The 267,467-nt window shown below is 44.7% G+C and overlaps 2 protein-coding genes across 5 annotated transcripts; both read right to left on the bottom strand.

Moving 5' to 3' along the window:
- Positions 1–28,807: 28,807 nt before the first annotated feature.
- C3H2orf73 (chromosome 3 C2orf73 homolog) lies at positions 28,808–75,434 on the bottom strand. 2 transcript variants are annotated; one of them, XM_054024236.1, is made up of 6 exons: positions 60,175–60,483; positions 59,692–59,755; positions 51,123–51,354; positions 49,267–49,420; positions 33,218–33,333; positions 28,808–32,151 (listed from the first exon to the last, which is right to left on the bottom strand). In XM_054024236.1, the coding sequence occupies exons 2-6, from the start codon at positions 59,748–59,750 to the stop codon at positions 31,723–31,725; spliced, it is 990 nt and encodes a 329-aa protein (XP_053880211.1). In that variant the 5' UTR covers positions 59,751–59,755; positions 60,175–60,483; the 3' UTR covers positions 28,808–31,722. The 2 variants fall into 2 exon arrangements, with proteins under 2 accessions (XP_053880211.1, XP_053880212.1); XM_054024237.1 differs by lacking the exons at positions 59,692–59,755; positions 60,175–60,483 and adding an exon at positions 75,254–75,434.
- A 20,629-nt stretch (positions 75,435–96,063) lies between these two features.
- On the bottom strand, positions 96,064–245,885 carry ACYP2 (acylphosphatase 2). Of its 3 annotated transcripts, none has more exons than XM_054023465.1 (5): positions 244,939–245,447; positions 233,689–233,705; positions 225,650–225,759; positions 190,568–190,644; positions 96,648–96,737 (listed from the first exon to the last, which is right to left on the bottom strand). In XM_054023465.1, coding segments are annotated over exons 1-5 (276 nt in total). In that variant the 5' UTR covers positions 245,009–245,447; the 3' UTR covers positions 96,648–96,735. The 3 variants fall into 3 exon arrangements, with proteins under 3 accessions (XP_053879438.1, XP_053879440.1, XP_053879439.1); XM_054023464.1 differs by lacking the exon at positions 96,648–96,737 and adding an exon at positions 183,929–184,693 and having other exon boundaries at positions 244,939–245,885; XM_054023463.1 differs by lacking the exon at positions 190,568–190,644 and having other exon boundaries at positions 96,064–96,737; positions 244,939–245,406.
- Between the last annotated feature and the right edge of the window lie 21,582 nt (positions 245,886–267,467).

Genomic DNA, 267,467 nt, shown 5'->3' with positions numbered 1-267,467 from the left:
TGCAAAGGCAATGTTGAATATCCTTTAAGAGTGATCCTCTCCCTATGGATGTAGAGTTGTATGTGGTTCTTCAGGGCCCCGTATGCTGCTGTTGTGGAATCCATAGGTCTGGTCCTGGCTCTTTATATTCTACCTAGCCTTAGGCAGACCAGATGGTGCAGGAGCACACAACCCATAGCCATGACCATGTAGAAAGTGCTAAGGAATCTGAGTGGAGGTACTGAGGGGGGTTATAGTGGCTCCAAGCAGCCAGGAAGGAGACAGAAGTGATAGTGCGGCCAGTAAAGTGGTAGAGCTCTCCAAAATAATTCCAATGAAATGTCCTGCTATTGCATTGTGGTACTGCATCAATATGTGAAGACTGTGAGTTGTGCTTATGCAATGTCACATCACTGACCTACTAAATAGTTTCAGGACATTGCAGAATGATTATTTTGGGGCTCTCTGCAACTCTGTTCAATAGTGAAGTGAAGTGCCTGTCTAGCTTTTAAAGGCTGAATAACACTATCCGATATAATTGGAGGGCTCTGAATGTTAGTATGATTGGTCAGACAGGAGGGCCTCCTAAACTATTAGGAATTGAAGGTCATGCCAAATGTAATTTCAAAGTTAATTTCCTTAGATTTGCAATGTTTTGCAATTGACCCATGATACTAATTTCATAATATTTTCCCATTCTTAACATTCCCATTACTTACATGGGTGTCTCTGCTAGTTACTAATATAGTTTGATATGCAGCATGCTCCTGAATTTTAAGCACACAGAGGAATTGTACTCAGATCAAGAGAGACAGAAAAGCTTTGTGTGGAGACAGAAGCCATACTGCTGAGAGAACTTTGTACCATTGTTGATCATATTTATGTTTTTACTTTTCTTGCTTTAAAGAAGAAAAGGGGCACATTGTATGTAGAGGCTGGGAAGAAAGTGATGAAGCAAGGTCTTCAGAGAGTTCACTGCATCTGAAGCTTCTACAGCTGTGGCGATGTGGCTTCCGAGTGCTATGGGTAATCCAAAGGGCTATGATTTTTTTTAATTGGCTCAAAAAAAAGCTCAGTGCATAGACATACATGTTTAGATCTTTCCCTTTGTTCTCAGATATGATCAGCACAGCCTATGAAAAAACTGTGAACTGAAGGGCATCCAGGATATTGATATGTAAATGAGTAAATAATCATCTCACTTTGCTATGGGATCCATTACTGCCACCACTGACTTTTGAACTGGCACAGAGCTTAACAAGGCTAGGCATAAACATGCAATTACTATGGACATATATCTACCCTGTGAACTCATCTGGATGATTTAGCAACTTGTAGAGTAAGGATGCAGGAAAATTTACAGCAACCTAGTTTAGTATGCATTTTCCTCTGAACTCTGTTTATTTGTCTCATGTCCTTATCTCCTACATTGGTGTGTTATGGCTGCTGCTGAAATGCCTCTAACTGAATTAGCATTTTGGGGAAATCCCAAACATTGGAATATGAGGCTTCTAGATGTGGCATGTAAGCTCTGGGGGAGACCAGCTCTTACCATGCCTTGCAAAGTATCTCACTCTAAATATGAGGCCAATTTTGGCCACCTAAGTCCTAACAGTGCTGAGCATCTTCGTACATAGCTCAACACCTAAGCCTCAGTGGATTCACAAACTATGCATTCCATCACCTATCTCACCTGTAAGGCGTGGGCTGGTAGGCATGCTCAGAGACTGCCTAACAGCATGCCTACCAGATTGGGCCCTGCCCAAACACTGGTGGTAGTGGTACCACCATCCTCTTTATATCCAATGGCTCAGCAATTGGAACATTCACCCTGGATATGGGAGACTGTTCCTCCTTCTTGGTTTTTCTGGAGTAAAGGGCTGATGGGTCTTAGGCACCTAACTCCAGGAGAGGGTTCTGGGATTCACAGCAGAGGTGGAGATAGGTGACTCCCTCTGGGCTGGATTTAGACATCTAACTCCTTGGTGTGGGGAGCTTAGGTCACACCCCTCTCCTCAGCATTTTGTACTGGCTAGTTTAGGTGGCTCCCTGCTCAGCATGATGGCTTTTGTGAATCTAATTTTTGGGCACCTAAATTTCCCCATACATTGTAAGCCTGGGTGCCACACTTAGCATTGCGAATTCTGCTAGGCAGCAGGGGGCCTAGAAGTTAGGGGCTGAAGTGCTGCGTGAGTGGCAGCACCTACGGCCTACTTATGAATTTACTTCAGTGGGCATTGGATCAGGCCCTAGGAAAGAAATGGGATTGAAGCCACCAACTCATGTCACCAACCAGAGGTCAGATTGCAACTACTTTCAGTCTTTACTGACATTGGCTGAATTCAAACCAGAGGTGAGAGGCCCTGTGCCCCCCTGCACAGAGCCACTCAAAACCATATTCATCTTTAATCTGACTGCCATTCTAATCCACAGAAAGTGGCTCAAGAGATGAATCCATTCCATGTGTGTGGGTTTTTTTTTTTTTTTTTTTTTTTTAATTTACCCAACTCCCCTTTGATCTCCTGTATCTCTGGGTTTAATTATGTGGTCTGAATGAACTCCCTGCTACTATATCTCCTGCTGTACTTTGCTCTGTTTTTTGTGGCCTAATGAAGGGCTGTGATTCTTGGAAGCTTTCACTTCATTTTTAACATGGTTAGAACAACAGTAGGGACTCACCTTCAATTGCTCCTTGTCTTTTGACCTTTGAAAAAAGAAATAGATGGGGAAGGATAGAGTTACCATCTTTCCTGATCAAAAGTGCTTTTAGATTCATAGATTTTAAGGCCAAAAGGGATTCTTATGGCCATCTAGAACATGAAACTCTTGGCAATAATCCATGTTAAGCACAACTGCAGCACTTTTAACTTTTCCTTTGTTATTGAAAAAAAATCAACACATGAGAAGTTAAAACCAGTGCAGTAATGACTGAGTTCAAAATGGCTTGGCCGGAGATGAAAAGCAAAGGAAAGCTGCAGCAACACTCACACCAGACAAGCAGTCAAAAGCAGTAAGGGAGATCAAAAGGAGCTTCTGTGTGATTGTGGGCTGAACAGGCGGAGCAAAGAAGAGTAAATTAAACAGGTAGACATGCCTAAAAATGTACCTTGCATTACCTCCCATCTCCCCCTCCTCTTCTGGTTATATGTTGTCTATTTAGATTGTAAGTTCTATATGGCAGCGGCCTCTTCCATATATTTGCAGCTAGTACACTCTGGGATACAGTGATGATAATAATGTTGATTGTGGCAGTGTTGAATTGCCATGCAGGGATCATTGTTAGGTTCCTAGACATAGATCTTTTCTCTCAGCTGAAGGGGAAATTCTCTGTTGGATACTTACGCCACTATTAAGTCTGCTTGTGACACTGGAGCACCACAAAGCAGATTTAGCTGGGTTGAGGATCTGGCCTATAGGATTGGAGTTTGACTTAAGGAAACACCACAGACTAGTTTTCAATACAGCATCTGTCTTCATGTGTTACATTGTGGCTGAGATTTTTCAAAAATACCTAGGACTTAAGAGTACAAGTCCCATTGCCTTTCAATAGAATTGGTGCTTCTAAGTCATTTAGATGCTTTCAAAAATCCCGTGTGTCCTCATGACACAGAGATTGACAAATGAGGGGTCCCCTAATTCATGAAGGCAAACTTGATATCTAAAATTAAGTTATTACATAAACTATGTATGGAGAGACTTATTGAAAGTGAGCTGTAAGTCTAAATAATGACATACGAATCATGAAAAATTGCTAATGCTGTACAAAGTACTGACATGTTTAACTCTATGTTTCAGTAGTATACTCTAGAATGATATGGCAATGAAAACTGTGGGCTTTAATGGGGCTGTTATGAACCATCCCTTCTGGAGGATTATAGCTAGAGAGCCATTAGGGATGTCCAAACTGTAAGGTTGCTGGAGTGACAGCATACAGGAAACCTCATACTGTGGAATGAGTTGTTAATTCGATACTACAATCTAACTTTGCCTATTCTCATACAAGCAGAGTGTGGGATCACTGGGGTCCAGTGAACTCCAGGATTCACACAGCAAAGGCATGAAACAGTTGTAGGTACTAAAGAATTTTATTGAAGACTGTGTGTGAGGTCACTAACTGCTTGGTGCCCCCTCATGGCCAGGTGTGGCATTGCAGCTCTTTTGATGGGCTAACGCCCCATGCTGACTGCTGCTCTGGCGCTGTGGCGGTTATCTGCTTGATAACTAGCCCACTGGCTGGATCACCATCTTTAATCCCAGTGTCCGAAACTAGAAGTCCAAAAATTTCTTTGACAGAAACAAAAATCCTTCTGCCCTCTTGGAGGCTCTTCCTCAGCCAGCCTTTGGGTCAGTCTGCTGCCCCCTTTCTGGGCTAGACAACCTTTACAATGGGCTTGTAATCCCCCTTCCCTGGGGCTGGTAGGGGAACCCAGTCCCACCCTCTACTCTGGGTTCCAGCCCAGAGCCCTGTACTGAACAGCTAGGTCTGCTCTTCTCCTTCTGTGCTGTGGTTTTCCCTGGGCCAGGCCACTTCCTACCTCTCTTCTCAACTTCCTCTCCCAACCCTCCCCTGCATAGCCAGGGTCTCTCCCAGGCCTCCCTACCTGGAAAGCTTTTCTTGCTTACTGTGTTCTCTGAAGCTTCCTTTCCTGTTCTAAGCTTCTTCCCTGTGGACTCGGGGCCCTACAGGAGCTACCTTCTTCTTTTTGAGTTTTATGGAGAAACAGACTCACTTGCTGAATCTATGCCCACCAAGCACTGCCACCACAGCTAATTCAAGAATTAAGTCTTTTCCCTCTCCCAATATTCTGAAAGAATTGCAGTATTTCCCCTCCCTCCCCCAGAACCCCATTGTCCTGATGCTCTTACTAGGTGTTGCAGTGGACAATTTTTTTTTTCATAAATATTCCCTTTCAATGGTACACTCTTTACACTCCTACAGGAGATGATTAACTGTTTCCTGGACCTTGCATGTCTCACATAACCCATCTTTATGTTTATTAGAAACAAATTACTATTTAAGCCACAATGGACAGTTACAATTCTAAATAGAGCCACTTCACTCTCTCGCTGAGGGCGTGGAGTATATCAGCAGTTTCATGGAATCTTCTCCCCTTCATTTCTTTTGCCCATAGTTCCTGCTATTCCTCTTAACTCATTTTTAATTAGATTTTTAAGCTAGTTTACTTAAAGGGATTTCTAAATCAACTTGCTTTCACAGCATTTTTTGCCACTTTATCTCCCAACTCATTGCCTATTACTCCTACGTATACTGGGATCCATGTTATTACTAGGATTATGACCAGCTGCATCAATTCTGTTAACGGCAATATTTCATTAAGTATATCATGTCTTTTATCTGAAGTGCCATTTCTGATTGCAAGTAGCCCTGATAAGGAATCAGACAGGATGACCCCGGCGGCTGGGTGCACATCTGTGACTCAATTTAATGCCAACATTATCCTTGCCAGTTCAGCCATCAAAATGGCTACAAAATTTGATAGTCTTACAACTTTCTTGATTCCAAGCGAAATAACACAGAATGATGTTCCCACTCTTCCTGTTCTTACATCTTTGGAGCGGTCAGTATACATTTGGCAGTAGCATTCCCACTTATCACAAACATATTGATTTGCTATATCTTACACTTTTAAATACTCCTTTTCCTCTTTTAATTTCATTATATAACTCCATGTTTGTCAAGGCTGTAGCCCCACTTTGAACTTTAGGGTACAAAATGTGGGAGCCTGCATGAAGACTTCTAAGCTTAACTACCAGCTTAGGTCTGGTCTGCTGCCACCATCCCAAGGCTAATTCCCTTCCCTGGGTAGCCTTGAGAGACCTTCACCAATTCCCTGGTGAATACAGATCCAAACCCCTTGGATCTAAAACAAGGAAAAATCAATCAGGTTCTTTAAAAGAAGGCTTTTAATTAAAGAAAAAGGTAAAAATCATCTCTGTAAAATCAGTATGGAAAAAAACTTTACAGGGTAATCAAACTTAAAGAGCTCAGAGGACTCCCCTCTAGTCTTAGGTTCAAAGTACAGCAAACAAAGATAAACACTCTAGTAAAAGGTACATTTACAAGTTGAGAAAACAAAGTAAAACTAAGACACCTTGCCTCGCTATTTACTTACAAGTTTGAAATAGGAGAGACTTGTTTAGAAAGATGTGGAGAACCTGGATTGATGTCTGGTCCCTCTCAGTCCCAAGAGCGAACGAACTCCCAAACAGAGCACAAACAAAAGCCTTCCCCTCCCCACCCCACCCCAAGATTTGAAAGTATCTTGTCCCCTTATTGGTCCTTTGGGTCAGATGCCAGCCAGGTTACCTGAGCTTCTTAACCCTTTACAGGGAAAAGGATTTTGGAGTCTCTGGCCAGGAGGGATTTTATAGTACTGTACACAGGACAGCTGTTACCCCCTTCCCTTTATAGTTATGACAATGTCTATCTCAGAAGGTATATTTTTCCAGTTATGATGCATTTTCCCAACGGTATGGAAACAATAGTTTTCCCCCTCCTCCCCCTTCCCCCCCCCCCCCCAGATCCTTTGTCCATGTTTAACCCTCCTTACATGAGGCATTTTGAGTTTTTGCGCTACATGTTGACTACTTAATTCCAGCATTCATCATATATTAGCTTAGTATATTTCTATCTTCATTGTTTCCAATGTCTTTAGCCCAAAAGTTTAAGTCTAAAAGTAATAGGCGTTTTACCTGCAGCTATCTGCAGTACACACAGCAGTATTATGATGAAGGCACCACATCCAATTTACAACAACTGAGTGTGGATTGAGTCAAACTTTCTCAAATTTGTTTTTGATTGCAGACTGAAAGCCTGGCAGCCATCCTCAATAATTGGTCTTATTAATGTTCTGTATAGCATTATCACTGCTTTCTTAGCCATACCCCAAGGAGTACTAGAAATACTTTTAAAGTAAGTTCATTTTGCCTTTTCTTTTCTCTAATATTTTCAGTATGATCCTTCCAAATATCAAACACCTAAACATTTGAAGCTTTTAACTATACTTATTTGCTGTCCATTTGGATACAATTTATAATTTTTTAAAATTTTCTTTTTTGTGAACATCATTTCCTTAGTTTTGTCAATTGAGACTTTAAAGCCCCTAATTTTCCTCATTCCACACCCTCCTTAGAGCTTCACAGTATTCTTGCCAGCACGTTAAAGAAGTATGGGCTGGATGAATGGACTATAAGTTGAATAGAAAGCTGGCTAGACTGTTGGGCTCAATGGGTAGTGATCAATGGCTCCATGTCTAGTTGGCAGCCGGTAGCAAGCAAAGTGCACCGGGGTCAGTCCTGGGGCTGGTTTTGTTCAACATCTTTATTAATGATCTGATCATAGGTGCCGACTCTGTGGGTGCTCCGGGGCTGGAGCACCCACGGAGAAAAATTAGTGGGTGCTGAGCACCCACTGGCAGCTCCCCGTGGCCCCACCATACCCCCTGCTCCAGCTCACCTCCGCCTCCTCCATGAGCCCACCGCCGCGTCCAGCTTCTCCCCCCTCCCTCCCAGTGCTTGTGCCGCAAAACAGCTGTTTCACAGGGCAGGGAAGGAGGGGGGGAAAAAAGGGGGAATGCGGCGTGCTGGGGGAAGAGGCGGGACTGGGGCAGGGATTTGGGGAAGGGATCCAATAGGGGCAGGGAGGGGACTTTGGGGAAGGAGTTGGAATGGGGGCGGGATCAGGGGGGGCGCGAGCACCCACCAATCGCCAGAGAAAGTTGGTGCCTATGATCTGGATGATGGGATGGATTGCACCCTCAGCAAGTTCGCAGATGACACTAAGCTGGGGGGAGAGGTAGATACTCTGGAGGGTAGGGATAGGGTCCAAAGTGACCTAAACAAAATGGAGGATTGGGCCAAAAGAAATCTGATGAAGTTCAACAAGGACAAGTGCAGAGTCCTGCACTTAGGAAGGAAGAATCCCTTCCTACAGACTGGGGACCGAATGGCTAAGCAGCAGTTCTGCAGAAAAGGACCTGGAGATTACAATGAACAAGAAGCTGGATACGAGTCAGCAGCGTGCCCTTGTTGCCAAGAAGGCCAATGGCATATTGGGCTGTATTAGTAGGAGCATTGCTAGAAGAATGAGGGACGTGATCATTCCCCTCTATTCGGCACTGGTGAGGCCACACCTGGAGTCCAGTTTTGGTCCCCTCACTACAGAAGGGATGTGGACAAATTGGAGAGAGTCCAGTGGAGGGCAACGAAAATGATTAGGGGGCTTGGGCACATGACTTACGAAGAGAGACTGAGGAACTGGGGTTATTTAGTCTGCAGAAAAGAAGAGTGAGGGGGGGGAATCTGATAGCAGCCTTCAACTACCTGAAGCGCGGTTCCAAAGAGGATGGAGCGTGGCTGTTCTCAGTGGTGGCAGATGACAGAACAAGGAGCAATGGTCTCAAGTTACAGTGGGAGAGATCTAGGTTGGATATTAGGAAACACTATTTCACTAGGAGGGCGGGGAAGCACTGGAATGGGTTACCTAGAGAGGTGGTGGAATCTCCATCCTAGGAGGTTTTTAAGGCCTGGTTTGACAAAGCCCTGGCTGGGATGATTTAGTTGGTGTTGGTCCTGCTTTGAGCAGATCATTGGACTAGATGACCTTCTGAGGTCTCTTCCAACCCTAATATTCTATGATTCTATAATACTCTTTTAGCAGCTATTTCAATGTTTCTGTTTTGGCCCATATGACACAAATAAAGTGATGCCTATTCCTGCACTCATCATCCTTTGTAAAATCATTTATCATGACCTTGAATAAGGTAGTACTGAAGACACTCCCCTAGGGAGTGCCATTTATAAGTGTATATATACACTGTTGTAGGCTTTCCCTATTCTGACCTGCATAATTCTTTACTTAAGGAATTCCTTATCCACCTATACATTCTTCCTTTTATCCCCAAGCTCTCTTCAGATCATACATAAGCTTTTGAATATCCAGAAAAGTTACTTTCATATTTTTTTTGTGCTTCCATTTCTATTTTTACAATATGACCACGCTCTTCCTCCTCCTAAACCTACTCTCGGGTGTAGAATCTAAGTATGAAACCCATCTCTCAGTTACCATTTTCCCATGACTTTATCCACACATGCTGTCAAGGCTGATTCCCCACTCTGGCACTTCGAGTACAGATGGTGGGGGCCCGCAAGGATTCTAAAAATTAATACTGGCCACTCCAGGCTTGTATTAAACTTCCAAGGATTTTTTCCTCAGAGCTTTTCTCTGACCTTGGATGCATAGATGCTGCCACTACCCAAGTGCAAAAAACCCCCCTTTGAGTACCCAGGAAGGAATACTTAGGAATTCCTTCCTGTGGGGTACCCTCAAGCCCCTTCACCAAGTTGAGAAAGAAAAACCAAGAAAACCAGCTGTTACCACTAGCTAATTAAACATCATGTGCACAAACCTCTTAGGACACAAAAATCCAATCCGGTTCTTAAAAAAGATAAAATTTATTAAAAACAAAAAGAAAGAAAATACATCTAAAAACTCAGACTATTGCTAGATTTAAAAAAGAACCACTTATAAGGATTAAGCATCAAAATAATTTTCTTGAGGTCCAGCTTAAAGGTTACAAGCAAAACAAAAGCACCTGGGGTTAGCACAGAGGAGTCCACAAGCCTTACAGAAATATAAGAGATAAACATAATCACGTCTTCCTAGACATTTCTTGATCTACTTACATATCTGGGGTTTCAATGGAGTAGTTTCTAGGTATGATTTAATACCTGGGGCAAGCTTCTTGCAGCATTGCTGCTCCGTCTCCTCTCCAGAAAGAGCAACCAGACAGACAGACAAAAGGGGAGTCGTGTTTCAATTTTAAAGAGTTCTAGCCTTTCCATTGGCTCTTTTGGCCAGATGCCCACTCACTTCCTTTTACCTATGCATGCAGTCAGACTTTTTAACTCTTTACAGGTAAAGCAAGTAAAGAACAGCTACCAAGAGGAATTTTATAGCTAACTACCCACCCCCACCCTCCTTCATTTAACACACATGCTATAAGGGCAATTGGCCTATATGCATCAATTCTTGATCACAGCTTGCCTGGTTTCCTTACTAGAACAATAACCACATGCTTCCAGTCCATTGTCATCTCACCTTTTTCTCCTATATGCTATTGTACAATATTAGTACCACCCTTAGTCTCCTTTCAGCTAGGAATGATAGCATTTCAAAGCTTACACCACACTTGCCTGGAGCCAAATTTTTGCTCTTTATTATAGCTTTGTGAAGTTCCCTCATACCAAAGTTTTCATTTAAAATAGTTTCCCCATCGTCCTCCCACCTCTCCCATATCTCACTTTTCTTCACTGAATTTTCTTTTCCTCTCACGGATCTCTATACTCCGATTCTCATCGTTATTAACTCTCAGACATTTCTGCCAGGGTTTCCACTTCTCTTACATTGGTGCATCTTTCTCCATGGCCTTCCACGATGAAACTCTTACACCATATGTCATTCATTTTCCTAGTCACCTATACACCTCCAATATTCATTAATTCTTCCACAGTATTTTCTCCAGCTTTTTATTTTTGCCCTTTTTATAGTCCATTGGCCAACTGCCTTACTACTTTTATATTTCACTAAGTCCTCATTATTCATCATATTTTTTGCTTGCTTATATTCCTTATTCCTTTCCTTAGTTGCCATTTTACACACACATTCCACCATGGTGCACATCTCCTATCTTTAGGATAAGTCAGTATTCTAGGTATAGCTAGGCTTGCTGCCTTTATAATTCCCTTTGTGGTATTACTACTGAACTCCTCAATGTCCTCACTTATACATCGCTCATTTACATATTCCAAACTTTTTGTTTGTAAAGAGTTCCCAAACAGCTTTTTTTAGATCCCAGGTAGGGAGACAATCAACGTCTTCACTATTACCCTTTCCTTGACATATAATGAGCATTGGGAAGCGATCACTTCCCATTCCCTCCTCTTTAGCAAGCAAATGTAGCTGGAAAATCTCTATTCCCAGGTCTAGACAGGAGAAACTTCCATCAGCTGCATTAAACCTGGTAGGCGTTCCATCATTCAGAATTACTAAGTTATTTTTATCAATTATTTGTTCTGGACATTTTCCCTTATTAATAATTTTCCTACCACCTCACAATGTATTATGGCTGTTTAGATCCCCACATATTATATGCCAGCTTGTGGTACCTGCAATTATCTCTTTCAGTTCCTTGGACACTAGTTTTCTGCATGGATTGTACATGTTATATATTCTTAGTTACATAGAATTATTTTGCATTGGCATCTCAAGAGTATTATACTCAATATTAAACCTTTTCACCTCTACGTCAAAATAATTTAGATTCTCCTTAATGAAGATACACCCCTTCCTACTTCTCTATCCAGCCTATATCCACCATATCCACCAGAGATTCTATAGTCTAGATTCCCTATTAGCCATGTCTCTTGAATGCATATGTCAGGATTAGTTTTCAAAAACAATATTTTTCCTTGACTCCTGCCCATGAGCTATCAGGCTGTGCACATTCCAACCTAAAATTGTCACCATTATTCAATTATCCATCAACATGTCCTTTGTTTAAGAAAGCATGGAATCATTTTACTGATAGGCTGCTAACATGTAAATATTTTTCAGCTGCTGTAATTGAAACTTGCTCTTTTCTGTTTGAGATGCGCATTTTATTGCTTCAATCATAAATGCTATTAACCTCTTTCTCTATAAACACTATGTTATCTCTGCTATCACTCTGTTATCACCTATATCACTGATAACAAAGCAACAAAATAATGGAAAGGATGTTATTTCTTTTGGGGCTTCCTTTCTTCCTCCTTTTTAATTTGATGTCCCCTAACAGCATCTGCATATGTCATTAGTGATTTAACGGGTTCTTTTGTATTTCCCTAGGCTGCTTTCCTAAGGTACATTCCCCCATATGCTGAACTATGTTTTCCTTTCCAGTTGCTACACTTTAATGTTGCCTCTTCCACACAGTTGTCATAGGAATGCTGTCTGCACACTTCCTTGGTTTTCCGTGTTGTTTTACCCATTATTTTAAGCCACCCGATGGCTGGGCTGTCAGTGGCGCGTTTACCTCCTCAACTTAGCTAGCTTACAGCCTCAGAAAGAGGGATTATACACCCTTCCACAGAGGAAGCAACCCTCTCATTGGGCTGACAGTCCGACACCTTGATAGCATGGTTAGACTTGCCGGAGAATACACTCCGCTACCATTGCTGTCAAACAGCCAGGGTCACCGCTGCGCCACATTGAGGTGTCCTCATTTTCCCTTTACAAATGCTTGACTCACGTCCAAACCTTTGGAATCTGTAAAAAGAAGAACAGGAGTACTTGTGGCACCTTAGAGACTAACAAATTTATTAGAGCATAAGCTTTCGTGGACTACAGCCCACTTCTTCGGATGCATGGACTACAGCCCACTTCTTCGTTATGCATCCGAAGAAGTGGGCTGTAGTCCACGAAAGCTTATGCTCTAATAAATTTGTTAGTCTCTAAGGTGCCACAAGTACTCCTGTTCTTCTTTTTGCGGATACAGACTAACACGGCTGTTACTCTGAAACTTTGGAATCTGTAACATCTCAAAGTGGGATGAAGATAAGGTTTATCCAGCAAGTGTGGTACCTTATTGTCACGCTGATTGGCACACACTCTCCTTTATATGTGACTGGGACCATTGTTGAGGGCTTTCTTTCACCTCCTCTCCTCTGGTTAGCTACTTAGCATAAGTCACCTTATCACCTATGCCTTGTTTTATTTCACCTTAGTTGTTTCAAGCAGGACACCATAATCTACTCCTCTTGTTTCTGTCAGAAATTTGGGCAGCTGAGAACTTACCTTCAGTTTTCCTAGAACCTTAGGCCATAAGTGATTTCCCCATTTGTTCTTGGTTTGTACATTCCACTAATAAATCTCCACCTTGTAATTTCCTAGCTCTTACTATATGACCAGCACATTTTCTGATCCACTCTGCTACTCCCAGGGGATTAATATCCCCTGTTTCATATCTTTTGCCAGTGATTTCACAATTATAAAGTTTTCCCCACTGCTCATTCCTGTGCTCCTACTTGTTACTCCTTCTTCTGAGTCAGGCAGATCCACCCTTTTCTTTTTCCTAACCTGTAACCAGTCTTCCTATCATCATTTTCTAAACTAGCTTCAGTATCATCCATTAAATCTGCCATCTCTATTTATCTTCCCTCCTAGTCCTGTGGACCAGCAGCCTCCTCCTGCCTCTTCAGCCAGGCACCTTCTTGTTCCCTGAAGGCTCCTTTTATACAGGGACCACCTGATTCCTCTCAGGTAGGGCTCATCTTGTAATCAGGGTTGGCTTAGCCCACCGGCTCTGCAGCCCACAGGGCAAGTTACCCTGTTACAAACTCCTTGTTTCTCCAGGGTCCCTAGAACAACAGTCCGGGGGGCCAAAGCAGACCCCCTGTGCCTATTGGCAGAGGTCCTCTAGGTTCAGGCAAGATAGGATCTTCTCCCATTATTTGGGCACTTTGTTCAAAAAACCTGTTTCCCTAATGGTTGCTACTGCCAGCCCCGCTCTCCAGAACTGACAGCTCATGCATTCTCTGTGGTGAGGCGAGTGTTTTTCCTCCTGCAAAAGGAAGTGCAATGACCCTTCCCACTCCTTGTGGAGGGGGAGAGGGTATATAAACCCCATCACAGGCATCTTTCCCATATCACTGTGCTTTCAAACACAGGTATGGATATGGAGAACAGCCATTCCCTGATTGTTTGGGTGATATAATCCCATATATACAAATGTTTTCAAAGGCTGAATAAAAAGGGGCATAAATGTACTCAGATTCAAACACCTGTTTGAACAAACACACATATCAAAGGCGCTTTATATGGAGTATTTGACCAAGTGCGAGCATTTGGTTTTTTGCTAGTAAATGAAATGGAAACCTCTCTTATAGAAGCTGCAAAAAGCAAACAAACACTGCACTGGTTTGTCTATTGTGATCAACAGTTCTCCATAATTCTTTAAATTTATTATGCAGGGTGCTTACAAACATGTACCTTTTTCTTTACTTTGGTGAACAGTGCATGAGCCAGGGATGTTGAAAGGAAAATAAAAAGTGAAGCTGCTTTATGTGCTGCAATAGGATTTACACTGTCATTCAGGCTTAATTGACTCATTACTTTTATTCATTACCAAGAAAGCATAATAGTGATCCAAGGGCACTGAGGAGTTTGAGCAGATGCAAAGGAGGAATACAGCAGTATGTGTGTATGAAGCAAAACTGGCTTTTTCATGGGGATTTTTCTTCACTATTAATCATAGCAAAGGCCTGATCAAAACACTGATTTACATTATACAGTTTCCAAAGCAATTCCACAACTGGTCCAAGTCTCCCCTTTCTACCAATATCTTGATTAGACACAGTGATCCTTGATAGACAGGAGCAGCATGAACACCCCTTCATTCTTGCTGCCGTCTTTGCAAATCTCATAATCTATAATTGCATGTGCTCCAGACTCATTCACGTCACTTGTAGCGCTGCACACTGATTGACCAATTAATGACATAAGCTCATTCTGTAACCTAGGAGATCAGAAGGCAGCTTTTTTAGGAGATTCAGAGACATTTATTAACCCATTGGCTCTATTTAACACACTAAAATATCAGCAGATTTGCAGCATAACCAATGAAAGCTAGATATGTATCTTGCACAATCTTTCTATGTATTACTAATGTTGCCCCTGTTACCACAGTATCTGAGTGCCTTACAACCATAGATAAATTTATCCTCATGACAACCTGTGAGCAAGGGAAGTGTTATCCCTGTTTTACAGATGGGTTGCTGAGGCACAGATAAATTAAATGACTGGCCCAAGGTCAAACAGGAAGGCTGCTGCTCAGGGCCAGGTGTTAAACCACATTTTTTGAGTCCCAGTCGAGTGCCTTACCCGGAAGGCCATCCTTCCTCTCTGCAAAGAGGATTGGTTCAACCGGGCTTCAGGTTAAACCAAAATTTCCAGAAAACTATTCTTCTCCAAAGGTCAGAGAGGACAATGAACCTGGGGTAACTTATTGTGATGATGATGTTTGGGATCCTGACTTCACTACATTAATATGTAATACTAATAAATCATGTAAGAAAAGACTATTGACAATGTCAGTTGTATAAATTTGTACGCATATAGTGTATAACTGTGTGAAGCACTCAGAGGTTTCCAAACAGCATTATATAAATCCATTATAACAGTGAATGATTTAATCAATTAATTTTATTTAGTTAATTAAAATTCCTGTTTATTTCTGTAATTCTGAATGGCTGAAGCTATGCTGACAATGGGTTAAAAAAAGCAAACACTACCTTTGTAGTAAAAATGGTGATACACTTGCTTCCCAATTAAAAACTTCAGCTGAGCAAAATGTTATACCACACAGTGCCATTACTTTATATTACTGTCCATACTCTTCTGTTTTCCTAGTTCAACACCAGCCTTTCTTAGATAAACATAGTGCTAGATTCCATACCCTGCCCTAGCAGGGTCTGCTATGTGCAGGGAGGGGAAGGAGAGGTTCAGCCAAGGGAATGCAAAGGGTGGTTGGGTTTACACTGAAGGAAGCAGTTTTTGTCCATGCTGAGATGTTTACAGATAACTTGCCGGTGGTGGCAACATGCTGAATCAGCACATCCCCTGGCTATGCTACCTACTGGTCATTTGCCAGGCTTTGTTGGGCCCCCTGAAAGCTCCTGCCTTGCACCAACAGAACCTTCCTGCAGGGGCTTCTGCTGGTGGAAAGCCTAAAGCAAAGTTGAATGCAGACAAGGATCTGTGAACCAGAGGCCAGTGTGCTAAGGTCTCCTGAGAAGACACCACCTAGGGTTACCATATCTCATAAATAAAAAAAGAGGACCCTCCACGGGTCCTGGCCCCGCCCATTTCCCCACCCCCTAGCCCCGCCCCCAACTCCACCCCTTCCCCACCCTAACTCCGCCCCCTCCTCCCTCCCACTCCCAGCCAGGGGGAAAGGGCTGCCCCAGTGCTACCAGCTTCACGGTTTCCCGGGCAGCCCCCAGACCCTGCGCCCCCAGCCGGCGCTTCCCCAGCGCAGCTGGAGCCTGGGAGGGGAAGCGCCCAGCCGGAGGCGCAGGGTCTGGAGGCTGCCCAGCAAACCGTGAAGCCGGTAGCGCTCTGGCTTTGGGCAGTCCCTATGCCTCCGGACCCTGCGCCCCCAGCCGGGCACTTCCCCTCCCGGGCTCCGGCGGCGCAGGGTCTGGAGGCACGGGGGCTGCCCGAAGCCGGTAGTGCTCGGGCAGCCCGGCTCTTAAACAGAGCCGAAGAGTCGGGGAGGAGCAGAGCCGCCATTTTCCCGGACATATTCGGCTTTTTGGCAATTCCCCCCGGACGGGGGTTTGACTGCCAAAAAGCCGGACATGTCCGGGAAAAACAGGACGTATGGTAACCCTAACACCACCACTATGGTGCTACAAGGTAGAGTTGTTCTGTGCTAGAGAAAAGAGAAGCCCTAATTTCTAGGATTTTTTTCTTCATTGTATTTGAAAATAGCAATTACAATATGTTGCTATTTTGATTACAGAGTTCCTAAAAAACAAGCAAACCACCCTATCCCACAGATTGCTTAACTGCAATTAATGCATAGTGACTTCAATGGATGGGAACTGATGTATTCATTATTATTATTCCCCACTTGTGGCCACAATGTGCTTCCAACAGTCAGTGAATGCAGAGTCCCTGCCTGTAAAAGCTTCCTGAACTGGGGACTGCAATCTCCAAGGCCATCAGTCTGACATTTCGAGAGAGTACACCACACACAGCATATTTAAAACAGCAATGACTTGGACACTTCAGAAGCGCACTGACTTTTGCTTAGAGCCCAAGACTTGCTTTCCACGCACAGTGACCTATAGCATATGCAGTGGGTCACTTTGATCCCACCTGCATATTTCACTGGGCAAGGTCAGGAAGCCTAGTGATCTTCCCTCCAGGGAGGAAGTCTCTCTATGGCAGAGTGGCAGCAGATTATACCTGAAGAGAGCCTTGAAGGATAAGATATGAATTTATAAATCTTTGAAGATAAAACTAGGTGTTTGAGCCTAGTTTCTCGGTGAAGTAAGACTGCCCTAGATTTCTGTAGCAGCAGAGTGATTGAGTCCTTATTGTTAATCACTGAGTGGGGAAGCAACTCCAGTGGTAAGAAAACCTCATTGCTAGGAAGATGGTGTTTGTTTGGTTGTTTTTTTTTTTAATGTCCTCTCCCTGAAGAATGGGGCTGATGTTTTGGAAAATTTCTTGCTAGGATCCAGGCAGAAGTGGAAACAATCTAAAATGTGTATGTTTCATATCTGAAATTAAATCATCCCATAAAGTGCTGGCCAATGAACTGGCTAGTGTATGTGTGTCCCACTGCCCTCTATTGGATAGAATTAGAAGGGCTCAACTATGTGCCCTAGGCCCTATGGAGGTTCTCCTTCAGCCAAGAGGTTCTCCTTTTGGAGCCAGAGGACCGGCATATTATGATCACCCCTGCTGCAGTGAAGACCAACATGACCACGATATACAGAATAAAAAAATAGCATGAAGTCCTATGGGGCCACAGATTTGTTCCTGTAGCCAAATTCGTAATGGTATTTCAAAGACCAGGGAGTTTGCATCTTTAGTGATAGTGAAGTCAAAATCATAGGCAACGATTGATGTTAACCTCAACTGGGTGTCCTGTCAAGTATTTATTCTCATAGCACAGTGGGGAACAGCATCCAAGGGCCTGGAATCGATCATAAATCATTTCCATTTGATTGCCATGAAAAACCCTTGGCTAAATACCAAAGTAGGCAGATTCCAGTCTTTGGTGGTCCCATGCTCCTTTATTCTGCCATTTTGGATACCCTAGAGACATCTCACTTCCTCCTCCATGGACACAGAGGGCACCTGAGCTGCAGAACCAGTGTGGTCCCATTGCTCAAGGAAGGGACTGGATGTAGAGAAGAGGACGGGGGGAGGATAGGGGAATGTGCTGGATAAGGATGAACCAGGGGAGGGAGATCCACTGCCAGGTGTATCTTCATGTTCACTGGAGAAGCCTCCCAGAAACAGGAGATTGGGGAGATTCATCTCATCCAGCACATGGCCCAGCTACTCAGGCTGGATACTGGGCTTTTGCTTTCAGCCTCAGTGTTTATTTAACAAAATAGGAGTGCCCTGCTGTTTATAAAATTCAAGGTGATGAACCAATTCCTCATGAGCATTTATATATACTCCTCCTTATATTTTACTCTGACATATATAGGAGCCCTAGGCAAATGCTCCTATAGTATACCCCTAAGGGGAAGTGTACAAATTATGTGTGTTTTCAGCTCAAGCACACAGGAATAGAAATGTCTAGGAAGTGTTGGATTTTCTTTAAGTAACATCATGGGAAAGATTGCAGATTTGGACCTTTATTTTTAGAGATTAGATTTTGTTCTAGAAGGTAGAATTTACTTCAATAATGCTAACAAACCCAGACAACACATGAATAAACTTTTGAAGGTAACTTATCTGTCTGCACAATAAAACTCCTGAATAGGATACAAAACAGGATCAAACAGAGCGACTTCACTAATAACAGACATGGTTATGTCAGCCAATTGGTTAGACAGGACTAATCCATGTGTCTCAGGCCAAATTTATTCACCTCAGCTTAATATTCAGTGTTGATCACGGTGAGAAGCTATGATCCTGAGAGACACTTTCTGGGCATTTATGTGCATTACTAGTACTCTGCAGAGGGACAAATTAAATTCTGAAGAGTTTTTGGCAGATAAGGAAATGAAAAGAATGAGACACTTTTCTTATCCAGCAGTTATTCAGAGGTTCGCTTGCCCGTGGGATACATATTGTTTGAATTGCCTGTGTTGTATCTTGCTATTTAACTAATATTTTTATTGACTCTTATAGTTCTTTTGCATTGAGCAATCCTTCTACTGATTTCTAATATTACTTATGCTTTGTATGAGGCTAGTGCCTATCGGCCCCAGCTAAGATCAGGGCCTCATTGTATTAGACAAACCCATAAGAAGATACAGTCTCTCCCTGCCACAGAGCTCTTACAGATGGCCCGGACAAAGGGTGGGAAGGAAAAAGGAAGCACAGAGAGGTGAAGGTGAAAGTCAAACAACAGGTCAGTGTCAGAGCTAGAAAGAGAGCCTAGGGCACTTGAGTCACGGTCCAGTTCCCTAAGCTCTAGACTGCACTGCCTCAGAGATTCTGAGATTAATAGTATATTTGCTTTATTTTTTAGTAAATCAATAAAGATTAAAAATAATATTGCTTCTGTTTGTACTAGCCACAGTCTTCAACAATGATGCAACAGGTTTCTGATTTAGGGAAAAATACCCTGGTACATTCTGCTTTAGGGTAAAGAATGTGGCTTAACAGAAGCCAAATGTATTAAGCAGGATTTTGAGAGGATTTGAACTAAATGAAACTATTTTCTTGAGTAAGGGTAGCAGACTTGGGCTCTAATATATTTTAACAGATGAATTAATGTATTTCCAGCACTCTACATTAGAACGTCCCAAATGTTTTCCACAATCAAGACCAGAGCTTAATAGAGAGGATGTCTCATGGATTTTTCCCCTCCTACACAAACCTCTTCCCCTCCAGTTCACAACAGCAGCAATTACAGACATTGGAAAGCTATATTAGGAATCTCCATGGATCATTGTTTCAGGACCATCACTTTGTACCAAACAAACATTCCTACAAAGATATATTCTTAATTCAAAGATTGGAGTTTTAGCCTGACTGCTCACATTACTACAAATGGAAGCTACATCTCTGCATTGAGCTGAGACTACATTCCTCAGGGCTTTCCCTATACCGTAACCACTCACTTCCCAATGAACCTAACATGAGATCAGATGAAAACCACAATCCTGAGGGGTGATCAGAACATGTGATACTATTATAGGGCCTGGGCCAAGCCCCGCTAAAGTAAATGGGAGCCTCTCCATAGATTTTAATGGGAATTGGAGCTAGCTCATAATTAAAGACCTACTGAAAAAGATTCATTACAGAATATTTTGACTTCTACTCCAGTGTCTTCTGTTCATACTAAGAACTGTGGTTTTATTAAAAATTTCTACCATCCATCACCCAATGTACACCGATAACACCACTCCATATGTTACAGAAATACAAGGATATTGCAGCTTAAGTGAGCATGTAAAATGACTACCAGATGTAACTCTGGGATACTGACGTCACAGGCTGCTTCATAGCTCTTTGCAAGTGACCATGCCTAGGGAGAGAGGTAAAGCATTACCTGCTCCATATGTGTAGTGGCCAGTCTTGCTTGGCCCAATGCAGTGGTTTTGCAAAACAAAGACTGGGGCAGGGTACCATTCACATTGCTGCTGATTAGCTGGATCAACTCATCATTCTTGGTAATAAGCCATGAGTTTATGGGTTTCAGCTGTTTTGGCATTTGTTTTAGGGAAGGAGATCACCATGCCATCACCATGAATGACTTCTCAGTTGAGTTCAGCAGAATAGACTCTAAGCTGTTCAGTGATATTCTGGTCTATTGAGATTCATGGTTTTGATTAAAATGGGAAATCTCTGAGATATAGTAGTTCAAGAAAATATATTTAATCTCACACACACTGTTAAACATTAACAAGGCACTGAGATGGTTTGATATTTTCCTTACCTTGTGTAGGGATGACCTCACACCCTGAGGTGGTATTTCAGTTTCCACAGTTCATCCATTCCTCCACCTCCCTGCTGAAAATGCCAACAAGCACAATGCTCTTAATACGTGGATGCTTGTCCATCAGGAACTAAAACTAAGCCATTTACATTTCACAGAGATGCAAACACAGCCTTCAGATGGCAATGACTCCACTAGCTATCATCCTAAACCACATTTGAACCAGAAACTTACAAGTGAAAGGCTCCATATCCCTGTGTCATCCTGTCTCCCTCAACACTCTTCTAAAAATTGAAGATTAAAAAAGGTGTGCAACCCCTCCCCTCCCAAAAAATTAAAAACCTGCCTCATTTTGCCTTCTGGGAGTGGAGGAGGAGGAGGAAAGCAAGTGAGCCTACAGAATCATCACTGCGTTTTCCAGTGAATGTTCATGGCAGCCAGACACTTCAAAAAACCATAGCCAAGTCCCCATCCCTCCCATTTTGTGGCTGGACCATACTTACTGTGGGCTAAGTTCTCTGCAGGTTTATGCAGTCTTCCACCAACTAAACCAAGACACAGGGCTCCTGCTGCTAGAACTCTACCCTGGAAGAGGTTGGTGTCAGTGCATTGTCCTTCTAGCTGGGTCCTGCAGGCTGTAAATGCAACCCTAACAGTGAGTGATGATATCAGGGATGGAAGTCTGACCAGTGACTAGGGCCTGTACTCATTCAGTGCAGCAACACTGTGGCTCCACTGACAGGGCCACTGGACACATCACCTGCCTTCCCCCTAAGGGTTAATCTCTCCAGAGAAGAGCAGGCCCACCTGGCACTGGGAAGTGGAATTTGCACCTTTCTGCACCAGGTAGAGTGAATCCACCTGCATCCCCAGTGGTCTATTGAAGAAGTTTCTGCTGGGACACAGGCAGGGAGAAGTGTGGAGGCAGTAACTGAACCTCAAAACAGTCATTGATTCTCTTATATCCAGTATTTTAAAAGTCTCTAGCAAGTCCTAGCAGGTTACAAAGTTGCACTTTACCTGACACAAGGAGATTTATTTAATTGCATAAACAAGCAGCCCCTCATGAGGTAATCTCTTTTATTGGACCAACTTCTGTTGGTGAGAGAGACAAGCTTGTCTCTCAAATATCCTGGGACCAACACAGCTACAAGAACTCTGCAAACAGACCCTTAAGGCAACAGTAGAGACCTGGAAAACACAAAATTGGAGCCTAGTACAGTTAAAGTTGGAGTCATGAGCTGACACTTGCTCATTTTTTTTTTTTTTTTTTTTTGTTCTTTCTTGCCAAAGCAGCATGAGTCAAGGCCAGACTCAGTCTAATACTGCCTTCTCTGTTTGAGCCATGAAGAGGTGGGGATGTAAACACGGCCTGATTCCTCCCATGAGTCAATCCTGCCCCCACCCCAGATGCAGCCTTTCCTGCTAATGTAAGGGGTAATTTGCACCCTCCACTACACCAGCATGGGTGATTCCATTAATTCAAGCTTGTGCTGGTGACCTGTGAGAACATTGTGGCTCCTTTTGTCTTCTCTCTGCTGCATGGAAGAATTTTTAGTTCACAGATCAGTGACCCAGATAGATTGTAACAAGAGCTTCTATGGTAATTCCTCATGCTAGAGCTCCTTACAATGCCTCCAAAAGTCACTGCACATATTGGAGGCTCAAGTGCAGATTCTGGGCAGCAGCACTAGGAACTTCTGTGGTTTAGTATTCATTGTGCATATTCCCAACATGTCAGCACGTACTATAAAGAATTTTCTTCATGTTTTGGAGTCTCTGGCTCCTCATGAAGCATCTGATTTAAAAAAGAATCAGACACCATCTGATAGTGTCAAAAGCAGAGAGATTAATGAGGAGGACTATGAAACAGAGAGCCTTAGCGTTACGAAGGAAGGCGTCATTAGTGAGTTTGTGAGCACAGTTGCAGTGGCAGAGAGATGGTGGAATCCAGAGTGGAGTGGATCTAGGAAGGAGTTGAAGAAGAGGAAATCTGAGCCCTGTGCATAGTCAGCCCATTCAAAGAACCTGGAGATAAAGGGGAAAAATGTGATGGGACAATAAAGGGAGGCATGGGGTCAAGTGAGGATTTCATCAGGATACAGAAAACAGCCTACTTGGATTCAGAAGAGTGGAAACTAGAGGAAGTCTTCAGCTATACCCGCCCCTAGCATCTCCACCGGGAGGGATAGTGCAGTGGTTTGAGCATTGGCCTGCTAAACCCAGCGTTGTGAGCTCAATCCTTGAGGAGGCCATTTAGGGATCTGGGGCAAAAATCTGTCTGGGGATTGGTCCTGCTCTGAGCAGGGGGTTGGACTAGATGACCTCTTGCTCACAGATGTACAAAAGAGACTACATTTGAGAAGCAAGGGGACAGGTAGGAAGAGGAGGAAGATTTGTCCCAGGTGCTTATTATCATTTTGTTTTTTCTGTTCCGTGACAGGGCTAGTATCCAGTTTCATATGTTCACTAGCTTGTAATACAGTTACTTTCAAACTTATATAATTTCAACAAACTGATTTTTCATATAAATTAATTTCCCAGTTGCAGATCTGGTCTCACCAGAGCTGGGTCACCACTGTCAGGGTTTTTGGTCAAACAGTAGTTTAGCTTCTCAGCCTTTTGGCTAAGATCAAGTGTAGTCTTGATGTTTTTGGTCTTTTGGCCTCGAGATGAAAGCCTTGTCTTTGCTTCTGGGACCTTGAAGTGAAAAAATTCTCTAAGTTATATCATGAGACATTTTATATAGGAGCAAATCCTACTTCCTTTAGTTCATTTGCATTAAGGGAGACAGGATTTAATGGAAGCTCTACAGGTGGTGTATGATCTCTGCATGGTGCGCAGCTCTGCTCTTTGGAAGCTTCCTGAATACCAGCACACAGGGAAGGTACAGGGTAGGAGAAGCCTACTTGCGATAGGGTGCATTAGAGCCATGCCACAGGAGCCACTGTTGTAGTGGCAGCCATGGAGTGGCTTTGAAGCCACTCTGTTTGGGGAGGATTCCTTCCCTTTCACCTGCTATTGATCCCCAGCATTTGAGCTCTGTGCTGGATGGGAGGATTTGGGCCTCACAGTAAGCATAAGTAAAGCTGTGTGTCTGTCATGGATTCCGTGACTTTCCATGACCTCAGTGACTTGTGCAGCAGCCAGTGCTGGCTCAGGGGCTGACCTTGGGTAGCCCCTGGAACAGCAGCAGCAGTTTGGGTGTGGGAGGGGGCTCAGGGCTAGGGGCAGGGGGTTGGGGTGCAGGGTGGTACTTACCTCATGGTGGGGGGGCTCCCTGGCTCCCACCGGCATGTCCCTGCAGCTCCTAGGCGGAGAGGCCAGGTGGCTCCACGTGCTGCCTGTACCCACAAGTGCCGGCCCTGCAGCTCCCACTGGCTGAGGTTCCGGGCCAATGGGAGCTGTGGAGCTGGTGCTTGGGGCGGGAACAGTGCATGGAGCTCCCCCGTCCAGCCCTCCCCTAGGAGCTGCAGGGACAATTGGAGCCAGGTAGGGCACCTGCCAGCCCCGCCAACCCTCTCTCCCAGTGCCAGTGGGGGTTCCGGGCCACCCATCCCAGCACCGTGGCAGCCCCATATTGCCACCCCAGAACACCCATGGCCCCCCGCCCAAGTTTTAGTCAGAGGCATATAGTAAAAGTCATAGACAGGTCACAGGCTGTGAATTTTTGTTTACTGCCCATGACTTTTACTAAAAATACCGGTGACTAAAACGTAGCCTTAAGCATAAGGAATAGGCATGAAGTGGGATCACAGATGCTAACTGCAATATACATGTGCGTGGAAGAGAGTATGTAGTAGAGAGATTACTTAGCACTCATGCAAAGCCACACTGGGTATTACAGTAGTTGGAACAGACCAGAAATACTTTTCAGCACTAAACAGAGTGTTGTGCCTTTTAAGAGACTATCCCTGTCAAGGGGTGCTACACTCATCACTGGTCTGGCACCTCCTCCTGGTCCCTCCTGAGATAGACACCCTCATCTGTGGTTGGCATGCCATCACTCTGACTCTGGTCTGCAGCTCCTCTCCTTCCAGGACTCGCAGCATTTCCTTCATGACTTAGCCCCAGCTAGGTCACTCAGTGTTCCCCCTTCCATGGTATAGTCCATCAGTAGCCCTAGGCAGTCTCCCATTCACTGCCTCTGGTCTGTACCATGCCCTCAGTGACTGGTAGGGGAACCTGGACCCACACTTTTCTCCAGGTTCCAGTCCAAGGACCCTCAGTTTAGCAGTTCAGTGCTTCCTCTCTGCCCTCACTGCTTCTTCTCTGATTGATTCCTACCTTCTGGTTCCCCTTCTCTCTCTCTGGGTGTACCAGCTCCAAAACCTTTCTCCCTCTTCCCAGACAGAGACTGCTGTCTGTCTTCCTGTTACCTTTCCCAGCCACCTAGTCTGTAGGTCCACTACCTGGCTTTCTAGGTCCCACCTGTTTCTGCGCAGGTGAGCCTCTCTCCAACCAGCTGCCTCCAGCCTAAAGCTTCCCTGTTTGCAGCCTAATTAGCTGAATGGACCTGCCTGCCCAACCCAGCTCTTGTAGGGCCAGTGTGGAGAGCTCACCTCCTCCGCAAGACTGCAGCCCAGGGGTGAGCAGGTATTCTCCCACTCTGAATCACCTACCCTACACCTGCCGCAGATGGGCTCTCAGGTCATCCCTCGCTTGTCTCAAGTTCCTGATCATGAGCTGCAGACTGTCCTGTTCCTCCATAGCACTTCTATACCTGGACTTTAGCAAAGCTTTTGATATGATCTCCCACAGTATTCTTGCCAGCTAGTTAAAGAAGTATGGATTGGATGAATGGACTATAAGGTGGATCAAAATCTGGCTAGATTGTCGGGCTCAACAGGTAGTGATCAACAGCTCGATGTCTAGTTGGCAGCCAGTATCAAGCGGAGTACCCCAGGGGTCAGTCCTGGGGCCGGTTTTGTTCAACATCTTTATTAATGATCTGGATGATGGGATGGACTGCACCCTCAGCAAGTTCGCAGATGACACTAAGCTGGGGGGAGAGGTAGATACGCTGGAGGGTAAGGATAAGGTCCAGAGCAGTGGTGGGCAACCTGTGGCCCATGGGCCACATGCAGCCCGTCAGGGTAATACGCTGGTGGGCTGCGAGACAGTTTGTTTACATTGACCGTCCACAGGCATGGCCGCCCGCAGCTCCCAGTGGCTGCGGTTCGCCGTTCCCAGCCAACGGGAGCTGCGGGAAGCAGCGCGAGCTGGTCAGTTTTCACAATGGAAAGAGGTAAATAGCAGGGACTTGCAAGGATCTGTAATGGGACCAGTCCTATTCAACATATTCATAAATGATCTGGAAAAGGGGGTATTAACAATGAGGTGGTAAAGTTTGCAGATGATACTAAATTACTCAAGATTGTTACATCCTAAGATGACTGTGAAGAGTTACAAACAGATTTCACAGAACAGGGTGACTGGGGAACAAAATGGCAGATGAAATTCAATGTTGATAAATGCAAAGTAGTGCACATTGGAAAACATAATCCCAACTATGCACATAAAATAATGGGGTCTAAATTAGTTGTTACCACTCAAGAAAGAGATCTTGGAGTCATCATGTATAGTTCTCTGAAAACATCTGCTCAATGTGCAGTGGCAGTCAAAAAAGTTAGCGACCATTAGGAGAGGGATAGATAATAAGCCAGAAAGTATCATAATGCCACAATATAAATCTAAACACCTTGGAAATTCTGTGCAGTTCTGGTTGCATCATCTTAAAAAGGATGCATTAGAATTGGAAAAAGTACAGAGTGGGACAACAAAAATGATTAGGGTTATGGAACAGCTTCCATATAAGGAGAGATTAAAAAGACTGGGACTATTCGCTTGGAAAAGAGATGACTAAGGAGAGATACGATAAAGACCTATAAAATCCTCCTCCCAGTTTCACCTCACATCTTTATCTCCCACTTGGGCTTCTCCACCATTCTTCTGGGCTCCTTAGGGGCCCCTGGCTCTTCTTTTCTCTTGGCGTGGACCCTTGTGCGTTTCCTGGCTCTCTTTCTTTTCCCCGTGGAGGCAATGCCTCTTTATATGGCCCTTTTCCCCACACTAAAAGCAGTTCCTCCTCTGACCCAATTGCGTATTGAATGGGACTCTCTGGGCCCTTGTCTCAGTGCTTGCTTTCTGATAAGCTTCTTTTCTTCCCTGTAAATAAGGGCACTCCCTCTTCAGGTCCCCCGCCTCCCACTCCTTAAGCCATAGCACCTTCGGGGTTGGACCTCTGGCCTCCTAGTCCTGAGTGCCTTTCCCATTCCTGGTCCCCTCCTGCTTCTTTCCTGCAGGATTCTGTACAGCGACTGCTATTGACCAGCTACCCACACCAGACAGTCTTGCAAATACACTTGGGCTTCCCATAGTCTCTGCTGGTTCTCTGATATCTGTCCCCACATAGCATGGACCCATCCCTCTGCTTTACTCTGTGGGAGCAGCAACTCCGGCATCCAGCCTAGTAGGGGACATTTTCCCTCAATAAAGAAAATCTGTACTGTGGGCAACTCTGTCTTCAATCCCCTTGTATCAGGGCTGATCACATTATGCAGTCCTTCACAGGCTCTCACACAGTACCTTCCTTCAGGGACAACTGAATGCCCACATTCTCCACCAAGTTGTCACAGGGTGCTCCACTCACCGCTGGCCGGTGCCTCCTTCTAGTCACTCTAGGGGTTAGCTTCAAAGGTAGACACCCCCATCTGTGGTTAGGACGCCATTACTTTGACTTTGGTCTGCACCTCCTTTCACTCCAGGACCTGCAATCTCTCCTTTGTGACTTAGCCCTCCGGCTAGGTCACTCAGCGTGCCCCCTTCCATGGTACAGTCCATCAGTAGTCCTAGGCAGTCTTCCCATTCGCTGCTTCAGTTCTATGCCACACGTTTGGTAGCTGGTAGGGGAACCTGGACCAATCCTCTTCTATGGGTTCCAGTTCAGGGACCTTCAGCTCAGCAGTACTGGGCTGCCTCTCTGCCCCCTCTCCCCCCACACCTCCAGCTCCTTCCCTGCACTGCTTCCTATCACATTGGTTTCCCTTTTCTCTCTGGGTGTACCAGCTCCAAAACTTTTCTCCCTCCTCCCAGACTGACTGTTGTCTGCCTTCCTGTTACCTTTCTCAGCCACCTAATCTGTAGGTCCACTACCTGGCTTTCTAGGTCCCACCTGTTCCTGCGCAAGTAAGCCTTGTTCCAACCAGCTGCCTCTGGCCTAAAACTCTCCTGTTTGCAGCCTAATTAGCTGAATGGGCCCACCCTGCCAACCCAGCTCTTACAGGGCTAGTGTGAGGAACGCACCCCAGCCCCTTTCTACATTTTATACTAGTGTTGATAGTTAAGATTTAGCTTCCTATAGCCCAATGTGGTACCTTTTGAAGTCAAGGGAAGTTTTGCCATTGGCTAAAATTGGAACAAGTTAGGTGCATTAAGTAAAACTGTCCCATATCACAGCTCTGGTCTGTTGCAGTGGGTAATTTAGCAAATAGATGGGTCCCATCTTTTTCAGACCAACCTATTGTCCTGATGCCATGGACGCAGTTATTGCTCTTTTAAATTGGTGTTTGAGGGCACCGCCAATTGCTATACATTGAGATACCATCTCTCCACCAAGGAACAAACCAGGCTTGGTCAGACTTTTGACATTTCTTGTACTCAGTTAAAAGAAACAGGTTTTTAATGAGATTTACATCTCTATATGGACATAATTTACTCTCTCCCCTTACAGAAGACCTGGGAGCTTACTTTAATCATGAGCTGGTTTGTTAAGATGGCTTAGCAGGATAATTACATTTTCCTTTTGGCATGTTTATCTATTAATCTATCACATGAATGGCAATGGGTAACTTTGCTGGAAAGAAGAGATGTTTTCAAAGTATTTATAAAATAAATTTAAAGACAATTTCCAGTTAAACAAAACAATATGCTTTTCCATATGTATAATAGCTAGTAAAATGCTTTCACTAATGCTTGAGGCAAATAAAAAGTATCATTAATGTGAAAAAAATTTGTTGAAGCAACAAGTGTTCAATACACAGGTGATGAAGTGTGTGCAGATGGTAGAAGTCCCAAATTGCACAGCAGAATGTACATGGTCAAAGGAGCAAAATGGCTACAACAAATCCACAAGAGAGGCTTAGAACAAGTTTAATATATTCAGAAGATAGCTCTCAGATAGAATTCATCAGAAAGAATATAAAATACAGGTACTCAGGTGTTAGTGAACTATATAGATACAAACTTATGTATTTCTAGCTCCACTGTAGTGTGTGAATTGAGAAGAACTTAACTACTTCAGTTAATGATGGTCTTTCCTTTGACTATGTCCTTTACCATTTTAGTATTATACATTTGGATAATTTAATATATCTCTATACCCAAACACACTATTTGTTCTGTGTATCAAATTTGATGGTTTGTTTAGACACGAACAGTTCTGTTTTAATATAATGGGAACTGTTTTATCATATGATGTAAGAATATCTTTGCCTCTAATGATTATTTATCTATTTAAGGGCACATGGAATTAATTTATTCAGACTGCAAATGATGGAGGTTACAGAAACTTTGATTGATAGAAATAGATGCAGCTGGACTTTGGTTGTAAAATATCATTGATGTTTTGGATACAATTTTTTATGAATAAGGTATTCAAGCTTTTAAATACAGGAGCTTGTGAAGTGGCAAAAATAAGCTGGTTTGGGTAACTGGTTACTAAGAGTTTTCTGTTTAATGGTGTATCTGCATACTCACATATGCATGTGTGATTTGGAGGTTAGGCTAGTGCCAGAATTTATTTAATCGTTGTATGTTTTTCCATTGTTTTTAATGTTTGTGTTTTGTTTCTTAACAGCACCTCTCAAATGGCCCTTAGAAAATTTAGCTGTAAAGTAATAAAGTTTTTGTTTTGAAAATTCCTTGGTTTTACAAAAATATCTAATTTAATGATGCCAGACTTCTGTTGCTTCATGTGAAAAACTGTCTGATGTCCAGAAGAAGCTTGAGCATTGGTTAGAGCTTTCTGTGTCAGGTATGCAAAGTCTTTTTTCCCCAGAATAATAAATAAATACCTAACTTACATAATGCTTTTTGTCAGTAGATCTCAAAGCACTTCAGAAAGTAGCTCTGATTGTTTAACCAGCTACTTGCTGGTTCTAATCCGCTTTGCCTACTAGTGGCCTGAAGAGGTTGAAATAGCAGCCAAAGGTAATGCAGGGTAGGGGTATTCTGGCCATGCTTTTTTTCCTCTAGCCCCATTCTCTAGGTCAGTAACAAGAAGGGAAATGATTTAAGGAGTTTCTATGATGGCTGCACTTACTCGAACATATGTCTTATACTGGGGTGATCCTGCTGGTGCTGGGCATGCTTCCTTTACAGCTAAAAACCACTGGCAGTGAAGCCCAAAGTGGTTGTACTGCAGTCCAGCAGCTGACCCTTCTGTATTAGCATTTTTAGAAAATGTTTCAGTTTTACCCCATTTGTTCATTTCTAACTAATTTCCTATACCCACACTTTGTTTGTCACTTCACTACAAATAGACAGTTCATCATATAAGCAATCAAAAGATGTAACGAATAGAAGTAGGACAAACAAAATTATAATATAATTATATTATGATACAGTTGTGACCAATAGATAAATATCTATGTCCACAAATGTCAATATGTTATTAATATAGTAATGATGGTAGGTTCTGAATTACATGTCACTACTACAACTAGCATGTACATTAAAGAGCCAGACTCTGCCTCTGATATGGTAAACAGCTGCCACTAACACCAGTGGAAGTTGTGTATGCATATCTGAAGGCCAAATTTGGTCCCTAAAGTGTCAGCTCAAGCAAAAACAAGTAATCAGCACTATATAGTTCATTTTAACTTTTAGCTATAATATATGGGACCTGCCCAATCCTTGGTAAATATTGTTTCAAAATAAGTTCCAAAGAATATTTCCCCAGGTTTTTGCTATTATTCTTTGTGAAAAGAACATATAGGACATATAACATTGTTATAATATCTTCTCAGAGCAGAAAGCTGGACATTAAACTTTTACTGCTCTCACTGAAGTAAAATGCATACATTAACCTCTCCGGTATACAAGAGGAGCTGTTTAAGAACTACAGGTAATAACTTGCTTCACTGTTTGATGAATAACTGTAGGTTATAACTCAAGCCTAAACTTTCTGTGTTTCCCTAAGAGTGTAACTGGGAGAATTTTTGTTGGGAATCATAAGAAGTCGCAGCATGAAAAAAAATAGGGAAATAGTCCAATCAGTAAAAGTTTACCCATCAGTCTCTGGATTAATGGATTTTCTCTAGTATTGGGGAAAAGCGTACAGTAATTCAGATCTCTTCTGCATTTTTGATGTGTAACACACTCAAACAAGAACAGAAGCACAAGTCTGTAAGAAAATGCCTGTCCTCCTTGCTCCCAAAAAGAAAGAAAGGGTTTACTCCAAAATTGTCCTTGTTAACTGTTTAGAGTGGCAATACACATTATTTTTGCATTCCTGTGGGCTACAGCAAATTCTCTCTCTTGACTGCCATTGTTTCTTATGGAAGCACAATGGTTTCCATTTATCACAAGCTGACACCATATGGTGTGTGAAATCATACCCAACACTGCAGCATCCAAGGAGATAATGCATGTCACAACTATATATGTTAAAATAACAGCAATCAGCAATAAAACCAAACATTGTAACTAGTGTTTCTATTATTGAAAGTACATTTTCAAGAATCATAATCACTTCCAGACCCAAAAGTGTTAATTAACTCAAAGTCAGACTTAATACAGAATATATATGATCAAGATGATTGTGTTCCTCCTAACAAGGAAATCAATTCCACCTTAAAAAAACAACCACCCATAATTCTTATAGGCATATAGTTTTCTACAAACATCAAAGTACAGTGCAGCTGTTGTTTTGTCAAAGGAGTACTGTGTTCCCGCTGACACCAGTGAATTGTTAGCTTGTGTTTAGTATTATTGATATTAGACCAAGCAAATGCATTAGCTTGCACAGTGATTGTAGGCTCTCTTCATTTTAGTGACTGATGGTGATATCAGGGATTTGTATGTTTTTATGTGCGGGAGGTAACCTATCCAGAGATTTATCTAGAGGACCTTTCATTGCTGGACATAAAGACTCTTCCCCAGCAGGACGGATAACATCCACTTCAGTTGCCTGAGAAATGTCTGAACTCTTCTGTGCTCTCACAGGGATTCTGGGGTATGCCTTGGCTGCTTCTCTGACGTCTGGTTTTGATAAGTGAGTTTCACAGCCTAATGTCTCCTGGGAATTCTGCAGGCAGAGACTGGGTGAGGTCATTTGGCTTTCCACTGAGTTTCCTTTCTCTGTTTTTGGCTGTTCCATTGAGCCTGACCCTCTAGCACTCAGGAATACTTCTGTTCCCTGAGGAACTATTGGCCCACTCACTGGTTTTATCTCTGTCCACACAAAAGCTCCATGTCGCTGGAAAGGGAAACAAGGTTGACGTTAACCAGGGGAGCATAAGCAGTTAGTAAAAACAGCTGTGATCTGAGTTCATTTATTAGCTCAAGTGCTGGCAAAACATCCACTTATTTCTTAGTCTCTCTGCTGGCCATCAGCCTAGGTCCCCTCCCAATAGCTGCAGGCAATGGAATAGTGACTGGCCTGATAGGCTTTTTTATTCATGAAATGGGGCATAGCAGGAAAACTTGGAGAGAAACAACAAATAAAAGAAAAAATGCATCTTATTTTCTCTGGTTCACAACCATTCTGTCACTCTGAGTGTGTGACTTGCATATAGCTCTCCTGTGCAAGTCTAATCAGCTCAGATTTCATTTCTTGCTACATGGGTTGCTATGGATACAATTCTAAACTGCTGCTTTTGTAGGCCAGGAGATTTATGATTGGAACCCAAATGACTTTGTCCATTAAGGTCGCACAGAAAGGTTCTCTTTTTTATAAACAGAAGAGGGAACAAACAATAGGCTGTACTCTTCAAAATGTTTCCAACAATGGACTTCTGCATTTTGGGCCTGATTCAAAGCCTACCGGACAATGGAAGTCTTTCCACTAATTTCAATTGCTTTTGGATCAGGCCCTTACACGGTTAATTATTGATTTGTAAGAAACACACACACACAAAAACTTGTAGGCAACAAAGACTGACAAAACTTTTGGACATTTACTTATGGAATGGCTTCAAAATACACATTGGGCCTGGTTCCGGTCGCACATCATTTTTACTCCACTGACCTCAGATGTAAGTGAGAGCGGACACAGACCTATTGGAAATCCAAACTGAGTCATATATCATTGGGGCATTTATCTATTATTATAGGTGCCAGAAACCACAGTGTTATGATGCACATAAATACAGAATGACATGTTTAAGTTATAATATTAATGACACTTTTTAATAAATCCTGGCAATTCTAAAGCGTGAGACAATATTTCTTACTTTTAAAACAGTTAGTCGGAAGTTTGTGAATAAACTTACTCCTCCAGCTTCCTGCACGCTATTAATCATACAGGATGCACATTGTCTTACCTTTCCTCGGATGGGTTCATTAGGAGATTTTCTGGCATTGTACTGATGAATAAAGGAGATCCGCTCCTGTAAAATTTTGGGAAGGCTTGTTGATGTTCTAGGAATTGCAAGTGGAACTGACGGAAAAAAAAACAATATTGTTGTAAAATCAGGGCAATGATGTATGGTGTGGCCTCATGTTGTACAGCACAGAATCACTGTTGAACAGCACTCACAAATGTACTAGATGTTGCACAGAAACACAAAAGGGGGGGGGGGGGAAGACAGATGCCTGTCCTGAATTGCTTAAAAAATAAATGATGGGCTTGACAGACAAGTGAAGATGTAACATATATCAGGAAAGGGAGGGGCAAAGAGGGACATGAATTAGTTTCATGACAGTATGGACTCAGTTTTAGATGCATACATACATCATGTTGATTCAAGGCTTTTCTGAGTGGAAACGAACTCATTTTTCATAGGAAATGCTGCATAAGTGTTTTGTTTTGTTTTGTTTTGAAATGAGTGATTTGGATGAGGTGGCAATGGAAGCCAGACAAATAGAAATGGGAATGGCATTCTGAGTATAAGAATTATCAAAGTCAGATATAGAAAACACTTGTTAGATCACCTAGTACGTACAGGACGGTTCCTGACAATACAGTTTCTAGTGCTTAATATTAAAAAGTCCCAAGTGAAGTTATAATTCTGTATCACAAGAACAATCTTGGGCACAGATTGCAACTGGCCTGCCTGTGGGTGGGTGTCAGGAGGGAATGCAAAGAAGCCTTCCTCCCCTTGTGAGTCCCCACAAGGGGGAAAAAATGGACCTGCCCCTTTTCACACTGAAACACAGAGTGGGCCTGGCACATCCAGGAAGCAGTCAGCACCTTCTTAAAAAAAAAGTGCATGCTGTAAACTCCTCCTGTGCACCAGAGTACTAAGACAAGATCTCAGGGTAGCTGTTTAGACACTTGCCCACAATTTGATATATTGCTATTTAATTTTACTCTTTATTTAAAATCTTTTAGCCAGTTTTCAATCCAGATGACAGTATTCTGTCCAAGCTAAGTGGAATACATTTGCAGTTACTACTTCATGACACAGACTAAAATGCTATACTAAAATATGCTGCATGTGTACAGTATAAATACATAATTTTAAAGCATAATTCAATTAAGCACACCCTAAATTTTCAAATAGGGCTACTGATTTTGAGTGCCCAACTTGATACACTTTAAAGGGGCCTGATTTTCTGGGAACAAATGCTTCATGCTTTCTGCAAATGAGGCTCCTTAAAGGTATCCCAAATTGGGCACCCAAAATCACTAGTCACCTTTGAAAAATATAGACCATACGTGCACAGTGTTAACAGATCTAAATTGCTGCAGCAGTTAGGACACACATTTTGAAAATAAACACTGAATATGGCATCAGAGCTGAAATCTTATGTTTACAGCAAAGATCCTTATCATATGACTTGTACCATATGGGCAGATATGGACTTCATGCTATACGCTACAGGATCAAGGATCACCTAAATTTGGTGGAAATTCAATTATTCTTAAAGGGTATAAGTTAAAAATGATTTTATTCTTTGTGTTAAGAAAAATTTAAAGACAATTGGTTAATTAGCCCTACCTATTAATAACATTTAGCTCTTATATAGCACTTTTTGTTTAATTACCTCAAAAATCAAAATTTTACAGATGAGGAAACTGAGGCAGAGTGGTGAGCTGGCTAGGATCTTTGTTGCACATCAAGTCAGTGGACAGCTGGGAACAGAACCCAATATTTTCCCATTGTGCCAAGATGTTTGAAGTTGCTAATGTTCCATCTTCTATTTCATCCAGTTTTTACTTGGATATACTCATAAGAGAACACAACGCATATGGAGGATATTTTAAATTATAACTGTATGATAAACAATAAAGGGCCTGATCAACTCCTTCTAACATCAATGGAAAGACTCCCGTGGTCTTTGGCGGGAGCTGGATTGGGTCTTTAATCATTAAAAGGAAAACAGTAAAGAGGGCAGGCAAGGAATAAGGGGGGAAATGGGGGCTGAACTATCCTCTCCACCCTAGAGATGGTCCCTTCTCGTCATTGTCCAAGCACACTAGCAGGGAAGTGTGAACAAGTTTATGCTAATGTTGCCAATGCTGTATCTGTTCTAGGGATAAACAGAGAAATTGAGTCTCCGGTGCTGTTAGCAGGGCACTGCTCATGAACACTAAAATTCACATAAATACGCTGAGGAAATTGTACCCAAAAATGTCAGTACACCAATGAATACATCAATACATTCACCCTGAGGCCTTGCCTACATTACCTGCTGGATCGATGGGCAGCGATCGATCCAGCAGGGGTCCATTTATCACATCTAGTCTAGATGCAATAAATTGACTGCTGAGCGCTCTCTCGTCGACTCCACCTCGCCCTGGTGGAGTACCGGAGTCGACGGGAGAGCGTCAGCTGACTGTGAAGACACCGCGGTGAGTAGATCTAAGTACGTCGACTTCAGCTACGTTATTCACAGCGCTGAAGTTGCGTAACTTAGAGCGATCCCCCCCTCTAGTGTACACCAGGCCTAACTCAGAATACATGAACACAGTGTGCAAACCGTGTTCACGGGCACCAAACAGAGGCAAAGGGCAAATCAGGCACAAAGATGATAACCTACTGAGTTTTGGTAGAATCATATTTGAGGAAACAAGATACATCACTGAGTAGACATGGAAACAGAGGTCAATAATGTGTTCTGGAAGATCAGCATAAGGTGGATTTTGAGTCTATGGTTAAGTGCCTTTCAGATATATCAAGTTTAGATCAATAGGCAGACCACTTTGTAAAATTAATCTTCCAGTTTTTTTGCAAGTTGCAAACTCTTTCAACTAGTTTTTAGTTACTGGAGGGTTAGGATCCAGCTAGCATTTAGCAGTACATTGTTCTGGCATAAGCTAACAGTATTACATTTTGCTGATGTGTTAAAAGTGGCAAGTTAGCACTCAAAGGATTCTGAAGAGGAATCAATTGCACTATTTGAGGGAGCAGTTTCCGTGATTAAAACTTGGGGCTGGGAGTCTTGCTTGGTTGCTGCTTTGCTGTGTGACTTTGTGTAGGATATGTAACCTCCTTAGGGTGACCAGACTTCCCAATTTTATCGGGACTGTCCCAATATTTGCTTGTTTGTCCCAAGTCCCGACCGATGTTAGGTTGGGACACTGGACAAACAAGCAAATGCTCCGGAGCCCGGAAGTGCTCACACCCCCCTCACCTACCCCGACTCTGTCCCCTCCATCCCCCATTGGCTCCCTCCCCAAATCCCCGCCTCTTCCCCAGGCTCACCATTCCTCCTCCCTCCACAAGTGCTGGAGGGAGGCCCCGGAGATGCAGTGGGAGAGCGGTGCTGTGGGTGAGAGTCCGGCCTGGCCCCGAGCAGGCAGGACTCAGTCGGGTGACAGGGAGAGTAGGGGGGCGGCCCGCGGGGCCAGGCGGTGGCTGTTCTCCTCCCCTGGGAAGTGGGACTCAGGAGCAGCCGCTGCTGCAGCTCCCACTGCTGCAGCTCCCACTGCCGCGGAGGGAGGAAGCGGCCGATGGCCAAGCTCAGCGGCTGCGGCTCTGGCGCCCAGGGCCCGAACTCCCCGAGCCCGGGCCTGTTGCGGGGATCCAGCAGCGTGCACACTGCGCCCAGCCCCTGGCCAGTCATGTCTGGGCTGGCTGCCCAGCTGGTGCAATCCCGCGGCAGCCCGGGGCGGAGGCATTGGCAGCCCAGCCCCGTTTGTTCCCCTGTGGGACCCGAACAGGATGGAGGGGCTGGGGCCTGCTGCCCCCACTCCGGGGACGCCGCGGGATTGCACCAGCTGGGCAGCAGCCCAGATGCGACTAGCCAGGGGCTGGGCACGCGCAGCGTGTGCGCTGGGTCGCCACAGCAGGCCCAGGCTCGGGGGGTTCGGGCCCGGGCGCCAGAGCCACAGCTGCAGCCACCGAGCTTGGCCATCAGCCGCTTCCTCCCCCTGCAGCAGTGGAAGCTGCAGCAGTGGCTGCTCCCGAGTCCCGCTGCCCGGGAGGGGGAGAACAGCCATCACCTGGCCCTGCGGGCCACCCCCCTACTGTCCCTACTGCCCGACTGAGTCCTGCCTGCTCACGGCACCGCGTTCCCCCTATGTCTCCAGGGCCTCCCTCCAGCACTTGTGGAGCAGGGTTTGTTTTTTTTTCCGACCCGCTCCCCCCCCCACGCCCCCGATATTTGACCTGGGTGATCTGGCCACCCTAAACCTCCTGTGCTTCAGTTTCCCTAGCCACAAAGGGGGAGTAATGATACCCACCTTCCCCACAGAAATGTTGTGAAGCTTTGTGAATTGTCATTGTGGTTGTAAGGTGCATTGAGGGTTTGGTTGAAAAGAGCTATAGAAATATTACCATTATTTTTCTGATACATTTCACTTAAGAAGCCTGGAAACATGTTACTTTAGGACAATTGCAAAAATATGCATTAAAGTGTCTGTAATATATTTGTGGGGCATGTAGTGGTGTTGCAGTCATCTCTCCCCTTCTGGGTCAGAGGGAGGCCACACCACCTCACTACATTGTCATGATCGCTGCCAAATTTCGGAGGAAATTAGCAGACCAGGCCTTAGCATCCTGACCGGTCTAGTGGGGCTGAACCCCAAATAGTCTATAGGCTCCGGGCCCTTAGGCAGAGGCAGAGCAAACACCACTCTATGGGCTCCAGCTCTCAAGCAGGGTAGAGCTAGCAAGTAGCCGGTCATTCTAGTTCTGGCAGATGGTAGGCGAACACCAGCCACCTGGCCTACAGTAGGGAGGCTGCCACCCTAAGGGTGGGGTGGCAGGGGCTAGGGGGACCCAGGCCCACCAGACTCCACCGGGTCCCAGCCCAGGGCCCTAACAGTGGCAGAGTGGTCCACCACTGGGTCAGTGGGGAATCTAGCTGCAATACACTGACTGTTTCAGGCAGCACTACAGCCAGACTGGAGTCGGCTGCCCCTGGGCCACTTCCTCCCCTTCCTTGGGGCTGTATCTGGATCAAAGGGGTGTCCTCCATCTCCCCAGGGTAGGTGGCCAGCAGCAGTCCCATCAGCTGCCCTGCAGACACAGGCTCCTCTGCAAGGATGGCATCTCTGGGCTCTGCAGCAAAGTCAGCAGCCTGGAGCAAGCAGGATGCATCTGTCTCCCTCACTGTTCCAGACCCAACTGAGTTAGAGGCTCCGTCTTTTATACTACTTGTCCCGCCTATCCACTTCCAGTGGGAGGGATGAGGCGGGTCTGACTCCGCCCACCTGGGCACAGAGGGGGATTCTTCCTCTTCTGGGTCAGAGGGAAGCCACGATGCCTCACTACAGGCACCCCCACAAATACATCTGTAGCTATCCTCAGATCCCATGATTTTAAGATTGACTGGGGCACATTACAAGCTGCTATACTATTTTCTGTGTAATGCACCAGCAGTCTGTTCAGGTAAAGAATATAGGTATGAACTGCATATCTAGCTTCCACTTTAAGTACTTCAAAACTGGATCTGGGAATTCTATGAATGAAGATTTTATGGTAAGTCTGAAAAATAAACTTATATAAAGAATTACATTAGTTCATGAGTTTATTACTGGAATACAAAATAGCAGAAGCACATTCATATAAAATGTGACAGAAGCTGTGAATAACATTTTTAATTCTGTAGATTGTGTTCTTGTTACAACTGAGCAAAGGTTATATTAGTTCCCTGTAGAATTTCTTGCAAAGAAAAAAAAAAAAGAAGATTATCTCAATGTTTAATTTCTGGTCAATTAAATATGGATGGAATATTTTTATTGGAACCCTGAACAGTGGCATTTTCTAGTGATAAGGTAGAATTTGAATTGGCCAAATAATTCAAATGAATATCTCCACTGATTTTTTTTCTTGTCAATCCTCAAATAAATTAGTGAATATTTTTCTCAGTATTTGACCACCTCTATAGGTGATCAATAATGTTTGTCAAATATTCACAAATTATTTCTGTAAATTGATGAATTATTCACAAATAATTTGGTTCAGCATAGTAAGTCTATCAATAAATTCAAGAAAGTGATATTAGTTCATGAGTTTTCTACTTGAATATTAGATAACAAAAGCAGATTCATAATAGATTCTATAATATTCCAGTAGAAAACTCAATAATAATAATCATCCCAATTTTTTTCTTCATGTGAAAGAAGAGAAGAGAACCAAATTTAAGACTCGCTTGTAATTTAGCAACATGTGATCTGATCCCACAAACACAGATATGCTTAACTTTAAGCAGGTAAGTAGTTCTGTTGCATGCGTGTAAGCATTCTGCGGGATAAGGGCCATGATGAGGATGACCATAGTATTTCTGTAAGGTGCTCAGATACTGCCATAGTAAAATGCCTAGACAAAGTTTTAGAATACTAAACCATCTACTGCTCTGGGTTTGTGAGCTATCCTAATATAACATGCCTGACAGTCATTTGATGGAGTCTTTGAGTTAGATCCTCAGCGAGTGTAAATAGGTGTACACAAATAAAATTCACAAACAGGACAAATTAGCTCCAAAGTTATAAATTATAGCCAAAAATCGCTGTTTTCAACTACCTTAGCTGCTGAAATAGCTGTAGGGGGCGGTGTAAGGAGGAGAATCCTTACAAAGCTCAATAGGCAACAATTAGTGCAGTTATGTAACACGTAGGAATACGCTAGCTTTATTATTATTCTTTTAGGTGGCAAAACTGAGATACGCATAAAAATCCCCCCCTATTTTTTAATCTCTGTAAAGTCAAACAGAAAGGAACCGTACATTACTTCCCAGAGAATCTCTCAGCATTTATAACCTTTTAAAGGAATTGAGCCATTTAACACACCAATTCCAAGGCATAATCTTCCATCACTTATAGACGCCTGAATGCCAAAAGACAACTGGCTCAATCTCAAAATGGCAAACATGCCAACACATGGAAACCATCACTTTCCTTATTAATGGAATGGCATGATGTGAAATTAGATGATCTGGGTTTGTGAGCAATATCCCCACAATCAATCATCCAAAATAAACTGCTTCATTATTTGTATTTAAATATACAGGAGGAGTATTCTGAAGGCAGAACTCTAGGTCCACCTATGGGGAGAAGCAGAGGTACTGGCACTCCCCAGGAAGGAGAGAGGTTTCTGCCAACACTGGCTCTTCAGGCCACATTAAATGCCCTACCTCGCCTGACCCTCTCTCTAGCAGAAGATTGCATTCCATGCACCAGCTCCGATGCTGCTCTGCTGTTTAACACAACCACCTCAGCAGTGAAAGTGGCTGAAGTGTTGGTTTCCCACTCTGCTCTTTGAGGCTTACACAGTGAGGTTCTGCCAGCTGCTTCTCAAAGTTGGGACTGAAGGGAGCCCCTACACATCAAGCATCTTAGCAAATGAAGGGGGTAGGAGAGAAGGTTCAATAATAAATAATGGGGCCAAGCCTCCACTCTGTGACACTGGTGTGATGGCAGCGTTACTCCATTGGCTTTAATGAATTTACACTGATATAAAACCTGTGTAACCTTTTATTGTTAAAGCACTGCTAATACAGACATCCTTGTGATTTGTCTGTATACAAAAGGGAGCAGAAGCTGCTAATGCAAGGACAAAGCCTTGTGATAAAAAGACAGGGAAATTAATTTTTTAAAACTGTTTAACTCAAACATGATGCTCAGCACTACAGTACAAGAAACAAAGGCAGCCTTTGCCCCAAAAAGTTTACAAAAAGTGTAAAAGGGAAGACTTGCAGTGCCTGGTTCCGAACCCATTCACACCAGTAGTAACTCTGTTGCATTCAGTGGAGTTATTCTTGATCAACAGTGGTGTGAGCTCAGAACTCGGCCCACGCAGGATAAGGGATGAAAGCCTGACTCGACTGAGGTCATGGAGTGTTTTTCCATTGATTTCAAAAGGGCTAGGATTTCACTCAGGAAGTACTGTGAAATCTAATGGTGGAGATGGCTTTGTATTTTGTTGTGTTTCAAATTCTAAATTCATTTCTTGTGGGCCTCACAGAAGTGAGTTTTTCATTTGAATGAAGACAAAGTAGAAGCATAGTCTGGCAGTAATGTATGGCAGACAGAGCAACAAACAGTCATGCGATAAAGGATGGATGACTTTCAGTGGGACTTAGGCTACCGAATGCCTAAGTCACTTTTGAAAGTGGGACTTAGGCTCTTCAGTCACTTTTAGGCACTTCTGTAAAAGTTAATGTTACCCAAAGTCTACTACCTCAAGAGTTTGTGCTATATTCACTCACTAAGGCCTTGTCTACGCTACAAAGTTTTGTCGACAACAGCTGTCTTTTGTCAACAAAACAATGAATGTGTACACACTGTGATGCGACTTTTGTCAGCAAAAATACCCTGTTTCGGCGACAAAATATAAACACCCCGACAAGAGACAAATCTTTTTCCTCTAAATTTGTCTACAAGTGCCAGTGTAGACACCACGCTTGATTTCATCACTTTAATTAGCTTCCAGGAGGTGTCCTATAATATCCATCGTGACCACTCTGGTCAGCAATTTGAACTCCACTGCCCTGCAGCCAAGTAAACGACCATCTGCCCCTTCCCCTTAGATGCCCCAGGGATTTTTGAAATTCCATTTCCTGCTGGCTCAGCATGGAGAGGTCTCATCGCATCTTCCCAGGTGACCATGGCAGGTTATAGCAGCAAACACTCTCCTGCTCAGAATATGGGGAGGAGGCTGTGCAGTCATAGCTGCGCTTGAGCCATAGGATTTGGGATACTACAGGTACATTTCCTGAGGCTTGTGCGAGAAGGCTATGATCTGGACACACTGCAGTGCACAGCGAAGATAAAGGAGCTGAGGCAGGCATATCATAAGGTAAGGGAGGCAAACCGTCACTCCTGCTAAGACCTGCCAGTTCTATAAGGAGCTGGACGCTATCCTCGGTGGTGACCCCACCTCCACCGCCAAGAGCCCGATAGATACTTCAGTGGGCCTGAAGACGGTGGAAAGAGGACCAAACCCGGAGGACGAAGTAACTAATGAAAAGGTGGAGTTAGATGCCAGTGGGACAGGCAGCCAAGAACTGTTCTCCACTCCAGAGTTGTCTAGCCAGTCTCAGCAGTTGCTCTCCGGCGAGCAAGAAACAGGAGATGAGACTCCTGGTAAGTGGATGTGGCTTGTGTTAGTGCGGAGGTGGGTTCAGGGCATAGAAATGTGGGATGCTGGATGTGTTTCTGTGAGCTGGACACTTCTCTGTGTAGCTAATCAGTACGTCAGAACAGGGTGTTGATGCATTCCGAGATCTCACAGGAATCCTCCAGAGAGATCTCCAGGAAAGTTTCCTGGAGGTACTTGGTAATCCTCTACGGCAGGTTCCATGGCAGAGCAGCTCTTTTCCTTCCCCCATTGTAGGAAACTTTCACGTGCCATTCGGCAATCACTTCTGCAGGGACCAAAGAGGCACGCAGGCAAGCAGCATAGAGAGCAGGCTGGAAGCCACAAGCATGGAGTAGATGTACCCTGGTTTCCCTGCTTACCCTTAGCAGTGAGATATCTGCTAGAATGACCCCCACCTGTGGAAGAGTGTGGGAGAATTTTAAATTTTTGTCCTTAGTCAGCTGTACCACAATCCTTGCAGAGTGCATGTTCTTTTCCCCATGTGGAGCACCCCACCCCCCACCATGCTTTGGGTGTTTGCAGAGTTTTGTGCTTGCAAAGGGTCAGTGAGAACATGGTTGTTATGTTGCAAAAGGTGTATTTAACTGAAATGTTTCAAAGCTGTGTGTGAATTTAACAATCCTGCTTCTGTGCACTGTCCCTTGTGCTTCAGCAGATGTGGCCTTCAGGAACACCACCCCCACACCAGCCGAGCATCTCCGCCAGATAAGAAAGTGCCCAAGACGCAGCAAAGACAACATGTTTCGGGAGGTACTGCACTGCTCCAATGCAGAGAAAGGGAATGCAAGAAGTGCTGGGAAACCGAACGGCAGGACAGAAAAGAGAATCAGGAGTTTGCTTTAATCATCCTCTCGGTAGCGTCCTTAACAAACGCAGATGCTGAGGTCCTTAATAATGCTGCAGACTGAGTAGATCCGTGCCCACCCTCCTCTGCAGCACATTCAGAACTCTTTTCCATGCCGTTTCTCCCCCACCCCTCCTCCAACTCTGCCCGCACATTCCTTTCCACTTTCCGGGACTTCTTGGTTTCCCCTTCACTCCACCCACTCAGACAACTTTCACAATTATAGCTGGATCTAACACACAGCTCTGAAAGTCTGCCCTTCCCTGGTTTCTTCCTTCCCATCAAGCATCTTTTTGTGTACTGTTTTTTGTGCAATAAAAGCAAAGTTTTTTAATGGTAACTCATCTTTATTTGTTTTCTACAAATTGAGATAGCAGGCACTACCAATACATACTCAGGCAGTTTATTCATGTGCTTGCTAGAATGTAAGGCCCAAATGTCACCATTACTTCCTAGGAAAACTATATATAATGTAACATTGCAGCACCAAACACAGAGATATACATTACTGCTTCTCATTTTCAAAGTGCTGCCTCAAAGCCTCCCTGATTTGAAGGGTCCCTCTTTGGGCTCCTCTGATAGCCCTTTCACCCTTAGCTTCACAGAGATTATACAACGTACAACACACAACTATGACCATTGGAATATTATCCTTATTAAGGGCTAACCTGCCATAAAGGCATCGCCAGTGTGCCTTTAATCTGCCAAAGAAACATTCAACTGTCATCAGGCACCTACTCAGCTTGTTGCTGAACTGCTCCTTACTGCTGTCCAGGTGTCCCGTGTAAGGTTTCATGAGCCACGGCTGTAAAGGGTACGCCAGGTCTCCCAGGATCACTACGGGCATTTCAATATCCCACACTGTAATCTTCTGGTTTGGAAAAAAAGTCCCCACTTGTAGCTTTCTACACGGGCCAGTGTTTCCGAAGATGCATGCATCATGCACCACCCCATGTTGATGTCAGTGAAACGCCCATAGTGATCCACAAGTGCTTGCAACTCCATGGACAAGTACCCCTTCCTATTGACATACTCCGTTGCAAGGTGGTCTGGTGCCAAAATTGGAATGTGTGTGCCATCTATTGTCCTTCCACAGTTAGGGAAATCTATTTCTGCAAACCCATTCACTATTTCACGCACATTTCCCAGAGTCACAGTTCTTCGTAGCAGGATGTGATTTATTGCCCTGCACACTTGCGTTAACACAGCCCCAACAGTCAACTTCCTGACTCCAAATTGATTCTCAACTGACCGGTAGCAGTCTGGAGTTGCTAGCTTCCACACAGCGATTGCCATACACTTCTCTACCGATAGGGCGGAGCTCTCATTATGGTGTCCTTGCGCCGCAGTGCTGGGGCGAGCTCCGCACACAGTTCCAGGAAGGTATCTTTCTGCATCCGAAAGTTCTGTAGCCACTGCTCGTCATGCCACACCTGCATGACGATATGATCCCACCGTTCGGTGCTTGTTTCTTGAGTCCAAAAGCGATGATCTACCCTATGCAGCTGTTCTGTGAATACCAAAAGCAATCTAAAGTTGCTCCTATCCATATCACGCAGCATGTCAGGAGACTGGGAGTCTTTTTCAGTTAGGAACTTTACGATTAACTGCACTGCCATCCACAATGTCTTTATGAAGTTAACAAAGCACAGGAGAGCAGTGCAGGATCCATCCCTTCTCACAAAGATACCAGGGTGCACAGCAAAGAAGAGCCGTTGAAAAATGCCGGAAAATGCTGGAAGCCCATGGAGTGCTGGGACAGAAAGCAATGCATCATGGCACATTGAGCCCGGTCCCAAGATGCGCTGCGGGAAGGCGGAGTGGATTGCAACACCTAGGGACAGAAGGTGTCAAGCCGGACTGTGGGATAGGTACTCACAGTGCATTGCTCACACTATCAAATATAGTGCCCCAACTGTGGACGCCCTCTGCTGACAGAGGGAGTAAGTGTGAACATGATATTCTGATTTTCATTAGGCCAATTTTTGAGTGTCGACATAACCTTTGTCGATAAAACTTGTTAGTGTAGACAAGGTCTAACACACAACTATTGAATTCATTTTTGCTCTCTAAGGACCAGACCCACCAAGCTTAGGGCCACTTTGGAGGGACAAAAAGCAAATGAAGCAGGGCCCACGATCAAACGTTTAATCTAAGCTCTGTTGCCTTTAGTTGTTTATTGTCTTTTACGCTTAAGAGTGGAGTATCTTAATAATAAAATAACACCTTCATTTTTCATTTAATATTTGTGTTTGGACACTACCACTTGGAACTGAAGAAAGTGTACGTTATTTTACTAATGCAGTGGGGCAGATTCTCTGTCCTGATCTGGTCCCTTTACACCACCTGGGAGCAGAAAATTCCCACAAGTTCCAGGCCTTGGGCTGGAAAGCTCCAGCAGTCCCCAGCTAGTTATGGGGAATCATAGTTGGCTGGTGTAAATTTGAGCAGCTCCCCAGGCTGCTTCTAACTTGTGCTGGGGAGAGCTCTAAATGGCTCCCTGAAGGTCCTCTCAGCAGAAGCTGTATGCAGCAGAGACTCTGTTCTCAGATATTCCATCACACAAGCTAAACTATACACAGTAACCTTTAAAAGATTTTTAAAATAAATTTATGATTTACTTTGGGGTTTGGATTCAGTGCAGAGCTGTCTACACAATCAAAAAACTGAAGCTGTCATAATGATAGGAGCTATCTGTCAACTTAACATCATGGTATTAAAATTAAGTCTATAATTTAAAAGTACCAAGAGCACTTGGTCAATTGTATTACTTCAGTCATACCATCTTGGGCTGTGATCTTAGCTCTTATAAGCTAAGTATGGTCAAGTGGTCACTATTTGGATAGAACAACTCCAGGAACATCCACAGTGCTGGGGATACCACAGTTCCAACACAAGGCTAGGAGGAGATTCTTTCTTTCTTTTGGGTGGACACTAAAACTGAGGTCCTGAGCATCTATAGTCAACAAAACACCCATGGTGCTTTTTTGCAATAACAGGGGCATTAGTGGTCAAATTCTAATGTGGTGATAACAATATGCCTATCTAAATTAGAGTGCCTTTGCCATTTCCGTTGGATATATTATCTATTCTCATTTCCATTCCTGAAAGGTTGTATTACATTGCTGTGCTTTGTAATATAGCTACTGTTCCACACCAAAGTTGAATGCACTACAATGGTAGGGAACAGGGGTTAAAGTAGTTCAAACTAGTCAGAGAAACTCACCACTTCTGGTGGATGCCATCATGGGTTTTGATAACACTTGGGGATGCAATGCAGCAAAGAGAAGAGAATGGGGACAAGAAATGTATCCTAAAGGAATTCACATCTCAAGCAGGTACATAGCCAGCCAAAAAGAACGTGTGTGCGTGTGTTTGCATGCACGACACACAGCAGCACCTCCATTTTCCTCCTACCCCTATTCCAACAGATGCAAGAGTTTAGACTTGACAAGGATAGAGAATGAGTACCAGAAACTAAAACAGAAGTTGGAGGTTTGGCAGCTTCTTGCCTCCAACAGTTTGCAATACCTGATGCCATTTCCTATAGGTTGAAAGTTGCAGGGATTTAAAAGATTTTGAATATATGTATTATGTGCTACTTCTCTATGCTTCCCCATAGGCGGAAGAAAGCCAGCAGTTGCAGGTGTCTTTCTCCCTCACCTTTGAAGGAGGAGAGTCAGCAGGGGCATAAATCTTGCTTCAGAGGAGAGGAAATATATAGGGAACTGGAACAGCTTCTTCCCTCAGGTGCTGTTGCTACTGCATGGGCTGCCAAAAAGATTGTGAGCACCAGATTCTGCCCAGCCAACTACCAGCTTCTACTGCTCTGACTTCAGATTCTCTTGCTGAGTGAGCCGCCCTCACCAACCAAAGAGGAGAGAGCCCCAAGTGTGCAGCACTGTCTCAAGCTAGATCAAAGAAAGGGAATTTTTCCTCTGCTTTTAACAGAGAAGGCGAGCTGTGCTTGCCCCTGTTCCCATTTTTAATGCCAGGTAGAGAAGTGACACCTATGCATACAATAGCTACAATGCTTTGGAGTTTTTCAGCACTACATAAACCTAAGATTTTCTGGCCTGTTCTACTCTCTTTGTGCTACTCAGGCTGCACAGAGAACAGGAACCAGTTAAACTCTCCAACTGGGTAGTCCCCTTGCCACATTTTAAAAATTGTCCATGTCCGGGCTCGCTGTTGGCTTGTGGGAACTCAGTACAGCAGAGCATCTGGGCCAATATATTTTTATTTCAATGATATCATTTCACTAACTGTACCAATAATAGTAGAAGAAAAATGCTGGGTTGTTAAACAGAAAATACTTTGTTGCATTCGGTCATGTTTTCTGACATTTAAATAGTCACTATAGTGATAAATCATTTTTTGGTGGCGAACCATGTAACTCATAAGTAGTACACTGACACTACTATTCTTCATGACTGTTGCTAAGTTCTTGTCATTGCAGTATTCTTGGATATCAGAAAGTGGTAAGCAACAATCCTGGCATATCCAACAAGGGTGTTGGTCTGAGGACAAGTTGCCCCCTTAGAAGAAATATGTATGGAATCAGAAAATGCAGCACGGCAGCTGCTATTGAATGAATTATCACAGTAGCATGAGGGCAGCCCTGCTTGCTGGTACCACAGTTCAACAGAGCATGTAGAGACATCGAGGCACGAGACTATTACTAATGCAGATATCATGGCTAGTTAGCTCACTCCAGGCCCCTCCCACATATATGCACACTGCTGGATGCCTCATGCCTCTCCAGGGCCGGCTCCAGGCACCAACCGACCAAGCACGTGCTTGGGGCCACACCTTGGGGCAGGGTGGCGCTCAATTTTTTATTTTATTTTTTTTTATTTGGCGGCGCGGCGCTCTGAGTGGGGGTGGGGGCTTCGGGCGGCGTGGTGCTCGGAGGGGGGCGGGGGCTTCAGGCGGCGGGGGCTGGCGCGGTGCGGCGCTCGGAGGGGGGCTGGGGGCTTCGGGCGGCGTGGCACTTGGAGGGGGCGGGGCTTCGGGGGGCGTGGTGCTGGGGGCGGGGATTTCGTCAGCGCTCGCGGGTGGGGGGGGTACGGCAGGGCGGCTCTCTTCTTTTTTGCCTGGGGTGGCAAAAAATTAGAGCCGGCCCTGTGCCTCTCTATTTGATTTTATGGAGGGTAAGAATCCTAAGAAACCCTGTTGCCAGAGTTGAAGTTCCAGTCACTATTATAACATTGCATGATGGAGGTTCAGCTCCCACTTGGGCAGTTTTAACAAATTTGGTGAAGGTTCACTTTTATTACTTTGTTCTACAACACAGCTGGGGGAAAGGTAAGGGAGTTACTTTACACCTGTTTGGGGCACAGCTCAGACAATTTTCAATCTTATTCATTCTTTACCTGGCAATCTTTTTAACAAAAGAACATTCAATGAGTAGAAACACCGCCACTTAGGTGACCAACCACAAAACAAAGGGAGAACAGTCAGAGCAAACAGCTTCTTTCTGATCAAAAGTATTCACCCAAAATATCTGGAGAACAATTATGAATACCAAATACATTTACAACTGATGGGAATAGTTCAAGGATTGTTTGCAATTCACTCTCCAGCTATATTTAAAAATTAGACATTTCAATAATTTGTATAATCTGCATTTGTTTGCAAACTACAGAAGAGGGGGAGCCAATAGGATGTATTATATACAGTGGTTGTTATTAAATGGACAACATTTACCAAGTGTTCAGACATCATAAATGATAAGTGCAAGAAAGATGGATGGGTAGTTAGATAGAGACTCAGCTCTTAGTCTGGATTTACAACAATGCAACTAACTCAACTGACTTTAATGGAGTTACTCCAAAGTACGTTGGTGCAATTGAGATCAAAACTTGATCCAAAGTCAGACAGCAAAAGATCCTGTACAAAAGTACCTGAATTACCTGTTATTGTTTATTCTAAATAGAGAGAAGAAAAAAAAACTACACCTAACTTGGTGTATGGGGGAGGGGGCGGGAGGGAAGAAGGGGAAGGGGAAAAAAAGAGCTTCCCTACAGGTTCTTACCTATTCCACAGGAAGGCTGTAGTTTACTGCTGTATTTAGTTGGAGAAGACAATGTACAGGTTGGCTTCTGGAAATCATTTCTTTGTGTGCTCTGTCTGTCGTAAGGTGGACTATAATGATATACACATGCTTCCCCACTTGGCCACCAATGATGCTTTAAAGTCAAAGGGAAGAAAAATGTCTGTCTATCCAAACACTTAGGTATAAAGCAAGTATTGATAGAATGCTTCTCCAATTCTCCCTCAGTCCTCCACAAGTTTTCAACTCCCCCCCCTCCCTTCTACTCCCACTATTGCTTAGCACATTCTGACTCCTAAATAGGAGAAAAATCAGCCTAGTCTGAAGTTTGATTGATATGACTCCATTGACATCCAGCATCTTTCTTCCCCCTTCTTCTGTCCTGCACTGAAATTCTTCTCTTCCCCCCTCATTGTGTCAAGGAAAGGCTCCGGCAAGGGGGAGGCAACAGAGAAAGGCTCTGTCAGCAGGGAGTCTCCCCCCCGCTGCAGCCTTTACCTGCTGCTGGAGCCTTTTATTACTGTGGAGAAAGGCTCTGGCAGTGGGACATTACACTGCTAAAAATAGCCGTGTGGACATGGGAGGCACTACTTGGGTGTGTAGAGAGCTATTTTAGATCTATATCCTGGGGGTTCAGGCCTGTAGAGCACTGTACTCTAAGCCAGCATTTCTCAAATGCAGCCACTGTGGTCATGTGTGGCCACCAGGGGCTTTTCTTGCGGCCACAGCCTCCTGGGCTGTGATGGGTGGGGGAAGTAGCGGCCCCTTCCCCTCTCCGTTGCTCCTGGATGCACTGCCTTGGTATTGATTGCTGGGGCCACCATCAGGGGTTGTGCCCTGTCCCCCCTGGAGACACCTGGGGGACAACGCTGTAGGAGCAAGCAAGCAGTGAGTTCCTCACCTTCCCAGAGGCAGTTAGGCTCAGGCTTTGGGCTTCAGCCCTGGGCTGGTGGGGCAACAGGCTCCGTCTGCACAACTTCAAGCTCCATCCCGAGGCCCTGTCCCCTGGCTGACAGGCTTCGGGCTCTGGCTGTGGGGCTTCAGTCTCCAGCCCCCCGCTGCCTCCCCCAGCCCAGGCTTCATTTGTCCCCAGGCTTGCCAGGGCTGTGAAAAGTGATACTTCTATGTTTGTTAATATCACTTTTCACAAACAGACTTACTAGCTAGCAATAAATAAATTACAATGGATTTGGACATATATTATGTGCATATTTATTTGTTTTTTCCTAAAGCTAATTAAGTATTTTAGGAAAAATCGTGAGAGCGGCCACCAGCAAAAATTGGTGGCCGCACTCTGAGGCCACCAAAATATGTCTTGAGAACCCTTGCTCTAAGCTATGTCTCACTGTCTACACTGCTATTTATACCTGCGCTAGCTGGGCATGCAGCGTCTGCACTCTGCATGCCGCCACAAGTGTAGATGTAGCCATAGAAATGTGATATACAAACACCCTTTTTAAGGATCACTGTTCTCTTTTAATACTAGTATACAAAAAGAATCAAATTAAATTACAAACTACAGTGTGCTAAAGTAAATCCAAGAATCTGACAAACTTACAAAAGCAAGGACAATCAGAGTTTAGCAACTTGCCACTTTGTGCCTGGCTAATACAAGTATCCTCACACAGTGAATGATTTTACATGGCATATATACTGCAATACCTGGGCACAACAGAGTAAGTTAAGCAGAGATTTTAAGGTGTAATACTCGATTTCCTTACTAGTGAGGGGTTCATTCAGATCCTAGGATTAGTTAATTGAGTTATTTTATACAATATACATGTACATATTATTTAGAATATGACCTTAATTTGAAAGATAATGCAAAATGGTCCTACCTTTTTAGCCACTGTGCCTTCTGTTTCCATATAGTATATTGGTTCATTTAAGAACCTTACGTTGGTGTTAATTAATTTTGCATAATGTGGTTGGGGATTATTGCGCCACTCTGGTAAATATGAGTGCTGGAAAGACTGTTTATTCTTTTTAGGTATACATTCACCGTTGATCTTTTCTATTCTCATGTTTACTTCTGGTATATCAGTATTAAATATTCTATAAGTATTTGGGCTGAAAGACATAACATAACAAAGAGTTGATTATTTCCATACATATACTATCAACAAATATTGGTATATAATAGTTATATCACATAGAAAAGGATAATAAAATACCTGCTAAGAATTTAGTAGGCCTGATTCCACTCACTACTTCCCAAATCCAGAATAAAACTGATTTCAATGGAGTTACTATAAATTCACATGGTCATAAAGGACAGCAGAGTTTAACCCTAAGTCCTGATTAGCATCTCTCTCACTACTTTTGCACTAATGTATCTACTACCTTCAATGGGGTTACTCATGATAAATACCCATGTAGGTGAAATCAGGATGAGGCTGTACAAAGAAAAAGAGCGAGGAGTACTTGTGGCACCTTAGAGACTAACAAATTTATTTGGGCATAAGCTTTCATGGGCTAAAACCCACTTCATCGGATGCATGCAGTGGAAAACACACACACACACACACACACACACACAAATGGGTGTTGCCATACTAACTGTGGTGAGAGTAATCAGTTAAGGTGGGCTATTATCGGCAGGAGAAAAAAACCCTTTGTAGTGAAATCAGGATGGCCCATTTCCAACAGTTGACAAAAAGGTGTGAGTAACAGGGGAAAATAGGTTTTACTTTGTGTAATGACTCATCCACTCCCAGTCTTTATTCAAGCTTAATTTGGAGTGGATAGGTCATTACACAAAGTAAAACCTATTTCCCCGTGCTAATTTATGCCCCCACACACTGTTACTCACACCTTCTTGTCAACTGTTGGAAATGGGCCATCCTGATTATCACCACAAAATTTTTTTTTCTCCTGCCAATAATAGCCCACCTTAACTGATTACTCTTGTTATAGTTAGTACGGCAACACTCATTTTTTCATGTCCTCTGTGTATATATATCTTCCTATTGTATTTTCCACTGCATGCATCTGATCAAGTGGGTTTTAGCCCACAAAAGCTTATGCTCAAATAAATTTGTTAGTCTCTATGGTGCCACAAGTACTCCTGTTCTTTTTACTGATACAGCCTAACACGGCTACCACTCCAAAAGCTGTACAAATAGCTTCTGCTGACTTGGCTGTTACAATGTGAGTTGGCATCCCAGGACTCTGATCCCCTGTAAATAAACTTGTATCAGACTTATGGATATATCTTACTTGACAATTGAGAGCTCAAGACCATTTCACATTCTGAATTCTTGGGTTGGGCTGCCTATTTTCAAATTCTTCCTCACAATGCCCAGCATTCTAGTCCTGATCCTTCGTAATCCAGTTTTTGCCCTGGACATTCTACCAACACAATCCTCCCTAGAATTATTAATGACTTACTTGTATCGAATTTCCAATATCTCACTTCTTTTCTGATCTTCCTTGACTTAGCTCCTTTTGGCACTGTGGATCCCTCACATCTCTATAACTTTGGCACATATGTTTTTTCTGACTGGATCTCCAATGCGTTTCTTCCAACTTATCTAAGAAATCTTTCACATCATACTGGGATAATAACCGTTTTTTCTTACATCTTCTCTAAGCTGGTGTCCCCAAGGGATCTGTTCTTAGTCTCCTCCTCTTGCCTTTATACTCTGCCTACATTATCTCTGATCACAATTGACAATATCATTTGCACATTAATGACACTCAGCATTTCTCCTTTCTTTCCTTTTCTCTTGCAATCTCTCATTCAGGCTTTTCTCCAGTTCCATAAAATGGAATAATAAGTTGAATATTCAAGTTACAAAGAAAACAGCACCCCAATTCAAAATACCCAGACTACCTCAGAAGTATTTCTAAGTGAATAAATACTTTATTAGAAAAATAAATAATAAATAGAACTGATAATTAACATAAAAGATATAGCTAGTGTTTCAACAAAAAGTGTCTTCCTCAGAACCAAACATGCCCATAGCCTATAGGAAGAAATTTCTTATTTATGCAATAGCTTCAAGTCATGAACAGGAAATAAACCACCACATAATACTACCAATGGATATCAATCACTTAACTCATACTAATAATTGCTGGATTCAGAGCAATTAACAAATAAGGAGTCATTGAGGAGCCTTGGCTCTGACAAGACACTTTTGTATGCAAACATTAATAATAACTTTATTAGCATGATAGTAATGCCTAGAGGCCTGATCAGGATAAGGACCCTATTGTGGGGAAACTGTACAAACACACAGTAGAAAGACACAAATGACAATCTTTCCATTGACTTCAGTTGAAGCGGCTCAGTTCTCTGAGAAGTTTACAATCTCATTTTATGCTAAACATCATTTCTGTTCATTAATACAATAGTCTTTATTTCAAGATATTTTGTTGGACTGGAAAAGCTACTAAAGAAAAGGTAACTGTTACCTGTAGCAGCACTTGGCAGGATATCCCAGGATATTAGAGAGACTCTAGACTCGGACTCTAAGGTCAGAAGGGACCATTATGATCATCTAGTCTGACCTCCTGCATGATGCGGGCCACAAAAGCTGACCCACCCATTCCTAGAATAATTCTCTCCCTTGACTCAGCTGTTGAAGTCCCCAAATCATGATTTAAATACTTCAAATCGCTGAGAATCCTCCAGCAAGCGACCCCTGCCCCATGCTGCAGAGGAAGGCGAAAAACCTCCAGGGCCTCTGCCAATCTACCCTGGAGGAAAATTCCTTCCCAACCCCAAATATGGCGATCAGCTGAACCCAGAGCATGCGGGTAAGATTCTCTAGCCAGACCCTCTGGAAAAAGTTCTCTGTAGTAACTTTTAATATCCCATCATTGACTATTGTTACTAATTACCAGCGATGGCACATTATTGACCTATTGACTAAAATCACTTTATCCCATCAAACCATCCCCTCCATAAATTTATCAAGCTTTATCTTAAAGCCAGAGAGGTCTTTCGCCCCCCACTGTTTCCCTCGGAAGGCTGTTCCAAAACTTCACCCCTCTCATGGTTAGAAACCTTCGTCTAATTTCAAGCCTAAACTTCCCGACGGCCAGTGTATATCCATTTGTTCTCGTGTCCACATTAGTACTGAGCTGAAATAATTCCTCTCCCTCCCTGGTATTTATCCCTCTGATATATTTAAAGAGAGCAATCATATCCCCCCATAGTCTTCTTTTGGTTAAGGTAAACAAACCGAGCTCCTCGAGTTTCCTTTCATACGACAGATTTTCCATTCCTCGGATCATCCTAGTGGCCCTTCTTTGTACCCGTTCCAGTTTGATTTCATCCTTTTTAAACATGGGAGACCAGAACTGCACACAGTACTCCAAATGAGGTCTCACCAGTGCCTTGTATAACGGAACCAGCACCTCCTTATCCCTACTAGAAATACCTCGCCTAATGCATCCCAAGACCGCATTAGCTTTTTTCACGGCCACGTCACATTGCCGACTCATAGTCATCCTGCGATCAACCAGGACTCCGAGGTCCTTCTCCTCTTCCGTTACTTCCAACCGATGCGTCCCCAGCTTATAACTAAAATTCTTGTTAGTCATCCCTAAATGCATAACCTTACACTTCTCACTATTAAATTTCATCCTATTACTATTACTCCAGTTTACAAGGTCATCCAAATCTCCCTGCAGGATATCCCGATCCTTCTCCGAATTGGCAATACCTCCCAACTTTGTGTCATCCGCAAACTTTATCAGCCCACTCCTACATTCGGTTCCGAGGACAGTAATGAATAGATTAAATAAAATCGGACCCAAAACCGAACCTTGAGGAACTCCACTGGTAACCTCCCTCCAACCTGACAGTTCACCTTTCAGTACGACCCGCTGCAGTCTCCCCTTTAACCAGTTCTTTATCCACCTCTGGATTTTCATATCGATCCCTATCCTTTCCAATTTAACCAATAATTCCTCATGCAGTACCGTATCAAACGCTTTACTGAAATCGAGGTATATTAGATCCACCGCATTTCCTTTATCTAAAAAATCTGTTACTTTCTCAAAGAAGGAGATCAGGTTGCTTTGGCACGATCTACCTTTCGTAAAACCGTGTTGTAATTTGTCCCAACTGGCATTGTCCTCAAGGTCCTTAACTACTTTCTCCTTCAAAATTTTTTTCCAAGTCCTTGCATATTACAGATGTTAAACTTACAGGCCTGTAGTTACCCGGGTCACTTTTTTTCCCCTTCTTGAAAATAGGAACCACATTAGCTATTCTCCAGTCAAATGGTACCACCTCCGAGTTTACAGATTCATTAAAAATTATCGCTAACGGGCTTGCAATTTCTCGCGCCAGTTCCTTTAATATTCTTGGATGAAGATCATCTGGTCTGCCTGATTTAGTCCCGTTAAGCTGTTTGAGTTTGGCTTCTACCTCAGATACGGTAATGTCAACCCCCACTCCTTTATTCCCATCTGTCTCGCTTCCAGGGTAGGTGAGGTAATATATTTTATTGGACCAACTTCTGTTGGTGACAGAGAGAAGATTTTGAGCTATACAGAGCTCTTTTTCTGGTCTGGGAAAGGTGAGCATCACAGCTAAATACAAGATGGAACAGATTGATTAGCATAGGTAGATAGCACGTATTCTAAGGAACCATTCAAAGTGGAGTGGCCTATTAACTCCACCTTGAATGGTCCCTTGGAATATGTACTAACTACCTATGCTAATCAATCTGTTCCACCTTGTATTTAGCTGTGATGCTCAGGGCATATCTAGACTACAAAATTAAGCCAACCTAATTTATGCCAGCATACAGTTGCTGCAGTAATTACATTTCTTGTGCATGTCTACACTTTGCTCCTTGTGTTGGCAGTGTGTGTCCTCACAAGGAGCACTTCCACCAACTGAACTGTCAGTGTCGGGCACTGTGGGACAGCTTCTGAAAGCCAGCAACAGTTGATGTCAGTCTAACTCAGAGGTGGGCAAACTTTTTGGCCTGAGGGCCACATCTGGGTATGGAAATTGTATGGCGGGCCATGAATGCTCACAGAATTGGGGGTTAGGGTGCAGACTCTGGGGTGGGTCCAGAAATGAGGAGTTCAGGGGCTGGGGTGCGGGGGGGAGAGGGGAGGGCTCCAGCTGGGGGTGCGGGCTCTGGGGTGGGGCTGGGGATGAGACATTGGGGGTGCAGGAGGTTGCTCCAGGCTGGGACAGAGGGGGTTAGGGATGCAGGCTCCAGGCAGCGCTTACCTCAAGCAGCTCCCAGAAGCAGCAGCATGTCCCCCCTCTGGCTCCTACGTGGAGGCACAGCCAGGTGGCTCTGCATGCTGCCCTGTCCGCAGGAGCAGTGCCAGGGTTTTTGCCGCCCTAGGCGGCAGTGCTCCTCCTCTGAGCATTCGGCGGCGGGGGGTCCTTCCGCTTCGCGTCTTCAGGGCACTTCGGCAGCGGGTCCCGGAGCGAGTGACGGACCCGCTGCTGAATTTCCGCTGAAGACCCGGAGCGGAAGGACCCCCCGCTGCCGAATTTCTGCCAAGGGCAACAAAATGCCACCCCCCCAAATCCTGCCGCCCTAGGCAACCGCCTAGGGTCGCCTAGTGGAAGTGCCGGCCCTGCCTGTCCACAGGCACCACCCCTGCAGCTACCACTGGCCGCGACCACACAAGCCACGTTAAAGTGCTGCCATGGCTGTGCTTTAGCGTTGCCAGTGTAGAGTAGCCCTAACTCTGTAGTGTACACCAGGGCCCAGAATATGTTTTGCAGACCTGAAGATCTCAGTGTAGCTTCAAAGCTTGTCTTGTTCACCAACAGAATTTGGTCCAATAAAAGATATTACCTCACCTATCTTGTCTCTCTAATATCCTGGGACCAACACAGATTCAACACTGCATACAACAATGGAAATTAAAAGGAACATCAAAGGGTGAAATGCTGCAACTTGCATGGAAATTATTTAAAAATACCATAATAGTGGCTCAAATGAAATGTATACCCCCACAAATTAAAAAAAGCCACCATGGCTAAGCAGCAGAATAAAAGAGGTGTTTAGAGGCAAAAGGACATCCTTTTAAAATTGTAGTAAAATCCTATGAGGAAAATAAAAAGGAACATAATTCTTCAGACCATAAGACCTAAGGAAGAGTAAAAGCATAATTAGGTAATCCAAAAAAGGACGTAAAGAGCAACTAGCAAAAGATTAAAATGTTTTTGCTGTTAAGTTTTTGTAAGGACATCAGCGACAGGAAGCCTGCCAGCAATCAGTGGGGCTATGAGACAATCAAAGAGGTAAAGGAGCACTCAAGGAGGACAAGCTGTTGCAGAGAAGCTAAAGGAATTTTTTGCATTCGTCTTCACTGCAGAGGATGTGAGGGAGACTCCCACACCTGAGCCATTGTTTTTAGGTGACAAATCTGAGGAACTGAACCAGACCGAGGCATCAATAGGGGAGGTTTCGGAACAAACTGATAAATTAAACAGCAATAAGACTCGAGTACCACATAGCACTGACCCAAGAGTTCTGAAGAAATTGCAGAATTGTGGTATGTAACCTACTGCTTAAGTCAGTCTCTGTATCAGATGACTAGAGGATAGCTAATGTAACACTGATTTTAAATAAGGCTCCAGAGGCAATCTTGGCAATTACAGGCTGGTAAGGCTAACTTCAGTACCAGGCAAATTAGTTGAAATTAGAATTATCAGACATAGATAAACGCAGTATGTTTAGGAAGAGTCCACATAATTTTGTAAAGAAACATGCCTCAGCAATCTATTAGAATTCTCTGAGGGTGTCAACAAATGTGAATAAGGCGATCCAGTGGATATAGCGTACCTGGACTTTCAGAAAGCCTTTGACAAGATCCCACACTAAAAGCTCTTAAGCAAAGTAAGCAGTCATGAGGTAAGACTTAAGGGCCTTTCATGGATCAGTAACTGGTTAAATGATAGGAAACTAAGGGCAAGAATAAATGGTCAGTTTTCACAACAGAAAGAGGTAAATAGCAGGGACCTGAAAGGATCTGTAATGGGACCAGTCCTATTCAACATATTCATAAATGATCTGGAAAAGGGGGTATAAACAATGAGGTGGTAAAGTTTGCAGATGAAATTAAATTACTCAAGATTGTAACTCTTCAGTCAGCTTAGGATGTAACTAATAGATTTCACAGAACTGGGAGAATGGGCAACAAAATAGCAGATGAAATTCAATGTTGATAAATGCAAAGTAGTGCACATTGGAAAACATAATCCCAACTATGCATATAAAATAATGGGGTCTAAATTAGCTGTTACCACTCAAGAAAGATCTTGGAGTCATAGTGGATAGTTCCCTGAAAACATCCGCTCAATGTGCAGCGGCAGTCAAAAAAGTGACCAGAATGTTAGGGACCATTAGGAGAGGGATAGATAATAAGCCAGAAAGTATCATAATGCCACAATATAAATCTAAACACCTTGAACATTCTGTGCAGTTCTGGTTGCACCATCTTAAAAAGGATGTATTAGAATTGGAAAACGTACAGAGAGGGGCAACAAAAATGATTAGGGTTATGGAACAGCTTCCATGTAAGGAGAGATTAAAAAGACTGGGACTGTTTGCTTGGAAAAGAAATGACTAAGGAGAGATATGATAAAGAGCTATAAAATCATGAATGGTGTGGAGAAAGTGAATAGGGAAGTGTTGTTTACCCTTTCACATAACACAAGAACCAGGGGTCACCTAATGAAGTTAATAGGCAACAGGTTTAAAACAAACTAGTTCTTCAAAAACACACACATAATTAACCAGTGAAATTCATCGCCAGGGGTTGTTGTGAAGGCCAAAAGTATAACTAGGTTCAAAAAAGAACTGGGTAAGTTCATGAAGGACAGGTCTATCAACGGCTGTTAACCAAGATGGTCAGGGACACAGCCCTTTGCTATGCGTGTCTCTAAACCCGACTGCCAGAACCTGGGACTGGATGACATAGGATGGATCATGATCTCTTCATTTCCTCTGAAGGATACTGGGCTAGATGGACCATTGGTCTGATCCAGTGTGGCATTATGTGTCTACAGCCTCCCAAGGCACACACATGATCGTAGGCACATAGCACAGGGTGCAGTGAGATAGAAAGATCAAGCAGTTCAGCTTGGATCCCATTCCTACAAGTATTTACTTATTTGAGGAATACTTGGCTCCCAATCAGAAGACTGCAGGAATGGTGGCTACTCAGGTGAGCAAAGGCTGGCAGCATCAGGCCCTGGGGACAGAAGGTCATCAAGGGCTCAGTCCCCAGGGCCCTGAGCCCATGGCAGGACAACACCCAATAGCACAGGACCAGGTGCTACCCCCTCCAGCACCCACTCAGGGCCAAGTTTCTGCAGGGACTGTCCCTCAGGGCTGGTCCCCTGAGGTTGCAAGGATTAGAACTTGGGCCTTGCACATCCAGAGAGCCCACAGCAAAGGCAGCACTTACAGCTGGTGCGGGGGCGCCTTCTTCCTGCAGTGCCTGCTGTCCTCTGGAGTCTGCCGCATGGTGCCTAGGTAGGGTGACCAGACAGCAAGTGTGAAAAATGGGGATAGAGGGTGGGGGGGGGTAGTAGTAGGAGCCTATATAAGAAAAAGACCCAAAATCGGGACTGTCCCTATAAATTTGGGACATCTGGTCACCCTATGCCTAGGGGAAGAGGGGGCAGAGGGTGCATGTGGGGTAAAGGGGATGCACGTGGGGGCAGGAGTACGGGGCGGGGCACAACCAGAGGGTGCACCTGGGGGCAGAGGGTGCATGTGGGGGAGGGTGGAAGCACTTGAGAGCGTGTGTGGGGCAGAGGGGAAGGAAGAGGTGCTGGAGGGGCAGAAGGACTGTGCGGGGGGCAACGAGCGGGGGCAGCAGGCAGGGGCGCAGCGGGAGCGGGTGGCGGTGAAGCAGGCCGGGGCAGCGGAGGGGGTGGGGACGCACCACGCAGAGGCAGCGAGGGACGCTCCGAAGGCGGCAGCTGCACTGCCCCAGCCCGGCTATTCTGTTGCCAAGTGGTTGCTAGGAGACGCGGGCGGGCGGGGGCACCAGAGCAGGGGCGGCTCTTGAGCCTTCTTCCGCCCCGCGGCTCCGCCTTGGGCCCCGGCTGGGCCCCTCTCTCCCGGGGGAATCGCCTCCCTCGGCTCCCCGCTGGCTCCTCTCGCAGGCGCCGCAGAGTCCGGCCAAGCCCATCTCGCCCAGGCTCCTGCCCCCCGCCCCGTTGTTGGCGGCGCTCTAATCGGGCCTGCAAAAACCTCTCCGCCGCCAGGTGCTGCAGCCTGGTCTGCAAGGGGAACCCCACCCAGGCTCCCCAGGGCAGCCGGAGGGAATTGTTTTGTAGATGTCTGCAGTGTAGGCAAAGCCCCAGTCAGATCAGACCTGTCAAAAACAGAAAGCGCTGGGCTGGCCAGAGCATAAGTAGGTCCTGGCTACGTTCAGAAACTTTTTTTTTTTTTTTTTTTTAAACAGTATAAACAAAATGTTTTTCGTTCCATTCCCGATAATAATCCTCACTCCGTTTTATAAAGCCCAGCAAGAGCTGCGGTTGAAAAGGGCTCTAAACTAACTTATTTCAACACCAGTTCAAGGAAGCCCAGAGCTGAAAACCATTTTCCAAATGGTTTCCCTTCATTTCCCTTCAATTGCCTGTCACTGGTGGGTGACAACAACACAACACCTACATGCGTCTGACGAAGTGGGTGTTATTCACCCACGAAAGTTTATGCTTCAATACTTCTGTTAGTCTATAAGGTGCCACAGGACTCTTTGCTGCTTTTAAAATGAGGGCATTCAAGTTTGTCTGCCTTCCTCTCCGAAAATTAAAAAAGTAAATTTTGGAAATTGTAAATCTGCACATATGAATTCAGTAACTTGACTTGATGGAGAAGAGACATTTTCAACTGTGGTTTTTAACCATGAGTTAAAATTAAATTAAGAACTTTTTAGGATTGTCTTATGAAAGGTTTTGGATATTCTGGCTAGACTGATACAGAGATTATTTTCTAAAGTCAAAGGATGATAGTAATGAGGTGGGACACTTGGTTTTCCAATTGTTTACTATAAATCCTTTCAAGAATAATTGGATTTTAGGAGTTATCTAGAGAAGGATTTTTCATTATTTTAAGTTTAGATATCTCCCTGAAACTAAATTAGGTAACAGGTAACACTGCATTTAGTTACCACAAAGTGGGTTAAGAAAGGGATAAAGTTGATTTAAATTTAATCCAAGAAAAGTAGACCACAGATCTCCTAAATCAACCTGCCTATGTCCTTAAACCAGTTTAATCTGATTGGTCAATTCAAAAGCTTCATTTTTCCCTTCCATGCGTGTAAAACATTTTTTTTAAAATCCTAATTTTAAATGTTTATAGTGAGAGGAATTATCTGATCTCTTAAAAATCATTATCTGCCTCCAGAAAAAAAAAATCAAACTTTTACACAAAAACTTCCATACAGAACTGAACTAGCTCTAGTTAACTTCACTAATTTCAAATAGCTGGAAAGGCTGACTCTTCCTCGTGTGCCATTGCAAACAGTGCTCACTCAACTCATCACTTGCAGACTTATTACCCAGCACTTCTTCTTATTTTTACATAATTATAATTGTGGCGCATGTGCTGCTATAGCGATGGCCATGTCATCACTTTCCCTATAAACTTGGTGTTTAAAGGATTTATAAATTTGCCCCTGGATAGAACTTGCTCCACAAGATCTCAGCCTGGGAGAAGGAGAATGTGCTCCATGCCACTGAATGTGGGAAGGAGAAGCACTGGTACAACTAGGGCTGTTATATCCCAGCATTTTCCTGTAGCTACAAGACCAGTGTGGAAATAAATAATGTTTTAAATATTCCTATGCAGGAAAGGACTTTAATGTGAAGGGAAAACAGCACTTTAGGATCAGTGAAGTTAACCCTATCTCCACCTACAACTTGTATTTTACAACGCTTTCTCTTTTCTGCATGCCTGGTTAAGAGAATCCTCTAGGGCCTTACACTGTCAGCGAACATAGTTCACCTCCAAATACCCTCTGGATCAGTGGCAGTGCTAGCCCATTGGGGGCCCTAAGCAAGAATGTTCCCCCTGCCCCAACACAATAAAAAGTGAATAGGGGCCCCCTTGGAGCTGCTAGGGGCCCTAAGCAATTGCTTAGTCTGCTTAAGCCCAGCACTGGCTTTGCACTAGAGTGTAGCAGTAAAAGCAGGAACTCTATAGAGAAGCCCTGACTACATTTTAGTGAGATGCCAAAGCCACCCACTGTTGCTACAGCAGCTAGAAGAGAGGAAGGAGGGGGGGAAAAGCCAAAACAAACAACCAAAAAAAACCCCAGAAGCTGTGCCTGGAGCAGCATTATAGAAGAAGCTGCATCCTGATCAGCTGTGAAGCTTGAAATAAAATTCAGAGGCAAATCCCAGAAGGAAAGGAGAGAGCTGCAAGGGCTTCTGGGAGTTTGCAGACTAAAACTCTGGCTGACCTCAGACTCAAGGGACTTTAGAGAAAGTTGGTGGGAAGAGAAGTGCCTTGGCACAGGCAGTTGGGATGCTAAACCTTAAGTGGGGAGGGGGAAGAAGTGCCAAAGAGCTGAAAGAAGCCTGAGGGTGCTGAACATTCTGTCTTTTGGAATGATATGTTGTAGTTATCCATGTTTCCATTATGTGTAATAAGCTACCAGGGTCTGAGAACTCCCATCTGATTTCAGGGCTCTCTAATCCCCCACACCCAAGCTATACCTGTCACACTCTCTGGCATGGCTCACAGCCATGAGTGCCAACCTTGGGGTAGAAAGTCAAAAAGCAGGGCAGAAACTCCAAACTGGTTGTATGGTCTACAATTAGATTTCACCAACCCAGTAACAGGTGTAAACTCCTAAAGCACTATAACAGTCTTACCATGGAGTCACAGACAGTCCCCTTGAGCACACCAGTCTATCTTACCAACTAGGCAAGCTGGGCTATATGATAGATCGTCACTTTAAACCAAAAATCATAACAATATTCAGGTTACTCCCAATCCCAAAGGACCAGTCATTTTTTGGAATATGTTGAGTCACACATATGTAAATTATACCAGTAGAAATAAAAGTAGGTGCTGCAGAAGTACAGCCTACTCCTTTATATAAGATATTGTGTGGCCAGGTAAAATCCTGTCTCTGAGTCTGAATCCAAATCAAGTTTCTGAGTGGCAAGCTATCACTTGCCTCTGTATGGTTAGGCTTAGGCATTACTGATCTTGGGCTCAACTGACGTTTAAGTCCAGCCATATGTTGTGGGGCACAGGGGGTGCAGCTGCACCACATAGTGGAAGCTCCAGTGGGGATTGTGCCTCCCTGGATCTTCAAAGAAACTGGAGGATTATCTTCTGCACCAGCCCTGAGGGTGCTGCAGCCTATTTCCCACCATGCACTGGGCTAACTCTTCTGGCAGGTGTTAGGTGGAGATATGTCCATGGGCCCAGCTCCTCCCTGCCTCCACCCCTTTCAGGGGTGGCTAGTGTAGATGATCAGGAATGGACTGTCATAGATCTGGAAGGGGAAGAAGGATGCCTACAAGCCAGTGGGGAGGGGTCTCCATTAAATAAATATATGCTTTCACAACACTTTGCAGAAGCAACTTCCCTACAAATGCAAAGAACTACAGTTTACTAGGATTGCCAACTGTCTAATCACACAAACCCAAACATCCTTGCCCCGCCTCTGCCCCTTCTCTGAGGCCCCACCCCGCTCACTCCATCCCCTCTCCCTCTGTTACTCACTCTCCCCACTCTCACTCACTTTCACCAGACTGGGGGAGGGCATGCAAGCTCAGGGCTGGAGCCAAGGGGTTTGGAGTGTGGGAGGGGGCTCTGGGCTGAGCCTGAGGCAGGAGGTTGGGGTTCAGGAGGGGATGTGAGGTGCAAGCTCTGGGAGGGAGTTTGGGTGCAGGAGGGAGCTCAGGGTTGTGGCAGGGGGTAAGGTGTGGGAGGGCGTTCAGCGTGCAGTAAAGGGTTTGGGGTGCTGGCTCCAAGAGGGAGCTGTCATAGAGCTGGGGATTGGTCCTGCTTTGGACTAATGACCTCCTGAGGTCCCTTCCAACCCTGATATTCTATGATTCTATGAGGGGCTGGGGGTTGGGGTATGGGAGGGGGTAAGGGGTCTGGCCTCCAGCTGGGCAGTGCTTACCTCGGGCAGCTCCCGGGAGGCAGCGCAGCAGGGCTAAGGCAGGCTCCCTGCCTGGCCTGGCCTGGCCCCGTGCCACTCCTGGAAGTAGCTGACATGTCCCTGCGGCCCCTGGGAGAGAGCTGCAGTTCCTGGCCAATGGGAGCTGCAGAGTCAGCACTCAGGGTGGGGGCAGCATGTGGAGCCACTCTTGCTCTTGCCCCCTCCTTCCCTCTCCCCCCTGCTCCCCTCCCGAGGCCACAGGGATGTGCAGCTGCTTCTGGAAGTGACACAGAGCTGGGACAGGTAGGGAGCCTGCCTTAGCTCTGCTGTGCCACCAGACTTTTAGTGGCCTAAAAATCTCCTGGTTTGGCTTTTGTAGCCTCCGGGAGATAGAGCCTGATTCCAGGAGACTCCTGGTGAAACTGGGAGGGTTGGCAACCCTAACAACAGCCACTAGTTAAGCCAGGCCAGAGACAGAGAGAAAGGGTGACTGGCTGACTTTCCTTTGATGTCTCAATATCACCGAGGAGGATGGGGATCCCAGAAAGAGAGAAGAGAAAGGAGTGAGATGTGGGGGGAGGAAATCTACCTCAGTTCTCACCAACACACTTTTCATTGAGTTGCAGCAGAGGAAGGAGAAGCGGGAAGGGGAGACCTCACCAATCATATCTATCCATAAATAGACTACCAGCTGGGGGAAGTGTGTGTGTGTGTGGGGGGAGGGTGAGAGAAGAGGTGAGCAGGTATCCAGTGACTAGGGCACTGGATTGGGAGATGGAAACCTACCTTCTGTTTCCAGCACTGTCACTGACTCAGCTAATGAATTCTCTGTGCCTCAGTTTCTTATCTATAAAATGGGGATAATAATTCTACCCTCTTTTGTAAGACAGTTACAGGTGAAAAGTGTTGTGCAACTGCTAAGTCCTGTATATTTGATATAAAAGATTTATTGGCTTGTGTTTGAGATGTCCTTATTACACCAAACAGCTCAACTGAAACAAATGCCAATCAACTCTTCACACCTCACCATTCTGTATTTTGATTTAACCACATTTTTGAAGGAAACAGTCTTAGAAATGCTTTAAGATGTTTATTGATACTATTTTTCATATCACTCCACTCGAAATTCCAAGTTGTCATAGTATCATGAGCCCAACTGTGTAGGGCTTGGGTGGAGAAAAATGATAACTAATAAACCTGAAATTCCACATTGGTGTGGAAATAAAAGTTTTAGTGGCAGATTGTCTGAAAGGAGTTCAAAGAAATATGAAGTAGTTCCAGCAGAGATGAATTAATGGGAAGAGTGCAGATGAAGCAGTCAAAGTAGAAAGACAAATGCAGTTTATCCCAGGGATATAAACACCATCTATGTATTAAAATAATGTACATATAAATTAGTCCCCTATTCTAGCATCAGATGTCTGTATAGCTATAGTTATCCTAAAGCATAGTAGATATGACAGTAGAGTAATTTGGAAACATCAGGACAGCAGTTTGCATTAGATTTGTTTACCTATTTTTTCCACTAGGCAGCGGTAAGATTTTTTCTGTCTTTGTTAATATTTGTTTGAATTCTTTTAATTGGTTGCTTCGGGCTATTTATTAGCAGGACTTTATCCCAAGTAACTTATCAGATAGCTGTAGGTCCTGGATCTGTTATTTTCTTTATGTTTGCTGCCTTAATTAAGTCATATGCTTTTTGACTATCACTTATGCATTCTTTTTTGTTGACCTTCTCTGAGGCTATTTGCCCTTATATCTAGCTGGATGTATCAGAGCTTTCAGAGTCTAAATATGAATACAATTGATTTTTTTTGGCTGTTACAGTAATTTACTCTCAACTCTGATTCCTAATTTCCTAAATTGTGATGCAGGATGAAATAACTATCATTTACATCTCTTAGCAGCTCCGCTGCCAGATCTTGCAATTTTTTCTCGTTGAATTCATTAGAAATCCAGCTTTCCAGTTCATGTTTTGATGAAATTTTGGTATTACCTCCATTCAGGGATCTCAATGAACTTTACAAACAAGTTAAGCCTCAGAGTACCTGTATGATGTAAATAAAAAGTATCAACCCCTTTGGGCAGATAGTGCAACTGAAGCACAAAGATTAAGTATGGGATTTTCAGACACACTTAAGTGGGGAAAAGCCCACCCGATGTTACTTCTCCCCAAATTCCATGGGCCCTTTCATTATATTGTTCTACTGCTCACTTGGGACCAATTTATTGGAATTCTTTTCTTATTACTATGAGAAAAAAACATGCTATGTGCTTTAAATCAGTGCTTCCCAAAGTCGGGCCGCCGCTTGTTCAGGGAAAGCCCCTGGCAGTCCGGGCCAGTTTGTTTACCTGGCGCATCCGCAGGTTCGGCCGATCGCGGCTCCCACTGGCCGTGGTTCGCCGCTCCACGCCAATGGGGGCTGCGGGAAGTGGCGTGGGCTGAGGGATGTGCTGGCCGCCCTTCCCGCAGCCCCCATTGTCCTGGAGCTGCAAACCGTGACCAGTGGGAGCCGCGATTGGCCGAACCTGCAGATGTGGCAGATAAACAAACCGGCCCGGACCGCCAGGGGCTTTCCCTGAACAAGCGGCGGCCCGACTTTGGGAAGCACTGCTTTAAATAACAATAAGACATGTCCTGTAGGACATCTGTACAACTAATTCTTCCAGTTCTTTTGAATCTAGACTCAAAATTTCTATTTTAATTACATTTAGACAGCATTGTTTTGTCTGATGGGTATTTTTCTGCTATGCTACTAATTTCTTTGATGGCATTTATTTGTTACTAGACTTGTTTTGTTCCATCCTGATTTGTTACTTTGATGCCTGTTCCAGAAAACAATTAAAACCTCAAGCTCTTTTCTTGCTGTGCAAGCAAGTTTTCAGTCTTAGACTAAAAAGTATGTTGTTGGTTTTCTGATTCTTGTTTCTTTGGGGCAGCTCTGGCAAGCAGCGAGGGAGTTTACACTCTGCCACAGGTATGTCTATACGTCCAGCGGTACCAATACACATCTGGTGAAGATGATGTATGCTGAAGCGATAGAGCTCTCCTGTTGGCATAAAAAACCCACCTCTGCAAGCGGCATAGAGTTTCTCCTGTGGATGTAGCATCTCACCAACATAGCGGTGTGCACACAAACGCTTATGTCGGTGTAACTTATGTCACTCAGAGGGATGGATTATTCACCCTCTCGAGTGACATAAGTTTTGCCAACATAGGCTGTAGTGTAGACATAGCTTTAGTCTATCTAATTAAAATTATTGAGGGAGATTTGCTCCCTGAGAACCAGATGTTGGTGTTTTGGCTGAGATTGCCAAAAGAGGGGATTGCCTGCAGGCTGCATCTAACCATCTCTGTTCAAGGACTGGTGTATGTAATGTAAAACAAGCTGTACTAAGAATATATTCAAAATCCATTTAAAATTTCTCCTCCAAGGGGAAGCTGACCTACAAGGCCATGACCTCTGTTACCGCTCAGCAGAGAGGCTGCAATACAAATGCAGAAGAGTCCCTGACCTGAAGGCAATTCCTATGTTCCATTGAATTTAATTGGAGTTTTGCCATTTACTTCAGAGGGAAAAGCAAGTGCTTCAAGAACTGAGATGACTCCACAAAGCAAGAAGTGCACAAGTAAATAGACACCGTCACAGAAGTTAGGGTTACCATATTTCAACAATCAAAAAAGAGGACGGGAGGAGCCCCGCCCTAGCCCCGCCCCTGTCCTGCCCTAGCCCCGTTCCTGCCCCTTCCACTTCCCGCCCCCTCAGAACCCCCAACCCTCCCCCCCCACTCCTTGTCCCCTGACTGCCCCCTCCTGGGACCCCTGCCCCTAACTGCCCCCCAGGACTCCACCCCCTACCTAAGCCTCCCTGCTCCTTGTCCCCTGACTGCCCCCTCCTGAGACCTTCCCCACATCCTAACTGGCCCCCTAGGACCCTACCCCCTACCTGTCCCCTGACTGCCCCAACCCTTATCCACACCCCCACCCCCTGACAACCCCTGCCAGAACTCCTGACCCATCTAAACTCCTCTGCTCCCTGTCCCCTGACTGCCCCCTCCTGGGCCCCCTGCTCCTAACTGCCCTCCAGAACCCCATCCCCTACCTAAGCCTCCCTGTGCCTTGTCCCCTAACTGCCCCCTCCTGAGACCCCCCCTACCTGTACTCTGACTGCCCAAAATCTTACACCCCCAACCCCCAGACAGACCCCCCTGAACTCCTGACCCATCCAACTCTCCCCCTGCTCCCTGTCTCTTGACTACCCCCTCCAGAACCTCCCTGCCGCTTCTCTGACCCCCTGGCCCCCTTACCATGCCGCTCAGAACAGAATGCTGCAGAGCAGCACACTCAACAGCAGGGGGAGGGGAGCAGGGTCGGAGCTCCAGACTGCCGGAGGCCCGAGGTGAACGGCCGGCCTTCGATCTGCGAATGCAGGGGGGGGCGGGGAGGGAGGGAGAGAGAGGAGGGGAGTGGTCTCAAGTTGCAGGGGAGAGGAGGGGGAAGTGGAGGAAGGGCAAGTGGCACGATCCGGCCGGCTGCCCTGTAAGCCATGCACGCTCTGCATGGGGGGAAATCTGGACATTTACAAATTCACCCCGGACGCTATTTTTAACTCAAAAAAGCTGGACATGTCTGGGGGAATCCGGATGAATGGTAACCCTACAGAAGTTAGAGGAAAAACTGACATGCAGTGTCTTTATCTTCTACTCTAGAAAGCTATCACTAGGATTCCAGTTATGTGTAACATTTGTCATAGCACCAAGTTAACCACCAAAGCCCACCTGGCCTATCGTGCAACCCATTGTAAACAAACCGGTTGACAGGCGCTATCTTAAAGTGTGTTCATCAACCAGTAGGTGCAGGTTATGGGGTTGTTTAGTTAAGCAGTGGGAGCAGAGATCTGGGATTGTGTACCTGGAAAGTAGACACTGCTAGGAAGGGCTCAGGGTGAGGAGGCAAAACAATGTTAGGTGATGCACAGGTGGGGTGGATAGAGCAATAAGACAGGTGGGGCAGGATTTTCAGAAGTACTGAACACCCACAATTCTACCTGACATCAATGGGAGCTGCAGGTGATCAACACTATTCAAAATTAGGCCCTGGGTTGAAAGGGTGAGCAGCAGAAACAAAATATGGTAAGAGGGCTAGCTTGAGAAGAGGATCTTAGTAAGACTGTTTTCAAGGCATTTTTGAGCTGGAGAAGATAGTCCCAGGAGCAAAGCCACTGGATATATGGTTGAAGTAGGCAGGGAGGGAGCGGTATAGCATATAAAATTAAAGAAATAAACTAATAAGAGATACAGCCCTCTCAGTGTTCTGGGCATATTACACTCAGTGAACACTTAGGGCTTATTATAAGGTCCTTGTAATGTGCTATCATTTATCACTGGAATTTTGTAGTGGCTTTTTCCTTCAATTCAGACACAACTAGAGTCATAACATTCCCAGGGAAAATGGTGCTTAACGGTATAACTTATGCATGAATGGACAGTTTAACTACATCAGTTATTCAGGGAAATTCAGGAGGAAAATACAGTTGATTATATGGCACATCTCTAGATTAAGAAGGTATTAGAACTGCAGCATCTTTCTTTTACCTATGAGAAATATCTGCATGCACATTAGCTAGGAAATATGCAGACGAAAAATTCTGCAGATGCAGTTAAAACCCAATAATGAGCCACTGTGTAACTCAAAGAGAAAAAACCTGTGCAGTTATCTAAGTTTGCTGACACTTTCAAAACAAAATGATGACTAAATAGTAATGTGTACTCAAAACAATGAGTGATATAGCACGATCAATAGGACTTTAGGCACTATTTAACACAGTAAAGCCATAGCCTGAATACCATAATGCTGATTACTTAAAATCATTATGCAGGCAGTATAATCCAGCAGTCAGTAATATGTCTGTGAGGAGGAAGACACTTATTCTATTGTTTTAAACTGAGTTTCAGGCAGAGTGATTTACAAGATCACACTTTTTCTAATTCCCCAGATAGATTACCTAAATTTGCTTGTAATTATATATTATTCATCTTAACTGAGGTTCATTAAACTGATTTTATTTGCCACTTGGTTAAAATGATAAAAGGCTCAGCTTTTGGCCCAGTTTCAACCTCCCCTCTTTCAACAGAGTAATGGCATTGTCATGGTGTTGAAGGAAATTCTCACGACCTGGAAATAAGTGTAGATTTCAGATATACAGATATCCTTCTGAGCATCCACTGATTTCAGTTACAAATGTCACACCAAATCTGCCTTTCCTAGTGCCTTGATGCTAATAATTAAGTACTTTACCAGGGCCGGCTCCAGGGACCAGCCGAGCAAGCTCGTGCTTGGGGCGGCAGATTCTACGGGGCGGCATTCCGCTCAATCCTAGGGCGGCACGACCGCTTTTTTGTTTGTTTGTTTTGTTCGCCGCTCTAGCCGCCCTGTAGGGGGCGGCGGCGCGGAGGAGGGGAGCGCCCTGCTGGGAGCGGGCTGCGCGCTCCGTCTGCCCCAGCCGGTGCCAGGTCTGTAGCAAGCCCGGCAGGGCAGCCTGCGTCCTTCCCTCCCTGCCGACCGGAGCGGCGCGGAGCCCTCCCGGCAGGCGGTGCGGCAGTTGGGGCTGCGTGGCAAGCACCCCGCTGAAGCCCTGGTCACCCCCCTTCTCTCTCTCTCCCCGCTACCTCCTCCACTGCCCCCCCCCCCCCGCTAGCCGGGGCACGTCTGCAGCGCAGGGAGTCCCCCTGCACCCTGGCTCTGGCCGCCCTGCAGGTTTTTTTTTTTTTGCTTTGCCGTTCTGGCCGCCCCGATTTTTTTTTGCTTAGGGCGGCAAAAAAGCCAGAGCCGGCCCTGTACTTTACACTTACATAGTGTCTTTCATCTTAGAAAGAAAGTGGTGTAGGAGGGTGGATAAGCATTGTTATTCCTACTTTATACATGTGGAAGCCAAGGCAGAGAGGTAAAATGCCTCACCCACTGTTACAGACTAGCCCTGCAAAGGGATCTATAAAACCATGCTGAGTTCTGCTGAAGTAGACGGGACTGTGCTCAGGCATAAGTGTCTACATGGTGGCTCCCTCTGCAGAATGTGGGTATAAGTCAGAGAGAGGACTGGAACAGAACCTAGGTGTCCCCATTCTTGTCCCTTGATTGAACCACTGTATGTTTGGAAACAGTAGAAACAAGAAAGTCACCATGGAAATGTAAGGCATGAATAAATATAAGCCCAGTCTCCACAGCCTAGGTATGTGGAAGGCACACACTGTTTGCTTCCCTTCTAGCAACCCCAGCCTGGTCCTGGAGAGAATATTTTTCTGTGGAGGTAATAGTTCCATTTCCATGGTATTTAATGCTCAGGCCTAAGTCTTTCTTCACTTACACATGATGTTTTTATGTATAAGACATTTGATAGACAACTTTAGCGTAAACTTGCATGGCATCATGACAGGGGAAAAGGGGACTGCACCAGCAAGCTCCTTTGCTCTTTTCTTTTTAGAAATTATAGTTGTTTTAGGAAAATAAAGATTTTAGGAAAGGAAGTCAGCCAGACAAGAAAATAAAAAAAAAAAGAAATCAGAGCTTGCAAGTTTCTTAGCTAAGAACAAAGACACTTTTAAAACACATATCTTCTGATTAAAGGCATGTAAAGGGGAAGCCAAAACAAAACAATGCTCCTTCTCTGAGACCTGCTTAAAGGGGACAATCTTAGCATTCATAAGGTCCTGACCTCAGACAGGGCCGGCTCCAGCATTTCTGCCACCCCAAGCAAAAAAAAAAAAAAAGCCGCAATTGGCGGCGGCAGTTCAGCAGCAGGTCCTTCGCTCCTAGAGGGAGTGAGGGACCTGCCGCCCCCGAATTGCCGCAGGTGCCGCCCCTCTCCCTTTGCTGCCCCAAGCACCTGCTTGTTAAGCTGGTGCCTGGAGCTGGCCCTGACCTCAGAGCCCTAGTTCAGAACTCCTAAACTGAGAGGCAATAAGCAAAAATCTCTGGGCTCACCCAGGCTAATCCCTCTGGAGAACACAAGCAGACCAGGCAACCTACATAGGGTTACCATACGTCCGGATTTTCCCAGACATGTCCGGCTTTTGGGGGCTCAAATCCCCGTCCGGGGGGAAATCCCCCAAAAGCCGGGCATGTCCGGGAAAATCGGGAGGGAGGGCTGGGCCGGGGTCGCGGTGCCGGGGTCGCGGGGCCGGGAGCCGGGCCGGGGCCGCGGGGTCGGGCCGCCGAGGGGGTGCGCTGGGCCGCGGGGCCGGGAGCCGGGGGGTCGGGCCGGGAGCCGGGCCGCCGGGGGGGTGCGCTGGGCCGCGGGGCCGGGAGCCGGGGGGTCGGGCCGGGAGCCGGGCCGGGGCCGCGGGGCCGGGCCGCCGGGGGGGTGCGCTGGGCCGCGGGGCCGGGGGGTCCGCGGGGCCGGGAGCCGGGCCGCTGGGGGGTGCGCTGGGCCGCGGGGCCGGGAGCCGGGCCGCCGGGGGGGGGTGCGCTGGGCAGTGGGGTCGGGCCGCCGGGGGGGTGCGCTGGGCCGCGGGGCCGGGAGGTCGGGCCGGGAGCCGGGCCGCCGGGGGGGTGCGTTGGGCCGCGGGGCCGGGAGCCGGGGGGTTGGGCCGGGAGCCGGGCCGCCGGGGGGGTGCGCTGGGCCGCGGGGTCGGGCCGCCGGGGGGGTGCGCTGGGCCGCCGGGGCCGGGAGCCGGGGGGTGCGCTGGGCCGCCGGGGGCCGGCCGGCAGTGCTGGGCGGGCCGGGGGTGGTCGGCCGGGGGCCAGGGCCGGCACCCCAGGGCCCGAGCCAACCCAGGCTGGAGCCGCCGGGGGGGGCCAGCCTGGGCCGCACCTCCTCCCCCCACACCCCCCCTTACCTGCCCAGGCTTCCCGCGAATTAAATGTTCGCGGGAAGCAGGGGAGGGGGCGGAGACTTTGGGGAGGGGGCGGAGTTGGGGCGGGGGAGGGGGCGGGGCCAGGGCCCCGTGGAGTGTCCTCCTTTTGGAGGCACAAAATATGGTAACCCTAAACCTACATAGCCACTAACACCCTCTCTTAATCCACTTCCTTTTCCTGTTTAGATAGACCCGGCTTAGGGTGGGAGAGGGGCTTTCTTGATTAAACTCAGGCTGTTTTGGTTGTAGGCTCCAGCACGTCCCTTAAAGGGTTACTACACTTCTTCACAAGGCCCACTGTCAACCTTAATTCTTTAAATAATGTCTAGATTTTAGAGGTCCACCAGTATAGAGCCACTTGCAGCACTGGAGCCTGAAAAGGGTTTGATCCATGGTTCTCAACCTATTTAGCATTGTGGGCCTCATATGCAGCTCTCTGTGTGTTATGTGGGACACACACACAATATATATATAATTAGGTTTGCCAACCTTCTAATCGCACAAAACTGAACACCCTTGCCAGGCCCCTTCCCCAAGGCCCCTCTCCTGCCCTGCCCCTTCTCCAAGGCTCCACCCCCACTCAGTCCATCCCCCCTCCCTCTGTCACTTGCTCTCCCCCACCCTCAATCACTTTCATCAGGCTGGAGAAGGGGGTTGGTGTATGGTAGGGGGTGTGGACTCTGGGGTGGGGCCAGGGATGAGGGGTTTGGGGTGCAGGAGAGGGCTCTGGGCTGGGGCAGAGGGGTTTGGAGTATGGGAGGGGGCTCAGGGCTGGGGCAGGGAGTTGGGGTGTGGGAGGGCTTGTGGGGTGCAGGAGGGGGCTCAGGGGATTGTGGTGTGGGAGGGGGTGAACACTCTGGGAGGAGTTAGGGTGCAGGAGGGGCTTTGGGGTGCAGGCTCCAGCCAGCTGGCATGTCCCTGCAGTTGCTAGGCACAGGGGTGGCCCGTGGGCTCTGTGCACTGCCCATGCCTGCAGCTCCCATTGGCTGTGATTCCTGGCCAATGGGAGCTGCGGAGCCGGCACTCGGGGCAGAGGCAGCACGCAGAGCCCCCAGGGTTGCCCCTGTGCTTAGGGGCCGGACATGCCGACTGCTCCCAGGAACCGTGCAGAGCCAGGGCAGGCAGGGAGCCTGCCTTAGGCCCGCCGCAGCACTGACTGAACATTTAACAGCCTGGTCAGCAGTGCTGACTAAAGCCACCCAGTCTTTTCGACTAGGACCCTTGTGGCTACAAAAAAAAGTTCAGTATTTGTTATATGACAGCACTACCATTCAAATCGATATAGTACCTTTCAATTCAAAACTGGTAACTGTCTACCAAGAGCATTTTAAATTAGCAAAATAAGTCAAAACATTAACTGTTCAAATTAATTAATTTACTGTAAGGATGGCATAGCATGGCGTATTGCCACCATCACTTCCATGCTGCTGTTGGCAGCGCAGCTGGGCTGAGCACCCAGAGAGCGCAGCTACAGAGCCTGCCTGCAAAGATGGGGAGCCCTGCTTGGTGCAGGGTAAACCCCCAGCCAAGGAGTGCCCCCCATACATCCAGCCCCCCTCCCCATGTACCTAGCCCCCCAGCCAGAGGCTGCCCCCCCAGCCAGGGACTGTCCCCTCAGCCTCCCCAGCCAAGGCACCCAGCCTCTGCCCAGACTGCCCCCGGCCAGGGAATGCCCCCATCACACAACCCTCCTGGGACTGTCCTCCCAGCATTCAGACCCCCCCCAAGACTGGGCTAGCACACGTGTCTGCCCTGCATAGACAGGATGCCCTGTCCAGGGCAGCACAGCCCCCCAGGAACTGCCCTCTCCAGCAACCAGCCCCCCTCCTAGGGACTGTCCCCCAGTTCAGAACCCAACCCCCTTAAAGACTGCCCTCATCCGGGGATTGTGCCCCAGTATGGAGCCCCCCTCATCCAGGGACTGCCCCCAGCCACCAATACCCCACCTAGAGACTGTCTCCCATGCACCAACTGCATCTTCATTCCCATGCCCCAGCCACCTGCACCCTCCTCCCGGTGCCTGCTGGTCTCCTACCTTGGCTGCAGGTAGCTCAGCCATGCACCCTGGCCTGTGATACCAATGCTGGGGAGCCTGCTTCAGCCAAGGTCACCACAAACCTATTGGGGGTGGGGCGCTGAGCACCCTGGTCTCCTACCAATGCTGCTGGGGGGATGGAGCTGACACTGATGGGCCCAAGCCTGCTGGGGGCTGATACTGGGTCTGATCCTGCACCACTCCATTTCCCCTCTCCCTCAGCTCTGTGCCTGGAACAGATTCCCTTCTTGCCCTGCCCTGCCCTATTTATGGCCCTGAGGATATCACATGGGTCACAGCTGTGTGCTGATGGGGCTGCAGGTTGAGAACACGGACTTTGATTCTGCATTCCTTATTGAGGCCAAATTCACAGTGATTTTGCTCAAGTAGGAGCAAAGTCTGGTCCTGCTTTCTAATACTCTACTAGATGAACTAGACCAGTAAAGTGTTTAGTTTCACTGCGCTTTCTTTCGGACAAGAAACTTGAAATCATCAGGGCTCTATGAAGGTGCAGAGACTGCTTGCAAGATTGGCCACCATGTGTAAAGGGAAGCCAGGAACTTTGAACCTTTCAGATTGTTCTAAAATATGAACTATTTCAGTGTTTGACACAAAGGCCAATTAATCCTTGTTTCATTACAGCTGCACAACCAGCATCAGGTTAAACACAGTGGGGAAAATTCTGTTGTTATTTATATCTGTGCAACCCCATTGACTTCAGTGCAGCAGGGCAGAATGTAGTCTTCTGCCTTCAGTTTCTAGTTGGTGGTGTGCTCTATTCCCTAAACCATTTACTCCTGTTGATTAGTCACACACATTTTATCCTCTTCACCAAGGTAACTAGAAAGAAAAGTTAGAAAGGGCGAACAGAAAGGCTAGTCAAGCCCTATAGTAAGTCTGCTGCTTCCAGCCTTTCTAGCAGCTCCACCGCTCAGCATCTCTTGTAGTAGTGCTCTTCACGTATTGGTTGCCTTTATGCTCTATTTATGTAACATTTGTACAGTTGGCAGTGCAGTCAGGTTACGTGGGCACCACATGTGTGCACAGCTGGTCATTAAAGCAAAGGAAAACACACAGGAGAAAAGAATTTTTAAATGCTAAGTTGCCTTTTTTTTAACCCTAATGTTTCTATTTATTTATTTTCATTTTAAAAATACTGCCTTGAGCATGCACAGAGACTAATAGTCATAGTAATCTGAAATCGCGCTGATAAGGAACATAGTTGAATGTTGCTTAATACAAACTCGCCCCCTAACAAATATTGGAATAAATGTAACTCCCCTCTCATTCCACAGGTAAAATTCTGAATAAAAAGCTGGGCTTTGCGCCGTGCCCTGAAGGTTAACACACTCCTGCTCTGTTGGAGCAAAGAAGGAACAGATTCCAGCATTTGAGAGCCTTCCACTGAAAATGGCCCTGAAGTATTGAATCTTAGCAATGTTAGTAAGAGCATATTAGCCAATGTCAGTGCCACTGTTACAGGTGTAAAAGCAGTTTTAGGGAGCCAAAGCTTAATTCTGCCAGCTTGAATTACACCTGAAAGCCAATAGGAAAGTCTATTGAGCATTGATGTAACATACTCTCAACTCTACTAAGCATTCAGGCCACTACAAGCCGCAGCAGCTATAGCTTCTGAGTACAGCTGGTTGGAACATTTTGACTAAATATATTTTTATCAAAATATGCTGTTCTGGCAAAGCCAAAACATTTTGTGGAGACTTATTGATTTCAGCAGAATCTTCAACGGGAAGGTTTCTGAGGTGTAGGGTGGAATAGCTGATCGCCTCTGACGAGAGAGAGAGAGAGAGAGAGAGAGAGAGAGGGGAATAAAAAACCTGATCATTTCCATCCAAAAATGGGCAGGTTGACACAATTCTATTTCATGAAAATGTTTTAAAAGTTTTTTTTTTTCATTCCAGTGTGGAACAAAAAACAAATGTAGAAACTAAAAAGTAGTCACACAATGGATTTGTTGTTCCCCGGCCAGTTCTACTTCCGAGCAAGTACAAAAATCCAATTAAGTGTCAAAGAGACATCAGTAATTGTGGCAAGGTACACATCCAGGAGAAATGACTGAATTCTTCTCACCAAACACAGATGGAAATGTCAACAAGGTCTCCATCCTTCAGCGGAAAATGAATCACATACCATATAGTTTACGCATGGGAGTCTTTCAATTGATACCTGAGGGTTTGCATAGTCATGGAAGATCCCAAAGTGCTTTTTAAAGAGCAGGTATTTGCCCCAGTGTCCTTAGACAACATTTCCCATTCCCCTTCATAAATGTTATCTAGTGTGAGGAGAATGGGAAATTGTGGCCAAGGACACTGGGGAAAATATCCACTTTTTAAAAAAGCAGCATGGGATTTTCCATGGCTGGTGTACAAGATGGCTGCTATGCTCCATTCTAGAGGTGGCTGCATTTCAAAGCTGGTGCGTAGTTTATTGATTTGGAATACAAGGCACTATATATATATATAAATATAAAATATTGGCAGTAGAAGCAGTCTCCCTAATTGTGGAAGCAGACCGTTAACATGTTCACAAGTATCCAGGAGTTCATTCTTACCAGACTTGGATATTTACGTAATTTTAAAAACTAGCAAGATCCCATGGTCCAGAAAACCAGCTACTTCATCATCCTTTGAGAACAGCTATTTTAGCCAAAATAGCTTTCTTCTACCATGACCTTGCATGGTAAACCTTATTCAGTTATGTTTGCATCAGTGCAATATATTCTAATTCTGAGGTAGGAATAATAGAACCACTTCTGACCCCTACAGTGAATGCTAGTGTTAGATACCTACCACACAAGGGTGTGGTGAGGATTAATTGGTTAATAATGTTTGTGTAGTGCTTTGAATATGCCCAGTGCTAAAGAAATGCTAAGTACAGTATTGCTATTCTGTACAGCATGCAATAGTTTTTGAATTATGGCCCCTTTAGAGCTGTTTCCTCTTTTCTTTCAGTACATGCCAATATCACTCTCAAATTAGTATCCACAGTACTTTTCAGCTTGTAGTAGTGTGCAACTATGTATTAAGCAGTAAGCTGTTTTGACTGATCTGGTTCTCTCTGATTAGTAAGAAGATTCTACCAGCAAACATGCATACAGTGTTCTAAGAATAAAGAATGCTGGGAAAGGCAGCTCCAAAGGACACCAGGAAAATAACAAGTGACAGATTGGTGTCACGTAAGAGAAAGTATGACAGTGAATACCATCATGCTTTACTGTGTAACATGGCTGAAGACTGATTAGGTGCAACATAATATTTATATTATCTCTGATAATAGTACACAGTAAGGACTGACAATAAGCAGCATAATAGAAGATTACTCCATCTTCCATCTGCTAAAATGCTTTCTCATTTTGAGTCCAGAGCTTAATGGTGTTTGTTATTCCCTAATCCTGTATGTCAACATTAGCTCTGTATTGGAAGTATTAATAGTGCCATTTGCACATCTATGGCTAACGTGACTGGTCGGCATTTCCATTTGTCACCCTCTTTTTTCAAGTGTTTATACTTTAGTAATGAGAATATTCCCTGAGCTAAATTGTGCATATATATAAGTATATAAAAACTCTAAGGACTAAACTAAAAAATAAATTATGAGCTCTGTGTTAATATACGCAGAGAGGTTTTTGTACGTTTGTGTGTGTGTTTTGGCTATTTAGCAGGATGCTCCCATTTTGATTAACACAGAGCTCATAATTTATTTTTTAGTTTAGTCCTTAGAGTTTCATGGTGCATACATTAATCCATTATGAAAGAACACAAATAGAGCTAGAGTCAGAATTATGTGAAGAAAATTAACACTTTGAGGAGAACTTTGCTGTAAATTGTAAATAGGGAGGGCAGACTTTAAAACAGTTCTAACACCATTTAAATAGTACCAATTTTCAGGGTATGGAGATTTTTTAAAATTATATGTATATGTACTCAGTCATTATCTACTTTCTGGATTTTCGGAGCTGCTGAGAACCCATGGCTCACATGGCCAGTGACGGAGGTTTTGGGTGCTCAGAAGCTCTAAAAATCAAGCCTTATAATTTTTTTATATGAGTGAATGGAATAGTGAGGAAAACTGGAATAGGCTCTTGAATTCTATGTGTCTGATCTAATCTCATCTAATCTGTGTTTTATCTCACTGCCCATCACTGCAATATCTGAGCAATTTATAAAATTGAGTAACAATAGTGAAGTCACTAAAATTCAGTTTCCAACTTACATGTAGGCTGCGATTTTCAAAAGCACTCAATGTTGGCCTAACTGCTCCCACTGGAGTCAAAGATAAAATTGCTACTGAAGTCCTTGGGAGCAGAGTTAGGCCAAAGCTGAACACTTGAAAAATCCTACCTGAACAGAGCCCTGGCAGAGTTCCAGTGATGGGCAACCGCCTCCTCAGGGGACCTCCTCAGGGTTCCAGTGATGGGCCACAGCCTCGCAAGGGCGAGGAGGGAACCCAACAGCTCTTAGCCATCATGGTGGCAGGAGAAACCATGGAGCAGCAGCAGCAAAAGTCACAGACTGGTCACGTCTTCTGTGAATTTTTGTTTATTGTCCATGACCTGTCTGTGGCCTATACTAAAAATAACCATGACAAAATCTTAGCCTTAATAATAAGCTATGTTAACAAAGACAGAGAATTTTGAAAAATTGTTCTTTGGTAGGCCCAGCTCTTCATCTGGCGTAAACAGATGTAGCTCTATTGACTTTAATGGAACTATACTCACATCTGCTGAGGACCTGTCTGAAATATATGTCAAATTTCTTGTTGCCACATACAGCATCTTTATCAACAAACTGTGTAACAATAAGCATTTATAATTTTAACTGAGTGTGATTCTAGGTCCATGCAAGTCATAAATAATAATAGGCCTTCGTTCAGCATTTGATTCAGTAATTAGCAAGTGTCCTTGATTTTCTGGGGTTCTCGCTGTCTCTGATTTCTTTGGTTCTCAGGGTCACTGCTGTTTTCAGTAACCCTCTGATTAATACAATGCAAGCCTTCTCTGGTATTACACACACTGTATAGCTCATATATCTGAAGGTTTTGGAGGACTTCTGAAATATTCATACAATTCAGGGATTAGATAACCAAGATCTATAGGAACTATATATGGACACTGGGGGCTGTGACCGCACTTCGGATACCTGAAGATGTTGGTTAACTGACATGTGGAATAACAGGGTTTGTGTGACCCATTCCACTCAGTTTGGCTGCATAGACTACTACAAAAAGTAATCCAGTAGTCTGTAATTGTTACAGTAGCAGTAGCTTTCCTCCTTTCTCATAGTGCAAGGTAAGTAAGGGTGACAGGGAATGTTAGAGTTGTGAACTAGATTTATTAGGGCAACTTTTTGCATAGTGCAGTTAATTTTAATGTTTTTCACAGATTATGCAAATATTTTGTTAGCATCATGGTGTGCTAAGCAGGGTCCAGATCCACCAAAATTTTCCTGACTTTTCCAGCCGTCTGAATGGATCTTAGAATCATAGGACTAGATGGGATCTCAAGAAGTTTTCTAGTCCAGTCCCCTGCACTCAAGGCAGGACTAAGTATTATCTAGACCATCCCTGACAGGCGTTTGTCTAACCTGCTCTTAAAAATATCCAGTGATGGAGATTCCACAAACTCTCTAGACAATTTATTCCAGTGCTTAACCACCCTGACAGTTAGGAAGTTTTTCCTAATGTCCAACATAAACCACCCTTGCTGCAGTTTAAGCCCATTGCTTCTTGTTCTATTCTCAGAGGTTAATGAAATTTTTTCTCCCTCCTCCTTGTAATAACCTTTTAAGTACTAGTGACACAGGGCCAGAAAGGGTTAAGCAACTTGCAGGCTAAATGACCCAAATTCTACCTTTAAAGACATATTAGGAAAGTATATAAATAGTAATTAGGGCAATTCCTTATAAATAGCTAGCAAAGCCATGTTAGATAGACTAGAGCTTTGAAATGTAGTCTTGTATTGTTAAAGAATTGGAAGAAGATAGTGATGGTAGTAGTCTATGTTTACCTATATCTTATTAGAGGTTAACAATGTAACCAGACAGTTCCTGCCTGTCACTATGTTCTAGTGATTCAAAAATCAAAAGGAAATATTAACATTTAGATGAACTGTGAATGTAGTAATAGCATTGTCTTCATTTCTCTTCAAAGTATGTAATAAACTACCTGTAAATGGTGGGAGATGGGCAGTGGCCTCATGCTAATCCATGTAGCTAATTACGGGTGGAGCTGAGGAAATCGAAGGTCTTACTTCATGCCATGATGATTGCCTATTGTTCACCCAAGGACTGCACGCTGTCAAAAGGCGGCCATAGATCTATAAAAAGAACTCTTGGGCCCTGATCCTGTTATCTCAGATCTGCTTAAACTTCATCAGGAGAAGTTTGAGTCACAAGACTGAGCTTCCAGTTCCATTCTGGATCATCCTGATATTGGACATTGGACTATAACCTGATGAACTGATTCTGGAAAGTACTCTTTGCAGCTCTAAAGCTCACCATCTCTACTATGAAACTGACCTAAGAACTGTAATTCATGTCTGTATGTATAATGATCTTTTAACCATAATCTCTCTATTTTCTTTTTTAGTACATCTTAGTTTAGTTAATAAGAATTGGCAGTAAGCGTGTATTTGGGTAAGAGCTGAAATATTCTTTAACCTGGTGGGTAATGTGTCCAATCCTTTGGGATTGGTAGAACTTTTTATATGATAAGCAAGATTTTCAGTAATCCTCATCATATTTGAGTTGGCTGTCTGGTGGGAGCCCAGAGCTGGGTTGCTTTAAAGGAACCATATTTCTGACTTCTGGGTAACCAGGAAGGTAGTGTAGAAGCTGTTTTGTGGCTGGTTTGGTAAATCTAATTATTAGACTAACCACCTGTGTTGAGGATTGTCTGCCCCATTCTTTGCAGTTTGCCCTGATTGAGAAATCTCGGTGTGGCCACAGTCACAGCACTTGAAAACTGTTATCAGGTCCCCCTTCAGTCTCTTCTTCTCTAGACTAAACAAACCCAATTTTTTCCATCTTCCCTCATAGGTCATGTTTTCTAGACCTTTAATCATTTTTGTTCCTCTTCTCTGGACTCTCCAATTTGTCCACATCTTTCCTGAAATGTGGCACCCAGAACTGCACACAATACTCCAGTTGACACCTAATGAGTGTGGAGTACAGCAAAAGAATTGCTTCTTGTGGCTTGCTTACAACACTTCTGCTAATACATCCCAGAATGATGTTTGCTTTTTTTGCAACAGTGTTACATTGTTGACTCATATTTAGCTTGTGATCCACAAGCTCTTCCATCTCTAGAGTCCTTGAACTTAATATCACATGTGCCAGCTCAGCCAAACTTTGCAGGAAGCTAGTAGGCAGAAATTGCCACCACCTTGCTGCCTTGCCTCAGGCTCGCTGTTAAGTCTGCACCTGTTTTAACTATTGGCTCATATCTTAAACAGCCCAGTTTTGAAAGCTATTTCTGACTAGAAGTCAGGGAACAGTAGTTATTTTAACAGTCTTTGGGTAGCTATCATGGAAAAGGTCAACCACCCAATTTAAAAATCAAATGGCAGCCCTCTTCTCCAAGCTTTTCAGGGTCCCCTAATAACAAAAGTTATACAATCTATTTTCCACATCATCCACTTATTCATGTTTAACTGCTGCACATAACTTTCAAGTTGTTCATCTTCCTGCATCCAAACAGCACTAGGCTCCATTTGTGTGCAGACTTTCCCACAGATGTTAGGACTGAATCCTATTGGTTTGTTAACTCTGATATCTGATATCTTGGGCCAGATTTTCAAAGTTCCAGATGCTTGTGTTTGTGCTTACCTACCATATATGTGTCAGTATCAGTGTGCACAAATATGAGGAAGTTAGCTAAATAGAAATTAAAAGGTACAGTGCCAAAAGTGAAATCCTTGCAAGCTACATGGAAACTTTTTAGACACCAGAATAGAGGTTCAATTTAAATGTATACCTCCAATTAAAAAAAAAAAAAAAAAAAAAAAAAAAAAAAAGGTAAGAACCAAAAAAGTTCCACGATGGCTAAACAAAAAAGCAGTGAGAGAAAAAAAGGCATCCTTTAAAAAGAGCATCTTAAATCCTGTTGAGGAAAATAGAAAGGAGCATAAACTCTGGCAATGAAGTATACAAATATAAGTAGGAAGGCCTAAAAAGAAGTTGAAGAACCGCTAGCCAAAGGCTGAAAAAGCAATAGCAATTTTTTTTTTTTTTTTTTTTTTTTTTTTTTTTTTTTTTTTTTTTTTTAAGTACATCAGAAGCAGGAATCCTGCTAAACAACCAGTGGGGCCACTGGACTATTGAGATGCTAAAGCACTCAAGGACGAAAAGGCCATCGTGGAGAAACTAAATGAATTCTTTGAATCAGTCTTCATGTCTGAGGATGGGAGGGAGATTCCCAAACTGGAGCCATTTTTTTTAAGGTGACAAATCTGAGGAACTGTCCCAGATTGAGGTGTCATTAGAGGAGGTGTTGGAACAAATTGATAAACTAAACAGTAATAAGCCACCAGGACCAGATGGTATTTACCCAAGACTTCTAAAGGAACTCAAATGTGAAATTGCAGAACTAATAACTGTGGTTTGTAACCAATCATTTAAATCAGCTTCTGTACCAAATGACTGGAGGATAGCTAATGTGATGCCAATTTTTTAAAAGGGCTCCAGAGGTGATCAGCCAGTAAGCCTGACTTCAGAACTGGGCAAATTGGTTGAAGCTATAATAAAGAACAAAATTGTCAGACATGTAAATGAACATAATTTGTTGGGGAAGAGTCAACATGGTTTTTGTAAAGGGAAATCATGCCTCACCAATCTAGTAGTATTCTTTAAGGGGATCAACAAACACGTGGACAAGGGGGATCCACTGGATTTTTCCCACTCCCTCCAGGCTGCTCCTTTTGTTAACTTTACACTCTGCTTATTCTTCTTTTAAAACAACTAACAAAATCATCCAAACACAGGACTTGGTGATGATGGGGGACTTCAACTACTCAGACATCTGTTGGGAAAATACCACAGCAGGGCACAAATTATTCAACAATTTCTTGGAATGTATTGGAGACAATTTTTTATTTCAGAAGGTGGAGACAGCTACTAGGGGAGAGTCTGTTCTAGATTTGATTTTGACAAAAGGGAGGAACTGGTTGAGAATTTGAAAGTGGAAGGCAGCTTGGGTGAAAGTGATCATGAAATGGTAGAGTTCATGATTCTAAGGAATGGTAGGAGGGAGAGTAAAATAAAGACAATGGATTTCAAGAAGGCAGACTTCAGCAAACTCAGGGAGTTGATAGGTAAGATCCCATGGGAAGCAAGTCTAAGGGGAACAACAATTGAAGACAGTTGGCAGTTTCTCAAAGAGACATTATTAAGGGCACAAGAGCAAACTATCCCACTGCGTGGGAAAGACAGGAATATGGTAAGAGACCACCCTGGCTTAACCAGGAGCTCTTCAATGATCTAAAAATTAAAATAAAAAAAAAAAAAAAAAAAGTCCTACAAAAAGGGGAAACTAGGTCAAGTTACAAAGGATGAATATAAACAACACACACAAGTATGTAGGGGCAAAATTAGAAAGGCCAAGGCACAAAACGAGATCAAACTAGGTAGAGACATATAGGGTAACAAGAAAACATTCTACAAGTACATTAGAAGCAAGAGGAAGACCAAGGACTAGACCCCTTACTCAATGGGGGGGCGGGAAGGGGACAATAACAGAAAATGTGGAAATGGCAGAGTTGCTTAATGACTTTTGTTTCGGTTTTCACCAAGAAGGTAGGTGGTGATTGGACATCTAACATAGTGAATGCCAGTGAAAATATAGTAAGATCAGAGGCTAAAATAGGGAAAGAAAAAGTTAAAGATTACTTAAATAAGTTACATGTCTTCAAGTCACTAGGGCCTGATGAAATGCATCCTAGAATACTCAAGGAGCTGACTGAAGAGATATTTAAGCCATTAGTGATTATCTTTGAAGAGTCATGGAAGATGGGAGAGATTCCAGAAGACTGGAAAAGGGCAAATATAGTGCCAATCTATAAAAAGGGAAATAAGGACAACCCAGGGAAATACAGACAAGTCAGCTTAACTTCTGTACCTGGAAAGATAACGGAGCAAATAATTAAGCAATCAATTTGCAAACATCTAGAAGATAATAAGGTGATAAGTATCAGTCAGCATGGATTTTCCAAGAACAAAATCGTGTCAAACGAACCTGATAGTTTTCTTTGACAGGGTAACAAGCCTTGTGGATAGGGGGATTGGGGGGGAGAGAAGTGGTAGATGTGGTATATCTTGACGTTAATAAAGCTTTTGATGCTGTCTTACATGACCTTCTCATAAACAAGCTAGGGAAAATGCAGCCTACATGGAGCTACTATAAGGTGGGTGCAAAACTGGTTGGAAAACCATTCCCAGAGAGTCATTATTAATGGTTCACAGTCATGCTGGAAGTGCATAATAAGTGGGATCCCACAGGGATCAGTTCTGGGTCTGGTTCTGTTCAATATCTTCAACAATGATTTAGATAATGGCATAGAGCATACACTTATAAAGTTTGCAGACAATACCAAGCTGGGAAGGGAACAATCAGTTGCACACATACAAAATGACTGCCTAGGAAGGAGTACTGCGGAAATGGATCTGGGGATCATAGTGGATCACAAGCTAAATATGAGTCAACAATGTAACACTGTTGCAAAAAAAGCAAACATCATTCTGGGATGTATTAGCAGAAGTGTTGTAAGCAAGCCACAAGAAGCAATTCTTTTGCTGTACTCCACACTCATTAGGTGTCAACTGAGTATTGTGTGCAGTTCTGGGTGCCACATTTCAGGAAAGATGTGGACAAATTGGAGAGTTCAGAAAAGAGGAACAAAAATGATTCAAGGTCTAGAAAACATGACCTGTGAGGGAAGATTGAAAAAACTGGGTTTGTTTAATCTGGATGTAGCAGGGCAGACTCACCGCTGTGGCACCTCCAGCTTGTCGTCTCTGGGAATTAGCTCACTTTCCAGCCAGGAGCGCCCTCTGCAGGCCGGTGATCCACTACCGCTTGGCCCCCATGTCCCTCCCGGACCCAGTGCCCCATTATCTGGGGTGCTGCCCCCTGGCAGTAACCCCTCAGTCTTAGGGTCTACCCTCCCCAGGGAACCCCCACCCACTATCCCCACCTCACCTCAGTATAAGGCTACTGCCAGTCATCATCTAGCCCCATGCCCTGGGGCAGACTGCAGTATCAGCCTACTCATCACTGGCAAAGTTGGGTTTCAACCTCCTGCCTTGGCCTACCCCCAGTACCCCTTGGCCTTCTGCTAGACTGCAGCCTGGGGCTTTCCAGGCAGCTGCTCTCAGAAGCTAGAGGGAGTCTATTGAGCTCCTGGCTCCCAGCCTCTTATATAGGGCCAGCTGAGGCCTGATTGGGGCGTGGCCCAGCTGCAGCTGCTTCCCCAATCAGCCTAGTAGCTGCTTCCCCCTGCAACAGCCTTCTCCCAGGGCAGTTTTAAGCCCTTCAGGGCAGGAGCAGGTAACCAGGATAAGAGAAGACTGAGGGAACATGATAACAGTTTTCAAGTACATAAAAGGTTATTACAAGGAGGGAGAAAAATTGTTCTCATTAACCTCTGAGGATAGGATAAGAAGCAATGGGCTTAAATTGCAGCCAGGGAGGCTTAGGTTGGACATTAGGAAAAACTTCCTAACTGTCAGGGTGGTTAAGCATTGGAATAAATTGCCTAGGGAGGTTTTGGACTCTCCATCATTGGAGATTTTTAAGAGCAGGTTAGACAACAACCTGTCAGGAATGGTCTAGATAATACTTAGTCCTGCCATGAGCTCAGGTGACTGGACTAGATGACCTCTCGAGGTCGCTTCCAGTCTCATGATTCCATGATTATGGAGTTCTCTTTATATTTTGTTCCAATTGTCTGGTTTTCAAGCAGTAGTAAGTGCTGGTTTCTTTTGTTACATTCCACTGGTCTACAATTTTTGAGAAGTCGTCTGCTTCAGAGATAAAATGTGCTATTTATTATGTATTTTGATGTGCTGAATTCAAATATGACAATTAAAACAACTGATTGGCTACTGTTTCTAAGATATTTAAGTTTTTACATTTTATGTCTATGTATATTGTGTAGATAGTAGAGTTTTAATCATAAATTGTAAACCTAGGTCTTTTCATGTGTTTATGGTTGCTTTACATGATAATATTTCACCTGTCCTGTTTATGTAACATTTTAAAAATCAGCAAAAGGGTTATATAAATAAAATGTATTATGAAACAAAAGGCAAAAAACTATTATGTACATAGTTTAGTCCTATTCAGGGTCTACTCGGTGCTTCTTGGCTTGTCTCTTGTATTCATTAAATGGAGCATCTCTTGTCATTGTCCAGCAATAGTCTGCAAGCATTGATGGGCTCCATTTGCCCTGATAGCATTTTTCCATTGTTGCAATGTCCTGGTGAAATCACTCGCCGTGCTCGTCACTCACTGCTCCACAGTTCGGTGGAAAAAAATCTAGATGAGAGTGCAAAAAATGTATCTTTAGTGACATGTTGCAACCAAGGCTTTTGTATGCCTGGAGGAGGTTTTCCACCAACAACCTGTAGTTGTCTGCCTTGTTGTTTCCGAGAAAATGTATTGCCACTAACTGGAAGGCTTTCCATGCTGTCTTTTCCTTGCCACGCAATGCATGGTCAAATGCATCATCTCGAAGAAGTTCACGAATCTGAGGACCAACAAAGACACCTTCCTTTATCTTAGCTTCACTTAACCTTGGAAATTTTCCATGGAGGTAACTGAAAGCTGCTTGTGTTTTGTCAATGGCCTTGACAAAGTTCTTCATCAGACCCAGCTTGATGTGTAAGGGTGGTAACAAAATCTGCCTTGATTCAACAAGTGGTGGATGCTGAACACTTTTCCTCCCAGGCTCCAATGACTGTCGAAGTGGCCAATCTTTCTTGATGTAGTGGGAATCTCTTGCACGACTATCCCATTCGCAGAGAAAACAGCAGTACTTTGTGTATCCAGTCTGCAGACCAAGCAAGAGAGCAACAACCTTCAAATGGCCACAAAGCTGCCACTGATGTTGGTCATAGTTTATGCACCTCAAAAGTTGTTTCATGTTGTCATAGGTTTCCTTCATATGGACTGCATGACCAACTGGAATTGATGGCAAAACATTAACATTATGCAGTAAAACACCTTTAAGACTTGTCTTCAATGAATCAATGAACAGTCTCCACTCATCTGGATCGTGAACGATGTTGAGGCCTGCCATCACACCATCGATGTTGTTGCAGGCTACAAGATCACCTTCCATGAAGAAGAATGGGACAAGATCCTTTTGACGGTCACGGAACATGGAAACCCTAACATCACCTGCCAGGAGATTCCACTGCTGTAGTCTGGAGCCCAACAGCTCTGCCTTACTCTTGGGTAGTTCCAAATCCCTGACAAGGTCATTCAGCTCACCTTGTGTTATGAGGTGTGGTTCAGAGGAGGAGGATGGGAGAAAATGTGGGTCCTGTGACATTGATGGTTCAGGACCAGAAGTTTCATCCTCTTCCTCTTCCTCGTCTGACTCAAGTGAGAATGATTCTGGTGCATAAGGAACCGGCAGTCCTTCTCCGTGGGGTACTGGGCGTATAGCTGATGGAATGTTTGGATAATGCACAGTCCACTTTTTCTTCTTTGACACACCTTTCCCAACTGGAGGCACCATGCAGAAGTAACAATTGCTGGTATGATCTGTTGGCTTTCTCCAAATCATTGGCACTGCAAAAGGCATAGATTTCCTTTTCCTGTTCAACCACTGGCAAAGATTTGTTGCACAAGTGTTGAAGCATATGTGTTAGGCCCACCTCTTGTCCTGATCTCCAATTTTGCAGCCAAAATAAAGGTGATAGGCTTTCTTAACCATAGTGGTTATACTGCGCTTTTGTGATGCAAAAGTCACTTCACCACAAACATAGCAGAAGTTATCTGCACTGTTCACTTTGGCTAAACAGAAATGTGTCCCTTTGCAAAATCAAATACTGACAAATAAGAGAGCATGACTGTGACGAACTGGGCCTGTTCTCACTGTGGTCTGTGAATGCTGACAGGGGAGTGTGGCTGGGATAGTCTGCATTGCGGGATGGGAGTCTGCCCGAGGGCGCATACCTGAGTGTGTAACATGAGAACCCAGGAAGGGGTTGAAGGCCAGGTGACTCCTTAGCCCGGGAAACTGAACAAAGGCTGTGGGAGGGGTCGCTGGAAGCAGAGTGTTGGAAGGAGGCTGGAGAGATGGTGGGGAGGCAGAGATTGCTCTGATCTCCCAAGGGGGGCTGGGATGCCCTGGGACCCCAAGATGGACCTAACTGAGGGGGTCCCTGTTGTCTGTGCCTGCATGACCTGTCTTGGACTGTATTCCTGTCATCCAAATAAACTTTCTGCTTTGCTGGCTGGCTGAGAGTCATGGTGAATCGCAGGAGGCCGGGGGTGCAGGGCCCTGAGTCCCCCAATACTCCGTGACAACTGGTGGCAGCGGCGGGATCTACTGCACCCCGTGGACGGCGCTTCCTGCAGTAAGTGACTGGGGAGCAGTAAAACGAAGGGGGATTGACGGCGACCAGGCGTGCTGAAGAGTGAGAGAGAGACGGTTATTACCCCTGGGAGTGTGTGACCAGCGAGAAGGACTTTTGCAGTAACAGGGTCCCCCGGGGGGATCGCAGCGAGTGGTCCCAGGGGCGGAGGAGTCTGCAGCTCGACCCTGGCAGAGAGGTGGTGACCTCGAGAAGGGCTGGCACACTAGGGGGCCCCCTGGGAACTGTGGGGAGCTGTGAGCACACAGGCCGGTGAGTGGCCAGCAGGAAGATGTATGCCAAGCGGCTTAAGAGCGACCTGGTGGAGCTGTGCAAGCAGAGGGGGCTGTGCATTGGGAGGCTCACCAAAGAACAGCTCATTGCCCGGCTGGAGGCGGAAGATCGCGCGAATGAACTGATCCCTGTGTCTCAGGGAAGCAGCCTGGCAAATGCAGCGCAGGCACCAGTGTCTGTCCCAGCTGGGAGTGGTCAGCCGGCTGCTGAGGGCTTCCCGAGACCCCTCCTTCCTATGCCTAGGGGAAGGGTGGGGAGGAGCCCAGCAAATACCGAAGGCGCCGTGACCCTCCTGGCCAGCAGGGGATCCTCCCGGCGAAGCTCGCCGGCCAGCAGAGGATCCTCCCGGCGACGTTCGGCCTCCGTTGAGCGGAATTGGCTGGAATGGGAGAAAGAGCTAAAACTGAGAGAGCTGGAGGATCGTGAACAACAGAGACAGCATGAAGAGAGACAGCATCAGCGTGAAGAGAGACAGCGTCAGCATGAACGGGAGGAGAAAGAGAGACAGCATCAGCATGAAGAGAGACAGCATCAGCATGAACGGGAGGAGAATGAGAGACAGCGTCAGCATGAAGAGAGACAGCGTCAGCATGAACTGGAACTGGCGAGACTGAGGGGCAGCGAACCCCCGGCTGCGGTGAGTGAGGGGGGACCCAGGACTGCACGGAGCTTTGATAAGTGCATCCTGGCCCCACGCAAGGAGGGGGAGGACATGGATGACTTCCTGGAGGCTTTTGAGACGGCCTGCGAGCTGCACCGGGTTGATCCCGCGGACAGACTCCGGGTCCTTACCCCCTTACTGGACCCCAGAGCCGTGGCATTGTACCGCCAACTGGAAGAGGCAGAGAAAGGGGACTACGAACTATTCAAAAAGGCCCTGCTACGTGAGTTTGGGCTGACTCCTGAGATGTACCGGGAAAGGTTCCGGAGTCAGGATAAAACCCCTGAGATCTCATATCTGCAACTAGCCGTCCGCATGGAAGGATATGCCAGCAAGTGGGCTGATGGGGCCCAGACGAAGGAGGACCTGGTCAAACTGCTGGTACTGGAGCAACTGTATGAGCGGTGCCCATCCGACCTGAGGCTGTGGTTGGTGGACAGAAAGCCAGAGAACCCGCGACAGGCAGGCCGGCTGGCCGATGAGTTTGTAAAGAGCCGGTCAGGAGATAAAAGGGAGGAGTCCCAAAGGAACAGTCCCACCACAACGCAGAGAGAGAGTCACCATGGGACCTTCCCGTGGGAAAATACAGAAAAAACCCATCAGAGGGGAGCATCCGGCATCAGGACCATCCGACCTACTCAAGGGGACCCATGGGACATGGGCTGCTACCACTGTGGCCAAAAGGGCCACATACAGGCCCAGTGCCCTAGGCTCAGGGACAGACTGAGCAGACCGAACCCACAGAGGGTTGACTGGGTAGAGACCCAGCCCGGCGAAAGGCAGCATTCCCAGGGAAGGGGGGCTGGCAGAGTACCACCTGCTAAGGAGGGAGGAGAGCTCCAGGCCAGCTCCTCTAGGGGGCTGGATGCTCCAGACTCAGGGTTTTTGGTTTATACGGTAGGCGCGGGGCTGTCCCTCCGGAGAGAGTACCTTGTTCCCCTGGAGGTGGATGGGAGGAAGGTCAGTGGATACTGGGATACGGGCGCAGAGGTGACGCTGGCCCGGCCCGAGGTGGTGGCCCCAGATCAGGTGGTGCCCAACACCTACCTGACCCTGACGGGGGTGGGCGGAACACCAGTCAAAGTGCCCGTGGCAAGGGTACACCTGAAGTGGGGGGCCAAGGAGGGCCCCAAGGATGTGGGGGTACACCCGTATTTGCCCACTAAGGTATTGATGGGGGGGGACCTGGAGAACTGGCCCAGCAACTCCCAAAGGGCACTGGTGGTGACCCGCAGTCAGAGCCAGCGAGGGGCACTGCGCCCTGGCCTTGGGGGGGGGGTGCCTTGCCCGAGGCACAGGACCCTAACCTGGTGGGGAGGGAACGCCCAGGGACACGGCTCAGGGAGGCTGCAGCTTCAGGCCCAGTGGGCGAGAAAGAGCAGGTGGCCATCCCTGTCCCAGCTGCTGAGTTCCAGGCCGAGTTGCAGAGAGATCCCTCCTTGCGGAAGATAAGGGACCTGGCCGACCTCAATGCGGTACAGACCATGGGACGAGGTGGCCGGAAAAGGTTCCTGTGGGAGAAGGGGTTCTGTACCGAGAATGGGCTCCCCCAGGGAAAATGGAGTCAGGGGGGATCAGGAGGCAGCTGGTGGTACCCCAGAAGTATCGCCGCCAGCTGCTGTGCCGGGCCCATGACATTCCTCTCTCAGGGCACCAGGGAACCTGGCGTACCCAGCAGAGGCTGCTACGGAGCTTTTACTGGCCTGGGGTCTTTGTTACTGTCCGACAGTACTGCCGATCCTGTGACCCCTGTCAGAGGGGGAGGAAGGCCTGGGACAAGGGGAAAACAGCTTTAGGACCCTTGCCCAGCGTAGAGGAGCCTTTCCGGAGGGTGGCCAAGGTTAAAAGGACGGCTCTAAACCAAGAGAGCCCAAAGCACAGACCTCCAGACTGGAGCGCTGGGAGAAGACCACAGCCCAGTTGGAGCCCCAGAGGTATGGGGGTGGGGAAAGGGCACAGGCCGCATAAACCTTCCCACATGCGAACGGCGAGTGCCATCAAGCACCCCCGACCTAAGGGGGGGGCGTGAAACTGAAGGGGCCTGGTGTAATTCTCACCAAGGAATGGGAGGGATGCGGGGGCATCCATGGGAACGGGGGTAGGTTCGAACTTCCCCGGGTCACTGGCTAAAGTGACCCTGCTCAGTTCGGTCTCCAAGGGGGGAGATGTGACGAACTGGGCCTGTTCTCACTGTGGTCTGTGAATGCTGACAGGGGAGTGTGGCTGGGATAGTCTGCATTGCGGGATGGGAGTCTGCCCGAGGGCACATACCTGAGTGTGTAACATGAGAACCCAGGAAGGGGTTGAAGGCCAGGTGACTCCTTAGCCCGGGAAACTGAACAAAGGCTGTGGGAGGGGTCGCTGGAAGCAGAGTGTTGGAAGGAGGCTGGAGAGATGGTGGGGAGGCAGAGATTGCTCTGACCTCCCAAGGGGGGCTGGGATGCCCTGGGACCCCAAGATGGACCTAACTGAGGGGGTCCCTGTTGTCTGTGCCTGCAAGACCTGTCTTGGACTGTATTCCTGTCATCCAAATAAACCTTCTGCTTTGCTGGCTGGCTGAGAGTCATGGTGAATCGCAGGAGGCCGGGGGTGCAGGGCCCTGAGTCCCCCAATACTCCGTGACAACGACACTGTATGATTTCTAGAGCTGATATAGGGCAATTTGTTCAGCAGAGTGATGTAAGCTTCGTTATGATTGCATCATCCATGACTTCTAGGAATAACATGATGCAATTCATATCATGTATGACACACTAGCAGCTTCAGATTGCATCATTCATTGTTTTGCCTAAAAAGCAAGTACTGTCCAAACCCAGTCATAGATTTATTCATAGATCCAGTCAAAGATGTATTTTAGTCATTTCTGGTTTAAATTGAGATCCCTTCCCTTTATAATTCACTTATCCTCTGCCATGCCCAAGTCAAGGGTCGTATATACTGACCCAATAGCATATCTTGAAAACTAGAGCCAAGCAACAATTTTAAGCATCATTTTCGTTCTCAGTGACCCAGAATTAGTACAGTTTGACTACATTTATTTCAGAAGCATTTTGGCTGTAGAGCAGCGTTATTATTATCGCCACCATCTTAGACCCACATCCTGCAACTGGATCTACGTCTGTGGGCAGACTCCTGAGCCACATAACGCTGCATTGACTTCGATGGACCTCTATATGGGTGGACCCTTGCTTTGGCACAGAGCCACACTGAAATCAGTGGGGCTTTTTATGAGCACAGAGGTCTGCCCACATGGATGCTGTGATAAATGAAAGGGGTGAGGGTACCTCCCTTTTATGGACGCAGCCAGTCAGTTAGCTATAAAATCCCTCCTAGTAACTGTTCTCTACTTGCTTTACCTGTAAAGGATTAAAAGTCACTGCTATGCATAGGTAAAAGGAAGTGAGTGGGCACCTGGCCAAAATAGCCAATGGGAAGGCTAGAACTTTTTGAAATTGTCTGTTGTTCTCGGAAGAGGCAGACAAGGCTCCAACTATGCTGTAAGGAGCTTGGAGCCAAGTATGAAAAATCCTCGGTATTATACCTAGAAACTACTCATTTGAAACCCCAGATATGTAAGTAGATCAGGAAATGTCTAGGAAGATGCGATCAGGTTTATCTCCTTTTATTTTTTTATGGCTTGTGACTCCTCTGTGCTAACCCCAGGTGCTTTTGTTTTGCTTTAACCTTTAAACTGGACCTCAAGAAACTATTCTTGATGCTTAATCCTTGTATTTGCTCTTTTTAAATCTAGCAATAGCCTAAATTCCTAGATGTATTTTCTTTCTTTTTTTTTTTTAATAAAATTTACCTTTTTTTATGAACAGAATTGGATTTTTGTGGCCTAAGAGGTTTGTACATATTTAATTAGCTGGTGTTACCAGCTGATTTCCTTAGTTTTTCTTCTCAGCTCTTCCCTGGGCGGGGGGAGGAGGGTGAAAAGGCTTGAGGGGACCCCACAGGAAGGAATTTCCAAGTGTGCCTTCCTAAGCTCTCAAAGGGGTTTTGTACTTGGGTGGTGGCAGCATATACCAATCCAAGATCAGAGAAAAGCTGTAACCTTAGGAGTTTAATAGAAACCTCGAGTGGCTAGTATTAATTTTTAGAGTCCTAAAAATTCAACGTGCCAGGGTGGGGAATCAGCCTTGACAGATGCAATTGCAGGCTCAGGACCTTAATTTCAACTATAGCTCATTTCCACATTTATCTACCGTCCTTTCTACTCTCTGCCCTTCTCTCCATAACTTTGCTCAACACAATAATAAAGCAATCCAGCTGAAAATGCTTTAACCTGTGAGGTGTATCAGTGTAATAGGTATTGTCATAGAAGTTGTAAATCTTTTAGGCCTTGGAAATGCAAGACATCCTCTGTCTGATGAGTATATATCAGCTATTGAACTGATATTACACTTGGACTTTGCCATTTACAATTTGAATTGAACAAGGATTATTCATGATGACTTCAACAAAGAGTGTTTGTGGATAATCACAAAAGCCGTGTGTAGTTTGAACTATAATAATCTATAAATAACTCTTGCAACACTAAAATGAAATCTTCAGAGACCCATGTACAAAAGACCCAGTGAAAATAAATCTAGTTGTCAGCAGAAATACAAAGTTCTAGCTACATCTTGTAGTTCACTTGATAGACAATCTCAAATATGCTGTATTATGAAATAAAAAAAATGAATTTAATGCTTGAGGATGCTGGTGTATCAATGTCATCAGACTGACTCTATATATCTCTAGAATATGTATGGATCAGCCAGTGGAGATGGCAGTGTAAATCTCCACACAAAGCCTGCCAGTATGCTTTACTCCTGATTTGGAAGGACCATATCTAGGATTGAGGAAAATTCAGCCTCTGTAACGATGTATTTCTTGGCCTCTTTGTCTTAAATACCAAAAAGATGAGAATTAGGCATCAGTCCTACAAAGACTTATCCAAGTGCTTAACTTTTAGCATATGAGCATTAACTTCAGTGGGACTACTTGGTTAAGTCTCTGCAGGATCAGGTCTTAAGTGATAACCCTAGTTAGTAGTGATTTTTGTGATGCAAATAGTTGGCCATTAGCTATGAGACTAAAGCCATCAACTCATATCATATAGGTCACCATAAAGAAATCAGATGGAAGTAACTTAGTCAATATTGATCCTGGCTGGGATTGGACAAAAGATCTATGAAAGACTATATATCTCTATATCCCATATCCTGAGCTACCCAGACATCATTATGGAAAGTTTTTAATCAGACTTGACTGGATATGTTTTAGAGGTAAAACACATTTATTTTAGAACACTTGCTACAGCATCAACTAATTATTACAAATAATACAAGAGAACTTTACAATTCATAGCATATAGAATATACTACTGAACATTGCTGTGATCCTGTTTAAAGATCACTTAAAGTATTTAAACATTTTTAATTATGTCACAGTGAAATTTAAGTTGTTTTCTATTTGTTTGTTTTTTAATATATATAAATCATATTTTATTGGGCAAAGACTAGATTCTGTATGACCATATCTTACAAATCTCACTGTCCACTAGTATTTGCTGATTTTGCAGTTGTATATTTTTATTGATTTTTATACTTCCTTCTAAGTAAATTATATATAAATTGGCAATGTTGGTAAAGATTTACATTATGAAATTTCTAATACAGTAACTGACAGTCCTACATTATGTAAAAGGGGTATTTTTATACTTTAGTATGAAGCAGACATAAAAAAAAGTGCTGTCATGCTATTTTATGGAGGCACAGAAATTACTATGCAGCTGAAGCATTATAATTTTGTGCTTAAAGATTTCTTCCTCCATTAGTATCTAGTGCTAAATCCTGAGAAATCAAGCTTGGAGATTTCCTTCTCATTAAAAAAGTTGGTTCGGTCTATGCGAGAACTGGGACTTCCAACTTTACTCAGCCAGGCCTTCCTGAAAAATAAAATAAAAATAAAAGCATGTTAGAATAAAATGAACCGCATGTGTGGCATTTGCTCTTTTGTCGTGTTTTCTACTTAAAGAGCTTATGAAGCTCAGCTTTTCAATGAGGAAATTAGTCCTGATAAATGGTTTCCAAATATGTTGTTATCTCCCTCAGCTGTTTTTCCCCTTTTCTCTTTACAAGTAAGATAAAACTATTTAAATAGTAAATAAAATTGTCAGTGTTTCAAAATACATTGTGTTACATTGTGAATATTACATACAATTAAATCTGGACTCTGATCAAAATTTTAGTTGAAGTAGGCTCCTTAAGGGTGCATTATTAAAATGAATACTCAGTTTTACCTACTTTAATTATGTCATTCATTATAATAGTGTGTGTTTACAAAGTTAATAGAATACTCATTGCAAGCACTCGACACTATATACACTAAAAAAACAGTAACAAGAAAGGATTATCATACCCCGGAATGTTTGAGGGGGCCAGAGAAACCTTAAATCAAACAGCATACAAACTACATTAAGAGAACGTTATTGAGTTTGCAAGTCAAGTATTAAAAAGTTAGGAAATGCCAGAATTTAGGCTGTCTGCGCAACATTAATTCTGTCCTTGCATGCATGTGCATAATAAACAGTCTTTAATTACATAAACACATTGTTTTTCCTCCACATGACACTGAAATTAATAGGACTACTCCTGGAGTAAGGTACTACTCAGTGTGAGTAAGAGTGGCAGAATCTGGCCTTTAGTTAATACTTTGTTCCAGATAAGAATTAGCAAACCTTTCCAATTTGCTATTTTCACAATACACTCTACAAATCTGGTGCAGAAAAGTTTTTCTAACTTATCCTTCTCAGCATCACTCACGGTAAATGGATCTGCAATGATTTATCAACACAAACTTCCTAAGGGTTTAATTTCTCTTATTTATTTGAGAGAATAAAATATGTTAAAGTATTTTTATTTGTTTGTTTGTTTTTTAACCTTGCTATCAGGTACCTGTAAGACTGCACCCCATATTCTTCATAATGATATTCTTATAATATGATTATAGCATAATTATGATGCATTTTATGCAAGACAGGTCACATGAGAGATCATTGAAAATGTTGTTATTCGCTGAATATTTTTATCCTATTTGTATGCATGTATCATTTTTTTATCTGAAGTTATGAATATTGACTATGTATCTGTATTTCAAATGTAATTACACTTGGGTAATGCTCACTAGGCAAGATGTTTTCAGTCTAGCTATCTGGTTGGGAAAGGCCTATTCAGGGTAATGAGCCATTAGGGAAAACAATAGGCCTTAGGAAAAGCTTATTCCCCACCTGGTGAGCCTTCCTGGGAGTACTCCAGACAGCCTGTAAGTAATGGCTGCTAGGACTCCACAAGGTCATGTGACCAGGCGACATGACTCTGGACTTCATTTTGGGGTGTCAGTGTTTTTCCACAAACTGAGTTTGGGACAAAGGATTCCTGGCATATGCTAAAGCTATGTAAGGCAGGGGGTGACATCATCTGCTGCTCTTCACTCCCCACACAAGAAGACTCCTGGAAACACCTGAGGAATAAAGACTGAACTGGGGGAAGTGCTGGACCCAGACTAAAGGGATTTCTAGCTTGCATATGAAAAACCTGGGGATTCCAAGCTGTAAAGCAGTACAGCTTGTCCCTTAAGACCCTGCAAGCCTGCTTGTACCCCAGGAGTCAGGGTGAGAAACTGCTAATTCATATCCAATCTATCTAGTATGTTAAGTTCAGTTTGTGGTTTTTGTTTATTTGCTAGGTACTCTGCTTTGAGCTGTTTGATATCACTTATTATCACTTAAAATCTATCTTGTTGGAATTAATAAACTTATTTTATGCTTTAATCTAAACCAGTAAGTTTGGAGTGAAGTGCTTGGGGATCTTAGCTCAGGGGCCTGTTGCCTTTCATCTCCACATTGAGGGAAGGATGAACTCTATGAGCTCATACTGTACAGTCTCCTGTACAGTGCAAGATGGTATAATTTTGGGTTTATACTCCACTGGGGGGCTGCGTACCTGGGTTATCTTGGCTGTAGCCTCTTTATTTCTGGTTCATGCAATGTCTAGTCAGAGAGCCTGCATGTAACTGCAGCTGGGTGTGTCCCTGCCTGTGTGAATGCTGGTGAATGTGTCGGACCGGGAGCAGTTCTGCAGCTTGTCACAGCAGCACAGTGTGAGAGGGAGCCCAGGCTGGTGGGTCACAGGGCTCAGCGGTACCCCAGTTCCAGGTAGCAACCCGGGAGGTGTGTGTGGGGGGGAAACCCATCAAAGTACCCATTACAGCAAACTCCTGTAAAGTGTAAGCTGGCTTTAGCCAGAGCTTCAGGCCACACATTGTATAGTATTGTGCTTTTTGTCTAAAAATGAATATCTCTGCTCCACAAAGTACAGTACATACTGTGTGTGCACTGACAGGATATAAAGATAGGTGATCGACTGTTTTTTAGGAACTTACAGACATGAAAATAATGCAAATAACTGATGTGAGATTTAATAATCACTTTGGGTTTTACTGCTAGAATGGCTCTACAAAGATTTACTTAAGGATCAAATTATTTCTCAAGATTCTAGATCATAATAGAATCCACTAAAGCAAATGCAATAACAAAGTAGAATTCATTTTCTGTGTACTGCATCTAAAGAGGAATGCATTTTACATACATTTTTATCCATGACTAAGACTGTCTTAATTAATTGTTTACTTAACAAAGCTGTTAAAATATAAGATTTTATTCAATTCAATATGAATTTGAAGAGTTAAAGCAATTAAATTGTTGATTAGTTTTACTGAAAGTTACACTCAGCATTACACAAATAAAATATTCTTGCACTGAGACTTATCTTGATATCTCCACCATGAGAACCACAAATCCATGAAGGCTTTAGACCTTGAACCAACACATGAAATACACCTGGGACATAGGCCACATTTTATTATAGACCTATCAAGAACCTGGGAAAAGTGCTGATAGGAGATCTTTTTATGTCGAATTTCTGACCATTCAATGTAATATCTGAAAGTGCCTCAGAGACCTTTGCTGGCTGTACGGAACAAGAAATGAGTTTTCCATTACTTGTATTACAGCTGCAGAAACAATTCAGTGCTGCCACCAAAATGGTTAAATCAGTGCTTGTATTAATGGCCCGGCCCTGGACAAATAAACGTTATCCTTGAGGGCAAGTGTACAGATTCCTGGTTAGTTAGGAATCTCTATTTCTAAAGTTTAGTTATGAAAGCAAATATGTGCCTAGACCTCAAGTGTTTTGGGATATAAGTTTAGGAGTTGTAAGAATGCACTTGGTGGGTTAGTGAAGCATGCATCCAAGATAGCCTCGCTTGAGCCTTCCTATAAGGGTGCTTCTAAGTGGAAAGGGAAAGATCCCTTACAAAATACCACACAGAACTAGGGAGGAGTATGTGTGTTCAGAAGGAACTGGCTATGAGGACAAAAGTCTTGATTTGGTCTATAACCGTTTATTGTAGATCAAATTAATATCCAATTTCTACTAAACGTTTACACACATTTAGACCCAAAAGAGATTGCTCCCAAGCTGCTATGTGGGTTGTTAGTTGTGTGACTCCAGTGTGGTCACAACTTCTTTACACTGCCACCCTGCATAAACCTTGAAAAATTTACTTTGAACCAGTGCTTATAATGCATAGGTTTTGGTGCCCAGAGGAGGACTCTGTAAGACCTTCCTATCTGCTATACTTCATTTCAAAATCCAATGGTATCTTTAGTTATTCTTTATAAAATAACTGTTTGTTCTTTTAGCCCTTCGCCAAGCCACCTAGCTTTAATTAAAATTCACCATAATCTAGGGATCTTATCCTGGGAATCCCTACAATTGTCAGACATATGAAGTGTACAGAATCTTTGATTTTTTTAAGACCTCCTTCAAACCCCTTATATGTAACTATAATACATAGTATAATATCATGTATTCATTTGTAAAACACTTTTGACTAGTATCAGAGTGCTTTGTAGAAAGACCCACAGTAATGCAAATGTGTAACAAGAATAATGGAATAAGATGGGGGGAGGGAATATTTTCAAAGGGACTTTAAAAATGGAAAGAGAAATGATAACGTGTATATTGTCAAGTTTGGTGAATTGCTGGAGCTCATAGCCAGTCTGACTGGGCAAGAAGCAGCGCACATGGGTCTGGTTATTAATGCAGATAAAACTAAGTCCCTGGTCATTACTATCACAGTCTCCAACTCCAGATTACAACCAGCTCAGTATTAACCTATCCAGATGGAATAGTGAGCAGATGGCAACTATCAAATATAGGGCAGCATCACAGATGAGTGCTGGAGGATGCTTGAAAGATGTGGACACTTGTGTAGCAGCAGCTGCCGTCATGCTTTAGGCCCTTCACTGGCCTCTGTGGCACGTTATAACAGCAAGCTTGCTTTGAAGCTGCAGACCTATGAGCCATGGTTACACCACCTTTATTGTATGGCAGTGAAACAGGAATGCTGAGGAAGGCTGAGGAGTGGCCACTTGCTGTTTACAATTCTCATCGTCTTTGTCAGCTGCTCCATATTAAGTGAAAGGACAAGATTCACAATGACGTTGTTCATAGCTAAACCCACCAACCATCTCCATCAACACTGCTTTGGTTTTAGCAACTTTCTTGATATGGACACATCACATTTAGTAGGATGAAAGACTAATGATTTAAAATGTGTTTACCAAGGAATACTGCTACATAGCCAGCGATCATGTGGTCACCAAAAGCTTCAGTGGATTCCAGTAAGATCACCAGTTATGAACATTGTGACCCAAAAACCTCTTAATGACCATTGCCAAGGGGGTTACAGGACTATCCAGATTGTGTTATGTACTCTCTGGTTCACCAAGAATGTCATATGAGGCCTCAAATGAAAGCCAGTGTCACATCCTAACGTGAAATGTATGTACAAATACCATGTATTGTGTCCCAAATTGATGTCAATAGAAGAGGTTTTAGAACAAATTGATAAACTGAGCTGTAATAAGTCACAAGGACCTGATGGTATTCACCCAAGAGTTCTGAAGGAACTCAAATAAAAAATGGCAGAATTACTGTTGGTAATATGTAACCTATAACTGAAATCAGCCTCTATACCAGATGACTGGAAGGTAATTAATGTAATTTTAAAAATGAGCCTAACTTCAGTACTGGAGACATTGGTTGAAATTATAGTAAAGAACAGAATTATCAGAAATATAGATAATCATGATTTGATGGGGAAGACTCAACACAGCTTTTATCATGAGAAGTCATACCTCATTAATCTATTCAAATTCTTTGAGGGAATCAACAAGCATGTGGATAAGGGTTATCACTGTATTGACTGGTACTTGGATTTTCAGAAAGCCTTTGACAAGGTCCATCATCACAGACTCTTAAGGAAACTAAGTAGCCATGGGATAAGAGGGAAGGTCCTCTCATGGATCAGTAATTGGTTGAAACATAGGAAACAAAGATTAGGAATAAATGGTGAGTTTTCACAATGGAGACGGGAACAGTGAGATTCTGTACTGGGGCCTGTGCTGTTCAACATATTCATTAGTGATCTGGAAAAGAGGATGGAAGTTAAATCCTAGTGAGGAAAATAGAAAGGAGCATAAACTATGGCAAGTGAAGAGCAAAAATATAATGAGGAAGGCCAAAAAAGAATTTGAAGAACAGCTAGCCAAAGACTCAAAAAATAATAGCAATTTTTTTTTAAGTACACCAGAAGCAGGAAGCCTGCTAAACAACCAGTGGGGCCCCTAGATGATCAAGACACTAAAGGAGCACTGATGGGCAGTGCGTGAATCACCGGCTGGGGGAGGTTAGCGCCCAGCCCCACCCCTTTCTCCTGAGACCCTGCCCCTTCCGTGGCCCTGCCGGAGCCCAGAGGTCCCCCCACCGCAACGGCCGTCCCATGCCCCAGGCTAGTGCCCCCAGCCCTAGAGCACCCCCAGCCTCTCCCCCCACAACCCCAGAGCAGGCAGCATGGCCCCAGTCTCCCCAGCTCTGGAGTGCAGGGAGGGTGGGCGGAGCGGCCCAAGTCCAGGCCAACTGGAGCTGCGCCGAGTGGATGCGTGGGCTGGGGGGGGGGAGGCACGTGGGGGCAGAGCATAGGCAGTTCCACACCTGGCTGTTTGGAGAGGCACAGCCTCCCTCAGTTTATGATACCCACCGCCCATGGGAGCACTCAAAGATAATAAGGTCATTGCAGAGAAACTAAATGAATTCTTTGCATTGGTCTTCATGGCTGAGGATATGAGGGAGATTCCCAAACCGGAGCCATTCTTTTTAGGTGACAAATCTGAGGAACTGTCCCAGATTGAGGTGTCATTAGAGGAGATTTTGGAACAAATTGATAAACTAAACAGTAATAAGTCATCAGGACCCAGATGATATTCACCCAAGAGTTCTGAAGGAACTCAAATGTGAAATTGCAGAACTACTAACTGTAATTTGTAACCTATCATTTAAATCAGCTTCTGTACCAAATGACTGGAGATACCTAATATTATGCCTATTTTTAAAAAGGGCTCCAGAGGTGACCCCGGCAATTACAGGCTGGTAAGCCTGACTTCAGTACCGGGCAAACTGGCTGAAACTATAGTAAAGAATAAAATTGTCAGACACATAGATGAACATAATTTGTTGGGAAAGAGTCAACATGGTTTTTGTAAAGGTAAATCATGCCTCACCAATCTACTAGAATTCTTTGAAGGGGTCAACAAACGTGGACAAGAGGGATCCATTGGAGATAGTGTACTTAGCTTTTCAGAAAGTCTTAGACAAGATACCTCACCAAAGGCTCTTAAGCAAAGTAAGCTGTCATGGGATAAGAGGGAAGGTCCTCTCATGGATTGGTAACTGGCTAAAAGATAGGAAACAAAGGGTAGGAATATATGGTCAGTTTTCAGAATGGAGAGAGGTAAATAGTGGAATTCTCCAAGGGTCTGTACTGGGACCAGTCCTATTCAACATATTCATAAATGATCTGGAAAAGGGGATAAACAGTGAGGTGGCGAAATTTGCAGATGATACAAAATTACTCAAGTTAGTGAAGTCCACAGCAGACTGCGAAGAGCTACAAAGGGATCTCACAAAACTGGGTGACTGGGCAACAAAATAGCAGATGAAATTCAGTGTTGATAAATGCAAAGTAATGCACATTGGAAAACATAATCACAACTATACATACAAAATGATGGGGTCTAAATTAGCTGTTACCACTCAAGAAAGAGATCTTGGAGTTATTGTGGATAGTTCTGTGAAAACATCCACTCAATGTGCAGTGGCAGTCAAAAAGCTAACAATGTTGGGAATCATTAAGAAAGGGATAGATAATAAGGCAGAAATATCATATTGCCTTTATATAAATCCATGGTACGCCCGCCTCTTGAATACTGCGTGCAGATGTGGTCACCCTATATCAAAAAAGATATATTGGAATTGGAAAAGGTTCAGAAAAGGGCAACAAAAATTATTAGGGGTATGGAAGAGCTTCCGTACAAGGAGAGATTAATAAGATTGGGAATTTTCAGCTTGGAAAAGAGACGACTAAGGGGGGATATGATGGAGGTCTATAAAACCATGACTGATGTGGAGAAAGTAAATAAGGAAGTGTTATTTACTCTTTCTCATAACACAAGAACTAGGGCATCACCAAAAGAAATTAATAGGCAGCGGGTTTTAAACAAACAAAAGGAAGTATTTCTTCACACAACGCACAGTCAATCTGTGGAACTCCTTGTCAGGGGATGTTGTGAAGGCCAAGACTATAACGGAGTTCAAAAAATAACTAGATAAATTCATGGAGGATAAGTCCATCAATGGCTATTAGCCAGGATGGACAGGGATAGTGTCCCTAGCCTCTGTTTGCCAGAATCTGCGACTGGGAAACAGGGGGAATGGGGATCACTTGATGATCACCTGTCCCGTTCATTCCCTCTGGGGCACCTGGTATTGGCCAGTGTTGGAAGACAGGATACTGGGCTAGATGGACCTTTGGTCTGACCCAGTATGGCCGTTCTTATGTTATGATAAACAGTGAAGGTGCAAAGTTTGCAGACAATACAAAATTTTTCAAGATAGCAATGGAGTGAAACTTTAGACATTTGCCCTGGCATGTGGTTAATGCACAAAATCATGATTTGCAATAAGATAATGGAATAGTAATAAGATAATGGCATAGTTCTGATGGATTGCTGTTGAATTCACTTGAATATGAGTAATTTTACCAGGTGTCCCATATTCAGTATGGAAATATGGTCACCCCAGTGAAATGAAATGGAACCAGGTTTTGAAGGTGATCTAAGCACAAAGGGTTGGGGACTCCAGGCTTTAGAAAGGGCTACCTAGGTGTGATTGCCTCTTTCATGGTAATGGCCCCATGGCGACTGGAAGAGCCCCGGCCTGCCCACCCCAGCCACGATGGGCGCACCCCCCCACCCCCGAAAGTGCCATTTCAGTCCCAGCAACACCGGGCCAAGCCACCACCACCACCACCCCGAGCCACCGGGCCAAGCCGCCGGCTCCCCTGAGCTGCTGGGCCAGCCCCGGCGCACAGCTGAGCCGCCTCACTCCCCCACCAGACCCTCCCATCCACCGCTGTCTCACCACGTTCCCTCCTCACTCCCCCGCCCCCGCTGAGGAGGGACACAACGAGCAATAGCAGGCAGGCAGCAGCAGCAGGCAGTGGGGGCCTCGGGGAAGGGGCAGGGCCATCGCACCCTAGGTGTCCAGCAGTGGGTCCATGGCTTAGCCTTCCCTGGCCTATTGTACCCGCTGCCCATGCATGTTAACTACAGTGTTGTTTACTAGCACAACAGTGTAACAAGAGGTAGATATGCACTTTACATAGAATGAGAAATAGAATCTGAAAAAGGGAACACTGAGCTGTTAAACTTTACTCTGTTTTCAATTAACAAGGATAGAATATTTGAGATTGCATTTTCAAGATTGTATTTTTAAGTGAGTGAGAGAGAAAACCAACATTTCAAACATTTAAGTACTCCCATAGTGTTGTCTTAATAGAAAACACTATTGCTAACCTCAAGCTTTCAAAATTCATGACTCAGGCCCCCAAATCATGAGATTGGTTTTAAATAATAAGACTTTACAAATAATAAATGTGGGGTTCTTTTTCTTTACTTTCTGGTTTCTGAGTCTTTAGGATGCACTTGGTTCATGTTTACAGGCTCTTCTCCACACTCACCAGGGCTAGAAACTTACTTTTATTTTAAATAAGAGTGGAGATTCGCATTTCATCAATAAACCCAAGTTCCTGGAGATTAAAAGAAGTTTTTTTTGGAACTCTCACAATAAAGCAGTGAGAGTTAACAACACTGATAAGTTTGCTTTGTTTTTTTTTCTTAAATATGAACATTATGTGTGCATGTGCGTGCGCACACATACAAAATAAGGCAGGACCAAAAGATGTTATGAAACCTTCACATAAATTGAGTATTAATATTTACAAAAATATCTGCATAACTGCTTTTGGTAAAGTTAACATGCTAGAGATGTTGACCCCATCTATACTACAATTCAAACTAGGTCAGAAAGGATCAGGTTTTTAAATACAATTCTTGCCTGCAAGCATGGGCGACAGGTATAATAGGCCAGGACAGGCTCTGCCTCCCCTGGCACTGGCCGCTGGACACCTGGTTGCAGGTTTGGTGGGGGAAGTTTTTGCTTTATTATGCTCCGTGCAGGTTCCGGGGCAGCTGAGGAGGCAGTATGTGCTATTCAGCTTCCTGAGTTCATCAGTAATCTCCTGGAATCCAGAGAGATTACTGATGAACCCAGGAAGCTGAGTAACACATACCGCCTGCTCAGCTGCCCCAGAACCTGCATGGGGCATATCAAAAGCTCAGGTTCTTCTTCGGGAAGAGAGGCTGTCATGCTGCGGGTTTTCCTGAGTGACTTGGGGTTGGGGAGAGGTGGAGAAGGGAAGCGCGGCGTGGCTGCGGCTGGCCCAGGGCTCCCAAGGCAGGTGGGGGGAGGGCTCGGGGCTCCTCTGGCTGAGGGGGGAGCGCTCGGGGCTCTAGCCCAGGGGAGAGCAGGCAGAAGGATCAGATCTGGGGGCTCCACCTGTTGCCCATGCCTGCAAGGCACTAATTTCGATTTCCTGGCTAGAAGGGCAGTGCTTCTCATGGGCCTAGACATCTTCAAATTTTAGTCATCACCTACGCTGAAAGCAGCAAGACGGCTGGAGGCTGAATTGTTACTACACCAAAGATGCTGCTGAGCCAGCTGACATGCATTATTTCCTCTGCCTCCTCCACAGATTCTTCAGGTTTTATATAAAGCGGAGCAGAGGAGGCAGGCGCAGTGCAAACAACACATACCAGCTGGGTCAACAGTAGTGGTGGGTTAAGGATGGGAAATGACATATAGGCCCCACATAAACTGCCCCAAAAGCTATGCCTCAGAGGAATCCTCTGCCTCCCCCTTCCCCTGGCTCAGGGGCATAGGATATTGAGTCTGCTAACAAAAGAGGAATCTGGGGACAAAGCTGAGAGGATCCAGTGTTGGTGTGAAGAAAGTAGCAGGAGGGAGTGAAGCAGTCAGGGACATCTCATGGGAAGTAAGCTGGGGAAGACAGGCTCTCAAATGCAAAGCATTAGAGAAATCTGGAATGGCTGAGGGGTCCCAAGAAAAAAACTTGAGGAGAATTATTAATTGCTTGGAGGAGGAGAGCATGCAGAACAGGGTTCAAGGATCTCCAAAATACACGGAGCCTAGCAACCTTATAAAGTGATTTACAAAACTGTGCTCTAAACTGTGTGGACCTGAAGCCTGTTGAAGAAGAATGCATCTGTCTACAGAGCCTTTGAAACTAAAGTTCCCTCTACTGCTGCTGCCATGGAAACTGATGCATCCGATCAGTGAAAGTGGGTCAGGGTAATTTTAATTTAGCATGCCTACTGTATTGTTTAAAAAAAAAAAAAAAGGTTAGAAACAGAAAATGCTAGGTCAGGATCAAAGGGCATTATGTAAGTGTGTATGTGTATATGTCTATCCATACATAAAGCACATTATACTGTATATATGGAGAAGGGAGGGGGAAGTGGCAGAGAGAGAGAGAGAGAGAGAGAGAGAGAGAAAGTGATAGAAAGTGCATTATTCCCTGGAGGTGAAATACAATTTTGACACATTTTATCAGGATGACCACATCAGACACCACTACAAAGCAGAGTCACAAGTCTGGCACTAGGTCAGCTTACTGAGTGAAAGGAAAACAAAAAATACAACCAAAACTTGGACCAATTGACAGTCCAAGGAGAGAGGCCAAGAACTGGGTGGGCGTGGAAACTGAAGTACGCTCTCATCAGGAGATGGGGTTGGGGGTTCAGTCAGATCCTACTGCAGTTAGGGTTGCACGTCTCTATAGACTATCCAGTGAGGAATTTCTTTGAGGTACAATTTGAAAGTAATGTCAACAACAAGGGCAAATGAGGAGTCTTTGACATGGAAAGGATATAAATTAGGTGTAACATCCTGAGAGTACTGAATAAACAGCAAGATTATACACATCTATTTAGATGTCAGATATCTATTTATAATGTTATGGGGAAAATGACTTCTATGCGCTCATCACATACTGTATATGTTATGAATACTGAGCCAAATTTTCTACTGGTGTAAATTAGCATAGCTTTGTTGGTTTCAACGGAGCTGCATCCATTCACATTACATACACATTCGGGGAGGGCAGGGGGTTGATCTAAGTTACGCAACTTCAGCTTATAACGTGAATAACGTAGCTGAAGTCGACGTACTTAGATCGACTTACCATGGTGTCTTCACCACGGTGAGTCGACTGCTGCCACTCCCCTGTCAACTCTTCCTGCACCTCTTGCCGCGCTGGAGTTGACGGGAGAGGGCTCGGGGGTCGATTTATCGCATCTAGACTAGACACGATAAATCGATCCCTGCTGGATCTATCACTGCCCGCCGATCCAGCAGGTAGTGTAGACAAATCCTTAGAAACCTGCTTCTTTAGACACATTTGACCCATATTGAAAGACCATACCTATTGTTAATTCTCAATCAAAAGGGAGCAATTTCTCAGCTAGAAGGAACTTTAAACCTAAGAACAACTTGCTCTGTTCTGATATCCACTGCAGATCTCTGTTTCACACACTGCCTAAATGTTATTTTTGCAAAGTCTGAACAAAATTGGTTGATCTGTTTTTGATATGTGAGCAGAAAAAAGCATTTCCCCCATATGTTCTCGTCAGAGATTTTGCTCCGCTTAAACAGCTTCAGCAACAAACTTCAAATTTGTCTTGTTTCACAGATCTCACTGAGATCTTAAAAAGCAAGCTACGTTTGCAGAAAATTAGGTAGTGTTAAAGTGATGTTTTTACACAATACATAGTAAATCTGTGAAATTCATTACCACAAGAGTACATTGAGAATGGTAGTGTCCCATGTTGCTCTGGTCTAAATGACTACATGAGGCATCGGGCAACCGAGAATCAGACCCTAATAGTGCTTCATGCCCTCGTGCTGTAAGGGTACACTATTGGGGCTATCAGGAGAAAGAGGCTTCCTGTTAGGGTTGCCAACTTTCTAGTCACACAAAACTGAACACCCTAGCCCCACCCCTTTCCTGAGGCCCCGCCCCACACTCATTACATTCTCCCTCCCTCAGTGGCTCCGTCTCCCCCACCCTCACTCACTTTCACTGGGCTGGGACAGGGGGTTGGAGTGTGGGTGAGGGCTCTAACTGGCAGTGTGGGCTCCGGGGTCAGGCCAGAAATGAGGGGTTCATGGTGCAGGAGGGGGCTCCGGCTGGAGGTGTGGGCTCTGGGGTGGGGCTGGGGATGAGGGGCTTGGGGTCAGAAGGGGGTTCCAGGCTGGGGGGTGGGGCCAAGGGATTCAGGGTGCAGGAGAGGGTTGTGGGTTGGGGTGCAGGGGGGTATGGGCTCTGGGCTGGGGATGCGAGCTCTGGAGTGGGGCTGGGGATGAGGAGTTTAGGGTGCAGGAGGGGGCTGCAGGCTAGGGGGTGGGGCCGAGGGATTCTGAGTGCAGGAGGGGGCTGTAGGTTGAGGCAGGGGGTTGAGGGCCCTGGGCTGGGGATGAGGAGTTTGGGGTACATGAGGGGGCTCAAGGCTGGGGATGAGGGATTTGGAGTGTGGGAGGGGGCTGTGACTTGAGGCAGGGAATTTGGGGGGCTGAGGGCTCTGGGCTGGGGCTGAGAGGTTCAGGATGTGGGAGAGGGTTCTGGGCTGGGGCAGGGGTTGGGTGCAGGGGGGTGAGGACTCTTTGCTGGGGCCGGAGATGAGGGGTTTGAGGTTCAGGAGAGGGCTGCAGGTTTGGGGGGAGGGGCTCAGAGCTAGGACAGGGGGTTGGGGCACGGGGTTGGGGTGTGGGCTTAACTGCGTGTGCCCCAGAAACAGCCAGCAGGTCTAGGTCCTAGGTGTGGGGGCCAAGAGGCTCCACGCACCGCTCTTGCCTGCAGACACTGCCCACCCTCCACTTCCATTGGCTGGTGCTTGGAGTTAGGGGAGTGCCCGGAGCCCCCATGCCCCCCCCCGCCTAGGATGCAGACCTGCTGGCTGCTTCTGGGGCACAGTGCGGTGCCAGTCAGGCAGGGCCAGCTCTACCATTTTTGCCGCCCCAAGCAAAAAAAAAAAGCCGCCCAGACTGTGCTGCCCCAAGAATGGACGGAATGCCGCCCCTTACCACGTGCCGCCCCAGGCACATGCTTCCTCTGCTGGTGCTTGGAGCCAGCCCTGCAGCCAGGACAGGTAGGGACTAGCCTGCCTTAGCGTCACAGCACCGCTGACTGGACTTTTAACAGTTGGCGGTGCTCACCAGAGCCGTCAGGGGCCCTTTTCAACTGGGTGTTCCGGTCAAAAACTGGACACCGGGTCACCCTACTTCCTGTGCCCCTTCCCCTTCTAGCACATTTGCTAACTCAAGGTAAGACTTAGGCCCATAGTGCAGACTGAAAAAGGGGTTTGGCTTCCCCCCTCTGATGCTGGGGGCCTGGAATAAGTCAGCCCCACTCTGGACAGTGTTTATTCTCCCACTTGGGGGTTTATTTCCCAACAATTTCTGGGCAGGCCCAAGGAGCACCCCTCCGCCAAACAGAAAAAGGAACTAGTTCCAACACAAAACAAAGAGGAATACCTTTTTCTCCCTCTCCCTCCTCACACTCTGAGGGTGTTTGGCTTTGTTATTGGCCCTGGGGTGTCAGTCCTTCCCCTACTCAGGCAGTCAGTTTATGTAGCTTTCCCTGTAGGGAGGAGAGCAGCCATTCACCTTGGGCAGCCTCTCTCCCTGCTGCCACTAGCCCTGCAGCAGCTTGTCTCTCCTCCCTCTCACTGGAGGAGGAGTTTTGAAAGAGCTCAGGCAGCCCTTAATTGGACTCAAGTGTCCCTAGTTGACCCGAGGTAGCCCCTTCTTAGCTTCAAGGGAAAAGGGATTTTATCATTCTAGGGCTAATAAGAGGCCGGCCACCCACTGTCTTACAGCTGTCCAGCCAGACTTTGTCACAGGCTATATTGTCATTTCATGAAGTCTGATTAAAAATTATTTTTCACATTAAGCCTATTAAATCACAAAAGACAGAAAGGTGTTTGAATGAGGAGTTTTTATGCCATTAGCTACTGTACCAATCCAAACTGTAGGAAAAGAAAAGAGAGCTCTGACATCTGGATGCTGATTGATTAGCACATGTCAAAGAACATTAAAAAGTGGGTGTGTTTAAAGCAAATGTAATGTGCATAGTTGTGCATATTACAGAACTTGTGCAAAGAGTGAAGTGCAATTATTTCTAACCAACAATCACATAATTAAGATCCCTACAACTAATTTAGTCAAGGAAAAATAAGTTGGCCAAATCCCCCATTATAGGCATTTTCAAAACAATCCATGTGGAGGGCCATTCTGAACCATCAATTATTCACTGATTCAGATGGGGAATTCCGCTTAAAATGAATATCAAATGGCACCAAGGAAGTAAAACTTCTATTTTACTAGGCAGGAAATACTGTAAGATTGGTCCTAGCAACTACAAATATGTGTGCCTTACTTCACTCCCAAACAGACTTGTTGAAATAATAGTTAAAAACAGAATTTTAAAGCACCTAGGTAAATGTGGTACAATAAGGAACAAACCAGCACAGCTCTGAAGAAGAGCTCTGTGTAGCTTGAAAGCATATCGCTCTCACCAACAGAAGTTGGTCCAATAAAAAATATTATGTCACTCACCTTGTCTGTCTGGAACTGACATGGCTACAACTACACTGCATACAACAATAGGAATTAATAATCGATTTTCAGCATTGTAAGAGGTTAATTGTCGTGGTGTCCAAATGTTCTGTACTAGGACTTGGGCTAATATATTTATCAATAGTCTGGAAAAAGAGATGAACAATGAGGTGGCAAAATGTGTAGATGGCATAGTTATTTAATTTAGAAGCTCAGCACAGAACTCACAGCCCAGGGAGTGGCAGGGGCTAAGCCACATTTCCACTCTCCTGAAACTGGGCTGCTTTTGTGGCTGGAGAGGCCCCCTACGTAATTTAGACAGCCCTTCCTAGGGCTATCCTATGAGCTGCAGCACTGCCCAGAACTCCCTCAGCATTGTCTGCTGCGCCCCACCCCTGACACATCTGGCTTAGGAGGAGTCCTCCACAGCAGGGAGAATTCTCCCCAGCCGGAACCAGGGCTTTTATGGCCCCTTTATGCTGCTCCGGCCCTTTTACGTGGCATTTATGGACAGCAGCAAGGATGAGGATTCCTCCTGTTATGTTGTTTATTCTTGTGCCAATGCAGTAAATATGGAATTTATACTTCATTGGAAGCTTGTGTGCCTGCAAGATTTGTCTCTTAGGGCTTTAGCCAGATGAAATTAGCCACCGTTCTTCTAGGCCAGGGAGGCTCTATATACTAGCTGCACAATGAGATGATCTCTCTAGAGGAGTAATTGATCAACTACACAAGGCCAAGTGTGTACTTTTAGTACACACTGAAAAACTCAGCAATAGGCATTTGTGGTGCCACACCCCAGTAAATGAGCTGCCTCCCTCCTCGACATTGCAGCTCTCTTCGCTGGCTCCATTCCAAACCTGCTAGTGCAATGTGGCCCAGTGGGAGTTACTACCATCTTATGGGTGGATTAAAACTATGTGCCCATGCACAACCCCCTGTGGGGATGGGAGAAGGAGAGAATCATAGGACTGGAAGGGACCTTAAGACGTCATCAAGTCCAGTCTCCTGCACTCACAGCAGGACTAAGTATTATCTAGACTACTGGTTCTCAAACTTTTGTACTGGTGACCCCTTTCACATAGCAAGCCTCTGAGTGCGACCCCCCCTTATAAATTTTATATATTTAACACCATTATAAATGCTGGAGGCAAAACGGGCTTTGGGGTGGAGGCTGACAGCTCGCGATCCCCCATGTAATAACCTCACGACCCCCTGAGGGGTCCCGACCCCCAGTTTGAAAACCCCTGATCTAGACCATTCCTGACAGGTGTTTGTCTAACCTACTCTTAAAAATCTCCAATGATGGCAATTCCACCACCTCCCTAGGCAATTTGTTCCAGTGCTTAACCACCCTGACAGTTAGGAAGTTTTTCATAATGTCCAACCTAAACCTCCCTTGCTGCAACTTAAGCCCATTGCTTCTTGTCCTCAGAGGTTAAGAACAACAATTTTTCTCCCTCCTCCTTGTAATAACCTTTTCTGTACTTGAAAACATGTCCCCTCTCAGTCTTCTCTTCTCCAGACTAAACAAACCCAATTTTTTCAATCTCCCCTCAATGGTCATGTTTTCTAGACCTTTAATCATTTTTGTTGCTCTTCTCTGGACTTTCTTCAATTTGTCCACGTCTTTCCTGAAATGTGACACCCAGAACTGGACACAATACTCCAGTTGAGGCCTAATCAGTATGGAGTAGAGCGGAAGAATTACTTCTTGTGTCTTACTTACAACACTCCTGAGAATACATCCCAGAATGATGTTCGCTTTTTTTTTGCAACAGTGTTACACTGTTTACTCATATTTGGCTTATGGTCCACTATGGCCCCAGAACCCTTTCCGCAGTATTCTTTCCTAGGCAGTCATTTCCCATTTTGACAGGTTTCAGAGTAACAGCCGTGTTAGTCGTCATCATGAATAAATTGGAATATGACCAGGAGGCTGCTAGACAGCTCTCTAACACCACATTCTACAGGCCATTATCCTCTGATCCCACTGAGGATTACCTAAAGAAACTACACCATCTGCTAAAAAAACTCCCTGACAAAGCACAGGAACAAATCCGTACAGACACATGCCTAGAACCCCGACCAGGGGTATTCTATTTGCTACCCAAGATCCATAAACCTGGATATCCTGGACGCCCCATCATCTCAGGCATTGGCACCCTAACATCAGGCTTGTCTGGTTATGTAGACTCTGTCCTAAGACCCTACGCTACCAGCACTCCCAGCTATCTTCGAGACACCACTGACTTCCTGAGGAAACTACAATCCATCGGTGATCTTCCAGAAAACACCATCCTGGCCACTATGGACATAGAAGCCCTCTACACCAATATTCCACACAAAGATGGACTACAAGCTATCAGGAACAGTATCCCTGATAATGTCACAGCTAACCTGGTGGCTGAACTTTGTGATTTTGTCCTCACCCACAACTATTTCACATTTGGGGACAATATATACCTTCAAGTCAGCGGCACTGCTATGGGTACCCGCATGGCCCCACAATATGCCAACATTTTTATGGCTGACTTAGAACAACGCTTCCTTAGCTCTCGTCCCCTAACGCCCCTACTCTACTTGCGCTACATTGATGACATCTTCATCATCTGGACCCATGGAAAAGAAGCCCTTGAGGAATTTCACCATGATTTCAATAATTTCCATCCCACCATCAACCTCAGCCTAGATCAATCCACACAAGCGGTCCATTTCCTGGATACTACTGTGCTAATAAGCGATGGTCACATCAATACCACCCTATACCGGAAACCTAGTGACCGCTACACTTACCTACATGCCTCCAGCTTCCATCCAGGACACACCACACGATCCATTGTCTACAGCCAAGCTCTAAGATATAACCGCATTTGCTCCAATCCCTCGGATAGAGACAAGCACCTACAAGATCTCTATCAAGCATTCTTAAAACTACAATACCCACCTGCTGAAGTGAAAAAACAGATTGACAGAGCCAGACGAGTACCCAGAAGTCACCTCCTACAAGACAGGCCCAACAAAGAAAATAACAGAACACCACTAGCTGTCACCTTCAGCCCCCAACTAAAACCTCTCCAGCGCATCATCGGAGATCTACAACCTATCCTGAAAGATGATCCTTTACTCTCACAGATCTTGGGAGACAGACCTGTCCTCGCTTACAGACAACCCCCCAACCTAAAGCAAATACTCACCAGCAACCACACATCACTGAACAAAACCACTAACCCAGGAACCTATCCTTGTAACAAACCCCGATGCCAACTCTGTCCACGTATCTATTCAAGTGACATCATCATAGGACCTAATCACATCAGCCATACCATCAGGGGCTCGTTCACCTGCACATCTACCAATGTGATCTATGCCATCATGTGCCAGCAATGCCCCTCTGCCATGTACATTGGCCAAACCGGACAGTCTCTACGCAAAAGAATTAATGGACACAAATCTGACATCAGGAATCAAAATACTCAAAAACCAGTGGGAGAACACTTTAACCTGTCTGGTCATTCAGTGACAGACCTGCGGGTGGCTATATTACAACAGAAAAACTTCAAAAACAGACTCCAACGAGAGACTGCTGAGCTAGAATTGATATGCAAACTAGACACAATCAACTCCGGTTTGAATAAGGACTGGGAATGGCTGAGCCATTACAAACATTGACTCTATCTCCCCTTGTAAGTACTCTCACACTTATTATCAAACTGTCTGTACTGGGCTAGCTTGATCATCACTTCAAAAGTTTTTTTTTTTCCTCTTAATTAATTGGCCTCTCAGAGTTGGTAAGACAACTCCCACCTGTTTATGCTCTCTGTATGTGTGTATATATATCTCCTCAATATATGTTCCATTCTATATGCATCCGAAGAAGTGGGCTGTAGTCCACGAAAGCTTATGCTCTAATAAATTTGTTAGTCTCTAAGGTGCCACAAGTACTCCTATTTCCCATTTTGTATGTGTGCAACTGATTGTTCCTTCCTAAATGGAATATTTTGCATTTGTCCTTATTGAATTTCATCCTATTTACGTCAAACCATTTCTCCAGTTTGAGAAGGAAATAGATCCTCACCACAGACATCTTTTCAATTGTAGTTGGAAGTGGGGGTTCTCCAACCAGCAAACGCTGACCCAGGACATTTGGCACGGAGGCTCATGTCCCTGACAAGCAGTGGTTTAGGCCAGTGTTTTTCAAAGTTCAAGTCACGACCCAGTACTGGGTTGCAGCATGTAAGGCACTGGGTCGCCTTGCTCAGGACCCAGGGACCCTAGCAGCTCTGGTCAGCACCACTGACCGGGACATTCAAAGTCCCATTGGCGGTGCTGTCCAGCTAAGGCAGGCTAGTGCCTACCTGTTCCGACACCGCGCTGCACCCCGGAAGCGGCCAGAAGCGGGTCCAGCTTCTAGGCAGGGGGGCCACAAGGCTCCGCATGCTGTCTCCGTCCTGAGGGAGTCAATGGGAGCTGGGGGGTGGGGAAGCGGTGTCTGCGGGCAAGAGCCACATGGAGCCGCTTGCGCGCCTCCACCTAGGAACCAGACCTGCTGCTGGCCGCTTTCAGGGCACAGCACGGTCTGTGGTGCGAGGACAGGCAGGAAGCCTGCCTCTGCAACCCTGCTGCACTGCTGACCGGGAGCCACCAGAGGTAAGTCCATGCCCCAACCCCGTGCCCCAATCCCCTGCTCCATGCCTGAGCCCCCCCAAACCTGGAGCCCATCCTGCACCCCAAACCCCTCATCACTGGCCCCGCCCCAGAGCCTGCACCCCCAGCCCAGCGTCCTGCCCCCCTCCCACACCCCAACCCCCTACCCCAGCCTTGAGCCCCCCCAAACCTGGAGCCCATCCTGCACCCCAAACCCCTCATCCCTGGCCCCACCCCGAGCCTGCATCCCCAGCCCAGAGCCCTGACCCCCTCCCGCACCCCCACTCCCTGCCCCAGCCCAGAGATCCCTCCCACACTCTGAACCCCTCATTCCCAGCCCCAGCCCACAGATCTCATCCCCGCACCCCAATCCTCTGCCCCTGCCCTGAGCCCCTCCCACACTCCAAATCCCTCATCCCCAGCTCCATTGGGTCATGGGCATCAACAATTTTCTTCAACTGGATCCCCAGAAAAAAAAAAAAAAAAAAAAACTTTGAAAACCATTGGTTTAGGCTACTACCCCAATCCTGATGTTATGGAGAGTCATCCTGATCAAAACAGGAAACTCTCTTCCCCTACAGTCAGTATAGGTCAGGAATTTTTCAGCCTGAAGGACTATGTGTCAGTTTCTCCTTGTTTGGGAATGAGACTCTTTGAGCTACATGAACCTTTTGAATTAGTCAGCAAAGGGAGGACCAGCTCTCAAAGCTCTGTATTAGCATGCTCAGCACATCCCCAATGTCATTCCCACAAGTCTGACTTCCATAGAAAAGTATAGATTCATTTGTGATACAAGAAGTAAAAACCATTTCTGACTGAAATGTAGTGAATTCTACAAACAGCACTAGGAATTCTTAATATTTTTTCTTCAAAAGTCCCCCTTCATTACAAGTGAAGTGTGGCGAGCTGAAACACAAGAAAAGTGGTAGAGACCAAAGGGCAAGTTTTCAGCCACTTCAATTACTTTCCTGGCTATTTTTCAGCTGACAGCACTAAATATCTTATAAAAAGTAAAATAGAGACTTTTGAAGGGAAAAAATCCAGAGCTGTATGTAGGAATCAGTTTAAATTCAAGACTGAATGAGAGCTTTTAGTACTCACAAACCTTGCTTTATATATGCTTTAACTTTTCCCTCACCATCCCTCTATTTTTGAATATTGCACTGGCCAAAATTTCAGCAGACTTCTAAATAGCCTCCAATTTTGTGCCTGCAAAAACTCTGTCCTGTCAAATTACACTATCTGTGCATCCACATGTGAGAGCACTGGTTAGGTAGCTGGCAGCCCAACTACTTAATTTGCACATGCAATGGTATACATATGCAAAGCAATGCACAGACATTTTGTAGAACAAAACACATGCGTGCTAATTAGGGTTACCATATTTAAAAAATAAAAAAAGAGGACACTCCACGGGGCCCACCCCCGGCCGCGCCCCAACTCCACCCCTTCCCCTTCCCTTCCCCAAAGTCCCCACCCTAACTCCGCCCCCTCCCCTGAGCACCCACATTCCCCCTCCTCCCTCCCAGCCACGTGAAAAGGGCTGCCCGAGCGCTACCAGCTTCACGGTTTGCCAGGCAGCCCCCAGACCCTGCGCCCCCGGCCGGCGCTTCCCCAGCCCAGCTGGAGCCCAGGAGGGGAAGCGCCCAGCCGGGGGCGCAGGGTCTGGAGGCTGCCCGACACACCGTGAAGCTGGTAGCGCTCGGGCTTCGGGCAGCCCCCATGCCTCTGGACCCTGCGCCCCCAGCCAGGTACTTCCCCTCCCGGGCTCCGGCGGCTGCTGTGTTCCCTGAACTCCTGGGCTCTGTAAGCGCCGAGCTGTCCGAGCGCTACCGGCTTCGGGCAGCCCCCATGCCTCTGGACCCTGCGCCCCCGGAGCCCAGGAAGGGAAGTGCCCGGCTGACGGCGCAGGGTCCGGAGGCATGGGGGCTGCCCGAAGCCGGTAGCGCTCGGGCAGCTCGGCTCTTACAGAGCCCAGGAGTCAGGGAGCACAGCAGCCCCCGGCGCCCGCTCTAATGTAAGCCAGGGAGTATTTTTCCGAACATGTTCGGCTTTTTGGAAATTCCCCCCGGACGGGGGTTTGATTACCAAAAAGCCGGACATGTCCAGGAAAAACCGGACCTATGGTAACCCTAGTGCTAATGTATGCTGAAATGTTTACTCTGGATATTTTGATTCTTTTAATTTATTTTCTCATCACTTGGCAAACTGATTAATTCGCGTTAGTTTTTACAAGGCATCTTTAAAGAAAAGATAACTACATTGTGGTGTCTAGGTACTATGACCATGGATATATTACAGATAAACAGACTCAAAGAATTTGCTATAACAGAATATCAACAACAAAGTGAGAGAAAGAGAAAACAGAATCTGTGGCAATTGTTCTTTCAAAATGTTTCCATTTAATAAGCAGCAAATTAATTTCCTGTAGTTTGGCTTCTTCATGTACCATTGATTGACTCTTGCATTACATGATTTACTATTTAAATTAAAAGATTAAACACTGGCCAGGCAAGGCCTATATGTTTAACCTTCAACCTTTACCATTTTTCAAAGCAACTGACACAGAGGATACATTTTAATAATTGATACACTATTAGAGGATATAGCTGTTCAGAAAAAAAACTTATTACAAAAGCACACCACAGTAGATGTCATTGGAAAACAGCCCCAGCAAACTCCTAAATGAATTTTGCATGATAAAAAAAACCCCTTAGCATTGTCAGAACTAATATTGAGTTATATAATATTTCTTTAAATACAGTTAAAACACTGAGGCAGCAAAGAACTAATGTGCGCATACATTATACCTATCCTCCTCTGCTCTTTATTGTAAGAATTGTGCATTTCTCATGTAGCCAGTAACTCCACTGAAGTGAATTACAGTTGTGTCTCTATACAAGGAAGGTGCATTTGGACCCAAAGTGTACATTCTATATAACAGTCCTTAGATCTGATTAGATTTGTGTCAGGGATTGAGATTCAAGCCTCAAACAATTCTTTCACACCAATGATGACAGCACCCACATTTAGCATGTCCCCATCAACAGAAAAATAAATCATCTGACTGGACACCCCACACTCTTGATCATCACATTGATTGCTTCAGGAAAAATTTTTACTGTGAAATCCTTAACAAACATCACATCCACCACAATCTCTCCACCTCCAAGAGGTCAGCTATACAGTCCCTGAAATCCAACCACCACATAGTGATCAAACCAACAGACAAGGAAGGCGCCTCGTAGTACTCAACCATGAGGACTCCATTAATGAGGCCGACTGACAACTTTCTGACACCACCTACTATGAAGAACTCAAAGAACACCCCACACCACAATTTCCCCACGAATATAAGGATATCATCAAATCCTTCCCCAAACAACTCCAAGAGAAACTCTATAACCTCATTCCCCACAAACCCACCCCAGGGACCTTCTACTTGCTTCCCAAGATATACAAACAAGGGAACCCAGGCTGACCCATCATATCTGGCCACAGCACTCTTACTGAAGGAATATCGGGACTCATAGAAACCATCCTCAAACACAAAAACCTTCAAAAGCTGAGCCTGGGAGCTTAAATTCAAAACTTTGCCAGAAACTAAAAATCATAGACTGAACAGAGACACTGGATTAATGATTTATTACGACAGTCTGTAACCCACTAACCACCACCCCTCATTTATTTTCCTCCTCCTTTTCCTTCTATAAATGGAGAGGTGTTAACTGGCCACTTCATTTTGAATGGTTTCAGAGTGGTAGCCGTGTTAGTCAGTATCAGCACAAACAACGAGGAGTCCTTGTGGCACCTTAGAGACTAACAAATGTATTTGGGCATAAGCTTTTGTGGGCTAAAACCCATTTCATCAGATGCATGGAGTGAAAAATACAATAAGCACATGAAAAGATGGGAGTTGCCTTACCAAGTGTGTGTGGGGGGGTCACCTTGATTGACTTGGCCTCATTAGCACTGATCCCCCACAGTCAGTAAGTCAACAGCTGCTAGAAAGTCCTGAGTGGCCTACTACTGTTTTTTACATGATTCATATCTCATATTTATAGTATCACCTATTTGTATTACTGAGTCTATCATGGCTTGTACCAGTAGCATTTTAATCTCTTGCCTTCACACTTCATCTGACATAGCTCATCAGTGAGCCACGGTGGTCTGTGAGGTGATGTGGAGGAAGGGTGTTTAGGAGCCAGCACATTAATGTTTGCAGACAACAAGTGATTGCAGTATTGAACCAATACAATAACATGCTGGTCCCAGAACTGGGCACCATTCTCCTCTAGGCTATTCTGCATGAGGTTTAGGGATGGACTAAAACGGCTGGTCCACCTTCCAAACAGGAAGCAACGAAAGCTCTGATTTCTGCTTGATAGAGGCAGGCTTACAGGTTTTTTGTGTTTGGGTTTTGCTCAGAGAAGCTAGACTGTGTTTGTTGGGACTGATGGGGTTAATATCCAGAAGTCACTGCTATATGAAACAAACTCTAAGTCAATGGAGAGACATGTGGGGATCAGAGATCTCTGTATATGAGCAAGTAGTGATTCCCAAGGCAAACTGAAAAAAGGCCCCAACCATTCTGTATTCTCCAAGTCCAGAGCAGGAAATCTCCCCCTTAATTCCCAGAAGTTATTAATTTTTCAAGTTATGACTTATCTCTACAGCAGCCTCTGGGACTTTCGTGATGGTAACTGTTCTTTTAAGAGTAGGGAAAACACCTACTCTTAAAAGAAATACCATGGAATCTTTTATGTCCACAAAAGTCTCTGTTTTTACGGCCTTATCCAAAAGTATAAAAAACACTCTCACACATTAAACTGCATGGTATACAATCAATAGGACAGAGGGTTCCATTCATTCTGCTGGGATTTGAATATGTTGTTTCAAGGTTCCAATACACTGACTGTGAAGCTACCTGTCTTGGGGAGGGCTTGGACTACATGTGTAAACTGTGGGTAAGCAGAACCTGAATTTCTCACAAGGTTTACTAATCTAAATAATTTATTTTGGTTGGTTTCCACTTTATTTTTGGCAGAAACATGAATAAGGCCCTAACAATTTAGGCTCCAATCTTCTAGTAAAATATTATTTAGAGACAAATGTTTTAAATGAGCAGTAAAAATCAGGTGAAATCAGCTTTCTTCTTTGCTTATGGGTGTAATTAAACATTTATAAACTGTTAGTTTTTCCTGTGGAAAATTGCTCAAGCAATGCCAAGTATAATTTATGTATTTCAGTGATATGGATAATACTACTACAGTAAGTGAAAAGTATAACTATCTTTTTTTTCCTTAATGTATAGGTTTCTAGTCTGATGGCTATTTAGTCGTAAATCCTTGATTTTTTTTAAAGTACAATTACTGGTGAAGTAAATATAAACTTATACCAATCCCCACACATTTTACACACATTTTGGCCTCAACTATTCCCCTTCCCTGAAGTTTCACTTGGCTGCCAAAAATCTCATTTGTTTTTCATAACTTATGCCATTTGTTTCCTTTTCCAAATTTCACTCATCTTGGTCAGTAAAATCAGTTTCTAACCAGCTTCACACTGCTGCTGTGATTAAGTAGTTAATATTTGTACTGACTTTGAACTGAAAATGTAAAGCACTATGTAAGTGCCATGGACTTACAAACAATGCTAGGAGTCATTTCATTTTGTTTTTAAAAAGCTGTTTTCACTGATTTTTTTTTTAAAGTTATGAATAAACATTTGTAATAAAATGTTTTATAAAACCTACATTTTGGGCCTAATCTACCAGTGTCACGTTAATAAATACAAATATGGACCAGTATTGTGGCTCACTGTGTTAGTTCATAAACTCCTGAGGATTACAAGTTGTGGAGCAGAGCTCTTGTTTGGCTTGGTATTTTGAGACAAATTTTGGATCTTTTCAGAAAACTTGAATAAATGGGCCTTCACAAAGGTGTAAGTCAGGGAGCTGAAATCATTCCCCATCTCCCCAGGACATGTCATGGAGAACCAACAGAACCACTCTGCTACAAGAGCTGGGCCTCCTTCATTCAGTATTTGCATAGCCATAGAGCAACTGGTCGGGTTCCCAGAGCTGCATTCCACCACTTTTGTGCTGACATGAAGTAACAGCTCTGGCCTGTGAATGCCCCTTGTGCTGCGTGCCCTTCCTGCATAGCTGAATCACAGCAGGTCTGCTGTATTTAGAGCCTTCCATGCATGCAATGTTGTTTTTGTGGGGGGTTGGGGAGGAATGTGGCTCTTTGTGGCTAGTGTTTGCTATAATATGATTTTCAACTCTGCCGGCATTTATCTGGAGATGAAATTTGAAACATATCCACAAAGTTACCAGTTTCTCAAGGAAGTAAAGGAATAAGACAGTTTGGAATAGCTAATTTCAAAATAAGTTTTCAGTTACTTAGTGCTGCCATCACCAAGAGTTCCATTGTTATTATTCTAAAAGCAAGTATTTAAGATTGACGGGATTTTATGGAATAAAGCCTCTCAGGGAGATGCACTGTCATATACCCTGGTGGGAAGATTTTGCGTGTCTGTTTTCTAGAATATATATACAGAGAGAATACAACTTTTTTTTTCTTTTTGCAAAAAAATAGAAATCAGGAGAATAAAATTAAACCAATCATTTTCAGGAAAAGTTAGGACATCTCATAACCATCAGAGGAATATGTTTTGATGAGAACAGTTCTAGACCAACTTGAAACACTTAGGCCTGGTCAACACTAGGAGGTGATGTAGAATTTAGCAGCATTAATTCGAATTAACCCTGCACCTGTCCACACAATGAAGCTATTTATTTCGACATCGATGTCTCTTTAAATCGATTTCTGTACTCCTCCCTGACGAGGGGAGTAGTGCTAAATTCGACATGGCCATGTCAAATTAGGGTTAGTGTGGATGGAATTCAAAGCTAATAGCTCCGGGAGCTATCCCACAGTGCAGCACTCTGTTGATGCTCTGGACAGCAGTCCGAGCTCGGATGCTCTGACCAGCCACACAGGAAAAGCCCCGGGAAAATTTGAATTCCTTTTCCTGTCTGGCCAGTTTGAATCTCGTTTCCTGTTTGGACATCGTGACTAGCTCAGCAGCACTGGCAACAATGCAGAGTTCTCCAGCAGAGGTGACCATGCAATTGCAAAATAGAAAGAGGGCCCCAGCATGGACTGATCGGGAAGTCTTGGATCTGATTGCTGTGTGGGGCGATGAGTCCGTGCTTTCGGAGCTGCGATCGAAAAGACGGAATGCAAAGATCTACGAGAAGATCTCAAAAGCCATGACGGAGAGAGGATACAGCCGGGATGCAATGCAGTGCTACGTGAAAATCATGGAGCTGAGACAAGTGTACCAGAAGACCAAAGAGTCAAACGGACGCTCCGGTTCCCAGCCCCAGCCATGCATTCCATTCTAGGTGCGGCCGCCACCACTACCCCACCACTGTCCGTGGACTCTGACGATGGGGTATTGTCAACGGCTGCTTCCTCGGAGCGGTTCGCCGACGGGGAAGATGAGGAAGGAGATGAGGAGGACGAGGCAGTCGACAGCGCTTTCAACGCTGATTTCCCCGACAGCCAGAATCTCTTCATCACCCTCACGGAGATCCCCTACCAACCCTCCCAAGGCGGTAACCCGGACCGTGAAGCAGGGGAAGGATCAGTAGGTAAGTGTTTTAAACATTTATTTTCAACAGAATAGGAATGGTATGTTAGCAATGGGTTTTTAATGATTAGTTTGCCCTAGGCGCTTAACTTTTTAGTCCTTGCCAGTGCAGCTACTGGAAAAGTCTGTTAACATGTCTGGGGATAGAGTAGAAATCCTCCAGGGACATCTCCACGAAGCTCTCCTAGATGTAATGTGAAAGCCTTTGCATCAGGTTCCTGGGGAGAGTGGCCTTATTGCCTCCTCCATGGTAGGAAATTTTTCCGCACCAGGCTAGCAGCAGGTACTCCGGTATCATTGCCTGGCAAAGCATGGCAGCATACGACCCTGGTGTTTGCTGTCATTCACGCAGCATGCGGTCTTTCTCTGTCTCCGTAATCCTCATCAGAGTGATATCACTTGTGGTGACCTGCTTTGAATTAGGGAAATGTTAGTATGAGGACTGATTGCCTGTTTCTTTAAATAACTGTAACCGGCGGTTTACAGCCACGCGGTGGGGGCGGGGAGGCGAACCGTTCCTGCTGAGCGGTTCACCGGCAGCATGCAGGGATCTTTCCCGGGGACAGCCATGACGGGGGTGGGACAGGGGCAGAGTTCATGCTGGCCAGATCGCCAGCAGCAGGAACTGGTCAATGCTAGGAGCATTGCTTGGAACGTGAAAGGAGGGCACTGCTGTAAATTAAGCTTTAAGCAGCCAAAAGTTTACAGCTTACCATGGCCGCCTGCTAGCAGAATTCCGTTGTCCGGTCCCGCTTGTGTGATCTGTACAGGCCCCAGGCACTCAATGTTAAGACAGAAAATTCGACCTTGTACTGAGTGCACGTGATAGGTACTGTGCATGGTCTTGTTCAGAGAAAGACTATATTCGTTGTTTGCAAAAATGTATCTTTCTGAGGAATTCACTCCCTTTTTCCCATCCCACAGCTGCGAGTGTCTCCCAGCTACGCCGGCATCCCCCTCCCAGAGGCTGGCGCAGATCAGGCAGCGAAAGAAAAAGACACGTGACGAGATGTTCTCAGAACTTATGGTCTGTTCCCGAGCCGAGGTGGCACAGCAGACCCAGTGGAGGGAGAACATGTCGCAATACCAGTGATCACACAGCGAATGGGAGGACAGGTGGCGGCAGGAAGACCGGCAGGCGACTCAAACGCTGCTTGGACTAATGAGGGAACAAACGGACATGCTCCAGCGCCTTGTAGATGTTCTGCAGGACCGGAGGCAGGAGAACAGAGCCCCGCTGCATTCTATCTCTAACCGCCCTCCCCCGCCACAAAATCCCATTCCCCTTCACCCAAAGTCCCAAGAAGGAGGGGCGGCAGGGGCCGTGAAAACAATCACTCCACCCCTGCAGACTGCTCAAATTGCAGAAGGCTCTCATTCCCAAAGATTTGATATGTCCTTTCCTTCCCTCCAAATGCACCTCACCCAAGCCCCCCGTCCCAGTTTCATCCCCTAACTGTGTAGTTCTTAATAAAAAATACCTTTCTGTTAATTACTGTTTCCGTCATGTTCTTTTAGAGGACAGTGTGTTTGAAGTGGGGGAAGGGGGTTGGTAATTGGCGAGGACAGTCACCTTTACCAGGGTACAGACACGGGGCAGGTTCAGCAGAAGGTCACACACACATTGCAGTCACTAGGCACCCTGGTCAGTCTGGGAGTTCTGTGTGGGGAGGGCTATGTGAGTTTATGGTGGGGGAGGGCGGTTACAGATCTTATGCAGCGGTCCTTAACCCGTATGACAGAGCCACGCAGCAGGGGATCTGTAACCGCCCTCCCCCGCCACAAACTCACATAGCCTCCTGTCATAACTATAAAGGGAAGGGTAATAGCTGTCCTGTGTACAGTACTATAAATCCCTCCTGGCCAGAGACTCCAAAATCCTTTTCCCTGTAAAGGGTTAAGAAGCTCAGGTAACCTGGCTGGCATCTGACCTAAAGGACCAATAAGGGGACAAGATACTTTCAAATCTTGGGGGGGGAAGGTTTTTGTTTGTGTTTTTTGTTTGGGAGTGTGTTCGTTCTCGGGGACTGAGAGGGACCAGACATCAATCCAGGTTCTCCACATCTTTCTAAACAAGCCTCTCCTATTTCAAACTTGTAAGTAAATAGCCAGGCAAGGCGTGTTAGTTTTCCTTTGTTTTTCTCAACTTGTAAATGTACCTTTTACTAGAGTGTTTATCTTTGTTTGCTGTACTTTAAACCTGAGACTAGAGGGGAGTCCTCTGAGCTCTTTAAGTTTGATTACCCTGTAAGGTTAATTTCCATACTGATTTTACAGAGATGATTTTTACCTTTTTCTTTAATTAAAAACCTTCTTTTTAAGAACCTGATTAATTTTTTCCTTGTTTTAGATCCAAAGGGGTTTTGGATCTTGATTCACCAGGAGTTGGTGGGAGGAAGGAGGGGAATGGTTAATTTCCCCTTGTTTTAAATCCAAGGGGTTGGATTTGTTTTCACCAGGGATTTGGTGAAGGTTTTTCAAGGTTTCCCAGGGAGGGAATCCATTGAAAATGGTGGCAGCCGAACCAGAGCTAAGCTGGTAATTAAGCTTAGAAGTTTTTATGCAGGCCCCTACATTTGTACCCTAAAGTTCAAAGTGGGGATCTCAGTCCTGACATGGTGTCAGCGGTGGGATACGAACCCACGTCGGTGGGGGAGGGCGGTTACAGATCTTATGCAGCGGTCCTTAACCTGTATGACAGAGCCACGCAGCAGGGGATCTGTAACCGCCCTCCCCCGCCACAAACTCACATAGCCTCCACACACAGAGTCCCAAAAAGGAGGGGTGGCAGGCTCCGTTGAAACAACCAGTCCATTCCTCGAGCCTAGAAGCATCCTGTCCATCACTACACCCGCTCCCCACCACAGTCTGCGTCCCAGTTTCAACCCTTTACCGCGAAATCCTTAATAAAGAAAACGGTGTTAATGAACAAAGTTTCATTTATTTTATTTTTAAAGGTGTGTTGGAAGGGGGGGTAGGGGGTTGGTAACTGCAGAGGATAGTCAACATTAACTGAGTAAAGAAACGGGGGCAGGTTCAGCTTCTGTTTAAAAAAACGTAATAGTCACAGGTTACCCTGGTCACTCTGGAACCTAGCTTTCAAAGCTTCCCGGATGCACAGCGCGTCCCACTGGGCTCTTCTAATCGCCTGGGTGTCTGGCTGGGCATAATCAGCAACCAGGCGATTTGCCTCAACCTCCCACCCCGCCATAAACATCTCCCCCTTGCTCTCACAGAGATTGTGGAGCACACAGAAAGCTGCAATAACAATGGGGATATTGGTTTTGCTGAGATCAGAGCGAGTCAGTAAGCTTCTCCATCTCCCCTTCAGACATCCAAAAGCACACTCCACCACCATTCTGCACTTGCTCAGCTGGTAGTTGAAGAGTTCTTTTTCACTGTCCAGGGCGCCTGTATAGGGCTTCATGAGCCAGGGCATTAGCGGGTAGGCTGGGTCCCCGAGGATCACTATAGGCATCTCCACATTCCCAACAGTTATTTTGTGGTCCGGGAAGTAAATACCTTCCTGCAGCCATCTAAACAGACCAGAGTTCCTGAAAACATGAGCGTCATGAACCTTTCCCGGCCATCCGACGTTGATGTTGGTAAAATGTCCCCTATGGTCCACCAGTGCTTGCAGCACCATTGAAAAGTAGCCCTTTCGGTTAATGTACTGGCTGGCCTGGTGGTCCGGTCCCAGGATAGGGATGTGAGTTCCATCTATAGCCCCACTGCAGTTTGGGAATCCCATCGCAGTGAAGCCATCTATGATCACCTGCACGTTTCCCAGGGTCACTGCCTTTGAGAGCAGTAGCTCAACGATTGCGTTGGCTACTTGCATCACAGCAACCCCCACGGTAGATTTGTCCATGCCAAATTGATCCGCGACTGACCGGTAGCTGTCTGGTGTTGCAAGCTTCCAGAGGGCTATGGCCACTCACTTCTGGACAGTCAGGGCTGCTCGCATCCAGGTGTCCTTGCGCTTCAGGGCAGGAGACAGCAACTCACAAAGTTCAAGGAAAGTTCCCTTCCGCATCTGAAAGTTTTGCAGCCACTGTGATTCATCCCAGACCTGCAGCACTATGCGGTCCCACCAGTCCATGCTTGTTTCCCAGGCCCAGAATCGCCATTCCACAGCATCAGCGTGACCCATTGCCACCATGATGTCCACGGCGCGGGGTCCTGTGCTTTGTGAGAGGTCTGTGCCCCTCTCAGACTTAATGTCCTCACCGTGCTGCCGTAGCCTCCTCGCCCGATTTCTCAGCATCTGCCTCTGAAAAAGGTGGATGATAAGGCGCAAGGTGTTGGCAACGGCCATAACTGCAGCGATGATCGCAGCGGGCTCCATGCTCGCGGTGCTGTGGCGTCCTTGCTGTCAATCACCAGAAAAGTGCACAAACTGATTGCCTGCCGGCGCTTTCACAGAGGGAGGGCGGGAGTGAGGGTTGAATGACGACAGTTATCCAAAACCACCCTCGACACATTTTTTTGCCCCAGCAGGCATTGGGGGCTTGACCCAGAATTCCAATGGGCAGCGGGGACTGTGGGAACTGTGGGATAGCTACCCACAGTGCACCACTTCCAATGTCGACGCTTGCCCCGTTAGTGTGGATTCACAACGTTGAATTACTGTCCTTAGTGTGGATACACACGTTCGACTTTGTAATATCGCTTCCACAAATTCACTTTAAGTAAAATTGAACTACTCTCGTAGTGTAGACATACCCTTAGTCAAGGCTATTCTGTGCTATCACACATTGTATATAACCTAATGTATGCTACAGCCTGTGCATTTTCAATAAGTAAAAAATAAAATGTATGTATTCAGAACCATTTACATCAGCTCTGTCAGTTAAATGTGAATTTTAAATTACAACAGCTGCAATGAAATTCAGGATCATACAGTATCATTTACAGCAAATAAAGAGTGTTTACCTCTCAGAAAAAAAGTGGAGTTAGGGAAAAAAAGCAAACAGTATCGGAGCTCCATTATTTTCTGTGACACCATCATGACTTCTAAGTTTTTAAGCAAAATATGATTTTGACCTTTTACTCTAAAAGAAGTCAAAGTCATCATAGTCAAGAGATTACACTGAGAGGAATATGAAATAATGATAAACACAACTCTTGAGTTAAAACAGGCCAGGAGCCAAATACTGTACTTTTGTTTAACAAACTGCTCCCAGCATAATCCCTTCTGCTGGCTGAGAAACTGTTTAACATAGGCACCGTCTCAATTTATATATTCATATTACAGACAGAAAACTACGTTAAAAGAACATTATTAAGGTTGTAAAGTCAAGTGTCCAAAAGTTAGGAAATATCAGAATTAAGGTTGCCTGAACTTTGAATACTTGACTTTACAACCTTAATAATGTTCTTTTAATGTAGTTTTCTGTGCATAGTTTCCTAGGTTTTTAAAAAAGAAAATTGAAAAAACAAAATTCCATCATGTGTCATCATATTGACACCACATGGTTCATCAGCAGGTTTGGAACATTTAGATGCACCTTATAGACTTCTGCCACTTGAGCTAATGGAGTAACAGATAGCAGTAGTCAGTTGTCATCCTCTTATATCAGGGGTGGGCAAACTTTTTGGCCTGGGGGCCACATATGGGTATGGAAATTGTATGGTGGGCCATGAATGCTCATGAAATTGGGGGTTGGGTTGTGGGAGGGCAGGAGGGCTCCAGCTGGGTCTGAGGGATTTTATAGCTAACCCAGCCAGCCAGTTAGCTATAAAATCCTGTTAGTGGCTGTTCTCTACTTGCTTTACCTGTAAAGGGTTAAAAAGTCCATAGGTAAAAGGAAGGGAGAGGGCACCTGACCAAAAGAGCCAATGGGAAGGCTAGAACTTTTTAAAATTGGGGAAAAAAACCTTTCCCTTTGTCTGTCGGTGGTGTTCTCCCAGAGAGCAGGGACAGAGCTGGAACTATGTTGCAAAAGCTTGTGCCAGGTATGAAAATCATCAGATCATACCTAGAAACCACTCATTTGAAACCCCAGATATGTAAGTAGATCAGAAAATTTCTAGGAAGACGTGATTAGGCTTATCTCTTTTATTTCTTTATGGCTTGTGGACTCCTCTGTGCTAACCCCAGGTCCTTTTGTTTTGCTTGTAACCTTTAAGATGGACCTCAAGAAGCTATCTTGATGCTTAATCCCTGCAATTGTTTTTTTTTAAACCTAGCAAAAAGCCTAAATTCCAGATGTATTTTCTTTCTTTTTGTTTTTAATAAAATTTACCTATTTTTAAGAACAGAATTGGATTTTTGTGTCCCTAGGAGGTTTGCGCATATGTTGTTTAATTAGCTAGTGGCAACAGCTGATTTCCTTTGTTTACTTTCTCAGCTCTTCCCTGGAGGGGGGGGGGGGTGAAAGGGCTTGAGGGTACCCCACAGGAAAGAATTCCCAAGTGAGCCTTCCTGGGTTCTAAAAGCTTTTTTTTGCACTTGGGTGGTGGCCAATCCAGAGAAAAACTGTAACCTTGGGAGTTTAATACAAGCCTGCAGTGGCCAGTATTAATTATTAGAATCCTTGCAGGCCCTCACCTTCTGCACTCAACGTGCCAGAGTGGGGAATCAGCCTTGACATGGTTTCACAAATATTTGCTGATAGCAGTGGAATGGTGAGACTCAAGGATCTTAGGTTCCATTCCAGGCTTTGGAGGAGCATGTATTATAAGTGGACACAGACTCCTGAGGTTTACCCCAAAATTGACCTCTTCTGACCATCCCCTCCAACCCGTCCAAGTCCCATTCTCATTCTCCTTGCCCAGGGCCAGCTCCAGGGTTTTGGCCGCCCCAAGCTGCCAAACAGACAAACAAGCAACAACAACAACAACAAAAGCCGCGATCGCGATCTGCGGCGGCAATTCGGCAGGAGGTCCTTCGCTTTGAGCAGGAGTGAGGGACCGTCCGCCGAATTGCCGCCGAACACCTCTCCGAAGTGGCCGCCCCAAGCACCTGCTTGGTAAGCTGGCGCCTGGAGCTGGCCCTGTCCTTGCCTATCCAATCCTAGCCTCCACTCCTTCAATTACTCGTCCTAATCCCAGACTCTGGCCAGCCAGTCCTAGTCTTGTCCTCTGGGCTCACTGTCCGAGTCCTAGTCTCTTCCCATCCCATTCTATCTCCCTCCCTACACCCAGTCCCACTCTCCTTGTCTAGCCAGTTCCAGTTTCCCCTTCTTGGCTCCTAGTCCGCTCTCTCTCTCCCCTCCCTCAGCCTCCCACCTCATTATCCCACTATCCCCGGGTCTTTGTCCCAGTCTCTTTGCCCAGCCAGTCCCAGTTCCCCAGCCACACCCAAATTCATTATCATATCTGTCTCATCTTCCCACCACCATTGTTATCTCCCCACTGGTTTCTAGTTCCAGCTAGTCCCATCCTCACCAACCTCCTCATCCGTGTGCAGTCCCACCCTCAGTCAACTGGCTCCTAGTCCCTCCTCCCCCTTCCCACTCTCTCCCATCTCCCAGTCCCAGTGTCCTTACCTGACACGTTCCAGCTGCCCCTTCCCACCCTCTCCTTGCCCAAACAGCATGCTCAGACATTCTATGAGGTTGGCACATGTGCAGTCTAATCAGCACTAGGAACTAGGAGAGGCTCAGGGATGCTCAGTGAGGATGGAATCTTCAGAGATTTTAGCTGCTAAAATGAAAGAAGCCTCTACTGAGCACATGCAAAAGGTGGTGGGTATTTCCCCCAAAGATTTATAACTTGGCCAAATTTCAACAGATTTTCACTGGAATGGCAAAAGGCAAATCCCTGACACAATCCTCACCCTATTGCAAAATTTCAAATCCTTGCTTCAAAGAGAGGAGCACTAGAGTATTTTGAAAAAAGGGTTACCAGATTTATTTTAACAGGGGCAAAACAATGATTTTTTCCCCTAGCCTTGTTGAACCATTTTTGCTGAAATTTTCTAAAATAATTCAGCATGAGCTAGGCAACTGACATGGAAAATTTCAACCCAAACCATTTACATTTGCAAAGTTATAAGCAATTGAACACAAGGTTTTATAAAGGGAAGTGTTGGGCAACCTTGCTGTGCTACCATCCTTGCCTATAATAAGTTTTTTTAATGCAGTTATGTACCAGGCCAACTGATTTTCTTATATGTAACCAGCATAATTAACCCTGGAGTAAAAAACCAGACCCGTCAAGTGGGAGCACATCAGATACTTAAACAGATATTTCTGAATTACTTTATGCTTAGGCATAAATGGGTTAGATTTTTATCAGTAAATGTCAGTAAACATCAATTTGACCATACACAGACAAACTGATGAAAAAATATTTCCATCAATAATAATCAAAATTCACGGGTAGGCAAAGTAAGAAAAATGCTGCTTGAGAACTACAGTTTGATTTAAGGATATTTACGTTGTATATTTTAACATGTGACATTGGCAATTTGTATTTTAACAGTTATAGAGCTTTAACTTTTTGAATCTCTACATTTACTGTCATTAAATAATTGTCTGACCCTCCCATTGTCTGCAACTATGAACATTTAAATTTCTTGCAACTGTGAAAATTTAAATCAATAAAAATAAAAAAGTTTAAAACCCATAATTTTGCACAGCTGTGAAAATTTAAATAGATTAAAAATATCTTTAAAATAATCCAATATTATCCACAGAAGTTATACAAAAATTCTAATTCTGCCAAACCTATATTAAGATAGAGGATATCTGTTCACCACAGTCTTTAGAAAGAATGATTACAGTAGATTTTCTACCTGATAATTCAGTCCCAGTGATGGAAGGGGGGAGGGGGGAGGTTGACTTCCCCACCCCAGCAGACTTTAGGTGTACGCATAGGGCCTTTTCAAGCCAATAGATATAACTGAAGGTGGCACCATCAATGACCCCTCACCACAACTGCTCAAAACCTGGCTCTGCTCTGGCTTCCATCCACACAACCAGTGGTGTGGTCCTGAATTTGCAAGTACTGGTACTACTGGAACGGTATGACCCTGCCCCTGCCAGTGTGACCTCATGCCACATGGAGGATGCCATTTTGTAGAGCAAAATGGCATCTGCTGCACAGCATGACCTCGCAAAAGTGCAGGACAGTGTTCTGGCACATTCCAGGTCCACTACACCACTGCACACAACGATAGGCGCTGACTTCCCCTCTGCCCCTTGGGTGCTTGACCTCGCTCCCACCCCTGACCCCGCTCCTGCACCGCCTCTTCCCACCCCTGCACTGCCCTCACCCTGCCCCATTCCACCCCTTCCCCACAGTCCCTGCCCCCTTCCCACCCCGTTCCACCCCCTTCCCCAAGTCCCCACCCCTGCCACGCCTCTTCTCCGCCTCCTCCCTTAAGCGCGCCACATCCCCACTCCTCCCCCTCCCTCCCAGAAAGTCCTATGCAGAGCTGATAAGTAACACCTCACTCTCACTAAGTTTGCAGAAACTCTCTGTGGTTCATTTTACCAATCGGTACAGAGGACTATGCTCCCTGGAGGAGGGCCCATTAAATGATTGTTGGGACAAAGAGTGTAGCAGAGAGACTTAATAGGGATCAGGGCCTCATTATCTTGACAGTGGTTTTGGATCCTGCAGTGAGTCATTGATATGCTAGGTGGTTTGGAAATAGAATTTTAATTTGGCATGGCAAGGACTAAATAGCTATACCATTACTAAATAAATAAATAAAGTTACAGGTCACACAATGTTTTGTGTGTCACAAAACATCCTGTCTCAGTTCCTCATTCATGATAGAAGCAATTTTGTATGTTGAACTGAAGAATTAAAGAATAGATTTCAAATGACAATGAACAAAAGAATAAAGATTTTGTTTGTCAAAGAATTTCAAGTCCTTGTGTCATTCTAGAGACTCTTTGCTGTACTTTTGCTTAAAAATAGATACAGTTGATATGGCAAGTAACCAGAACCATGCATAGCATTTTAAATGTGGGATTAGTCCCCACTACAACACAAGATTAAGCCCCTCTGATTTATAGTCTTCCATATATTCCAATTTTTTGATTGCTTGTTTTAAACTTCCCTTAATTACTGTGTGTATATATATATAAGCAACTTTCCAGATAGTAGATCAAACAGTGTTTTGGATAAATAGCTTAACACTCAGCATCAGTCTAGTTGTGTATGAATGAATAAGTGAAAATAAAAATGACTTTCTCCCAGACAAATGTAGGAAATGTATCTTTTAAATGTTCACTGTTTTGCTTTCCCTTTCATAAGTGTCCTAAATCTGCCCCTCTCACAGCAGATAATGAGAGCAAACTCCTAAAGGGATACAGTTGCTAAAATTACATTTGAGGTCAGTTGGTCAATAATACTGTGCTGTGCAAAAGGCAACACTAATATACCTTACTAAAAGTCTAGAGAATATTGTAAAAGAGTAATATTCTCATCTTAATGCCTGGGGAATTACAAAAACCAATATTTGAATGTTGAAAGGAAAATATACCCCAAAGATGTTATTTACATTTTTTTTTTGTGGAAGGTATAGAAATCCTGCATTAAAAATATTTTCCAATGTTTTTCAGTTAATCATACTTTTTTATTTTAAGACAGAAATATTCTTAACAAAAGTAAGAAACAAAAGACAACACGAAGGAATTCCCTTTTAGTAGATATGTTCTTCTTGTCTCTGAATTACGTATTAAGAATCACCAAGTCAGAAAAAGAGCCATGCCCTTTACTATATATGCAGCACTGCACTTAATGGTGAATCTGATTATTACCATGACAATATTGAACATCAGAACTTTGTTCTTTTGGTTTCATACAGACCTGTCATGTTTACATCCCATGTCAAAAATCATTTTTATAGGAGCCTTATATATGGAAAATTTTATAACAAGAATGTAGGTAAATTCTCATTGTTCAACTTTTTTTTTGCTGGAAAAAGTGTTTTAAAATACAATAAATTTAGTCTTATTTTCATGAAAGTTTGCATAGGCATAGATCTTGGAACAGAAGGGGAACATGCTTTTAAAAAAGCTTTATGGCCTATTCCTTTTTTATAAGTTTTCCTGTCAGTTCTCCATTGAATGTTTATGTATCTCTTAGGAAATATTTTGTTGTTGTTTTCACCATGCTTCAGTCTCTCTCTTTGTTATTACACATTTTATATGTTACAGTTCGGGCTTTATGATATCTTTATTTTTTAATTTGGTTGGACGCCCTTATGGTTGTGATGATAGAACCTTCCAAACATGAGCCTATTGTAAATCAGTGAATTTTTGACTTTCTGAGTCTACAGGCAGCCTAAAATATCAGAAAGAGAAATGTGAACTGCCCCCCTCCCCCCATTAATCTAATGGGAATATTAATGTGGAAGCCTAACAATAACATTGTTCCCATTAAAATGGAACACTGTTCCAGGGCAGTTTATTTTAGTAGAGCGATGAAATAAGGAATATAGGGGGATGAGGATGGAATGTGAAGGTAGTATAGTAACTTGTTTCTGCCTCCTTCTAACGTGCAGCCTGGGTCCTGCAGGAGGACCACTGAGAGTAGAGAAAGGACAGTCACCCTGTTCTGTTCCTGAGTTTTGAGCCACACTGGCCCCAGGTGGGGAAGAGGAGGGGCGGGGTGGAGCGGGGACAGGAAGAGGTGGAGTCTTGGAGGAAGGTGTGGAGTGGGGGTGGGGCTTGGGGCTGAGCAGGGGTTGAGCGCCCCTGGGGAAAATTAGAAGCCGGCTTAAAGGGTCCGCGATAAATTTTAAATCAAAATGGGGGTCCTCAGGTTGCTAAAGTTTGAGAACCGCTGGGATAGAGCATTTCCCGTTGCCTTGTGGGGATGGTGCATGCACAGTCCAGTTAGCATGTAGGAGCTGTGAGGGGATGGAGCGTGCTCATGTGTAAACTGAGTTTTCCAGAGGCTCATAAATTGGCTGAATTTAAGTGGATTTTCATGGGGCCTGCAATCCCAGACACCAGGGTGACTTCTCTGCTAAATTCCAAGTCCTTGCTCCAAAGCCCGTGACTATTAAAGTGGTGGTTCTCAAACCTTTGCATTGTTGACCCCTTTCACAGAGCAAGTCTCTGAGTGTGACCTGCCCTTTTAAATTAAAAACATTTTTATATATTTATAAATGCTGGAGGTAAAGTGTGGTTGGGGGTGGATGCTGATGGCTCACGACCCGCCCACCCACCAACATAATAACCTCTCAACCCCCTGAGGGGTCTCGATCCCCAGTTTGAAAACCCCTGTACTAAAGCTTCCCAATGAAACAATTGCCAGATTTTTTAACATGGGCAACACAATATATTTTTACCTTATGTCATTTTACTGAAATTAAAAAAAGAACAGTTCAGCCCAAACAGTTACAGATAGGCAACTGAAAACATGCTCTTATAATGGGAAGTGCTGGGCACCTTTAAATATAGGCATCCTTAGCTGCACTGCCTACAGCAAAAACGTTAGGAGGCTGCAAGCATTAGTCTGAATATCAAAATAAATAAAACAAGAAAAACCTCTACTAATTAAACTATTTGCTTTCCTACTCAAGCTGCCACTAGGCTGTGTACTCGGGAGATTCACAGGAGTTCAGGGGACAGAATCCTGTCCTGTCTAGGTTGCTCTGTGGCCGTTACCGCAGCTTTAGGACTCATACCTCTTCATCTTCAACACAAGTCATTGAAATGAGAGTGACAAATGCATGAAAGTCTTGTTTTATTTGGCACCGTGCACTAATTTACAGATAATCATTCACAGTGTTTTTATTATACAACCTGTTTTTAAGGATGTTTCCACACTGTCTGAATAAAATACACCAGTTCTGAGATTGGGTACAAGGAGAAGGGGAGTGGGAGGGAGATTCTACAAGGATCAGCAAGCCTGGGCGTTTGCAGAGAGCATCCCTGCCTAAGCTATTCATCAGGCAGCAGGGATAAAAATGTTTGAGAAGGGAGGATCGATCTCTTCTGAGGTTGCCCTCACCAAAATTAATCAGGTTGTCCACCTGCCCCTCCATCCCAATACAATTCATTTAGGCCCCATAGCTATAAAATAGCCAGCTGCACCCCATCCCCCCATATCAATACTAGTTTACCACCTTATCTCAATATAATTAATTTAGACCTAGCCATAGCTCTCTGCAGGACTCCACTGAGGTAGATACATTATACATAGGATATATATAGGGGTATAAAACAGTGTCATATACATTATATATAGGGGTATATACATACATACATCGCTAAATCCTGGCCCCCACACTGCCAGTACAAAGCATCACAAAGCCAATGTACTCAGCTGCCCATGGATTCACCCTACACAACTCCTACACTACCTCTTACCAAGTTCCCAGCATAGGGGGTGGATCTGGGGAGCTGCTACTGCCAGTTGATCCCAGGTTGCTGTAATAGTCCCTTGGGAGTTCACAGATTCATAGAAGATTAGGGTTGGAAGAGACTTCAGGAGGTCATCTAGTCCAACCCCCTGCTTGAAGCAGGACCAACACCAACTAAAGCATCCCAGCCAGGGCTTTGTTCAAGCTGGGCCTTAAAAACCTCTAAGGATGGAGATTCCACCACCTCCCTAGGTAACTCATTCCAGTGCTTCACCACCCTCCTAGTGAAATTGTTTTTCCTAATATCCAACCTAGACCTCCCCCACTGCAACTTGAGACCATTGCTCCTTGTTCTATCATCTGCTATCACAAAGAACAGCCTGGCTTCCTCCTCTTTGGAATCCCCCTGCAGGTAGTTGAAAGCAGCTATCAAATCCCCCCTCACTCTTCTCTTCTGCAGACTAAATAATCCCAGTTCCCTCAGCCTCTCCTCGTAAGTCATGTGCTGCAGCCCCCTGATCATTTTTGTTGCCCTCCACTCTCCAATTTGTCCACATCCTTTCTGTAGTGGGGGACCCAAAACTGGATGTAATCCTGCAGATGTGGCCTCACCAGTGCCGAATAGAGGGGAATAATCACTCCCCTCGATCTGCTGGCAATGCTCCTACTAATGCAGCCTAATATGCCATTAGCTTTCCTTGGCAACAAGGGCACACTGTTGACTCATATCCAGCTTATCGTCCACTGTAATCCCCAGGTCCTTTTCCGCATAACTGCTCCTTAGCCAGTCAGTCCCCAGCCTGTAGCGGTGCATGGGATTCTTCCATCCTAAGTGCAGGACTCTGCACTTGTCCTTGTTGAACCTTATCACATTTCTTTTGGCCCAATCCTCCAATTTGTCTAGGTCACTCTGGACTCTATCCCTACCCTCTAGCATATCTACCTCTCCCCTCAGCTTAGTATCATCCGCAAACTTGCTGAGGGTACAATCTATCCCATCACCCAGATCATTAATGAAGATGTTAAACAAAACTGGCCCCAGGACCGACCCATGGGACACTCCACTTGATACTGGCTGCCAACTAGACATCCAGCTGTTGATCGCTACCTGTTGAGCTCGACGATCTATCCAGCTTTCTATCCATCTTATAGTCCATTCATCCAATCTATACTACTTTAACTTGCTGGCAGGAATACTGTGGGAGACCATATCACAAGCTTTGCTAAAGTCAGGGTATATCACGTCCATTGCTTTCCCCATATCCAGAGAGCCAGTTATTTCATCATAGAAGGCAATCAGGTTGGTCAGGCATGACTTGCCCTTGGTGAATCCATGTTGACTGTTCCTGATCACCTTCCTCTCCTCCAACCCCAAATGCTTCAAAATGGATTCCTTGAGGACCTGCTCCATGATTTTTCCAGGGGCTGAGGTGAGGCTGACCAGTCTGTAATTCCCCAGGTTCTCCTTCTTCCCTTTTTAAAAGATGGGCACTCTATTTGCCTTTTTTCAATTGTCCAGGACGTCCCCCAATTGCCACGAATTTTCAAAGATAATGGCCAATGGTCTGCAATCACATCAGCTATTTCCCTCAGCACCCTTGGATGCATTAGATCTGGACCCATGGACTTGTGCATGTCCAGCTTTTCTAAATAGTCCTTAACCTCTTCTTTCACCACTGAGGGCTGCTCACTTCCTCCCCATACTGTGCTGCCCAGTGCAGCAGTCTGGGAGCTGACCTTGTCTGTGAAGACCCAGGCAAAAAAAAGCATTGAGTACTTCAGCTTTTTCCACATCATCTGTCACTAGTTTACCTGTTGCCCCCCCATTCAGTAAGGGTCCTATACTTTCCTGACCTTTTTCTTGTTGCTAACATACCTGTAGAAACCCTTCTTGTTACCCTTCACATCCCTTGCTAGCTGCAACTCCAATTGTGCTTTGGCCTTCCTGATTACACCCCTGTATGCTCGAGCAATATTTTTATACTCCTCCCTAGTCATCGGTCCAAGTTCAATGTTGTAGCTAGCAACTTAGAGCTGCCCTGAGATCTTGGCTGCCCCAGAGCAGAGGATGTGTGAAAGTGGATTAAAGCATCCTTTTTACCCTCCCCTCCTGAGCAGCAGAAGGGTCAGACATGAAGACTATGATCTATTATTTGTATTGCAGTAGCATCTAGAAGCCCCAACTGAGATTAGACTCCATTGTGCAAAGCAATACAAATGCATATAAGAAGACAGTCACTGTCCTGAAAATCTTACAGGACAAGACAGACACAGCATGGGAGAAAGGAGGGATTACTAAACCCAATTTACAGAATGGAAAATGAGGCACAGACATTAAGGGACTTGCCTAAGGTCACACAGGAGGTCTGTAACAGAGTCAACAAATGAACCCAGAACTTGAGTCCCAGTCCATTACCTTAGTCACATAACCATCCTTTTTTTCCTGACTCACAAAGTATCTACCCAAATATTTGAACTGTGTGGGCCACACCACATGTAGCAGGAAAATTGGAAGTCCTGATTATCAGAAGTCAATAGGCAAGAGGAACCAGTCAACAGGAACTTGTGCTGGCAGTTCATTAGATAGTGGGTCTGAATAATGCAGATTCTGTTAATAGGCATTATTCTATACCTACAGAATGCTATAAACTATTTAGTATATAACTGTGTACTATATTCATAAATGTATATTTTCATCAAAATGCAGGGGATTTAGGTACAAATCTTCCATTAAAATTAAAGTAAAGTAAAACATACGACTAACTGACCTGCACTACTGTAAAAAATCTCAACCATGTATACTGTACAACAATCTTAAAATAATAAAGCTGAATTATAAACTAAAAAAGCAATGACATTCTAAATTGGTTGCCATGACATTTTAATTCAGCCCTATTGTCCCCTTGTTTTGCAGCACAAATATAACCTCTAAAGTAAGAGAATAATCTATACCAGAGGTTCCCAAAGTGGGCAATACCACCCCCTGGGTGGCGCTGGAACAATCCAGGGGGGCAGTAGTAGCCTCGGGTGCAATTGGGGGGCGTTGAATAAAAATAAGGGGGCGGTGGAAGCATAAAGAAAGAAGAGAATATAAGAAAATTTTGAAAAACCGTTCGTACATGTTTCATCTGTTGTGTAACAGAGTTAAAGTTGTAGTGATTACTTTATTTTCCAAATAAATTCACAAATTATAACGGATCAGGTGTCAAGTCTGCCAACAGCTCTTAACAAGCAAGTGTTGGCAGGCGAGCGTGTCAAGCATTGTCGGGAAGTCCAGCATGCATCGGCAGGAATATGTGCGTGTAATGACTTGTTTACAATCCGATACTATAAATAGGCGACATGTATGAAATCTAATTTAGATTATTGTTAACTGCTTTTTACACAATTCAGAAACAGTGCAATAAGTATTTAAAAATTATTTATATTCGATACCTTCGATCTTTACGGATCACATACAAAGCAAATTGTATTATTGTTGTTTCAATAAAACAGCAATTTACACGTGAGTATTTTTATACATTTTCTTACATATCTACCGTACGTTTCTGTGTCTCTAGTGCTTACTAATAATAAAATCGTAGCAGGCTTGTGTCGGTACAGTACTATTTGAAGTGTACAGTCAATATATTTGTCATATTTTTTATTACAATATTAACGAAAACAGGGGAATGAAATCGTAAAAAAACTGTTAACTATTAACATTTATTTATATCTATCGAATCATCTGTGTTAATTGGTAAATAAGGCGTGTGTTAATAAGGAACAATTGTTTAAATAAGGGCAAACTAAATTAAAACTATTAACTGATTTTTAGTTGCATATTGATTATTTTTAAATTAATTATTTCTTGATACATTTAGTATGATATTTGACAATTTAATATCAAATACATATATCTAATGCTGAGCAAAGAACAAAACCCAGTTTATTAGTTTCATTAGTATTTTAGTTTGGTTGTCTTTTGCCATCCTACGCAAAAACCACTGTATACCTGATGTCGTGGGCGATATTCTAATAACACATCTTTCTTTATTATATTGTAGGACGTAGGTAGAAATATAGTTACATAAAAGAACACAAATTTGTCACTGTATCTTTCTGTTTGTTTGCTTAAAAAAGGTAGATTTCCAGGGGGGGCGCTGAGTAATTTTTTTTTCTGAAAAGGGGGGCGCTGAGTAATTTTTTTTCCGAAAAGGGGGTGGTAGGCCAAATAAGTTTGGGAACCTCTGATCTATACTATGAACAAGTTGCCTGAAAAATATAACTTTAAAAATCGCCATCCATTTTTATGTTATGGGATCATAATTACCCCCACTATAATCCAAAATGTCAAAAATAATTCTCATTTAATTTAAAAAAGAAATCGTTTCTGTCTGAAAAATCTAGTACAGGAAGTTATAATCCAGCAAAAATATTTTGTGGCTCAGTTACAAACCTCTATAAGTAAGATTATAATGCAAGTGCTTTACTATTGTGGTAAAAGTGTTCTGCTCTGATTACATCATTTTCCTTTGTATTCCTACTGGAAGAACAGCCTTTATTTATTTATGTTAGGTTGCCTCTTCATGCAGCTATTGTATCATAAAAGAAATATAATCTGACTCTGTCCTGAGTCCATTATTGCTTAAATGCTCTTATTTTTTTTTTTCTTTTTGCAAAGCAGAGCAGGAATGGCTTTTAGACATTTCCGTTCTATCTTGAAGGTGTTTATTCCCATAACTTTTCTTTTGTTTTCATAGTTGTGACACAGAGGTCCATTTGTGGTTCACTACTCTGAGTCATCATGGCTGACATACTCACTATACCTAGCACACTGTTGTCATGATCTAGATCTAAAAAGGGGAAAGTAAGATGATATTGGAAAATTAATAACTCACTGATCATTAATATTCTTGTATGATGTATGCACAGGGTGTTATGAATATGTATCTAGATGGTGCAATTTAGAGCTGCCCTGTTATGAACATGTGCTTGGTAAGCAATGCAAAGCACAGTCTAAAGCAAACAAAGGAATGTGTATTTGCTTTTCTGACCACCCTGGTTTTCAGGCAGAAACAATGAAAGTCTATTTACATATAAGGTAAACACAGCTATCAAGCTAATAAGTGGGGGAGGACACAGCATGGTGTCTACATCCCAGGAGAAAAGAGAAACTTTATCTGGGTTATAAAGACAGGGGGTCTGAACCTCAAATGATAAGTAATGGAATCAACTGATTATATACAATATTACTTTATTATAAAAGTGTATTCAATAAGGTCTTCTCTGAAAGCTAATGACACCGTGATGATTCATATCACTGTGAAATTTATGTATTAACACTACATAAGGATATATGGATATTTAATGATATTATGTTTAACCAAACACAGGTAGAAAGATTCCCTCCCAGATAGGAGGGAAGAGGCTATCTACCTGTCTCCAATGAAATTAAGCAAGGTGTGACCAGAAACAATGAGAGCCTCATTTATATACAAATCAGCAGAGGGATGTGAAGACCACAGGAAGGAAGGAACAGCATGAGGTCATCCTTCCTCTTGAAACAAGGTAATTGAACTTTGGAAGATGCTATATAAGCAAGGACAGAGAACTTGTAAGTTTTCCATCACGAGACAGGCACGAGGGGCCAGAGCTCTTGCAAGCTGAGAAAAATGAGTCCTTCAATAAAGAGACTGAAGTCTCTGGGAATGGAAGATTGGTAAGGGAACTACCTTAAGCAAAGACTGTAGCTTGTTAAATTAGGTCTTAGCCATTAGAAAGCATATTTTTACTTTTGTTTGTTTGTAACTCTTTCTAACTTTATTCTTTCTACTTGGTATCACTTAGCATATGTCCTTTTGTTAATAAACTTGTTTTATTTTTACAATAAACCAACTCAGTGCTGTGCTTGAAGGGAAGGGTATATTTACCCGTTAAGTCAATAAGCTGTAATTTGCTTTTGTCTCTTTAAGTAGCAAACAAACCTTATTATTTCTCTGAGTATTCCAGGAGATGGCTGGACTCCTCAGGGCCCACAGTTTTGGGAAAATTCAGGACTGGGAATGTATTGGGGTCAACTTGCAAGTAGTAACCAAGACAGGTGGAAGCCAGGGAGGGGCTGGTGTGCTGGAGGCAGACTGCTGGAGTCAGTGTTGCTAATCCAGGGGTGTACTGTGCATATGCACTGCAGGCTCGTAGGCCAGCTGCTGATGTCCAGGTTGTGAGCCATAGCAGCCGTGCATTCAAGGCATTCAGAGGCACCCCTCACTAGTCTGGACTGCACCCAGAATGTGACAATAGTATTATAATTTTATGCTTTTATTCATAATGTAAAATTCTTAAACTTATAAGAAAAAGCCAGAAATTAATAAATACTGTGCATTCCCATTTCCATTCTAGTGATTACTGTTAACAGTGCATCATCTGTTAAATCTTTTAAGGATCTTTTTCAAGTAACATATACGGAACATAGTTATGAAGGGTTAGAATCCACTTAACTAATGTCCTCTTCAGGTGTTAATTTATAGGACTTAATTCTAGAGCCTGATTCATTGCAAAAGTATCTATGTTGCTGGTAGGATATTTATGGCATACTTGATTCACAATAGTAAGTGCCTTAAGTAAATAGATGTGCAAGATTTGGATTTAGCTACTTAGACAAAGAAATCAAACATGGACATGAAGCGGATACACCCTTTTTAATCTAGACAAAGGCAAATCATATGATCACAGCTGGGACTTGGCAGGGTCTAATTCAATTAAATATTAATATCTACTTCTTCCCTTCAGCAGCAGAAAAAAAAAATTTTTAATGACCAAAATGCAGCAGGAAGCTGAGAAGAACCTAAAGATTCCCCCATTTTTACACTAATTGTAAAGCAGCCAATTTAGTCTTCAATTTATCATGTTGCTAATCCTTAGATCTGCTCTGTACAGGTTATGTTTGAGGAGCGGGAGGACAGCCCAAAATGCTAAAACTGGTTCTGTCTGACTCCAATAGTAGCAAATATGTCCTATATGCAGGGCCAGATTAACTTTTTGTGGGCCCGGTGCCAAACATATTTGTGGGCCCCCCTGGGGAATGATTGTAAGAGGGGCTGGGGGTAAAAGCACAGTGGGGCGGGAGCTAAGGTTGGTCTCTGGAGCAAGGGAGGAGTCAGGGGTAAACTGCAAGCGCAGCAGGGCTGGGGAGGGGGTAAACAGGATCCCCCCCGCCCCTGTCCACATAGAGTGGGTACCTACCTTGTTCTAGCCCATTCTCTTCATCTCTCTCTGCACTGAGTTGCCCCTCCTCCCGTAGCAGGAGGACAGGTTCTCTTCCAGCCCTCTGGGGTGGGTGTTGGGAGTGGGAGGAGCGGAGGCTAATGTGGTTACTCCTATAACCGGACTTTGTTTCCAGTCAGCACTGCTAACCGGCCACTCCGGTCCCATTTTCTACTGGAGTTTCCAGTCTAAAACTGGATACCTGGCAACAGGGCTGCCAGAAAAGCCGGGGGGGGAGGGGGAGGGGCAATCATTCATTTTTAAAAGTGAGAGGGCTAAGCCTTAAGCGGGGGGGGAAGCAAGCGGTGGGTGGGTTAGGGAGTGGAGAGGAGCTAGTGGGTAGGGCCATGTCTGCTGTACTGCCCAGGTAGGTTGGAGACTGTGGGGATTAGCTGATACAGTATCCCCAGCCCAGGTGACATGACAGCCAGTGGTGGATTTAGAGTTAGTGGGGCCCCCGAGCCCTGTGCTCAGCTTCATTTTTGAGGCTCCTCCTTGGGACCCAGCCAAGAAAAAGAACATTCTCTCTTATCTCCCCCACCCCTGTTTTTCATTCTTTTTTTTCCCCTTCATCCTCCTCCCATAAGTAATAGCAAGTAAATGAAAATAAAGTGAGATACCTTGATTGTTCTTGTAGTCTAACTTATTTTTCCACAGACCACTTGAAAATCGTGGAGGGTCTCGACGGACCACTTAATGATCTTTCCAAATATTGTAAAAAAAGTTGGGGTGTGGGATCTGGCCAGGAGGTAGGGTGAAGGAAGGGGCTCAGGGTTGGGGCAGGAGGTTGGGGTGTGGAGCGCTTACCTGGGGCAACTCCTGTTTGGTGCGAAGGGTGCAGGTGGGAATGGGGGGGTACAGGAGCTCCCTTTGGTGCTCAGGATGGGGGTGGGGATGTGTGGGGGTGCAGAAGTCAGGGCTGGGGGCTGTGGAGATGTGATGGGGTACAGGGGTCAGGGCAGGGGCGGCGTGAAGGGGATGCAGGAGTCAAGGCAGGGGGCTGGGGGAGTGTGAGGGGGTGCAGGGGTCAGGGTGGGCAGAGGGCTGGGGGTGTGGGCTGGGGTCATAGGGGTGTTCATGGCAGGGGGCTGGAGGGGATATGCCCCGATTCCAGCCCCTTCCCCAAGGCCCCTTCTCCTCCTCCCCGGAGCGGCGAGCATGCTGAGGCTCCGCTTTCCCCCCTCCCTCCTGCCGGCAAACAGCTGATTGGCGGCAGGGAGAGGGGGAGGGGAGCGAATGCAGCACGGTGGGGGAGGAGCTTGGCTGCCAGCAGAGCCTGCCCTGCTGCAGCAGGAGCCCCAGAAGCCGGCAGCATCAAGCTTCTGCCCCCACAGGAGAGAGCGGGGGAAGGGGGGGGCGGAGAAGAGTAGGCTGGGCTGAGGCCCCTTTGGACCGTGGACCCAGTGCCATGGCGCCAGTGGTGCCATGGTAAATCTGGTACTACCTATATGTACCAAAAGGTCAATTGTATTTGATAATTGAATATGGGAACCACAGGTTCTCTCACCTCTCACAGAATTCAAAAGCACATACTTTTATCACAAAAAGCATATTGTGCATTTCTACCAAAAAGAGTCAAATTATTGATGGCAGTGGTAGTGCATGTATGTGCCAAATAGAAAACATGTAGACAAAGCCATGCAGCAGCAGGGTACTTGGTGGAAGATAGCCAACTTAATTCTGTCTCTGAAACACATGCAGAGATTCTTTAGGGTTTCAGAAACAAGCATGGTGGAGAGAAATAATTGGGGGGACAAGGGGAGCAGACCTCATGCATACAAATATGTAACTTGCCAACCCTAGCACTGTACGCTATGCACCATCTCAGCACAAATTACTTCTGCTGTGAGCAAGAAAGATCTGAGAGGTGTGAATCATTATGTTGCCTTAATATAAGCCATATACAGTGCACAAAGTCACTAGGTTTAAAGTGAAGAACAATGACTGTTCTCATGGGAGCTTGGTTGGGTAAACAGATGCACATACTGATCTACATCCTGAGCTGCACCCAAGAAGCATCTGGCACAGATCAGAAGTAGGTGTACAAAAGTGGCCTCTCACTGATCTTAGAGTTGTCTTGGCCCTACTCTGTACCACAACGCAATTTAGAGCTGCATGAAGGCTGATCTAGTTTATGACGACTGCCAGTGGACCCAAGGGGCAATTTTGGCAGTCAAGAATCACTGTGTTGTAAAAATTCACCAGCCATACCTCTTTTCCCCAGGCTAGGTTTGTCCACAGTTCTAGAGGCCAGAAGAGGGAGTAGATCCTGGGCAGAGTGAAAAGACGGGAACACAAGAGGAAGTGTTTTTAAACAGAATCAAATGTGGCAAAGAGCTGCCAAGGGTCAGAGAAATGAAAGTGAATAAGAAAGGACAAATAGGACTGATGAGCCTAGTAAGAGCAAAACTGAAGAAAGAGGGAACAAACTTACAGGGACACCCTGACAGTCATCAGCATCTTTCCTCATCATTTCTTTCCTCTTCACTGTCTCTTTGAGAGAGATCATAATCTATATGAGCAATGGTGGATATGAATCCCTTAAAAAGAGGACCTCTTCCTCAAACATTTGAGGTGGAGATCTAGGTGGCTTTACAGATAATCTCGCAACTGGGTGGTCCCTAGATGGTTAAAACATAAGAAGACAGTGTATAAAACCCATAAGGATAACAGATTTGCAGTGAACCCCATAATGGCGGAACTGTAAGGCAAAACATCCCCAGGGTAATCTGGAGAATCTATAGCTGAAGTGTCAGGTGATGATGAATGAGCCCTTCTTTGGGAGTTGTCCATAGGCTCAAGAGTGGATTCATGAATCTGAGAGCCTCCAGGCTGAGACTCAGACCCAATCATAGATGAAACTGAGGCCATCAAGGTCTCAGTAGAGAATGGTGCCTTGATTGCTGATTGTCCAAGCTCACAGTCACAACAGAGAACATTTAAATCAGCACTGAGAGAGAAACAAACACTTTCTATAATGGATTATATGGCATCTGCTGGGTCTTCTTGGATCTGAGTAGGGTCATTCATGTAGCTGTAATAGTAATTGACTTCTAGATGGTTCCAAGTTCATGGCACCAAGTGAAATGCTCCAAAGAGTGTGGATCCACAGATGCAATTACTGATGAAGAAATATCTAGCAACACTCTGCTGTTTAAAGAGATATAAATACCTGGAGAGGTTCAAAAAGTATATTAAACATTTTAAGCAAGTAGTAAATTGAAGGATTCCAAATGCAAAGAAATTACATGTTGTTAACAGACATATCTGTGAATTTCAAAAGCACCCCTGTTTGCTTGCGAACACAAAACTCTTAATTCCTGACAGAATCTTTTCAAGTAATGATGAAACTGCACTGTACTATGGGATAAAACAATTTCAGTTTTTGAAAGTGCAAATGTAATTTTTTTAAAAAGAAATCCCTACTTGCATGAATAGCTTTATGTATATCTGCTACTTGGATTTTCTAATATTTGGTCTTTTTTGACAAATTTATTTTAGATGAATCGTGTTCAAAAGAGATTTTTGTGGTAGGCATCCACGGAATGTGGCCAACATGATTTTTACACTCACCCTCTAGGCTAGAAGGAGCTGACAGAACAGCAGAGGCACCACCACAGATCATTCAATAGCGTTCCCCTGTGGTTAGATGTTGATAGATGTTTGGCTGCATGTGCATGTTCCCTCTGTGTGCCGCTCCAGCCCTGCGCAGACAGCTGGCACGGCAGACCTTGAGCAAACCTCCCAATGACCACAAATCCGTTAAGGACGAAGGCACCCAGCCAGGTTTATTGTTGACAAAGCATGGTACTAGTATCCCACAGACTCTAACAGGCCACTAATACATGTAAACCCGTAACAACGGACCAGCTCAGTAAATGGTGGGACTTTCTATTCCTCCCTAGGCCAGTCAAAAATACTCCCTCTGAGATACATCTTTATACCCCGATATAAACAAGTTAGTACTGCCCCCCTGACATAATTAATTACTGCCCTCTCATGTGGCTAGTTATTATCCATCACCTTGTACATGTTGGTTTAATTAAAACATCTCTATTATGTGCGGTTACCCTGACCTTATCTTTTAGGAGGGGTCAGTGTGTTCCTGTTATCCTTGGGGAATGTTTTTGTACCATCCTTGATATCAGAATGTTCTGGTACCACTTAATATCGGGATGTGTTTGCGAGAGTACTTTGTGACTAGCACTTCTTAGAAATGTGTATTTTTGCAATTTCAGCCCTATTCTTGCCAAATTCTGTGAGCAGGTCCTGCCTCATACCAGGCCTCTGATACAAGTGCTTATGTCTCAGGCTCTCTTCCTACTACATTCCCTTTGGTCAACCAAAAAGGAACACTGGTGATCCTGTATACTCCTTACCTGGAGGGGTGATCTGAAGGGGTGTGAAGTGCCTCAGAGAGTAACATTAATAATGAATGAGGCAGAGCTGTGCAGGAGCATCTTCTACAGAACCAGACATTTTAGGGGTGGCTAGCCAAATAGTTAGAGGTGGAATTTCTTTATAAAAAACTAAGAATTTCTATTTTGAGGGATCATTAAAGGTACTGTTCAGCACTCAAAAGTTAGAAAAAGTTAGAATATGCGAACAATGCAAATGCAACCTTATGTTTGCCCCCTGTTGCATCTGCATTATGATGCAGTCTTTAGACCAGATTCAAAGCCTACTGAAATCAATGGAAAGACTCCCAAAAGATTTGGATCAAGCCCTTTAAGTCTGAGCTCACATATTATTTGTCACATAATACAATACATTATCACTTCTTTTCTAAAACCTTATCAGGTATATCTTGTAAGGCAGAAAGTGAACGAGAAAGGGCTCTGCAGGAGACTTTGATGCATTCAGTTCATATCTAGTGTCTAAATCAATGGGATTACTGACATGCGTGAAGTTAGGCAAATGCTTAAGCACCTTGATGAACCAGGGCCTACGGGCCCAGTCCTCCAAATACTCATGTACGAGTTATTCATTGTGCTCAATAGGTCTAGTAACATTAATAAAGTGTTACTCACATATCTAAGTGTTTGTAACATTGGGGCCAAATTTGCTAAAGTTTTTTAATTTATTTATTATATCGACTGAAAATGTTTGCATACAGTTTTTCTAGGAATCTCACAAACAAGGATCAAATGGTAAATGTTTGATATGGAAGCTACTTTTACTTTCACTGTCTTCTCCCCACTCTTACTAATCAAATGGGTGAAATTCTGGGCAAACTGAAGTCAATGGGAATTTTTGCCTGTGAAATCATCAGTGGTAGGATTTTCTCCCAATTTCATAGAATCATAGACTATCAGAGTTGGAAGGGACCTCAAGAGGTTATCTAGTCCGATCCCCTGCTCAAAGCAGGACCAATCCCCAACTAAATCATCCCAGCCAGGGCTTTGTCAAGCCGGGCCTTAAAAACCTCTAAGGAAGGAGATTCCACCACCTCCCTAGGTAACCCATTCCAGTGCTTCACCACCCTCTGAGTGAAAAAGTTTGTCCTAATATCCAACCTAAACCTCCCCCACTGCAACTTGAGACCATTACTCCTGGTTCTGTCATCTGCTACCACTCAGAACAGTCTAGATCAATACTCCTTGGAACCCCCTTTCAGGTAGTTGAAAGCAGCTATCAAATCCCCCCTCATTCTTCTCTTCTGCAGATTAAACAATCCCAGTTCCCTCAGCCTCTCCTCATAAGTAATGTGCTCCAGCCCCCTAATCATTTTTGTTGCCCTCCACTGGACTCTTCCCAATTTTTCCACATCCTTCTTGTAGTCTGAGGCCCAAAACTGGACACAGTACTCCAGATGAGGCCTCACCAATACTGAATAGAGGGGAATGATCACGTCCCTCATTCTTCTAGCAATGCTCCTACTTATACAGCCAAAATGCAGTTAGCCTTCTTGGCAACAAGGGCACACTGTTGACTCATATCCAGCTTCTCGTCCACTGTAACCCCTAGGTCCTTTTCTGCAGAACTGCTGCCTAGCCACTCGGTCCCTAGTCTGTAGCAGTGCATGGGATCCTTCCGTCCTAAGTGCAGGATTCTGCACTTGTCCTTGCTGAACCTCATCAGATTTATTTTGGCCCAATCCTCTAATTTTTCTAGGTCCCTCTGTATTCCATCCCTACCCTCCAACATATCTACCACTCCTCCCAGTTTAGTGTCATCTGGAAACTTGCTGAGGGTGCAATCCACGACATCCTCCAGATCATTAATGAAGATATTGAACAAAACCGGCCCCAGGACTGACCCTTGGGGTACTCCGCTTGATACCGGCTGCCAACTAGACATGGAGCCATTGATCACTACCCGTTGAGCCCGATGATCTAGCCAGCTTTCTATCCACCTTATAGTCCATTCATCCAGCCCATACTTCTTTAACTTGCTGGCAGGGAGCCAGTATCAAGAGCTTTGCTAAAGTCAAGGAATAACACATCCACTGCTTTCCCCTCATCCACAGACCCAGTTATCTCCTCATAGAAGGCAATTAGGTTAGTCAGGCATGACTTGCCCTTGGTGAATCCATGCTGACTGTTCCTGATCACTTTCCTCTCCTCTAAGTGCTTCAGAATTGATTCCTTGAGGACCTGCTCCATGATTTTTCCAGGGACTGAGGTGAGGCTGACTGGCCTGTAGTTCCCCGGATCCTCCTCCTTCACTTTTTTAAAGATGGGCACTACATTAGCCTTTTTCCAGTCACCTGGGACCTGTCCCAATCACCATGAGTTTTCAAAGATAATGGCCAATGGCTCTGCAATCACACCAGGCAACTCCCTCAGCACCCTCGGATGCAACTGGTGCTCGTCCAGCTTTTCTAAATAGTCCTGAACCACTTCTTTCTCCACAGAGGGCTGGTCTCCTCCTCCCCATACCATAGGCGTGCACAGCACATTTCATTAGGGTGTGCACCCAGGGAGTCCCGCCCAAGCCCTGCCCCCATTCCAATCCACACCCTCCTACTTCCCACCCCCTGACTGCCCCCCTCAGAACTCCAACCCCCCCTGCTCCTTGTCCCCTGACTGCCCCCTCCTGAGACCCCTCCTACTGTAACTGCCTCCCTAGGACCCTACCTCCTACCTGTCCCCTGACTGCCCCGACCCTTAGCCACACCCCCACCCCCAGACAGACCCCCAGGACTCCCACGCCTATCCAACCACTCCCTGCCTCCTGACAGGATCCCCAGAACTCCCAACCCATTCAACCCCCGTGCTCCTTGTCCCCTGCCCGCCACCTCCAGAGACCCCCCCCGCCCCCAATCACCCCCCAGGACCCCACCAACTATCCAACCCCCCTGTCCCGACAGCCCCGACCCCAAGCCACACCCCTGCCCCCCCCGATGCCTAGCCACACCCCTGCCCCCTGACAGGCTCCCTGGGACTTCCACACTCTATCCAACGCCCCCATTCCCCGTCCCCTGACTGCCCCCGAGACCGTCAGGCCCATATCCAACCCCCCTGACCTGGCCCAGCCCCCTTACCACACCACCGCTCAGAATAGAGTCCCCACCAAATCCCACCCCCTGGACATCTCCTTGACCAATGACGTGATGGCACTTACGGGGCAGGCGCAGAGAGCGCCAACCAAGCTGGAGTGCAATGGTGAAAGAGCGCTATGACTGACATAAGTCAAAGGTCACGTGTAGCGCTGGGGAGGCAGCGATTGGCTGGGTGGGCCCGGGCGGGGGAATAAGGGGGGTCTTGGTAGCAGCGTGGGGTTCACTGTGTGACACAATTACAACAACTTTGTGCAGCTGCTGGGGAAGTTTGTACAGGCAACAAATACACCCTGTGCAGGCGGGGGGGGGGGGAGGGACTCTGTCATCCCAACTCATAGGTGCTGACTTTTGGTTTTGCCAGTGGGTGCCCCATCCTGGCTTCACCCCCTTATCCAAGGCTCCACCCCCACTCCACCTCTTCCTGCCCCATCCCCCTAGACCCCCGCTGAAAACCTCCTTCTTGCAAACTCCCTCCCCTAAATGCCTCCCACCAGCTGCTCACTCCTTTCTGCCCCTCCTGCCTTAAGGGCGAGGTGTGGGTGCTGGAGGATTACTCTGCCAGTTTTGAGGGGAAGCTATTTTCAACATTTATACACTTTCATTCTAGTTATTGAAAGTGTGTCTATCACTGGTCTCTCCCCTTCATGATGTTTCCCAGTTCTTGTTCTCCACCTGCATCCCTTTTCCCCCCATCTCTCTCTGCTCCCCACTTCCTGGTAGCTCTGTTTAGCAGCTGCTCCCACCCATGCACTCAAAGCAGCTCTGTCTCCCCCGAACCCCACCCCCTGCAGCCAGCCTAGAAACTACATGCCCTGACACAGAGAGAAATTTAATTCAACAGCCCAGCATAGAAATGGCCCATTCATTCATCCTGCTGTGTGGCTGCTGTGTCACTCCAGCTCTTCCCAATCCCAGGGCTGCAGCCCACCCCCACTTTGACTCCGTCACACACTCTACAACTTTTGTGGGAGGGGAGCCCCTGGTGGGACCTTGGCCAAAGGCAGGGGAGTGGGGGCCAGTTGCTTACTCCACCGGGTTGCAGCAGCCCAGCACCCTGAAGCAAGAGGAGCTCAGGTGTCCCAAGGTGAAGCAGAGCAGCATCTCCTGACTTGAAGCTGATACAGGGGGATGGAAGGAATTCCCCAGGAGCTGGGGGGGGGGGAGGGGAAAGGGGAATCCAGGGGAAGAGAATCAATCCTTCCTTACACTGGCAGGAGGGGATGAGGATTGGCAGGGGAGGGGATAAATTTCCTCTTGGAGGAAAAGCCCCTCAGACAGGCTTGATCTGGGCATGGGGGAGGGGGAAACAGCTTTGAGCTGGGCAAGCATTACTTTCCCAGGCATAAGGGAACCATAGGGGTTGGAAGCTCCCAGAGCCTCCATGGGAGGGGACTGGGCAGCATCCGGGCTTGGGGAGGTTGCTCATTTGCAGCTGGGGCTGGAACAAAACCCCTCTGGACAGGTAAAGAAAGGGGAGGGGCAAGTTGCGAGCCCCAGCCCAATTTCACTCAAAAGACACAAGGAAGAACTTTTCTTAAAGGAGCCATGTCCTTTGGTTTGTCCCCCTGCCTAGCACTAAGGGGGTCTGCAGCTGGTTTCTCCTGGCTAAAGAGGGAGCACAGGTCCTGGGGGAAACATCAGGGTGGGCTGAGACTGGCTGGCTCAGTCCTTGAGAAAGCTCTGGCCCATACACCCCCCAGTAGTCCCCTGGAGCCAGCCCAGAACCTGCCTGCCCATCTCCCCCGCAGCCCCCTGCCGAGAGACTGCCCATCCCTCTGCAGCTAGCCCAGAAGCTGCCATTCCCTGGCTGCTGCTGGTCCCCCTCCCCCCTAGCCCAGCCCCCTCTACCCTGAAAATCAGAAAGACTCACTCACCTCTGCCTGCAGTCTCCAAGCTGCAGTAGGGGCAGGGGAAACAGCTGATAGGCAGGACTTCACACCAAACAGCTGATTGGCTGCAGCCAGCCAAAGAGCTGCTGCGGGCTGCTGCAGCATGCTAAATAGCTAATTGGCAGTTGCCACCAGCTGATCTCCCCAGGCGTGCTAAGCAGCCTCCTCCTTGTCCTCCCCGCTCCGAGCCTCCAGCGGGGGAGGGGGGAGGAACAGCCTTCCCAGATGGAGCTCAGGCATGATTAGGGTGTGCCTGGGCACACCCGGCACATCCTGTGCGCTTGCCTATGCCCCATACTGTGCTGCCCAGTGCAGTAGTCTGGGAGCTGACCTTGTTTGTGAAGGCAGAGGCAAAAAAAGCATTGAGTACATTAGCTTTTTCCACATCCTCTGTCACTAGGTTGCCTCCCCCATTCAGTAAGGGGCCCCACACTTTCCCTGACTTTCTTCTTGTTGCTAACATACCTGAAGAAACCCTTCTTGTTACTCTTAACATCCCTTGCTAGCTGCAACTCCAAGTGTGATTTGGCCTTAAATAAATTTCTTTATTTAAATGTTTTAACATAAGGATCTCTGCTCCAAGTCAAACCTTCTTATAACAGAAGATTACATAAACCCTCAACATATCATGAGCAGTAAGTACACAGGAGGGATTGTGCTAGGAGGTGAATAGAAGCATTTCTGAAATGTTCAGGTACCTCTGGAAATGTGGTAGTAATTCTAGAAACACTGATGAGCTGGCATTATGAGCGACTGAGTTCCTAAAAGACTTCCTTTCTCAAAAGGATATCTCAGTGCAATGGTTTCAATCTGAGGGTATTCTGATTATATTCGTGGGTACCAGGGATTGCTGCTAAAACAAAATAAAAATCCACAATAACTACTGTGTTCTTTAGCCTTAAACTGTCAAGAGGAAAGTTTAATTTCTCTTTCCAGACATTTTATATTCACATCTGGTTTCTTTTATATCTCTGTGAGGTTAGTTCAGGGCACCTATAGCGCTGCCAGAATGGTGCCTCAAGAGTATTTTAAGTATTCAGCTTTGTAGTTCGAACCTGTTAAGTAATCAGAAGGCATCACTTTGACAGAGTTATTGGTCCCTGAACTAGTCGCACCAAGATATTATATAAAGATATTCCAAGAAACAGCTAGTGTAAGATAATAAATTCTACAGAGATAACATAGGTAGAAATTTAAACTCCACAGATAAAATAAAACACAACAAGAAATATAATTTAAATAAAAAAACTGCATAGCTTTGATATTCAACCATTATCCAGCAGTACGGCATATTATATCTTGTAACTCTTTTTGTTGGTGTAATTTAGGGCACAATTCTGCAAAACTTACTACTGAGCATAATGGTTACTACCAGGGCCGACGAGGAGGGGGGAAGCCGGTACAAATTACTGGGTCCCGGCTTGCCCCCCCCTCGTCACCTTACCGGGGCCTGGCAGTCCGGAAGGGGGCCCATGGCCCGGCTTCCCTGGCTTCCCCCGCCTCTCGTCAGCCTTCTTTAGCTGGTCCGCTGTTGCTGGGAGGCCCGAAAAATTTTTTTCCACCGGGGCCCGAACCCACTCTCTGAAGCCCTGGTTACTACTATGAATATGAGGTCATGAAAGTCATGAAGTTATGGAACTTCTGCAAGGAAATGAACTAGTTAAAATTATATATATAAAAAAAAATTAGCCACCAAGGAGTCTACATGATTTTATTTATATAGCTCTGTCCTTCCTCATTCCACCCCATTTTTACTTGTTTTTTTCCTCTCTTCTTGTGTGAAATGTGTATAGTCTAGGTTCTGTGCTCTTTGGAACAAGGATCATGTCTGACTTCTTGGCTTGTGAGGCACCTCCCAAAATTTTGGATGCTGTTCACATAATGAATAAATAATAATACTCAAGGCACAAGTTGAAATCTCCATAATTGAGTTCCACTTTACATTTAAAGTGAGAATTAAACCTCTGATATGTATGAAAAATATAATATATCCTTTCCAAATTTACAGAACTTTCTCTCTGAGCATAAAATGAATTTTCTGAGCATTTACAAGCAAATCCATTAATAAGTTGATGAGTTAAAGTTATTTAAAATGTAATTATTTAAGAAATTTAGTATCCATGTTGGTCTTTCTTTAATCTCAAATTATTTTAATAACTGAGTAACACAGACTCTTCAAGCTTTCTGTAGAGTTATAATTCTTTGAAATCTGGTGCACAGATTATAGTTGAAGAATGTAGGTTATAATCAAGCTAAGTTATTAACTGTTGTTGTAGCTAAGTGTTATGATTATATAGGCTTCAGATAGAGTCAGATCAGCAACTCAAGTAATTAGGGACATTGGTCCTAATCTCTGAGGTTACAATCACCAACCTTCTTCTACAGTTTATTTGCATGCAACTATCCCATTCACTGTAATGAGCTAGTGTTATGAGAGAGACTGCACACATTTGTCAAAAGTTCTTACTGGTAGAATATTTGGTCTATGTCACTGCACTTTAAATATTCTGTGTGCACATTAACTTGGGCATCAGTGGCTGGAAGGAATCTAATGTCACACTGCCTTGGCTCTGCTGTGCACTGAGGTAGTATTGCCAGGGGAGCTGAGATGGGAGCATAGTTAAGGGGGAGCCCTTAAAGTGCAGAGACATAAGCCTTTACATAGTGCCAATTTCTATTACACAACCCACTAAACCAATAAGTAAAATTGAAGTTAAGAGTCACATTCACCAGTACACTCTGTTTGCTTTGAACTGCTCTGGTGTACCAGTAAATTTGCTTGTAAAAAATCTGTTTACCTGATTTAAGGTTGATACAACATATCTTCAAATCATTAGATATATATGGCATTTTTAATAACTATTAAAAAGTCAAGGAAATTCTTAAGACAAAAAGTTATATTAAGATACAGATAAGGCTGAGGGTAAATATCAGTAATTTAAGAATAAATATATTACAGGGATGTTGTAATAAATCCACACCTAATCATTATAAACCCAGGAAATTCAGAGTTAAGATTATATTTAAAAGAAATTAAAATATATTGAGATATGGAAAGACATAAAAAAAAGAACAAAATCTATTGTGTCTTCAAAATTAGTTTTGTCTGTCCTGGAACAACAGCACTAAAATGCCTTAATCATTATATGGTTAAATCATATTTAAATCATGATATGGCCTCACTACAGGGCAAAGTTAAGGTTGTTTGTGTACCTCAAGTGTACATAATTACAGCATAATTATAAGATACTGAATTTTCATAGTGGGATTTGATGGGATTTATTGCTAATTTCATGATAAATATTATTTACAGGTGAAAGCAGAGACTGAATTTTAGATGCAAGCTGGAATAATGAACAGTTTTTAAAGTCCTGACATTGAAATGTAATTCTAAATTTTTTATTTTGGAGACATACTAATGAGCAAACCTCGAAAGGCTTAGTGGTTTAAGTCAGACAGACAAGCAAATATTGTTATTTAGATTCTATCTGAATCTCCAAACTTGTACAAGAAACTTACTGCCTCATTTAAACAAAATACACTGAAAAATGCAATGTTTTTACTGAAACCTTGACACAAATGACTGTTTTGTTACCTCCCAAAGATCTTCTCAGATGCCACACTCCTTAACCTTTTAACGAAAGCTAACCTATTACAATCAGCATTTGGCAAAAAAGAAAGGTTTAAAAATTCATGGTGAGAAAATGAACTTTGTAAGCAGGATTTTGAGTAGTATCGTCTTTCTTTAATGAATTCTGACTCTTGCTTCTCTTCCCTAATAAGCGCACACACACTCTCTGCTGGAGGTAGTGAATGAAAAACTCTGAGAATAGTTCAATCCGTTTTAGGATGTGCAATGTACCATCCTGTTAAGATACTAAATGGTGCATTTGCTAGGAAGGACTAATCTGTCACTCTCAGACAAGAGAGAAAAGTGATAATGCTTAAATGACCTTTACATTCTTTTTTTTCCCTTCCAAGAATTAGAGTCTCTGTGAGAGGCCTGTAGATTACTCCATTTTACTCTGATATATAGCCTCTGTACTAGATTTAACGTGCAGTGCAGCCACCATCATTCTGGCAATGAGTGTTGGCTCACAGCAGAGATAGGCTAAAGGTGCAAAGTCTGAATAAGTAAGTACCCATATCCAAACTTTTACAGTCTTCAGCTGCCCAGGGTCATGAGGGCACAAATGGTAGCTTAGAGTCACTTTAGCACCCCCCGGCTCCTACACTGTGAGCTCTGTGTTGTGTGTATAAGTGATACAGCACAGAATCTCACCCCAGTTCTTGTGAAAAATGTCACTACAGTAAAAGCCATGTTATCTGGCACCTTATCAACCAGAAAGCTCTATTAACCGGCATTTCTGATATCTCTCAATACAAATCTTCAATCTAGTAACCGGGACGAGTATTCTGACCAGGAGATTATGCATTGGACATTCTTCACTCTTACTTTTATGCAAAAGAGGCAGAAGACAAGTAAGTAAACTGATATCAGGGATTTATTCAAAAAAGCACCTTCCAGGGTGTGTCATAGGGTCATTACAGATTCAGCCCAATCTCCCACACCTAGGGTTGCCAACTTTCTACTTGTACAAAATTGAACACCCTTGCCCTGCCCCCTGCTCAGTCCATCTCATAAAATATCAAGGTTGGAAGGGAACTCAAGAGGTCATCTAATCTGACCCCCTGCTCAAAGCAGGACCAATCCCCAGACATATTTTTGCCCCAGAACCCTAAATGGTCCCCTCAAGGATTGAACTCACAACCCTAGGTTTAGCAGGCCAATGCTCAACCCACTGAGCTATCCCTCCCCTTGCTCTGCTGCTTACTCTCCCCACCCTCACTCACTTGCTCATTTTCACCGGGCTGGCTCAAGAGGGTGAGGTGTGGGAGGGGATGAGGGCTCCGGCTGGGGGTGCGGGCTCTGGGGTGAGGCCAGAAATGAGGAGTTCAGGGTGTGGGAGCGGGCTCTGAGCTGAGGCAGTGGGCTGGGATGCAGAAGGGGGTGAGGGCTCTGTCTGGGGGTGCGGGCTCTGGGGTGGGGCCATGGATGAGGGGTTTGAGGTGTAGGAGGGTACTCCAGGCTGGGACCCAGGAGTTCAGAGGGCAGGAGGGGATCAGGGATGGGGCAGGGGGTTGGGACATGGGAGTGTGAGGTCTCCATCTGGTGGTGCGGGCTCTGGGTTGGGGCTGGGAATAAGGGGTTCGGGGTGCAGGAGGGTGCTCTGGGCTGGGACCCAGGGGTTTGGAGGACAGGAGGGGGATCAGGGCTGGGGGTGCAGGCTCTGGGGTGGGGCTGGGGATGAGGGGATTTGGGTGCAGGAGGGTGCTCCAGGCTGGGATTGAGGGGTTCAGAGGGCATGAGGGGGATCAGGGCTGGGGCAGGGGGTTGGAGCATGGGAGGTGGTCAGGGGTGCAGGCGCCGGGTGGCACTTACCTCAGGCAGCTCCCGAAAGCAGCGGCATGTCCCCCCTTCTGCTCCTATGCGGAGGCGTGGCCAGGTGGCTCTGCATGCTACCCCATCCGCAGGTGCTGACCCCGCAGCTCCCATTGGCTGAGAACCATGACCAATGGGAGTTGCAGAGCTGGCGTTTAGGGTGGGGGCAGGGTGTGGAGTCCCCTGGCTGCCCGTACGCCTAGGAGCCAGAGGAGGGACATGATGCCACTTCCGGGAGCCGTGCGAAGCCATGGCAGGCAGGGAGCCTGCCTTAGGCACATTGCGCCGCCGACTGGACTTTTAAAGGTGCTGACCAGAGCCACCAGGCTCACTTTTCGACCGGGCGTTCTGGTAGAAAACTGGCCACCTGGCAACACTACCTACACCTTCTGCATCTACAATGATAATTGATATTGATAATGATGACCCTGAGGCACTGAAGTGCCTGCTGAATCATCAAAGATTAAATTGTGTTCAGTCTAGTTTTAGTGTTAAGTATATTTTTAGTGATCTGGGTGCACGCCATGCGCTGCCCATAGTGATATGTAGTATCAGAAGATAACCTACTGTATAGAAAACTTTACACCTAAGTGCTTCAAGAAATCAACCACTCTGCAGTGCAGTACTGCTACTGGATTGGTGAGTACCTGTATACTATTTTATACTTTATTCATTTTATTGTATTCTAATTCTTTGAAAATTGGTATTCCATTGGTAAGTATAACTCTTAGTTAACCGGAATTTTTGACTAACCGGCACCTCCATTCCTCCAACATGCCGAATAACAAAGCTTTTACTGTACTTATTTTGGTGCCCAAATAGAGCTGAGTTCTTTTGAAAATCTGGCCTGTAACTGTTGTGCAGTACTACAGTACTAGCTTACCAGGCCAGCTTGAGCCAACACTTTTTGCATATAATATTAACAATAGTTTCCTACCATGCTATATTTATTTGTGTCAAAAGAACTAGGTAAACTATTAGCCCAATAACATTTTTTATAGTGCTTAAAAGTACTTCAGGTGCTATTCCAAACAAGCAGATGCCCAAGGGAGCTTGCAAACTAATTTTAGACACGACACAATAAATGAGGGTACCAAACAAAAAGGAGGGAATGAAGAATGAGGAAGGACAAGAAACAAACTATAACTTGCACTGAGTAATATCTTATTCCTTAAATAGTTCCATTGATTTCAAAGAAACTATTCATGGAGGGAATACAAAAGGTAAGTAAGGGTGGGAGGGAGAACATGGCCTTTGACAGTTTGGTTACCTGTATATATTTATATCTATCTTTTAGCTATATAGGGCCCAATTGAACTAAGGTGACAGTACACTGATACTCTGAAGAGGCCTTAAAGTGATTGTAAATGTAATTTGCAGTCAGTTTAAGGTCCCTTTGCACTGCCAGAGATGGGTAAAGGGGCCTTAGTGTAAATAAGAATCAGGCCCACAAACTTTGTGATGCTTAATCACTTTGAAGTACCTAACTGAGAATTTTGTTTGCAAATCACAATGTAATAATATTTACATTGAAAACTATGGGGCAGACATTGTGTGTGCATGTTTTAAATACTGTAAGATTCTTGGGAGAGGATCTTTACATATGTTTGTACAGTGCCTAGCACAAGCGGCCCAAGTCCTCATTGGAGCTTCTGGATCTTATTACAATATAAATGTTAAATAATGACAACTTCCTTTTTCTTTATGTGTTGAGATGCTTTACAGTCTTTTGACAGTTATTCTGTTCATTTGTATTGCCAAGCTGACTAGCTATTGTGACATTTTGGGGGTCACCCAGATCAGTAAAAGGTTCTGTCACTGCCTGCGCTGCAACCTTGGGGTGCCTTAATGCTGGGTTGCTCTGGCTCAGATCCCTGACACCAGCAACCTGCCCACAAGCACATGCTCTCACCTTGGCTTACACCAGCCTACTTACTCTAGGCAGGGTGACACCAACAGCCATTCCTGAGTCTCACCAAAATCCGTCCTCCCTGAATTCTTAAAAATCAGACACTCAGACCATTCCCCTCTGGTTCGTCATCCTCAGAGGCATGAAACCAGCCCCCTGGTTACCAACTCACTTTGGAACCCACACTCCACACCATTTGTACAACAGAGACTGCTTGGGGTAAAAATAAACAACAGGTTTATTTCATAGAAAAACCACAGGTTCAAACATGAATGAGCAGGGAAAGCAAACATATACAAGTTAGACAGAAAATAAACAAAGACACAGGCTTTACTCTTCTACATTAGATAAAATCCCTTTTCCAATACAAGTTACCTATTGCCTTTGCAGTTTCCCAGCGTACCCCTAGCCATAGCAAGGATCCAGCATTTCACGGACAGCACTCACCAAGTAACTGTCCCTCAGTTTCTGAATGCAGATTTCAATTTCAAGCCTCATTTTTAAAAGGGCTTTTTCCTTTTCTTCTCTCTCCTCCCGCCCCCACATCCCACTCCTGGACTGGAGACTCATGGTTATTCAGGGTGGGAAAATTCTAGCTAGGCTGTCTCAGTGTCTTCCCATTAACTCTAATGGCTCATCATTCGTCTTTCCCTGGGTTGTACATCGCTAGGTGGTTGGCGCTAGGCTCATCTCTTTGGGCAGGCAGCCCCACCCTGCCTGACTGTACCACAAATTATAAACATTCTATATACATGAATACATAAATTCATAACCACAGTCCGTGTACGTATCTCATAAAGACCATTGAGTTCAGAACATTATGAATGTTAATAAAACACCTTACTCAATATATTTTTATAGTATGATAATACAGTTTGCAATCAGTTGCTTTAACCGTTTATTTTTTGGGGGTTAAACTACCTGTTCTCCCCTTGGGGTGTTTGAACACTGATTATCACAGCTCTGGTAACAGCAGTAAAGGTGTTGCATATTAATGACTAGACAAACAATGCTGTTTCAAGACTTTAAATCCCTGATGTCCTTTTTGAAATACACAGGTTGCCGTTCATCTTATATTTTTGTTTTGGAGCTGGGGGAAGAAGGAGTGGACTTCAGCTAGCAATGAACCATGGCAATGGACGTTTGTGACATCAGCCAATGGGTAGGCACCCTAATACACAGTGGAATACGCAAGATTATTCAAAGACGAATTTGAAAAATCATGAATTTTAAGGTAATTGGGCAAATGCTCCCCCGGAAAAAACTTAGAATTTTTTTCAGAAATTGGTGCAAAGTAGCTTAAAGCTTCATCATGTTACATATATTTCCTATAAAATAATTTAAAGAACTTACTGTATATCCCTTGAATTTTATTCTTCTCTTTCCCTCTCCCTTTATATTCCCTCCTTCCAAACCTATCACTGAAGCAGTGGCTGCTGCTGGCTTTAATGAGAGCAGAACAGAAGCAGGAATGTCAGAAGCAGGAAGTGATATCACTGAACTGGCCAACTCTGACTTGTTGATGCTCTGATGTTCTTCCTGTTTTTATAGAGAAGGCACTTCTTAAAAATATTTTAAATTGGTGGATTCCTACAGATAACTGGACCAGTCAGCTAAATCCTAGCACCAACATCAGCCACACATATCCCTAAGTCAGTTTTGAGCTAAAACCTAAGTCTCCAGGCTTGAAGACTAATACTGTGTTTAATTGGCCTCATTTCAAGTGTTTTTTAATAAAATGTACACAAAATGAATATAGTTCTGATGCAATGGTTCTCAACCTGTGGCCTGTGGGCCACTTGTGGCCCAATCAGCACACAGCTGCAGCCCATGTGACATCCTCAGGACTCTAACTAGGGCATGGCAGGAGGGGCACCTGTTCCAGGTGCAGAGCCAGCGTGGGGTGCAAAAATGGGGCGGTGCAGGATCGCGCCCAGCATCAGCCCCACCCTCCCCTAGCAGGATTGGACCCAGCAGCATCAGGGGGAGGCCAGGGTGCTTAGCATCTCCCCCACCTCACAGGATTGCAGGTCCGTCCAGTAACCCTGGCTGGAGCAGGCTCTCCGGCACTAGGATTGCAGTGGCTGGCAGGCAGGGCAGGCTGCACGGCTGAGCTAGATACAGTCAAGGTAGAAGATCAGCGGGCGTAGGGAGGGGGATACAGGGGACTGGGGCATGGGGATGGGGATGCAGCCAGTGCATGGGGAACAGTCTCAGGGGGGGTTAGGTCATGGGGGGGGGCATTCCCTGGCTGGGAAGACAGTCTGGGGAGGGGCTAGAGGCAGTCTCTGGGTCGGGGGCTGGGTGCAGCCACGCTCTCTGGGTGCTCCGGACAGCCACACCACCAGCAGCAGCGCAGAAGTGAGGGTGGGAATATGCCATGCCATGCCATTCTTACAGTAAATTAATTAATTTTAACAGTTAATGTTTTGACTTGTTTTGCTAATTTAAAATGCTCTTGGTAGACATTTGCCAGTGTTGAAATGAAAAGTACTATATCAGAGGTCCTCAAAGTGTGGGGCTCGACCCTCTAGGGGGGCGTAGAGGAACGTCCGGGGAGCGCAGTGGGGCTCAGGCCAGCCCGCATGGGACAGGGAGGGAGCACCACCCAGTGCCTCCCCGCCCCCAGTGCTGCTCTGGTCCCGCCCCCAGCTGCATCCCCAGCTCCCAGCCCCATGCCTGTCCCTGTCCCCAGCCTCAGTGCGGCTCCACTCCCAGCCCCATGCCACCCCCCAGCCTTGGCCCGGGGCTGAGGCTGGGGCAAGGCCAGGAGCAGAGCTGAACCTGCTGCGAGCCTAGCTGTGGCTCCAATCCCCTTTCCCCACCCCCAGCCTCAGTCCCGCTCCCAGCCCCAGCCCCACCCCCAGCTGCATCCAAGCCTCAGCCCCTTTACCCCCTCAGCATCTGCCCCCCAAGTCGTGGCCCTGACCCCGGCCGTGGCTCCTGGGGGGCAGAAGGGGCATGGACAAGGGTAAGTGGGGGTGCAACCCTCAAAAGTTTGGGGACCAATATACTATATCAATTTGAATTGCATTGCTGTCATATAACAAATACTAAACCTTATTTTTGTGTGTAGATGACCAGAAGTCACAAATGAAATTAATAGGTAGCAGGTTTAAAACAAACATAAGGAAGTACTTCTTTACACAATTCACAGTCAAACTGTGGAACTCATTGCCAGGGGATGTTGTGAAAAACCAAAAGTATAACTGGGTTAAAAAAAGAATTAGATAAATTCATGGAGAATACGTCCATCAAAGGCATTCACCCATGTTCTGGGTGTCCTTAAAGCTCTGACTGCCAGAAGCTGGGACTGAACAACGGAGGATGGATCACTCGATAATTGCCCATTGTGTTCATTCCTTCTGAAGCACCTGGCACTGGCCATACTGGAAGATGGATACTGGGTTAGATGGACCATTGGTCTGACCCAGCATGACCAGTCTTACGTTCTTATGAGAATCCGGAATTTGTTCTTGAAAACCCAAGATTTTCTGAGGCCAACAGTACACTGTTAATAGAGATTTGTCCAGTTTGCTCAGCTTATCATTCTTTATGTTCACATAGCAAGAAGAAGTTATCAGGAATAGATTTCAACATGAAATTGAAAATTACAGCTGGTCAGAAAATGGAAAAATAAATTCACTAAAAAATTTCAAAATTTAATTTCCATTTGATGCTGAAATTTAATTTTCAATCAAAATTCTCCAACCAACTTTACTGAAAATACTTTAATTACATTTGGCAATTCTGAATCAACTGGTGACAGCTGTCTTGCTAAAAAGTGACATCATATTCAATATTAGCCAGCAAAGATGCATATTTGAAACTCTGATTCAGCCCTTGCTCTGCAGAGTGATCTAAATCCCTTTCCAAATTAGGGGGGAAATAGAAGATAGTCCACTGGGTGAAAGAAAAATCTAGAATGCACAAAATATATACACTACCTGCTACATATGCAAGTAGATTGACATCTAGTGTGAAAACAGAGAACTACACATTCTATACAGCAAACAAAGTAGTTTAAATGTTATAGCCCTTTAAAACATAGATAAAGAGAGACATTTCCCCATGTTTCAACTCTGGTTTTTTTTAGAAATGATTACAAGGAAGCCTAAATATTATGGCCAAGAAGATTCTTACTTAAGTCCCCATTTAGCAGAGATGATTCCGAGTCTTATATACTTACTTAAACTGGGCAAATGGCTACCTTGCCTGTACACAACTATTTGGTGTGACGTTCAGCTGGGATATCGAACAGATATTCAGGGAATCTGCAAGTATCTGGTGAAAATATTAGTGACTTCATGACTATAAAAATCAACATTACTCCAGGTGCACGGAACTGTTCACATACTCACAATTCCACCAAATTCATAACTATCCTATCTGATTAATACATTATCATCAAGTAGTCCTCTCAGAACTTTTACTAGTTTCTGTCATGTCATGCCTGATTCTGCCATATATAATTACATCATCCAACATATGTTCACATATGCCACCACACTATATTTATTGAATTATCTGTTGATACCGTACATCTCATGTGCTGAAAATGTTTAAAAGAAACCTTTCACATCTGTAAAATTAAGACAAAATTCAGGATACTAGATTTGATAATATGCCATTTTAAGTCAACTGTATTTGTGTGTTACCTCCCCTTCTCTGTTGTTTTTTTTTTTTTAGGAGTCTGGTATATTTTGCACAGAATATCTCTCTAACAAAGCTACAATAATGACTTATCACACAGCAACACACACAAATATCACTAGTCTTTTGTAACTCTCCTGGAGAGAACTCAGTGTGTCAGACCTTGAAGTTTCTTAATTATGACCACATGCTGAGCTAGCCGCTTTGTCACTTGTCAATGCACATGATAAGCATCTTGTGATTTTTCTTTACATCTGGTCACAGTGGGGGCCAAGATTTATATTTGGAAATCTCTAAGATTACCAGTACCTAAAAAGCACTCTAAGCATTTATGTAAAATATCAGATCTGCTTCTGTGAATTTTGATACAGTTTAGTGTGATTTGCTAATAATAGTCGCAGCTGTATATTACCATGCTTCTCACAACTAGAGATTTACTTTTGCCAGCTTCCATACTCATAAAACACTCTGAAAATGGTAATGGACATTGAGTGTTTTTTTGTTGTTGATATTCAAGGAAAATACAAAAACACAAAAAACAATGCAATGAGCATGACATTTAAATACAACAGGGGTGGCCAGCCTGAGCCTGAGAAGGAGCCAGAATTTACCAATGTACATTGCCAAAGAGCCACAGTAATATGTCAACAGCCCCCCATCAGCTCCCCCACCCAGTGCCTTCTGTCCACTGGCAGCCCCACCAATCAGCGCCCCCCCTCCCTTCCCGCACCTCCTGATCAGCTGTTCCGAGGCGTGCAGGAGGAGGAGCGGGAGGAGCGAGGGCATGGCAGGCTCAGACGAAGGGGTGGAGTGGGGGCAGGGCCTGTGGCAGAGCCAGGGGTTGAGCAGTGAGTATCCCTCGGCACATTGGAAAGTTGGTGCCTGTAGCTCCAGCCCTGGAGTCGGTGCCTACGCAAGGAGCCGCATATTCACTTCTGAAGAGCCGCATGTGGCTCTGGAGCCACAGGTTGGCCACCCCTGAAATACGACAATCATCGTTACTTACATCAAGACCAAGGAATGTAAACATACAACTCCATTGCTTAACACTTTTAGCATTTTTTTGGTTTTGTTTTGTTGTTTTTTTAAACACAGGAGCCATCTGTAATTTTACACACACAATTTTACTATGAGCCAAATGTTACACTTTCACACTGCCTAATTTGCGTGCACAGGATGAAATCCCGAATCAACTGTAGTCAGTCAGAGTTTTTCAATTAACTTTAATGGGGCCAGGCTTTTACCCACATCCATTTGCATATAAAATGAGGTATTGTTAGGGAGTGTAGTCTCCCTCAGAGGCGGATGCAGAGGGAATGCTGCAAGCCGCTTGGTGGGTGGAACTAGGAGGGCCACACCCTGCATGCCAGAAGCAGAGGGACGGGACAGGAAGAGGAAGTAGAACAGCCAGCCCAGCCGCTCAGTTGAGAGGGAGCTGCCAAAGAAGACAGATACTTCTTCCCCGCTGCTGGAGTGGGATGCCAAGGAGAACTGCTGCTGCCCCGAGGACTTGCATGAGATTCCAGAGAGCCCTGCCACTCCTGACGCTGAGGAGCTGCTATTGCTACCCTTGGCAGTGTATCCCGGAGAGACTGAGGATGACTCCCCCTTGGATGTTAGGGCCATGGGATGTGGTGGAGTTGGGTGGGTCCACATCCCCCTATCCCTGCCACCCCAGAGGTGGGGTGGCAGTAGTCCCCCCACTTAGGCCAGGAGGCCTGTGCTCCTCAGACACCCCTGCCAGAGCCCCACATAGGGTTGCTAGGCATCTGGTTTTCAACCAGAATGTCCAGTCGAAAAGGGACCCTGGTGGCTCCGGTCAGCATTGCTGACTGGGCTGCTAAAAGTCCAGTCAGTGGTGCAGCGAGGCTAAGGCAGGCTCTGTCTGCCCTGGTTCCACGTGGCTCCTGGAAGCGGCCAGCATGTCTGGCTCCTAGGTGCAGGGGTGACCATGGGACCTCTGCGCACTGCCCCCACCCTGAGCACTGGCTGGGTAGCTTCCATTGGCTGGGAGCCATGGCCAATGGGAGCTGTGGGGGTGGTGCCTACAGGCATTGCGCAGAGCCCCCTGACCCCTCAGCCTAGGAGTTGGACATGCCAGCTGCTTCTGGGAGCCGCTTAAGGTAAGTGTCGCCCCGAGCCTGCACCCCACACCCCCCCCTGCACCCCAACTGCCCTGAGCCCCTCCCACACTCTGAACCCCTTGGCCCCAGCGCAGAGCCCCCTCCTGCACCCTAAATCCCTCATCCCCAGCCCTACCCCAGAGCCTTCTCCCCCAGCTGGAGCCCTCACCCCTCCTGCAGCCCAACCCCTTGTCCCAGTCTGGTGAAAGTGAGTGAGGGTGGGGGGAAGCGAGCAACAGAGGGAGGGGGAATTGAGTAAGTGGGAGCAGGGCCTTGGAGGAGGGACAGGGCAAGGGTGTTTGGTTTTCTGCAATTAGAAAGTTGGCAAACCTAGCCCCATAGACTGTGCTTCGTGCTCATCTCTGCTGGGACCCCATAAACTGTGCTAGGGCTGCAGCTCGGCCTGATTGTAGGCCAGAGCCCAGACTGTTCGCTGCCCTGCCCTACTTGAAGGCTGGGCATATAAATTGCTACAGTTCTGCCGGATGGCAGGCCAGAGCCCAGACTGTTTGCGGCACCACCCTGCTTGAAGGCCAGCGCCTATTGAGTACCCCAATTCCCTTTTTCTTTGTTTTTGAGAGTACTCTAGCAGACCAAACTGTGAGAAGGTGTGGATGCGAAGGGATGTCTACGCACGCTTACAGTTATATTCTCTAACAAAATTCTAAATTGTATATGTATGTAGCATTGTCTCTGTTGTATAGGCCTCAGTTTCAGTTGGGGGTTATGACAACTTAGCATAACAGCAGTGCAGCAATAATAATATACTGTATTTGTATTGTTTTATGCTGACAGATGCGACACTGATTTAGACAGAAAACTCCTTTTATAACTTAGCTCTAAATTGCGATATTAAGCACAATTCTGTGGTTGGCAAAGAGCTCCTATGCCCCAGTGGAAGCTCCAGAATACAGATTCTTACAGCCTAACCCTTCACTGATGTATATGAGTACCATCGGCCCTGCTTTGGAGAGGCACTCGGCATCCCAGAGCTCCAGAAGAATGTTCAGTGTACAGTTCCCTCCACATCCATCCATTTCATAGCCAATGGAGAAGGGAAGAGCCTGGCCATAGCTCTCCTCCTTCCCACCCATTTTACAGAGGCGAGTGCTAACCAGAGAGCTAAATCTGCAGAGCCCTCATGGCAAAGACTCCCCATGTACCAAGCCAGCGTACAGGGGATACAAAGAGAGAAGAGGATACTGTGCCCTCTTTTCCCCATACGCACCCATATAGGAGCCAGGCAAAATCTGTCTCAGGGCAGGGATCATGTTTTCTTTTGTGCCTTCTACAGTGCCAAGCACACTGTTGGCACTTCCATTATAATTAAAAATTGGTAACCTGTTACTAACATCTTATGTATTTTCCTTTCTTTTCACCATACCAACACTTGTGTGCCACTTGCAGGATTCCTCTCAGAACAGAGTATCAGAGGGGTAGCCATGTTAGTCTGGATCTGTAAAAGCAGCAAAGAGTCCTGTGGCACCTTATAGACTAACAGACATATTGGAGCATGAGCTTTCATGGGTGAATACCGAAGAAGTGGGTATTCACCCATGAAAGCTCATCTTCCAATACGTCCCTTAGTCTATCAGGTGCCACAGGACCCTTTGCTGCTTTCTCAGAACAGAAGGTCTCTATTATTCCAAATTCAGCGGTAGCCATTTGTTATCTGAATTATTTACCAATACTAAGAATCTTGAGTTCATTTGGTTTGTGTGGGAAAGGGATCTGAGGAGAGGCTATAAGAGATCCCTGCACACGGCTCACATGTTCCTCAGCACACATACCCCCATGATTGAAGAAGGCTATCTATGCAAGGATAAGTGAACACAAGGTTTACTTTCACTGTCCTTTGGTGCATATGTTGTAACTGCTATTTTACTCTGTGTGTTCCTCTGACTAACCAAGGAGTCAGTAGTATTTTGTTAACTTGTCCTTTTAACCCACCGTGGATCAAATCTGCATCATTTTTTTTCCTATTTAAAGGGTTTTTTGTAATTTTGTAATTAGATGTTTACCTGTGGAGATAAGCTAGTCTCTTGGAAGAGTGCCTGGATTTTTCTTTGCTTCGTGGGATGATTAGAGGTCTCTTATTACAGATCCAAAGCTCCACATAGCTGTCCCTCTGAGTAATGAGTCCTTGTTTTTTTTAAAATCCAATCCCTGTGATACTACAATCTACACAGCTGTTGTATGTTTTCCTCTTTTATATCAGGCTGTAGGTCTTTTCTCCTGTTTATATCTTGAAAACCTCCATGACAAAATTTTGTATCTCTCAGTATTTTTCATTGTATAGATTTAATAATTCCTATTTTTTTGCTTTTGTAAACTAACAGTAAAAAAGATGTGTAATCTTGACATCATTTTATAACTTCAGTTTGACACATGCTTTAAGTCAGACACATTTTATTCCATGACTGTAATGTCTTTCATTAATAAGCCGACTATTTCTCAGCCATTATTTCAATACTACTTTCCATTTTTTCCAGTAGAGTGTCCAACACTATTGTCAATCTGGCAGAGATTTTCCTGGCCATCTTGATTCTGATACTCTTGATTCAGATTTTCCCACCTGTATGTGTGCAAGTTTGTAGAACGGTTTCTTCCCCCCCCCCCCTTCCCCCGCCTCTGATTTTGTCCTGAATTTTCCATTTGTTTTCAATCACGTCAGAAAGAAGTATTTTTCCTTGTTAAGCACTGATACATTTGATTTGCATGCATTTTACCACATTTAGGATATAAGTGGCAAAAAGGACAGAGAAGCAGCATGCTCAGCAGGTCTGTCTACTCCTTCAGTGGCATCATGTAAAAAACTCACTTTATAGTCATTTTGAGTCCCAGACAGATAAGGGACAAATTTCCAAAAATGTGCTCAACAGATGTACCCACTAAATCCCACATATGTGCACCCAAAAGGAACTGTATGTGCAAATGGGCACTTAAACATGAAGCTACTTATCTTGCAGAAAGGATATGACAAGCACAGCAGGTATGATTGTTGTTTGGAACTAGGGTGATCAGACAGCAAGTGTGAAAAATCAGAACGGGGTGGCGGGGGGGGCAGGAGGTTATAGGAGCCTATATAAGAGACTCAAATCAGGACTGTCCCTATAAAATCGGGACATCTGGTCACCCTATTTGGAACTAGTAGTTATATAGCTACCGACGGCAATAAAACAATTCTGAGGTATTTTTGACAGTGCTGTTCCCCTATTAAATCTTATAAACTGAGTTTTTAAAACCTCAACTTTGGATTCAGGAATACTAGATCTGAGGGTTTGGAAAGGAGTATGCCTGTGTGCATAACTCTAGGACTTTCACACACAAAAAAATAGCAGTAGTGTTTTTTGCTGAGAGAGGAGAAAACGATCAATGTTTTGGGCCTAAACTGTCAAAGCACATAAAAGGTGATTTGTGATTAGTGTTGACTACTGTGATCTGAAGAATTACTAACCTTGATTTAAAGCCCAGTAATGAGTTTTTGGCTGTTTTACTCTATTTTGTGATTATGGATTAAAGCAGATGAAACAAAAGGGTAATACGTTAATGACTCACTATCTTTGTTATATTTAGCAATTTAAAGACAGCTTAATTATACTTATTTTTCCCATTGTTTCTTTTTATTGATAGTAGCATACTATTTAGTAACTAAATTTCAGATATCATGACAGATCTTTGACCACATCTTAGCAACAACCTGGACAAAAGAGCAAAATTCTATGAATGGCCTTTTTTAGAGAGATTAAATGTAATGCATTTTCACTTTTGTATCCAGGATGTATACACCTTAGAATGAATAAGGCTGTTAACAACATTGTCAAAACAGTATCAAATGTCTGCCAAATAATTTAATAAACTGTGGGGTGAGGAGTCCTCAGTAATTGGCAGAATAAAACTGCAAATATAATCAGAAAACTGGCAAAACCTTCCAGAAGTTTTACTCTTAGAACTTTAAATGTCCTCAAGGACTGTGGATTTTCTAATAGTTTCATCTTTGTTTTATCTGCACTAAATATTAAAAACTATGATTTGGAGGGGGTCTTTCAGCATAATTAGTTTCTTTTCATATACTTGGGATGAAGGATTTTACTACATCAATGCAAAGTTGGCCCAAATCTTGAAAGGTGCTGAACACTTGCTACTCCCATTTAGCACTTTATATGTAGTCTGGGGCTTTTTAAACTGCAAGTTGAGGAATAATGATATTCTAAAGAATTTCTGTCTATTTGGAAGTTAACTCAAGCACACTGAGAGGAGATTCAATTAGATGTGAGTAATTTTCACAGGAAATAATTCCCAAAGTCTTAGAATTTCTTTTAAAGGCTAACTGACTGAAGTACAGTCGTAGTACAACTCTCAACCTGCTTATGATTCATGTGATGTCTTTTTAACAGTTTTAATACTAAGATTTGGCCCAGTAGCCTTTGCATTTTCTCCTAAAGCCAGTTTGGATTGAGTATCCTGAATTTCTGAAGGGACAGCTGACTACCCCTTTATTTGAGTCCTCACTCATGTCTGAGAGCCCTGTTTGGCTGATATTTTCTGCAGTGTGACTGAACACTACCTAAACACAATTAGAATGTTTAAATGCACTATGGCTGAGATTCGTTGGGAAAATCAGAAAGCAGTTGCTTTTTGCCAAATTAAAGGCTGATAGTATATGCCTAAAAAACCCACACACAATCCACAAAACCAGTAATGGGGACACAGTTAATAAAATGTCTACTTTGTAGCCACAATTTAAAAAAAAACCATCCTAATAAATAATTCGGAGATGACTTGAATGCCTATTGAAAGTGATGGAAATTATTTTTATGCATGAAAAAATATTTTCTGATTCCAAAAAAACTTAACATAAAAAGACCTGCCATGTTGGGTCAGACCATGGTCCATCCTACCCAGTATCCTGTCTCCAACAGTGGCTCTTACCAGAGCTTCAGGCAAAGTGTAGGGAACAAAGCAATTATGGAGGGATACACTGCTGTCTTCCACTCTGAGCTTCGAGCACGGGGTTGCATCCCTGACCATCTTGGCTAATGGTCATTGATGGACCTATCCTCCATGAATTTATTCAGTTCTTTTTTCAACCCAATTATACTTTTGGCCATCACAACATCCACTGGAAATGTATTCCACAGGTTAGATGTGCATTGTGTGACAAAGGACTTCCTCTGGTTTGTATTAAACCTGCTGCCTATTATTTCATCGGGTGACACCTGGTTCTTCTCTATTTGCTTTTTCCATATCGTTTATAATTTTATAGCCCTCGATCATATCCCCCCGTAGTCATCTCTCTTCTGAGTTGAACTGCCCTAATCTTTATAGTCTCTCCTCTTATGGCAGCCATTCCATACCCATGGCAGCCATTCCATATTAGTTGCCCTTCTCTGAACTTTTCTAGTTCTACTATATCCTTTTTCAGATGGGGTGACCAGAACTGGCCACAGAATAGATTAATATAATGGAATTATAATATTTTATTTCCTATTTTCTATCACTTTTCTAGCCTTTTGAACTTCTGCTGCTTCTTCTGTCTGGTTTTAAGATTAAGTTGGATAAGTTTATGGAGGGAATGGTTTAATGATAAAACATAGTAGCCAAGGAAAACCAAGCAATGGTACATGAACAGCATAATGGCCAACAAGGGTCAGGCTAGAGACTCTTGCCTATATGCTCGGGGTATTACTGATCGCCATATTTGGGGTCGGGAAGGAATTTTCCTCCAGGGTAGATTGGCTGAGCCTCTGGAGGTTTTTCGCCTTCCTCCGCAGCATGGGGCAGGGATCACTAGCAGGAGGGTCTCAGCCGATTGAAGTCACTAAAACACAGGATTGGGGACTTCAACGGTAGAGTCCAGGGAAGGGTCTTGCGGCCTGCAGCATGCAGGGGGTCAGACCAGATGATCATAATGGTCCCTTCTGACCTTAATGTCTATGAGTCTATGAGTCTATGTTGGGTGGAAGTTTTAGGATTTGACTTCCAAATGTTAAAGGCTGCCTTTTTGCCTCTAACAGCCTCCATCGCTCTGCTGTTTAGCCATGGTGGCATTCTTTTGGTCCTCTTTGTTTTTTTGGATTTGGGGTATAGAGCCTATATTATGCTGTTTTTAAGAAATCTCCATGCTACTTGTAGACATTTTACCCTTGTGACTGCTCTTTTTAATTTCCAGCTAACTAACGTCCTCATTCTTGTGTAGTTCCTTTTTTTAAAATTAAATGTTACTGTGATCAGGTTTTTTGGTATTTTCCCCTCTACAAAGATGCTAAGGATCTTGTTTCACAACTAGTTGAAAAGAATGAAAATAGTCAAGCAAATTACAAACTATGGACTTGGATTTAAGCTTTATTTTTATTTTTAGTAATGACCAGCAAAAACCTTTAAATTAATATTCTAAGGACCCACACTAGAAATAGTCTGATTTCACTCACAGTTTTGCTTGGGTAAGGTTTACAGGAATTGGTTGTGAAGTTTTAAAAGGCTATTTATTTCTTATGCCACCCACAGAAAGTCCACACTGAAATGAGAAGTTGACGAGTAGTAATGTGAGACAACATGGGTGAGGTAATATCTTTTATGGGTCGTCTTCTTCTTCGAAGCTCAATGTAGCTTGAAAGTTTGTCCCTCTCACTAACCGAAGCTGGCCTAATAAAATATATTACCTCCCCCACCTTGTCTCTCTGATATGCTGGGATCAACATGGCTACAACACTGCATATAGTAGTTGAAACAGGAGCCCAGTGGGTGGGCTGACATGGAAACCAGGACCCCTGTGAGAAATATTTAATTGGATTTAAATAGATTTAATTTTTACTACAAAGTTTGCTTTCTATCTGGCAGACCTTTAGTTGCAAATATTAGTTTACATCTAAAAGGAAAACCCTATATGATGTATTATTTATCGCATGTCTTACCAGCATATATAAATGCATTCAGATTAATTTAAAATGGGTAGGTGATACAGTACAGTCCTGTTAAGTCAAATATACCATGTGCATTATTATTCACTATACCCTCATTCACGAGGGGCCAGATTCCAATACACTTACTCTTACTGAGTAGCCCCTTATTCTACTCACTGAGTTTAAAAAAAAGTACTATTCAACACAAGTAAAGACATAACCATTTGGCCTTCTAATCTGAGCCCAATATTTTTTACTTTCATTGTTGTTTTACCTTTTGTACAAATAACTAGTATAAAGACAAGCTCTTCTTTAAAACAAATCAAACAAATACAAATAATATAAAATATTTTATGGTTGGGGTGTTTTGGGGAGAAATATATGAATTATATACAATTTCTGGAATGTGTTTGAAATAGAAATATCAGATCAATATAAAGGCAATGGAATCATGCCATAAGTAATTATTCTGTAACACCTGACATAGGCATGGGATAGTTTTATGTATGTATACTTTTTTTATTGACATACCAAGTAATACATGTCACCATGAAATTTATGCCAATTTAACAGGTAATAGCTGGAGCTCAGATTATAGGGTGACTGGGTGGGGGGAACGTATCTAAACAGATTAAATAGAAAAGATGTAAGCCTTACATTTGACTACAGGCTTTACATCTTTGAAACATGAAAAGTAAAGGATCTAACATGACAGTACAATTGTCAGAAAATGGTATGTTATTTTTAAATTCAAATCAGATGTCTAATCTTGCCCTCAAAGTTAACAGCAAAACTCCCAATTACGTGTTTTGCTGTTAACTTTGTGAGGGCAAGTTAACCCTTAAGAGTTAGACTGAGGACTAACCATCAGGAAACCAGTTCAGCCAACTCAGTTAAGGAGGTTTTTTTTTTTTTTAAAACCTCTAAGAGCAAATTGGCTGTTTAAACAAATATATTAATGGATCATTTCTCTTTTTCTTTTAGATTTTCAGTCAGCTGGTTGTACTGTTGCATGCTCACACACACACACACACACACACACACACACACACACACACACACTACCCCTGACACTTTAAATTATTATCCCTAGACTCTGGAACTTGTTCCTCCTGCTGGTCTGCAAGAAACCAAAATTTTTAGTTCTTTCATTATTCCCTGATACCCTATATATTTAATTATGCTTTTGCCTGAATGAGTGATGTGTAGGGGGGTTAGATTTCTTATTTTTAGGGGAAATTATTTTGATTTCTTTGCTTGACGTTGACTCAATTTATCAACCATTAAACCAACAGCTTAATTAATGTGTTTCTAATTTTGTATATGCAACCAAATCCTTGTGTTTTTACTCAGGAAAACTGTTGACGACTCTATGGTATGTGAGTTTTGGCTGATGAGTAAAAAGTGTGTAATGACTACAGTATTTGACCTAAAAATCATAAGTGCATTTAGTAAATCAAACAAACAGATACTTTCAGTGCCATTTTTCAAAGGGTACAGAGCAGAAAACTGAGCCCACATGCTAAAAGATGTAAAACTTTTCTGACATTAACTATATTTACACACTGCAAGTCAACCAGAAAATAGTTTCTCGGCTATTTAATTTAAATCCTACAACGTTTTAAAGAAGAATTTAAAAAGAGATTACTCAACAGCAAAAATGTTGCCAACTCCAGATATACCCAATTTTGTTCCCCTAGGAAACTGGGATCCATGCAAGGGAGCACAAACTGAGAAAAAAACATGACTTTTGTAAACCTTTTCCTCTACTAACACTACCGCAATATGAAACTAATTGGATAAATGAAAGTTAACACAAATCAGATAACAAACCCTTGCTCTCCATCCAGGATAACTACTTTGGAAACAAGAGAAATGGTGAAAATTACACACGTATACAACCCCAACATTAATCTTGCTTCTTGTAGTAGGAAGAGAGCCTGAGACATAAGCCCTTGTATAAGGGGCCTGGTATGAGGCCTGAGCTACTCACAGAATCTGGCAAGAACAGGGCTGATACTGCAGAAATGCATATTCCTAAGACGTGCTTGTCAGAGTACTCACGCAAACACATCCCGATATCAAGTGGTACCAGAACATCCCGATATCAAGGATGGTACAAAAACATTCCCTAAGGATAACAGGAACACACTGACTCCTCGTAAAAGATAAGGTCAGGATGACAGTACGTAATACAGATGTTTTGATTGAACCAACATGTACAAAATGATGGGTGATAAATAGTAACAGAAGGCAGTAACTATGTCAAAGGGGCAGTCCTAACTTGTTTGTATCCGAGAATAAAGATGCATCTCAGAGGGCAAATCTTTGTCTGGCCTTAAGGAGGAATGGAAAGTCCTGCCATTCATTGAGCTGGTCCACTGTTATGGGCATACATGTATTAGTGGTCTGGTAGAGTCTTCAGGATACTAGTACCATGTTTTGTCGACAATAAACCTGGCTGGGTGCCTTCGTCCCTTAACGGATCTTGTGGTCATTGGGTGGTTCACTCGAGGTCTGCCCTGCCAGCTGTCTGCGCAGGGCTGGGGCGGCACACAGAGGGAACACACACATACATACACACACACACAGAGCCAAACATCTATCAACATCTAACCACAGTTCTCTTGTGTATTTGCCAGATCTTGGGACCAAATTTCCCTATATGTATAGAATAAGAACTGACTCCAGCTAAGAGGCCTTGCACATTCAGAAAGCTACATAGAATTGACAAGTTACCTGAACAGCTGCAAAAGTAATGTCTTATAAATAGGGCTGTCATGTGATTAAAAAAATTGATTCCACAATTAAAAAAATTGATCGCGCAATTAATCGCGTAATTAAACAATAATAGAATATTACTTATATAAATATTTTTGGATGTTTTCCACATTTTCAAATATATTTATTTCAATTACAACACATACAAAGTGTATAGTGCTCACTTCATATTTATATTTTATTTTAAATATTTGCACTGTAAAAATAAAAGAAATAATATTTTTCAATTCACTTAATAAAAGTACTGTAGAGCAATCTCTTTATCATGAAAGTTGAACTTACAAATGTAGAGTTATGTACGAAAAATAACTGCACTCAAAAATAAAACAATGTAAAACTTTACAGCCTACAAGTCCACTCAGTCCTACTTCTTGTTCAGCCAATCACTCAGACAAACAAGTTTGTTTACATTTGCAGGAGATAATGCTGCCCCCGTGTCTTGTTTATATGTCCTGAAAGTGAGAACAGGCGTTTGCACGGCACTGTTGTAGCTGGCGTTTCAAGATATTTACGTGCCAGATGCGCTAAAGATTCACATGTCCTTTCATGCTTCAACCACCATTCCAGAGGACATGCATCCATGATGATGATGGGTTTTGTTGATAACAATCCAAAGCAGTGCAAACCAATGCATGTTCATTTTCATCATCTGAGTCAGATGCCACCAGCAGAAGGTTGGATTTTCTTTTTTGGTGGTTCGGGTTCTATAGTTTCCACATCAGAGTATTGCTCTTTTAAGACTTCTGAAAGCATGCTCCACACCTCATCCCTCTCAGATTTTGGAAGGCACTTCAGATTCTTAAATCTTGGGTCAAATGCTGTAGCTATTTTTAGAAAACTCACATTGGTACCTTCTTTGCGTTTTGTCAAATCTGCAATGAAAGTATTCTTAAAATGAATAACATGCTGAGTCATCATCCAAGACTGCTATAACATGAAATATATGTCAGAAGGCGGGTAAAACACAGAACAGGAGATATACAAGTTTCCCCCAGGGTGTTCAGTCATAAATTTAATTAACGCCTTTTTTTTTTAAACGAGCATTGTCAGCATGGAAGCATATCCTCTGGAATGGTGGCCACAGCATGAAGGGACATATGAATAGTTAGCATATCTGGCATGTAATTACCTTGAAATGCCAGCTACAAAAGTGCCATGCGAACATCTGTTTTCACTTTCAAGTGACATTGTAAATAAGAAGCGGGCAGCATTATCTCCTGTAAAAGTAAACAAACTTGTTGGTCAGAGCGATTGGCTGAACAATAGGACTCAGTGGATATGTAGGCTCTAAAGTTGTACATTGTTTTATTTTTGAATGCAGTTATTTTTGGTACTTAATTCTACATTTGTAAGTTCAACTTTCATGATAAAGAGATTGCACTACAGTACTTGTATTAGTATTTTTCAATTCACTTATCTTTTATTTTTCCAATGCTAATATTTGTAATAAAAATAATATAGTGAGTACTGTATATTTTGTATTCTATATTGTAATTTAAATCAATATATTTGAAAATGTAGAAAAACATCCAAAATATTTAATAAATTTCAATTGGTATTCTATTGTTTAATAGTGTGATTAAAACTGCGATTAATCACGATTAATTTTTTTAACTGTGATTAATTTTGTTGAGTTAATTGTGTGAGTTAACTGCGATTAATCAACAGCCCTACTTATAAAGTTAATTTTTCAAACCAGATCAGTCTGGCTCTGACTGATTCTCCATGTACAGTAGCTCCCATCCTCACAGGTCTCCACTAACATCAGTATGCTGTATATACACAGATACCCATTTATGACTGGCATTCTAAAGAAAGGTCCAGAAAGTGTTGAAGTGTTGAAAGTAAAAAGGAGATTTTGTATGTAACAACTATAGGCTGAAAAAAATCCTGAATGCCATAATGACAGCCTGGGAGAAAGGTGCTGCAGGATGCAATTTTGATGCCAAAGATTTCTGCAGTGCAAAATAATGTTAATGTGGAAGGAAGGAAGATAATATTTTCCCCATTTATTAGAATTAAAAAGAATAAAGGTTATCTGCTTTTTAAGTCCTGACTTTAGTTTCTATATCTGGCTGAGCCTACATGAGAAAAAAAAAACCTAACCATAATTAACTGATCAATCAGATGATCACATGATAATTTCAATAATCATAACCTCACCTAATTTAAGGGATATCATTTAACTCTTTTAAAATATTTTTATTTTAAATATATTCAGCTGAATTTTATTAATAAAGGAACAATTTTACCCATAAGCACTTCCTCAGGTAAACAGTAACCAGGAAATTAAGGTGATCTGAAGTCCATTGCAAAGCCATTCCTTTGAGCCCTCTCCCTACCTCCATGATTTTTTGTGCAATCTTCTCCTCCTACCTACAATACTTCAGAACCATGCCAGGTGCTGTGTACATGTGTAAGGGTTGCAGATAAATCCCACTGGGTAGATGAGGCAAAAATGTGTCTAGAAGTCTGCATTCATTTCTCCCTCTGAGGACTTAAGATTCTACCTAGTGTTCAAATCATGAATCAGTGTATATTCCAAACTATACTATACAGGTGTATGAGCAGTAAACATTACACTATCAGTTCATTCTGCCTCCTCCCTGCGGCTTCAGGTTTGGCAGCACTTGCTGAACTGACCTCATTACATCCCAGAAGAACAATTCAAAATTCAGTTAAAACTACTTTAAAAAAAACACCTTCGTAAATCTAAACATTATCTCAAGAATTTCAGGGGGGTCTGATTTAAAATAAAAACAAAAAAACGCGAGTCAGGATTGTTATTCCCTAAACATAATTTTAGATGACTTAATACTGAACAAGTATTATCTCCTTTACTCACTCTGTTAACCCTTTTATTTACTAGCCCTAAAAAGGTGTCAAAAGATGTTAGGAACAATAGAGTTCTGATCACCTTGCTATGGATCTGGACAGAAATGGCACAGAATAAGAAAACATTCTAAGTTGCTGGAACCCATTCACAGTAAATATAAATGTTCCCCTTTCAGTAAACAGTACTGCCTATTCCAAGAGTTCAAATCATGAGTCTGGTGCCAAAAAATCATGAGATTGGCTAAAAAAAAAAATCCCAGGAGATTTAAACAAAATAAGGTTGGGATTTTTTTTTATTTGCCATCTGAGGCTTTGGTGTTCATGTTTTCAGCTTTTCTTTGCAATCAGAAGGGCTAGAAACTAAATGAAAGCCGAGTATAACATCATTCCAAGAACTGGGGCTTTAAGAAAAACGTGAGATATTACAAGAGTCATGAAAAAATTGTGAGAGTTGGTAACACTGTCAAAAAGGGCCTGATCATTGAACCCTTACTCAGGCAAAGCTGCCATTGATTTAAATGGTACAAAAATGTCTGAAGAGTGGCCATTGAGGATCCTCATGACACCAGCAAATTTTTTAATCATTTACGTCCTTATAATTACTCACCTAAAAGTAAATTCCCTTTTGTTGCAGAGTGCAGGGAGTAAACAGGTAAGCATGCACTCTGATCACTCTGACACTCTTTAGTTCCCCCACAGAAAGCTGTCTGAGGTAATTACAGGTAATTAGCTAACCAGGATGTTGGGCTGGATGAGCCAATTAGCCCATCAGCTCAAGGCTGATAAAGCAGCTCAGGAAGCAAGTGCCACAGGATAGAGGAATAGGGTTGGCTGAACCCAGTCTCTCAGAGCCTACAGGGAAGGAAAATATCTGGTCCTCTGAGGCCCTTAGGAGAGGGCCAGAAGTACAGAGGATGTTGTAAATAGTTCTATTGCATGGGACTGTAAGGCTGTTAGTGGACAAAATTCAAATAAATGGCACAGTGGATACATAGCCAATGCAATCTAGGGCAGTTTCTGTGGTGCTAGAAGGCAGGAGCAGACCACACCCTGGTACATCTTTCTATTTACTTTCTAGCTATTCCCCAGCTATAAAGCTTCATAAAAAATGGTTACCTACTTTTTCGTAACTGTTCTCTGAGATGTGTTGCTCATACCCATTCCATTCTAGGTATGTGTGTGTCTACATGCAAAGTTTTTTGCCTTAGTGGGTATCCATAGGGCTGGGTGTGGCACCCTTTGGAGTGCCACGCTCATGCGCCGGTATATTAGATACCACCGGCCCTACACCCTCTCAGTTCCTTCTTGCCAGCAACTCCAACAGAGGGGTAGGAAGGTGGGTAATGGAATGAACATGAGCAACATATCTCGAAGAACAACAGTTATGAAAAGGTAGGTAACCATTTTTTCTTCTTCGCGTGTTTGCTCATGTTGATTCCATTCTAGGTGACTCACAAGTAGCATCCCTGGAGGTGGGCTCATAGTTCACAGACATGGGACTTGCAATACTGCTCTGTCTCTTTCTTTTCTCCTAAAGGAGCCTTTCCGAGAAGGCCAAGAACTAGGAGCCCAGGGCGGCCAGAACTGTTTCCCTGCTGTCTGCGGCATATGAAGGCTCTGCAAGCAGAGTGTGGCTCGAGAATCCTTGATTCCATGCAGCCTCGCATCCGTCTGTTCAAAAAAGAGCCTATTATCCTCGAACAGAAGGTCCTGGATGGAGGACTGCATTTCCTGGAACAGACCCAAGGACTGCCAGGAACTGCGTCTCATTACTACGGCCAAGGTGACGACCCTAGCCACAAAATTGGCTGCGTCCCAGGCCATCTGAAGAGAGCCTCTTGCTACAGTGGTGCCCTCCTCCAGGATGGTAGCAAACTCCTGGCCCATGTCCGGAGGCAAGGAGTCTTTAAACTTTTTAAGGAAGTGCCACAAATTAAAATTGTATCTCCCCAACAAGGCTATTTTTTTCAATACTCAAAACTGAAGCTGGCTGTCAAATAAACTTTACGTCCAAAAAGATCCAGCTTCCTAGCATTTTTGTTCTTTGGTGTGGAACTTACTTGCCCTTGCCTGTCCCTCTCATCGGCCACCGACATGACTAGTGACTCTGGCCGTTTGGAGGCGGGAGGAATAGAAGAAGGAGTTTGCCACAGGGCTTTGGCTATTTTTAATACCTGCTCAGGAACAGGCAGCACCACATGTGATGGGGTTGCCGCAGTTAGGAAATCGAACTGGTTGTCCAACTGTTCCGCCAGTTCTTCCACCTCCAAGCTCAAGTTAGATGCCACCGTTCTAAGCAGGGCTTGGTGTTCCTTAAAGTCATCAGGTGGGCTGGCATGTGAGGGTACCACTACCACCTCTTCGGGCGAAGAAAATGAGGACTGCACCACGGGGGGGGGGGGGGGGGGAGAGGACATGGGGCACTGTCCCCCACAGGGGAGGGGTACCCGCACCTCTACCCCAGTGTCAGAGTCTGTGCTGTTCAGCGAGTCCTGAGCCAATGGTGCAGGGGGTTTCCCCCCACTCTTGAGAATAAGAGGGGAAATGGAATAATTGAGGTCATTTGTCTCCTAAGACCATCTCTGTGCTTTTTTCCAGACTGCCTCCTAACTCCTAGAACACACTCCCAATGATGGTCTATCAAGCTACTACCCTCTCTTCATCCAAGTCCTTCCTTTGCATTCACAACTTCTGCAATGGCCCCAAATGAGTCAATAATTATTATATAAATTATACATACATATATATATATATATAGAGAGAGAGAGAGAGTGTGAGTGTACACAAAGATATGCACATGCCTATTGGTACCCATGACATTCTTCTCCCCTCTCTATTGTTATTACCCTCACTCATCAACTCATATCTATAGTGTTAGCTCTTCTGGCCAGAGACCAGTCTTTCTGCAAAATAATAAGTAATAAATGGAACAGTTTACTAATCAAATTACAAATGTTTGTATTTTGCTTCTTATTATGCAGACATTTAGTGTAGTTATAATTTTGCTGCATTTATTACTATTAATCGTATTTGATATTTCTTTAGCAGCTTTAACTCACTGAAGCCCAAGGCACTTTAAAATAGTCCTGATATTTAAAATGTCACCAGCACACTTTAGAGTAAACATCCGAATTAGATTACATGGAGGTAGAGGAGTACATGCCTCTCAGAGTTACTGTTTCATGCTCTCTGCAGACTTATGAAGACAGCACTGCCTTGCTTGGTTCATATTTGGATGGTGATTTTTGCAACCATAAAGGCTGGAAACTTGCTTTTTTTAAAAAATGAAAGGTTAGATTCTGCTCTTACGTGTATCCCACACACACTGGCAGGCATTCAGAATACTCGCACACACCTTATTCTACAATATTGTGGAGGATACAAAACAGGAACCGATACAAATTGCTTTTTTTATGTCCCTATCTGTCTCTTTTTACAAAAATAAATACTTTTACTGAGATTATGCTGATTGGAAAACTATTAACTTGCTATAATTATTTTAAAAGATACAGTACATGCCTAAATAGTTTGAATTCATACAGCCTGATTTCCTAGTGGCCTCTGATCACCTGGTCCCATTCTGGTGGCACAAAGCAGCCATAATCCTGGCCTCATTTGCCATGGGAGGATTTCCTCTGCATAGAAGAATCTTTTGGGTGATGATGAATTGCTGATATTGACAACATTACTTTGCTTCAGGTGCCGAGGGCAAGGCTGGGGCATCCTTATGCTTTGGTAATCCTTGTCTGTTGTAATGGCCTCAGGGTGCTTTGGCAGCTGGCGTGAGATACAGCAGTCTTCAGGCTGCTCTACCTAGCACTGAGGAGAAGACTGAATCAGGGAGCTGCAAAACTGGCATTTTTGTCTCACACACCCAACTTGCACCTGTGCTGAGCCCAGCTTGACTGGTCCAGAGAATCTGGGCAACAATCTCTTCCTTTTTGTGCAACATCACCATCAAGTACCAGTCAAATTATATATAATATAAACATGATGAACGTTCATTTAATACTGTTCAAACTGTGGACTCAAATCTTTGTTTGCAATTACTTCTCGGGGAATTCTGTGCCACTGCGCATGCGCAGAATTTATGTTCCCTGCAGAAAAATGATTTTCTGATGCGGAAGAAAAGGGAAGCCACACGAGTGGTCATATGACCCTTCCCAGCAGTATGTTTCGGATGCCCATGGCAGCCAGCAGAGAGGTAAGTCACTGTGGGCAGAGGGCAGGACTGGGAAAGACCCCACTGGTGCCTCCTTCCCTGCGCTGGACTCAGCTGCTAGTCGCGTTTGGGCTTGGGAGGATGGTACTTCCTCTTCCCCTGCATGGCATCCGGGATAGTGTCAGACCCACCCCCAGATTTCTCCCCCGGCTGTAGGAAGCTCTGCAAACTGCCCTCCCCAACACTTCCTGCACCCACCGCTCCTCAGCTGCAGGGGGAGGGATTACTGTACAGGTAGATGCTCCCCCATCCGCCCAACTCCCGTGCATCGACCCCCTCATACCTAGACCCTCTCGCCAAGCCTCACCCCCCTGCACGCAGAACCCCCCGACAAGCCCCACTGCCTCTGCATCTGGACCACCCCAACAAGCCATCCGCACCCCACCCTACCAAGCCCCTATCAGCTGCACCTGGATCCTCACCCCACTGAGCCCCACTCCCCCAGCATCTGAACCCCTCACTGAGCTCCCCACACCCAGACCCCCCTGCTGAGCTCTATCCCCCCACACTGAGACACCTCCCCCCGCTGCACCCCAACCACCTCCACCTGGACCCCACTGCAGAGTCCCATTACCATTGCACCCAGAACCCCCCCAACAAGCCCCTGTGCATGCAGATTCCGCCTCCGCACCCAAATCCCCCACTGAGCCACCCACACCCAGATTGCCCTACGCAGAACCCTCTCAACCCACACCTGGATCCCCCCACACTAAGGTGCTTCACACTTGGATCCTGCCTTGCTGAGCCTGCCTGCCCACATCTGGTGCAGCTGGCATAGAGAGGCAGAGTTTCTGGGGCAGGCCCACTCCTTGCACTGTGTTAGTGTTGGGTGCAGCCTCACCACTGAATTTATGTCCTGGGGTGGGGGAGGGAGTTGCACAGTGATCTCCCACCCCTGTGCAGCCAGTGGCCTGTGCTCCCCAATGCCACGCTGGAGCCTCCACATTTATTTGACAAATAAAATTTGCAAAATTTTGCAGAATTTTAAAATACAGTATACAGAATTCTTAATTTTTTGGCACAGAACACCCTCAGGAGTATTAAATGTATGCATTTTAAAGCCAGGTAAGAGTCCCAAATTACCTTGCCAGGCATATCTCTTGGCTCTCTTTAAATATGTGGCAAGAGCAACACGTTGTTATTGATCCTACAGCTAAGGGGGTTAAAATGGAAACATTATTCCATAAACTTGAACCATGGTACACAGTGCCTCCCCTGATGGGAATAGATGGTAGATAGCCCTGCCATTTTGGAGTCTTGCATTTAGATGTGACCTTGAGAGTGGTTCCAAAAGCCACTGATGTGTTAATGTTGATTCGCTTTGAGAGAAAGGGAGTGTTTGAGAGAGTACCGATCACTATGCTTTAAATGACCAGCATTAACCTGAACTTGGAAAGGACTGTGTGTTCCACCCTCAGGCTAGGCTCTGTCACCTCTATTCGTGTTTATTTCACTGTTCCGAAGTTTCACTTGAAGATTTGCCTAAACTAATCTTGTGACCTGCTGAACATGACTATTCTGGATTGCATTTTAGGAGCTGCAGATGAGAGAACTTATTACCACCTAAAGGCAGCTGTTTAAAATTAACACTTGTTTCCTATCCGATATGGCTAAACTATTTTATTGACATCAGTGCATTATTGAAAGCACTATTAATTCTCTGTCCTTCCTGACTCTGTCCTTTGAACCTATTCCTGGGGCCAGTAACAACCACCAACTGGCTGCCTACCAGGGGAAACTGCTGCTGCAAACAAATAATACTCTGCTGCTCACAGCCTTTGAAACACTGGCTTACATTAATCACAGCGAGTTGGTATTTCTTGTCTTCTGGGTTCTGAGAATTCTGTTTCATTTTTTTTAATTGGGTCAGATGGTCCATCACACAGAATGACTATAAAGAATGGGAAAGTTTGTCTTAGGTACAATATCCCACACCACACATCTCATCATTCCTATGGCACTGGGTGTGAACAGCAAGTATGAACAGATAAAAACTAAAGGTATTTGCCTTAATTTATATAGTTTTACAATGGTTCATAAAAACAAATGCCCTGATCCTACAACAGGTATCACATGCATGGGGCCCTTATGCCTGTGCTGAATCTCACTGAAGTTAACTCGATGTCACACTGGTGTAAGCATCCACCCACGCAGATCCCATTGCAGGATTAGGGTCATATGCAGTATCCATATTAGCCAGGAAACAGTATTTAAACCATTGTAGCAAGATCTGTTTTTAAACCCTGCTGTAGCATTACCCCTCTTCTACAGCTTTCTGCAGGGAGTAGATGTTCTCTGTGGAGTGCTCCCCTTGGGACCAGACATTTCCACCCAGGACTTCACTCTAAAATCACTGACGCCTCCACACCTTCTATCCCATATGGAATGGGGGTTTACTGGCATGGAGAGGCAACCAATAGCAGCATGATTACCATAGGAGGAGTATGCCCTGCTTCATGATGTCAAGCTGGGTCCAGCAGGCATGGTATTCATCTCTGACAGCTGGAAAAATTTTAAGTGATAGATAATGTGTAACTTTATTTACATAGCACACCCCCAAAGGAAGAGGCAAAGCCTGTGACGTACTTTCAGCTTTTCAAAAGCTGTATGATTCATCATTTAGGGCCTGATCCTTCTCTTGGGGTCTACTTCACTGGGGCCAATAGCTAAAGTCCATCTGAAAACACACTTGAATATTTTAACAGACTTTTCATTAATGTAAATATGATGAAAAGCTGGCCCTAAATTCAGGCACAAGGATAACTGATAGAGTTATCATTCAAAATGCCAGGAAAGGATCAGAGTTTTGTTTTTTAAAATGTTGGTAACTTATATAGGGATTTCCAAAGGTGAGAAATCTGCTGTACAGACAACAGCACAGCAGAGATAAATCCTGTCTGCTGTTTGGGTTCTACACCAAGACCCTTTAAAAAGGATAATGGAGACACTATCACATTTCATAAGAGATCTCCTGAATGCCTGCTGAGCTGACCCTGTTTACAAGTACTCACTGAAATGATTAATTGCTCATATGTGCCATTCTAAACTGCTGTGGTTCAGAATTTACTCCCTATATTGTCCACATCACTATCAGCCAAATGAAATTCTCTATGCAAATTATCAGATTTGTTATTATGAATTGTTAGTGTTTGATAACAAGGAAAATGAAAAATTTGCCAGCTGGTATACATAAAAAATACCCCCTTTATACAGTTCATAATTGCATTAATCTGTTACTTACTGTACATGTAAGACCATTAAAAAGGCATTCAGTTTCTTGGGGATAGATATTCAAATACAGATAAATGCTTATATTTTCTAATATAATTGAGGACAGGTGCAAAGAGGAAGGATGATCCTGTGGTTAAGGAACTGTACTGGGATTCCGGAGATATGGGTTGTGTTCACATGCATGCAACAGGCTTGCTTTGTGACCTTGACCAACTAATTTCAGCTCTCTGTGCTTCAGTTCCCCCTCTGTAAAATGAGATTTATACCTCCCACTCCTTGGCTAGGTCTACACTATGGGGGTGGGGTGGGGGGGAGGGTCGACCTAAGATACGCAACTTCAGCTACGTGAATAGCATAGCTGAAGTTGCGTATTTTAGGTCGACTTACCTGGCTGTGAGGAGGGCGGCGAGTCGACCGCTGCCGTGCTGCCGTCGACTCCGCTTCCGCCTCTTGCCACGGTGGATTTCCGGAGTCGACGGCAGAGCCATCGGGGATCGATTTTATCGCCTCTTCACTAGACGCGATAAGTCGATCCCCAATAGATCGATTGCTACCCGCCGATCTGGCAGGTAGTGAAGACGTGCCCCTTGTCTGTCTTGTCTATTTAGATTATAATCTCTTTGAGGCAGAGGCTGTCTCTTATGAGTTCGTACAGTGCCTAGTATTATGATACCCTGATTTTGGTTGGGCCTTTAAGCACTAAATGTAATACAAAGACATACACAAGGACTATGAGAAACTAATAGTGTTGGGGCATTCTGGTATATTTGAACTAGAGCACACTCATGTCTATTTCCCCCATTTTCACATGAAAATAGTATTTTTCTAAACAGTTTTCTTACTTGTACCAAATGTACTAAAACACCAAACTTATCATTACTCAAAATAACCCACACAATACACTGCTAATATAATAATGCAAAGATGATCATTTAATTTGATACAGATACACAAATGTACTACTGAAAGCTTCAGATGAATAAACATGTTGTCCTATCCTGTAACTTAAATCAATATATTTTTAATAGTAGTAGTAATATTTAGGACTTTTAGAAAAAAAATTTAATCTTCAAAGTGTTTTACCAACATTAGCTAACTAATCCTCACAACCCTATGAAGTAGCTAAGGAAGGAGTTGTGGTTTAGTGATTAGAGCATAGGATTAGAAGTCAAGAGTTCCTTGTTCTATTCCTAATTCTGCCACAAATCTGCTGTGTGATATTAGCAATTCAAATAATGAACCTCTCTGTGTCTCAGTTTCTCCATCTAGAAAATGGGAATAACACATATTTAGCTACTTCACAGGGTTGTTACAAGCTTTAATTAATGTTTGTAATAGGGATTTAAATATCAGATATTTACAAAAATATTCTTTAGCAATCTGTTTCAAAGAAAATATAAATATACAAAATATTTCTGGGGCTCTAAGAATCAAACCGAGCATTTTAAATAAAAACAAATTATATTTGTGCTCTAATAAGTACAGTAAATAAATAGAGTAAAAAATATTCTGTGTTTACAAATGTGGGCCAGGACATTGATCTTTGCAGGCAGCCACGTGAGCCTGTTGAGAGCCCCACTGGGGTTATATACCTGGGTAAGAGATCACATGCATGGGTCAGCTTGCAGAACCTGGATCATAAAATATAATTCATCATGTTCTTATTAATTATTTTCCATTAATACTGCTAGTTCATTTAAGGAAAGTTTGGATACAGCATTTGAATTCTGAAATTATTGAAAAACCCCCACTCACAGAAGAAGGGTTTGCAAGATTAGATTTCAGTCAGTAATAGTTTAAACCAGCAGTCAGCGTACACCAGAGGAGCTATCCTTATAGGGTCACTCACTTGATATAGATACAAGAGCCACTTATACCAGTTAATCAAATTCCTTTAGAGGAATTTGAAATAAACCATTTTATCACTCAGCTTACTCAGAAAGGCATCTCTCTCCTACACTCTTTGAGCAGGGATGTAGATTTAAGCCATATTGTGTTTTTAGTAATAATTTTTAATTTTGTGCTATCATTTTTCCCTTTTAAATTTCCTTCCTCTTTCCTCTATTGATTCCTCTAAAGCATTTATTAATTATGTGATCTAAAGGGCAGGAGAGACAGACAATTTAATTATTAATCTGCTAGAGACCATTATGTAATGATGGGACTGCACTCTGTTCTTCCACAAATCCAAAACAGCTACACCAGAGAGCTTAATCAAGCTAGAAGAACTACAGACTTACAACTGTTCTTCAACTTCTGTTCCCTCCATGTCTCTTCTGTCATATCCTTCAGAAAAACCATATGGAAGGCAAGTGAACTTTAAAAAAAAATAAAGGAAAATATTTCAAGAGACTATTGACAAAGTGGAATTTGAGCCTTTTTTTATATTCCTTAGTTCGTTTGAGCCTCTGTCTTTATAACCAGCCAAGCAAATCTGTGTTTTTTATTTAGTAGGAATATGTATTACTCTTTTAAAATATATTTTTTTCTAGCCTTAAAGGGCAGGATCCAGACTTCCACTCTGTGACACCTTGCTAATGATCACAAAGGCACTTTAAACAAGGAAAATGTGCTGGGGTAGGAGGTAGACTAATGTAGAAGTGCATTAGATCCTCTGCTTCAGAGGACCTTGATTCATGACCTGACACTCTTAGCATGCTAACTACTTTGCTCTTAATATTGAGCAGTGAGTTTCCTCATTTCACTCATGCCAATATTCAGTATTTTTCCTAGGTGAGAGGGAGAAATAGTTCATTAAAGCTACTGGAAACAACTACTGTAATAATAATGACTGAGTTAGCAGAGTTCATCACTGGGACTACTGCATTTGATCAGCTTTGCTCCCACAACAACATGTTGTGAGGATTACTACTGAAATTTTCTGAGGGCACTGGGATAATATGACAAGTCATACTATAAGAGCGAGATCTGGAAAAGCAGCCAAATGTAATGCAGTTTGTTGCACAGGCTCACTGGACCCTTATTTGCATACAGCTCTTTAAAAAACTGAGCATATCTAGTTTAGACAACGGGTTTTATGATAAACAGACTTAACACATGAACGCCTGTCTAGGACAAACAACAGGAAACAGTGAGCATGTGTTTTGCTCTTTCTGAAGTTTAACAGTATTACTCAGGAGCAATCCCTCTGGCTGATTAAGGAGTGGCATGGATGGTGGAGCTTCCCTCAATGACCGGATAAAAACAAACAAACAAACCTCTATTCCTAGTATGAATAGGATGAGGGTGGAAGTGGGGATGGATGGAGGTTGATAAAACACCATAAAGAGTTTCATTTCCAGAAAGGAAGTAAATTTGATGACAACCTTCACAGGCCAAGCAGCTTTCAATTTACCCCAAGTTCAGAAAAGTGCTGTCATCCATCACATTCCTTTCAGTAGTGCCTCCTTAAGGCAATCCAGCTTTTGCTCTTGCACATTACAGCTGTTTATAAATCCCAGCAAACAACAGTCCTTTCTGTTGGATATGAAAGGAGTATTATTAGCCCTATAAAAATGGAGTTTTCCATCTGGAAGAACTGTATTTCTCTGATGGAGGATAGAATTTAGATAATTAAAGCTTTCTTCAGTTAATATATATGAAAAAGTATGGTGTCCTAATATTAAGAGCTTAAGGCACCAGGATTTAGAAAGCACTTGCCTCTGGGAAATGCTAACTGGGTGGTAAATGGTAATCAGGAATGAATCCTAGGAACATGTCACAAGATTCAGTATTAAGGGTCCATCTCTGTGAAGGACCCTTAGCTCCCAATGGCTCAGCTCAGTAACTTGCAGGATTGAGCCCAAACTGAAGAGAATTGAAAAATATGTTGAAGAGAGAAGGAGAAACTTTCACACAAAATTTAACTTTTGTATTTAAAAAAAATTGTACACAACTAAATACATGAAATGCTCTTTCTTCCAATGAAAATAATTGTTAAGATTTAAAAACACAGAAATTGCCATATCAGCTAAGAATAGAGTTTCCTCTAGTCCAGAATCCTCTCTCCGACAGTGGCCAGGCCTAGATACTAGAGAAAATCACCATAGACCAAGCATAGATGTTTCTTCCCAACACCAGACAGATAGTGGTTTGCTTACAACCTAAAGCATAAATAGTTGTAATTATTGTACATTTTTATCCTATCTTATGTAACTGTGATGTTCTTATTAGCCATATAAATGTCTAATCCTTGTTTTGAATCCTGTTAAACTCTTGGCTTCAAAAATACCTGGTGGCCCTTATTTCCACAGATTAATTAAATATTGTGTGAAAAAGTGTTTCCTTCTATCACTTAATTTGTTGCCTTTCAATCCGATTGACTATTCCCACATTCTTATATTATGAGAAAGGGTAAACTGAAAACACCCGATTTATTTTCCCTGAGAACACCATTCATAATTTTATATACCTCTATCATATCCCTGTTTATTCACTTCCTCTCTAAATTAAACATCCTATGTTTTGTTTCTATGTCATGATTTCGATATTCACCTGCTGCACAGTGCTAATGCATGAAAATAAAGTAGAAAGTGAAACCAAGAAAAATAAGTGAAACTGGCTGGGATGTTTCTATTGGTGAAGTTGAATTAAATATAAAAAGAAAACAAACATCATAAACGTGGAACAGCAAATAAGATTATTACCATCCTTCAGGTTTAATATTCTTAAGGTGGTATTTGTAGCACAGAAAAGAATATATTTTTAAACCATATATATGATTTCCAGCCTGACAATGCTAACTATGTAGTAATTGTGCGGTGGTGAAAAAAGGTAAAGGATTCAGATTCTTTGGCCTATTCTGCTCCCTTTGTTTCACTTGGATGTGGACCAGTATAACTGGCTCCTCTGCCACATTTTCCTCTGCCTTCAAACCCAGTTAGGGACTGTATGAGGGACAGATAGAGGGCATGGCAGGAATGTGCAGAGCTCTAGCAATCCCTAGCTGACAGACAGTCCCTTGGAAACTATTATCAGCTGATGGAGGTTTAGAGCAGGCCCACAGGGCCTGATCCAAAGCCTGTTGAAGACAACAAGTGTCTTTCCAGTGACTTCAGTGGGCTTTGGATTAGACTCAGAGTACTTTAATTAAAAATAGCTCTTTAGCAGAGAGGAGTTGCAGATATTAGTCCCTGTTTTCATTAAACCCTTGCTGTGAAACGAGATTTCTTTGAGTGTACTGGGTCAACAAGGTGTCTGGTGGCACCTTAAAGACTAACAGATTTATTTGGGCATAAGCTTTCCACAAAAGCTTATGCCCAGATAAATCTATTAGTCTTTAAGGTGCCACCAGGCACTTTGTTGTTTTTGTAGATACAGACTAACACGGCTACCCCCTGATACTTGAGTGTACTGCGGCTTTATTTGTTTGTTTGCTTGTTTTTTTAAAAGATTTTGGGAGGGTGACATTTCCATTATATCTATGGAAACATATTTCCAGAAGAATCAAAATCCATAAAGTTGTATAAGGCAAATATTTCAATAAATACGTGATTGACTATAGTTTGATTCTCATGCTGCTACCTTGACCAGTACATCTACGCAATCGTTGCTTTTTTGCTTTTTAAAAGCAAATTAAATATTGACTACTTAGGTATTTTTAACATACTGTAACTCTTTGGTATGGAAACATACTTTATCACTTTATAGTCATTTTGTTTAAAAAGCATCCTATGATTGGGCAACATACAGTAAGTTCTATACAAAATAGATAACCAAGACCAGCTCTGTGATCCTGGAAAAGATGCCACTACTATAATTTAAAAAAACAAAAGCTTCTTTTTGGAGGCAAATTCTCTCAAATTAAAAACAATGATTTTCACTCAGGTAAAAATATCTACAAACACTAAGAATCATTGTACCATATGTTACTCCTCATGAGTGGGTAATGTCAACCAGCAATCCAACAAACATTCTTAAGAGCAGATGAAATATGTTACATCTTGCAGTTATTATAAAACTACAGAACTCTGTAGAAATCATGAAATAAATGTTTATCATTTTCTTATATTTCTCCATAAGTATTAATCAATCAAAAGGCTATGTATATAAAAGGTTAAGGAATTCCATAATATTCTTCTGGCAAATAATAATGCCCTTGACTTTGTGATTGTGCCTGACTTCTTTACACTAGAAAATACATTTTTACATTTTAAAACATCAAGCTTTATTTATTTTTTTAAAGTAAATATTGTGGAATATACTGTTCTGAATTATATTTGTTTTACACTTTAAGCCTTACAAATCATCTTTATCAGCAGGCTTTCCTATGACAACACAGCTACCAAGACGTTAAAGATTCCAGTTTGTCCTCTGCAACAAAAAGCTGTTTGGAGCCACACATTTTTTGGGGTGGGGTGGGCTCCCCACCCCTCCCACTCTTCTAGACAAATCTTCTAGTCTCATGAGAGATCCACTTCTCCAGGGGCAGCTCTATGTTTTTTGCCGCCCAAAGCATGGCAGTCAGGCAGCCTTCGGCGGCATGCCTGCTGGCGGTCCGCGGTCACCCGGATTCGGCGGTGTTTTTGCGGGTGATCTGCCAGTCCCACGGATTTGGCGTACTTGCCGCTGAAACCGCGGGACCGGCATGCCTGACTGCCGCCCCCAGAGTGACTGGCAGACTGCCCCCCGCTGCTTGCTGCCCCAGGTACGCACTTGCTGCGCTGGTGCCTGGAGCTGCCCCTGCACTTCTCAATACAACAAAAATGTGGAAACTTATAAGCCTTGTGGACTGGCACTTCAGGCTGAACAAAAGCTCCAAACTGGGATAGTCATTTAATATTTACTTTTTTCATTTATTTATGTTTTCTCAGACAATAATATAAAATACTTGCATTTGTACCTAAGTCTTGATGGACTGATTCAGAGGTTTTTTTTCCCCCTTTACAATGGATTGTGTGTATTAAAGCATTGATGTTTCCATCTCTAGTATTCCAGGATCTCTGAACTTTAAGCAATTGCCAGTGAGAATTCTTGATCTGACTGGAGTTATTGGGGGGGGGCGGTATAAAAATAACCAAGTCTGTCCAGGGTGAGATAATCAAAAATCGCCCAGTAAAACCGGATGTCTTAGCATTAAACACAGATTGTTTCAGAAAGAAATTGACCGTTGTTAGCCCTAGGAGGTGCTGTAACTCCACTGCAGAAAAGGGATATAATGCCCCCACTGCTGGAGCTATTGCCTCAGATCTATAAAAAGTCTAAGGGTTAAATGACTAAATGCATCCATACAAACAGGAACAAATACAACAAGGTCTTATGTTATATACCTTCCTCCCTCTCGCCCTTTGTCTGTATGTTGCCTATTTAAACTGTAAGATCTCTAATTCTATAGGTTTCAGAGTAGCAGCCGTGTTAGTCTGTATCCGCAAAAAGGACAGGAGTACTTGTGGCACCTTAAAGACTAACAAATGTATTAGAGCATAAGCTTTCGTGGACTGGGCTGTAGTCCATGAAAGCTTATGCGCTAATAAATTTGTTAGTCTCTAAGGTGCCACAAGTACTCCTGTTCTTTTTGTAATTCTATAAAGACAAATGCATATGTATGTCACTATCTCCATAACAAATATAACAACAACTTTGAATGATAGGAGTTTCCACCTGGTCTCATACAAGATGCCTGGACTCCAGTACCAATTATACCAATTTAACTTTAACTCTGAATTTCCTGTGTTTATAATGGTTGTTTTTGGAATAATGATAACATTCTTGTGATTTTTTTTCCCTTATGTTACTCAACTTTAACTCCATCTTAATATTGTTTTTTCTGCTGGGAATTATAAAAATAAGTCCCTGGCAGCCAACAGGGCGGCTAACAGGGGAGTTTGAGAGGGAGTTCTCATTGGAGGAGAAGGTACCTGTATTTGCATCTGTCCTGGGTGTTCTTGGGTGTTCTTGTGTGTTTGTTTGTTTGTAGGGGCCGGCAGGGGCTGGGTGCTGGGACGGACGCCGAGCCCTGAGCAGGGGGCGGGGCTTGGCTGATCAAGGGGCCCATAAAAGCGGCCGCCCAGCCAGGCAGCGGTACAGCTGCGAGCAGCGGCAGCCAACAGGGCGGCTAACAGGGGAGTTTGAGAGGGAGTTCTCATTGGAGGAGAAGGTGGAGGCAGGAGGGCGGGGTGCGCTGTGTGCTCTGTGTCCCCAGGTGCTGTGGGCAGAGACCGCAACAGCTATGAGCCAAGCAGCAGCAGCAGACAGAATGCAGATGGCTGCATGCGGAAGCTGTGGTATGTATATAGTCCTAGCAGGAGACCCGGAACAAAGGTATGTGTGTATGAAGTGTCGCCTCATCGTGTTACTGGAGGAAAAGATTAAGGGGCTGGAGATGCAGGTAGTGACCCTGGTGGAGTTTAGGCGGGGGTTTGAGCAGCTGATGGAGGATGGGCAAGGCGGGGCTGAAGGGGAAGGCTCTAGGGTGCAGGAGGAGGCAGTAGTAGATGACAGCGAGAGGGGAATGGAAGGAGGAGATCCAGGGAAGTGGAAGCATGTGACTGTGAGAAGTAAGCCAAGGAAAAGGAGGGCCAGTGAGGGGGGAATAGAACTCAGGAATAGGTTTGAGTGTTTGGAGAACGAGGTAGAGGGGCAGCAGGTGGTGACTGAAGGTGGGAGGGTGAGGAAGAAGAGAAGAGCTGCTAGTCCGAGAGAGAGCGGGGAGGAGTTGATGGAGACAGCACCAATTATGGGCCACCAGAGGATACAGGAAGGCATAAGGGGGAGCATAAGGGAAGATAGGAGCAGACACAGGTCAGGACTAGAGGGATCGGAGACTAGATTACTAGATCGCACTGTTGCCAGGCGACGGCAGGTGTATGTAATTGGAGACTCTTTACTGAGGAGACTGGACAGGCCTGTGACCAGGGCGGACCCGGAGAACAGAAGGGTGTGCTGTCTACCGGGTGCAAAGATACGCGATGTTGACCTGCGGTTGAAAAGGATCCTAAAAGGAGCAGGTAAGAACCCCTTGATAATCCTTCATGTAGGAACGAATGACACGGCTAGGTTCTCGTTAGAGAGAGTCAAGGGAGATTATGCCAGGCTGGGGAAGACTCTCAAGGAGATAGAGGCTCAGGTTATCTTTAGTGGGATTCTGCCTGTTCCAAGGGAAGGGCAGCAAAGGGCTGATAGGATTGTGAGGATAAATAGTTGGCTAAGGGAGTGGTGCTATAAGGAGGGCTTTGGGATGTATGGCCACTGGGAGGCTTTCGGGGACAGACACCTGTTCTCGCGGGATGGGCTTCACCTGAGTAGGGAAGGAAATAGACTTCTGGGAGGGAGGCTGGCTCATCTTATCAAAAGAGCTTTAAACTAGGAAGTTTGGGGAGATGGTTGGGAGATGCACAGTTAATCTCCACGCCAGTTTCCGGTATTGGAAAGCGGAGTGTAATAAGAGGAGACATAGCCGGGGAGATGAGATTGGACATAGGAGGGACAGGGGGGACGAACACAAAGAGGCCCGCAACATACAGTGCTAGTAATGGGAGACAGGCTAAACGACATACATTAGGCTGTTTGTACACCAATGCGAGAAGCCTAGGTAATAAAATGGAGGAATTGGAGCTCTTGGTCCGAGAATTGAAACCGGATATCGTAGGAATAACTGAAACGTGGTGGAATGGCAGTCACGACTGGAACACAGGTATGGAGGGGTATGCGCTGTTTAGGAAAGACCGGGATAAAGGTAAAGGTGGGGGGGTGGCATTGTATGTCAATAGTGAAATAAGCTGTAAAGAAATAATAGTGGATGGAATAGATAATACAGAGTCCGTCTGGGCGATACTCAAGCTGGGTAAAAGTACTACTAGAGCCTCTCCAGGGATAGTGCTTGGGGTGTGCTATAGACCGCCGGGATCGACCCAGGATATGGATAAGGAATTGTTTAATGTATTAAGGGAGGTAAATACTAATAGAAACTGTGTAATTATGGGGGACTTTAACTTCCCGGATATAGATTGGGGAACAAACGCTAGTAGCAATAATAGGGCTCAGATGTTCCTAGATGTGCTTGCGGATCAATTCCTTTATCAAGTGGTAGCTGAGCCGACGAGGGGGGAGGCCATTTTAGATTTGATTCTGGTAAGTAGTGAGGACCTTGTTGAGGAAGTGGTAGTGGGGGACAACTTGGGCTCCAGTGATCATGAGCTAATTCGCTTTAAACTAAATGGAAAGAGTACCAGAATTAAGTCAAAGACTAGGGTTTATAATTTTAAAAAGGCCAATTTTAACAAATTAAGGGGACTGGTAAGGGAAGTGGATTGGGCAAACGTATTAAGGGACCTAAAGGCAGAAGAAGCCTGGGATTACTTTAAGTTAAAGATGCAAGAGCTGTCAGAGGCCTGTATCCCCAAAAAGGGAAAAAGATTACTAAGCAAGAGACTTAGACCGAGCTGGATGAGCGACCGGCTGAAAGGGGCGATTAGGAAAAAACAGAATGCGTACAAAGAGTGGAAGAGGGGAGGGATCAGTAAGGAAATTTTACCTTAGCGAAGTCAGAGAATGTAGAGATAGAGTGAGAAAGGCCAAAGGCCGGGAAGAGTTGGACTTAGCGAGGGGAATTAAAAGTAATAGTAAGAGGTTTTACAGCCATATAAATAGGAAGAAAGCAAAGAAAGAAGAAGTGGGACCGCTGAAGACTATAGCCGGAGAGGAGATTAAAGATAATCTAGGCATGGCGCAATATCTCAATGAATATTTTGCATCGGTGTTTAATGAGACCAATGAAGGTATTAGGGATACTAGCACCGTTACAGAGGGGCATACGGGATGGGGGATTACCGCATCCGAGGTAGAAACAAAACTAGAACGCCTTAATGGGACTAAGTCAGGTGGACCGGACGATCTTCATCCGAGAATATTGAAGGAATTGGCGCGGGAAATAGCAGGCCCATTAGCGACTATATTTAATGAATCTGTAAACTCGGGGGTAGTCCCGTTAGACTGGAGAATAGCCAATGTGGTTCCTATTTTCAAGAAAGGGAAAAAAAGTGACCCGGGTAACTATAGGCCTGTTAGTTTAACATCAGTAGTGTGCAAGGTGCTGGAGAAGATTCTGAAAGAGAAACTAGTTGAGGACCTTGAAGTTAATGGCAAATGCGATAAATTACAGCATGGTTTTACGAAGGGCAGATCGTGCCAAACGAATCTGATCTCCTTCTTTGAGAAAGTAACGGACTTATTAGATAAGGGAAATGCGGTGGACCTAATATACCTGGATTTCAGTAAGGCGTTTGATACAGTACCCCATGAGGAACTATTGGTTAAAATGAAAAACATGGGGATCGATATGAAAATCCAGAGGTGGATAGGGAATTGGTTAATGGGGAGAATGCAGCGGGTCGTATTAAAGGGTGAATTGTCGGGTTGGAGGGAGGTTACTAGTGGAGTGCCTCAAGGTTCGGTTTTGGGACCCATCTTATTTAATCTATTTATAACTGACCTCGGGACCGATTGCAAGAGTGGGCTGATAAAGTTTGCGGATGATACGAAGGTGGGAGGAGTTGCAAACTCGGAGGAGGATAGGGATACTCTGCAGGGAGACTTGAATGAGCTTGTGAATTGGAGTATCAGAAATAGGATGAAATTTAATAGTAAAAAGTGTAAGGTGATGCACTTGGGGACGAATAATAACAATTTTAGTTACAAGATGGGGACGCATTGGTTAGAAGTAACGGAAGAGGAGAAGGACCTAGGGGTCCTTGTGGACCGCAGGATGACTATGAGTCGGCAATGTGACGTGGCGGTGAAAAAAGCCAATGCGGTCTTGGGATGTATTAGGCGAGGTATATCTAGTAGAGATAGGGAGGTCCTGCTTCCGTTGTATAAGGCGCTGGTGAGACCTCATTTGGAGTACTGTGTGCAGTTCTGGTCTCCAATGTTTAAAAAAGATGAACTCAAACTGGAACGGGTGCAGAGAAGGGCGACTAAGATGATCAGAGGAATGGAAAACCTGTCGTATGAAAAGAGATTAGAGGAGCTTGGGTTGTTTAGTCTGACAAAGCGAAGGCTGAGGGGGGATATGATTGCTATGTTTAAATATATCAGAGGGGTTAATACAAGGGAGGGAGAGGAATTATTCCAGTTTAGTACTAATGTGAACACGAGAACGAATGGATACAAACTGGCCGGGGGGAAGTTTAGGCTTGAAATTAGATGAAGGTTTCTGACCATCAGAGGGGTGAAATATTGGAACGGCCTTCCGAGGGAAACGGTGGGGGCGACGGACCTGTCTGGTTTTAAGATTAAGTTGGATGAGTTTATGGAGGGAATGGTTTAATGATAAAACATAGTAGCCAAGGAAAACCAAGCAATGGTACATGAACAGCATAATGGCCAACAAGGGTCAGGCTGGAGACTCTTGCCTATATGCTCAGGGTATTACTGATCACCATATTTGGGGTCGGGAAGGAATTTTCCTCCAGGGTAGATTGGCTGAGCCTCTGGAGGTTTTTCGCCTTCCTCCGCAGCATGGGGCAGGGATCACTAGCAGGAGGGTCTCAGCCGATTGAAGTCACTAAAACACAGGATTGGGGACTTCAACGGTAGAGTCCAGGGAAGGGTCTTGCGGCCTGCAGCATGCAGGGGGTCAGACCAGATGATCATAATGGTCCCTTCTGACCTTAATGTCTATGAGTCTATGAGAATTCAGAAGTGGTCATCAGAGACTTGTTCCCTCCCTATTTAATTACCGGGCCTAAGAAATATAAAACAACAGATACCAAGAAAGGGGATATGAACACCAAAAAAATCAATTTATTATTCATGAGTTATGTGCAAGAAACATGAGAGGATTATAAAATAAGAGCAGAACACAGTCAAACAGTAACATAATACAGTATACACAAGTGCGTACAACCTAACAACTTAAAGTTAGCAGTACCACTTAGGTACACCTACATTTAAGTAGACATTTTACCATCAAATTCTCATCTGGACATGGCTGCCTAAGGAAATTGCCACTGGTTCTCTCTCTAGCACATTGGAGTATTTGTAATTCTCATTCTTTATGCCCTTCAGAGACAAGGATTGGCTAGAAACTCCAACCTGAATGTGGGAATCCTTGTTTGCTTTCTTTTCTGTATCATGTACCATTGTCAATGAGTCAGAGACCCCAAACTCTCGTTCTGATGTGTCTTCCAAGGCTGAACTCCAAATAGTGAATCAGCATCGCTATCACAATCTTCCTATGTTTCCAGCTCTACACTAACTTCAGGCAGTTATGGTAAAATCAAAGAATCCCTAAATCTGCATCTTTGGGGAGAAACTCTACGGACTTCAGGAAAAAAAAAAAAAACAAAAAAACAAAAAAAACATTAAGCTTATACCACAAAAGCAACATGGAAAGTAGGAATATTTCTGAAACACTGTAAGAGCAGCACAACTTAATTGCTTTTTATTGTTATGTTTTTTAAACTTTGCAGATTGATACATGCAGGCTGTGGACAGGGTTTCCATATATTTGGTTCTGATATATATAGTGAGTGCTTAGCCTTATTCATACCTATGTCTCAGTCAGTGTAACAGGTTTCTCAGCAAGTAACTCAGTGATCTAGACAACTAAGTAATGCACATTTGATCAGACAAACATATTTAGAATGTTCACATTAATAAAAGCTACTCAATTTATGTGGTACTTTAGATGCCCATGCAGCTTGGTCAAAGATAGGATCTATAGCATGTCCCAAAGAGGTAACTTACACTTCTCAGGTCTACTCTTTTTCCAACGGTAGAACTACCCTAACTACTGTCAGAATCCAACTATTGTGTTAGAAATTTGGTTAAGAATCACTCCTTTATAAACAACATTTTAGACTGAACTGTTGCTCACTACTACTTATGCAAAGAGTATATCTGTTGCACACAATATTTCAGAGACAATCTTTGTCCTGCAAGCAGCAGCAGCAAGGGCCTTGAACTGGTCTACATTCTACTGTATGAGTGCTAACAGAACATCTTCAAACTGGTTCCAGAATATTTTGAAAATATGACCCAGAAGCATTACATTGGGTCCCAGCAATGTATCAACTGTAAAGAAGATTTTTCAAAGGCACAAATGGCTTTCAGTGGAAGTTAGGAGCCTGACTGACATTTGCGCCTTGTAAATTTGCCACTCAAAAGTTCAGCAAAAGCTTTATATAAATACTCCATTCTCAAAATTTAAGGGAGTTCTCAACTTTAAACTAGTTAATGGGGGTTAGAGATATATTAACTGTTGAAATTAGTATCTTAAGATGTTCAATGTGGGTTAAAGAAAAAATATTTACCCCTTCTAGTTAGCTGAGAAATTTTCTAAATCCAGTTTCCAGATGAACAGCTGCGTTATCTATTGTTTACAGTACAGTCTGATTCAGCCTTACAGTACAAATTGCTTTTAAATCTGAAATAGAAATGGGGTGGTCTAAATGTTATTTGTTCAGCTGGTGACTACTACTAAAAAAAATAATTCACAATTCTACAGCATTTTTCAGCTGAGGACCACTTTACAAAATTAATTAATTCTTGCAACATCCTTATAAGGTAAGAGCATTATCTCCATTTTAACTGGGGAAACTGAAGCACAAAGGCTAAATGACTTGCCCAAGACCACAGAACCAAAGTCTTGTAGAGTTTGGAACAGAACTCGGATTTACACTGTTTGTTGTAAAATGTTTTGTGATCCTCAGCTGGAAAATGCTGGTCCTTATGTGGGGCGTGACAGCAGAGGCAGATTAAGATTTATTGGTGCCCTAGGCACAAAGAACATTTGGGCCCTCCACACCCTGGGAGCCCAGGGGGGTCAGAACCAAAGGGGGGGGGCAGGGAGGGTCATGCCCGCTCACTTTTTAACCTGGGCATAGTAGCCTTGGGCAGACACACAACAGCAGCGGTATGGGTGTAGTTTGGGAGTTGGAGGGCGTTGCCCACCCCCCACCTGCAAGTCTTGAGCCAAAGGTGACAGGAGGAACAGTGCCTCACATGGTTTCTGCCTTGGGGACAAAGCCCAGCCAGCAGCGGGGGGCAGCCTAGCAGCGGGAGCCAGAAATAGGCACTGAGCGAGCCCAGGTGGAGTGCAGCAGCCACTGAGGCCGGGCCAGTAAGCAGCGGGAGCTATACCGGAGGAGCCCGTCCTTCTTGGCTCCTCGCTGCCTGTGACCTTCCCGGGGCTCCCCAATTCCTCCCAGCCTGGGGCAGGGCCTCCTCTCCCTGCAGAGCGTTTCTGCAGGCCCCAGGGAGAGTACAGGAGGCTGAACCAGAGCCTCCACCCCTAGGTCCCACTGGTAGTGGCATGCCCTGGGGGATGGGATTACAGGATGGGAGCTGGTCTCGGGCACCCTAGCCTCCACCCACAGCAGGTGGAGGGTCTGGGGCTCCCCACAGCAGCCCAGTCTCCCTGGGCAGCTCTTACCACTGCCTACCTCTGGCTTTTGGCCTGGCCAGAGGGCAGGGCCCCGGGGGAAGAGGAGGAGCATGGCCACAGTTCTGGAGCCGGTGGACCCCCCACTGCTAACCAGATTCCAGCACTCATGTGGGAGCCCCCAAATTTCCTGCATGAAAGGGGTGTGTGGGCCAAAATGAAGAAAGCTTAAAGACTATGTATTCAACCTCCACCTTCCTTTTCCTTCCAAAACATCACTTCCTTCAGCCCATATAATGGGTATTTCCAAGTTATTCTGGAACAAGATCTATTGTATGCTAGTATAGAATGTTGACTCCTTATCAAGCTAGATATAGTTGAAACATAATATGAAATAATAGTTCATTGCATTACAAGCTTGTAAATAAACTATCATAACATTATGGAAAATGTGTGTACAAGAAATATTCGTTACCCCGTAAAATCTATAAAAACTAGATAAGTTTTCAGTATCAATGGTAAATGCAATGAACACATTCCCTATACTTTATGTGATAAACAGCAGACATTAATATGGGAATTATTTTAAACTGAAAACCAAGTATAACTTGCAACTTCTCTTTCATGCCTGTATGCTTCTGCACTCAACTACAGATGGTCTCCTATTTTCATCTCAGTCCATCCCTTTCTGACTTGGGTATAAAATAAAGCAGAAAGATGCTCACTTGTTTGCAGGTTCACAGGGTATAGTAAACAGCACACGTGTTCAATAAATTATTTGTGGTGTATTTTTCCAATTTTTTAAAGTATAATTTTGATAAACGATAAGGCTATTTTAAAGACAATTGCATGTAGTTTTGCCAGATTATAAGATTGCTTCTCACAATCTGCTTGAAAATGTCCTTTAAAAGTACTTCCACAAGACGATATAATCTTTTCCTTGCCAAATCCTCTTTGCTACATTTGACACTGTAGACCATCCTTTCCTTTTTGACATGTTATCCTCACTGAGCTTGAGATATCTCTTCTCCCCGTTCTCCTGTCTCTCCAACCATTCCTTTAACGTCTCTTTTTGTGGCGCCTCCTCTTCCTCCATCTATCACCACCACTCCCCCTTTTTCTATCATCTCCGTTGATGCCACTGCTGTCTTCCTTGTCATTCAAGCTCACAACTGGGAAATTATTTTTTACTCCATCCCTCTCCTTTGCCTACACAGCCAGGTTATTTCCAGACCCTGATTCTCTTCCTCGGCATCTTCAAAATCCACCCTTTTCTCTCCAACCTCAGAACCAAATCTATCATTCTGTTCCTTTCTATATCACACCTTGACTACTGAAGTATCCTCCTTTCTGACCTCCTAGACACACACATTTGCACCCCTTCATTCCACACAAATTATAGCCACTAAAGTCTTCTTCCTTGCCTGTTGTTTTGATTGTGTCACTCACTCCTCTCTTTGAATCTAGTAGTTTCCCATCCATTATCACATTGCCCTAGTTATCCTCCCTGGTCAAGCTCAAATTGCTTTGCCCCCCACCTCTACCTCTCATTCTCCCTCTATTCTATTTACATTCCCACCCTCATTCACTCATTTGTCAGCTTCTCAACAATCACCTCTGAGCCTTCTTCCATGTGTTCCCCTATGTAAGGCCTGGGCTACACTAGCAAGGGGCAGGGGGTGGGTTCAAACTAAGATACGCAACTGAGGCATCTTAGTTCGACTTACCTGGCTGTCCTCACGGCGGCAAGTCGACTGCCGCGACTCCCCCGTCGACTCCGCTTACTCCTCCTGCCGAGGTGGAATACAGGCGTCGATTTGCAGCTCGATTTATCGTGTCCAGACGAGAGGTGATAAATCGATCCCCGATACATCAAACACTACCCACTGATCCGGCGGGTAGTATAGACATACCTTAAGATACAACCTTCCTATACTCATCTCAGTCCCTCCCCTATCCACACACATTCCTCTTAAAGTCCCATTTCTGCCTTCAGGCCTATAGCAAACTTAACTGATGTCTATAAAATACCTTAGACAGATTATGGGAAGAGGACCAGTACTATCTGTTTTTAAACTGAGCTCAAGATAAAAACAGCCCTTCTAAAACTAAGAAAAATGTCTAAGGGCATGGCTAGGTTTGAGAGTTAGAGGGCAATAAAGCAGCCCTGTGCACTCTAACTCACGATGCATCCACACTGGCAAGGAACGTGGAGCGCTCTGACTCTGTGGCTAGAGCGCTCCCAGTAATCCACCTCGGCAAGTGGAATAACGTTTGATGCGCCCCCGCTGGAGTGCTGCGGCACCAGTGTGGATGCCCTGGTCTGTTAATGCACTCTGATTGGCCTCCAGAAGTGTCCCACAATGCCTGTTCTAGCCACTCTGGTCATCACTTTGAACTCTACTGCCCTGCCCTCTGGGAATTTTGAAAATCCCCTTCCTGTTTGCTCAGTGAATCTTTCCAGGTGACCATGCCTCCACGTGCCAGGCGATCCCCAGTATGGAGCAATGGTGAGGTGCTGGACCTCATCAGTGTTTTGGGGGAAGAAGCTGTCCAGTAGCTGCGCTCCAGCTGTAGGAATTATGATACCTTCTGACAGATATCAAGGGACATAATGGAAAGGGGCCATGACTGGGACGCACTGCAGTGCAGGGTTAAAGTGAAGGAGCTGCGGAATGCTTACCGCAAAGCCTGCGAGGCAAACCACCACTCTGGTGCTGCCCCCACAACCTGCCGTTTCTACAAAGAGATGGACTCGATACTTGGGGGCGACCCCACCTCCGCTCTGAGTACCACCATGGACACTTCAGAGCCCAATTCAACAAGGCAGAAGGAAAACGGGAGCGAGGGTGCTGAGGTGGAGGAAGACACCCTGGCATCGTTAGCTACATGCAACCACGAGCTGTTCTCAAGCGAGGAGGAAGGTAGCTAGTCACGGTGGCCGGTGCTTGGGGAAGGACAAACACCAGAGGAGGTGCCCAGTAAGCGGCTTTTAATTTGGGAAGAAAGTTATTTGGTGAGGGCTCTTGGGGCGAGGAGGGTGAGGGCTGCATGCATGCCTAGATGCAAAATAGGACATTGACGTGCTCTCTCACATCACGGTAAATCGGCCTCAGTGATCTCTTCAAAGGTCTCATCCAGAACTTGGGCAATATGCTTGTGTAGGTTTCTTGGGAGAGCCACTGTGGTTAGGGTGACCAGATGTCCCGATTTTATCAGGACTGTCCCGATATTTGCTTGTTTGGCCCAGGTCCCAACCGACGTGCGGTCGGGACACTGGACAAACAAGCAATTTTGCCCTCCCGGAAGGGCTCTCTCCCCCCAACTCCGCCCTCTCCTTCCCCCATTGGCTTCCTCCCCAAATCCCCGCCCTGGCCCCGCCTCTTCCCCAAGCATGTGGCATTCCTCCTCCCTCCCAGGCTTGCTGCTGTAATGGAGGCGCAAGCATGGAGGGAAGGGGTGGTGTCTGGCTTCCAGTTCCTGGAGCTGGTGAGTATGGGCACCAGGCAGGCAAGGGGGGCTGGCAAGGGGGCTGCTCCCCCAGGAGGGAGACGGGGGGTCCTCTGGACCCCAGCAGTGGCGGGGGAGAGCGGCTACATGGCCACTGGTGCGGCCCCGAAAGTCTTATCGGCTTGAGGGTGACCCTGGCTGGTGTCGTCACACTGGCTCCTCGCCCCTGTAGGGGGGTAGCGTCCCCGCCCCGCGCCACCATGTTGCGCCGGCTGCCACAGGCCAGGTAAGGAGCCGAGTTCCCCCCTCGTCCTGGCTCCTCAGCTGAGCCCGGCCCCCCCCCCCCGGTCACCCTCCTAGGGGAGCAGCCCCCTTGCCCACCCGGTGCTCGTACTCACCAGCTCCTGGAACTGGAAGGCGGCCACCACCCCCTCCCTCCAGGCTTGTGCCGGTATTCCAGCTGCAAGCCTGGGAGGGAGGAGGAATGCCACTCAGCTGAGGAGCCAGGATGAGGGGGGTGGGGGGGAGACTTGGCTCCTTACCTGGCCTGCAGCAGCCAGTGGAACATGCTGGCGCGGGGCAGGGACGCTACCCCCATACAGGGCAGGGCAAGGAGCTGGCCGGGGTCCCCCCCCAGCCGATAAACTTTATGTGCCCACTCGTGCAGCCCATAACCGCTCTCCCCCGCCGCTGCCGGGGTCCAGAGCCCCGCGCCTCTTGCTCCAGCGGCTCCTTTCCCGCGGGGCGGCGGGATGTGCCGCATGTGTCTGGGGCCCGGGGGGAGGGGCGCGCGGTGGTGCAGTGGCCGTAGCCTGCTAATTCCCACAGCACCTGCAAAAACGGCTTTTTTTTTTGGTGGTGGGTTTTTTTTTCCCCTCCGCCCTCATCTCCTGCCACCCCCCCCCCATCCTGATATTTCCTGTCAGTGATCTGGTCACCTTAACTGTGGTCCTTGTCCCCATCAGGCTACCATGTCCATGCCACTGTGCTGTGAGGGGCGAGGGGAGCATTGCTGCACACAAGCAGTTGTGTTTTTCAATAAATGGATTTTTTGGTTTGAAAACATTCTTTATTGTTGCATAAAGTAAAAGATACCTTAACCCAGGAAAGCAACAGTCACTGCCAGTCAGCATAGCAAACACAGATTTCTACTAACATTGGAACCACTGCACTTCACTCCCATGCAGGGCACCAACTATTACTGGTGGCTTTCAGCCTCAAATTGCTCCCTCAAGGCATCCCTAATCCTTGCAGCCCCATGCTGGGCCCCTCTAATAGCCCTGCTCTCTGGCTGTTCAAATTCAGCCTCCAGGTGTTGAAACTCCGAGTTCCATGCCTGAGTGAATCTTTCACCCTTCCCTTCACAAAGGAATATAACCGCGGGGATGCTGTCATTGGCCAGGTCCAGCTTCCCATATAGAGAGCGCCAGCGGCCCTTTAAACGGCCAAAAAAAAGCACACTCCACAGTCATTCTACAGCAGCTCAGCCTGTTGTTGAACCACTCCTTGCTGCTGTCAAGGCTCCCTGTGTAGGGTTTCATGAGCCACGGCATTCAAGGGTAAGCGGGATCTCCAAGGATCATAATGAGCATTTTGACTTCCCTTAAGGGGATCTTCTGGTCTGGGGAAAAAGTCCTGGCTTGCAGCTTCCTGAACAGGCCAGTGTTCCGAAAGATGCGTGCGTCATGCACCTTTCCAGGCCAGCCTGCGTTAAGGTCAGTGAAACATCCATGGTGATCTACCAGTGCCTGGAGAACCATAGGGAAATACCCCTTCTGATTAATGTACTCGGAGGCTAGGTGGGCTGGTGGCAGAATTGGAATATGCATCTCATCTATCTCCCTTCTGCAGTTAGAGAAACCCATTTGTGCAAAGCCAGTCACAATGTTATGCATGTTACCCAGAGTCATGGTTTTTCTGAGCAGGATGCGATTAATGGCCCTGCAAACTTGCATCAACATGATTCCAACAGTCAACTTTCCCCACTCCAAACTGGTTAGCAACCAATCGGTAGCTGTCTGGAGTTGCCAGCTTCCAGATTGCAATAGCCACCTGCTTCTCCACCGCTTCTTCTCAGGGCAGCTCTCAAGCTCATGTCCTTGTGCCACAGGGTGGGGGCGAATTCATCACATAGTCCCATGAAAGTGGCTTTTTTCACCCGAAAGTTCTGCAGCTTTGTGATCCCACCACTTAGTGCTTGTTTCCCGAGCCAAAAGCGGCTTTCCACGGTGGTGAGCACGTCTGTGAATGCTACAAGCAATCTTGTGTCGTATGCGTTACTAGAGTCGATATTGTCGGACTCCTCACTGTCAGTTTGGATCTTAAGGAGTAACTCAACTGCCAAACACGATGTGCTGGCGAGACTCGTCAGCATATTCCTCAGCAGTTCGGGTTCCATTCCCACAGACCGAACAGGAAGACAGAATGCACAGTACAAAAAACATTGAAAGATGGTGCCAAATGTGGACGGAAGCACAGGGATTGCTGGGATGTGAAACGATGCATCACAGGGCGTTGGGACAGGACCCAGAATTCCTGGCACCTCCTCCCCCCTTCCCACAGAGCCAGAATGGGAAGAGATGCTCTGTGGGATAGCTGCCCAAAATGCACCTCTCCCAATGCTGCTGCAAGTGCCACAAATGTGGCCATGCCAGTGTGCTTGCAGCTGTCAGTGTGGACAGACTGCAGTGCTTTCCCTACTGCGCTCTCTGAAGGCTGGTTTAACTCAAAGCGCTCTACATCTGCAAGTGTAGCCATGCCCTAAATGTCCTCAAAATATAGATTGGAATTTCCATTCACTTTATTTCACACCTCCAACTAAAACAAATGAGGAATAAGTCTGAATTAATACCGGAGATGTTGCCTTACTTAGGAAAATTAATATTACATAAATTTGGAGATTAGATTTCAACTATTTACTCAATATTTTGCACACGGTGATGAAACTCATTCATGGCTTAAGCATGGCACGTCATAAAAACCATAACCAATAGCTTTCAACCAACACTCAGATCTATTTCAGACTACTCTGGCTATTGTTTGGGAATGTATTCAAAATGTTAATATGGTAAAAACATACCTTGAAAAGTAGGCATTGCTTTCAAGATATCAAAAGTCTTATTTTTTGGAAGAAAGGATTTACTCTAAATGACAAAACGATAAATAGCACTTTGTTACCTGGAATCTGTGGAATGCATCTATGGAATACTGTCAACATTCCAATACTTCCCTGAACTCCAAACACCTGACATCTAAGTTGACTAACTCATATTTAGCTAACTAAAGACAGAATGGGAACAAACATTTATCTTCCCCTGAACCCTCCTTCCCCATTTTTTGTTATTGTAAGGTAAAAAAAATCTAGACATTCTTGATAAGAGCACATACTGAAATTTTACCTAAGTAGCTCTTGTGTTGTTTGTATTATATGTATATTTGATTTTCTCTCTTCTTAATAGTCATTGGTATTTTTACTGAAAACTTCAAATATTAAAAATAATTGTGAATTCAGTTTACACCATTTTTATCTATTAAAAAAAATTCATCGTTCCAGGACAGGGAATAGTATACAACACTCTCCCCTCTACAAAGGAAGGAAAAATATTTAAATACCATTGTTATTTACTAATGGTAGTTGCTATTTAAAACTTTACATCAGGTATTATTTCTTAGGAGCATGTCAATTCCTTTAACAAGGCACCATAATTTTTAATAAATTCTAAATTTAGCCATCCACATACACTAATTTTTACTCCTTTTTGTAAATTAATAATTGCTAATGAGTAATGTTATAATTCAAACTTGAAAAAATCCACTAAGAAAAAGAATAACTATTCTGTCGCTGTAAGTTGCTATGGCAACAACTACAGTGTCTATAAAGACTTTAGCTTCGTTTTATGAATAAAGGAGAAGGATCACAAGATTCTGTAGGGAAAAATATTGTGTTTATACAGTCCTCTTATGCAATGGGAACAATAGAGGTTTTTATTTCATTTTTTAAAGTAACATATTTTGGACTGGTACAAAATCCTTCAATCTATTTTAAAACTGCGTCTCAGTTATTCACTGTTATAGGTCTAACTTTGAAAGTGACCTTACTATTCTTGATTCACAGGCTCAATGACAGATGAAAACTCTGTAAAATGAAGCTTTTTGTGACTAAGGGTAATGGTATGCTGTCCATGTGGACATGTAATATCATGGGAAAACAGGATTACTGTGGGGGGGAAAGCCCCTAACTAACAGAAGGGATTCTACAGAATAGTCTAAAAATAGCCTTACAGGATTTCAAATGAGGCATGAACAGTTGAAAAGTACTAATATCTACAAAACAAACAGCTCCACCTAGAGTTTAAAAAGTAGGCGTTATTAAATAAAAGAACTCCAACATACCATTAGCAGGGTCTTATGTACAAGACTCCTATAAAACTGCCAATGCACTTATAGCTACAATAAATGCTAGTGTTAAACAAAGATGCCTTTTAGATCATACAAAATGCTGTTACCTAATAAACATAAATAAAAATATTTATTTTCAAGGATTCTTTGCACAAATATTTAACCCAATGATATAACGTTTTGGTATATTACCCTCTGGAAATGGTTCATAAGATTTTCCACTTAAATTAAAATATATTTTTAAAGTACATTTTGAAAGACTACCCTGTAATATAGAAATTACTTAATCCTTTTCTTCTGAGAATTTTTTAAAAATTAATTCTCAGAAAATAAACACAGATCAAACTACAATAATGCATGAAGGGTAAAATCCTGCCCTCATTCACACCCTGCTAATCCCACAGATTTCAGCAAAGATATGCAGGGCAAAATCCTGGAAATTTCACCATAGATTTCAATAAGGCCAGAATTTCACCCACAGGGTGTAAAACAGGGAGGAATTTAGCCCTAAAGCCCTAATCCTGCTAAGATTTACACACATATATTAAACTTTAAGCAAATGAATAGTCCAACTGAATACCCTGGGTCTTCTCACATGCTTAAAATTAAGCACATGCACAAGTATTTGTAGTAATGGGGACCTGAAAAAACAGTTAATTATTTTCACTTAGTTCTACTAAAGGGCCTGATCCTGCAAGCAGTTACACCCATGAGAAGTGCCATTGTGCAGGAGCAACCATTTGTCACATTGGTCTCAAAGTCTGTTTCTTTATATGAACTTCCCTGTTCTGTTTTTTGAGAGTGCTGGGAGAGCTGCGCCATGACCACACAAGCCATGTTAAAGCGCTGCTGTGGCAGAGCTTTAGTGTTGCCAGTATAGACTAGCCCTAAGTGTCAAGTTCTCAGCTTGCCTGGTTGAACTTCCTCACCTCTGCCCCTTTTTGCTTTCTTCCCTCTGTTTATCCTCTTCCACTTAGTCTCTTGTCTGAGCTCTCATCCCATTCTCTTTTTGCTCATTTCATCTTGCTTTTTCTATTTTCCTCCTGCCTCCTCTTCTCATTTCTTTCGGCCTTTTGCTGTCTGACCATCAATCATTTCCTCAACACATTGTGTTCCTACTATTCTCCCTTTCTTTTCTGCTTAGTCTTCACCCACATAAACAGATTTCTCTGAGGTGCCTTCCCTTCATTTTCCTCTCTCCGTTATCACCATTTCATCCTCTACACTATGGGTTAGGAACATTGCTTATGCTGCTCTCACATTGCAGAATCTACTAGTTTAGTCCCTCTAACTGGTTCTCTTACCTACTCTGCTCATATGCTTCAAAGAGAGCAGAGCACTTAAAGTGAACTAGCACCCCAAAAACTGATTGTTTCAGAGATTAGGATTTATAAGAGATGGATCATAATTTATATAAAAATATTACATAATTTAAATGGAATTGGTAGAAATCTAACCTCTTTACCAAAGAATTGTGTTTCTGATCAGTCTTGCACAACAGCAATTATACTTGGTTTGATTTATTGTACTTCATTTCCCAAAGCAATGTTACTCAGCATTCTGTCTACTTCCTTTGCAGCAGACTGGAATAAAGATTCCAACACTTATGACAACTCCCAAACCTCCTCCTTGTGCCATATGCTGTCATACCTTTCAACTTAGTGATGTTTGTATTTTAATGTTTTTCTTAGATGTATACATCTGTTGAACTACAATCAACTGTAACTAAGACTGAGGGAGGACGTGCATAAAGAGATTTATTCTTGTTATGACTAGATCCTCTGGGGGCCTCTAGAGTTCTAAAAAAAACCTAATAATTTTTTCCAGGTTGGGAGGCTGAATGAAACATTCAGAGACACAACCTAAATTTCACCAGAGAAACCTAAAGAGAACTGCAAGATGCTCCATCCCCACAAGGACTGAGCACAAGGCTTGCAGAGCACTCCTATCATTCTCCTGGGGAAATCAGAAACCAGAGCTCCTTGTAAAATTTAATAAAGTTTCATCAGTCATCCCTCACTTCCTGTCCTAGATAGACATAAGAATTAAATGGAAGATAGTATATTGGAGAACAGAGTTCCAAAAATATTAATTTCATATGCAGAGGGGAAAAAATCACAAAAAACTCATTCTACTAAGACTCATACTGATGGTACAATCTATTCATTGTAACACACTTGAGTCTCTATGGGAAAGTAGTGAACAGTATAACAAAACAAAGAAAAAATAAGTCTACTTATATTAGGCTGAATGAAGTACACAGAAGGTCATTATCTAGAAAAGTGACTATGTACGTAATTACATTCCTCCTCCTGTATTACTGTATGGTGGAACTCAAGATTTTGGGGCTGAACCAAAGCCCACTGAAGTCAATGGGAATATTTTCTTTGACCTCCATGGGCTTTGGATCATGGCCTTAAACTGTATCTAATAAAAAAAAAATTATAGGAGTCATAAAAGACACTTATTTAAAGAGTTAACTCCACTGGATCAATAAGGGTCAATATTGAAGGATAAACATTTGGCTAAAGATTAACAATGTTTAAAGCAAAAAAGTGATTAAATCAGAAGGCAAATGTATGACATTTGTCTAATAGGCAAGAAATGCAGATTCAATATTTTGGGTCAAAAGCCTTGTGGAGATAAAAATGCAGAGGAGCCATGCCAGTATTTTTCAACCTGGCCTTGCTGAGGGGAGCATCTCTGCAGCCTGCTCAGCCATCCTGATGTAAACCTTGCTTATATGACAGTCAGGAACAGCTGATGGGGAGGAAGAGGACACATTTCTTGCCTTTCCACTTCAGGCTGTCTCTGCTTGCCATCTCTGCAGAGAAAGGGGGAAAGAGGGTACTGCACCATATACCTCCTTCAGAAATCCAAAAGAAAAGTTTCTGAAAGTAATAGAAATTAGAAGAAAAAACCTTAAAGCCAAAAGTTTAAAACCTTGTCAGAATTCTGTGAAAGGCTCCATTAAAAAGGGACATGCAGAATCTTCTATCTGCACAGAATTTGAGGCAGAGAATTCTGAAGAGGCCTTCCTGGGGAGGGTGGGCCTAAACCCTGGCTCAGAGGAAAGATCTGGTCTGCCTCCTTTTGCCAAGGAAAAAGGAAAATGCAATGCTGTAAAGACTGTTTAACAGGGAGGAGACAGAATGCCCTGAAACAAAACTTTTCTAATAAAAATGTATCAAGACAGTTTATGCTCTTTGAAATATTGTAATCCACAAAACTGACAATTATTTATACTAGGCAGCAAAGACTCGATCATGAATGCTGTTGAACACTGCTGAAAGAAGCATGGAGAAAGTGTTTGGCAGCATTTGTACAAGGAGACATCCACACAGTGCTGAGAACTGAGTGCTCACCATGTGAGCAATCATCTATTCCTACAATTAGCTAAGTAATAGTTAATACAGAGGAGGGAGAAGAGTGTGTGATGGAGACTGCAGGAAAATGGCATGACCAAAGCATACAGAGGTAGTTGTTTAAGTGTAATCTGTAAGTGAGCACAAATTTTGTACACCACACATTTTTAGAACTTTCAGTTATTCTTACAGCCAACCAAGAACAAAGATGGCTGTTCAAATGCATGTAAGCACTGCTCTTAGAAGAAAGTGAAAACAGGGCAGCCGTGAGGGCCAGTCACTGACACAGCCCACAAGCCTGTGGATCCAGCCCCATCAGTTTACCTCACCTTAGAAGGTCACTTGTAATGCTCAGCAGTCCTACTGGTGGCTAAGTAGTGCTCTTTGGAAACCTTTATTTATACCCCTGAAAGACTGAGGCACAAACCCTGAGAGTTGTAAAATATAAGAGACGGAAACAGTAAGAAGTTGGGAGAAAAACACAGTAGCAGCAAAACCAGTCAAACAAACAAGAAATAGTAAAACAAATATTTCACCAATTTTAAGTCTGAAAAATCTTATGGAATGGAAACTACAGGTGCCGCACCTCTGAAAAAAAATCAGGCCACTTATGTTTTGGCTCTTAAATAACTTTAAGCACTTATGTTTTAAAATATTGGGCTGAGGTAATAGAACTAAGAATTATGAAAAGGTTTATAATGAGACCATATATTGAAAAAATGTATAAAGTATGCAAATGTGGACCATAATACCACCTATTAGGCAGATTGCTTTAAAATGCCTCTCTTGTGCTTTCATATTAACCCATATATTCTCTTTGAAGTATATTATAATTCCTGAGCACAAAGACCTTTTTTTATGAATTTTGAGGAAGTGCCACATAAACATACAGCACTCTGCAAATACGAAATATAGAACTGAAAAATTACTAAGTTATTTAAGTTTCATGAACAAGTTGTTGCTGGAATTACTCCTATTTTCATCATTTAGTGTCCTTACTATAGAAATATTATGTTTAGGTTTGATCTACCACATGTACTAGCCACTGCAGAAGAAAAGGTTACTCACCCTGTGCAGTAACTGAGGTTCTTCCAGAAATGTGTTCCCCTGGGTGCTCCACTTCAGTTGATGGTGCGTCCCTAAGCCTTTGATCTGAGAATTTTAGCAGCAGTGTCCATTTGGGTCATGCATATGCTCTCCCTGTTTCATGGCACCATTAGGGTTTCATCCAGCGTGCACAATTTGACCCCCCTTGCCCCAGTTCCTTCTCTACTGGAGAGTCTGAAAATTGAACTCCAAGTAGAGAGGAGGAGGATGGATAGTGGAGCACCCACATCTCAAAGAAACTCAGTTACTGCACAGGGTGAGTAACCTCTTCTTCAAGTGAGGTCCCTGTGGGTGCTCCACTTCAGGAGATTGTAGAGCAGTGCCCCAGGTTGGACAGAAGGGGCTTCAGAGTTCCTTGAGCAAGTGATGATATCACTGTTATACCTAACAATGCATCTGATCTTGAGCTCTGGTCATTTGCATAGAGTTTCGTAAATGTGTGGGCAGAACCCCAAGTGGCTGCTCTACATATGTCTATGATCAGTATGTTGTTTAGCAAGGCTACTGAAGTTGAAAGCGATCAGGTAGAGTGAGTTCTGATCTTCAATGGGGGTTTGAGGCTCTTTTGTTGATAGCAGAGGTGAATGCACCTGAAGATCCATTTTGATAGTCTTTGTGTAGAGATAGCGGAGCCTTTAGAATGTTCCGTAGTGGAAATGAAAAGCCTCAGAGAGGTAAAATGCTAGCACGCGCCTGATGTCAAGAGTGCGTAGTACTGAATCGTGTGTACTCTTGTGTGGTTTGGGGAAGAACGAGGGGAGATGGATTGGCTGATTTATGTGGAAAGACTAGATTTTTAGGTAAGAATTTTGGATGAGGTTTTAGGTGACCTTGTCCTTGAAAAAGTTGGTATAGGGTGGGTGTGCCATGACGGCCCCTAGCTCACCCACATGACAGACTGATGTGATTGCCATTAAGAATGTTACCTTCATTGATAGGCGTGTCAGAGAACATGTTGCTAAAGGTTCGAACAGAGGCCCAGTAAGGCAGCATAATACTAGGTTCACGTCCCAGGGTGGCGTGGGTGTTGTTGGGGGCAAGAGGGTTGCAGGAAGCAGGCTTGTCTCCCACCGCATGCCTAGTCTGAGCAGCGGAACAAGCTGTTGATAGACTCCCTCACCTCACAGGAATCTCCCTCAGAGATCTCCAGGAAACTCTAGTGGAGATACTGGGCAATCCGCTGCCACAGGTTCCTCGGCAGAGCTGCTTTGTTTCTTGCCCCATTAACGGTAACTTTCCCACACCACTTTGCGGTGACAGGAGGGGGGAGGGGGAAACCATTGCTGCACACAGGCTAGCTGAGCAGAAACTGCAGGCTTGGAGAAGACCCTCCCTTGATTCCCTGCTCACCCTCGGCAGCGAGATATCTTCCATAATGATCACCTCCTGTGGGCAGTGTGGGGACAGAAATTATCAGGCCCACCCTACAGTGCTAGCTCTCCCCAAGAGCCACATGCCAAGTGTACAGCAGGGTCTGGGAAGCGTGATTTACCCTGCCCCTGCTGCTACTCACTATTTTGGGGGTCTTATGGCTCATGTGCGCTTGCCTGGGGTCAGCCAGTTAGTGACAGGTCTGAGAGTACTGGCTGTGTTTTAAAAACACTGAATCAGTGTTGTCTGTGTTGCAAACAATACTGCTTCTGTAAAATGTTGCATTTAAACTTCAGAGAGGATCTTGGGAGCCCAGCCTCTCTTATCGGCGGCAGAACGGCTGTGCAGAATTGGAAAACATCCAAGAAGAACTAAGGAGGACTTTCTGCGTGAGGTTATGATGCACTCGGCCACTGAGAAACAGGAACTGAAGGAGTGGTGGGACAGCAAGAAGAAGGACCGAAAGGAGAACGCGGCACACCAGAAAGAAGCCACGGAGCAGCTCCTAACAGTTATGGAGTGCCAAGTGGACATGCTCCAGGCCATATTAGCTCTTCAAACTGAGCAGCTCCGTGCCCACCCTCCCCTTCAGCTGCTGTCACAAAACTCTTTCCCATACGTCCCACACACACCACCAACATACTGTTATCAACCTCCTGGCTCCACTCTCTACCTGCAGCATTCCACTCCTCCCTCCTCACAGTCCAGCACTGTGGACTCTCACTACCCACTGCACTCAACACCCATCCCTCAGCAGTTTGGCCTTGCTGAAGTACAGCACTGGGTGCATTGTACTCCAAAGGAGAAGGTTGATTATGATCCCTGGACATACACAAATCTGTAGCTGACCTCCTCTTAAGAACTTCCCTTCCTTCCCTGCTGATGCATTTTTCATTTGACTCTCTCCTCCGGTTGTTGTCTTTTAATAAAAGAATTGGGTTTGTTTGGAAGCAATCTTTATTCTATTAAGTGAAAGCAAAAAGAGCACTGCGAAGCAACATATAATAATGTCAAGGACCCTCTTGCATCATGTGCACCAATCACCTCCTAGCACTGCAATCCTGAGCATAGCAACAAATATTAGTGGCTTTCAGCTTCAAATTGCTGCCTGATCCTTATGGCCCTGCGCTGTGCCCCTCTAATAGCCCTGGTCTCTGGCTGTTCAAAGTCAGCCTCCAGGTGCTGAGCCTCTGCAGTTCAGCCCTGAGTGAAGCTTTCCCCCTTCCCTTCACAAATATTATGGAAGATATGGCACGTGGCTATAAGCATAGGAATATGGTCATCAGCAAGCTCCAGCTTCCCATAGAGGCAGCGCCAGTGGGCTTTTAAACGGCCAAATGCACACTCCACAGTCATTCTGCACTTGCTCAGGCTATTGTTGAACTCCTACTTGCTGCTGTCAAGTTGCCCCGTGTATAGTTTCATGAGCCACAGCATTAAGGAGTAGGCAGGGTCTCCCAGGATCACAATGGGCATTTTGACTTCCCCTATGGTGATCTTCTGGTCTGGGAAGAAAGTCCCTGCTTGCAGCTTCTTGAACAGGCCAGCGTTCCAAAAGATGTGTGTGTCATGCACCTTTCCGGACCAGCCTGCGTTAAGGTCTATAAAACGCCCATGGTGATCCACAAGTGCCTGGAGAACAACTGAGAAATACTCCTTGCGATTAATGTAGTTGGTGGCAGGAGGTCTGGTGCCAGAATTGGAATATGCATGCCATCTATCGCCCCTCCACATTTGGCGAAGCCCATTTGTGCAAAGCCATTCACAATGTCAAGCACATTGCCCAGAGTCACAGTCTTTTGGAGCAGGATGCGATTAATGGCCCTGCACACTTCCATCAACACGACTCCAAAGGTAGACTTTCCCACTCCGAACTGGTTAGCGACCGAGCGGTAGCAGTCTGGAGTAGCCAGCTTCCACAGTGCTATTGCCACACACTTCTCCAGTGACAGGGCAGCTCTCATTCTCCTGTCCTTGCGCCGCAGGGCTGGGGCGAGCTCATCACACAGTCCCATGAATGTGGCTTTCCTCATGCGAAAGTTCTGCAGCCACTGCTCGTCATCCCAGATGTACATCATGATGTGATCCCACCACTCAGTGCTTGTTTCCTGAGCCCAAAAGTGGCATTCCACTGTGGTCAGCACCTCCGTGAATGCCACAAGCAATGTCGTGTCATAGCTACTATGCATGGCGAGATCAATGTTGCACTCCTCTTGCCTTTGTAGTTAAGGAACAGCTCCACTGCCACTCATGACGTGTTGGTCAGAGCAAGCAGCATACTCGTTAGCAGTTTGGGATCCATTCTTGCAGCCTGAAAGAGGCAGGGCACGCAGTATACAAACTGTTGAAAGATGGCGCCAAATGCGGACGGAAGCACAGGGATTGCTGGGATGTGAAGCAATGCATCACGGGGCATTGGGACTGGACCCAGGATGCCCCGCAACCCCCTCCGCCGTCTCACAAGTTTTGGCGGCAAAAGAGAAAGAGGTGCTCTGTGGGATATCTGCCCAGAGTACACCGCTCTGAATAGCGCTGCAAGTGCCAGAAGTGTGAACATGCATTCCCAGAATCACTAGCAGTGACAGGATAGAAGATAATCAGGGGCCAAATTATGCTTGCAGTTACACCAGTATGTAAATTTTAGAGTATTTCTACTGACTTCAGCGGAGATACTACAAATTTACATCAGTTTATGTGAAAAGAGAATCTGTCCCTATGAATGGAAATGAAACCCAGGCCTCTTGCATAGTAGTGCAGAGCACTGCGTTAGCTATACGATCATCCCTTAAATATTAATTTTAATTATAACATTTAATCTAACAAAACTATTAATGAAAATAAGTGCAAAGTTCATCTGTTAAACAAGTATCTAATATGGGTGTGGACAATCCCTGTCTGGTTTTGTTAATTCATCTTCAACCCCCCCCCCCAAAAAATCAACTTGACACTAAATCACCAGGACAAAGGCCATAGTTACTGTGCATAATGCAGTCATATTAGTTAATCATACATAAATTCCTAAAGATGCAACTTTTAAATGGTTTATCAGGAAAACCAACACTATTTTTCCGTTTTCTTTTATTTTTCAAAAAGTAGATTCAACTTTAAACAATAGTTTTGAAACTATTCATATAAAAGAAAATGTCAAACTGCATTCCAAATTGGCTACATGTAATGCAATTTGCAAAAGAAAGCTTTCACCATCAATCATCTTTATTACAAGAATGAGGCAATGAAGGAGAAAAAGAAAAAACACAACACAAATGCAAAATGCCCCTGAAAGCTGGCCTGGGAACAACTGAAATGGACTTCTGTGCTTCCAGGCAGCCCTCCTAATGATGACAGCCACTGCTGTATTCCAGATTTCCATCACTAAGGAAAACCACACCCATGTTTTTAAAGACATCGCAGCATTTGAAGTTTTCATTTCCTGATGGTACACGCTGCAGGCCCTTTTTTGAAATCTAGGTTTATATGTTTTGATTTCTTATCATACATATTGTATGAAAACCATTTTTAAAAAATAGGAGTTCAAAAAGTAACCTAGAAAGTTCCTCAGCCTATTTCTTCACAGAACTATTTCACAAGAATTAAAAAATACATTCATAACAGATAAGGGTTTGCCAATGTTCCATTTTTAAAATATCATGATTCTTCAAGGACGTACAAAATTTAACCAATTGCTTTAGGCTAAAAATTGATATAGGCTGAGCCTCTATGCTTTTTTTTTTTTTTTAAAAAGTTTAGGAAAAAGTACAAAGGTTTTAAATTATAGGAAGTGAACAAACCTCCACAACTACCAGCTTACCAAATAAAAAAAGTGTTTTTATCTTTGTATCTCAAAAATATCCAAGATAAAACAAGAAATGTAACCTTGTTATTCCATAACATCAACTAGTGATTTGGATATTTAATCAAAGGAAAATAAGGTCAAGGTCAAGTGGTTTAAAAAGCAACTAAAGGGCAAAGTACCTTGTATACATCTGTGAGTTAAATACAAAATCCAATATGGCTATATATATATATATATATAAATAAAAAAATTTACACTACATACTCCTAATTTAAATAAATTAAAAATATAAGTACCAGATAAAACTACTACTGCATATATACAGTATAGTTACTTATTTACAAATTACCTAATAAGTAACATTACACTATAATGCACCCAACCCAGAGTACTTTCTTACACAAATCTTCCCAATGAAACAATGGTTGTTGTACGCTACAGTGTCATAAAACCATGCAAAATATTTCCTAAAGTACACAATCACAATCTACTAAAATGGTTCCACAACAGTCCATGATTTATAGAAGTATCTACTTTTTTAGGTTGTGATACTCCTGCCCAGGGCCGCCCAGAGGATTCAGGGGGCCTGGGGCAAAGCAATTTCAGGGCCCCCCCCCTTCAATAAAAAAGCGCAATACTATAGAATACTATATTCTCATGGGGGCCCCTGTGGGACCCAGGGCAAATTGCCCAAATTGCCCCCCTCCTCTGGGTGGCCCTGCTCCTGCCATTAAAAAATACTAATAACAATGAAATGCACATAAAAATCTAAATTTGAAATGTCTGTGCTTCTGTAGGATTAAGTATGAAGCTATGGCTAGGCCTACACAGTTTTTCAACCATAGCTCTTTTGGGCATGATTATACCAGTAAAATCTCTAGTGTGGATGCAGTTTTAACATAAAGGTGACTTACTTTGGTATAGCTTATTCCCCCTCTATGTGGTACAACTTGTGTATAGGCAAGCTCTATGTCGTCAACTTTGCCTATGGTGATTTGGCGCTACAGCAAATAAAGTATGTACAATTATGTACTGCTATTAGACTTTTGTAATGCCTCATAACTAAAACAAGCTACAGTAACTGTAGCAAGCTTTACCTCGGAAGCTCATATGATACCATCAGAGCTGCATTATATCATTTGTTGTTAAGTGTATTATAGCAGTTTCCACAAAAAATTTCAACTCCACTGGCATGACACTGCCTTGCATAAAGGGACAGATATAAAACTGTAGATGTTAACTGTGTGTATTAGGAAAGCCTCTGAAAGTGGAATAAATTAAGTAATAACTATGACAAATAATTTGGCTTAATCTTTAATAACTTTGCATTTCTGAAATGAGCAAAACAGGTAGTTTTCTTTTAAATGTTTCACAATAGCAAGTACGAGTTAAAACATTGGAATGGAAATTGCCTATCCAAAATATGTGATGGACTAGCAATATTTTGTGGCATATTGTCACACACATCTGGAAAATAAAAAGCTTGCCACCCACCTGATATGTTTCATAGGAAACACATTTAGAGTAGGTAGTACTCTGTAATAAGCTAGCAAACACTTTTTGGAGTCACTTTGCCCAGTTTCCTCATCTTCCAATTTGAGCGTTATCACCTGCTTCTCTTTGGGGAAGGTAATCTTGTTTAAGAAGCAAGGTTGTGTCTGAATTAAAAGGAACATGTGACAGAAGTGACAGTTTCTGTGGCAAAAAAAATCTCTCTTTAAAAACCTGTTCCTTTAGGTCTTGCCTAAACCAGGGTGTAGCACGGTGGTTACCCTGCTGCTGCCCTGAAGGGCATAAAACAGCCCTGGGAGAGGGCTGCAGCGGAGAAAAGCCAGGGTGATTGGGGGAAGCAGCCATGCCCCATTCAGGCCACAGCTGGCTCTATAAGAGGGCTGAGGGCCAGAGGCTAAGACAGACACACACTCTTTCTCTCACTCCTGAGAGAGAAGGATCTGGCTGCCTGGGAAGCTGAGGAAGGTATCCGAAGTGGAGCAGTGCTAGGGAAGGGCAGAGGGAGCTGGGGAGCTCCAGTCTAGCAAAGCCCCAGGCTGCAGGCCGAGTTAAGGGCCCACAAGCGGATACTAGGGTTGAAGCCCAGGAATAGGCAGAGGCAGCTGGTCCAAACCCCCTTGCCAACAATGAGTGGTTTGTAGACTGCAGTCTGCCCCAGGGAGTGGGGGCTAGATGGTGACTGGCAGTAGCCACTGAGGCAAGGTGGGGATAGAGGATGGGGGGTTCCCCAGGGTGGGGAGACCCAGATTGTGGGTTACTGCCAGGGGCAGAACCCTGATGTAGAGGGGCACCAAGGTCTGGGAGGGACACCGGCCTGCAGAGGGCACTCTGGATGCTGGAGAGCTAATTCCTGAGACAACCAGCAGGAGGCGCTGCACCAGCGAGACATCGCCTTGCCACACAGGGGTTGAGAGTCATTTCTATTGAGCTGCAGCAAACACGTGTTCCTCAGTTTAGTTTTAAATGCCAGAACATTCTGAGAATTTTGATCATCAATAATGAACATCAATTTCTGGACACCCCCTTCAGTCTTTTTTCTCCCATTCATGACTGTGCCTTTTGTTAAGTCATTGTCCTTGCCTAACAACTTCCCTTTTCCTTTGTACCAAGCAACTGCCATCACACACACACACACCCCTGACTTCTTTTGGTTTGTTTTCCATCACTAAACTCAACACCAGTATCATCTGTCACATCTCACATTTGAGAAGTATATAAAAGTGAAAACACTCCAAAACCCCACAAAACTGTAGCGATGTTAGTATGGCCCAGGGGATAGGGTGTGGGACTCAGAAGATCTGGATTTTGTCACTTATCTGCTATATGACCTTAGGTAAATTACTTCATCTGTCTGTCTTAGTTTGATTGTAAACTCTTCTGCATAGGGAATCTCTCTTACTATGTTTTTGTAGAGTGCCCATCACAATAGGAACCCAATTGCAGTAGAGGGCAGTAAGCACTATTGTAATACCAAAATATAATAGTGTCACTTAACTGTGTGAGGTAAGCAAATTCTATTATGTGCAACTGTAACTCATCCACTCCCAATGCATCATCATCAGGGTTTGAACTCTGGACCTCCAGCACTGCAGCATAGTTGGCACTCACTACAGTGAAAAGAGTAACTCCAATAATGGACAGCAGGAGTAGGCTGTAATCATTTGTGGACCACCTATTAGGGAATGCACAACATACTGAAACAACGATTACATATGCATGAGTAGCTTCATTTTACCTACAGCATAATCAGACACAGATTTGGGAGGTTCTTAAAAAGAGGCAGTATGGCTAATGAAATAAGACTTTTGTCTGCCATATTCTATTTCCAGCTGCTGTTGCTTCTCAGGGTGGTATGAGGCTTCGCTCAGTAACAAATATTGTAAAGGAACTGAATTACCAACAGCAGTTAGAAAACATGAGTGTAAGGCCTCATTGATCCTAGTCTGGTGCAAATGCCCCTAGCCCAATGTGTATTTTGATAGGGCAAGTGGGACAAGGAGGAGGATCTATGTTGTTTAGTTCCCATCTGGAGATACATATGTGCCATGCTAAAAAGAGACACTGGGGAGCATGTCAGGTACATGTGGTATCTTGAAAAGTTTTAGCAGAAACCTCTGCTGGGCATAATATAGATTGCAAATTTGACATTTTATAATTCAACCAAATCTGAATGGATTTCCATGTGAACAACAAAAGGCAAGTCTCTGACACGAGGACTATTCTTTCTGCTACAACTTACGGAGGCACTAGAGCCCTTGAAAAACAGGTCAGAAAAGTTTGTATACTGAGATTAGGCAATCTACTACTCTGTTCATAATAATTTATGATTTAAGAGTCAGAGGAAAAGTAAGTATTTTACTCAGCCAAGCAGTATGAAAGCTGACAGGATTAGCACTTGTCACCAAGAACAAACAAACAGTTTTAATTTTTTTTTTTTTTAAGTTTTAAATTTAAAATATTATCTCAGAGCTTAGTGCTGGAGGCAGACATCTTGGTAAAAATTGTATCATTTAGGATACTAGCTCACAGAAGACCAATGGAAAATACTATTACATTACAACAGTGATTCCAAATTTTGTTGTTGTTGTAGGGGAAGCCCCTACTTACAGTAGACAGGTAGGCAGACACATTCCTCCCCATCACCACACCATTTTCCCTTATCCTATGTCCTGGCACAATTGGTGGTCTTCTCTTTATATTGTCCAATGTCCTTCTTTGTAATCCTATTGTCTATTCTGTTTTCCTCCTTCTAATTTTGTGTTTTTTCACTTCATAGTCTCTTTTTTGTTTTCCTATTTTTTAATATTCCTTTTTGCTCCTCTTCCCAGTTCTCCCATACACCAGAAGGCTAACTATTGCTCAGGAGTCAAGATGGCATGTTTCTAACAATTTTTTTTACAGTAAGTCACTGATATCTAAATCTAATTTTACATTCTCTTCAGAATCATTTTAACAAATTGGACAGGTTAATGAGGCTAACACACATTGACACAAAAGTACTTACATTGCATTTACTTTATCTTCTGGGCCCTGAACTTGGCCAGTAACAGTCCCTTGTCTGGTATTTTTAACCCAGCCAACTACTCCCATTTTCCTAGCTTCATCTTCTGTGTACTGATTTGGAAAAAAAAAAAATAAAAAAAAAATACATATAGTATATTCAGTACCAGCAGTTATGACACACACAGATTGTGCATCAGTAATCTTAAAGCCCCAGTTTCATTTCTACAACTTTCTTAAAACCTACTCTTCCTAAAAAGAGTCTGTAGATATTAATGCACCTACCAAAACACCAGGATTTTCCTGCCGGTTCTGGACTTGCAGCAGAAGCAGCCAATTTTTCAAACACGAAAGTGAGACTTATCCCACTTGTGCTTATTAGTGTTTATCATAACATCATCCCTTGGCTCCACTTCCAAGTTACACTGCAGGCAATAAGCAAGTAGCAGTATAGCCTCTTAGGTTCTGACATATCACGAGAAAACTGTCCCAATCAATGGTTCCATTTGGGGGAGAAGGCCAAAAAAAAAAAACCCCCGACACTCTCCATTTTAAGAATTTTCAACATATGTTATCTTCTTGTGCAGAGATCCAGGGTCTTCCACATTACCCCATAGCTGCCACTTCGAAGAAATAACACTGGCAGCAAAAAACAGAAGGCTGTAAAAACTTCATCTTTTGTTAAAGCACTTCTGAATTTGCTACACTTCCTTAAGGAGCTAGGACAGCCCATCTTCAAGCAAACTGTCTAAATAATTAGCAACTTTCCTTGAGAAATAAATGAAGAATAAAACACTTGAAAAGAGAATTGTGGTAGCAATAAATGTTCGGGTTGTTAATGTGGCTCTTTATGCAATACATTATTATTGTGAACTTATGCTGATTGTCACTTATTCACTTCCTGAGCTGGCTTCAGCCACTTCAGTTTATCTCCACTTTTTTTTAAGTTTTGCCATTCTTTATGATCTGTCTCTCATACCTAAGTAACATATGTGTATCTTTAAATATACATGTTTTAAAACCACAAAACTGCACAGAATAGGAAGTCTCTCTCTCAGAAATCCAGCAAAGAATTATTCCACCCAAAGAAGAAAAAGTCAATCAATATTAGCCAACACATGTTCTTCTACTTCTCATACATCAGTTATATAACTATAGATGTCACAGGTATTTTAACTATCTACATCTTTTCTAACTCAATCAAGATGAAACAATCTGTGTGCAAGCATGCATCTCATGTTTACATGCTGCACTGCAGAGTATAATCAGACTCACCACAATTGTAAACTTTAACACAGTTTTCAAAGATATAGTTGGGAGTTTTCCACCCTATGTTTTAAATGTTGCTAAATAATACAATAATATACCAGAGTATGCATAGAGGCTCTCTCTCTCTCTCTCTCTATATATATAGTGATAAAGTTCCTCCTCTATCTTAGTGGGTCCTGCACTTATTGGCAGATTTTCTTGCCTCAGAGATTCACCATGTGGGTTGGGGAACAGCCCAGAGATCTTCCCCTCTGGAAGAACCCACAGTCCAGGTCAATTGGGAGGTCTGGGGGGAAACCCAGGCCCACCCTCTACTCCAGGTTCCAGCCCAGGGCCCAGTGGACTGCAGCTATCTATAGTGCCTCCTGTAACAGCTGCATGACAGCTACAACTCCCTGGGCTACTTCCCCATGGCCTCCTCCAAACATCTTCCTTATTCTCACCACAGGACCTTCCTCCTGGTGTCTGATAACGCTCGTGCTCCTCAGTCCTCCTACAGCACACACTCTCAGCTCCTTGCACCTCTTGCTCCCAGCTCCTCACACTCACACCACAAACTGAAGTGAGCTCCTTTTAAAACCCAGGTGCCCTGATTAGCCTGCCTTAATTGATTCTAGCAGCTTCTTCTTAATTGGCTCCAGCTGTCCTAATTAGCCTGCCTGCCTTAACTGGTTCTGGCAGGTTCCTGATTACTCTAGTGCAGCCCCTTCTCTGGTCACTCAGGGAACAGAAAACTACTCATCCAGTGACCAGTATATTTGCCCTCTACCAGACTCCTGTACCCCACTAGTCTGGGTCTGTCACTATGTGTGTGTATATATATATATATATATATATATATATATCTCCAGTTGCATATACTGCACTCAGATGAGGCTAATAGCCTCTGGGGACTTCATTTTAGTATACTTCATATACACTCAACTGGGTTGGCCTAGGCTGCTATTAATGAATAGTCATTATTGATTAGTTCACTGGAGAACTGTTCCTGTTTAGACATGATCAGCACAATTTCAGTGTTTTACTGTCTTCTGTCGCAAATTTTTAAATTGTCTATTTGGTTACATTTGCCTGCAGGTAAAGCATTAAAAGGGGAGGAGGGATAACTCAATGGTTTGAGCATTGGCCTACTAAACCAAGGGTTATGAGCTCAATCCTTGAGGGAGCTACTTAGGGATCTGGGGCAAAATCAGTACTTGGTCCTGCTAGTGAAAGCAAGGGGCTGGACTCAATGACCTTTTAGGGTCCCTTCAAGTTCTAGGAGATAGGATATCTCCATGTATTTTTTTTTTTATTATAACAAATATAAGAGGCATAGACTCGTCATTTCCTCACACAAGACATTCAATGCTCACTTCTCTCCACTTAAATATAAAGCAGGCATAGGATGATGTCATGCCTTTCAATCACACACAGACATATATTCGCACTTCTAAGTTAACAGTAACTTAGCACAAAGCAATGAAACATATATCTGATAGCGTGGCAACTCAGCACAGGAGCCTAAAGTACCTGGGATAGACCCAAGCTGACTGGGTAGAATGAATGATGTTACTAAATTCAAGACATATGTTATACCCTAAGTCCTTCAGCCATTTCATCTTTCAGCTGTTTCACAAGTATAACTATATACTGAAAAAGCTTTATATTTAATATTAAACATTGGTCAATATTTTCAGAAAATGCAGTATTCTAGCTATTTCCACTCTGTGAAATATGTGTCCTCTTGTTTTCTGAGCTTCTGCCTTTCTTTTTAATTGTAATGCTCCTGCTGCAGGTTCAGAACAGGTGGAGAAGCTTGGCTGGGTTCTGAGCTGCAGAGACCAAACTTTCACATCATGTGATTATTAGACATCATCTGTCAGAAAAAAAAATCATAAGCACTGTAGATTAATTTCTTTAATTCTCTGAAGAATTAACTCTGCACTTTTATTTTCATGAAAAAAAATAAAAAGAGAATACACGTTGCTTCAGTAGCGCAAAACTAACATTTTCCATTCAACACATTGTCAGGACCTTATGATGTTTAAATTCAGTGATTGAAGCCTTTAGATATTACTATGATACAAACAAATTAAATAACATCAGTATGAATAAAGCAACAGAGGTTCCTGTGGCACCTTTAAGACTAACAAGTATTGGAGCATAAGCTTTCGTGGGTGAATGCCCAATTCATCAGACTTACGTCTGGGCATTGGGCATTCACCCACGAAAGCTTATGCTCCAATACTTTTGTTAGGCCTGGTCTACACTGAGTTTAATTCAAATTTAGCAGCATTAAATCGAATTAACCCTGCACCCGTCCACACAACGAAGCCATTTATATCGAAATAAAAGGCTCTTAAAATCGATTTCTGTACTCCTCCCTGACGAGCGGAGTAGCGCCAAAATCGATACTGTCATTTCGAATTAGGGTTAGTGTGGCCGCAATTCGATGGTATTGGCCTCCGGGAGCTATCCCACAGTGCACCATTGTGACCGCTCTGGATAGCAATCTGAACTCGGATGCACTGGCCAGGTAGTCAGGAAAAGCCCCGCGAACATTTTAATTTCATTTCCTGTTTGCCCAGCACAGGAGAGCATTGGTGACCACAGAGAGCTAATCAGCACGGATAACCATGTAGGCCGATAATCGAAAAAGAGCACCAGCATGGATCGTACGGGAGGTACTGGATCTGATCGCTATATGGAGAGAGGATTCAGTGCTAGCAGAACTTCGTTCGAAAAGACGAAATGCCAAAATTTTTGAAAAAAATCTCCAAGGGCATGATGGAGAGAGGCCACAATAGGTTCTCAGAGCAGTGCCGCGCGAAAGTCAAGGAGCTCAGACAAGCCTATCAGAAAACAAAGGAGGCAAACAGTCGCTCCGGGTCAGAGACGCAGACATGCCGCTTCTACGCTGAGCTGCATGCAATTCTGGGGGGGCCGCAACCACTACCCCACCTCTGACCGTGGATTCTGAGGTGGGGGTAATCTCATCAGCCACACCTGAGGATTCTGCGGACGGGGAAAAGGAGGAGGAGGAGGACGACGAAGACGAGCTTGCAGAGAGCACACAGCAGTCCGTTCTCCCCAACAGCCAGGATCTTTTTCTCAGCCTGACTGAAGTACCCTCCCAAGCGAGTACCCAAGACCATGACCCCATGGAAGGGACCTCAGTTGAGTTTACCTTTTAAAATATAAAACATGGTTTAAAAGCAATCGTTTTTTAATGGTTAATTTGCCCTGAGGACTTGGGATGCATTTGCGGCCAGTACAGCTACTGGAAAAGTCTGTTAACGTGTCTGGGGATGGAGCGGAAATCCTCCAGGGACATCTCCATGAAGCTCTTGGAGGTACTCCAAAAGCCTTTGCAGAAGGTTTCTGGGCAGTGCAGCCTTATTCCGTCCTCCATGGTAGGACACTTGACCACGCCATGCTAGTAGCAAATAATCTGGTATCACTGCATGACAAAGCCTGGCAGCGTATGGTCCCGGTGTTTGCTGGCATTCAAGCAACATCCATTCTTTATCTTGCTGTGTAATCCTCAGAAGAGTGATATCGCTCATGGTAACCTGGTTGAAATACGGGAATTTAATTAAGGGGACAAAGGTGGCCGTTCCTACTGGGCTGTTTGCCTGTGGCTGAAAAGAAATCCTTCCCTGCAGTTAGCCAAGCGCGGGGCGGGGGGGGGGGGGGGGAATTGGTGCTGAGCTTTTCGCCTTTGGCTAGCAAGGATCTTCCCTGATACCAGCCACACGGTGGGGGGAGGGATAAAGCGATCATCCCAGAGAATTGGAGGGGGGGGGGTTAGTTTGTTTTCTGCTGCTGAAGGTTAACAGGAAAACCGCAGCAGTCAACGGGCTTTGCTTGGTATGTGGGAAAGGAGGGCGCAGAAGCTGAAAGACAATGGCTTACCACGGCCGCATGCAAGCTGAATTCTGTTGCCCGTACCTGCGTCTGTGATCTCTAACACCAAAGCCACAGGCACTCAATATTAAGATGGAAAATGCGACCTTGTACTGAAATCACATGTGCTATGTAATGTGAATAGTGTTGTTCACCATGAAAGAGTATAAAGAGTATAAGCACTGTTCTGTAAAATGTATCGTTTAAAAAACTTCTCTCCTTTTTTCCAACCCTCCCTCCAGCAGCTGCAAATTTTTCAAGCCTCCCTCCTCCATCTCAAAGGCTATCTCAGATAAGGCGGCGGAGAAAGAGGATGCGAGACGAGATGTTCTCGGAAATAATGGAATCCACCCGCAATGAAAGAGCTCATTTGAATGAGTGGAAGGACACGGTATCTAAGTACAGGAAAGACGCCAGTGAACATGAGTTCATGAGGGACGCTCGAGATGAAAGGTGGCAGGCTGCAACGCTGGGGCTGTTGCGTGATCAAACGGACATACTCCGGCGTCTGGTGAAGCTTCAGGAACGGCAGCAGGATAACAGACTGCCGTTGCAGCCACTGTATAACCTCCCTCCTCCCTCACCATGTTCCATAGCCTCCTCACCCAGACGTGTAAGAACGCGGGGGGGAGGCTCCGTGCACTCTCCCACTCCACCCCAGTGGACAGCCCAACCAAAAGGCTGTCATTATATTGAATTTTTTCAGTGGCCTTTTACTTCCCTCCTATCCTCCTCCCAAACCTCACCCAGGTTACCTTGTCTGTTCTCTCCCTATGTTTATAATCAATTAATAAAGAATACATGATTTTTAAACGACAGTGACTTTATTTCCTTTAAAAGCAAGCTGTGATTTAAGGGGGGAGGGTGGTTTGCTTACAGGGAATGAGTCAATCAAGGGGGCGGGTTTTCAACAAACAGAACTTTCACACTGTAGCCTGGCCAGTCATGAAACTGGTTTTCAAAGCTTCTTTGATGCGCAGCGTTTCCTGGTGTGCTCTTCTTATCGCCCTGGTGTCTGGCTGCGCGTAATCAGCAGCCAGGCGATTTGCCTCAGCCTCCCACCCCGCCATAAAGGTCTCCCCCTTACTCTCACAGAGATTGTGGAGCACACAGCAAGCAGCAATAACAATGGGGATATTGGTTTGGCTAAGGTCTGACCGAGTCAGTAACGAGCACCAGCGACCTTTCAAACGGCCAAATGCACATTCTACCACCATTCTGCACTTGCTCAACCTGTAGTTGAACAGCTCCTGACTCCTGTCCAGGCTGCCTGTGTATGGCTTCATCAGCCATGGCATTAAGGGGTAGGCTGGGTCCCCAAGGATAACTATAGGCATTTCAACATCCCCAACGGTTATTTTCTGGACCGGGAAGTAAGTCCCTTGCTGCAGCCGTTTAAACAGAGTAGTGTTCCTGAAGACGCGAGTGTCATGAACCCTTCCCGGCCAGCCCACGTTGATGTTGGTGAAACGTCCCTTGTGATCCACAAGTGCTTGCAGCACCATTGAAAAGTACCCCTTGCGGTTTAAAAGTTAAAAGTACCCTGGTGCTCCGGTGCCAAGATAGGGATATGGGTTCCATCTATCGCCCCACCACAGTTAGGGAATCCCATTGCAGCAAAGCCATCCACTATGACCTGCACATTCCCAGAGTCACTACCTTTCGTAAAAGCAGCTCAGTGATTGCTTTGGCTACTTGCATCACAGCAGCCCCCACAGTAGATTTGCCCACTCCAAATTGATTCCCGACTGACCGGTAGCTGTCTGGCATTGCAAGCTTTCGCCACTCGCTTCTCAACTGTGAGGGCTGCTCTCATCTTGGTATTCTGGCGCTTCAGGGTAGGGGAAAGCAAGTCACAAAGTTCCAAGAAAGTGCCCTTACGCATGTGAAAGTTTCTCAGCCACTGGGAATCGTCCCACACCTGCAACACTATGTCTGTGCTTGTTTCCCGGGCCCAGAATCGGCATTCCACGGCTATAACCTGCCCCATTAACAGCATGATCTCCAAAGCACCAGGGCCCACTGTTTGATAGAATTCCATGTCCATGTCCTCATCACTGTCGCCGCCGCGCTGCCATAGCCTACTCCTCGCCGCCTGGTTTTGCAGGTTCTGGTTCAGCATAAACTGCACGATAACGCGCGAGGTGTTTACAATGTTCATGACTGCTGTCTTGAGCTGAGCGGGCTCCATGCTTGCCGTGGTATGGCGTCTGCACTATTCACCCAGGAAAAAGGTGCAAAATGGTTGTCTGCTGTTGCTTCCCTGGAGAGGGGGGAGGATGTACCTAGAACCACCCGCGACAATGTTTTTGGCCCCATCAGGCATTGGGATCTCAACCCAGAATTCCAATGGGCGGAGGAGACTGCGGGAACTATGGGATAGCTTCCCACAGTGCAATGCTCCGGAAATCGACGCTAACCCCGGTACATGGACGCACACCGCCGAATTAATGTGCTTAGTGTGGCCGCATACATTCGACTTTATACAATCTGTTTCCAAAATTCGAATTATATAAATTCGGATTAATCCTGTAGCGTAGACATACCCTTAGTCTTAAAGGTGCCACAAGACCCTCTGTTGCTTTTTACAGATTCAGAGTAACATGACTACCCCTCTGATACTTGATCAGTATGAATAAACTTTTCTTAAAAGAAATTCTGTTTTAACAGTAGGATTATTCTATACCATTATCTACTAGAAAAAGAACCTATGATTTAAAAAAAAAAAAACAACAACAAAAACACACAATACTTAACTGTCCAGCTAAGGACTGAAAACGTCAGCTGGATGCCTTTGTACTCTACTATAGGCCTCCTACAATATTTTTAGCATTGGAAATATTACACTGTTGTAATGTAAAATTGGCATAATGCATGCTGCCTTACCATTCTGAAACAAACACCTACAAAAAAAGGAAAAGAAAAGAGAGATTAATTTGACAGAATTAATGCTATTGCTAACAATTTTACCTAATTTGTGTCTCCGTAAACTAAACTAAGTACTAGAAGTTTGTTCTAGTCATTTTCTATGAAACTTTAAAGAATGGTTATACCTATTCATCACACTTCTAAAATATGGATAGCTACTTAGGAGTCAGGTTTACACATACATACGTACGTTTGGACCTTATTATTAGGGCCCTACCAATATCACAGTCCATTTTAGTCAATTTCACGGTCATAGGATTTTAAAAATTGTAAATTTCATTATTTCAGCTATTTAAAGCTGAAATTTCAGAGTTGTAATTGTAGAGGTCCTGACCCAAAAAGGAGTTGGGGGGGGGGTGTCGCAAGGTTATTGTAGAGGGAGGCTTAGGTACTGCTACCCTTACTTCTGTGCTGCTGCTGGTGGCGGTGCTGCCTTCAAAGCTGGGCAGCTGGAGAGGGGCAGCTGCTGGCTGGAAGACCAGCTCTGAAAGCAGAGCTGCTACCAGCAGCAATGCAGAAGAAAGGATGGCGTTGTATGGTATTGCCACCCTTACGTCTGTGCTGCTGCTGACGGGGTGCTGCTTTCAGAGCTGGGCTCCCGACAAACAGCCACTGCTCTCTGGCCACCCAGCTCTGAAGGTAGCATAGAAGTAAGGGTGGCAATACCATGATCCCCCTAAAATAACCTTGCAACCCCCCTGCAACTCTCTTTTGGGTCTGGACCCCCAATTTGAGAAACACTGGTCTCCCCCATGAAATTTGTAGAGTATAGGGTAAAAGCACACAAAAGACCAGATTTCATGTGGGGAGACCAGATTTCATGGTCCATGACACGTTTTTCATGGCCGTGAATTTGGTACAGCCCTACTTATTATAGTCTTTCTTAGGACAAATAATGACAGAGAAAATATCTTACTTGTAATTCCGCTTCTCTGAATATATCCTTTTGAAGGATTCTCTATCCCTAGCCTTAACTTCTTAGCAATACAGCAGAAGAACACTTCTAGAGCTTCAGGTTTTAATCCCTGAGGACAACCGTAGGAAAGTAGAAGATAAGCCAGGCCCCCTTGATTCTTACATCATGTACTTAATTTCACTGCAGGCATCCCAGGAGCCCTGCCACCCGCTTTTTTTTTTTTTTAAACACCTCATGTTGAACATCCAGAATTGGCATTTTCTTTCTGGGAACTTTGCCTACCATGCAACTGAAGAAACTGAGTGGAATGTTCAGAAGGCTCACAAGGACAAGTAGGGTATATGGCTTGCACTCTATCCCACTACTGCTGCCCTCAAGACTCACAAACTAGGAGAATTCCATCATCTTCTGCTAAGGAGATAAGACCTGTAGTCAAAATCCTGCACAGATAATATCTTTAAAGAATGCGGAATGTCAACAGTCTCCAAGTACGAAATAAATGCTATATTATAAAAACATATCTCCAAGCTTTTAGCTACCCAATTGGTGGCCTACTCCCACCAAAAAAATTAAGGTTGCTAAATTTATGTATGAGAATATATATATATATATATATATATATATAACCTTTTATGCATTTGTTTTTAGAAAACTACAGAATACTATCTGAACAGAGACAGTTTATACCTTCATGGAGAAAGTACTGAGTCCTTATGCAGGACAGATAAGAGTCATATCATGCATTAAACAAACAAAAACAAGAATTCCATTATTATGTACTTATATCACACCAGTGTTTAGTGGCCCCTGCCAATATCAGCCCCCATTGAGGTAGACATTGGACAAACAAGTAGTAACATAGATCTCTCTCATTCAGTTTATGAGGTTTGTATTTTTATTCCTGTTTACACCTATATGATCCACAGCCTTCCTTCACACCATCCACTCAAGCATGATCAAAAAAGATATCAGGCCAACTTTATCACTGGTATATTCCATCAACATAAGTGGTGTTATACCCATTTTTACCATGGTAAATTTGATCCATCAGCTGCCAGATAATATGGTTTGTGATTTTTATAATTTTTTTAACACAGAACTAAATGTTTTGCTGATCCTCTATTGCTGATTTATCTATGGTGCATATTCTGACAATCTGAGAAAGTTGTCAATACTTTCAGCTAACAATGTATTTTAAATATAGTTACAATATAACAGAACCAAACAGGAGACCTGCACTTGTCAGATAACTTACAAAGATACTCATGTTTGCTATGTTGCTATAGCCATTGAGAGACAAGGTGGATGAGGTAATATCTTTTATTGGACCAATTGGACTGTGGCATTCTGAGTACTTTTCCCAGACCTGAAGAAGAGATCTGTGTAAGCTTGAAAGCTTATCTTGTTCACCAACAGAAGTTGGTCAAGTAAAATATATTACCTCACCCACCTTCTCTGTCTAAAGATCTTCATGTAATTTAAACAATGCCCTTGTTGTTTGCCTTGTATTATTGCCAACATCCCCTCTCTATTCAAACTGCCTTAGTTAAATTAGTTAGAAAAAACAGTTACCTTTCATAACTGTTGTTCTTCAAGATGTGTTGCTCATGTCCATTCCTTTGTAGATATGGGCATGCCCATGTGCAGATGTTGGAGACTTTTGCCTTAGCTGTATCCATAAGGTCGGCTGTGGCGCCCCCTTGAGTGCCGCGCTCATGCATCGGTATATTAGGTGCTGCTGACTTTCCGCCCTCTCAGTTCCTTCTTGCCTGCAACTCCGACAGAGGGGTAGGAGAGCGGGTAATGGAATGGACATGAGCAACACATCTCGAAGAACAACTGTTATGCAAGGTAACCATTTTTTTCTTCTTCGAGTGTTTCCTCATGTCGATTCCATTCTAGGTGACTCACCAGCAGTATCTACGGAGATAGGCTCGGAGTTCACAATTTCGCGACTTGCAGTACTGCCCTACCAAAGCCGGCATCATCCTGGGCCTGCTGAGTCAGCATGTAGTGGGACGTAAACATATGGATGCATGACCCAGGTGGTCACCCTGCAGATATCCTGGATAGGCACCTGGACCAGAAAAGCTGCCAAAGAGGCCTGCACCCTGGTTGAGTGGGCGGTGACAATCGCTGGGGGCAGCACCTTTACTTGATCATAGCAGAAGCGAACGCAGGCGGTGATTCAAGAGGCGCTTCTTTGGGAGGATACAGGGTGCCCTTTCATCCTGTCAGCCACAGCGACGAACAATTCCGTAGACTTGGGGAATGGCTTGGTCCTGTCAATGTAGAAGACTAGAGCCCTTCTAACGTACAAGGCATGCAGTTTACACTCCTCCTCTGACTTATGCAGCTTAGGAAAGAAGACCGGTAAGTAAATGTCCTGGCTTGAATGAAACTGAGAGGCCACCCTTGGGCAGAAAAGCCAGGTGAGGTCTCAGCAGTACCTTGTTAAAAACTGTATAACATGGCTCGGAGGCGAACGCCCAAATTTCCGAGACCCGACAGGCCAAAGTCACCACGACCAGGAACACAACCTTCCAGGACAAGAGAAGGAGAGAACAGGAAGCCAAAGGCTCAAAAGGGGGACCCGTGAGCCACACCAGCACCAGCTTTAAGTCCCAGGGAGAAATGGGATCCTTGGTATGTGAGTAGAGGTGCTCAAGGCCCTAGAGGAATGTCCTGGGTGAAGACCGACCTGCCCTCAAGCGGCAGATGGAGTGCTGAGATGGCCACCAGGTGGACCTTGATCAATGAAAGGGACAAACCCTGAAGCTTGAGATGCAGAAGGTATTCCAGAATGAGCTGCAACGAGGCCTGCTTGGGCTAGACGCCTTTCTCTGACGTCCAACAGGTGAACCACTTCCACTTGGCCAGGTAGGTTGCCCTGGTAGAGGGCTTTCTACTTCCCAACAGGATCTGCTGAACATCTGCCGAACACTGCTGCTCCTGCTCGTTCAGCCATGCACCAGCCAAGCTGTCAGGTGCAGCGCTGCTAGATTTGGGTGCAGAAAACTGCCACTGTTTTGGGATAGAAGTCTGGCCTGAGAGAAAAGGTCCAGCAGCATGCTGTACCAGTGCTGGTACAGCCAGGCCGGCGCTATGAGGATCACCCTTTTTCTGTCCTACCTGATCTTTGTGAGGACCCTGGGGAGCAACGGCACCGGAGGAAAGGCGTACATCAGAGCCCCCGACCACGGGAGTAGAAAAACATTCAACAGGGACCCCCTGTCCAAGCCTCTCATTGAGCAAAAGACGTGGCATTTCCTGTTCTGTCTGGATGCAAACAGGTTCAACCGGGGAGTTTCCCACTTGTGGAAGACTAAACTCACCACCTCTGGATGGAGGGACCACTCGTGGTGAGACAAGAAAGTCCTGCTGAGGCAATCTGCCAAGGTGTTCTTGGCCCCTGGAAGGTGCGCTGCAATGAGATGTATATCGTACTGCAGACAGAGGTCCCAGAGTCTGAGGGCTTCTTGACAGAGGGCCGTCGACTTGGCTCTGCCTTGCTTTTTAATATAGAACACGGTTGCCGTATTGTCCGTAAGTACCTGAACCACTTTGCCCTGTATATGAGGTGGGAAGGCGTGGCAGGCTAAGCAAACCGCCCTGAGTTCCCTGGCAAGTAGCGATCGTAACTGGACCAACAACCTTGCGTACCGAAATCACCCAGATGGGCTCCCCACCCCAGGTTCAAAGCATCGGAGACGAGGGTCATCAATGAGGCCGGAGCCGCAAAGGGGACTCCTTCCAATAGTGGCATGGAATCTTGATACCAGGTGAGAGGCGACAGTATACTGTCTGGAATTCTGACCACCCGATCCAGGCTGTGCTGGTTGGGGACATAAGCCATAAGCCTGTAGGGGCCTGAGGTGGAGCTGCACATACCAGACCACGTATGTGCAGGCCACCATGTGTCTCAACAGTCTCAGGCACATGTGGGTGGTAGTGAGTGGATGGGCTCGCTACACAAGATGAGGTCCACCTTGGCTTGGAATGGAGTCTCGGGGAGGAAGGCCCTGGCCCGAATGGAGTCGAGAACCACTCCGATGAATTCTATGTGTTGCACTGGGGTTAAGGTTGACTTTTTCTCATTTATTATCAGCCCCAGGTCACAAAAGGTGGAACAGACCAGCCTGAGATGCCTCCACACCTAGTCTCAGGACTGGCACTTATAAGACAGTCGTCGAGGTACGGATAAATCTGGACTCCCTGATGTTGCAGCTAAGCGGCCACCAGCGCTATGCACTTTGTGAACACCCTCGGGGCTGACCAGAGAGCAAAGGACATCACCATGAATTGGAAATGACATTGGCCCAGCTTGAAACGGAGGAAGTGCTGGTGCCCCCAGAAAAATGGAAATATAATGGAGATATCCCATCTCCTAGAACTGGAAGGGACCTTGAAAGGTCATCAAGTCCAGCCCCCTGCCTTCACTAGCAGGACCAAGTACTGATTTTGCCCCAGATTCCCAAGTGGCCCCCTCAAGGATTGAACTCACAACCCTGGGTTTAGCAGGCCAATGCTCAAACCACTGAGCTATCCCTCCCCCCTTATGGAAGTAAGCGTCCTTTAAATCGAGGGTGGTGTATCAGGCTTCCGGATCCAGGGAAGGGATGATGGAGGCCAGGGAGACCATGTGAAACTTCAACTTCTTGAGAGAATTGTTGAGGCAACGCAGGTCCAGATCGGGTCTGAGGCTGCCTTTTGCCTTCGGAATTAGGAAGTAACGGGAGTAGAACCCTTTTCCTTCCATGTTCTGAAGGACCTCCTCCACTGCCCCCAGATGCAGGAGGCTGTCGACCTCCTGAATGAGGAGCTGCTTGTGAGAAGGGTCCCTGAAGAGGGACAGGGAAGGGGGGTGCGAGGGATGGATGGTGATAAACCTATAAAAAGGTATAGCCTGACGAAACTGTATTGAGCACCCAACAGTCCAAGGTGATACAGGACCAGGGGCGACCAAAAAGGGCGGAGGCAGTCGAGGAAGGGGAGGGATGGATCCTACAGATTGGCTCAGGAGTACCCTCAAAACGACTGTTTTTAGCCTCCCTGGCCTCGGGGATGGTCAGGTTGTGAAGCCAGGCAGGAAGACAACAGGTATCGCCACTTATGCCCCTTGTCTTTATCCTTTCTCCTGTAGGCGCCTGTTCTGGGAGTTCCCCAGGACCTGGGCTGTTGAGGGGGAGGAGGCAGAGGACAGAAAGGCTTCCTGGACTGTTGCAGGGTATGAAGGCCCAGGGAATGGGAGGGTGGCTCGGGAGTCTTTAAGGTGATGGAGTCTTGAGTCCGTGAGCTCAGAGAAGACCCTGGTACCCTCGAAAGGGAGGTCTTGGATCATGGCCTGCATCTCTTGGGACAACCCAAAGGACTGCTACATCTCATGGCCACTGCAGATGTGACCACCCTGGCCACTGAGTCAGTAGTGTCCCAGGCCATTTGGAGGACACACACACACCCCGGCAACTGATGTGCCTTCGTCCAGCAGAGCAGCAAACTCCTGGGCGTGATCTTGGGGGAGGGCCTCTTCGAATTTATTCAGGAAATCCCACAGATTGAAATTATAGCTTCCCAGCAGGGCCTGGTAATTAGAGACCTTGAATTGTAGGCTAGCCGTTGAATAAACTTTTCTGCCAAACAAATCAAGTCTTTTGGCCTCTTTGTTCTTCAGTGTGCTGCTAACTTGACCCTGTCTGTGCCTTTCGTTCACTGCAGACACAACCAGTGATGCTGCAGGGGGATGTGTATAGAGATATTCAAACCCCCTTGCAGGGACATAGTATTTCTTTTCCATCTTCTTAGAGGTCGCGGAATAGAAGAGGGGGTTTGCCACAGTGACTTGGCAATTTTAAGGACCCCCCGGTTGGAAGGGAAATGCGACCCGAGCAGGGGAGGTGGCCGAAATGACGCCAAAGAGGTCATCAGCTTCCTCCGCCTTCTCCTCAACCTGGAGCTTTAAGTTTTCACCCGCCCATTAAGGAGGGCCTGGTGCTCCTTGAAGTCATCCGGGGGGACTGCTGGAGTGAAAAGGCCCAGCCATCGCCTCATGAGGGGACGATGACAAGGACTGTCCCACTTGAGGAAGAGCGTGTTCCCCCTCCTTATCTGGGGAAGGCTCCTTTGGTGCCGGGGTCCAGTGCACTGGTGCTGCATCTGGCTCAGTACCATGCTCTGACTGCGGTGCCAGCAGTGCCATGGCTGGCTTATCCGAGGCAGCCAGGGAGGGCTGGGAATATGTGATCGGCATCACCGGCACTCCCCATGGATTCCAGTACGGCCACTGAGTAGGCCACTGTCCCTGCTGTGATGGCCCTGTGGTCGGTGCTGCAATGGTCTCCCACATTGAGGATAATTCCCTTGTCGGGGTGAAGGCTAAATTCTTGGTCCAACCCAGACCACTGTCCCTCCGGCAACCAGGATGGAGCCGTCGAGGCCTGGGTTTGCCTGCTGACTTTGGACGGCGACTTGCGAGGCGAAGGCAAATAGTGACATCTGCTGGAGGAGCAGTACCAGGGCTACCGGGACCAGCGCCGTGATTCTGAGCAGCCCCTCCAGGACAGTGCCCAACGTCTAGGAGACAGGGCCTAGGCGACCTGTGGCTGGAAGTTTGCCGGTACCTGCAGTATGGGGAACAGCATCGCGGCTCTGGCATCCTGCAGCTAGTAGGCGGGGAACGCGTCAGGGACCTGGGTCGTCTAGCTGGAGAGTTAGGATACGGTGCCAGTGTCCGAGGTTGCAGAGATGGGGATGTGCTCCTGCAGTCCGGTGAGCAGGGGTGCTCCGCCCTCCTGTGAGGCTGCACTCCCATAGGCTTCCCCTTCAGTGCCGGGGTCATAGCCAAGACAGTCACCTGGTGTGGTGTATGTAGAGCCGGCTGGCTTTGCTCTTTGGCCACCTGGACCACTTTGGGCCCTGATGGCCCTGGCAGAGGCCAGCGACCTTTGCCGCTTCTCGGGGTCGGGGGTGGATCCCTGGCCGGGCTGGGGGGGTCTGAAGTCAGCGGTTGTCACAGAGTCCCCGGGCGATGCTCCGGAACTGCTCCCCACAAAGCCAGTCAGGACTCTGGGGAGCCTCCTCTCCCTCGGAGCAGACAGTCTTCAGGGCAAGAAGCTCACATGACTTCACCTCCTGGATCTCTCCTGGGAGCATTCAGCACATGCCCCTCCGTGCGCTTCCCACAGCTAGTCTGCCCCGGCGGGGTCCCGGGGAAGCCAAAGGGTTCTGCACCTCCCCCACTTCGCAGTCAGATGTGACTCTCAGCCAGCCAGTAAAACAGAGGTTTATTAGATGACAGGAACACAGTCTAAAACAGAGCTTGTAGGTACAGCAGCGAATGGGACCCCTCGGCCAGGTCCATTATGGGGTTCAGAGAGCCAGACACCCACGTCTGCCCTCACTCCTAGTCCCCAGGTAGCTCCAACTCTGAAACTCCCTCCAGCCCCTCCTTCTCCCGGCTTTGTCTCTTTCCTGGGCCAGGAGGTCACCTGATCCCTTTGTTCACCTTTAGCTATTTCCTTGCAGGGGGGGAAGGGGCCCTGGCCATTTGTTGCCAGGGAGACTGAGTGTCAGTGATTTATGCACACTGGTCTTTCCCCACCACCTAGAGACTTAAGAAATGCATAGAGAAAACTGAGGCACCCACACAGTATTCAGAGGAAACATTAAGAACAGTCCCACTTCGTCACAGCGATACCCCTGTGAAACCCCATAGTGGGCGTATTGCCTAACAAAGGTCCTTTGTCAACAGCCCCCTTGTCCTTCAGTGCCGAGGGGCTCCTCTTCTTCTGCGGGTTCTTCAGCATTGGCGAGGGGGAATAGTGCCAGGTGGAACCCGGTGCCGGCAGTGCACTTCGCTCCGAAACCTCGCTCCTTTTGTGTACGAGGGTGAAAGTTCTTACAAATGCGACACTTGTTCTTTCTATGGGCTTCCCCTAAACACTTCAGGCATCTGTTGTGGGGGTCACTGATCAGCATCGGCCTGCTGCATGACGCACATGGTTTGGAGCCAGGTGAGTGGGGCATGCCCTGCTCGGGGACAAAGTCCCAGAGGGACTCTAGGTACTCTAACTTAACACTATAAAGACTAACCAACTACTATTAACGATGTACAGATTAGATAGAACAAAGGACTATGAAGAACCGCTAACACTCTTGCTAAAGGCAAGACAAGGCACTCTAACCAACAGTCATGGGCAGTAAGAAGGAACTGAGAGGGTGTAGGGTCGGTGACGCCTAATATAGGAACGCATAAATGTGGCACTCAAGGGGGCGCCACAGCCGAAAATTACGGATACCACTACAGCAAAAGTCTCTGACAACTGTGCACATGGGCACGCACACACCTGGAATGGAATCGACATGAGCACACTCTTGAAGAACTGAAACTTCCATCCTAGGTTTATCTGATTCAAGATATCAACCTCTTATCTAACTTTCATATACACTGAATGAAAATAAAAATAATTTAGACTACACTTGACCATTATAGTATTTTAAGTACATACTTATTTCCATGCTCCATTTATTACATCCTTATTTCTTAGAATAAGCTAGGTCTGTGCCACAAAACTATATCATGGGCTTCCTGAAATAACTTCAAAGCAGTGCGCTACTAATTATCAATTTTTAACATCTTTAAACTTTTCTGTTTATTATGCCAGTTCACCTAATTACTAATGCTGTGGACCTCTTTTAGTATAAAGCCTCCCCCTCCCCAAACAACTTTACTCCATTGGTGGAGCAACAATTCGCAAAAGGTGCTTCAATCAATAGGAGGCTTACAATGTGCATCACTACACATGAAATTTCACTGCCTCCAAGTTCATCGTAAAGAGGTACTATTATTGCACATCTCTGGGAAAGCTTCTGTTCTTCACACACAATCCAGCCTCCTAGTTCAGCAGTGTACGGCTGTGAAACTCAAGCACTCATATTTTAAAGTTATAGCTCGGAGAGAGTTCGAAGCTTTTATAGAATCAAAGAACTGGAAGGGACCTCGAGAGGTCATCTAGTCCTGTCCCCTGCACTCACAGCAGGACTAAGTATTATCTAGACCACTGGTTCTCAAACTTTTGTACTGGTGACCCCTTTCACATAGCAAGCCTCCGAGTGCGACCCCCCGCCATAAATTAAAAACACTTTTTTATATATTTAACACCATTATAAATGTTGGAGGCAAAGCAGGATTTGGGGTGGAGGCTGACAGCTCAAGACCCCTCACCTAATAACCTCACGACCCCCTGAGGGGTCCCGACCCCCGTTTGAGAACTCCTGATCTAGACCATTCCTGACAGGTGTTTGTTTAAGGTGCTCTTAAAAATCTCCAATGAATGGAGATTCCACAACCTCCCTATGCAATTTATCCCAGTGCTTAACCACCCTGACAACTAGGAAGTTTTTCCTAATGTCCAACCTAAACCTCTCTTGCTGCAATATAAGCCCATTGCTTTTGTCCTATCCTCAGAGATTAAGAAAAACAATTTTTCTCCCTCCTCCTTGTAACAACCTTTTACACACTTGAAAACTGTTATCATGTCCCCTCTCAGTCTTCTCTTCTCCAGACTAAACAAACCCAATTTTTTCAATCTTCCCTCATAGATCATGTTTTCTAGACCTTTAATCTTTTTGTTGCTCTTCTCTGGCCTTTCTCCAATTTGTCCACATCTTTCCTGAAATGTGGCACACAGAACTAGACATGATATTCCAGTGGAGACCTAATCAGTGCAGAGTAGAGTGGAAGAATTACTTCTCATGTCTTGCTTACAACACTCCTGCTAATACATCCCAGAATGATTGCTTTTTTCGCAAGAGTGTTACACTCTTGACACATATTTAGCTTGTGATCCACTATGACCCCCAGATCCCTTTCCGCAGTACTCCTTCCTAGGCAGTCACTTCCCATTTATGCAACCCTCTGGAAAAATTATATGGATGGGAGGGGCAAGATTACTGCCTAGAAGCATCAAACGATAATGCACAGTTGACGGGCACTAACAGGACCTCTACAAGCCCTTTATTTTACACATTGACCCTAGACGCATGCTGAACTTTAACACGTTTGCCCAGCTGAGGCCACTCCTGCAAGCCATAAGGAAAAGACTAGGGGCCTCTCTCTCATGGAGGAGGGCGGCGAGAGTGGGGTCCCCTACCCAGTCCCTGTTCCCCGGGCCCGGGGCTCGCTGCTGCACGGGCCAGAGACCGCAGCCAGCTACGCGCATTCGCGCAGGGAACGAACTTGCAGCTCCGCGCATGCGCACCCAGCCGCGTCATGCACCCGGTCCGCCCGCACTTACCCTGCACCCGGCCAAACACTTCATAGTCCACCGACTTGAGGACGCCGGAGGCCTTGGCGAGGGCGGACATGGTGGGGTGCAGGCAAGGGAGCCGGCCTGCTCGGATCCGCCGCGGGAGTGCCCGGGACCTGCGGAGCCGGGCGCGCTGCGCCTGCGCTAGCCCCCTGCGCTCGTTTGGAGGGGCCCGGACGGCAGCGCGCGGGGCTCAAGTTTCTTGGAAAAGCAGCCGCCTGCCAGGCTGAGCCTGTGTCCGGCCCGAAGCGCCCTGCCCAGGCCCGCTGGTGGGAGCTGTGAGAACGTGTCTCGCGGCACCTGTCGCACAGCGCCGCGCCCCGACACTGACCAAGTTCTGCGGCACAGCCCGCACCGAGACCCCCCAGAGAGGGCGGCTCAACCGCTCAGCGGGGTGGGGGAGGCACCTAACTCCTGAGACCCCGCGGGCAGGGGAGAGATCTCCCAATATTGAGCCCTCCCCCAAACCAGCCTGAGGGACTGTCCCCCGACCGCTGAGCCCAGAGACAGCCCCTTAATGAGGGGAGAGGCCCCCATAAGGACCTCCAGGAGGGGGAGAGACCCACTGACCCTCCCAGGAAGTCCCCTCCCCCAACACGACGTAGTGTTAACCCGCACCCCCGCTGAAGAACTCGCCCCCACCTGCAAAAAGTGAGGCGTGTCAGGGCACCCCCTGTGTGAGGGGATCTGGAATAGGGCCTGTAGAGGAGTCTCTCTCCCTTCCCTGGCCTCTCCAGGAAGCAAGGGAGCTTGGGGCAAAGACCCCTTCCAACTTCTCCAATGAATAAGGAGACTTAGGGCAGCCTCTTCAATTGTTACTCATTGGGTGGACCACACTTTTATAGAGTCTCATGGATCACCTTCCTAATCATGCAGGACATGTTCTTTTCCATTTGTGATTAGGTAACGTGTCAATTGCTAACATTGAAAATAACTTTATGCAGGTATTTAAGGTACAGTAGAACCTTAGAGAGAGTTATGAACACCAGAGTTACTAACTGACCTGTAGGGCTGTCAAGCGATTAAAAAAATAATCACGATTAATTGTGCTGTGAAACAACAATAGAATACCATTTATTTTAAATGTTTTTGGCTGTTTACTACATTTTCAAATATATTCATTTCAGTTACAACGCAATACAAAGTGTACAGTGCTCACTTTATTACAAATACTTGCACTGTAAAAAACAAAAACAATTTTTTTTCAGTTCACCTCATACAAGTACTGTAGTGCAATCTCTTTATAATGAAAGTTGAACTTAAAATGTAGAATTATGTACAAAAAAAACTTAATTCAAAAATAAATTAATGTAAAACTTTAGAGACTACAAGTCCACTCAGTCCTATTTCTTAGTCAGCCATCACTCAGACAAACAAGGTTGGTTACAATTTGCAGGAGATAATGCTGCCTACTTCTTGTTTACAATGTCACCTAAAAGTGAGAACAGGCGTTCGCATGGCACTGTTGTAGCTGACGTTGCAAGATATTTACGTGCCAGATGCTCTAAAGATTCATATGTCCCTTCATGCTTCAACCACTATTCCAGAGGACATGCTTCCATGCTGATGATGGGTTCTGCTTGATAACGATCCAAAGCAGTGGGGACTAACGCATATTCAATTTCATCATCTGAGTCAGATGCCACCAGCAGAAGGTTGATTTTCTTTTTTGGTGGTTTGGGTTCTGTAGTTTCCGCATCATAGTGTTGCTCTTTTAAGACTTCTAAAAGCATGCTCCACACCTTGTCCCTCTCAGATTCTGGATGGCACTTCAGATTCTTAAACCTAGGGTTTAGTGCTGTAGCTATTTTTAGAAATCTTACATTAGTACCTTCTTTGCGTTTTGTCAAATCTGCTGTGAAAGTGTTCTTAAAACGAACATGTGCTGGGTCATCATCCGAGACTGCTATAACATGAAATATGTGCAGAATGCGGGTAAAACAGAGCAGGAGACATACAGTTCTCCCCCCCAAGGAGTACAGTCACAAATGTAATTGACACATTATTTTTTTAACGGGCATCATCAGCATGGAAGCATGTCCTCTGGAATGGTGGCTGAAGCATGGAAGGGGCATATGAATGTTTAACATATCTCACATGTAAATACCTTGCAATGCCGGCTACAAACGTTCCATGCGAACGCCTGTTCTCACTTTTAGGTGACATTGTAAGTAAGAAGCAGACAGCAGTATCTCCTGTCAATGTAAACGAACTTGTTTGTCTTAGTGATTGGCAGAATAAGAAGTAGAACTGAGTGGACTTGTAGGCTCTAAAGTTTTACACAGTTTTGTTTTTGAGTGTAGTTATGTAACCAAAAAAAATCTGCATTTGTAAATTACACTTTCACAATAACAATTCAGTGCTTGTATGAGATTAATTGAAAAATACTATTTCTTTTGATTATCATTTTTACAGTGCATATATTTGTAATAAAAAATAATAAGATAAAGTGAGCCCTGTGCACTTTGTATTCTGTGTTGTAATTGAAATCAATATTGAAAATATAGAAAAACATCCAAAAATATTTAATAAATTTCAATTGGTATTCTATAGTTATAAGTGTGATTAATCGTGATTAATTTTTTTAATCACGATTAATTTTTTTTAGTTAATCGCGTGAGTTAACTGCAATTAATTGACAGCCCTACTGACCAGTCAACTACATGCCTCATTTGGAACCGGAAGTATGCAATCAGGCAGCAGCAGAGACCAAAAAAAGAAAGAAGCAAATACAGTACAGTACAGTACTGTGTTAAATGTACACTACTAAAAAAAAAGTTTTAAAAAAATTTGACAAGGTAAGGAAACTTTCTGTGCTTTTTTCATTTAAATTAAGATGGTTAAAAGCAGCATTTTTCTTCTGCATAGTAAAGTTTCAAAGCTGTATTAGTCAATCTTCAGTTGTAAACTTTTGAAAGAACAACCATAACATTTTGTTCAGAATTACGAACATTTCAAAGTTACGAACAACCTCCATTCCCAAGGTGTTCCTAATTCTGAGATTCTACTGTATTTATATATCTGTAATGCAATTTGTATGCAGTGTTGATGTAGTTGTGTTGGTCCCAGGATATTAGAGAGACAAGGTGAGTGTGGTAATATCTTTTATTGGACCAACTTCTGACAGTGAGTGAGACAAACTTTTCAGCTTACACAGAAAGCTTGTCTCATTCACCAACATAAGTTAGTAGAATAACAGATGTTACGTCACCCACCTTGTCTCTTTAATGCAGTTTATCAGGTAGAAACAAGAGCTAGCACCTTATGAATAGCCATCTCTCTACAGAACCCCAGAGATCCACAGGCCGCAGTACTGTTGCATCTCTACGAAGTAGTAGTAGATGTCAGGGCCTTGTTGTGGGAGGAGAAATCAATGATGTGCTGTCTAGGCATATTCTTAGTGCAACTTCCTTATTTTACATTATAAACAGTAGCCCTTGAACACAGCAGTCACAAACTGCTTGCATACACTCCCTCTTTCATGGAGCTCAGTTCAAACACGACTGGCTGGTTTCTCTCCCTCAAGAAATGACTAGTTAGAGCAGTGGTGGGCAACCTGCAGCCTGCGGGCCACATGCGGCCCATCAGGATAATCTGATTGCAGGCCACGAGACATTTTTCTGACGTTGACCATCCGCAGGCACGTTCCTCCACAGCTCCCATGGCCGCGGTTCGCCGTTCCCACAGCTCCCATTGGCCGGGAATGGCGAACCGCAGCTACTGGGAGCTGCGGGGGACCGTGCCTGCAGATGGTCAACATCAGCGAAAGGTCTCGCGGCCCGCAATCATATACCCTGATGGGGGCCAATGAGGCCAGGGTTTGCCACAGGGCATCTGAAATTTTTGCCACTTCTTCATGGAGAGGCAAGGCCACCCTGCCATGTGCCGAGAAGGACAGCACGTTAAACAGGAAGTCCGAGGGCTCCTCCATCTCCTCTGCTTTGAGGTTGAGGCTTGATGCCACCCTTTTTAAGAGTTCTTGGTGGGCCCTAAATTCCTCCTGCGGGACGGAGGGAGGAGGGGCCATAATCACCTCATCCAGGGAGGGTGAGGAGGCCGGCACGGTACTTTGGGTGTCCACCAGTACTGGAGCGTCCACCACCTGGTCGGTCTCCGGGCATGGTGCCGAGGATGTACCTCCCACCAACTCCTTCCTCGGAGGTCTGGAGAGGGAGACCGGTGGTCCTTCTGAGGTTCCGGCCACTGAGTGCGCCCCCACCAGGGGCTGTGTTTTGGGCCACGGTGCCCACTGGTACCATTGGGCCAGCCACAGAGTCATTTGCCACTGCACTTGCTGTGACACAGGCAGAACTGACTGTTTGGCCTGGCTGGCCTGACCAATCAATGGACGACTACAAAGGGAGGCCGGGCTGACATACAACCTGCCACTATCCCTGGAACGGGAGGAGCGGCAGCGCCGGGAGCGATGCCAACCACGGGACAGCGATCCCGATGTGAAGGACTGGTACCGTCGGTTACAGCTGCTCCACAATTGGCTCCAGCGGGCAGACCTGCGACGTGAGACGCCGGCGATCGATGCCCGGAGCTGCAGAGGCGGTGCTGTGGCGTGGTCCTGGAGTGGGACACTGAACAGGAACGACGTCGATGTTTGTGCTGTGACCAGCTGCGATAGCCCCTCTGAGACGAGGACCTTTGGTGATGTCTGCCTCGGTCCTGTCGGTGTTCGCTCCTCGACGCGGAGTGGTGCTGAGAGTCTTGGTCAGACGGAACCCAACCAGACAGCCTGGTGGGCATTGAGGGCAATCCACGTAGACTTTGCCCTGAACGGTCGCTGGGTGGCGAATGGTGTTGGGAACATTCCCTCAACTGAGACCAGTACCGAGCCGGGGGCGACTGCGGAGATCCCAGCAGCGGCTTGCCTGTGGAGCGCAGGGCCGACATCGGCGGTGCTCCTGGTACCGGCATGGACATAACATCCGGGGCCACCTGAGCGCCTCCAGTATGGAGGGCATCCGGACATCTGGGGAGGGCTGCTCCAAATGGGCCGGGCTACTCCACTCGACTTGAGTCAGAGGCCTAGAAGCTGGTAGGGATCGAAGACTGCCCAACGTGGGTCTAGCCTCTGTCCTGGGTTTACTCTGGTGCCACGGCAAAGAAGGCCTCTTCTTAGCCTTCTTAGTGTGCCCCATGGACTGGGAGCAGTGCCGATTAGTCAATGGCATTGGAGGGTCACCATGCACCAACACCGTGGTGCCTGGTGCCAACTCAGAGCAGCGCGCCGGAGCTGGGGTCAGCACCGACTCCATCAGGATAGCCCAGAGCCTAATGTCTCTTTCTCTCTTGGTCCGAGGCTTAAACGACTTGCAAATCTTGCAGCGATTGCTGAGATGGGTTTCCCCCAAACAGCATAGACAGTTTGCTTGCGGATCGCTCAGTGGCATAGGTCGCCTACAAGTGTTGCACAACTTAAAACCTGGGACATGGGGGATGCCTCAGCCCGGGCACTCTAGCTAAACTAAACTAACTAAACTAGCTACAGGTACCATACACTGAACGAACAAGAAGTTTCGGGGATGAGCTACAGCAAAGCTGGAGTAGAGCAGTTCCGAAGCACCTTCACTGACGGCAAGAAGGAACTGAGGATGAGGGGAGCGCACAGCGCCCCTTATACCGCACCATGGAGGCGCCACTCCAGGGGTCGCTGGGGCATTCCCTTATGGGTACTGCTACTGGAAAAACTTCCCGCTCCAGTGCACGTGGCGAGCATGCACACCTATTGTGGAATACACATGAACAATCGTTCGAAGAAAAATAAAACACATTTAAAGAGTTGTATTTCATATTTGAAACCTTTCCATTTACAAATTTCAGATCTCTTGCTAATGCAAAGGTAGCACCATTTTGTTTTGAGAACCAAAGATTCTGCAGTCATGTAAAAGGAGAACCTGATATAGCACAGTTCGTAAATCTCTTTGTCATTTGCTGCCCTCTACCAGCAATTCAGTGCAAGACAGGATAGAGATAGTTTTAGAACAACAGTTTACTGTATGAATACATTAAATAAAAGCTGAAGTGCTGTGTCCCAGGCTTTGGTACCAAATCACCCCCTGAGAAAAGTTAGACCTCAGAGCTCAAGGACCCTTGTGCCAGCTGTGACAGTCTTGTTCTTTTCAGGGATGGATCTTGATGCCTGTGTAAAGTTTTCTTGGTAACCTGACTCAGTAAGGCCACCTTCTCCTTCTCTTTTGACTAGTTCTTCCCCTGAACCAGCATCTATTCCATTCATGCATTGTTCCTAAGATCCTCCTGATTCATGGAGACTTTGTGGACTACTGTCCTCCTACCTACTGCTATCACCTTGGCTTCCTCACTACTATCGTCTCTATCTGAGGGGAGTCAGTAATAGAAGAGAATGTGTGTGAACTGGCTGATTAGCTGGAAACACATACTCCATTCTCATCTTCTCCAGATTCAAAGTCTTTTAGGCTGATGGCTTTGATTCTGATTTGGTGGGAACACCAGAGCAAGCATTATGTTGAAGTCAAAGATCCTATTAGAAAGCAGAAAGCCTTCAACTAGATAAATGTTCAATGAAATGGGAGGTATTTTCCAGGTGGGAAGCTCGAAAGGGAGTAGATGGTCATTCTTTGCTTTTATCTAGAATTATCTCCTACACTTTGGTCAAAATGTCTTTGACTTCTAGTAAGGTCCATTGGCCTTATCAGCTTTCCACCATGCAACGCATGGACTGACACTCTTCACTTAGTCTACTGTAGGAAGTTTATGAAAAGTGTGTTCTGTGTGTTTCCTCTGGTGCCTGAACATCTCCACCATGAGATGTTAATGTTGTTCTCACAAAAATGTACAGCCCCTCTCTTCAAACCATTGTTAGGTCATTCTCTGAACCATTTGTCTTATGAAGACAGCATTCCTTATAGCAATAACTTTAGGCAATTTGGAGAGTGTTTTGAAATGACTACTTTTTTTTTTTTTTTTGGCCTGATTTGTTACTCTTTCGGCAAGCAAGCGCCAAGGAACAGCTGCCAGGGTATCACTCTCTTGGCATACCCCCTATGTGTCTGATTTATGGAGAACTTAAAGCAGCCTAAGACCAACTTCAGTTTGAGAGAGCAGATTACCCTATACTAATTTTACAGCTCTGAAGTATCTTAGCATAAGTGAAATTTATAAATCACTTGGTCATGCCCACTTATCCAGGCCATGCCCCTTTTGGTGCACATCAAAGGCAATTGTGCTCCTCCTGTGGTAACTGTTTTGAGCTACCTTTACCTTAGGGCCTTACTACACTAAGGGTATGTCTACACTTACCAGGGATCAACGCTGCGACAATCGATTCACCGGGGGTCAATTTAGCGGGTCTAGTGAAGACCTGTTAAATCAACCGCAGATCGCTCTCCCGTCGACTCCGGTATTCCACCGAAACGAGAAGCGTAAGGTAAGTTGATGGGAGAGTTTCTCCCATTGACCCAGTGCGGTGTAGACACATCAATAAGTCGACCTAAGCCACATGAATAACGTAGCTGGAGTTGCATAACTTAGGTCGATTTAACCCCGTAGTGTAGACCTGCCCTTAGTCTTTTTGCACTACTATAGAGAAAGCTCAGGTGTTTTTACTACTGTCACCTGTTCCTGCTCTGAGCAACACAGCTATGGACTTCTCTTAGCTTTCCCTCCAAGTGCAGGACAGAATCTCACCCATTATCTATTAATTAATCTTACTGTCCTGGAAGATAATTTTGGGGGGAATTTTAATGCCATCATTGAAAACTTAATGGCTACATTCTTGTTTTTCTCAAGAAAATGTTGCAATTGATACGTAACCGAGTTAAACACTGTCAAGATAAAAATTATACATTTATACACAAAAAGAATCTTTTACCTGTGTGACTGTCACCTTAGATGATTAAAGGGGAATTTTTAAAAATGTAATTTGCTTTTCACCATTATGTTGTTGATCTATTTCCTGCACCTCACACAGCAAAGATGTCGAAACATTGGATTCTGCTCTCTCTGTCACTCATGTATCGCAAGCCAAGGCTTCTAGCAAGAAAAAGTGTACCAGTGGCATAGATCTCCTCCTGTCACAATGCTGATTCCAACCATTCCCTTTCTCTGTTTCATTCCTTTTTCTTTGAATTCACTCCATCAGACTCTTCTCAGCTTTCTCTTTCCATGTTGCTGTCATTTACTACCACCCTCAACTCTGTCCCTCCTAATTATTCTTTAATTTGAACACCTTACTACCTTTCTTCCTCTCTTCTCAATCCCCCACCCTCAACCTCATTGATTTCAGTTTCACACTGATTCCTATCAGACACATTAACCTCCAACTTGTCACCATTACTTTGCCTTTCAACATGCAACCTTGGATTTATTCTCCCACCCACAATCACAGCCACTTCCTTGCATTCATCTTTATTCAACATTGCTTCTTCACAGACCTTTCCATCACTGAATTTCTGCTGTCTCATATCTTTCACTCCATATTGCTCCTCAGCTCTCCTACCATGACCTCTAAACCAGGGGTTCTCAAACTGGGGGTTGTGACCCCTCAGGGGGTTGCAAGCTATCATCCTCCACCCCAAACCCCACTTCACCTCCAGCATTTATAATAGTGTTCAATATAAAAAAAGTGTTTTTAATTTATAAGGTGGGTCTTACTCAGAGGCTTGCTATATGAAAGGGGTCACCAATACGAAAGTTTGAGAACTACTGCTCTAAACTATCACTATTCCTGACTTCTCTTCCTTTGACTGACCTCTCCTCCCTTCCCTCTCCACCTTTGACTATACCTTTTCCTTAATTCTTAATACCTATGCTTCTCTATTCCATCACACTATGTGCCCAAAACATAAGCCCCAGTCCGTACCTCATTGAAGTCAATGTGTATGTTCCCATTGACTACCAGAGGCTCTGGATCGGGCCTTTATTGCTTCCACTTCTGCTCCTCCTGTGTTGCTAAACACTTGTAGAGGGAAACCACAGACTTGGCACCTAACTCCCATTGAAGGCACTTTTGAAAATTTTACCCCAAATCTCAAGGAAATATTTTCATTTAAACATTTCTTTTAAAATATCATGAAAACATTAATATAAGCTTTTGTAAAATCTCATAATAAGATATCTTAAATTCTGTCTCGAAACTTCTTGACAGGACCTCTTTAAAATTCATGCCACCTTTTCTCGGTAACCTGGCCTCTCATTAATAACAGGAAGTGTGAAGTCAGACTGGTAATTGAGGAAGGACAAGGGCAGGGAGAGATATGAATAGAGAGAGAAACAAGATTAGCAAAGATGGCCCTTCAAATGAAAACAGTACATTATGTCTGTGGGTAATTAGCAAGACAGCAATGTATTACCTAAGGACTTATCTACACTTAAAACACTGCAGCGCTTCAGTGAAGATGCTACTTACACTGACGGGAGGGGTTCTCCCATTGGCATAGGAAGGTAATCCACCTCCCGAGAGGCAGTAGCTAAGTTGACAGGAGAATTCTTCCATTGACCAAGCACTCTCTACGCTGGGGGTTAGGTCAGTTTAACAGCATCGCTCAGGTATGTGGATGTTTTCACACTCCTAATTTCTTAGATCAGGCCTAAGTAGCTTTGGAGGAAGAGATGGATGTGGCACTATGCCACCACATTCTTCATAGAGATATGGTTATGACATAACTAAGATGTATTTTATGCAAGATCATGTGAGAGACCATTGGAAAGGTAATGATTTACTGAATATGATTATCCTATTTATATGCATGTATCATTTTTGTATCTGAAGTTAGGAATATTGTCTATGCATCTATTACAAATGTGTTTACACCTGGGGAACCCCACTAGACAGAATGCAATCAGTCTGGATGGCCGATTAGGAAGGACCATTAGGGAAAACAATAGGTCTTTGAAGATGCTAATCTCCCACCTGGAAGTCTTTCTGGGGATGCTACAAACAGCCTCTGAGTTATGGCTGCAGGGTCATGTGACCAAGTCAACTGGTACTGGACTTCATGATAATACTAGTATTTTCCCACTAACTGGGAGTGGGAATCACACTGGGGGACAAAGGACTCCCACCATATGCAAAAACTATTTAAGGCAGGGGAGTGACATTATCATGGTTTGTTCTTCATTGACTCCCCGCCCAAGAAAGAGGACAGCTGGAAACACCTAAGAACTAAAATACTGAACTAGAGAAGAAGGACTGAGCCCAGGCTAGAAGGTTATCTAGCCTGTGAATGGAATATCTGAAGTTTTAAGTTGCATGCAAGGGCAGCTTGCCTTCAAGAATCTCTGCAATCTGCCTAAAATAACATTGAGGGTGAGAATTTGCTACTTATAACCAGTTTCTTTAGTATATTAAGCTTAGATTGCCTGTTTGTTTTATTTGCTAGATAATCTGCTTTGATCTGTTTGCTATCCCTTATAATGAAGGCTATGTTTTAGTCATGGGTATTTTTAGTAAAAAGTCATGGATAGGTCAGGGGCAGTAAACAAAAATTCATGGCCTATGACCTGTCCATAACTTACTATATACCCCTAACTAAAACTTGGACGGGGGACCATGGGAATGGTTGGGGGGTGCCACAAGTTCTGGGGGAAGTGGCCCAGGACCCTGCTGGTGCTGTGGGGGTGGTTCAGGCCGCAGTGCATGGCCTGGGACCTCTGCTGGTGCTGGGGAGGGGGAGGGTTGGTGGAGCTGGCAGGGGCTCCCTACTCGGCTCCACATCCCTGCAGCTCCTAGACGTCAGAGGGGTTGGGGGCTCGTTCGTGTGTTGCTCCCATCCCACCACAAGTGTCGGTTGCACAGTTCCCATTGGCCAGGAACTGCAACCAATGGGAGTTGCGGGGGCAAGGCCTCTGCCCCTGGCCCCTCTGCGGCCGAGGAGCTGCAGGGCCATGCCGGGGGCGCCCCCCACCCTGAGGTAAGCATCCCCATGCACCTTCCAATCCCCTGCCCCTAGCCCCCTCCCACACACCCAAACTGCTGCTGCTGGCCCAGAAGTCATGGAGGTCACGGAAAGTCACGGAATCTGTGACTTCCGTGACAGATTCACAGCCTTACTCATAATAACTTAAATTCTATCTTTTGTAGTTAATAAACTTGTTTTGGTTTGTCTAAAAGCAGTCTGTGAGGAAATCATAACTCTGGGCAGAAAGCTGTGCATCTCTCTCTCCCCATTGAGGAAGGCGGTGAATTTCATGAGCTTACACTGTACAGTTCTCTGTGCAGTGCAAGATGGTGCAATTTTGTGTTTACCCTCTAGCGGGGGTATGCAATTGAGTACTGGGCAATTCCTTTGCTGAGCCATCCTATGCAGAGCTGATCTCAGCATCTGTGTGTATAGCTGCAGCTGGGTGTGTCCCGACCTCTATGTGTGCTGGTAAAGTTCAATCTGAAGCCTGAGGGAGGGCTTGGCTGGGTTGCATCAATAATACAGTGTAAAGGGAGCCCAGGCTGGTACATCAGGCAGGCTCAGTGATAGTCCAGATCCAAGTGGTACCCTGAAAGGGGAGGGGACCCATCACAATGGAATTGACTGCTTGTGTACAGAGGAAGAAAACTTCATTGTGGAGCCACAGTAGCAGCTCCAAGATTAAAACACAGTTCTATTCTGAAAACAGATTATCTAAAAATGGCACATTCCTAACAGATGTGATCCTCGTGTATTCAGAGTCATAGCTGATTACGGCAGTGACAAAAATAAGTTCTTTGAGGTGGCCACTTGCAGAATGTGACCCCCACAGACTGCAATTCTGCTGAGCTTTGGAAACGTCTGTGTCCATTGGCACCATGTGTATGCTCTCTCACTCTTATAGCACCAAACATTTGGAACCATAGTTTTTTTTAGATTCATAGATTCTAGGACTGGAAGGGACCTTGAGAGGTCATTGAGTCCAGTCCCCTCCCCTCATGGCAGGACCAAATACTGTCTAGACCATCCCTGATAGACATTTATCTAACCTACTCTTAAATATCTCCAGAAATGGAGATTCCACAACCTCCCTAGGCAGTGTATTCCAGTGTTTAACCACCCTGACAGTTAGGAACTTTTTCTTAATGTCCAACCTAAACCTCCCTTGCTGCAGTTTAAGCCCACTGCTTCTTGTTCTATCCTTGCAGGCTAAGGTGAACAAGTTTTCTCCCTCCTCCTTATGACACCCTTTTAGATACCTGAAAACTGCTATCATGTCCCCCCCACCTTCTCTTTTCCAAACTAAACAAACCCAATTCTTTCAGCCTTTCTTCATAGGTCATGTTCTCAAGACCTTTAATCATTCTTGTTGCTCTTCTCTAGACTCGCTCCAATTTCTCCACATCTTTCTTGAAATGCGGTGCCCAGAACTGGACACAATACTCCAGTTGAGGCCTAACCAGAGCAGAGTAGAGCGGAAGAATGACTTTTCGTGTCTTGCTCACAACACACCTGTTGATACATCCCAGAATCATGTTTGCTTTTTTTGCAACAGCATCACATTGTTGACTCATATTTAGCTTGTGGTCAACTATAACCCCTAGATCCCTTTCTGCCGTACTCCTTCCTAGACAGTGTCTTCCCATTCTGTATGTGTGAAACTGATTGTTCCTTCCTAAGTGGAGCACTTTGCATTTGTCTTTGTTAAACTTCATCCTGTTTACCTCAGACCATTTCTCGAATTTGTCCAGATCATTTTGAATTATGACCTGTCCTCCAAAGCAGTTGCAATCCCTCCCAGTTTGGAAACTTAATAAGCATACTTTCTATGCCAATATCTAAGTCGTTAATGAAGATATTGAACAGAGCCGGTCCCAAAACAGACCCCTGCAGAACCCCACTTGTTATGCCTTTCCAGCAAGATTGGGAACCATTAATAACAACTCTCTGAGTACGGTTATCCAGCCAGTTATGCACCCACCTTATAGTAGCCCCAGTCTAAATTGTATTTGCCTAGTTTATCGATAAGAATATCATGCGAGACCGTATCAAATGCCTTACTAAAGTCTAGGTATACCACATCCACAGCTTCTCCCTTATCCACAAGGCTCGTTATCCTATCAAAGAAAGCTATCAGATTGGTTTGACATGATTTGTTCTTTACAAATCCATGCTGGCTATTCCCTAACACCTTACCACCTTCCAAGTGTTTGCAGATGATTTCCTTAATCACTTGCTCCATTATCTTCCCTGGCACAGAAGTTAAACTAACTGGTCTGTAGTTTCCTGGGTTGTTTTTATTTCCCTTTTTATAGATGGGCACTATATTTGCCCTTTTCCAGTCTTCTGGAATCTCTCCCATCTCCCATGATTTTCCAAAGATAATAGCAAGAGGCTCAGATACCTCCTCTATTAGCTCCTTGAGTATTCTAGGATGCATTTCATCAGGCCCTGATGACTTGCAGGCATCTAACTTTTCTAAGTGATTTTTAACTTGTTCTTTTTTTATTTTATCTGCTAAACCTACCCCCTTCCCATTAGCATTCACTAGGTTAGGCATTCCTTCAGATTTCTCGGTGAAGACCGAAACAAAGAAGTCATTAAGCATCTCTGCCATTTCCAAGTTTCCTGTTACTGTTTCTTCCTCTTCACTGAGCAATGGTCCTACCCTGTCTTTGGTCTTCCTCTTGCTTCTAATGTATTGATAAAAAGTCTTCTTGTTTCCCTTTATTCCCATAGCTAGTTTGAGCTCATTTTGTGCCTTTGCCTTTCTAATCTTGCCCCTGCATTCCTGTGTTGTTTGCCTATATTCATCCTTTGTAATCTGTCCTAGTTTCCATTTTTTATATGACTCCTTTTTATTTTTTAGATCATGCAAGATCTCGTGGTTAAGCCAAGGTGGTCTTTTGCCACATTTTCTATCTTTCATAACCAGCGGAATAGCTTGCTTTTGGGCCCTTAATAGTGTCCCTTTGGAAAACTGGCAACTCTCCTCAGTTGTTTTTCCCCTCAGTCTTGATTCTCATGGGACCTTACCTATCAGCTCTCTGAGCTTACCAAAATCCTCCTTCCTGAAATCCATTGTCTCTATTTTGCTGTACTCCCTTAGAATTGCTAACTCTATGATTTCATGATCACTTTCACCCAAGCTGCCTCTACTTTCAAATTCTCAGTGAGTTCCTCCCTATTTGTTAAAATCAAGTCTAGAACAGCTTCCCCCCAGTAGCTTTTTCAACCTTCTGAAATAAAAAGTTGTCTGCAATGCAGTCCAAGAATTTGTTGGATAGTCTGTGCCCCTCTGTGTTATTTTCCCAACATATATTTGGATAGTTGAAGTCCCCCATCACTACCAAATCTTGGGCTTTGGATGATTTTGTTAGTTGTTTAAAAAAAGCCTCATCCACCTCTTCCACCTGGTTAGGTGGCCTGTAGTAGACTCCTAGCATGACATCACCCTTGTTTTTTTACCCCTTTTAGCCACACCTAGAGACTCTCAACACTTCCATCTCCTATGTCCATCTCCACCTCAGTCCAAGTGTGTACATTTTTAATATATAAGGCAACACCTCCTCCCTTTGTCCCCGTCTATCCTTCCTGAGCAAGCTGTACCCATCCACACCAACATTCCAATCATGTGTATTATCCCACCAAGTTTCAGTGATGCCAACAATGTCATAGTTGTATTTATTTATTAGCACTTCCAGTTCTTCCTGCTTATTACCCATACTTCTCGCATTTGTGTATAGGTGTGGTGGGGCAGCTGCCCCATGCCCGGAGAGTGTGGGCTGCAGCAGGCCCGGGCGCCTACGTATTCCAGCAGCCAATAAGAGAAGGGCTTGTTGTGAGCCAGTCAGAGAACAGATTGGGGACAGCCAATCAGGGCCCAGCTCAGCCATATAAAAGACTGCTCAGGGAAAGAGCAGTCAGTCTGTCCCAGGCCTTCGGGGGAAGGTCTGTCTCCAGAGCTGGGAGGCCAGCACCACAGATAGCGCAGTGCAGGCCAGCCTTGGAGAGCAGGAGGAGGTCCTACTCCATAGCCTGCCAGGCAGCAGGCCTTTTAGGAAAGGGCCTAGCGGGAAGAAGGGCCATTGGGGAAGTGGTCCAGAGGAACAGACAGAGGAGGAAGGAGAAGGAGGACAGCGAGGCTGTTGCTAGAGAGCCTCTGGACCGGGACTCAGAGTAGTGGGCGGGCCTTGGTCCCCCCCCTCCTTGTTCCCCTTGGCAGTACTCCCAGCCATAGGCCGCAGGGAGCAGCCAGCCGAAACTACACCAGATCCTGGGCTGTAGGGATCGGACTTGAAGGTGTAGGACTGTGGGTCATCCAGCCCCTGGAAGGGGGTGTGAACGGACAAAGGGACACTGTTGGAGGACAGCAACAGAGGGTCCTGTGGCACCTTTGAGACTAACAGAGGTACTGGGAGCATAAGCTTTCGTGGGTAAGAACCTCACTTCTTCAGATGCAAGAATCTGAAGAAGTGAGGTTCTTACCCACGAAAGCTTATGCTCCCAGTACTTCTGTTAGTCTCAAAGGTGCCACAGGACCCTCTGTTGCTTTTTACAGATTCAGACTAACACGGCTACCCCTCTGATTGTTGGAGGACAGTGTTCCAGAAGAGGACACTGTGCGTTGGGAGCAACGCGGGTCCACACCTCAAACAAAGGTGAGACGACAGACGGGACGCCACCAGAAGGGGGCGCTCTACTGGGTCGAACCAATTTCCCGAGACAACCAGTAGGAGGTGCTGCGGGGGTGAGTCCCTACATTGTCCCAATAGGCATCTAAGATACTGGTTCGATCTTGCCTCCCAGTTTTGCCCTGACCCTCCTTTGTCTCTGCCATTATAGCCCACACTCCCTCTTGTTTCCGACCCATCTCCCAGGTCTCCATGTTCCCCATTTACCTGTATGCTTTGCTCACCTGTCCCCGTCGAACCTAATTTAAAGCCCTCCTCACTAGCTTAGCCAGTCTGTGTCCAAATAGGGTCTTTTCCCTCCTCGAAAGGTGAACGCCATCTCTGCCTAGCAGTCCTTCCTCGAATAGCATCCCGTGGTCAAGGAAGCCAAAGCCCTCCTGGCGACACCATCTTCGCAGCCAGGCATTCACCTCCATGATGCATCTGTGTCTGCCCGGGCCCCTACCTTTGACAGGAAGAATCGAAGAGAATACCACCTGTGCTCCAAACTCCTTCTCACATACTTCCAGAGCCCTGTAGTCACTCTTGATTCGCTCAGTGTCACAGCTCGCAGTATCATTTGTGCCCACATGGATGAGTAGCATGGGGTAGTAGTCAGAGGGCTGGATAATCCTCGACAATGCCTCTATAACATTTCGGATATGGGCCCCCGGCAGGCAGCATACCTCCCAAGATGAAATGTCAGGGCGACAGATGGGTGCCTCTGTCCCCCTCAGCAGAGCGTCTCCGACCACCACTACCCTATGTTTCCTATTTGCAGTGGTGGCAGCAGACCTCCCAGCCTTAGGGTTATGAGGCTTCTCCTCCTTTACTGTAGAGGGTGATTCCTTCTCTCCTGTATCAAGAAGAGCATAACGGTTACCTATTACTACAGCGGGAGGGTTCGGAGCAGGGTTGGAGCACTGCCTGCTGCCAGAAGTAGCCAGCTGCCAGTGTCCACCCTGAGCCATTTCCTCCTCCACCAGTGGTGTATCAGCAGTCCTGTGTACTGGGACAGCTACCTCAGCTGTCTCCACATGGACACTGTCCAGGAATTGCTCGTGGATTCGGATGCTCCTCAACCTAGCCACCTCCTCCTGTAGCTCTCCCACCTGCTGCCTGAGAGATTCCACCAGCAGGCACCTTTCACATTGGATGGTCTCCCTAGCCTGGATATCAGTAAGTGAAAATTGCAAGTTACAATCTCTGCAAAACCACACCAGGATCTGGGTAGAAGCATCCATGCTCAGGCGCTCTGTCTGGCTACAGGCACAGGTATGGGAGGCAGAAGCAGTGCTGGCACAGGGGTTGTGGGTCTTCCTAACCATTGTAAGCCTCCCTCTGTCAAACTCCCTCTCAAACTCCCCTGTCTGCAGCCCCCTGTCTGCTGAAAGGGTTGTTTAAGCAAGAAGTTTTGAATGTAGTTTGTTTATAGGTTTTAAGGGGAATAAAGGGAAAACAGATAGAACCGGCAAGGGACCCTCGCTCCCTTCCCACTCCCCTTCCAAACTCCCTTTTGAAACTCCCTGTTAGCAGCCCCTGTTCGCAAAAGTTATAAGAGGCCATGCAGTCCCTCAATCCCTTTTGTTCCATGGGTAACTGTAGGTGTGGGATTGTTCACCCCGTTCACAGAGATTGTCTTGTGCTTTTTTTATATACCAAATTTCTTGTTTGCTTGTTATAGTTCTAGTTTTTGATAGTGTGGATAGTTTAAACAGTTCAAGTAACTTTCAGTAGTCTTTACACACTGCACCAGAAGATGGACCCAGAGAAGAAGACCGGGTTTAATAGTGTATTTTGTGCTCTTTGGTCTTCCCAGACTCATATAAATATACTACTCCTGAGGGGATTCTGCGCCACTGTGCACGTGCAGAATTAATGTCCTGCGCAGATTTTGACAGGGAAGCAAAGGGAAGCCACAAGAGTGGTCACACGCCCCTCCCCAGCAATGCAGGCATGTTGTTTTGGGTGCCTGAAGCAGCTGGCAGAGAGGTAAATCACTGTGGCAGGGGTGGGGCTGAAGACACCCCAGCCTGTGCTGGGTCCAACCCTCCCCACCCCATCCCCTGTCCACCCAACCCCCATGCATTGGATCCTCCCACCGAGCTTCACATCCCAGAATCCACTTCACCAGGCCCCCTGAACCCCAACCCTGCCGTGCCTCACCCCTTGCATCTGGAGCACTCCCACCTCCAGACACCCCACTGAGTCCCACCCCTCCAACCCAGCCCTCCCCAGTCTCACCCTGGTTGGTGGCTCCTACCCTATGCCAGGCTCAGGGGCTGGAGGTGGGGGAAAAGTACACTTTCCCTGCATGGAGCAGCCGGGGCTGGTCCGGGTCAGACCCACTCCTAGAAACCTCCCCCAGCTCCACACCCTCCCCCCTGCTTTCTGCCCCCATCACTCCTCAGCCACGGGGGCAGTGGTCACTGTGCAGGGAGCTGTTCCCCCATCCGGCCAACCCCTGTGCATTTGGACCCCCCCCCACGCCCAGACCACTCCCTGCCGAGTCCCATGCCCTGCATCCAGACCACCACCTCTTCACCCAGATCACCCTCTGCTGAGCCCCCACACTTGAACCCCCATCCTGATGAGCCTCACTACATATGCACCCAGACCCCCTGCTGAGCCACCCAGACTCCCCTACCAAGCCCCATCCCCCCACACCCAGACCCCCCCCACTGAGCCCCAACCACCTTCATCTGGACCCCCCTGCAGTGCCCCATTACCCCTGCCCCAGGTCAGAACTGCCCCCATGAGCCCCTGTGCATGCAGAGTCCCTCCACTGAGCTGCCTGCACTCAGATTGTCCCCCTCCCCGAACCCTCTCACCCCACACCTGGATCCTTCCACATTAAGCCCCTACACACTTGGATCCTGCCATGCTGAGCCTGCCCAGCCGCGCCTGGCATGGGGCTACTAACCCTGATGAGTTGTTTCACCTGCTACTCCTGAGGGAATTCTGCACCAAAAAATTAAAAATTCTGTGCCAAAAAAATAACAATTCTGTTTACAGTATTTCAAAATTCTGCAAATTATGTCAATAAATAAATGTGGTGGCTCCAGCATGGCAGTGGGGAGCACAGGCTACTGGCTGCATGGAGGTGGGAGATCATACTGCATCCCTTCTCCCCCACCCAGGACATGGACCTCAGGGGCAGGCCCGGCCCTTGCGCTGTGTCAGGGTTGGGTGCAGTCTCACCACTGAGTCCATGTCCTGGAGTGTGGGGGGGCCTGCAGGGTGATCTCTCACCTCTGTACAGCCAGTTGCCCATGCTCCCACTGCCATGCTGGAGCCTCCACATTTATTTATTGACAAATAAAATTTGCAGAATTTTGAAGAATTTTAAAATATTATGTGCAGAATTTTTATTTTTTTGGTGCAGAATTTCCTCAGGAGTATACTCGCTCTCTGATGTGCCTCCAACATTTTCCAGATCATTGTTCTGCATGGTTTCATAATCTAAGGTTTCATAAGACTCCATACAAAACCATTAAGAGTCAGATCCTTAGATCTGTCCTTGGGACAGGGCCCTTTTCCCATGCACTTTTAGGAAGTAGTCTACAGCAATTTCTATTAGTATGCATGGTTGTCTAAACATTTCCTGTCTATTCTGGAAATAAACAATGCTAAGTATAACCATGCTGGAAAATTGATATAATACAGGCTGTGTCCACTATAACAAATTTATTGGCAGGGTGACTGGTGGAGTGTATAGTATCTAGTCTGTAGTGTTGTGGTAACAGTGTGAGCACTAAGTAGGGTTGATGTTCTATCACTGCATGGCCTAATTTAGAGCCAAGTTAGATGACACAATTAGGACTGGGTGAAAAATTTCCACCAAAACCATTTTTGATGGAAAATTGAGTTTTTGACTTAAAAGAAAATTTTCATGAATAGCATCTTCTTTCTGTGGAAAAAAATTGGGTTTTTTGTTGTTGTTGATTTTGTTTTGTCAAAATGTTCTGGCCAAAATCTTTTGGTTTTTAGCTGAAAACTTTTGGTATTTAATTTTTCAATCAAAAATTCAAAAATTTCTGCAGAAAAAAATTGGGACCATCTGTAGACACAATAGTAAAAAATACTTGAGTTCTGTGTACACTAGCAGTTCCACCATTGCTACTGCTCGACTATAGATTAGATAGCACATTCTACTCCAGGTATCCTCCCAGTAATATGCTAGGATGAATATAGCCCAGTGGTTCTCAACCCACGACCCGCTTGCGGCCCAATCAGCACACAGTTGCAGCCCATGTGACATCCTCAGGGCCGTACCAGTAATATATAGATTTTGTGGATGCAGCCCACATAACACAGAGAGTTGCATATGTGGCCCACAATGGTAAATAGGTTGAGAACCATTGAAAGAGCCTGTTTGGTATCTGTTATCCAACATGGTTTTTGCTAGGTTGTTTTCAGTTACCAGAATGCACAATTACTTTTTTAGACAACCATCTATACTATGAAATTGCTCTAGACCACTTTACTAACACAGCTTGCAATCAAGTTACATGTGACTGCAAAAAGTATTACAACTGTGTTTGTCTGTAACCTGTTTGAAACTGCTTCCAACATGGTTACAAACCTAGGATCTCTGTCTGCACGTAATTTCCCCCGTTCTGTGCTTATCTCAAATCTGCAAATGCTGTTTAAATGCTACATGATTTCTTGTATCTATTTCCTTTCTTCATTACCTATAGCTGTGATGCCAAACCTATGACACATCAGCCTAATGTGTCAGACCAGGGCCGGCTCTAGGTATTTTGCCTCCCACCCCAGCCCTGGGCTCTCCCCCCACCACCAGTGCCCTCCCCCATCCCCTGCCGCCCCAGCCCTGGGCCCCCCCCAAATGTGACCTCCTCGTTCACCACAGCAATCCCCGTTTACACTTGCAGTGGGGATCAAACTGTTTCTCCTATTTTTATTTCACTTTATTTATTTCTCCTATTTTAAATCTCACCCCACCCCCTGGCCCCCTCAAGCCCATCTTAGTGCTCCAAATGCACATGGAAAGCATAGGGACTAACTCATAGACTCAGACTCATAGACTTTAAGGTCAGAAGGGACCATTATGATCATCTGGTCTGACCACCTGCATGCTGCAGGCCACAAAACCATCCCTACCCCTTCCCTGGACTCTGCTGTTGAAGTCCCCAATCCTGTGTTTTAGTGACTTCAATTGGCAGAGACCCTCCTGCTAGTGATCCCTGCCCCATGCTGCGGAGGAAGGCGAAAAACCTCCAGAGGCTCAGCCAATCTACCCTGGAGGAAAATTCCTTCCCGACCCCAAATATGGCGATCAGTAAGACCCCGAGCATGTAGGCAAGAGTCTCTAGCCTGACCCCTGTTAGCCATTATACTATTTACATACCATTGCTTGGTTTTCCTTGGCTACTATGTTTTACCATTAAACCATTCCCTCCATAAACTTATCTAACTTAATCTTAAAACCAGACAGGTCCGTCGCCCCCACCGTTTCCCTCGGAAGGCCATTCTAATATTTCACCCCTCTGACGGTCAGAAACCTTCGTCTAATTTCAAGCCTGAACTTCCCCACGGCCAGTTTATATCCATTCGTTCTCGTGTCCACATTAGTACTAAGCTGGAATAATTCCTCTCCCTCCCTTGTATTTATCCCTCTGATATATTTAAAGATAGCAATCATATCCCCCCTCAGCCTTCGCTTTGTCAGACTAAACAACCCAAGCTCCTCTAGTCTCCTTTCATACGACAGGTTTTCCATTCCTCTGATCATCCTAGTCGCCCTTCTCTGCACCCGTTCCAGTTTGAGTTAATCTTTTTTAAACATGGGAGACCAGAACTGCACACAGTACTCCAAATGAGGTCTCACCAGCGCCTTATACAATGGAAGCAGGACCTCCTTATCCCTACTAGATATACCTCGCCTAATGCATCCCAAGACCGCATTGGCTTTTTTCACCGCCACGTCACATTGTCGACTCAGTCATCCTGCAGTCTACAAGGACCCCTAGGTCCTTCTCCTCTTCCGTTACTTCTAACCAATGCGTCCCCATCTTGTAACTAACATTGTTATTAGTCATCCCCAAGTGCATCACCTTACACTTTTCACTATTAAATTTCATCCTATTTCTGATACTCCAATTCACAAGCTCATTCAAGTCTCCCTGCAGAATATCCCTATCCTCCTCCGAATTTGCAACGCCTCCCACCTTCGTATCATCCGCAAACTTTATCAGCCCACTCCTGCAATCGGTTCCGAGGTCAGTTATAAATAGATTAAATAAGATGGGTCCCAAAACCGAACCTTGAGGCACTCCACTAGTAACCTCCCTCCAACCTGACAATTCACCCTTTAATACGACCCGCTGCATTCTCCCCATTAACCAATTCCTTATCCACCTCTGGATTTTCATATCGATCCCCATGTTTTCCAGTTTAACCAATAATTCCTCATGGGGTACAGTATCAAACGCTTTACTGAAATCCAGGTATATTAGGTCCACCGCATTTCCCTTATCTAATAAGTCCGTTACTTTCTCAAAGAAGGAGATCAGATTCATTTGGCACGATCTGCCCTTCGTAAAACCATGTTGTAATTTATCGCAATTGCCATTAACCTCAAGGTCCTCAACTAGTTTCTCTTTCAGAATTTTCTCCAGCAGCTTGCACACTACAGATGTTAAACTAACAGGCCTGTAGTTACCCAGATCACTTTTTTTCCCTTTCTTGAAAATAGGAACCACATTAGCTATTCTCCAGTCTAACGGGACCACCCCCGAGTTTACAGATTCATTAAATATTATCGCTAATGGGCCTGCTATTTCCCGTGCCAATTCCTTCAATATTCTTGGATGAAGATCGTCCGGTCCTCCCGACTTAGCCCCATTAAGGTGTTCAAGTTTTGTTTCTACCTCGGATACGGTAATCCCCCATCCTGTATGCCCCTCTGTATTGGTGCTAGTATTCCTAA

Source organism: Malaclemys terrapin, chromosome 3 (genome assembly GCF_027887155.1).
Source record: "Malaclemys terrapin pileata isolate rMalTer1 chromosome 3, rMalTer1.hap1, whole genome shotgun sequence".
NCBI lineage: Eukaryota > Metazoa > Chordata > Testudines > Emydidae > Malaclemys > Malaclemys terrapin.
This window is presented reverse-complemented; position numbering and strand designations above follow the sequence as displayed.

Coding starts and splice junctions, on each gene's coding strand:
- ACYP2 (XM_054023463.1), bottom strand. CDS start 245,008: ATGTCCGCCCTCGCCAAGGCCTCCGGCGTCCTCAAGTCGGTGGACTAT. Junction 96,738..225,649: donor GAAGATAAAGTAAATGCAAT/GTAAGTACTTTT, acceptor TTTATTTTTCAG/GAAGGCCTGGCTGAGTAAAG.
- C3H2orf73 (XM_054024236.1), bottom strand. CDS start 59,750: ATGCGGCAGACTCCAGAGGACAGCAGGCACTGCAGGAAGAAGGCGCCC. Junction 49,421..51,122: donor AAGGCACAGTGGCTAAAAAG/GTAGGACCATTT, acceptor TTGACTTTAAAG/CATCATTGGTGGCCAAGTGG. Junction 33,334..49,266: donor ACAGCCTTCCTGTGGAATAG/GTAAGAACCTGT, acceptor TTTTTCCGTCAG/TTCCACTTGCAATTCCTAGA.